The following is a 213,617-nucleotide window of genomic DNA, read 5'->3' as shown; positions in this document are numbered from 1 at the left end:
TTTCTCTTCTAAGATGGCAGCTGGCATGATTTTCATTTCCTCCTTCTCTTCTTCATCAGAGTTACAGTGGTACCTCGGGTTACATACGCTTCAGCTTACATACGCTTCAGGTCACAGACTCCGCTAACCCAGAAATATTACCTTGGGTTAAGGACTTTGCTTCAGGATGAGAACACTAATCATGCTCCGGCGGCGCGGCGGCAGTGGGAGGCCCCATTAGCTAAAGTGGTGCTTCAGGTTAAGAACAGTTTCAGATTAAGAACGGACCTCCGGAATGAATTAAGTACTTAACCCGAGGTACCACTGTATTTCTTTAAGCATAGGCACATTTATCCGCATGTCTATCCAAGATAGCTTTCTCTGAGATGCTGGCAGAGTTGGAGGCCAGCTATGTAGCTGAAGCTATGCACAGGTGAGTGTTTGGGTGAAAGTGAAACCTGACTTTTGACATTTAGTATCAAAAAGGCTCAGCAGTAGCAGCTTTTAAACTGACCCCTGGGGAAACACTAGCAAGGAATATCCAGATTGGGATCATTTCAGTGGTGCTTTGTTTCCAAACATCTAATCATTGTGGTCTTTTATCATGTCTCTAAAGGTAGGTCTTTATCTCCAGGTGAGCATCTCAGACATGCTGTGCTCAAATAGTGCGTTTGTCAAACTATCACCATATCACTACCATCACAGAAAAGTGACCCAGTTTTATGTTTTTATATTTTTACCTTTGATTTTTTATTTATTATGTATATTGCTTTGAGAAGATTTTCTCCTTCTTGATTTAGCAGCATAGAAATTTATGCAGATATAAAGAAAAGCAAATTACCCAACCCAGAATAGTGAGTTGAGTTTTGTGGAGTGATGCCCGACATCTTGTGTTAGGTGGGAGGAAGTGAGGAAATTTAAGTGTTTGCTTTTATTTTGGACGTTAAACTAGTCTGTTATGCTGGTCATTATGTAAGTAGATTCATCACACTTCTACTTAAGTTGGATTGTGCAGCTTTTAATTCCTCCTGGTCTATGCTACATTCACCGAAAGCAGTTGCTTTCACTTTCTCCCCTATAAATCCAGATTTTCCTCTACCTACAATGGTACCTTGGGTTAAGAACTTACGGTAATTCATTCTGGAGGTCCGTTATTAACCTGAAAGAGTTCTTAACCTGAGGTACCGCTAATGGGGCCTCCTGCTACCGGCACGCTGCCGCCGCGCAATTTCTGTTCTCATCCTGAAGCAAAGTTCTTAACCCGAGGTACTATTTCTGGGTTAGCAGAGTCTGTAACCTGCAGTATCTGTAACCCGAGGTACCACTGTACAGTGGATGCTCGGGTTGTGAAAGTGATCTGTGCTGAAAGCACGTTCGCAACCTGCAGCGTCCGCAACCCACAGCACCGCATCTGTGCACGTGTGGTTTGAGATTCAGCGCTTCTTTGCATGCGCAAGCGCCAGAACCCAGAAATAACCCGTTCCGGTAGTTCCGGGTTCGGTGTGGGGCGCAACATGAAATCGTGCAACCCGAAGCATCTGTAACCTGAGGTATGCCTGTACAGTGGTACCTCGGGTTAAGTACTTAATTCGTTCCGGAGGTCCGTTCTTAACCTGAAACTGTTCTCAACCTGAAGCACCACTTTAGCTAATGGGGCCTCCTGCTGCTGCCGCCGTGCCACCAGAGCATGATTTCTGTTCTCATCCTGAAGCAAAGTTCTTAACCCGAGATACTATTTCTGGGTTAGCAGAGTCTGTAACCTGAAGCGTATGTAACCCGAGGTACCACTGTAGTTGGTTTTAAAACCACTGCACGCTTATGCCTTTCTCATTTTTTCCCCACTGTAGACAGTTAATCCATGAGGATTGGGGTTGGGCATTGCTGGAAAGAATGAATAATGGAAAACCCGGGAGCAGAACAAGAAACACCACATTCTGAAAACCATATACCAGAGCACAAGGAGCTCAGGTGTGGACCTCAAGGTGACAAACCGAATACAGAAACTCTGGGCTTTGCAGGCAAGTGCAGATGGACTCTCAAGATCTGCACCAATCTCCTGTTGAAGGTGCCCAATTCATGTGACCCGACAATGGTACCTCCAACAGAAACACTTTTGCCCATGCACTTTCATACCAACCCAGGAGATACAGCGACTGCACTCTGGTGCCAAACAGTCTCCCTGAGCAAATTTAGCACAAAGGCATACATTAAAGCTGATCCTTGGCAGAGTCCCTAGATTACAGTAAAGCCTTGACCATCATCAATCATTTCCTACAAAGGATTAAGATAAACAGGCAAACAATATTTCCTCCCTTGCAAATATGCATAGGACTATGGTCTTAAATTCATTGCCTGAATCAACATGATGACAGATTAGGGGGGAAAAGAATGCAAGCAATAAAGGTATGTTCACTGAGGGTGAAATTCCACTTCTTGAAACTGAGTTAAATCAAACATAGTAATACAGTTAATGTTTTTTGGTTCTAAATTTTCTGTGATGTTATTTTTAAACAGAAACATAGATTTTACCCATTGTTGAAAAGCAAGATTGAAGGAGGGAAGAGAGAGACCCAAGAGCCATGGTATTGCAATAAGTTTGGGTTGGATTAACTGGGTTGTAATGTGAGCTAGGGCAAGGAGCCATCACAAATGATCTATCTGGGGTTGATAGGGCTGGTGGTTCAAAACACGTGGAGGGCAGCAGAGTGGGGAAAGATGTCTTAAAATACGAAATCCTGTGTCAAATGCATGTCAGATACCACTTCCTAGGCCCCGTCTGAAACCCTGGAAAGCTGCTGCCAGTCTGTGTAGGCAATACTAAACTAGACTAACCAATGATTTTATTCGGTGTAAGGCAGCTTCCTAGGCTCAGTTTTGCTGGCCACTGTTAAGGTGAGGGGCAAGCAAAATCAATGCAGCAGAAGGCTTTTCAGGCGGGCCCAACACTTAATGGGCACTGTAGGAAACAGGAAGTTGAGGGCAGACTAGCCTTCTCCAGGGCACCAGGTTGGGTAAGGCTGGGCTAGACGGACCTTTGTTCTCATCCATTGGGGGCTATAGTATATTATATTCCATCTTTCCTCCCGAAGGAGCCCAGGGCTGCAAACACACACATGGAATAAAAAAACTCTGAAAATGATTCTAATACAGAAGCAGGCTGGGAAAGATCTCTACTTCCCCAGTGCTGTCAAGGCCACCTATAGGTTTCCAAGTGGTTAGGAGACATCGGGCAGTGCAACTGGAATACCTGAAAAGAGGGGAAGAATCCACAGGCAACGTTATCTGGGGCCCCACATTGATCAGCTGACTGTGGGGACAGACCCCACAGAGCTTTGTGCAAACTCAAGACCAATCAGCCCCTTGCAGTTTTTTCCACTTGCTCAAAGCAACAACAACAGATGCTCATATACTTTTGCTGCTTATCTCTTTCTATAGGCTATTGAGCTGAACCTTCCTAAAATTTTATTTTCCGGTTTTTCAAACATTTACAGACACACTAATTATAAAAATACACATATATTTGACACCCCCCTTTTGTGGTTCCTTTTTAATTTTAATTTTCATACTGCATTTTCCACATTACTCCATCTTCAAGTTATCCTTTAGTTTCTCTTAGTAATATGTTTAACTGCTTGTTTTACGTTAACCTTGCTAATGAGCTTATTTGCATACAGGAGCTTTTCAAATATTCCACAAATTTCCCCCAATCTTTAATAATTTCTTATTATTATTACACCCGGTAACTTTGCCATTTTGGCATAATCCATTAATTTAAGTAGCCACTCTTCCTTGGTTGGTACTACAACTTCTTTCCATCTCTGGGCAAAAACCATTCTAGTTGCAGTTGTAGCATATATAAATATTTCTTTATTTTTGGTCTTTTGGTATCTCAGTACCTATGAGATGACCCTTCAGATTAGCCAAACTACAAGCACCACTGATTCTAATGGTTTCAGATTGTTGCGCTATAGAGTCAGCGTCAATCCATCAAAACTGTCCACTAGGAGGAATGTTGTCTGTATATACCTCTTTAGCAGATTGTGCTATCAAGGGGTGAGAGGGCATAGCCATCTTTTCTCCTAAGAACCCATCACATATGACAGTAAAGTTGTTTAGCTTCTGAACTCAGTTCATTTTTTTTTAATTGCAAGCCAGATATTTAAGTTGATGCACCCGTAGAAGCATAGGAAAACATTAGAATCCTTGTCTGTAACATTCCTTTTTACTATTTCAGCCAGAAAAGTATTGATTATAACTGCTAGGAAGGAAGATAATACAACAAAGAAAATCCCGTGTTGCAAACAGAACACTCTGAACAACAACGAGCAACATGTTGGCTGATAATATACTGCCAATATTTTTATAACACTATAAAGGTAAAGGGACCCCTGACCATTAGGTCCAGTCATGACCGACCCTGGGGTTGCGGTGCTCATCTCCCTTTATTGGCCAAGGGAGCCAGCGTACAGCTTCCGGGTCATGTGGCCAGCATGACTAAGCTGCTTCTGGCGAACTAGAGCAGCGCACGGAAACACCATTTACCTTCCCGCCAGAGCGGTACCTATTTATTTGCTGGCACTTTGACATGCTTTCGAACTGCTAGGTGGGGAGGAGCAGGGACAGAGCAACGGGAGCTCACCACGTCGCGGGGATTCAAACCGCCAACCTTCTGATTGGCAAGTCCTAGGCTCTGTGGTTTAACCCACACCGCCACCTGCGTCCCTTATAACACTATGCTATTTCAAAATTAATAAACAGAAGACATATAATATGTGCATGGAGTCACAAACTAATAAGCATCAAATTAATGTTCTATGAACAGGAATGGTAGGTGTAGTAAGTCACTGTTAAAGATCACTGAAATGGAGGCAGAATGCCTTTCCGAAGTCCATTTCCTACAAATGTGAGGTGATGGGTGCTCCAAACGTAGCAATAGGGTGCTCCAAGCACAGCAGCAGACAGAACAGTTCTTCCAGGACAATGAACTGTTTCAATGATAATTCTTCATCAGCAAATTGATTGTCCCCAAAGGTACATCAAATGGCCATGGATCAGCAATCACTTAAAAGTGTAGTGAGCTTAGGAGAGAAGATAAAGCAGATACTGCTATGACAAGAGAGATTTTCTTGGGGTCCATCTGGACATGTATAGTTTCATGGCAAGCCTCACAACATATCAAGGTACAGCTCAGGATACGGAGATCTTCCCCTCAACACAAGTTCATGAGCAGCCTGTTCTCTTCCCAGTTTGCAAGAGAAAAATTAAACTGCAGGACAGTGTGGTCCGATTAGAGTGCTGGGCTAGGACCTGGGAGACCAGATTTCAAATCAGCCATGAAACCCACAGGGTGACTAGGGGCCAGTCGCTGTCCCTCAACGTAAGCTACCTCAGAGGGTTGTTGTTGCGAGGATAAAATGGGGAGGGGCAGAACTATGTGCTCAGTATTAACCAGCTATGACAACAACAACAGAGAGCAAGCCACACATTTAAGGTAACATGTAGTTCAACCAAACAGATGGCACCTGCTGCAACATCTACCGTCTAAAAACAAAGCATGCATATTTCCTCCTTAAAAAACTACTTTTTAAAACCATATGCAAATGAATTCAGATGGGCAGAGCAATCCTAAGGGTGGGGAGTGGTGCAACAGAACCGCTGCCACATCCTAAGCCCAGCCACCTTGTGTCAGTTGAGGTGGAAAGGGGGTGGTTGATGTCCTGTCTTCAACTTCACCAGTTCCTGGCTGGTGTAGCTGAGGGGTTCAATGACTGGACCCCCTGAAGGACCCATGGAGCTCTGGATACAATGGACCCCAAACCACTGGTGCCCTACCCCTGAAACACCCCATTTGGGGACTATATGCTACCATTTGGTAGGAGAACTGCCAACCATAGTTTTCCATCTCTTTGGGCATAGTGCAGCGGTCGGCAAGGTTTGCCTCGCCTGGGCCAGTTCACTCCAGTGGAGATCCCTCTGTGGGCCGGATCGCACATGCACATGAGTGCGCGCAGCCGTGATTTCTGGCGTCTGCACAGACACAATTTTTGGCATCTGAGCATGCACAGACGCGATTTCCGGCACCGCAGAAGCGAGTGCCCATGCCGCGCTGCACCAGTTTAGTTCCACACGCGGAAACTTGCCAAGCTTGGCTCATGGGCCAGTTAAACGGCCCCTGTGGGCTGCTTGTGGCCCATGGGCCTTATGTTGCCTACCCCTGGCGTAGTGGGAGGGTGTCTCTGCTGCAGAGAAGCCACATACACCCCTTGCCTGGGGGGAGCAGTGTTCTCATGTCCCAGCAGAGAGGTACCCTAACCACCACCCCATGGCTAGCAGAGACACATCTACAGGGCATTCGTACCATCATCCTATAGCCATCAACATTTCGGGCCCTGAGGTAGGACCGCACTCTTAATTAAATCTGATTTGTTTAATTCATTAAGATTTATCCAGTTGGATGGCAGCCCTAATAACAACAGTAATACACTAGTGCATCATCCTTAATTAATGAAATGAATATTCCTGTTCAAGGACAGGCATAAAGCTCAATAAAATATGTATATGCAATTACATCTATTGAATCCGGCACGCTTCAATGGGAGAGAGAAACTAGTACCAAATCATTACAAACATCCAAGTCATTCAAATGCCAGCAGAACGTCACAGCCCTAGAACTAATTTACTTTTCTTCTTTTCGGTGACTAGGGCTATCAAGCTTATTAGAACAAGTTTTGCACAGTGCCTAGAAAATGGAGGTCAGAGACTGATTGGGGTGGTGTTGGAATGCGGATAAAAGTAAAATGGAGAATTTGATAAGATATTTTACAACGCTAAATACTTCGCGTACACACTGTTTCGGTTAGATATAACTTTATAGGCAGCTTGTCTTATATAAGCATGTACACTTTTCTGAGCAGCTCTCAGTGCAATCTGGTACATGTCTACCCAGCAGCAAGTTCTTCTGAGTCCAATGGGGTTTACTCCCAGGTAAGTGGGGATGGGATTGCAGCATATCTCCAAGTTTCTGAAGATGGGCACCTCGCTATTTAATGTGCTTCTTGCAGAAAACATCAGCGTACCTGAAACAAATCCAGTTGCTGCAGACGAGCATCCTTTTGCCAAACACCTGATCCCCCCCCCAACCTTTTTTAAAATAACTCCCTCCAGGCTATTGAGAAGTATGAGGTTTGCTTCCCTTCCTCTTCCAGATGCGAAATTTGCAATTCTGTGTATTAGATTGCCTGCTGGCCTGACTGCCCCTCACCTTCCCCCAGGGAAAACTCACCACAAAGTGACTGTTGTCCACAGCATTTCAATCAGAGATGTTCTGTCCACTATTTAAGCCTTAGTTTTTAAAGCATTAGGCTGCAGCTGCAGCCAACCTGACCCTAGTCTGAAACAGGTGCTCTTACTTACAACAGACGATACACCTTCTTTCCATCTATTCGTTTGGCTCTGCAATTATTATGCATCCCTCCCATTCAGGATCTAGTATTTATAGTCCCCTATTTTCAATATAGGGTCACCTTTCTTACAAGTAAGATAATAACTTCACAAAGGGGGAAAAACAACTCTAGGACTTGATTGATTGGAATATATAGAAGAATATGGAGCAAAAAACTATTATATACAAAGCTCTGAAAGTCATTATCAAGCAATATATATGCAGTATAGAGAAATAATGAAAATAAAAAAAGTCCAATGGAACTTATTTTCAAGAAAGCACACTGAGCAGAAGCAGGAAAGAGAGACAAAGAATGTGCTACATAATTACAGCTACTATAAACAGGTAATCATTAAACTTGCCGGCTCAAAGGAAGCATGTTTCCATATACAGATCCACCTCCAGAAGCAAACCTCCCCAAAACCTCCAGGAAAATCCTCCAGTCTCCCAAGGGCTTGGCAATTTCACCTGCAAATTCCATTTCCGAGTATTTTATAAGCAAAAGCAAACATGGCTCCTGTTTGGCAGCCTTTCATAAATAATACAATGATCTATTTCAAGCCCTTGTAATGGACCCACTTTGACAACTGACCAAGCCTATACTTTTTCCAGGGCTGTAAGGCCAGGACAGCTTGAGACTTTATCTTTAAGAAATAAACAGCCCCAACCCAGAGAGCTAGACGCAAAAGTCATACATTCAGAAGCAATTCTTCTGAATCTTCCCACGTTTTCCGCACCAGGTTCTGAAGGGGTCCAATAACTACCTAATGCTGAAAACCAAGTGGGCACTTTAGTAACACTGGCAAAACAACCCCTTTTGGGGAGATACCTGGTTGCTGCGGAACGGGGGAACTTTTCAACAGAGGTGAGCTGAAGAAGAGAGATCTGGATTTGCAAAGGATCTCTGGTCCCCAATGGTCTGACCACCAACAGCAGCAGCATGCCTCCTACTCGCCCGCCTACCGCCTAAAAATTATACTGCTGAAATCAACAAGGCGTCGAGGAACCAGGAGTGGAGTTTTTTCATGTGTGTGCGCGGAAGGAAAAGCAGAGTCCCTTTCTGTTCCCCAAAACAGAAAGCGCAAAGCCTAGGCGCGTTTACTCGGAAGGAAACCTCGCTTTGTTCAACGAGCCTTACTCCCTGGCAAGTGCGTTTTCTTAAGGACCTTGGGATCGGGGGCGCCGCTCTCGGCTCCATCCCAGGTAGAGACTTGGAGCGGACAACCGCGCTTCTCTGGTGCGCCCACCTGGACGGCAGGAGAGGCAGGTGCGCGCACGAGTCTCTCCCTCTCGGGTCCCTTTCCCCGCTGAGCCACGACCCAAAAGCGGGGCGACGGGGGCGCCGCCGGGTCCCCAGCACTCACCTGCCCTGCACCGACAAGAGGAGCCGCCGCCGCCGCCGCCGCCTTCTTCCCAGGTCTGGAGTCCGGCGAGAGCGCGGCGCCACTGCGCCCGAGGAAGGAAGGTGGTGGGAAGGGGGCGGAGCGCCGAGCCCGCCTTGCCCACAAGTTCTTGCGGGGCCTGGAGAAGCCGCTTAGCTCACACGCCGCCCCGTGGCTTGGCTTGGCTGTCCGGGGTTCCTGGAGTGGCTCGACGGCGCTTGGGGGAGGAGGGAGGGAGAACACACACAGGTGAAACAGATGGACCAGATGCCGGACAGGTGAGCCCCCGATTTCTGGAAAGAGCCTTGTTTCCCCGCCCCCTAGAGCAGCGCTTAGCCCCGGAACCTTTTTCAGCAGCCGAGGTGGAACCAAGAACAACGAGGTTGCTTCTGAGCGTGTGCAGAGCGTGGGCGCAATTGCGTCTGGAGTCAGTGGGTGGGCTCTCCGATCTGCCGGGGTGGTTTTATACCACCTACTTGTTTTCAAATCAAATCACAAAATGGCAGAGTTGGAGAGGGATTCTGAGATTCCCCCCACAATGCGGGACTATGCAGCTGCCCCATGCAGGGATCGAACCCGCAACCTTGGCATTATCAGCACCGCCCTCTGAGCAGCTGAGCCATCTCGTTGCTATGTGCAGGTAGGTGACCAGAAGGAGGGCACTCTTGGATCCACTAGGGCGGGATCTAGACACGTCAAAGGAGCGTTTCAGTTTAAAGCGTCGAAAAATTAAACAGGGAAAACAGGTAGAGAAAAACGGGGCTCCACGTCGCCATCTGGTGGCACAATGTTATATTGCGCATATAAATCGCTTTTTTCTTTACCAGTCTGGGGACTCAGCTAGACTGGAAATGAAAAAGTGATTTATATGCATTGTATGTGTGATATAACATTGTGCCACCAGATAGACTCAGCTAGACTGGTAATGAGCCTAGTTGAGTCCTAGCTCTGCATGATGTGGAGGCACAGGGATGGTCAGACTAGGCTTGTTAAATCTAGTTTTATTTTTTACTAGAACCCAAGATCTACAAACCCGCTGAGGAGACAATGTTCAGCTTGTGTCTCTGGGTCGGCCCTTTTGTTTTGGTCGTACAGCTCAAGTGAGCTCACAATCCTTTTGTCCCAGAGTCTTAGCTAGCTTAATTCCAGCAGCCTAATTTAGGTGGGGAAAACTCATTGTTGGCCATGCTGTGGTGTGGCTCAACAACATAGGAGCCGACTCCTAGGGGCCAAGGTACCTTTGGGACCCCCCAATATAATATTTGAGGCATCCAGGCCCCCTCCCATGTGACGGGCATTGCCATTCAAGTGGTGTGCATGCGGCACATTGTATGATCGATTAGGCACGATGGGGCTTACCTGTCCCATCCTCCCATATTTTATTCACGTTGACACCCCTGCTAGACAATTGGAGGGCATCTGTTGCAAATCACCCAGAGATCTACCAGTAGATCCTGATCTGCCTTGGGTGGCTTTGAAAGAGCAGCAGATAATTTCATGGAGAAGAGGGCCATGCTCCGTGTCTCCACTCTCGGAGGCAGGTATGCTTCTTAAGACCAGTTGGTGGGAATCTCAGGTGGTGGCGAAAGGGCTCTTGCCCCCAAGTTCCGCCCATGGGCTTCTCCCAGGCGTAAAGATGGCTACTATGGGAGCAGGGTGCTTGGACCAGATGGGCTTTTTGAGTGATCCAGCAAAGGCTGTTCTTAAATTCACAATTCCACCCAGAAACTCCTTTTCGAAAACAGCTTCTTTTTCACTGGAGGGAGGCATTATGGGTAGTTTTGTCTTCACTCTTGCCCCCTATGCCTTCTTGATTCTTCAGAGCACCTGCATTAATTACAATTTTGGTGCGTGTTTCATGCCTGTAGAAACCCTCTGGCAATCCAGACAAGCTGCTTCCTTGAATCTAGTACTTGTCAGCTGCAGAATAAATTGCTCTCAGCTATGGCCAAAGCAAAGGAAATATCATTTTTAAATGGAGGATTTGGCATGGTCAGAAGCGGTTCCCAAAATCCTACCCCACAGCCCTCAACTAATGGCACAGATTCCTGTCTCCTTTTGTAAACAGCTTTCTGAAGAAGATGCTTTGTTTGTCCCAGTCACTTTCTTCTTTCACCACAAATTTAAATGCATTATTCAATGCATTATTATTAATAATTATTATTGACTGTTAAATTTGTATACCGTCGTATACCTGCAGGTCTCAGGACAAAAATCACAACATAAAAACACAAAGGGCACAATAAAAGCAAAAACAACTCAAGCAAAACTGAAGGGGAGATGTATATGCAAAATGTTTTTACTATGCAAAGCAACCCTTCCACCCCCATTTGACAAACTGATGTGACAAAGAAATGAACTTAAGAGTGGGAAAGAGCAGGGTAGCAGGAGTGTAAAAAAGAGAAACCGAAATTGAGGAATTCACCCATCCCTAGTAGTGAGTCTGGCCACTTGGGAGCCAGCGCTCCAGGTTTGCCACGCCTTGTTCCCCAGAGGTGAGGAACCAAGAGCCATGTTTCCTTCTGCGCAACCTCCCGGGGGCCGCATACCAGTGGTGGGTGTGGCCAGAGGCAAAAGGGGGAGGGGCAATACATCCGAATTCTACTTTTCTATAGAAGGCTAGCTTCTTCACACTCACACATCCCGCTCGTCACCCTCCATCCAGGCAGGCAAAAAAGCTTTATTAGATTTCAAGGCACATTTTAGCCAGGCGAAAACACTGAGCGAGGGGACAAAACAGGACTGGCCAGAGGTGTGGCTTGAGAGGGGGCGTGCCCTCGGCAGATTTCTGAGGGGCAGGGAAAGAGGCCCCCCCCCCCCCAGGCCTGAGGCAAAGTCAGATCTATAGGAGCAGGATCGGTGCAGTTGCATCGGGCACAGAGCTTCTGGAGCACTGCAGCTATGACATCCAATGGAGGCGAGAGGCAGGGACAGATTTTGGCGTTGCACCGGGTGCCACTGAAATTTGAGACACTAATTTGAGATGCTGCCTGAGGTTCCCCAACCCTGGTCCTTCCTTTGCTTTGCTGTCCTGGGCCTGTTTCCTTCCTTCTTGTTCTCACAGATGACAACACAGCTGCAGTTGCTACTGCAATCAGTCAGCCAAATACAGTGGTACCTCGGGTTACAGACGCTTCAGGTTACAGACTCCGCTAACCCAGAAATAGTACCTCGGGTTAAGAACTTTGCTTCAGGGTGAGAACAGAAATCGGACGGCGGTGGCAGCAGCAGGAGGCCCCATTAGCTAAAGTGGTGCTTCAGGTTAAGAACAGTTTCAGGTTAAGAACAGACCTCCAGAACGAATTAAGTTCTTAACCCGAGGTACCACTGTAACTGTGCCTAGCTCTCGCTGCCTACTGTATCTTAGCTGCAATTTTCACTATTAGCTTTGAACAGCAGTGACATTTGAGCAAGCTCTGCTTCGCCTTTTATTTTTTGCTTGCTTTAATTGTGCCCCAAATTCCTACGTGGGGTTCTGCGGAATATCTTTTGAGGAATGAAACACAACAAAATGCACTACCTTTGACTGTTCAGAGGCGGATGGCGGGGATGTTGTTGTTGTTTGCACAAAGCACAGCTCTTTAATGCTGTTTAAAAGCAGCAGCATACGGTAAGTATCGCTCCTCCATCTTTCATTTATTAAGGATCTGTGTGTGCAAGCCGTGCTGTTTTTCTTCCCTGTGATACTTTGCCTGCTTATGGCCACGCTATAACCTGAATAACCTCTAAAGAGAAGCCACAATTAGCTTTTCAAGGCTCTTGTCACTGTGCGGGAGAGGGGACTTCCCTCCCTCCCCCTCAGTCCCTTTCACAGGCTGTCAATTACCGACTAAAGTAGTTATAATTGCACCGTATTCTGCCACTTTTCACAGTACGGAAATATCATGCAATCACACCATGTTATTTAGCAGTCGGCACAAATGCAACCCCTGCAAGCTAAGGGACGCAGTTGTGTTAGCAGCACACAAGTGTATATCATCTATGCAAGCATCCTTTATCCTCTTTGCTCCCAGGGACTCTCTTCTCCCTCACCGCAAGGAATGCAAGGGCAAGCAGTTATGCTGCTAATGAAGATTATTTTTAATTCCCTTGACAGCTTGCTACCCCGACGTGGCTTTTCCTCCAAGAAGAATACGCACCGAGAATGAAGGTCCTAACAGCAGGTGATTAGGCTGGCCTGTTTGGTACCAACAGCGAGAGGAAGGTAGCAGGAAAAAACCTTGATGTTGTGGATGGAATTACACAAAGCTCATAAGAGAATGTCAGGTAAAGACACTGGAACTTTACCCAGGCATATGAATGACATCTACAGTGCCAAGGATGGACAAGACACTTTCCCCACTGTTGCTGTCTCTCAATTCCCCACTTTTTTTTCCTTTGAGAAGCAACACACTCCACCTGATCACACTCCCCTGGCAGAGAATTACTGAGCCTGCATTGTTCAGGTAAATAAATGTTTGGGGGTGAAAAGAACAGTCCTGAAAAACCAGTACAGTGGTACCTCGGGTTAAGTACTTAATTCATTCCGGAGGTCCGTTCTTAATCTGAAACTGTTCTTAACCTGAAGCACCACTTTAGCTAATGGGGCCTCCTGCTGCCACGCAATTTCTGTTCTCATCCTGAAGCAAAGCTCTTAACCCGAGGTATTATTTCTGGGTTAGCTCATCTGTCCGGCATCTGGTCCATCTGTTTCACCTGTGTGTGTGTTCTCCCTCCCTCCTCCCCCAAGCACCTTTCCTCCCTGGAGCAAAAGGCAGTTTCCCCATTTTATCCTCACAACAGTCCTAAGAGATACTGAGTGAGTGTGACTTCAAGGCTACGTGGGGATTTGGACCCAGAACGCTCTGACCACTATGCAAAGAATGACTAGAATAGAATAGAATAGAATAGAATAGAAGTGTTGTAAGGGATCCCAAGGGTCATTGGGTCCACTCCCCTGCAATGAGGTTTAGTTGGAATCTCCTATCTCATATCTTGAAGCCACTGGTTTGGGTCCTCTGAAGTAGGAGAAAACAAGGGGCGCCACGAATTTGCACCTTGGAGGCTCTTGAAGTGTTGGGGTGGGGTATGTGAATTACTTGTCCGCTTCTTCAAAAAAGAGCTGGGCACTGAGGGCTGCCCCATCAGTATTGCTGAATTATTTGCAGATTGCTTGTCTACCAATAGGTGGTTTTACATTTCTAAATCCAAGGGGAGGGTGAAAACAGCTTATAATTACCACCATACAAAGAGAAGAAGAAAAGTCAAATCAAGAGCTAGGAGTTGTTTCATTGGTGAGGATCAGATGCCTTGTCAATCAGAGAATGCCTTGTCAACCAATCAGAGGCAGCTTTGTCAATCCCAGCAGCGGGTACAAAAGAGGCCTGCCCAGGCCATAGGATCTATGATTTCCCAGGCCATAGGGTCTATGATCCCTGACCAGTGGTCCTGTTAGCTAGGGATGATGGGAGTTGTAGTCCCAAACACCTGGTGGGCCGAGTTTGCCTATGCCTGCTTTAGAAAGCTGGTGACTATGTGCTCTGTTTCTGCATACTTCAAACAGCTTAGTGATTCCTTATTTTCTCCATACAGCCTATAAGTCATTTGTGAATCATATGGGTAAGTTCCCGTAACAAGGGGCTGTGGAACTTGTCTGCACTTTTATTTCCACTAGAGGGAGTGCTTGCTATGCCACATGGTTTCTGGTTCCAAGTTACTGCTCTCGCATAGTGTCCTAACTTCCTTTGGCTCCTTGTCACCCAGAGTATAGTCCTCTGGGGGCTTGCAGTGTTCTGAAATAGGCAACCTTTGGAAATAATGGGCACCCTTTAGGATAAAGAATACCTGACAGCTGAACCTACATCAGGAGAAATGTTGGTGGCAGTGGTTCTGTTGGCTGGTTAAGCCCGGACGTCAATCTCTGCAGGAGAGAGCTACATCACTGCGGTGGCGTGGCTGTTCATCTTCCAGCACACTGTCTTCCTGAGGTCTCTGTTTTAGCTGACTTGCCTCATGGCATTAAAATGCTTCTGTCTGAATAAGCAGCACTGAGGCAACCTGGTGCAAAGGAAAACAGGGGCGTGCCTTTTAAGAGTTGCGTAGAAGGGGGCATTGCTGCAGGTGCCTCCTCTTGTCAGAATGATCTCCCCCACAACTCTTAAAGCGACCCTCCTTTCCATGAGCAAGACCCTTTGGAGGGTTCTAAGCAGAGGCTGGATGGTCTGGACCATGAAGAAGGCTGATCGCTGAAGAATTGATGCTTTTGAATTACGGTGCTGGAGGAGACTCTTGAGAGTCCCATGGACTGCAAGAAGATCAAACCTCTCCATTCTGAAGGAAATCAGCCCTGAGTGCTCACTGGAAGGACAGATCCTGAAGCTGAGGCTCCAATACTTTGGCCACCTCATGAGAAGAGAAGACTCCCTGGAAAAGACCCTGATGTTGGGAAAGATGGAGGGCACAAGGAGAAGGAGACGACAGAGGACGAGGTGGTTGGACAGTGTTCTCGAAGCTACAAACATGGGTTTGACCAAACTGCGGGAGGCAGTGGAAGACAGGAGTGCCTGGCGTGCTCTGGTCCATGGGGTCACGAAGAGTCGGACACGACCAAACAACACAAAGCAGAGGCTGGATGGTCATCTGTCATGGATGCTTTAGTTGAGATCCCTGCATTGCAGTGGGGTGGAATAGATGGCCCTTGGTGCAGGTCCCTCCCAACTCTATAATTCCATGACTGCAGTACCTTCACCATCACATCAAACATAGCAAATCATCGAAAGGGCTCCTTACCCCCCCCATCCCTTTTGCTGTATGCACATCCAACTCGCACATCCAACTCCCACCTGGGTGATTTAAAACATACCTGAGGTTCATCAGTATGTTGAGCAGGGCAGCAGCTGTGGAAGCACACTTGCCTTTCACTGATCAGAGGCAGACTTAGGGGCTTTTGACCAGTGGCGTAGCGTGGGTTGTCAGCACCCGGGGCAAGGCAAGTAATTTGCGCCCCCTAACCCGTGGATTTGCGCCCCCTAACCTGTGGATTTGCCCTAACCCCAGATGTTGCGCCCGGTGCGGCCGGCCCCCCCTGCACCCCCCACGCTACGCCACTGCTCTTGACCCCAAATTACACTGGGTGCAGAGCCTAGAGCGTGCTGCAACTATTTTGTACAATTTAATTATTATTATTAATAATAATAATAATAATAAATGCCCCACCCATCTGGCTGGGTTTCCCCAGCCACTCTGGGTGGCTTCCAGCAAAATACTATAATACAATAATTCATCAGATATTAAAAACTTCCCTAAACAGGGCTGCCTTAAGATGCCTTCCGAAAGTCAGATAGTTATTTATTTATTTGACATCTGATGGGAGGGCGTTCCACAGGGCGGGCACCACTACCAAGAAGGGCCTTGCCTGGTTTCCTGTAACCTCACTTCTCACAGTGAGGGAACCGCCAGAAGGCCCTCGGAGCTGGATCTCAGTGTCCGGGCTGAACGATGGGGGTGGAGACGCTCCTTCAGGTATACTGGGCCAAGGCCGTTTAGGGCTTTAAAGGTCAGCACCAACACTTTGAATTGTGCCCGGAAACATACTAGGAGCCAACGTAGGTCTTTCAGGACCGGTGTTATGTGGTCTCGGCGGCCACTCGCAGTCACCAGTCTAGCTGCCGCCTTCTGGATTAGTTGTAATTTCCAGGTCACCTTCAAAGGTAGCCCGACATAGAACGCATTGCCGTAGTCCAAGCGGGAGATAACCAGAACATGCACCACTCTGGCAAGACAGTCCACAGAAGGTGAGGGGGGTGCCAGATTCTGGTGCCACACAAGGCACTGCTGAAATTTGAGATCCCAACAGCAACAGCTGTGATGTGTATCTTGGAGGATAGATCTGCCACCTGCCGCCTCCTAGGCAGCACTGCCATCCCACCTGTACAGTGGCCTCTTTACAAACAGGAGGCACTGCTGGTCTCTCCTCCTTCCTGTTCTCAAAGTAGATCTTTATCTCCTCCTTGTTCCTGGTGTAGATCTTCACTCACCCCTTTTTCCCTGGTGGCAGGGTGAGGGGGGTGTCATTCTGTGATTCGCCTCAGGTGCCAAAATGTCTTGGGCAGGCTCTGCTCTTATGGGACAAAGCTCTAGATAGAGGCAAGTACTTGCAGACCGATCAAGCATTTTGGATAGATCTGGGTAGCCTTTGCTGTGGCCTGAGAGAGCCTAGCATTTCCCTCTTGCCTTTGGCTGCTCATGACAAATTGACACAGCAGGTCTTGGGAATCAGCCATCGCTATGGAAACAGCCTTGATTTGGAGAGATAATTTCAAATTGCCACTGTTAATCTGCAGTGTGCTAATTAAAGCCAAATTTTAGAATGCAGTTTACGTTTCATTTTCAAGCATCCCCCCCCCCCACGCATTCAAATTACTTCCACATTTCAGACATTTTCCAAGAAGGAATGTATGCATTTAGTATATGACATAAAGAAATAAGGCAGTCCATTTAAGGGGGGACAATGCATTTCTAGCAGTCAGTTATACATAGGTTTGTGGCACTGTGCACGGAATTAAATATGAGCCTCTATAACAGTAAGCGGAGGTGCTTTTTGAAATACATACTTTTCATGTGAATGGACTCCTCTCCATCAATATCCACTTTGGTTATCTTCCATGTTGCCACCTGCAAAAGAAATGTTTATGTTAATTTATATTTCAGTCCATATGCATGTTTATGTAATTGTTTTCTTACATTATCTGTTCTGTCCGTACTTAGTTGAAAACCTCACTAAACCATTTTTTAAAAAACCAGGTAGCAGAGGTACTCCAGTGCAATGGCCCCAAACCCTTTTGGTCTTAACCATTCCTCCTTTACTTGTTACTCATAGGAAAATGACACCTGACCTCTGGATTCACCAAGGCTGAACCTTGCAGCCTGAACCCATTCCAAAGTTGCAATCATACTCTAAAGTCAGGATTTTGTAATGGTGCAGTTGCCTCCAAAGATTGATGCCTTACTTACATATCCTTTCTTTGCAGGAGCAGCAGCAGCTAGCCTTTCTGGTTCCTCAACGCCCCTTCAGAGTCTGGTCTTCTCCAGTTGATTTCCATTCATCATGATCCATGGATAAACATCTGATAGAAGGAAAAGATGCAGCGCACTAGAGCAGGAAAGAGTTAGTAGGCCTACAGGCATTCCACACATCTGATCCAACGGCTCAGGAAGAAATTATAAACTGGGGTGTGCTAGGCTCCGGATTGGTCCCTTTCGCTATAGAAGGTAGAAAGGGGACCCAGAATGTGCTGCTCCCTACCACGTTGTCCTCTCCTGTACATCTTGGTCCTAAACTCTATGGGCATTGCTGTCATTTCCTTCACACAGCTGCCGTGTAAAACAGCCTTGGGCTGTTATGTTTCCACACTACAGGCATTTAGAAGCTGCTCTGCACTTTTGTACAGTACTTTCAACACAGTCATGGTGCCAGTGGGGAAAAGATTTCTGCCTTATGGAAAGGATAAGGCAGGGTACTGAGAAAGTGACACAAACGGACACCAACCTCCATTTTGGAATGTTTTCGGCTGCTGAGCCTGTCTCAATTTATGTATATATTAGAATTGTTATTGCTGCATGCGTCCCTGAGTGATGCAAATGCATCAGAAGGGCGGGAGATAGGTTTTCTGAAATAAATAAACTAAATAGGAGCTCTGCAGCAGCTGCTCCTGATTTGGAGATAAGGATTAGGATGAAAGACCCTAATTTGGGCCCTCCTAGGCAGCCAAATCCGTGATTTCAAGCGGATCAGTAATCAGGAGTTGCCAGATTCTTTCTTCTATAGCCCTGTCTTTCCATTGCCGTTCTTCCAGCATAATTCTGCTGGTACTAAATCAAATGTGCAACCTAAAGCTGCAGTAACAAAATGTTAAATCAAGCTGGGTGAGTGGATGCTTATCCAGTGGAACCAGCTGCCAAAAACGTGGTATTTCATCTCGTTTTTCATGCATAGTAATGAAGGCTGCACTAATCCCTGAAATCAGATATTTCACGAATACCTTTTAAAGATGCACACAAAAGAGTTAAACAGAACTCGAAGCCACAGATTTTTTTTTTAAAAAATTATAATTTTTATAATAAAGGGATATCACAAACTGCCATTGCTACTGTGAAAAAGACTGAAAGGTCATCTTTTTTAGCATTAAGTCATTTGGGTTCCCAATCCTGAAACAAAAGTATGAATATGCATTTATAATCTTGCTTCCCTGTGCATATTTTATGTAGATCTAGAACAATTGCAGAAATAAGCCTTTCCTCCAGGTAGATGCTTTCATCCAAGCGAATTAGCAACCTGGACATTTTATGGTAACATGCATTATGGATAGCGGAAGACGTTTGAAAAGGAGCTCTTTGTTTAAGTGGCTTGGTAAGGAGCCACACTGCTGGTTCACAGCAGGTTGAGTTTCTGGGTTTGCTTTTATTGTGGAATTGATGTGAAATTTGAGTTTAGCCAGCCTGGCTGAAAAGGAAAGGGGAATCAGATAGGCGTTGCAATGCAGGGAAGCTGTACTGTAACCTTTGCCCGTGTCTCCGTGTTATACAGCCTAAATGTGAATGCTGGCTTTGAGAGGCTCAGCGCAGTCTCCTGCAAACTTTAAATGTCGTCCAGCCCTGACAAGGACAGACTTCAGTGGAAATGAGAAGTAGTTTGTTGGATAGCATGCACAGGCAGTGCACATGTAGAATAATGTGTGCACATGGAATTCCTGGGCACCTCTTTCATGCCTCTTCTTCCTTGTATTAAACATAATCATCATTTCCTTTAATTTTTATTCATACCTTTTCCATTCCCTTGAAGGAGGAGAGCTAGGAGCACCCTAAATCCTGCGTATATCACTGTGCACATGGGCTCTGCATTGGGGCAAACTGTGAACTGAATGTGATATTTCCAAAAAAATTGCAACTTACATGCAAAGTTTATTGGGAAGGAACCCTGCAGTTACTTTTCACTGATTTGCAAGTGAATTAACCACAATAACAAGCCAATCACTTTTAAGCAATAGCCCATTTATTCCCTTGGACTACCTAATTAAAAACCAAACGCCATCAGTTCGCAATAATTGTGAATTCTCCCATGCATCCTTTGCTTATACATCAGAATTGCTTTGCCTTCAAAAGCGTCGCTCTAGCAGCAACAGCCCCTAGGTGGCGCTCCATCTTAAAACAATTAATTTGCTGACATGAATCCGGTATAGAGTAGAGGAGCTATACAGTTCTCTTAACATGGGAGAATTCAGCATTTGGGGGCGGGGAGGGGAAGAAAACCGTTGGCAAAACATATCAATAAATTCAAATGACACAAAAACCAACAAGTTACTAAACAGATGATAAATTTGGTATGGCAAAGGAAATAAGGTAAAGGACCCCTGGATGGTTAAGTCCAGTCAAAGGCGACTATGGGGTTGCGGCGCTCATATTGCTTCCAGGCCAAGGGAGCCGGCGTTTGTCCACAGACAGCTTTCCAAGTCACGTGACCAGCCTGACTAAACTGCTTCTGGTGCAACGGGACACTGTGACAGAAGCCAGAGCACACGGAAACGCTGTTTACTTTCCCACCACAGTGGTACCTATCTATCTACTTGCAGTGACATGCTTTCGAACTGCTAGGTTGGCAGGAGCTGGCACAGAGAAACGGGAGCTTACCCCGTCGCACGGATTCAAACCACCAACCTTCTGATCGGCAAGCCCAAGAGGCTCATTAATTTAGACAATAGCGCCACCTGCATCCCACTCGCAAAAGAAATAATCTAGACTTAAATACATATAAATACAGAGCAAGAGGAAAGTTAACAGACAAAATAATTCCAGATGCACAGAGACTCAGCAGCCTGGCCTAAATGTACTGCAGAGCCTGTTCAGAAGTCTAGAAATCACCGAGGACTCAGCTACATTGGCAAAGAAAAAGTGCTTTATATGCGTTATATCACAGTGGAGTCCCGTCTTTCGCCAACGTGATTTCTTTTTATGAAGTTTAGAACGAGTTTTCCTGAAACACTTGTTTGATGTGTCTAGATCTAGCCCCAGACTCATCATTTCTCCGAAGGAGACTAACAGCAGTAAAGGGGAAATTGCTGGGGAGGACGAGTCCTCTTTCCCCCCAGGCTTCTGGAAGTTCCAGCTGCTGGTGGTACTGGCCTTGTTGCTATGGATCTCTATACTTTCAGTTACCTTCTTTTCTGCTGGTGTTGCGGGGCAGAAGAGGAGGAGTTTGGATTTGATATCCCGCTTTATCACTACCCGAAGGAGTCTCAAAGCGGCTAACATTCTCCTTTTCCTTCCTCCCCCACAACAAACACTCTGTGAGGTGAGTGAGGCTGAGAGACTTCAAAGAAGTGTGACTGGCCCAAGGTCACCCAGCAGCTGCATGTGGAGGAGCAGAGACGCGAACCCGGTTCACCAGATTACGAGTCTACCGCTCTTAACCACTACACCACACTGCAGATAGCTACATCTTCTCCCAATGGCATCCATCTCATCATACAGGTGCCTACCCCAAAGGGATCAGACACAGGGCTGGCCCAATCATTGAACAGAGTGAGGCAGCCGCCTCAGGCAGCAGATTTGGATGGTCATGGAAGGGCAGCAAGGTGCTAGCTGTTTAATTCATCATCACTATTCATTGTGCCTGTGCTTAGGCACTTGTGGACTTTTCTGCCAAAAGAACTTGACTAGCCTTGGGTACAATCCACCTGGCTTGACAAGAAAGGAGTGCCATTTGCTGCTCTGCCTCAGGCACCAAAATTTCTTGACTGGCTCTCAGCAGAAGACATCAAAGTTCTAGAACTCCTAGTGCAGAATTAAAGGTTAAAATCCTTTAAAGGGGACCCTTTCCCAAGGAGTGTGATGACCTTAGTATTATGTAGAGTCGGCTCATTTTTGCCTTCCTTCACTCTTGTTATCGCATAGAACAAATGGTGTAATACAATACAGACCATGAAAAATATATTCCTTAAAAAACCACACACACATCAATGAACCCGTTGTATAGCCTGATTAATGCAGGCCCATGCTGTAGCTCTAGGCTGCTTTAACATTTTGTTACGTGAATGAACTTACCTACATGGGAGTCATGGGTAAGATGGTAAAAGGGGGGGGGGGAGAATGAGCGAGAACTTCCCTAAACATGGTGCTAACAATTAATAGCCTTTTCCCATTTTTTAGATGCTCCACTGACCGAAATACCTTGGCAGACAAATATAGGTCAACAATGTGAAAAGGTCTTAAATGCCGTTATATAAAATCAAAGAATGGCCTTTGTGAAGATTGGATGAACAAATATGGGAGACTGATGTAAGGATGTGAAATATTTTAATGAGTGCCACAGATCCAGCAAAACAGCAGTATGGAGGGAGATACAGGAATAATTTTAATAGCTTTATTTCTGTGTTAACGTGATACGGTTCAGCCTGTGTATTCTTTAATACTGCATCCCTAGAGAACACAGAACTAAGTCCCATTAGTCTCGGCCAGATTTACTTCCAAGCAAGCTTATGTAAGGTTCCCTGATTTAATACTAGATGAATGTTGCTTCTTCATAAACCAAATTGTGTGACCACAATTGAGTATTAGGACCGGGAACATAAAAGCCCTGCTGGAACAGACCAAAATCCCACCCAATCCAACATCCGATTCTCACAGTGGCCCACCATGTCTATGGGAAATTTGCATGCATGGCTTTTACAAAGCAGGCAAACCGTCTTGTCCTTGACAAACTGCAAACATTAAGTACTGTGAGCAAAGGTTAGCAAGGTATTTGGACACCACACCCAGTTACCAATATATTAGCCACCCATAATTCCACACAAACACACTGCCGTGCTAGTTATAGTTGAGCAGTTCATTGTCCTCCCCTTCAGAATCTTCAGAATTATAATCTTATCATAGTACATGCTGAAAAGGCTGATAAGCATGGCTTACACCGCTTTCTTTGGAAGTGGGCGCCGTGACTGTCTGGTTGCTGAGCCAACTGATATGATGGCTCAGCAAGAAGCTACAGTCCCCTTGAGAGATATACGGTACAGTGCTAAAGCAATAGCAAGATCCTACACCAACAATGAGAAAATGCTTGCTTTTGTATCACAGATGCAAGCCAATCTGTCTCTGCATTGCATGATCTGTCACAAACTATTGTGAAATAAATTTTTTTTGGTCTACTTTCTTTCCTCTTAGCAATAAATAGGCTCCTTGGTTTTATATGTGCCATCCATTAAAAGAAAATTCCAAGTCTTTGGATAACATGAAGATAACAAGCAGATTAGATACCTAGGAACATAGGAGACGGTCTTAAGACTAAATCAAGCCAGAATTGTGGAGCCAAACAGGCAGGAGCTGTCAAAGGTTCCCAACTATAGAGTTTCCCAACCTGACCTGGAGATTTCAAGAATTGAACTTGGAGATCATCTGCATGCACAAGAGAAGCACTAAAAGTGAGCTGTGGTACTTATGTGTCTCGGGCATATCATGATAAAAACAGAGGAGAGGAATGACTGTGCTGATTATTTACACGTAGTACTTGTAAGTCTCAGAAAAGGTATGGTGGGAATGCAAGAAGGATAAAGAATATTGGGAAATGATATATAATGAATTGAAAAAAATGGTGAAAAAACTTTTGTTAAAAAACCAGAATCTTTCTTGCTTGGAATTTTAGATCATGATATAAGAGAGGGAAATTGGAGATTGTTTATGTATGCGACAACAGCAGCAAGAATTTTATTAATACAAGTATGGAAAACAGAGAAAACATCAACAAAGGAAGAATGGCAAGCTACCGTAAGCTTATGGACTAAGCGGAACTGGCTAAGCTGACAGAGGATACATGAGAGAGACAACATCAATTTCAAAAAAGAGTGGGAACCATTTATAAACTATATAAAAAGACAGTATAAAGATTTGGACTCAGTGGCAGGTTTTGACTAAACTTTCACAACTATATAAGAGGTAAAATCAGCAGGATATAGAATTTGCTTAATAAACCAATACGGAAATAAGGGGGAAGCCAAAGAGGGGGGAGGGGATATATATATAAATTAACAAAATTTCCACAAATCTTAATTGAATGTTATAATTTGAAAATTCAATAATTTGTTTTTTTTAAAGAGTCTCAGAAAAGACTGCAAGGATCAAATGCATTAGTCCCAAACAGATGTTGAATGTAGTTCCGTTGATTTCACAGCTCTAAGCCCTGCTATGCTACAAACCCAAGCTTATTTTCAAAAGCACTTCAGTGGCTTTGGTCAAATAATAATTTATTATTTATACCCCCGCCCATCTGGCTGGGTTTCCCCAGCCACTCTGGGTGGCTTCCAACAAAATATTAAAAGTACAATAAAGCATCAAACTTTAAAAACTTCCCTAAACAGGGCTGCCTTCAGATGTCTTGTAAAAGGCAGATAGATGTTTCTTTCCTTGACATCTGATGGGAGGGCATTCCACAGGGCGGGCGCCACCACCGAGAAGGCCCTCTGCCTGGTTCCCTGTAACCTCACTTCTCACAGTGAGGGAACCACCAGAAGGCCCTCAGAGCCGGACCTCAGTGTCTGGGCATGATGGCTTTCTGTGTTGTGAATTCTCTGCTGGAGTCTTCTGGTCCCCTCGCACGACTCTGAAAAGGACTGCAGCCCACTTGACGTTTGACATTTGCACTATTGGAAGTTCTGCTTCCCAAGCAAATAGGTGTTGGGAGCGGGGAGAGGAGTCTAGAGCAGGTCTGCAATGGGAAGCCAAAGCCCCCTACTCATCCCTACATCAGGATCTGGGAAGGGCCATAAGTCAGCAGTGGAGCATCTGTGTTGTCTGCAGATGCCAACAAGGTCAGTCTCTAAGACTGGGAGAAACCCCTGCCTGAAACTCCAGAGAGCTGCTGCCAGTCAGTGTAGCCTATACTGAGGCAGATAGACCAGTGGCCTGACTGGGTATAAGGCAGCTTCCTAGATCTGTGTCTGCTAACTCTTAAAAAAAGAAGAAGCCAAGTGTGTGAATGACCCTACATGCCTAATTCGTTCCACGTATCCTGGCCACAGTCCGAACCGGGGCACTGCAGTGTGGATAGTCAGACAAACTTGTTCTAATTAACTCCCCTTTATTGCTCTATGTTTTTACATAGAAGAGGCTCTGAACCAAAAGGCAGCCACCTCCCCCGCCCCCAAACTGAGTTTATTTCCAGAAACTTCTGTGCTGGTACTATTGTGGGGTCAGCAGCTGAGGTGTGCTGTAGCATAGTGGTCCCCAATGGATGGTCTGTGGACCCCAAGGGGTCTACATAACCCACTAAGGGGGTCTGTGGCACTTACCTGTCAACTGTCAGACATCGCATTTTCTGGGGGAGGGTTGCTCACATTGAAAACACGGTCCCCCAAAACAGGGTGTGCAAGACAGTTGATGGGTATGTACGTTTTTGGGTGCCATACATGGGAGTGCAGCCCAGAAAACATGCAGCTCTGTTTTGTGCTATGGCATGTTAGAGGGTGTGGTGGCACCATTAACATAACAAAAACTACAACAGTGGTACCTTGGTTCTCAAACGCCTTGGTACTCAAACAACTTGGAACCCAAACACTGCAAACCCAGAAGTGTTCTGGTTTGCGAACTTTTTTCGGCGGAAGCCAAACGTTCTGCGTTTTGAGTGTTATGATTCCGATTTGAGTGCCACACTTCCGTTTTGAGTGTTACGCTGAGGTCTGTCTGTTTTTGCTATTTATTTTGCATTTTTGTTTTTGCAGCTTTTCCTGTTTTTGTGACTGTGTGGAACCCAGTTCAGCTATTGATTGATTGATTGTGTGACTGCAGCACATTGTTTATTGCTTTCATTTTATGGATCAATGGTCTTGTTAGTAAAATTCATGTTAAATTTCTGTTTTAGGGGTTGTTTTTAAAAGTCTGGAACAAATTAATCTATTTTGCATTACTTTATATGGGAAAGCGCGCCTTGGTTTTGGAACGCTTTGGTTTTGGAAGAGATTAAGTTTGAGAACCAAGGCACCACTGCACGGAGATAGCAACATTTTCAAAAGTAGGGGGTCCATGGCTTGGTTTCAAAACGAAACAGGGGGTCTGCAGTACTTAATTGGGAACCACTGATGTAGCACATTTTCCCTGGTTGTTTGTCTTTCATAAAGAAGCCAGAAATACCAGACCCTGAAGGCTGTTTCAGTGCTGCTTCAGCAACTCATTTTGTACACCAGTCGGTATCGATCTACTCATTAATTACATTCACTCCTTCACACTCTGTCATCTGATCCAAAAAAACTATGTCCCATAAATATACAGGTGATAAAAGGGATCAGTGAATCTTCTTGCTTTTCTAACTTGGCTGCAGGGGTATCTTTTCATAGGGAGGAGACCCACAAGTGATTAGTAGCTTGAGAACTTGGTTTAGCTGTGGGACATATGCATGTCTGGAAGTAAAACTGCAAAAGTTCAAATCACTGCTTGTCCATGCAACTAACTCCTCCGCCACATACAATTTATTTGCTTGAATAGTTGCTTGAAGTAGGGACTCTCTACAATCCAATACCTGCTGGTTCTCTTTGGGTTCCAAACAGTGCCAGGCCTACCATTAGGCAAAGTGAGGCAGCTGCCTCAGGTTGCAGATTCTAGATGTTATATGGGGCCATAGCTCCCTGAGCTAGCCTGCTCCCTTCAAGAGTGGGGAAGATGCTGTCCCTCTGGTGGGAATGAAAAGGGTCACCTTGTCCTTTGCCTCAGGCAGCACAATGTCTTTTTCCTGCCCTGCTTCTGTATCTCTGCCCTGCCTTTGCAAACGGGCACCTCGCCAGTTGCATCCAGCTTTTGTCAGTCCCATTCTCTCTGGTTATCTTGATAAATTTGTTTATTCCTAACCCTGCAGCCGACATAATGAGACAGAGCAATGCATATCAAATGTACTGTCAGGGGAAGAAAAAAAACCACCCATAAAAAATAGCAATCCTGCATTCATTATGGAGATAGCCTTGTTGGGAAATTACAGTAATCCTTAATTTTCCAGAGTGCTGGTTGGGGCCACTTCTATGATGCAACATTGTCATTTCATATGCAGCTGATTCTAGCCATGCAAGCTAACCTGTCCGCTCACTAATATATTCAAACATCTTCCCCAGCTTTCTGCAAGGAATCAAATTGCACACAACATAGTGAATGTGGATCTATAGACTCCCTGCAAAGTTTCAGACATCAGGTTCTTATTTTCTGTTTTAATTTGTTTTGTTTTTCCTTTATAACTTGCTTTGAGACACATGAAAAAGCAGGGCATAATTTTTTTAAGCAAACATCTGGAATAGCATGATGTTTCTTGTTTTAAAAGCTCAGTCCTATTTTATACTGCTATTTAAAATAAGATCCTGTAAAGGAAGTGTCCTTATTCCCACACCCAACTCCAGAACCCACTTTTTCAATACGCTTGCCAAGGTCTGAATTTTTTCATTCGCCAGTCCCTTTAAAAAGTTATTTTCAGGGCTTGCTAGGCCAGGCTAAAGTTGCTATGAGGCAGCTAAGCTATTTTTATTGATGGTATTCATATTTTAATTGGTTACTTTGAGGCATGGACCTTGTTAGAGTTATGTCATTGAATAGGAAGCGTTAGAAATGAAAATAAGTAATTGAGGGCACAGTCCACTCACTTGGGAGTAGCTCCACTGAACACAGTAGGACGTTCTAAATATAAAGGGTTGCATGGCACATTGTAATATGTAGTGTTTTGTATCTATTTCAGCTCCTACAAATGGAGGCCTCGGCAGTTGCACAGCTGAATGTGATTTTCACACTGCACATTAGCACAGTGTGTGTGTTTGTGCGTGAGAAACAGATTTGTTCTTTTTAATTGCTTTTCTGATCCAAAAAAGCCGAGATTAAGAGAAGCCTACATTGGTTCCTCTTTAAACAAAATGGATATGAATATGAAAACACAGGGGGGAAAACAATCTGATGCACAAAGCCAAGAATAGCTGTCCTTTCCTAACTGAAGCTCAGGGGAACTGCAGTAAGTTGCAGGCAATTATAAAAAATGGAACAGGAGCACGGCGCCCAGCAGTTTATTATGCCTTTCCAGGAAGCAGCAACCAGGGATCATTAATGACTACAAATTAGATGATAAAGTCATTCAGATCAACAAATGATTGAGAGTAGCTTGTTGATCTCAAAGTCTAAGCATAAAACGAGCCCTATGGCAGTGCTATGCCTGAATGCAGGCTTCCACAGGTCTTACTTCAAAATATTGCTTTCAATTATGATGATCTTAGCGCCCTCTGAAATAGTTATAGAATACCATTGAAGACTGCTGAGCAATCTATTCAGCTGGCACTGGGGATTTCAAATAAGATGGTGTGACTGCCATCAGGCCTCTCAATTTTTGTTATATAAATTAAGCCCTGTGTTATAGGGACGCTGCCATCAGGCATTAGTAGTTAATGCATTTGTTACGGTACTTTAAACCACATGAGAGCACTGTTTGTCTAGTGACCTAGTCACCTTGTTTGAAGCTTCTTTGTCTAAGTTAACTCCACCCTTAAAAGCTGAGCCATTTTTCGTTTGCTGTTCTCTCCAGACAAGATGTTTGCTATTTCTCTTTCTTAGCTCCACTCATCCTAGAAACAGTTCCTGCATGAATAAAGCCTTTGAACTCCAGAAACTAAGTTGAAACAACAGAACATGCCTTTTTTTTTTAGCGCCAATACTAGACAGATATACGAGTTAGGTTCATCTTACCTGTAGTACGTAAATTCCCAGGTCGCACAGAACTTTATACCTCCCTGCTACTTCAAGACGAAAACCCAGATGTTACATACTCAGTTGCTAGATTCTACACTGCCATGATGGATATTAGTCGAAGGATGGTTTGTGCCACAAACTAGGTCCAAAATGCAAGACCTTTTAACTGTGCCTGTTTCTATCTTTTTAAGTATGTATGACATAATCACCTTTTAATTGCTAGTTTTTATTCCTTACCTGTTTTAAGTCTTATGTGTTCAGTTTATCCATATGCTTTATCTTATGTTGGTCTGTGACCGAAATAAAAGTTTGATAGCGATACTGTAAGTGATTACTCCACTCTAATTCACCTACCCTGCAAGGTCTGCTAACAGCCTATTACACTTAATATCAAATTGCTGTGGAGATGGATGCCAGTGCCTGAAGGCCAGTTCAGAACGCTTTGTATGCTTCCATGCATATGCAGAACACCTACATGTCAGGGCAGTGCCATGCAGTTCAAGAAAGGGGCAGAGAATATCACGCCCTCTGCTTTTCATCAGATGAAAATAGGCAGACGTGCCAACTGATGCTGATAAATGTGCTTGTGTATAAATTCCCTAGCACACTCTTCAATAGCAGAGACATTTGCTTTAGGTATGCTGCCAACTTCCTACAATTTAATGTTGGTGGGCCACAACAACGGTGTGTGACGAGAGAAAAGAGGCAAGTGAGCAAGTGGCGCATATGGGGGCAGCCCAGGCGACCTGCTGAGGAAGGTGTCGTTGAAGGAGGGTGGGATGCACTTGAGAGAGTGGTTTGGCGAAGAACTCTGTGAGGCACCATGTTAATTGTCACTTCAGAGAGGATAATAATAATATTATAATAATGTATTATTTATAACCCGCCCATCTAAAGGCGACGGGGTGAGCTCCCGTTGCTCAGTCCCTGCTCCTGCCAACCTAGCAGTTCGAAAGCACACAGTGCAAGTAGATAAATAGGTACCGCTCCAGCGGGAAGGTAAACGGCGTTTCCGTGCGCTGCTCTGGTTCGCCAGAAGCAGCTTTGTCATGCTGGCCACATGACCTGGAAGCTGTATGCCGGCTCCCTCGGCCAATAAAGCGAGATGACCGCCGTAACCCTAGAGTCGGCCACAACTGGACCTAATGGTCAGGGGTCCCTTTACCTTTAACCCGCCCATCTGGCTGGGTTTCCCCAGCCACTCTGGGCGGCTTCCAACACAACACTAAAATACAATAACCTATTAAACATTAAAAGCTTCCCTAAACAGGGCTGCCTTCAGATGTCTTCTAAAAGTTTGGTAGTTATTTTTCTCTTTGACATCTGGTGGGAGGGCGTTCCACAGGGCAGGCGCCACTACCGAGAAGGCCCTCTGCCTGGTTCCCTGTAACACCGCCAGAAGTCCCTCGGCGCTGGACCTCAGTGTCCGGGCAAACCGATGGAGGTGGAGACGCTCCTTTAGGTATACTGGACTGAGACCGTTTAGGGCTTTAAAGGTCAGCACCAACACTTTGAATTGTGCTCGGAAACGTACTGGGAGCCAGTGTAAGTCTTTCAACACCGGTGTTATATGGTCTCGACAGCCGCTCCCAGTCACCAGTCTAGCTGCTGCATTCTGGATTAGTTGTAGTTTCCGGGTCACCTTCAAAGGTAGCCCCACATAGAGCGCATTGTAGTAGTCCAAGCGAGAGATAACCAGAGCATGCACCACTCTGGCGAGACAGTCCGCGGGCAGGTAGAGTCTCAGCCTGTGTACCAGATGGAGCTGATAAACAACTGCCTTGGACACAGAATTGACCTGTGCCGCCACTGACAGCTGTGAGTCCAGAATGACTCCCAGGCTGTGCACCTGGTCCTTCAAGGGCACAGTTACCCCATTTAGGACCAGGGAGTCCTCTACACCCGCTCGCCTCCTGTCCCCCCAAAACAGTACTTCTGTCTTATCAGGATTCAACTTCAATCTGTTAGCCGCCATCCATCCTCCAGCCAAGAGTTCGCCCACTCCTGACGTCACATTGAAAATTAGCAGAGAAGAGTTGTTTGGCAGAGTTGTGAGGGAAGGAGGTGGGATTTGGGGTGAGCTGTGGGTGGTGGGTGGTGGTGGCGAGGGGAGGAAAGGGGGGGGGGGGAAGGAAGGTGATAACAAAGGAGTGAGGGTTGGTGAGAGAACCAGCAGAAGTGGCAGCCGCTAGTATAACACAATAAAAAGAAATCATTTAAGCTGCCTGTGACATTTCCTAGGGATGTGCCAGTTAGCACACAAATAGTTTGATGTCAATTCGTGTTCAAATAATGTAAGCCAAAATTATATATTAGTAAAAAAAAGCTTACAAATGTTAGGCTGGTAACTACAGAATCACCTAATATTGTGTTTATATGGGTTTGGTTGGGATCACTCATCATAAACATACATACTTTCCTTTGACTTCCTTACATAAATATTTGAATATTTTATCTTCGTAACACCAGCCAACATCCTGTTCTGATTCTCAAGTGAGATTGCTCTTTTCTCGGTTTCACCATGAAACAGGATAATGATGTTAAAATCCTCAACAACTGCCTCAGTTTTTAAAACAACGGAATTATAGGATCCATGTGTGTCCAAAAAGCCAGTATTTATTATCAGTTTCTAAAAAGATTTGTGCATGATAAATGCTTGGTCAGCTCAAGAGACAGTTCTGATGAAGACTAAACAGACTTCATAAGAACAGTGGAATAGCACAGGAGCTCAAAACTCTTGCAGTGTGTTGTCTACAGAGTTGTTATGAAGGCAGCACAACAAAAATTCAGGCCTACTTCACTTGAAAACAGAGTGGCACAGAAACTGCTTAAAACTGCATCTGTGTGACAGATGCACCCTGTGGCCAGCCATTTGCATGCAGCAGTTTAGCACACAAATTTGATGTCACCATACCAGAGGATTCTGTGGAGCCGCCATTTTGATTTGCCACAACCTCAGGGGACATTGCAGCTGGCTACCTAGGGCAGTCTCCTTGAGGGAAAGCTAAGGCTATCACTTCCACTGTGGTTTTTGTTGATGCACATGTTAGAGTCTGTCAGTAAATGTGTGGCCTGTGTAATACTATTTAGTGGTGTCTCTTTCTCTTCCTCCTAGGGCTGCCATATTTCAAGTAAAAGTTGTTGAGCTTTTTTTTAAGGAACACCCCACCCCCCCCAAATTGAGCCTTTTAAAGGAAAACCTGAAAGTTGTTGAGCTATCTTTTACAAACCAACCAACCAACCAACAAAAGCACAATTTTACGACTTGTCTAAGATCCAGGACAAAGCGCTGCCTCTTGCAACCTCCCCCCCCCCCCATGTCAATTCTGCCTTTGAAATCCCAGTCAAGGAAAATCTGGACGTATGACAGGCTTACTTCCTCCTCTTTCTTCTTTAGCTGTATTGTAGGCGCCAATTTGTATGGGAGCCATGGTAGGCCTCACCAGGTCTCAGCCAGCCTCGCCAGGCCTACTCACAGCTATGGCAGGCCCCATCAGGCGCTCCCATGGCTACAACGGGCCCCACCAGGCACACATATAATTTACTTACTTATAATCTTGCATTAGGGACACGGGTGGCGTTGTGGGTTAAACCACAGAGCCTAGGACTTGCCGATCAGAAGGTCGGCGGTTCGAATCCCCGCAACGGGGTGAGCTCCCGTTGCTCGGTCCCAGCTCCTGCCAACAGTTTGAAGGCACGTCAAAGTGCAAGTAGATAAATAGGTACCACTCCAGCGGGAAGGTAAACGGTGTTTCCGTGCGCTGTTCTGGTTCACCAGAAGCAGCTTAGTCATGCTGGCCACATGACCTGGAAGCTGTACACCGGTTCCCTCGGCCAGTAAAGCGAGATGAGCGCCGCAACCCCAGAGTTGGCCACGACTGGACCTAATGGTCAGGGGTCTCTTTACCTTTACCTAATCTTGCATTGGTTCACAGCAAAGGCAGCAGTAAAAATTGAGCAGGCAAAATACAGTGGTACCTTGGGTTAAGAACTTAATTCGTTCTGGTGGTCCGTTCTTAACCTGAAACTGTTCTTAACCTGAAGCACCACTTTAACTAATGGGGCCTCCCGCTGCCGCCGCGCGATTTCTGTTCTCATCCTGAAGCAAAGTTCTTAACCCAAGGTAGTATTTCTGGATTAGCGGAGTCTGTAATCTGAAGCGTCTGTAACCCGAGATACCACTGTACTTACATAGTATAACAAGCTTCAGGCATGCGCCTGGAGCAAGTGGAAGCATGTCTGCATCCATCTTTGGTCAAAGGAAGAGAGAGAGGAACAGGAAGCACTATATGCTACTTCCTCTCTGGGAGAGGAGGGGAAGTGACATCACACAGAGCCCTCTCTACCAATTCTATTTCTGTGGTCTGAGCGTCAGCAATTTCAGCTTTGTGGTCGTAGCCCCTTCTCATGCTAACAAGCAATAATATGCATTTGTTAGTTCGGGATGCTAATCCCTCACAGACTTGACCTTTGTTAATATTATAGCTTAATTGTATTTCAGAAACAGATAACATCCTACTTTATGATAGCAATACTTTTGCAATGCCGTGATATCCCTGCAGAGGAACTTTTATAGAATTGTCATAAATGTTGCCTAGGAACATAAATTACCTTGCGAATAAGCTTCAATCTCAGTTTGCCAAGCAGCCAGAAGAATCACGCTTGCCGTGCATGTCACTGCTACCTGGTGCATTGAGTTGGAATGCGGCCTCTGCATGCATGGGGCGAATATGTCCCTTGATGCTGCCCTAAACAAGCACAATCGAGGCAAGCTATCTCTTTGATGAAAAACAAAACTTGGATTATTTTTACATATTTAAAACCTTCCGCTACACTGATTGCCCGGAATAGCAGGAATGGAAAAAGAAACCCAGGCAAAGTTGTAGACCAGTGCCATTTGGGCTTTACGTTAAGATTTCCTGAATATTCAAATAGAGAAGTAGTCTTCAGCTGTCTCATAACTGAGACCTGCCTTTAACTCAAACACGTATCTGTTTATATGACGATAGTGCTGCTGTTGAAACCCACCTTAGAGCCAACTGTGAACCAGTTCTCCAGCTGAAAACCAGTGATCTAGTGCTATCACTCATAGCACGGTCACAACAAGTGTTTAAGCATGTGCGGAGCAAGAACCAAATGTGGTGAGCAAGCTAGAGCAACCTTTCTCAACCTTGGGTTCCTAGATGTTGTTGGACTACAACTCCCATTATCCCTAGCCAGCAGGCCCAATGGTCAGGCACAGGGGCAGACTTTGGTATTCTTTCAAAATATGGCGCCCTGTGCGAGGCCAAAATTTGGCACCCCCAAATAGATCTTCTCAATTATGGGTCTTCTACATTTTGCGCTTGCTCAGCTCAGCGCCATGTGCGGCAGAATCGGCCACGCTGCCTGAAATCTGGTGCTGTCAGGGATGATGCGAGTTGTAGCCCTAAACTTGTGGAGGGCACCTTGTTGGCAATCCCTGAATTAGAATCTTAGAAAGCTGATTATCAAATTCTCCGAGTGAAGGCTGTGCCATAAAATATCATCGAAAGTGTAACCGTATAGAGAAATCTGGGCTTTGGAGAGTTACTAGAACCAGCATGCACACAAACACAAAGGTATTATCTGAAAAAATACAAGAAAATCCCTAAAAGCTAACAACCTTTCAAATCTCCATTGGGAAGGACCTTGCAGGGCGTGATTCATCATGATGGGTGTGACTCTAAGAAATTATCAGTTCATTTGACCTCAGGGGTGTGGAACTTATTTTACTGCTTTATAATTGCTTGTGTTTATGATTGCATGGACATTGCCCATTCTTAATAGCTGCATAGCATGACCCTGGTCCGTTTCTTTCTGCTTGTTTCAGGCTTCCTTTATCAAATATCAAAGAATTAAAGTTGAATCTAACTGAGGATATATGAGTATACATTTCTAGAATCATTCCCATGCCTTCCCAAGATACTGCTTTGCCACAAATTTCAACTGAGAACAATGTGGTCAAAAAGCACCATCGCACCATCCTGCTTCTCATAATCTTTCATGGCCAGTATGATGTCTATATATTTTAGCCTCTCCATCTCTCTCTCTTACAAGTATTTGCTCTGAAAAGTACCCAAGTCCTCTGTGGCCATATATCAGCTATCTAATATGTAACAATAACTTTGTTGTGAGCCCCAGTGCTATATACATTTTTTTTTTGGGGGGGGTTCCCAATTTATAAACTGGTATCCAATTACACACCTCCTTATTGGAGATGAAATATAATAAATTTCTTCAATTAAATATGAACTGCATAGCTTCAGAAACCATATAAATTACAGCTGCAACTTTATACATAATATTCATTGACATATCAACATTATGTTAGGATATTATTGCCCTGAACCACGGGGTACCTGGTGGCAAGTTCTACTGGAGTGCACAATCCCATAGTCGATGCTAGTCTGCAGTCCGGCAGGCCAACAGGTCAGGAATCCAGTCGGGCCAGGATCCCTCCTCTGCAGCCAATTCAGGGGTCAGGACACCTGGAGGTCAGCCCAGAAGCACTCCCTTGACCATCCAAGCCATGGTCCCACCAACGCGAAAAGTTGAGCAAACACAGCATCTCATCTCTGCTGCCCTTTTATACTTTGCATGCTGATTGCAGCATCTGGGCTTGATGAGGCAGGTGACCTTCACCTGCTCCAAGCCTACTCCAGCAGAGGAATCACACACTTCCTCCCAGAGTTAGCAAGTCCCACCTGAGCACTGGTCTTGCTAGCTAGGGATGATGGGAGTTGTAGTCCAAAAACAGCTGGAGGCCCAAGTTTGGGAAACCATGTCCTAGAGAGCCTGCTGTGGAGACAGGGCCCCTTCTACCTCTTGCGATGAGCCCTACTGTTCTGGTTCCTGTGCACTGATACCCCTCACCTCGCCATCCTCTGTCATCCCATGGGTGCTTCCTACACCAACTTCTCCTTCCCCATCTCCGGCATGCCCTGGTGTGTCCCAGACCTGGTTACACCCCCATCAAGATCCACTTCCTCCTCCCCGTTTTCCTGTAAGTACATGACAATTACAGTGGTACCTTGGGTTAAGAACTTACGGTAATTCGTTCTGGAGGTCCGTTCTTAACCTGAAACCTGAGGTACCACTTTAGCTAAAGGGGCTTCCCACTGCCGCCACACCACTGCCAAACGATTTCTGTTCTCATCCTGAAGTAAAGTTCTTAACCCGAGGTAATATTTCTGGGTTAGTAGAGTCTGTAACCTGAAGCGTCTGTAACCTGAAGCGTCTGTAACCCGAGGTACCACTATATATTTCAACAATGTTTTATTTCTTTGCATTAGTAACTTTTAAAAAATCTGATAAATAAAAAGCTGTAATTTGTGTATTATTGTGGGATTTGGTGGGCCTCCTAGAGCCTGGGGTGCGGGTGTGTGTCTTTGTCCACTGCTCCCCTAATATGGCAGTCCATGTGACCCAGGAATCCTGGGTTCAAAGGCCCAAATCAGCCATTAACTCAATTCATGACAACTCTCACGTAATGCAAGGGCAAAATTCCCACTGACTTATTTGGAAGTCTAAGAGAGCACTGAGAATGCCTTTGTTCTAGCCAAGGTCCTACAAACAATGATCCAGATGAGTTCCTTATGCACACATAGATTCAGAATGTGATCACTGGAACTGGAGATGTAAGATGGGCCCAGAAATGCCTACTGTCATAGCTATGGTACTTGGTGGAGACAAACAATACGTCTGCAAATATGAATTTATGAGGCAACTAATTCCTCTGCACTATTTGCTCTCCTGTTGTTTTCCAATAACTTTGTAACTGTGATTTTACAATTCTGCGATAGTTCATTGTTTTATATGTAAGTGTTGTGTCCAAGAACTGAGGCAGGGGTAAATAATGAGGATTTTATTCTAAGAAAAGAAGCAGCAATCATAGCAAGACTAAACAAGTATGCTTAGGCCTAGCAATTCCCTGGTGTTACTTCCAATCTTTTTAATGAGCTGAATCTCTTCAGTTGGCTATTACACGCAGCTGTTTTTAAAAGGAGAATTAAAGGGGGAAATCCCAACTAAATTGCCACCATAACCCAAGGGGGGGGGGAATATATATTTAAAAATTAAGCATAAATAAATCCCATCACAGATGTGGACACATTACTGGCATTGAGCCTGAGGGGAAGGAAAGCAGAGCTCTGGTGTTGCTTCAGGTCTGTCCTGCTTGCAAGCTTCACATTCGCTGAAAAGTGCCTCAGATTGTTCCAATAGCCATTTACTCCAAGAGAGCGCTATAGATTCTGGTTGTACTGGGAATTCTGCGATGGAAGCCAGAGGGCAACAATGTTGGGCCAGAGAGGAACTGGCACTTCAGTCATGTCTGGTGGAAGTGTTTCTGGGGTTGACCCTGCACACAATTCTGTTTCTGATTCTGAATTTTTAACCTCATTCTCCAAAGAAGGGGATTCCGACCCCAGGGTTATGATATGTGCCCTGAGTCCTTTTAAGTACCTAGGAATGTCCTTGCTATAAAGCCTGGAGGGCATCATGGTCTTCAAGTCTAATTTCTCAACTTGTGTTGGCAGCAGTGAATAGTTCTGTGGCACCTAAAAGTCTAACAAATGTTATTCTTTCATAGGCTAGAGTGCAGTTCATTAGATGCATCCATTGAAGTGCACTATAGTCCCTGAAAGCTGATATCTGAATAAAATGTGTTCTTCTTTCAGGTGCCACAACCCAAGACTCTTTGTTGTTGCTCTAGTAGGCTCACATAGTTACCCCTCTGGGAATTTTTGTAATTAGCCTTGCCAAGCTTACAGAAAAGTTATATAGTTCAGCAAGGAATATCACTCAAGTACATTTTGTATTAAAGTATCTTTATTAACCACATAACAAATGTCCATTGAATTATGATGTAAATAGTGTTGATTGCTATACTACTGTGCTGGCTTCACAATGTGAACTGGAATCTCTGCCAAATTAGGAGGAGGGATTCCTTCTTTGAAAATGCACCACCAGAAAAGCTCTTTACATATGGAAACTGGGTATTATGTAGCATGCTTTGCACATATGTCTCCAACAAGTGATCCACCATTTGCTCTCATACAGACCTATGAGAAGGTTATAGCACACAATTGAATTCCCTCTGATTTCCATCTGGCAGCTCAGAGAACGTTTAGTCTTTTGACCTAGATCAGGCTGACTGCATGTGTTTTACCCAACATCACATGATGTGTTTCATATCAAAGCATCAGTCTGAACTGGCTTCCTTATTCAAGGCAAAATTGATGTATGTTTGCAAGGGCACGCCCATAACCATTTTAATTCTAACGCTGTCATGTGTATGAAGTTCAGGGATTTGAGCCAGGACAGGACAGCTGTCTCCCTCCTCGTGGCTTAAAGGAGGACCATTGCAGGCTTGCATAGTGGGTTACACTGACTTCCAGCTGAACATGTTCTGCTGCATCAACGGTGCCTGGTTTTTCACCGCTGAAATTCCTATCTAGGAGAATAATTGCTGGGCCCTAAATCAGGAATGGGAAACCAAATGCATCCCTTCCCAAGTGTCATGGACTGGCTGGATGCAGAAGAGTGGTGGGAGGCACCAGGTGGGGGAACCCCCAAGGGAAGAAAGCTCAGAGCCAGGGGATTGGTGGTGGGGTGACGATGCATGATCAGAGGGGAAAAACTGGGAGGAGGAAGTGTCAGAAGCTGAAGAGGCAACAGGGCTTAGTGAGCAGGAAGAGGCTGTGGCAGAGAGCAGTCCAGACTCAAATGCAGGAGAAGAGGGGAGCCAGGTGACAAAGGTGAGACAAGCTGCGGAAGAAGCCAGGGAGTCTCCGCCTCCAGCTGCAACCAATTCCCTTCCCCGATGGTCTCCCAGAACATGCAGAGAAACAAAGAGGGTGGAGCAACAAGAGACAAGATGACAGAGCCTTAGGGTGCTGGGAAAGGAACTAGGGCAGGAGCCTTAGAGAGAAGTGGGAAGGCGGAGACCTTCAGTCTTCGCAATGGCCTCATTGGGGCAAGACCTACTGAGAAGGCTTGCTGTGATCACTAAGACTGAGCTGTTTTGTTTCTTTAAAGGAATAAGGTGCTTAGCCTGAAAAAGATGCCCCACCCCTGCCCTAGGTATTTTCTGTTTTTCACAGAAACACTGCACCAGTTCCTAGCATGACGGGTAGTTAGGCATAATCAAGCCAGTACCCCCTGAAAGTTACCGGACAGAATTTCAGCAACTTGTTTCTTTAAAAGCTTGCTGGTTAAGCTGGTACATTTTCATGCATTGTTAAGTACTCAATGGAAGCAGAGAGAACTAGGAGCTGCTGTGGTTTATTTAGGCAACAGGGAGGTTTTCTTTCTGGTGAAGGAACAGATCGAGATTGGCGAAAGGGTGTGTTCGCAGATGGCCAAGGGGGGAGTGAGTCATAGCAAGCAAAAGTTTGGCTTCTGAGAAACATTCAGAAACAACGTCTTATGTCACAATATCGGCAGCATTGTGTGTGCTTAACAGTCAGTCAGACAAACAGAAAGACCCTTAGACACACAAAAGCCTGGTTTGTACAGAAAATGTGTTGCGAACAGGGGCTTAAAGTCTACATTCCACCTACGACAAATGTGTGTTTTTTTGTTCCACTAATTTCCTCCTGTTGCATAACTTTATGAGAAGATAAATAAAGGATTTAAATGCCAAATGCTTTGCTCAGTGTTATTGACCACTCTCATTTGTTTAGAGCTTTACACCACACCTCAGTCCTTAGTGATGTTCGCTTCTAGTTGTGTTGGAAATACAACTTCCTCCAAAGGAGGCCGGGGGCGGGGCGGTGGCATCTGTCAGCTTTCAATATATTAACGAAGAGCTGAACACCAATTGATTCATTAAAATGGCTGAATACAAATTCATTCACAAGCATCACGCCTTACCTGCATTTGCACGGTCGCTGACAAACCCACCTGCAACGGCTTCAGAAGAGCTGGCTATGCAGCTTGTTATTTGGGTTAGATTGCAAGTGTTTAAGGATGCCCTATCCTTCGGAGCAGCTGTGGACAGCAACTTGAGCCTCAGCTCAAACTGAATCCTGTCTCCCTTTGGGCAATTGCACTAGGAATGGTGCCAGCGAGACTTTTTCTTTTTCTTCTTATCGTATGCTGGCAGTTTTGCTTATATCAGAAGCTTCTTTCTTTGAAAGAATTAGAACTGGTTATTTTCTAGGGACACTTCTTATTTAGAGTTTAATTTTCCAAAGGATGAAATGTAATAAATAGCCACTGTTCTCTTTCCCCCCTTTTAATATGTAAAAATAAAAATAAAAGAGAGGGGGTGAGAAGATAGGAGAATCCTTTAAGACAGCATTTACAACAAAGGACTGGATAGCATTTGCATTACTGCCCAAATTGGATTAACAGGATCGAAAAGGCATCTCTAGAGTCTCCAAGGATGGATATTTCTGACATTTTAAAATAATGAACTAAAATACTATGGGAGAGTGGGTATCACAACTTATATTAAATGGTGCTTTTGTTTTCCTGCTGCTGAAAAATGATTTTTTACCCCCGACTTAAAAGGGAGAGAGCTAACAGAGCAGTCAGAAATAAGTCCCACTGAGTTCAGTGATAAGTATGTATGGAATCATGGCACGGCACAACCTTCACTGGTGTGTGGCCCCTGGAAGGTTCCACAAAAGGAAATACGGCCCTTAGGCTGAGAAAGGTTCCTCACTCCTGTTCTATATACAGGCTGGCTGGAGCCTTCATGAAGAATTACCAAGGGTGTGTATTGAGAAGCATGTTGAATTGAAACCTATGAGACACAGGGCTACAAAAAGCACATCTGCTTCCTCCAAACACATCCAAGGCAATGCCAGAAAACATATGAGGATTTGTGCTATTGTCTCCACGGCAGCATGTCTGGCACGGAGACTTTCCAACACACTAGCACACCTGTAACAGTTCTGTGGCAAGCTTTGACACAGCACGAATTATTTGAAAGCAGCCACATTACAGCTGTGAAACAGAAAGTGGGTCTTACTTTTTAAAAAAAAGTTAGGTCTCCAAATTTTAAATTGCAGGTGTCCAGTTAATATGTAGTTCACATAAAAGGTAAAAACAAAAGGTAAAGGACCCCTGGATAGGTACAGTCAAAGACGACTATGGGGTTGTGGCACTCATCTTGCTTTCAGGCTTTTCAGGTGTTTGTCCACAGACAGCTTTCCTGATCATGTGGCCACCATGACTAAACCACTTCTGGCACAACGGAACACCAGGATGGAAACCAGAGTGCACAGAAACGCTGTTTACCTTCCCGCTGCAGTGGTACCTATTTATCTACTAGCACTGGGGTGCTTTCGAACTGCTAGGTTGGCAGGAGCTGGGGCAGAGCAATGGGAGCTCACTCCGTCGCGGGGATTCGAACCGCCGACTTTCTGATTGGCAAGCCCAAGAAGCTCAGTGGTTTAGATCACAGTGCTCTACCAAATAAAATTTCAAGCATATATTTTTTTCTACCAAAATCTCAAAGCCACACACTTTCCTATCCTACAGATAACTTATATCTTTCCATCTGAACTTAGAGAAACTCCTGGAGATATTTCTGTCAGTCTCCTATGGTCTGGCACCAGGAGGCATTGGGGGATTTCGAGCTGCAGGGTTATTAGCACTGCATTGAGCAGACAGCCCAGCTCTGTTCTCCTCCAGCAGTCCTTTTACCCAGAGGTATTTAGGCTGGGTCCCTTTTGTTCAGCTTCTCCAGAGGAGGTATCGGTTACTTGAGAACCATAGTACTAAAATGTATCATGTTCGTCTCTTAACAACGAGAATGACAAATATTACTCCCTTATTGCCTTCCAGTTGAAGCAGCTGCTTCTAATTACCAGAAACAAAATGAAATGTTGTTTCCTTTTTCTGCTTCTTTGTAGAGAATAAATTTGGGAGCAAGAAGTGTAGTACTTCCCCAACTATAATCTCCCTCCCTTCCCTTTATAATCCACTGAATAGCAGACAGATTCGTTTACTGACATTTCTACCAACAGGAATATAATTGTTAAGAATCTCCAGGTGCCACTAGAAGGTTTTGGCCTTGAAATAAGATAAGATGGAACATTTCCAACTCCCTCTCTTCCCAAAAGGAGGCTATTAAAAGCATACTAGACTAACAAAAAGCCTCCTTGGCATAAAGGAAGTGAACCATAGGTTGTTTTTTCCCTGTGTCTTTTTATTAAAATGAAGTTATTCATTTGGGACTGTAGTAATTAGTTCTTTGTAAAAAATTTACAGCATGGCCTCTTTTATTGCAGGAGCAGCTGAAAATGGATAAAATTATGAAAATCCACATTTCCGTTTTTAATTTTGTTTCTCAGGAGCAGCTAGTGCAGGAGATTGGAATTCTGAATCCATTTGCATGACAGTGACTTGCAAGAGCAGACAACTGGGGTCTTTATTGCAGGTCACCTTCAAAAACAGGTTTTTAACATGTGTTCTGAAATCTCATAAACAAGGCACCTAGGAACCCCCTCAACTTATTTTAAACCTCAGCATTTTGGTGTGCCTTTTAAAAATATATATACAGATGTTCCACTTGACTTTATCAGCACCAGGTCTCTCTGCCACTCCAACTCGTCCCTCCTGGCATCTTCAGGGAAAACTGACATTACTGTACTGTACTTGCTTAATGGATCTCAAGTGTTGTTTGGGCAACAGCAAGACATCTTCATTTGACCCACAGCAGCAGTAAGTTTTATCAAGGCTGCACATTGATATAGGTCACCAGTGGGCTATTTTACCATGTTTGTGTGTTTGTTTCCGATTGGGGACATCTACTGCAATACCTGAACATAGGACTAAGTTGGGGCTGCACGCTAGAATTTTTATTCTCCATCATCATCATCATTCTATACAGCAGCATATTGCGCACTGGCGGTTTTCTGCAAAAAGTGGTGGTGGGTGTGAAATAAACCACAATGACGATTTCGTTGGGGACACTGCCCGCTGAACACACTTTAATTTCATGACCGCAAAGGGCAGCTGAGCTTCAGCGGGTCTCTTCCTTATTGCATATTCCTATTGTTCCAGAGATCTGCGGCCCTCCCCGTGAAACAGGAGACCCCCGTGGTCGCCTCGCCATCATCTGTCCCCTCGGCGAGGGCGAAAGAGGCTTTGCAAACTCGCGCGCAAGATCCTCGAGGCCACAGTTCCCCAAAAGCGCAACAGAGCGCGCGCACACACGCTCCTCCCCTGGGCCGGAGACGAGGCGGCAACCATGCCGCCTTTCCCCAAAATCAGACAGGCAGCTCCTCCTCTAGGCCTGGAAGGGGCCGGCGGGGAGGCGTGGTCACTGGCACGGCGTCTCTTCGGCGGGGCGCGCCGGGGCGGGGTTCCCGGCTGCGGCTCCCGGCGCCCCCTCGAAGAGCTGCTGGGGACTGTCCGCCAGCAGCGTGGCGCGCACTTTCCGTTTCTCCTTGAAGCGGCCCGAGCGGGAGATCTTAAGGTTCCGGCGGCTGCCCGAGTTGGGCTGCTGGTTCTCTTGAGAGTCCGAGGGGCTGGGCGCGGCGGGGAGCATCTCCGAGGGCTCAGGCACCTGCCGAGGAGGCCACGCAGCCGCTGGCGATTCCTTGGGCTTTTTCCTGCTGGTCAGCGATTTCCACCAGGCGCCCGAGGAGCCGCCTTTGGCCGCGGGCCCCGTCGAGGGGGCGGCCGTGCCGGCGCTCTCGGCCATCTTCCGGAGGGCAGGAGGCGCCCGCGCGCCTCTTCCCGGTCAGGGGGTCCTGGGCGATGCGCCGCACTCGGGGCCGGTGGCCTGGAGGGGAGGACAGAGAGGAGGGAGGCTTGTTTAGTTGTTTAGCAGCAGGAACTGGAACCCTCACCGACTTGGGGTCCGCGGTAGGGAGGAGACATTTAAGGGGGTGCGGGAGACATCGGACGCACGGAGCGCGATTAGTAGGCTCCGTTGGAGGAACTGTCTAAGAGGATCATCGTAACCATACGCAGAGACTCCACTTCCATCTTATTTTATTTTATTATTTACTCGCTTCCAAATTGTGACGCCAGGGCTTTCTTGAGGCCTGGGCTTTCCTTTTCCCCCCAAAGGCTGCGCCAAAAATGTTTTGGTTCATAGAGGTCCTGAAGGATAGCTCCTTTGTTGAGCCTGAGACTCTTAATCTCAGGGTTGTGGGCGAAAGATGCCTGCACTGCAAGGAGTTGGACTAGATGATCCTTGTGGTCCCTTCAAACTCTACAGTTCTATAATTCTACCCAGAGTAGGACTAACATTGAATATAACCCTCCCCCTCCAAACAAGAGGGAGATAGGTAAAGGTAAAGGGACCCCTGAGCATTAGGTCCAGTCGTGGCCGACTCTGGGGTTGCGGCGCTCATCTCGCTTTATTGGCCGAGGGAGCCGGTGTACAGCTTCCAGGTCATGTGGCCAGCATGACTAAGCCGCTTCTGGCGAACCAGAGCAGCGCACAGAAATGCCGTTTACCTTCCCGCCAGAGCGGTACCTATTTATCTACTTGCACTGGTGTGCTTTCGAACTGCTAGGTTGGCAGGAGCAGGGAACCAAGCAACGGGAGCTCACCCCGTCGTAGGGATTCGAACCGCTAACCTTCCGATCGGCAGGTCCTAGGCTCTGTGGTTTAAACCACAGCGCCACAGAGATACCACTGCATAAATAGGAAGTGCCCAGCTTGGGGGCATAATGGGGCTGATGAAAGCACTATGTTAGGAATGTGGGGGCTGGGCCCTCCTGGTGATATTGGAGTGTATCTCCCACCACCACTGGCCCTGGTGGGGACTGATATGGCCCTCCAGTTACTGTTGGGCTCCCAGGTACCCCAGCCCTTTCAGTCCAATAGTATGAAGTGAAGATTTATAATCATTTCCTTGTAAACCTATTAACAAAGCGAAACAAAAACACATAAAACAGTTTTCCAAATATGTAGCACCCCTAAATGTGCTAGGATGCAGAGCCAACCAGGTAATACACTTTGCAGCAGCCCTCATGCAGGATGCCGAAAGGAAGAAAAGCACTCCTGTTTTCTGCCCAGGAGGAGAGTTAATGAATAAATAAAAACCCCAAGGAAACAAGCTTGTGAAAAACGACGTCATCACACTAGCCGAATCTCCTGCTAATAAATATGCATTTTATTATTTATTATATTTATATTATATACAGAAGAACCACCAGCATTTTGCTTCAAGTCATCTCACAGTTCTTTGAGAGTGTCAATAAACAGTTATTTGAAGACTTTTGGCCTGCTCCTTATTAAGAATCCCAGAGTGGGCCACAACAATATCTTAAAACCAGAAGCAGCCATAAAATATCAAAATCATATACGGTCCAGTGAGGAAGAGTGAATTCTCAATGTTCTCAACCAACTCCAGGGTAAATAAGTTTTCAAAAAGTGTCCAAAGGACCAGTGGGAGGGCGACTGCATTTCTGAGATGTCTGAATTGAGAATATAGGCGAGATTCAGTAGACATTATGTACTTAAATTTCAAAAAACTTTCAATAAAGTCCCTCGCCAAAGACTCCCGAGCAAACTAGAAGTCATGGAATAAGGAGACAGGTCATGGATCAGTAACTGGTCCCAGAACAGGAAGCAGAGAGTTGGAATGAATGGACCGTTCTCAAATGGGAGGGATGTAAGAAGTGGAATCCCTCAAGGATCTGTAAATGATATGAAGTTAGGAGAACATACTGAGACATCCAAGTCTGCTGATAGCACACAACTGTTGAGGATGGCTAAAACAAAAAGAGTTTGAGAAGAGTTGCAAACAAAACTCTCCCGAATTGGGAGAATAGGCATTAAAATGCCAAATATGACTCAATGGAAGCAAATATAAAGTGATGCACATTGGGTCAGAAACAACAACAACACCCCAAACTTCATATATCCCAGTGGTGTCTGATCTGACAGTGACTATCTGGAAAAGAGATCTTAGGAATCATAATTAATAGGTCAGTGAAAATGTCAACTCCATGTGTGCAGCTGTGAAAAAAATCAAAACCCATGTCTACTAAGATCATTAGGAAGGGAATTGAAAATGAAACTGCCTAACTCAGTTGTACAAATCTATGGCGTGATAACACTTGAAATGCTTTGTATAGTTCTGGATGTCATACCTCAAAGGGAATATTCCAGAGCTGGAAGGAGTGCAGAAAAGGTGCATCTCAAATGATCAAGGGACTGGAGCCACTTCCCTATGAGGAAATCTACATTTGGGACTTTAAAGTTTAGGGGCGGGGGGAGTAAGGGGAGACAGGATAGAGATGTTAAAAAGAGAGATGCATAGTGTGAAGAAAGTGGATTAGAGGTATTTTCTCCCTCCTCATACTAGAAAAGGGGCAGCAAGCATTTTTTCCAGCCCAATGGCTGCACTTTCCGATGGCCAACCTTCTGAGAATTGCATGCAAAAGTGGGTGTGGCCAAAGTGTGTAAGTGGGTGTGGCCTTTTAAAAAAACACACTTGGAGATATCACAAGTACCTTCTGGCATTCCATAATCACAACAGGGGGTCTTGAAGGAGTGGTCCATACAAGAATATGTGTGCGCGTGTGTATAATTTTTTACTTTTAGAAATTTAGGAAGCCTTTCTGCATGGATCCTTAGGAATGGTCATTTAATTATTATTTTTAAAATGACAGTTATGTATTGCTTGCAGGCTCCAAGTTATCTGTTCCTGAACAAGAGCCTGGGGTCATGCAATGAAGCTCTTGGAAGATTCAAGGTGGGCAAAATAAATGCATCACACAGTACATAGCTAAATAGTGTATAGTAAGCCTGTAACTTAAGTGGGTGTTATGTTTTGGGGATTGTGCCTAAAGCCAGAATCACACACAGTCAAAGCACTTTGGGTGCAATGGCAGGTGAGATTATCAATGTCTTTTTTCCTGGATGTCCACCCCCTTTCCGTTCCCTTAGATTTATTTATTGTGAAGTACATAAAGCTGAGGGACGCGGTTGGCGCTGTGGGTTAAACCACAGAGCCTAGGGCTTGCCGATCAGAAGGTCGGCGGTTCGAATCCCCGCGATGGGGTGAGCTCCCGTTGCTCGGTCCCAGCTCCTGCCAACCTAGCAGTTCGAAAGCACATCAAAATGCAAGTAGTTAAATAGGTACCGCTCCGGCGGGAAGGTAAATGGCATTTCCGTGTGCTGCTCTGGTTCTTAGTCATGCTGGCCACATGACCTGGAAGCTATACGCCGGCTCCCTCAGCCAATAAAGCGAGATGAGCGCTGCAGCCCCAGAGTCGGTCACAACTGGACCTAATGGTCAGGGGTCCCTTTACCTTTACCTAAAGCTGAAGGTGCCCAAATTAAATGCACATAAGTTGCGGGCTTATTGTAATTCTCTACTACTATATGTAGTAATGGCCACAAACTTGGATGGTTTTAGAAGGGAATTCGACAAATAACGGAGGATAAGGCTCTCAAAGGCTCATTGAGGATGTGTGTACCACAAATGTGTGCTGGGTACCACAAATGCTGTTAAGCTTGTGTCCTGCGTGTGAGTTCCCCATAGGCATCTAATTGGCCATTCTGAAAATAGGATGCGGGACTAGATGGTCCTTTGGTCTCGCTCAGTAGGCCACTTCTTATGTCTTGCTTACGATGTTTTTGAACTCTGCTTCTTGGTCTAATGTTCACTGGCAAGGCTTAGGGTTGCAGTTTATTAATGGCAAAGTGCAAGCTAATAGTCTTGAAAATCAAGAGGTCTAATGTCCACAGAACTGGGCAACGTTTTGCATTAAGACAATTTGTCAGTGTCTTATCATCTTTGCTTCTAACAGCAGTAGCCTACGCATGTCTACTCACAAGTAAGTTCCATTGAATTTAATGGGACTCACTCCCAGATAAAGGCAGAGGATTGAGCGGGACTCAGCTGTTCTCAACCTGCCACTGTTGATAGATTTCATAGGATAGGAACTGTGTCCATTCCTAAGCACATTGGTGAGGAAACTATGCAAACTTTAATTCATCTAGAATGCTTTGGAGAGTTAAAACCTTTCCACACTGCATAACCTTCTTTTGTACTAATGAAGTCATTAGCAGTAGTTAAACCTTTCCAAGACTGGCTAAGCAACCAAGAATTCAGTTGCTTAGCACAATTCATCAAAAGCTTCTTTGGTTTGAAGATTTAAACAGAGACTTGTGGTATTTCCAGTACACTGGGTTTCTGATCCAGCAGTACCTCCTGACAAGTCCAGCTATAGTTGAACATTTGCAGCAAAGTTCAGCACCATCAGCTTACAAAAATTTGCTAAGTGGGATTGAAATGTTAACTTTTCAGGTTTGTGAATTTTGCATTGGTATGTTGTTCACAGCAAACAATGGGAACAAAATGATTTGGTCTTAGGCCAAAACCACCCAAACTGAGTGAGCAGAAAACTGCAGTTCGGCATAAGTTTCACTGAACTCAGTACCCCAACTTCCAAGTAAACATGGATAAGGATGGATTGTGAGCCAGTTGAGACCTAGCCATCTCGTGCAGAGCAAAATTCGATTCAAAGTAGAAGAGACAGAATTAAAAATGTATTCTATATTCTAGTTTCAGCATATCTGCATAATCAGATATACCCAATTATCAGTGTTTTGTCTCAGTTGGGATTGTTTCTTCTTTCCTCCATTCCCTTTGAACACATGGCACAAATATAGCTCATTTTTCTGCACTTTTGGAATTTCTTTTTAATGCATTCCTTGAAGGCATACAGACACCAGATACATGTACTGTAGGTCTCATTTGCTCCCTAATTGTGGCCTACTGTCTGATCAGACTTAAATGCAGTTGTCCATCTAGTTCCAATAATTGACAGGCAGATACCTTAAGGAAATATTCAAACAAATCACAATAGCAATGGCTACTCCTTTTTCCCCCCCTCCCAGGACCTGGAAGTCAGACTTATATATACCCACCCTGGGGGTATCTTATGACAAAGGGTGAGATGTTAATAAATAATAGTACACTGTCTCTGAACATGGAGGTTCAATTTAGCTATCATGGCTCTGTGACATGGAGACTGAGGATTAATTTCCTAGGACTACTTCACCCTGGGAGTTGAACCGCTAGGAGGAGACAGTCACATGCATGCCCCTTCCGTTCTGCAAACTTAATTCGCTGGTTTTCTATTTTGTGCACACATTGGCTGAGTCACTACATAAGTGGTTCTTCTCCATGCAGCTGCACAAGCCAACTATAAATGTTTCTGTAAAAGTTTGCTGGTGTTGTTCCTTCAGCTTGATAAGGAAATGGAAGGCAAACCTTGCTCCTTCCTACAAGGGAGCTTTCAGATTTTGCACAGCCTTATCGCTCAAACAGTGCTATGGTTTGTCATCATAAACTGATGATCATGACAGGTAGGGCCAGGCACTTTAGAAACTCTCTCCTAAATCTTCAACATGCTTTCATTTCTGAGATTTCCTGCTTGCTTGTGAAGCAAAAAAACATTCTTGCTCTGTTGAATGATGGAACATTCATACTGGCTGCACTGGGGCCAGGATTTCACCCACAGCGTGTAATATTTTGTACACATAGAATCCATCGAGCAGAATGCAACTCACTGAATTGCTGCAAAGACCAGAATGAGGCAGGTTCCTCCGAACAGCAGGTAAAAGTGATAAACTAAGCTTTTTTTATTTTATTTTTTGGAACGGTTAATTGCAACATTTATCTAATAGTGGCGGCCCCCTTTCCAGCAGGACTTGGATACTGAGGTAGCAGCTCTTTGTTGCGTTTGTTAATTAAGCTTGTTGCAAGTCATAGCTAGAGGGCCCAAGTTGCACCTGTACTGTGCAAGGAAACAACTCAGCAGGTGCAACTGAGGACACAGCAGAAAAATGCACTTTATAACTGGGGTTATTTTTTATGGCTAGATAACCCTTAGCTGTCAACATTTTGCTAATTTGAAAGGTGGGGTGAAACTGGGGAATTTTTTTATAGTAGAGCTATAATCCGGCAAACTGCATCGCCCGCTATACACATGCTTCTTTAGGATTGTCCTTTACCGGTTGCTTAATCCAGAGCTACTGGAGGAAAAACAAAGCCTGTTGGATTTCTGCCTATTATGCAGAAAGGGAGGGAAGGGGTGTGTGCATGTGTAAATAGCAACCCTCCATTTCAGAGCTCTTCAGAGATTACAGTAGTGTACCGGGACCCTCAGACATAGTTCCTGTTAAGTTCATTCAGTGGGATTATAAAAATTGACCCCATGCACCTTTAATCAGAAGAAAGCCCAGATGTGGTCAGTGGGGCTTGCCGCCAAGTACATGACCCAGGATTGCAGCCTTGGACTGCCATCTTGTACACACTTAGCTAGCAACAAGTCCCACTGAAATCAACGGGGCTTTCCTCAGAGCAAACATGTACAGGACAGCACTGTTAGTTCACGGCACGTGTCTTTAGGATTGAAACGTAGAACCGTAGGGCTGCAAGGGACCCAAGGGGTCATCTAGTCCAACCCCCTGCAATGCAGGAATAAATTAAGAGTGCTGGACTATCACTTGGGAGGCCAGAGTTCAAATCCCCACTCAGCCATGAAGCTCACTGGGTGACCCTGGGGCCAGTCACCATCCCTTAGCCTAACCTACCTCACAGGGCTGTTGTGAGGATGAAATGAGGAGGGAGAACCATGTACACCACCTTGAGATCCTTGGAAGATAAAGGTAATAAATCCGTAAATAGTACAGTGGTACCTCGGGTTAAGTACTTAATTCGTTCTGGAGGTCCGTACTTAACCTGAAACTGTTCTTAACCTGAAGCACCACTTTAGCTAATGGAGCCTCCTGCTGCTGCCGCGCCGCTGCAGCACAATTTCTGTTCTCATCCTGAAGCAAAGTTCTTAACCTGAAGCACTATTTCTGGGTTAGCGGAGTCTGTAACCTGAAGCGTATGTAACCTGAGGTACCACTGTAATAAATCTATAAACCAGATAGGCAGATAGACAGACAGATAGATAGAATCCCATGCACACTTCTTGGGGAATAAGTCCCACTCAACTCACCGTGCGAAGGCAAGAAAACCCCCAATTGCTCCGCATCAGCCACGCTGAAGCGCCCTTGCGTCCACACTTAGGGCAGCTGATAAGAAGGAGATGGCAGCCCAGCTCCGCCCCCGCCCACGCAGCATCTTTTGCCTGCTGCTCCCCCTCCCCCTGACCAGGCTGAGGAAGCCCCCCTCCCGCCCGCCTCTCAGGCGCGCCCCTCCCCCTTGCCTTTCATGCTGCATGCAAGGTGCGCTCGTGCAAGGTGAGCAGCGCGCGCGCGCCCTTAGCGCTGAGCGACAGGTGGGCGCCTCTGGGCAGATTCCCACCCCCACCCCACCCCTCCAGGTCGGGAGCGCGCGAGACGCAGGCGGAGAGGGCTCTTGCCGGGCACCTGTTGAAGAGAGCACCTGCCGGCTGAGGAGAAAGCAAGCGAAGGCGCGTCCTCGTGGGCTCTCACCTGTGCGCCGGAGGAGCGTCTCTTCTTCTTCTTTTTCTTCTTCCTCCTGAGAGCAGGCGCGGTGCTGGAGGGAGTCAGTCCATCCTCACGCCGAGAGCGTCGTTACCTGGGCTTCCTTCTCTGAGGGAACTACTCGCTGCCGCAGCAACAGGCTGACTCTTGAGAGCGAGCGAGCCAGGGAACTTGGCCTCCTTCCGGCGCCCGCCCGCTCCAAAAGGGAGCGCCAACTTTCGCAGGTGAAGAACAATCCGCCGTCGGAAGCCGGCCTTTCAGCTAGCCGTCTCTAGGGACGACCGCGAGCAACTGGGGGGGGGGGGGCGCTTGGGAAAGAGCGGCCGCGCTGTAAGGGAGCCAGCTCTCTCTCTCGCGCGCGCGCTTTTCGTGGCGAGGGAATCCCACCCGCCCGACTCACTTTCCTCGAAAGGTCTGAGCGGTGCACCTGATGCTCAGGCAACAAGGAAGCAGGTGCAGGTGAGCCCTCGAGAAGCGACCCCGCCCCTTCTCCTCCTCCCTAAACGGGATTGGTCCCTCTCGCAGGGGCAGCTGGACAACGATTGGCCTGGGAAGAAGAAGGAGTAGTAGCACGGTATAAATCAAGAGGCAAAGGGAGTTACAGGGCACAACTTTGATCTCTTTTGGAAGCTGGCCATGGCGGCAGCACACAACTTGGCTCTCTTCCTCAGCCCTGCGCTGATTTCCTTGTAATGCTGTCATGAGTTCTCCCCGCTTCTGGCAGTCTTGGTGCCCATGTGACCATTTGGCTAGGAGCAGGGATGAGAGAGAGCCAGGCACAACCGTTCTCTTAAGGCTTCGTAAAACCCTGCTTGTTTCGAAGAGTGCTTTCCGTTGCCCACATTTTGTGTGGCGTCTTAGGCCGTGTGTTCCCAAGCTGTGATAAGTCTTAGGATGTGTCTGTAGGGGGTTGTTGTCTGGGCTCTGGGGTCTGAACTAGTGTGCCTGATTCACCCAAGCAACCCTAAGCAATCACAGCAAAACTGAAGCAGCTGGAGAGTCCCCATGTCCCACAAAACACGGGATAACACAGCAGTTCCTGTCAGTGGCGTAGCGTGGGTTGTCAGCACCCGGGGCAAGGCAAGTAATTTGCGCCCCCTAACCCATGGATTTGCGCCCCCTAACCCGTGGATTTGCGCCCCCTAACCAATGGATTTGCCCTAACCCCAGATGTTGCGCCCGGTGCGGCCGGCCCCCCCTGCACCCCCCACGCTACGCCACTGGTTCCTGTTAATGGGCACTTCTGCAACCAGGATGCTCCTGTGCAGAGCTAGCTGGGGGTTTTTTTTGCCCCGGGTGAAGGTTTCAGAGGGGCACCATTGAGGCTCCCCACTGTATGTATTTGAAATTGCGTGGGGTGGCGCCAAACTGGGTCTTTGATCAAGGTGAAATAAAGCCTACTTTCGCCGCTGAAAGGTGGCACGCTTTCTTTGTATGAAGTTTCAACAAAGTTGAGAGCATTTCCAAGTAAACTTGTGTAAGATCTGGCTGTATATTCATAGGAGTGTTTTTTAAGTGAAGCAGGCCACGTGCAGTGGCTTCAGGCAGTAGTGTGAAGGCAGTGCTGCCCAATAGTCGAATGCTGGCCTTGGACAGAGGACACTTGAGATTGGAGTTAACAATTAGATAGTTTTGGGCAAGTCATTAATTTTCACAACCTGGATCTTATCTATAAAAACTCTCCTCATTCTAGAGAGGTCACCATTTATCTATCCTTCCACCTAAATCTCAAAATAATTTGAGAATTTCTTTCTCCACAACAGATTCCAGCCCTCAGGAATTTAAGGATGGTGTGTACAAGCAGCAATTGTTTTAGGTGCGTCAGATATTTGTGCAACTGAACCCAGAAGTGACCCAAAAACATCACAAAAGGGGCAGAATAGGACAGGGGCGGAGACGGAATGGGGGCTTTTTCAATGGTGTTTCAGATATATGCGATTTCACTTAAACACATGGTGCCGTGGAATGTAATTGCCTTGTAAATTGGGAGTTGCCTGTACGATAAAATAAGCAGGTTCTTTGACCTTCTCTGAAGTTGTTTTAGGAAGGGAGCCTTGCTAGGTACCCGAGACAGGGAACAGGTAGGCACAATAGAGCTAGCATGATGGATACAAAGAGCATTGGAGGGCTTTCTGAACTTGTTGAAAGTTATCAGTACAAAACAGTCACAAGATTTCACACGGACTTCAGAAGACCTTCTTGTGTTTATATAGTAGCAGTTTAGTTGGAAATGAAGACACTATGTCCTGTTACTGAACCCTTTAAAGGCCTTGATTCATTTGCCCTCAGTCTACAGGCTCGCAGTGTACTTAAGAGTTTGGAGATGCATCAGAGAGCACACGAGACGCTGGGGAATGTGTGTCAGAGATGTCTGTGAAGCTCAAGGCACGCGAAGTACCCTTCCGCAAATAAATTGCAGAAGCCCACCAGTGAAATGATGGCTTTTTAGGCAGAGATCAGTTTTACCTCTTGAGACATCATTGCCAGATTTCAGTATGGACGTTGGGCACAGCCCTGGGATGTATTATGTAGTCATTGTATTATGTACAATGTATCTTGAGCTCAAAAAACAAACTGGCAAAACCAGTTTCCATAAAATAGTACAAGAAGAAACTTCTGTAATATAGTTCAGCGTGTTTTCTCATTCAGGCACTTAATAAGCCTTTGAATAATGTGATTCAACATACTGAGAGCCATGTGGAAGAAAATGAAAGAATAAAAGGGAGTAAGATTTCTTGGATAACATAATGTAGCTTTCTTCCATACTTGAGTTTTGTATAAAATTGGTAAGATAATGGTAGGTGACTGTAGTACTTAATACCAGGAAACTAAAACATAAAATATAGTATATTCTATCTTGTTAAAGAGGCAAAGAAAAGAGAAACATGGTCAGGTTAAATGTAGGAAGTTGTATGAATCTTAGAACACCTGATAAGTCTATATATTATTTGAATTACTTTTATATTAGTTCTATCAGCAAAATCATTTTTAAACAATTTGTTGCATGTAAACTGTATGAAAAATGTGCAGATCTTTAAACCATTTAAAAAAAATGCATAGAGAAACCAAGTGTTTTCGATTGCAGTGAAAATTACAGACAGGGACTCAACACATTTAATGGGATATTTCCCCCCCTTCCCATTTACACTATCATAAATTACAAAGCATATTTCACTTCACAAAATAAAACCATTTCCATACCATTTTATGACAGTATTTAGTACATAAACCTACAACAATTGAAATCTGTACAACTTAGGAGAATCCCTTCTAGCACTGTACCAGCAAAGCAGACCTCACTTACATCTGGCCTGCAGCCTGGGTCTGTCTACTTAGCCCTTGGTGACCTATGTAAAGGATAACTGATATACATTATTTCATGTGCCTCCTTTTGTCTTTACTCTTTCTTCATTATCCATGTTGCACACTCCCCACCCCAATTTTAATAGAAACCTATGCTCCCTGAAATAATTCAGAAAACAGCATAATGGGGTTTTGAAACTTAGGATTTGTACAAATCAAGAGCAGAGCTCAATAGAGTCTTTTGTATTGCAAATTCAGTTTTGTAATAAACTATGCTACCTTTGTGTTTGAAATATTTGTACAAAAAAATCTCACGATGAGAAAATTCCATGTGAGAAAAAAGTCTAATATTAGGATGAATTTCATTATATTGCATTGAGGGGTCAACCTTTTCAAAGATACCCACCATGAGATTTGGTAATATACCAATTCTCTATCCTTCACCTCTCTTTCCTTTATTAACAAATTTGTCAGAAGACGCTGAAGAAAAGTGTGTAATTTTACAGATGTTTTACTTTTATAAATACAGAAGCAAAGTAATGCAACTTGATTTATAGAAATAATAATAATAAAAAATTAACCCTAAATAAGTGCTAACTTTTAAGCAAGGCCAGGTAATATCCAATATTCTGGCATCACTTATTTTAAACATTACTGTACTCCAAAAAATGTGTTACGTGTTGATGCTAGTGTCTGTTTATAAACCTCTGATGTTCCTCTTTTTGGAAGGAGGGTGGATAAATAGAATACTGTATTTGTATACCTCTAAAAGCAAAGAACATGAATTGCTAGAACATAACAAACCAAATATTATTAAGATGAGCATGAGAAATGAAGTCTCATTAAAAGCATTTGCAATGAAAGAGGTTTGTCAGGGTAATACTGCACTAGTGGTAAATGTTTTCAATATCCATAGCAATAATGCTTAAGAGAACTATACGGAAAGTCATCAATGCACCGCATTGAATTATATCTTGCTAAAATAAAACGACATTCCTGCAGCTAACTAAAGTAAAAATATACTTTAAATACATGTTTGTTTCCATTTAGACATAGTATAATTATGCCTTAATTAGAAAGAAATCGTATACCCCTATAAAAACTAATACTGACAAACAACCTGATCCTTAAGATGTTGGACAAGATAAAATATCCTGAATGTAGGGTCTTCCTTTTCTCCTGCGTGAATAGAAATGTTACCCATGTACCTCGGAAGTCAAACGGAATCCATTCCGGAAGTCCGTTTGACTTCCAAAGCGTTCAAAAACCAAAGCGTGGCTTCTGGTTGGCTGCAGGAAGTTCCTGCAGCCAATCGGAAGCCCTGTTGGACGTTCGGCTTCCAAAAGAACGTTCGAAAACCGGAACAGTCACTTCCAGGTTTCGATCGTTCGGGAGCCAAAACATTTGAGAACTAGGCTGTTCGAAAACCAAGGTACGACTGTATACAGAAATTATTTGTTCTGTATACAGGGCATTATACAGTTCATAGAAGAAAACCAGGAAGACCCTGCCTGTACAGAAGCTCTGCTTGGAATCAGATCATGGACATTGTTACAATCCTACTACTTAATTTGCCATTATTTTCAGTAAGAGGAACACAACTGAAATAGCAGAGAGCATGTCTTGAGCGCTACATTATGGTTGTCATGGGGAAAATAAATCCCACCAAGTCCAATGCCACTTATTTCCACATAACTACCATGATCTAGAAATCATTGCATGCCAAAAAGGGATGCGGGAAACCTGTCCCCCCCCCCCCCATATATGGTTTACCCTCCTTGAATCAGGGTTTACAACTACAATCCTACAAGTCTGCTATGCTGACCCAGTTCTTTTCAATAGGAACTGTGCCAGCATAATACTTTGAGCATCAGGTTGAAAGTACCTTTTTGCTTCAATGATCTAAATAAAATACAAAGTTTGTGTCCTTTAATAAGTTACAGTAGAACAGTCTGTAACCTTTCTACATCGTTAACACTGGAAGCAAGGCAAAAGATACAAGGCAAGATGCTTTTCTTCTGACCTTTGTTCTTTCTTAAATAATTAAAAAAGAGGCATATGTCTATAAGACATACCCTTTTAACTAAATGTTTTGGTGTTCATCTGCAACACTGCAGAAAATAATGTGCTACCCTTTTTTTTTCTTATGGGAATTTGCTTTCCCTTTGAACTTGTATTTTCATGGCAGATGGCCATGAGTTTACAGCTTTGTTCATTTAAAACAAAACATCTTCATTTTCTATCAATATTTGCACAATGAGTTTCTGGTACCGCATGTCATTGAGTGTAGCAAGAGTGCTGTCTTCTGGGGGTCTCATTAAAGTAGGTCCAAACACTATTCCCAAATTTTCAGCGTTCATAAAATTGTCTTTTTCATTCATGGTAATCCTAAAGGTGAAAGAAAAGTGATATCTCTGTTAAACTGTTTTCCCACCCTTTCTTTATACCCAGAACTGATTGGGAATTCTAGGAACACACAAAAAAGTGCAGTTTTGAAAAGCTCAGTTCAGGCATACGCAAACTCAGTCCTCCAGATGTTTTGAGACTACAATTCCCACCATCCTTGACCACTGGTCCTGTTAGCTAGGGATCATGGGAGTTGTAGGCCAAAAACATCTGGAGGGCCGAGTTTGCCTATGCCTGGCTTAGTTAGCAATCTTGATTCAAGGTTATATCCAAACAGAAACAGAGACCTGCTCCTTGATCTTAGGAACCGTCATGCAAATTTTCCGTATATCTTAAGAGGTGTCCAAATGCATAGGGCACAGAGAAACTACTTTTCAAAATATATAATAGATGTTTGCTTCACATGCTGAATAATGGTTGTTTCTGCACTGCAATAGTGGCCTGGGGGCGGGGGGGGGGGAGCTGGAGCCACCTTTCCAACATTGACTTTTTGGCAACCTAGATGGAACTATTGTAGGACAAGGCAGGAATAAGGTTGGGCCTGTACCATAATGGCTCTGTTGGTTCACCCACAGGCCTATACCATATTGGCTCCAGCTCCCACCGCAGTGTCAATTTGTTGTGCAACTGCTCTGTCCAAGAAAGCTGCAGTGACGTCAGTGTTGGCAGGTTGGTAAGTTACACCCTGCACTTATGGTAAATGGAGACAGGAGATCAGTGCGGCACACTCACATTTTCTGAATGGGGGGCACAATTACACGTGGGCAGGAGAGTTCCTTGTGAACGGCCTCCGTGGACAAACTGGTGGTCAATTTTCTTTCTACACTTTTAGTAATAAACTAAACTTGTTTTGTGTGTGAACCCACTCGGAAACAAAGTTTTGAATTAACTGTGATCTCTATGATGACTGATTGTACTCTCAGGTATCTGTCTACATGTCTAACATTTCTGGTTTACTTATATGGCTGTGACTTGTTGATTGGTAAAACTGGTTAAAATTTGAAGATACTACTACTACTACTACTACTACTACTACTACTACTAAAATTACTCATAATAATTTTTTTATTTATACCCCACCCATCTGGCTGTGTTGCCAGAAATTTCTTCTGCAGTGATGGTTTAAAATGTTTTTTAAAGCATATTTCTTTATGACGAAAGAAAGATGATCAAACCTCCTTTTATAGGCAAATTCGCTTACTTTTTGAGATGAATCATCAGGTATCTAAGAGTCTCGTAGTGTGCTGCAGGAAGTAACATCAACACTTCGTGGACAGCTTCTAGTCTTTCATCAGCATTGGAGAGCTCTACGTGATACAAAACAAGATTCTTGTAAGCTTTATCAGATGCAGATTTCAAAGTTCAATAAAAAAATACAATTAAACAAATCCAGTATTCCTGCTGCTGCAGGAGTTTTAGAATTGTAGGGTTAAGGTTATGACAAAACTATATAAAGAAATGAAATGCCTCAGTACTTACTTGCTGCATCTATAAACTTGGAATACGTATCGTAGGTGATAACCGGGATAGGCAGATCTCTGAAATACAGCTTCAGTGCTCCAGCAATAATATTTATGTCTGGATATATGTTGGCAGAGACGTCTGCCTTGTCACCATCTAGAAAAGAATGAGATGGTTTAAAGGTCCTACTTTTTCTTTCGCCAAATACATTCTTGAGTTATCTTGTCAAACATTGCTCATGATTGGGTTTTGAATCACTGGAAAATGAAGAAGTTTCATAACCTGGACACCATATAGGATACCTTTTCACACATCCCTACCAACTATACCTCGGATGGAGCTGGGATGTGCCTTTGCGTCTTCCGATGTCACCTCTGTGGATGGACATATGACCATATGGGAAGACATGTTCCCTTATGAATGCTTGTCCCAAACTCTTTTAAGGCTTCAAAGTGAACGCCTTGAGTTATATACCCCTGAGTTTATTCAGCCAGTGAAGCTAAAACAATCAAGAAGTTACACATTCCCATACACTGGCTCCAGCAAACACATTTGCTGGATCAATTTGTACTAGCTGAAATGTTTTTATGAAGGCATTTCAAAGACAGTCCCTTGAACAGTGTACTGTAGTAGACCAATCTCATTTTATTTAAAAGATTTAAGGATACCTTTCAGTGAGTATAACCATGAGTATAAAATCTTATTTGTGTGGTGGGGGGGGGGGGCAGGGAGAGAGAGCGTTTTAGGAACGAAGTAGTTTCTAAAACTACTGAACTAAGTAGTTCAGTCTTCAGGCACAAAGTTTAAATTTGTTCAGAAGTAATCCACTCTTCTGTCCCTTTAGAAAACAAGTGATAAACCTGCTTTCTCCTTGTACCTATTCCTTCCTCTACGTCACAGTACTTTGTTTTGCTTATGAAAAGCCCTGCAATAAAGTTTTTAAATACATTTGTATTTAGCAGAATAAATAATTGTTTTGCGAAGAAACTGTGGCATTAAACTTGAAGCGACATGAAATATATCCACAAAAACTTCCTTTAGAGCAGATGTATAGCTGAGTTACTCGTGAAGGCCAAATTGTAAGTTTAACACCTCAGCAATAATCACACTTATTAGGCAGGAGCTAAATTGTAACTGAATGAATCTTCAAGTGTAATTATAAATGTGTTTGACTGGGGAGCAAGTCTTTAAAACAGTTTATGTATCTGATATAGCAGAGTGAACCCGCATATTAGAATTTACTCTAATACAGCACCAGTACTTCCAGCACAGTGTTTATTCTGCACCAGCCAGACTCATATTTATCCTCATATACTTGGTACGGTAGCGTTAGTATTATAAAACGTTGTTTGGACAGCTCTATTTAATTGCAGTACAATGAGATCTAAAGTGCTACAGTGAAAGCAAATGCTTTGGAGGGAAAATACTGCAGCTGCTTCTATATCCATCCAGATATGGTAAAACAGAATGCAATATCCCTTTTCCAGGCTATTTGCAAGTTTACAAAATAAAAGTGACATTCATAGGTTATCATAGCAAGTCATATCATGGAGGAGTTTTACTTGGAAGTTGATAAGTATCTCTCTGCCTGTAACTTGTTATAAGCTAAACAGATGGGGAAAGGCTGAAGGCCACTTAAAAGGCAGGAATGTGTGCACCCTAGAACATGGGTAGGCAAACTAAGGCCCAGGGACCGGATCTGGCCCAATTGCCTTCTCAATCCGGCCCGCGGACGGTCCGGGAATCAGTGTGTTTTTACATGAGTAGAATATGTCCTTTTATTTAAAATGCATCTCTGGGTTATTTGTGGGGCCTGCCTGGTGTTTTTACATGAGTATAATGTGTGGCTTTATTTAAAATGCATCTCTGGGTTATTTGTGGGGCATAGGGATTCCTTCATTATTATTTTTCCCCCCAAAATATAGTCCGCCCCCCCCAAGGTCTGAGGAACTGTGGACTGGGCCCCTGAAAATGTTCGCTGACCCCTGTTCTAGACACATAGCAAATCAAAACACTAATTCTGATGGAAAGCACTGCTCAAACTGGAATTGCTCTAAGAATCTATGGTACCTATGGATTCCATCACTGTATTTTTTTCTTTTCAAATTTTTTTCTTTTCAAATGTTCAAAAGGCACTCCAGAAAACAAATGTACTATTTTGTGAACTGCAATATGCCACAAACTGCAGGTGTAAAAATGATTGCTCAGTCTGAAAATTAGTGTTATTGGATGCTAATAAGAATCAGCCGGCTGGAGAAAATAAGTAGTTTTAGAGAGCAATGGTACTGATAAAGGAAGCTGCAGTACTTTGGAGGCGTTTGACCATGATTCGGTCAAGGGATCCATCACAAACAAGCCACATGCAGCCATCTTTGTTTGTTTGCTTGTTTAGCAACTTTGTCCTCAACAGCTCACTGTCCTGAATAGATTTTTTTTAAAAAAACCAGTAACATTTTGAAAGCAACCTGGGTGGGCATGTGGAAAATACCAATGAGGAATGAACCAGAAAAATAACATCTTAGTCTACACATAACTATCTCTGCAACTGTTGAATTTCCAGAGTACAATTCTTGCAAATTTAGCAAATTCATACAACCTATAAGCTATTTTAAATCCAAACACAGGGAAGCTGTTTGGCGCGATGAGCTGTTGGTGTGCAGCTGTTTACGAAGTGGAACTGCTTTTTTAAAAAATGAAATAGTAGTATATAAGCACTTTAATAAATTCCTATGTTAATTATGCCACCACAGACCACCAAACAAGTTATGGTGGCATGTTGAGGAACAGGTCACTTCTGTAGTCTCCTTGTGTTAGGAATCATATGCATCTCAAAGTTCAGTGGCCATATTTTAAACAAGCTGACAAGAGAACTTGTGTTTGCCCGTAGTTTATAACACACACTAAAGGTGAATCTACCCACAAAGCTTAATGCATAACATGTATTACAACTCTTATTTCTCTTAAGTTAATTGCAGTTATGAAGGGCAGAACAAAAGAGGGGATGAGGTTTATCTCTTCAGTCGCTAGCCATGTCTCCCTGAATATCAATCCCCTCATGTGCCCATGAGGCTTAGTAAAAAAGTTCCCATAAGTGCCAATGAGGCTAATGCCTCTTTGCAAAAAAAAAACACAACCAAATAAAGCAGAAAAAAATAGTGATGTAGATCCTTCTTTAGTAGCAACTCTTGAATATGAGATGTGTGGTGCCAAGCAGGACAAACAACCAACTAAAGCTCAGAATGCACTTGTCACAATGAGAACTCTATGAACAAGCTGTACAATGAATGTTTTATATGCTAGCAGGAACAGAACTGGTCAACAATGCCAGCACAGTGAGCGACTGTTGCTGTACAGCATCCATATTCATTCCGTGGAAGAATAAATAAACATTATTCCTATCAAGCTTACTCAGTGGAATTAACAGTCACAAATATACTGACCTGATTTTTACTCTAAAGCTCAACTGTCCTTATAGTATAGTGATAATGTAATTTAGACCCTCATTATTTTAGAGATGGTGGGGCAGAATTTAATATGCAGAAACAGAATGTGGTATAGTCCTTCCTGAAACGAAGCAGTTCAAATAGGTGTGTTTTGTAACTCGCTCTACGTGGGGCTGCCCTTGGGACTGACCCAGAAACTCGAGCGGGTGCAGAATGCCGCAGCGAGACTCCTTACGGGGTCTTCATTGTGAGATCACATTCACCAGCTGCACTGGCTACCAGTGGAGTACAGGATCAGGTTTAAGGTGCTGATTTTAACCTTTAAAGCCCTACACGGCCTAGGACCCTCGTACCTACGGGACCGCCTCTCCTGGTATGTCCCACAGAGGAACTTACGGTCTTCAAAAAAAAAAAAACATCCTGAAGGTCCCAGGCCACAGAGAGGTTAGGCTGGCCTCAACTAGAGCCAGGGCTTTTTCGGCTGTGGCTCCGATCTGGTGGAACGCTCTGTCACAAGAGACTAGGGCCCTGCAGGACTTGACATCTTTCCGCAGGGCCTGCAAGACAGAGCTGTTCCACCAGGCCTTTGGTCAGGGCGCAGCCTGACTCCCTCCTTTGGCAATCTTCACAAAATTTTAGCTTAATGGTTGCCATCAATTTGATTTTAATTAATTTTTATAATGAAATGTTTTTAGAATGTTGTACTATTTTATTGTTGTTAGCCGCCCTGAGCCCGGCTTCGGCTGGGGAGGGCGGGATATAAATAAAATTTATTATTATTGTTATTATTATTATTATTATTATTATTATTATTATTAATTTATTTATTTTGAGATGCTGTGCATCTTCCTACTCACCCCAATACATGTTTTAACATATGTGGTAAATGTCAATAGAAACCAGTACATCATAAAATACCCCGAAAGTATTGTGGGCGGAAAACGGCCTCCTCATTATTATACCATCAAAACATGTGCAACGCCAATGAACACAGGGTATGTAGAAGCTTTCCAAAGCTAAAACATTGCCGACAGGCTTTCCACAGCTAAAATGTACTGTACCTCGATCAAAGGCCATTTTGACATCTTCAATGTGTTCAGTGAACCCCGAGACTCTGTAAATCCCTTCTGACTTCAAACCTGCAGGCAAAAATTTCATCAGCTGCTGTTTAGTCTAGGGATACATTTTCACACTCCAGTTATTTTTTACTTCTTTTCACAAGTTAGCTTCTGCCTCCCGAATTCTCGGAACAAGAGAAATTACTCATCATATAGCCATCTTTTGACAGAGCTCTCACAGTTGGTTCGTTATGCCCCCTTTAGGCCCATAACAGCAATCATTAGCTTTTAAAGAATGAGGGTTTTTTTCACACACCATGTGTAGGGGAGAAAACTGGAGGATTAGTTTGAGGATCTATAACAGATAACTTGAAAGCACTATGTTGGAAAGGGAGGCTGACACTATTTAAGCACAAGGGTACAATTCATCTTGTAACAACTGAGCGTTGTAAGGAAGTAGAGTGATGAATATGACCATGGAAGGGCCTTGAACCTTCTATCCTAGCAACTGCTCTCCAAGGTCTCAGGCAGAGAGCCTTCCAAGGCTTGCTAGCCTTTTCTCTTTTTTAAAAACAGGAATTTAATACAGGGTCTTCTGCATGCAAACCATTAGTTCTCTTACTGAGCTGTATGACCTTTCCCACGTAAGGATGATGACTTAATTTAAGCTAATGGCTTGGATTGTAGCGGAAATCAATTTGAGGAAGTGCATGGAAGTTTCCCATCCTCTCCTTGTCCCTGCAGCCATCTGAAATCCTCCAAAAGGATTCTCTGAACGTCAACGCTCCTCTTCCAACAGCCTCAGATGCCACATCCCACATTGTCCAGAAGGGTGGATACTTGGGAGTGGAGGCGCAGGCGGCTTCAGGTGGGAAGAGGGCATCAAAAACTGCTGTAAAATTCCTAAATTTCACTTCTCTTGGAATCCACACAGGGCCGGATTTAGGTTTGATGAGGCCCTAAGCTACTGAAGGTAACGGGGCCCTTTATATGCCCAGCTGTCCTTTGTCAACAACAAATTGTCGCTGTTTTTTGTGTTGAATATATGCTATATGGTAATTTATGGACCTAATGGGTATCTAAAACCATTTGCACATGCAGAATGCAGGCACCCTATATATAGAAATGAGCAAACTAGTGATATTTTAGGGAGCAGGCTAGCAGGTGGGGCCTATTACTTACATCATAGGAGCCTACACAACACAAAACACTGTTGTTGTATGTAGGTTTTATTTTATTTGTTTCTTATCTTATATTTTGGAAATGTACATCTAGCTTTTTTCCCTTTAAAATTTTTTTGGGGCCCCAAGAGAGTGGGGCCCTAAGCTATAGCTTGTTTAGCTTATACGTACGTAAATCTGGCACTGGATCCATACCATTGTCTTCTAATATCTAAACTCACTCAGCTACTAAGACAATGTGGGTTAACTGGAAATGACTAACTTTGGCCTATTAACTTAATTAAATATATTCCTGTCCGTTTTACACTGCGTAGAACTTAATTGGACACAACCCCGGTGGCACAATCAAGAGATTTAAATTTCCTATAACAGTTCTAGGTTTGATTTATGATATACACATTCATTGATTGATTGATTGAATTTATATCTCTCCCTATTGAAGCCTTCTATAAGTATTTTCTTCTATTATTTATAGGCTAAGAGTTTATTTTGCATTAATATCTTAACATGCATTTGTTCATTTCACATCAGTTTCTGCGACATAGGCTTGGTTATCATTTTGAAAGCATTTGGATTTTACTATGGCTCCCAACAGTTTTAATCGGAAAGTGCAATATTTACTGGAAAAATTAAATGTGAGGGGGCATAGTTTTTTACATTAAAAATATAGCTAAGTATATTAAATAATTAAAACAATGCACATTGTTTGTGTGGTGGTAGTAGAGAACTATAATTCGCTTCCTCAACCAAATGAGGTTAAGTTGTTCTTCAAAGTAAATGCTTTAAACAATTTGTTCATAAAACTTTTCCCCACAAAGGAATATAAAGAAACTTTTAAATATAAAGTAATTTAAAATTACTTTATATTTAAAAATTACTTAGTTTTCTGTAACATAATATCTGTTTACGTTTGTCAGCCAGTGATATTATATTAGCGTTTCAGTAACCCAGTGAAGGAAATCCTATTTCATCAACACGGAAATACCTCTTGCTTCGATTTCTCGAATACATATGTCCACTACCATGGGTCTCTGTGAATTGTGGGCCTTCACTAGTGTGGTGAGGTCACAGCAGTAGACTCGTTTGATTCTCTTGAGGTCTGGTTGGCAGTCATTGGGGACGTATTTTGAACACTGTTTGTGTACGTTCAATCCACAGTCTGTAAAGAAAGTATTAGTGTTACTTTGAGTTTTTTTCTATTTTACTCTCAGAAAGAATGAAAACATTCTACATGTGAACATCTTGGCTCTCAATTACTCTTACATTTAAGGAAGTCACCGCACACAGTAAATTACAGGGCAATAGTTCAATTTTTAAATATAATAAAGGATGGCAGGCAAAAATATGCAAAGGAATGAAATTATTTGAGTATAGGGTTGCCATATTTCAAAAAGTGAACATCCGGACAGAAAAGTTGTTGAGCTTCTGATATGGGCTGCCATATGGCTGGGTTTCCCCAGAAATTTTAACCAATTTTTGAGAATTCTGCCTGGACACTATTTCCAATGAATGAATCCCAGACGTATGGCAGTCCTATGTAATATAACATTTGAATCTTACTCTAATTCTCTAGTAATGTAGCAGGTACATGAAGCACATATGAGCAACTGTTAAGGCTGAAACAAAAAATTTTGGCCACCATGTGGAGAATGTGGGAAATGCTTCCAAGTGCCTGTGGTTCGAATATATTTGAAACGGGTTGACAAGATGTTCAGATCATTTCAGTGCTAACTGAAACAAAGACAGGTAACTGTAATAAGAACAACAATAAATTATGTGTATGCTGTTCATCTGACTAGGTTGTCCCAGCCACTCTGGGCTGCTTCCAACAAATTAAAACAAATTTTAAGGACCAAGACTGTAATGAAGACTGTAATGGATACAGGAGCTCTTCAAGAAATCCAGGCCCATCCATGTGGTAAACATTACATTTCTAGTAAAATTTTATATGTGTCTCTTCAGAAGCGAGCTCCACTGAGTTCAGTGGGACGTAGATAAAAAAGGTAAAGGACCCCTGGATGGTTAAGTCCAGTCAAAGGTTACTATGGGGTTGCGGCTCTCATCTCGCTTTCAGGCTGAGGGAGCCGGCCTTTGCCCACAGACAGCTTTCCGGGTCATGTGGCCAGCATGACTAAACCGCTTCTGGTGCAACGGGACACTGTGACGGAAGCCACAGCGCATGGAAACGCCATTTACCTTCCTGTCACAGTGGTACCTATTTATCTACTTGCACTGGCGTGCTTTTGAACTGCTAGGTTGGCAGGAGCTGGGACAGAGCAACGGGAGCTCACCAACCTTCTGAACAGCCAACCTTCTGATCGGCAAGCCCAAGAGGCTCAGTGGTTTAGGCCACAGCACCCCCCGCATATACCAGTGGGACTTACTCCTAGATTGCAGCCAAAGTGTAGTTTCTGCCCCATGGCCCCTAACGGAAGCCTAGTTGCAACAGAGGTGGAGTGATGTTCTAGGAGAGGGAGGCTGCCAACTCCATCTCCCTGTGTGCAATTGGGCTTCAAAGAAACCAGCTATTCTAGCCAAGAGAAAATAAGCCTTCTCTTGTATCTGGGTAGGGAAGGGCTAACCCCATGCCAGAGCCCTCCAGATGTACTCTCATCTGACCATCATCCCTGACCCATTGGCCATGCTGGAGTGACAGGCGATGTAGTCTGCAATATCTGGCTGGTACTAAGCGCTAGTTTGGGGAAGCTTGAGAACAGTAAAAAAATGAATACGTGTTTAAAATATAAGCTTGTCGTTTATTAGATAACCTTTGTACTCATTTGCTAGAAAACTGGATTTATTGCTCTTTCATTGGAACACGTGAAGTAATAATAAAAGTGTGTCTCTATGCATCTGCAGAGTCAGATGACTAACCAGAGCTTGCCTCATTCATTAAGCAGGGCTTCAAACACCGAGATTAGGGATTCTGGGCAGGCTTAGACTTCTGCACTTCTTATAAAAATTAACTCTCACAAGTACACAGTGTGATTCAGAATCATCACTGTCCCTTTCAGCCATCAACATAAAGTATTCTTGACTCCACTGCTAAACATGAACAATTTCTTTCCTTGTAATATTTGATAAAGGTAAAGGTACCCCTGCCCGTATGGGCCAGTCTTGACAGACTCTAGGGTTGTGCGCCCATCTCACTCAAGAGGCCGGGGGCCAGCGCTGTCCGGAGACACTTCCGGGTCACGTGGCCAGCATGACGAAGCTGCTCTGGCGAGCCAGAGCCGCACACGGAAACGCTGTTTACCTTCCCGCTAGTAAGCGGTCCCTATTTATCTACTTGCACCCGAGGGTGCTTTCGAACTGCTAGGTTGGCAGGCGCTGGGACCGAGCGACGGGAGCGCACCCCGCCGCGGGGATTTGAACCGCCGACCTTTCGATCGGCAAGTCCTAGGCGCTGAGGCTTTAACCCACAGCGCCACCCGCATCCCACGTAATATTTGATACCCACAGGTAAAGGACCTCTGTGCCTTTAACTAAATCTGTTTGGTTTATTGGGCTCGTTCAGACAGAAACTAAATGCATAATACAGTATTGTTCAGTGAAATCTAAACAAACCCAGCCAGCTGTACTTAAGATACTCCCTTTAGGTTTTTTTTTTAGTTCTTGCTAAACATTTCCTGTGTAGTTAAAAACTTGTTTGTCTGCTTAGAGTTAAATATTGGTAACCTAATGAAGCAGAACGTTAAGCTTTGGACTAAATAAACATACTTTTTTCCACAGGTTAAATACTTAAAGAGAATGAAAACAAATCCAGCCAGACATATTATGTTTAAACGTACAGTTCTTATAAGAATAATTAGTTATATGTCAACTTGACCTCTTGTGTTACTTCTGCAAAGGGAGTCTGTGAGCTTAAAGGGATTGGCAGTGACCCTGAAGTCACACAGGTCTCCTGTGTTTAGCATGGACATCTCAGCCACAGAGACCTGTGTGTAGCTCTTTATAGGGGCTAAAATGATTGGACATGCTGGCTGGGGCTGATGGGAGTTGGGAGTCAAGTTACAGTGTTGTTGGCAAGAACCCATACCTGCTTAAGTATGACAACTGACAAGAAATTACCAAGAACGGTCATTTAAGTCATATAATTATATTGTGTATGGTTGACCGAGAAAAGAAACCAGCTTTAGGCACCATAATATAAAATGGCAGTATGATGCCCCCACCACAAATCCAAGAGCTCTGGGGCATAACAGATCTTCCCCACCTAACTCACCTTACCCTCTGCCATGTTAAATTGCAACTGCGCCTATTTTCTGGGTCGCACATTCATAGAACTACACCAGCTAATTCAGCCGTGGCTGTCTATCAAGCTTCATCAACCCCCGACAATATGTCCATTAGTCAGGAGGGACAGGAGTTGCAATCCCCACAATATCTGCAGGACCAGAGGTGCCTAACCCATGAATCAGCAGGCAATATTTTTTTTGACTTCATCACATGAAAGCTATGATTACCTATTTCTTTATATCAAATCTCTGTTAAAGGCTCAGAACGTGCACTGTTAAATTCTTTTGGACAGTTAACAACCCCGTTGGCAACTGGTATCTAACATATATTAAATGCCACCAACCAATAATAGCAATATGACTAGTGCCCATTAACCATAGGTCCATGAGGTTAGAAAAGGTGTCCAGTCCAGTCCAGTCCAGTTGAGCAGTTTAGTTGCCGGATTATCAGGTCCATTATAATCCCCCAAAAGGCTCAATAGTTACTCATATATTTTAAGCTTGGAATTCAAATTTTAGCCAGGATCTCCCATAGCAAAAGTTCCACTCTTTCCCAGTTTTGAACTTCATTAAAGAAAAAAAATAGAAACACCAGTTGTTGACTTCACTGAGTGAAATGGAGACATCCACTTTAAACCAGTTACTATTATTATTATTATTATTATTATTATTATTATTATTATTATTGTGTGTGTGTGTGTGTGTGTGTGTGTGTGTGTGTATTGCTTTAGAAGAGGATTAAACTGTAGAATGCTTTGTCTAATTTAGGAGGGCATTGTCACTCTGCATCTTCCCTTGAAAGAGATTTACAGTTTTGTTTTTCAGGGGTTAAGGGCCTGGTCAATAAGATTTTCAAGATTACCTGAGCACCTGACTCCCTGAGCAATGAGTCCCCACATGAAGTTGGCACAGTATTCACACCAATGTGGACCTCGGAACGTGTGGACCTGTAATACAGAATGGAAAGCAGTCCAGAGTCATTGGGAGGCAGATGGCCTGACAGATGGAACAAGCAGAAGAAAGAGACAAGCAACAAACGACTCAGTTAAAAGAACAAGTCTTCCTCACTGACAGCTGCATCCCAAATACTGAGGGTAATAAGAAGCCCGGGGAAAAGAAAGCTGCCGTTGGTCTCAGGGTCCTCTTCATTTCGCAAGGCAAAACAAACAAAACCTAATCACACTATAGGGCATTGAAATCAATCTATGTAAACTCTTTTAATGGGTTTATTGTTTCTCATATGCCAGGGGTGGCCAACTCCCAAGGAGACTGTGATCTACGCAGAGTTAAAAACTGGCAGTGATCTACCCCCGTTTTTTAGGGGTTCAGATCAAAGTTGCTGAGCTTTTTTTAGGGGAGCCAGAGTTCTTGGGCTCTTTTTTTTGGGGGGGGGGGGGAGCCAGTGATCTACCAGTGATCTACCAGAGACGTCCAGTGATCTACCAGTAGATCACGATCTACCTGTTGGACGTGCCTCGTGCAATATGAATTTCCTTGGAACCTTACCAACTTTGGGATTTGGTGCATTTTCTTTAGTGACCTGATGCCTAGTTATTCCAAATTTGGGGGTATGCTTTTTTGTGCTTTTAGTTCCCAATATTGCAATTTGAAAGCTAATTCCTTAATACCATCAAAGCTTGTTAGAAACAAAGACTATGCCTGTCATATGCTAGTGAAGTGCAACGTGAAAGTGTCAGTACTAAAGCACGTGCTTTGCATGCGAAAGGTCCCAGGTTTCATCCCTGGCATTGGCAGGACAGGTAGGAAAGCATCCTTTGTCCGAGACCCTGGAGAGGCACACCAGTGCAGCAGACAATACGCTGAACTCAGAACAAGGCAGTTTCATATGGCCACCTGTTTGAAGCCTCATACTAAAAACATAAGGTGAAAGTAATTCTAGTGCGACTGGCTGGCATGTTACAGCCACTTTGTAGATGACATTTTAAATGTCTGTGTATGGTTGCTGTTGGACACGGGTGGCGCTGTGGGTTAAACCACAGAGCCTAGGACTTGCCGATCAGAAGGTCGGTGGTTCGAATACCCGCGACGGGGTGAGCTCCCGTTGCTTGATCCCTGCTCCTGTCAACCCAGCAGTTCGAAAGCACATCAAAGTGCAAGTAGATAAATAGGTACCGCTCCAGCAAAAGGTAAACGGCGTTTCTGTGCGCTGCTCTGGTTCGCCAGAAAGGGCTTAGTCATGCGGGCCACATGACCCAGAAGCTGTACGCCGGCTCCCTTGGCCAATAAAGTGAGATGAGCGCCGCAACCCCAGAGTCGGTCACGACTGAACCTAATGGTCAGGGGTCCCTTTACCCTTTACCTTTATGGTTGCTGTTACTACATGGTGTATGGAAGAAGATGGAGGAGGAGGAGGAGATGACAGAGGGTGAAGGAAGAGCTGCGAGTGGAGAGGGCCCCCTTTTTGCGTTCTTTGAACCACCTGGGAAACTCAACAAATCCGCTGCTTCTAGAACTGAGTGTAGCTGAATGGAACACATGAAGGCAGCCTAAGGAAGGCTATCCACCTTGGGCCTGCCCATAAAAAGCAAGTCAAAAGTGAGAGACTAGAGTGATGTCCACTCTTTCCAGGTGCTCCTCACATTGTGAGATTTTTGTGGGTAAGCTAGAGTTTGTTTGGACCCTGGGTGAGAATCTGGAGACTGAGAGAGAGGGTGTGTCAGAAGGAAAATGAATTGATATTCATGTTTATATATTAGAAACTTTGTATTAATGTAACTGTGTCTGTATATATAACTGTGGACCTATATGTAACTTGTGTTTTGTAATACAGTGGTACCACGGTTTTCGAACGTAATCCATTCCGGAAGCCCGTTCGAGTTCCAAAACGTTCGAAAACCGAGGCGCAAATGGCGGTCTGCAAATTTAAGCGAGAAAAATTGAAAAAACTCAGCAGAAGCTGTTTGACTTCTGAGGCGCATTCGAAAATGGAAGCATTTACTTCCGGGTTTTTGGCGTTCGAAAACTGAAACGTTCGACTTCTGAGACGTTCAAAAACCGAGGTACCACTGTATTTTTAAGTTGTCTGTTGCTGCTTTCGTTTCTTGTGCACAGCTTAGAGAGATATATCTTTTAATACATTAAGAGGTATAAAAAAATAAATAGCCAAACAGCCATTATGCTCGCATGCATCAGATCTACTCTTTTAAAAGGTGTTTGTGATGGTTTTGTGAAAAATTGCATGATCTGTGGGGTTTGCTGTTAGTAAACAGCCTTCACATGGAGCAGTGGGGGTCAGCAGAATGAGGTGGTGAGGATGACAGCACTAGTTCAGACTGTGATGGGGATGCATTTTAAAAACTATCAAAGCTTTCAAAAAGAAAAGAAAAACTAGTTGAAAATAAATGGCAAGTGGACTAGGCCATCAGGTAGAAAGGTTCTGGTGCAGTTTGCTCTCTGTCTGTCTGTCTGTCTGTCTGTCTGTCTGTCTGTCTTTTAACGTAGTGCAGCATTTGGTGTAGTTTTCCCCGTGAACAGTATGAAATATACTGTTGTAGAGTTCAAAGATGGTAGAATGGAAAACAGTGTATTTCATGTGGTGGCTGCAACATGTAGAAATCTATCTCTTACTTGCTTGAAATGGTTGTGATCTGGACCATATGGGCAGAGGTTTTCCACCTTTCTGGGAAGCCCAGATACTGGCATTCTCTTCCATGCATACCAAAGACTTATTTCTCAGGGGAAAAAATAAGGGATGCCTCTGAGCCCAGGCTCTCTGGGTGGCAGCACTGTGTGTTTCAGATTGTGGTACCAGGCTGCAGATTGGACTGAAAACTCTTTTAGTAAAAGAAACAATTCGCTGAATTGTAGAGGACCTTTTGAAGCAGCCCATTAAAGACAAAACAAAAGGGCAAGGGTCTGAAAACTCTGCATCCGTTCATCACACATTAGAATAAGAATCTGGTAATTTCTTCCTGCTTCCTAACAGCGTACATTCTTCCTGCTTGACTTCCAGGAGGGCTTTCTGGCATCTTATTGAGGACAATGTTTGGACAAAATCTAAAAAGGGTGTAACCAATGTATGAAAGGATCATGACACATTTCAAACCTTCAGTTCCATCTCAGGAAAGTAATATTTGTGCAAAGACAGATTTGCTTCCTTGGCATGTGAACACTAAATGCATTGAGATTCCTCCATAAATATTGGTTTGGACCATTTTGATTTTTCTCATGGTTCTGCTCTATTGGTGCCACCCTTCTGTGTTGTTGCAGGACAGCACTTGATAATTTATGTAAGTTTCATCTAATTTTCAATATTTAATTAGTCATAATGGATCATAATTAGAATGTAACTGTTGCATGAACCTTCACTAAACAAAAGGGATCATTGACTCAAAAGGAATAACGAGATGTTTGTGTAGACGCTGTAGGCAATTACAGACTTTTGCATGTTTGAGTCAACTACAGGCACAGGCAAACTATTTTTGTCTCCTTCTCCTCTCCAAGTTAAATAAGTAAACTTGTTTTATGGAGACCACCAAAATCTAAACAGATCCCTATTGAAAGAAAAATACAGTATGTGCCATTTTGCTACCAATCTCCATACAAGCCATGACAATGAACAGCATAAGATAGATGAAAAGACTATTTTACAGAAAATACTAGTCTCAAATCCTGCATTAATGAAGCAAATGAACACAGAAATCTTTTGAAATCTGAAACATGGTCATGATATACAAAATTTTAAGACCAGTTTCTCCAAGTTTCTTCTGGATGATCCAGAGTTGGTTCAGCCTGCGTGGCCTTTACACATGAGTCTTATCATGATCTGGAAGTCTGAAGCATGTAGGCGTATCAGAGGTAGGGATCAAAGGTGATACCAGCATTGTAGTTGCATATTTTGACATTTTTCAGAGAAATGTAATGTATAATTAGTTTGAAGTTTGGCAAGTGTTGGAAATGTGGTGTGCTACTAAGACGTTCCAAGCCCTTCCAATCATGTGTGTAGCTGATGAAAATATACTTGGATAGTTAGGGAGAAAAGAGGGAAACGCTACTCATTTTTTGCAAAGATGAAAGCTATGTTTGTTCAATTTTTGCACCGTCCGCTAAAAAGACATTGGGATTGTTATCCAAAATTTAGTGGAGTTAAATATGCTGTTTGATTGACCCATTGAATCTACAGATATGGGTCCAAGATGAGAGAAGGATATGGGAAGAGTGGGATTTTTTTTTTTGTCCAGCTTCACAATGACCCATTTCATGCGTAATGCTAAGTCAAACCATGAATGAGCAAACTTGCGGGCTCCCAGAGAGATCACACATGCTTCGCTCCCCTTTCTGTCATTCTGCTGATGTGCTGTGTTGAGCTAAGCAGTGGTTTGGCTTAGTGTGTCTTCCAAACCCAGGCTTGTGGTTTAGATCTACCAGGCAAACCACAAGCTGGAAAAACTATGAGGTGAATCTTGGCTGCATGGTTTGTCTTGGAGAGCTAAACCAGGGCCTTGGGTTTGGAAGGCACACTAAGTCAAACCATGGCTCAGCAGAACGACTGGAGCAGGAGCAAAGCAGTTTCAACCTTCTCATTAGGAGCCTTCACATTTGCACGTTCATGCTAAGCCACGAATTGGCTTAGGGTTATGTGCAGATGAGGTCAGTGAAAGTACTAACCAAAATGTTTATCAAAGTTAAATGCATTTGAGTTCATTATTAAAACAGTAGTTTCCTAATCTCCTTAAGCTGCTCTACGCAAGTGACAGGGATATTTTAGGTCTGCTTGTGACATCACACAGAATAGTAATTTTGCTGGAGATTATTTAGCTAACTGCAGCTGATTATTTTAGAAAAGCGGGGGTGCTCATAAGAGTCTCCCCCTCCCTTCTTGGCGCCACTGCTGCACACAAGCTTTGCGGTGCTTCCCTGTCTAATAGTTTCTGCCACCACCCCTTTTTCTAAGGTCGCTTTCAGCCCCAGAAAAGGGGGAAACTGTGGATGCCCAATTAACTATTAGACCTGGGAAGATCTAGTCTGGAGATGGTGCGAGGGGACAAAACTGCAAGGGCAACCCAGCTTTTAAGTACCCTTTCATGCCCCCTGGTTCTTTCTGATCAATAAAACCCACATTCAGGTATGCCGCATTTTCCAGGCAGAGATCCTAACTACCCTTGTGCATTTGAATAGAACTAGCAGGAGATACATGATTGCGTGGCTTAGAGCAGGAATAGGCAAACTCTGGCCCTGCAGATGTTTTGAGACTACAGTTCCCATCATCCCTGACCACTGGTCCTGTTAGCCATGGATGATGGGAGTTGTAGTTCCAAAACATCTGGAGGTCTGGAGTTTGCCTATGCCTGGCTTAGAGCAGGGGTAGTCAACCTTTTTATACCTACTGCCCAATAATGCATCTTTCTTGATGGTAAAATTTCCTTACTGCCCACCAGTGCTCGATGGAAGGAGGATTCAGCTTGTGCCATAGAACCCCCTACTGCCCACCTAGAACCCTGAAACGCCCACTAGTGGGCGGTAGGGACCAGGTTGACAACCCCTGGCTTAGAGAAAGGCTGGGGGCAGGTGACCAGGGTTTTTGTGTGTGACAATTATTCCTTCTCTCCTTTGTATTACCAGGAAAGCAAAGTTCTTATTCATTTGATGCCTACAATGTGAAGTGTGGATTCAGTTCTCATAGACTGAAAATTTGTAAAACAAACAAGCAATAAGCACATGCTTTTTATGCAAAAGATCTCACATTCAATCCCTAGCATCTCCAGGAAGAAACAGGAATGTCTGAAATATTGGAAAGCCACTGCCAGCGTCAATAATACTTTGTCAGCTAGACCAATGGTCTGATTCAGCATAAGGCAGCCTTCTGTGTCCCTTTTACAAAAGGTTCAGTGGACAGAATGGAGAGCCAGGGAAGAAGAAAGCACCTAGCAAGTTCCTTGTCAAATCAGAAAGTTAGCTAAAATTGTTGGTTTTTAAGTGCAGAAGGAAGTAAAGGGAGAAAGCTCCTCCAGTCAACCAAAAGCCTTCTCTATGTGTAATGATAAAACAGCTAGCATACAATTGCGATGCTTGCAATAATTAATATTTTTTGAAGTTCTCCAGGCACTGTCTGTGATATAGCTGTATGTGACAAAGCCATTTTAATCACAGTTGACAGATGAACTAATATTGGTGCATCTATGAGCAAAGAGAGAGATGTGGTATCTTAGCATCATGGATATTTTCAAGAAAGATATGACATGCTTTGAAAGAACCACTCATTCAATCTGTCTACAGCAGGGGTAGTCAACCTTTTTGTACCTACCGCCCACTAATGCATCTTTCTTGATGGTAAAATTTCCTTACCGCCCACCAGTGCTCGATGGAAGGAGGATTCGGCTTGTGCCATAGAACCCCCTACTGCCCACCTAGAATACTGAAACGCCCACTAGTGGGCGGTAGGGACCAGGTTGACAACCCCAGGTCTACAGTCACCTTGGGCCAGATTACCGGTATTTAGTCTTCTCTCCAGTCCAGACACAGCTTTGCTATTTCATCTGCTGTTTGTGAGCATTGTTTAGTGCTATACATTTCAAACCAGGAACTTCAGTAACTCATGTTGCACAGTAAAGCAATTACCACATTAACAAAATAAACAATTATCATTGCATAACATGTGGTGACCCTTAGCTTGGTAGTAGATTTTCTTGCATCTTTCTGAGTCTTTAGTTCTTTTGTGTGAAAACGAAAAAGGTCAAATGAAAGCTTGTGTTGAGTTCTGTAACCTTGAGAGCCTGATATTTTGTCCACTGAAAGCAAAGTTTCCATTAATTAATTAGAATCCATGTTCCAATTTTCACAGGACAGCACTCTTTCTCTAGAACAATTTATTAACTCATCTAAAACAACATTAACAGTATGATGAGTCTATTGTTCATTCCTGGTTCATTCATAGCCTAATAATTAAAAGAGTGATTATTTTGCTCAAGGAATGCAAGTCCAACAACTTCTTTTACTACATCCCTCTCATGTTCATCTATGATTCTGTTTTCCCTTCTGTGGGATCAGAGTAAATATAAACTTGCATAAGATGGACTTGATTTTATGTTCTAGATTCGGACTAAATTTGCAAACAAATGATTGCACAGCATTTTAAAAAGCTTTGGTTTGACAGCTTGATTTTGTAGAATCTGTTAGTGTCAGAAAATGAACTCAGAGCAAGTTTCAACCCAATCAAAAGGAAGTTTTTAATGGCATGGTTTTAAAGGATGGTTTTAATGCAAGTGAATACTTTTTATTGTGATTCATTGACGACAGCATACGCCAAAAATTCTGATGAACTTCTATGCCATTAACACGCTCTTCTTACATGCATTCAGTCCTATAGAATATTATCCTAAACTGTTCTATAACAAGTGGCCAGGATAAGAGCATAAGAAGAGCCTGCTGGATCAGACCAATGGTTCATTTTAGTTATAATTTTATTTATTATTTAGTTCAACTTCCTGTCTTCACAGTGGCCAACCAGATGCCCGTGAGAAACCCGTAAGTAGGACCGAAGCAGAACAGCAATCTCCTCTCCTGTGGTTTCTATTAACTGGTATTCAGAACCACATTGCTTCTGACTAGTAGCCACTGATATTGTCTAATCACCTTTTAAAGTCATCCAGCTTGGTGGCCATCACTGCCTCCGGAGGGAGTTCCATAGTTTAAATTATGAGCTGCATGAAGAAGTACTATCTTTTATCTGTTTTGAATATTTTAATATTTAGCTTCATAGAATGTCCATGAGTTCTGGTGTTATGAGAACGTTCTGTGGCATAACATGCTACTTAAATCAACTTTTGTAGTGTCACGGGAGAGCTAGTTTTTAGGTCTATTTTTATCTCTGCCATTGCTAAATTAAGATAAAGCATGAAAACTATTTTAACTTATTGTGATATTTACACAAACATGAGCTCCGAATCCCATCATGACAGGCGTGCTATCTGAAGAACTACATACAGATTACTCAAGAGTTCTTTCAAAACAGCTACAATCCTGCCAATGGTATTCAACAGCAAATGAGGCATGGAGGCTTAATAGAGCCATATTCCCAAAGAGCCAATAGGAAGACTATTCTGAAAATGGCTCCATAGATGCACTGCATTGGAAAAGGAACCAACTGTATGAGGCCCATTAGTGTATGCATTAATTCATTCACCTGGGAAGAGATAGGCAGAAGGTTTCTTCCTTGTGTGTAGTGTCACCCTGGCTAGAGTAAATAGGCTTGATCTAACAGGAGCTGGTGATCGGTATAGTTTTCAAATGCACCTATTTATATGGCTGTAACCACAGCTTTTGACCAAAGGGAAATGGCCATAGATTTGGTATTCATGGTGTTAAAATGGCAGCCTTGTCCTTATCTAGAGGTCAGGCCTGGTGTCAGTCATTAGCACCTTAAACCAGTGTTTCCCAACCTTGTGCCTCCAGCTGTTTTTGGCCTACAATTCCCATCATCCCTTGCCACTGGTCTTGCTAGTCAGGGATGATGGGAGTTGTAGGCCAAAAACATCTGGAGGCACAAGGTTGGGAAACACTGCCTTAAACTACTGCAAAGTCAGAGGTGACAAAACTGGTCCCTACCGGGCACACAGGCTCAGGATGTGTGTGTGTGCGCGCGCAAAAATCACTGTATCGGACTATGGAGTGTATGATGTATACGTATGGGGCGATAAAACACTGCTGTCACAGCAAGATCAAACACAAGAGAAGCTTTCTGTCCTTCTTGCACTGTGGCATAAAGTTTTTTGTGTGTGGGTGGGTGGAGGGGGAACCAATATAGCTCCTTGCCAAGGGTGCAAGGGACCCTAGGTAAGCCTCTGTGCAAGGTATTCTGGGTAGGGCTGTCCCTGTAGACAGGTTGGAATCTCTAAATGGCCCCAAATGCAGCCACCAGGGGTTTGGCTGGAGCCAGAAGACAAGGGCATATTACTCCAATCCTTTACTAAGTGAACATATTACCAATTTGTTTCGAGGCTCAACTTGGAAGTGTTGGCATTGAGCTTTAAAGCCCTCAATGTCCTGGGCACCTGGGTATCTACAGAATTGTCTCCTTCCATATGAATATGCTCAAGAACTCTTAGTCCACTACAGAAGTTCTTGCCTGTGTCGCCTTTGTTATCCATGGTCCAATGGGAGGGCTGGTGACAGAGGGCCTTCTCTCTTGGAGTGCCCAGCCTGTGGAAGACTCTTCCTGGGAAGCCACAATCCATCACTGTCCACTGACACTTTGATTTTGGCATACCTTTAATTAAACATTCACTCTCATTTTAAGCTGCTACTGATTTCTTTTTAAAGATTTCTGTTTAATTATACTTGTGATTATGTTGTTTTATTAACTGTGAACTGTCCTGCATGCACTCCTCTTAAAAGGTTGGCTATAAATCATGGTAATAAATAAATAACAAATAAGGTATTTTTCTAAAGCATTACACCTTTTTTGTTGGCCGGTTGACATTTTCAAAGTACTTCTTAAAACCCACACTGAGATATTTTTTTTAAAAAAAAAACCCAGTTTCAAGTCCTGCATTTAAAGTTTTGAAAAGAGAATCATATGATTTACCAAGTTAAATTATAGCCCTTTTCAAACAGGAAGCAAGAGGGCATGCAGAACAGCTAGAGTGAGCAAATAAAAGGTTCTGGGCACACATCCAGTTTTAAATCAAAGACCAAACAAGGGGAATTTTGAAGAGGAAAGAAAGAATGTATAGGTCAACGTGGAAAATATGCCCCGAGTCATGAGAAAATATTTTTCTGGCTAAAGTGAAACCATTTTTCATCTAAAATGATGATTATGGGGAATCTGCGAGCATTAAAGATGCTTTAAACAACAAAGAAGAATCCCCTTTCCCCCTTTGGAATGGTCCAGAAATATATTTGGGGGGATATTTCTAAGATAACCTAGATCTTATTTCTAAGTGTTTTTATATAGTGCATGAAAAGAGAAACCCACATTATAGGAGTTTAAAAACAGTGTAAGTGTACAAAGCATACATACAATAATTCCTTTTCCCTTTTTTTGCACTGGGAGGTGACAGACTAGTTAATACATTTGAAAAGTACTATTTCCAGCATGTATGACATATGCACTCATCAGATATCTGTGCTCTAGTTTGCAAGAGCTGTGCCATCTGTCCCTCAAGGAAGACTGTAGTTTCAACCCTCCCCCACCTGGGAATAGATCCTTGATTCTCTTTTGTGAATTCCCCCTAGCAACTGCTAGAGATGGGCTTGTTTATAGATAGTGGTAAAAGACAACCTAAACTTCCCAGCAAAGCAAGCACCAGAGGAAAACAGAACATGTGCCCAAGGCCTTATGAATAAAAATCATTGTTCTCCATTCCCAGTAAACATCAAACAGGAGTTTGGAGATTTTGAACTGTGATAGCAGGAGTGTGTCTCAGCCTGGAACAAATGCAGCTCTTCCCACAAAAAAAAAAGACATTGAACAAGATGCCGGGAAGCCAAGTTTCTAAAGATGAGTCACCTCTTCTATGTACGTATACTCTCTCAAACACTGTCTGAGGGATGGAAAGACTCTCTAGATATAAACCTATACTGTAGAACTTCAGCTGTTGACGCTTCACTCCAAGAATGCTTCCTTGGCACATTGACCCAACAAAAGAGATTAGACAATGCCATCACACCATTCTGGTTAGGTGCTGGGGCTGCTGTAGTCGACTTTGCGGTTGACATGGATGATTAACGTTAAGAACGGGCTTCACGGGCAAAATTTAAGATAGGGCAAACACATTTTTATCCATTTCAGAGAGAGCTTGATGAGAACTGCCACAGAGGAATTGTGAATCCAGTGAGCTGGTTTAAAAGCATAAAGACTGCTGTCCTGAGTCTCGTTCTACCCATGTTTACTTTTAACAGATCCAGCTCTTTTCTTATAAGACTTAATGGTGTGGTTCCTATACATGTCAGAAAAGACCCACTGAGTTCTCAGGAAAATGCGTATAGGATTGCAGCCTGAGTTACATGTACATACACTTTGTTTTGCCACCCCCATTGTTTTCAATGAGATTTAAGTTAGTTTTGTCAGGAACACAACCCACATTTTTATTCCAGCAAGGTCCAGTGAGCTCGTTTTGAGTATTCAGCCTGTCTGTCTGTCTTTCTTTGTTCCTTCCTTCCTTCCTTCCTTCCTTCCTTCCTTCCTTCCTTCCTTCCTTCCCTCCTTCCCAGGAAGCCCCTTGGTTGTATCCCAAGTTTTATTCTCTTAACGGTTCTTTAGTACTGCTTAAAACCAATCAATATTACCTTTCCAAGAGAGAAATATAGATAAAAAGACACACACAGAGAGCGTACTGACAATATAAGCAAAAACACGAGTAAAAAAACATACATAAGATGTTCTTACCTTAAAATTGTGTGCTTTTTCATAGTTGAAATGGTTGTCGTTTTGCGTTAACGCCGCTCTTCGGACCAAAGAGGTGATCTGTGAATAGGCAAAGAGTTTGAGAGGTTGCCACAAGAGCGCTCCCTTGACTCCCATTTTCACCCCCAAAGCCACTGCCAGCAGCTCCTGGCGGTTCCTTCCTCGTTTAGATTTGTGAACCACGGCGGCGCAGGCTTTCTCATTTTCAAGCCACAACTCCTCTGCAAACATGGTGCAGCTGGGATCCCAGAGATTCTCCCTGTCTTCTTCTTCTCCTCCTCCTCCTCCTTCCTCAGAGGCCGGGAGGCTGACTGCTGTCAGGTTTGTCCAACTGCTTCTAATGTTGGACAGCAGATTCGAAGCAGCTGCAGCAGCCCATTCTGCCGAGACCTCTGGCATGTGACTTGAATGGGCTGTCTTGTGTGATGGAAGGAGCTTGTGCATCTGAATGAGTAACGGGTCTGCTTTGTGATACTTCTCTTTAAAGCAGACGTGTGCCTGAAACAATAGCCTGGATTCATGCAGTGAAGCGACTCCCCTCCTCCTCCTCCTCGCCTCCGGCAGCAGCAGTAGAAAGAAGTACAGGCAGCCGGGGCAGCTTCACAGATTCACACTACAACACATTTCAAAGGAGAGATCGCTTCTACTTGGGAGCATCCCCCCCCCTCCTTTCATAAACGACTCCCGGCGCTGCCTCCACTTGCACTCAGAGCTGGGGACTTGTGTGCTATTCCAATACAAACACCGGCAGATTAAGCCTTTAAACCCTAGTGATTGTTTAATCTTGCAGGGCTAAAAAACCTCCTCTTTTTCATATCCTGTATAAGTGAAAATCTGGTAGCACTTCAAGGATTAGCGGCGGCTCTTTGCAATGCATTAAATTAATAACGTGGGGTTTTTTTTTAGTGCACACTGGCTTTAGAATAAGCGAAGTAATTAAATTATTTCAGTATGCCTGCGGATTACTTCGGTGTAAGGGGCTAGCTACGGATCCCGTCTATAATTTGATTTACCTAGAAAATACCGAGAGTAACAGATTCACTGATGCATTAAGGACTCACCTAGTCCAATACAGTACAAGTAGGACAGCAATTTTCCTGTTTTTCTCCTTCATATGGTTGTTACAGCAGTCATGTTATATGCAATGGGGACCCATAGGCAACAAAATGTGTGGAGTGCTTCTGTTTCCCAGGATGTGTCATTCCATTCCATTCCATTCCATTCCATTCCATTCCATTCCATTCCATTCCATTCTGCTCACCCCAAAAGAGATTGGCCATTGGGCATGCTTAGCCCTCACTGGGCTAATTTTGGCGTTCTTCCTTAAAAAACTGTACTACAGTTGTACCTTGGAAGTCGAACGGAATGCGTTCCGGAAGTCCAAAATGTTCGGAAACCAAGGCGCAGCTTCTGATTGGCTGCAGGAAGCTCCTGCAACCAACCAGAAGCCGTGAAAGCCCAGTCAGACGTTCAGGTTCCAAAGAACGTTCGCAAACCGGAACACACACTTCCGAGTTTGCAGCATTCGGGAGGAAAAATGTCTGAGTACCAAGGCGTTTGGGATCCAGGTACGACTGTACAGTGGTACCTCGGGTTACTTACGCTTCAGGTTACAGACGCTTCAGGTTACAGACTCCGCTAACCCAGAAATAGTACCTCGGGTTAAGAACTTTGCTTCAGGATGAGAACAGAAATTGTGCTCCGGCGGCGCAGCGGCAGCAGGAGGCCCCATTAGCTAAAGTGGTGCTTCAGGTTAAGAACAGTTTCAGGTTAAGAACGGACCTCCAGAATGAATTAAGTACTTAACCCGAGGTACTACTGTACTGCAAACCTTTGTGCTCCCAAACCTGATTCTTCCCTCTCATGATACCATTTTGGCTACAAAATGATCAGCACATGAAAAATGAGGTCACTGTCAGTTAATATAGCTTTTTTTAAAAAAATTATGAGGGCCACATTTCGGTTGGGATAATCTATTTGAGGCCTCAAGCTGTTCCACATTAACTAATCCGAATCAAGATTTCCGTTTTATCCACGGTTTCCTCACATTAGAGTTACCAATCCTATGCAGTTCTGCTCAGAATAAGCCCCATTGGCATTGAGTAATGTGGCTGCTCTCAAATGGGTCTACAGAGAATCTCTCTCCCCCCCCCCCTTTGGTATAAAAGACCAACACAGCTTCTACGGTGGAAAGCAAGTGAAAGTAATCATATGGTATCAGGTGTGGGGGTGGTAGAGTCACAGCTTGAACGCAACAATGGAGAAAACAATTCCAATTGTTCATCTGCAAGCGGGCTTTTTACATCTGCTGCCTTTTAAAATTGGCATCCAGTGCCAGGCCCACTGGGAGCAGCTCCACTCTGGAGCCCCCAGGTAGAACTTCTCCCTGCCAAAAGTGGAGCTTTCAATTGGCACCGAATTTAAATTCAGTGCCTGCAGCAAGCCCCGCTTTTGGCAGGGATCTCTGCGGCCCCGGCCCCTTCCTCCTTGCCCAGATGGATGCTGGGGGAGGGGCAGACAGTTCTTTCCAGAGGTCTCACCTATTGCAGAGGGCTTCCCTGCTCCTGTTGTTTTGTCCATTTTGGCTTTTCCAACCACCTGAAATTTGGTGACCTTGGTAGGCCCCAAATATCTCAAGGAGCAACTTCTCCCATATGATTTCTTCCCAGGTTTTTAAGAGCTGTCTGTGCTGCCCACCATCAGATTCTACTCTAGAAGATGAGAAGATCCTCACCTCTCAGGATCAGGGCCTTCTCCATAGTGGTTCCAAAACTTTGGAATGCACTCCTTTAAAAAGCTTACTTGTCTTTTCTCCTTGCTTCTTTTTGGAAATAGGTCCAAACATTCCACCAGACATTTAGGAATGGAGGTCACAATACTGTTAATTTTTTTTATGTCCATTGCCTTTATTTCTTTATTTGTGTTTTATCTGCTGACACGGTATAACATTGCAGCCTTTGGGTCACTTCACAGTCACTCTACTGCTTATCCCTAATCTTTAAATCCAGGCTTCCTCAACCTTGGCCCTCCAGATGTTTTGAGACTACAATTCCCAACATCCCTGACCACTGGTCCTGCTAGCATGGGAGTTGTAGGCCAAAAACATTTGGAGGGCTGAGGTTGAGGAAGTCTGCTCAAAACCCTTTGAGAGAAACCCTTGCTTTACAAACATAAAAGCAAAAAACAAACATACAACGACTTAGAGCATGTGAATGATCACGGCCTGATTTGAAAACTTGCAGACACACATGGACAACCACAATCAGATCTGGTGGTGCAATTTTCTATCGAGTGTTATTTACTTGTAACATTCTGCAAGTTCAGTAAATTGTCAAGACTGGCTTTTCAGACACGCATGCAAAGCTGAATCTATTTATTCTTTCAGGTAGATCGCAGTGTTCTTTCCCAGCTCTCTCTTCTCTCCCCTTTAAATAATTTCTGAGCCCTGTTGCAAAATAAATCATATTTCCCAGCTGATAAAGACTGCTATTAAGCAGGGAGTTTCAAACACAACACACAGATATGGGTCTCCCCAGGGCCTGATGTTTTGGTGCTATTCTGTGAATCATCATCATCATGCCATTAGTGTATCAACTCCTTTGGCAGCTCAGCAATCAGAACAGCAAGCCCTAAACAATCTTCTGTTCCTGCACTTATGGATCAGCCTTTAATCAGACGGTAAGTGTTTTAGAACAGACTGTGCTGTTTGATGGCTGAAAACCCAACCTCCCCAACTGTCTCACAACATCAAGCTAGCACTGAATAAAGAGATAGATGCGTCTGTTGTTTACATCTAAGAGGATAACCATATTATGTACATCTGTAAGTTGTATACTCCAGAGGAGCCGAGTTAAATGGATGACGTGGACAGAAAAAAACCCCTTTTGTTTGAAATACTTCTATCATTTTCAGTCATTGTATATATTTTCTAGAAGCCCTACAGTCAGAATGATATGACATTATACTGTCTTATATTACAAACTTTTTTTTTAAGTGCTAAGCACCTCTTTGAATTCCTGGCATAGATACATCTTGCTATGTAATTGGTATTATTTTTAGTGGCAGTGAACCCAAGCCACGAGAGGTCAATTTTATAGTAATTCAATGGCATTTGTATTATTGATGAAAATCCTATTACATAAGGAACATCATTATATAATACATCAGATACGGTGTTCGGAACTACAGATTATGCCAACAATCCCGGACATCTTTTTAGAATACTTATTAACAGTGTCATCTTAGGGACAAATTTCCAGAAATGAGAAAAAACTGCAACCTCTTTTGTAGCATTGTTAAAACATGTAGCCAATAAAGGAGGGAGAATTCAGCCGTGTGACTCTGATAACAGGGGTAGGCTGGCATTTGCTACACATATTATACCTGAAATTCCATTCATTCACCTAGGTTCCTTTGTCAATCATATTGTGTTATTTGTCAGGGTTCCTACAAAGGGTGTCTATAGATAGGCATATAATAAATGTGGTTCTTTAATGGGCTGAATTGCATGAAGGAACAGTGGAATTCTTGCTACATATGTGTTGTACGTTCATGTATACAGGGTCTTAGTAACTTTAGAAAACCAGGCTTCATAAATAAAAACATAAGAGAAATTAACTGGTTCTTTTATCACGATAATAACTTGAAACTCTCAATATGATTTCAAACTGAATTTTCCACAATCCAGCTAAAATTAAATAGCTGGCACCACAACGGCAAACCTATTTGTCTGGATCTATCTTTAATTTTGTATAAGAACTGGTGTTCCCATATGATGATAATCATAATCATAATATATTATTTGTACCCCGCCCATCTGGCTGGGTTTCCCCAGCCACTCTGGGCAGCTCCCAACAGAATACTAAAAGCACAATAAAACGTCAAACATTAAAAACTTCCCTAAACAGGGCTGCCTTCAGATGTCTTCTAAAAGTCAGATAGTTGTTCATTTCCTTGACATCTGATGGGAGGGCGGGTGCCAATATCAAGAAGGCCCTCAGCCTGGTTTCCTGTAACCTCACTTCTCGCAGTGAGGGAACCGCCAGAAGGCCCTTGGTGCTGGACCTCAGTGTCCGGGCTGAATGATGGGGTTAGAGATGCTCCTTCAGGTATACTGGGCCAAGGCCAGTGAATGGGTACCCAAAGCCACATCAAAAGAAGTATCCTGGCGAGTTCAATGGGGTGCAGATCAACATTCCATTGCACATGTGCCCCCACATCCACATCAGTTATGTGTATGGATGTCTATTTCTGCGCAGGAATCTACTTTGCTCAGGTGGACCAATTGACACGAGATGCATCTCCACTGATTTCAGTGGAACTTATTTTGAAGTCAGCATGTTTAGAATTCCAGTTTAATCCAAGAACCGCAGCTCAGCTGGGTTGTGGATCCAGCCACAGGCCTGCTAATACGAAGTATATTTGCTGCTAAGTTTAACATGCCTCTTACGTGACAGCTGAGGCCGTTTTTGAGCTTGAAACAAATGTCTGAAGTGTTTTTAAAAAACGGATGCCCAAGATAGAATGCACCTATATTTAGAGCATATCTACAACATCCATCAACTAGACACACTTGACAGCAAATTTCCAGCTGAAGTTCGAATAATTGTTATTAAGGAGAAATCTAAATAAAAGGAAGTATATAGTTGCCCTCGTCTCTCCTTTTTTCCTACTTCCCTGACTGCTGAAACTGAAGGGACATGTCTTTGTAATCTGTTGCTTAAAACACACACACACACACACACACACACACACACACACACACACACACACTTTTCATAATAAACCAGCTAGTTTTTAAAGGGCAAGACCACACTGTTGCTCTCATAAAGCATATCCTTATCTGCAAGAGAGCATCAAAAACAGAGTGCCTATCGATATAAGGTGGTCATCATTCATTTTAATTGGGGATGTAACTTCCTATGCTAGGTTATTTGTGTGTTTGGAGCTGCCCCTTTCATTGGAATGAATCAGAAAGTTCACGAGTGGGAGCTTGGTATGTACATCAGAGCACCCTTAGAGCACTGATTTGTGTTGGCTGGGCTTTATTTCCCCCCTGTTACAGACTAATACAGCTATTCTTTTTGGCAGATGAGTACAGTGACCTTCACATGCATGCCCAGCAGCGTAGGAGCTTCTCAGGAATGTTGCAATCCTTCACTGCAGGGGGTGGTGGTGAATAACATGATCAAGTGAGTGGGACCAACAGAGAGAATTATGAGTTAGCACCCTGAATGGTGCGCAGATTCCATATGAAAGACCTTTGTTGCACCATAAACAAACCATGGGCAACAAGGACCAAACCTATGACTGAACACACATAAATGGGGTATCATGGCACTTTAAGCAGTCATAGTTTCACCAAAGAAAAGAATAGATAAGAATCTCGTTCTTGTAAGTAATTCTGAATCACAGAGTAGTGCCTTTGAAACCAGTTTTCTGTATAAGTAAGACTGCTAATTCTGTGAGTAGCTACCCAAAATATCTTGGTCTAAACCATGGGTAGGCAAACTAAGGCCGGGGGCCGGATCTGGCCCAATCGCCTTCTAAATCCAGCCCGTGGACAGTCCAGGAATCAGCGTGGTTTTTTAAGAATAATTTTTTATTCACCGACCAATCACATCAAATCAAACCAAATTACATAAATTCCAAATTACACAGCCGAATTTTAAATTTTTGTTGGGGGTACCCATATTTCAAGTTCCGAAGGGGATCCAATCAACTTCTTGCTTCTTACTGCTGTTTTAATGTCCACAAATCTAACCTTATGATGTTCACAGTACAATCCAGTCCTTTTTTTATTGTTTTTCCACATCTCTTGTTGTTATTTTCATATATTGAATCAGCGTGTTTTTACATGAGTAGAAGTGTCCTTTTATTTAAAATGCATCTCTGGGTTATTTGTGCGGCATAGGAATTCTATCATTCCCCCCCGCCCAAAAAAAAAATATAGTCCGGCCCCCCACAAGGTCTGAGGGACAGTGGACCGGCCCCCTGCTGGAAAAGTTTGATGACCCCTGCTCTAAACAGTGGGTAATAGACACTCCGGAGGAGTAATCCTGCCTTGTCATCCTTTCTTTCCCTAATATCAGTTGACTGTCTTTCCCCCCATTTTGTTTTTCCTTTGTGTTGGTCCAAAGAAAAATAGATATAAAAGGAGAATTCCCTCGGGAGAACTCCCAGGATCCAAGTATGAAGCCAACACTTTTTGGTGAGAGAACCCCAGCAGAGATTTAAAACCACAAAATATGCAGCAGCATAAAACATGGAAATAAAGCTGTTAGACCTTTAAAATATGCCCTTTCAAATGAATTCCAAAATAGTCGCCTCTTCCCCTAGCATAGAATAAGACCACAAGCTTAGTAAATTAAAATTGTTTAGTTACAAATTCTCCCAACATAATATGTGGGTTCTCTCTGTTGAACTCTGTAATTTGTGATAAATTCAGGATCAGTAGGTAGATATTTCAGACATAGGATCAATTGATGTGAATTTGTTTATTTTAAATCCATTTTTTGTATTCACTGTCAGGGTGGTTATAGGGTAGGAAGAAGAAGAAGAAGAAGAAGAAGAAGAAGAAGAAGAAGAAGAAGAGGAGGAGGAGGAGTTTGGATTTGATATCCCGCTTTATCACTACCCGAAGGAGTCTCAAAGTGGCTAACATTCTCCTTTCCCTTCCTCCCCCACAACAAACACTCTGTGAGGTGAGTGGGGCTGAGAGACTTCAGAGAAGTGTGACTGGCCCAAGGTCACCCAGCAGCTGCAAGTGGAGGAGCGGGGAAGCGAACCCGGTTCACCAGATTACGAGTCTACCACTCTTAACCACTACACCACACTGGTGTAGATACCTTCATAGCTTGCTGTCACAGCTTTTTATCTGATAGCAGGCATTCAAATTCAAGTGAAAAGGTCTTTACTTACAAGTCACTTGTCTAGATAGTCTAAAGACAATGCAAACCAATCCCACTTTTCATCCAGGTAGTGTTCTCTCTGTGCTAATTAAACTAAGGTTGCCAGATGTCCCTGTTTCCCGGGGACAGTCCCCAGATTTACAAATCAGCCCCCTGACAACATCCTATCATTCCTACTGAAGTTGAAAAGTGTCCCCGGATTCATTGAAAAAAATCTGGTAACCTTAAATTAAACTACACTACATCTGAAGATCCACACAGATTAATTCACATTTTCTGGGCAATACTGTTCTATATGAGGAGAACAGGGATAAACAAAAGGCTTCTAACTAGTTTGGGAAATAATGAGAAAAAAGAATGCATGGTCAAGTAAGTCATACCACTTCTTACAAGGACAAGTTTGGGAAGGATTCCAGTGTAACAAGGAGGAAATGGTTCCTGGAGTGTGACAAAAATGGTGCATTTGTACATCTTATTAATTATGTGAGAACTGCTGTTTTCACATGGCTGTTTGATGCAGAATCCTATGCATGTCTACTTGGAAATAAGTCCATTGAGCTCAGTGGGACTTAATTCCAGGTAGATTGTGCATTGGAATGCAGCCATTAACTGCGTAAAAGTGCAATGTGAGAAATCATCACGGTCATTTCTGGCAAACACCCACAAACTACAGGCTTATTAGGGAGATAAGAGGCAGCGACCTTAACCAGAAGTGAGCAGAGGCAGAAGTATTGTGATCGTCATCAGAATCCTTGGATCCCAAACATGACTCAACACTGATGGAAAACACACACACACACACACACACACACACACACACACCCCAACCCAGCTTGGAAACCCACATCTCTTCATTAGGATACAAGGGGGGGGGGAATTCCAAGATTTTTATGGAAACAAAATAAAATTTACATCGCAGAGACACTTAGGTGCTGTTTAAAACCTCATTCTAAAACATGTTATGATTTCATTAGTAATAAAAATCTGGAATGTAGTTAAATGTGTCATCCTAATTGTTTCAAGGCCTGTGTGATCAAACCACGTTTCGTAATACCCCCCCCCCCCCGAGACTAAAAGGCACCAGAGCAATTTGCCAACCCCCGTCCCCCAACTATTTTATAGATCAAAAGCTAATTCTCATTCCTCTTTCCCAAGCAGTATAATACCCCCAGAGGTTTTTGCTATCTGACTGTTACACGTGCCTTTAAAGCAGCAGGCTGCTTCAATTCCAGTTCAATTTAAAATGTACATTTCTTCAGCCGAGATTCTTTTTCTTTTTCACTTTCTCACTCTTTCTTAGGAATCATGAACTGGTAGCTCACAGTCAAATCTAGACCTGAGAGCAATTTCCCAAACTTGGGACTCCAGCTGTTTTTGGACTACAAATCCCATCATCCCTAGTTATCAGGACCAGTCGTCAGGGATGATGGGAGTTGTAGTCCAAAACGATCTGGAGACCCAAGTCTGGGAAGTCTGACTGGGTATGGGGCAGCTTCCTATGTTCCAAAAGCAACGTATCACTTTGGATACTGTGTGATGAAGTTTCCTTCAAGATGAGCCACAAATCAGCAGTCTTGCTATGTACTCCTTTCAAACCATGCATACCAAAGTTAACGCTGGTGTTCATGTTGAGAGCATATAACATCCAGTCCCTTTGGGATTATGACCAAATGTGGAGGGCGATAGTTTCTCAGAGACATTTCCCAGAAATCATAGAACCAGACATAAATAGCAGTTATGTTCTGAGCCACCAACCGCTGACCTCTAAAAGTATTGTATAAGCAACTTCAGGCAGAGCTGCCAGAATGAAAAGCTCGTTGTGGCATTCTCTGGAACGAAAAACACATATTCCCATGATCCTCTCCGCCGCCACCCCGGCAGGCAAGCAAAGTAGCACAAGGTGAGTGAATTTTAAGGTTACCTGCTAAATCAAAGGCTAAACTAATTGCTGAATTTAAATTTGCAATGCTCTACAATGAATAACCTCCTATTACAAACAGACATAGGATATCACATGATCCACAGGCCTATGATGATTTTTTTTTTAAGTGCCTTGTGAGAGTCCCTCTCACTAACTCTCTTTTCTCAGAATCAGGTTGTGGTTTTTTTAATGGTTTTTGTGTGCCACAGTTTCAAAGAAGATTGAAAAAATACAACAGCACGACTACCTCTAGCTCAGTGTTTCCCAACCACTGTTCCGCGGCACACTAGTGTGCCGCGAGATGTTGCCTGGTGTGCCGTGGGGAAAATTCGAAAGATTTTTTTTTTTTTGTAAAAGTCAAATTAGGTCCTAATCTATCCCTCGAGCGCCTCTTGTCCGTTATTGTGACGCATGAAGCGTGTTCCCGCCCACTCCCCGCCCTCCCTTGCTTCTCTCTCTCTCTCTCTCTCTGTGGCGTTCTCCGCCGCTTCCTGCTGGGCATGCGCAGCTCGCCTCGCGCTTCCATTCCGACCCCTCCTTCCCCCGACTACCCCGCCGCTCCGTTCCTTTCTCTTTCTCGCGTGTCAGAGAGCGGCGGCGCGAGCGCGGCGGTTCAAACAGGGCTGACGGAGGGCTCGAGGAGGAGGAGGCAGGACGTGGAGGCGGAGAAAGCGGCGGCGGCCACCCCCCACCTCCGGCTCAAGGCCCGCGTAGAAAGCTGAGGGGGAGAGATAGATAGAGGTGGGCGGCGGCGGCGGCGGCGACCACGACCAACCGCCACAGTAGTTGTAGCGGTGGCGACGGCGAGCAGGGACTCCCGCTCTCTCTCTGTCTCTCTCTCTCTCTCTCTCTCCCCCGGGCCCGTCCGTTGAGTCTCCCGCGCGCCTCGGCTACAAGATTAGCATCGAGATCCCGCCGGGTCTGACTGAGCTGCTGCAGGGCTACACGGTGGAGGTGCTGCGGCACCGGCCGCCGGACCTGCTGGCCTTCGCCGCCGAGTACTTCGCCAAGCCGCGCTCTCCTTCCTGCCTCGCTTTGTTGCCTCCTCCCCCCCACCCCCAAAGCTTGGAGGTTCCCCGGCACCGACCCGCAGGTTTGACCCCCTTCTCACACCTGTTCGCGCTCCTTGCACGGAATGGGGCGGATGGGGAGGAACGGGGCTCGCCGCTGCCTCCGCTCGCCCTCCCCCCCTCCGCCGGCGGTCCCGCGATTCTTGGCTTTTTGGCGGTTGGCACAGAAGGAAGGCAAGGGGGAGGGGAAAAAATTGAATCTTACACTTTCGTGCGTCCCTCCCGGCGTGACGCTGCGCGCTGACGTCACGGGGCTGTAATGGTGGTGTGCCTCAAGATTTTTTTCATGAAACAAGTGTGCCTTTGCCCAAAAAAGGTTGGGAAACACTGCTCTAGCTTAAAACAAAAGACATATGTCCCCTCAGAAACCACCCTCCACTTTTTTTTCAAACCCTGTGTTTTATGTTTTATGCAGAGTGCTTTGAAAAACACAAATATATAGGAGTGTTCACTTCCTCTCCGGCAAATGGATAAATCTGCTCTATGAAAATTTGTTGCGCTGAAACAAATGCATATGAAATTAATGTGAAATTTTGTCCGAGCTTTCCTTTGATCTACATGCACCAACCACATACATCTGTTTGTATCCAAAGGAAGATGTTTATTAGGTGATTTTCCTAGGTGATTAACAGCAAACTCTTTCAGTTTTTCACAGACTAAGGACTTGCTTGTAAGACCCCCATTTTTGTAAGAAGCATCATTACCTGAGATTACAGGTTAGTGAAGGCCCGGGGCGGCCCATCCTGTTTTGCCACCTGAGGAGAAATGGGAAGGTGCCGCCGCCGCTCCCTTTGCCGCCTCTGCCACAGCCTCACTTATTGAGGTTGCACGGCCTGTTTCTGGGTTCTGGAGAGAGATTATGGGAGCCCTGCAAGACTGCGCACGAGGCTTCTGTGCAATTTCACAGGGTTCTCATCAGAAGCCAAAACAACCACTTCTCTTCGTTTTGGTGGCCATGTGTCTGCAGAGGCAGCCCTTGAATTCTGCCACCTGAGGCAGCTGCCTCAGTCTGCCATGTGGCCCTGGAGAAAGCTCTGCTCTGCCAGCTGTGTGCTGCATCCATTTGTTCTACGTTGCTTAAAAAGGCAATATGGTGTGTGTTTTAGTGAAAGTCATATTACAAATATCTAATGGCCCTACAATATGCTCTCACCACTTCAGTAGTTGGGAAGTCTGAAATGTGAGGCATTATGTAATTATGCTTTTGTGCTTATAAACACCAACAATTGGGAAACACTTGCCTGCGAGAGCTCCAGTTGGAGAACAGCCTTTGCCAAAGGTTTCGTGGGCTTTGAAGACACTCGAACTCAGGACGCAAGGGAGAAACGTGCCAAGAGGAAGGCACACTTGGCAATTCCAAACCGTGATCAACTCCTGCCCAGAAACCTATGTTCCCACTGTGGAAGGATGTGTGGATCCAAAACTGGCCTCACAGTCACTTACAGACTCATTGTTAAAATCGTGTTTATGGAAGACAGTCTTACTCAGTTACGAGTGATCGCCAAAGAAGAAGACATGACATTGATGTGCACATCAGACACCCCACAATGCCCCCAGAATTCTGGGGACCTGTGGCTTTTCCGTCAGTCCCAACCAGCATAGAGAAGGAAGCCAAGAAGGCAGGCAGTTCAGAGAGATAAGGGGTGTGTATGTGAATTTCTCATACAGATTTGCAATAAGCAGTCATTTAAAAAACAACAACTGCAGCTCTCTAAAACATACTTTCACTGGGTTTATAACTGCATGCAAGTATACAACCCATTTGAAAGCTAAATGTAGTAATTAAATAAGAGCCATTTTGGCAAGATAAATTTACCATATAATTGTTATTAGATAATTCACTTGAGAGGACTCTCATTACAAATAATATTTGTAATGGCCTACTCCATTTTTCAGTCCTGCCTTGGAGCTAAGGCATGGTACATTTGGAATGAGTGACCGTGGGCATAGCTACCCTGCAGCAGGCTCTATTAGGCCACAGAGTGAATATATAAAAGCCACAGTACGGTAATAGCTTTATTAAGGCCAATCAAAATACCACAACGTCACAAGCAAACTTCTCCAGATCTGGGAAACACTAACCTTATCAGCTTGTGGGCTTCCAGCGAATCTGGTAAATAAGGATTCTGTCCTGCAACTACTCTCTACTTTAGTGCTCTGGTGTCATGGAACATTCACAAATATTTGAACTGCTCACAGGGAAGTGATCTGCATCAAATGATGCAACTGCCCTGAAAGAAGTGAACTATGAAAAAGGCTAAAAAAAACAGGAGCCAGGGGCTTGAAGGAATGATGAATGCAAGTACTGTATGAAGAATGTTATGAAAGAGTGGGGGCGGGGAGAAGGAAAGGAAACAGAATTTCAGAAAGGATGGAGGAAGTGGGGCTACAAAATAATAAATAATAAACACATCAGGATCTCTAAGGGAAGGAAAGAACACTAGCATTCCATGGAGATGAATGGATCTATGGCAGTGACGGGTTCCAGGGCAAGAAGGCATGGAAGAGGATGGCTGAATTAGTATTTGAACTGAGCAACCAACTCAGGTTGTGGGGCTGCAGTTAACAGTAAAACATAAGATGACTTGCATAGGTCCTCACTTTTGTAAACTTTTTTTGGGGTATTCTTGCACCAGAAGCCCCAGAAGTATACTTTGAAGGAAGACCCTCAAATGCTTGAAACATTAAGAATTGTTTGCAAAAGCAATGCTATGTGTGTCTAAAGTCTCACTTGTGCTCTGTGGGGCTTCTCCTTGTGAAGTGCACTCAAGCCACAGGCTGCAATCACCTTTCTACTTACCTGGGAGTAAGCTCCACTGAACTCAATGGGAGTTACTTTGGATTAGGTGTGTTACACAGCAGTAGCTTAAAACAAATCTTCAAGCATGCGGTCAGTTCTATTTAGGCATGTCCAGTGTGCCGTTCATTCATTACATTCAGGCTCTGGACCTGGTTTCCTATTAGTATGGACACAAATACAGTGGTACCTCTGGTTAAGAACTTAATTCGTTCTGGAGGTCTGTTCTTAACCTGAAACTCTTTCTTAACCTGAGGTACCACTTTAGCTAATGGGGCCTTCCGCTGCGCCGACACTGTGCGATTTCTGTTCTCATCCTGAAGCAAAGTTCTTAACCCGAGGTACTATTTCTGGGTTAGCGGAGTCTGTAACCCGAAGCGTATGTAACCTGAAGCGTCTGTAACCCGAGGTACCACTGTAATAAGCAGAATCCTACAGATGCCGTCACAAAATCAGGTTTATTTATTTAGGCATTAGAATTGATGGTTTTTAATTTCACATAACGCATATCTAACTTTTAAAAACAGCACGATGCCCTGATCTTTAACATTTGTTCAGCACATCTGCTTTTGACACACCTGCATAAAATAATGGCAGTGCTTAAGAGTCCATAAATCGTTCCACCCCATATTACGACTGCTATTCTAAGAGGAGTAGGTAGTCTTTGGAAGTGGAGGATGGTTTAATACATATGTTTTATTGACATAGTTTATTCAACTTGTATAGTTTTCCCATAAGGGTGGGTCCCTCCTGGTTGCTAAGATAAATCTACGGAAAGCAACACAGATGCCGACTAACTGTGTTCCTATGCTCCACAGCATCAGGTGTCAGCTGACCTTAAGTATCCTTTACAGCTTCCAGCAACCTCCAGTCTGCTACCTCTGGTACGAAGTGGGGTCCTTTGTTATCAATGGCACAACACGCACAGCTGCTTCAGTGATTGTTCAAAGAGGGACAGATGGCAGCTCTCAATACAAAAACGGGATTTAAAAGAGAAATGTGTGGGTGGGGGGGACAGCAGTGGGAGTGACAGCACTACTTAGCTTGGAATTTATTTTGCTAGGTTTACGGAACTAGCAATAGTGTTAAGAACAACAACAGCCAACGTGCGGCAGCTTTCCAAAGTCGGTTGTGTGAAGTTACTTGCTCTATCTTGCAATATTAAGCAAGTGCTTTACTCTTCTGCTGAAATCCACAAGTATTTAACTTGCTTAGATCACGCCCGCACTAATTCCTACTTGGTGGACCATCAGGCTGAACGGCACTGTATGTTCAAGGATAGCATCACTGAAAACTGGATCCATGGGTTCTGAACACAGGCAAGCAAAACGTTACTGGAAGGTCCCTTTTATTAACCACCTCTTTATTATACCTTAGGGATAAATTTCTATTAGTTCAGAAGGTGGGTGTAATCCGAGGAAATAGTTTATCCAAAAATCATCCCTTTTAGTTCTTCTTACCCCCAAATCAAGTTTAAAGATCTGCTTGTCTGCAAGTGAGCAGACAAATATTTATCCAAGGGCACCTCTCCTATATCTGCAATTTTCAGGCTAATTGCCCTCAAAACTCTAGGAAAGACTAGGCGATTTCTTTCTTTTTTTAACTCACTCTAATATTGTAATCACTGGACGCGGGTGGCGCTGTGGGTTAAACCATAGAGCCTAGGACTTGCCGATCAGAAGGTTGGCTGTTCGAATCCCCATGACAGGGTGAGCTCCCGTTGCTCGGTCCCTGCTCCTGCCAACCTAGCAGTTCGAAAGCACGTCCAAGTGCAAGTAGATAAATAGGTACCGCTCCGGCGGGAAGGTAAACAGTGTTTCTGTGCGCTGCTCTGGTTCACCAGAAGCGGCTTAGTCATGCTGGCCACATGACCCGGAAGCTGTACGCCAGCTCCCTTGGCCAATAAAGCGAGATGAGCACCGCAACCCCAAAGTTGGGCACGACTGGACCTAATGGTCAGGGGTCCCTTTACCTTTAATATTGTAATAGTTGCCCCTGCAGGAAAATCACTGCAGCTATCCTTTTAAAAATTGGCAGGATTTAGACACTGAGAAGAGGAGGCCTTGTCTGCCAATTTAATCCAGTTCTGCTGGGGGGGGAAAGTTATAGATGTCCTTAAAAGTAAAACACAAAAGTCCTTGGACTAATTTGACTAAGTTCAGCATATATTATCTATTCTGGAGGGACTAGTATTCCTGCATATTACATCCACAATCAAAAACATTCAGCCCTTTTTAGATTTCCCATCAACTACAGTGAGCCCTAATAGAATTTGGGATATGACTTGGAGGTGATTTAACAGAAGAAATCATTGAAGGAAACCAGGTCTCTTTCTTCTTTCCTTTCTTCTGGGTATCTCAGTATCCTGGAAAAGAGTTTTCAGTCGTGAATTGGGGAGGGTGGGAGGAAATGAAGCAGACTCAAGACACTGTGAACTGAATTGGGCAGTCTATGAAGTGTCCCATACTGAGGCAGGCTGGTTTCAGAAGCTCCAAAAATATTGGTGAAAAAACAAAGTGTGAGCACAGTCAATAATGCTGTGTGGAAACTGAGGTGGAAGCAAAACTAATAATAGCACAACTACAGATGTAATGAAAGATATTGAGAGGTAAACTTCAGAGAAAACAGTTCATGGAGACGTTTTGGTGCTTAAAATTTCCTGCTGCCACTGTCTCCTTTCTCTCTTAGTTAGGAATGACCCAGTAAAGACATTGTTGCTGAGTCAGGAACTGGAATCTCCCAACCACTCATTCCCCAACCCTCAAAAGTTGCATCATCACAATCAATGTGAAATCAGTTCTCCGGAAATGAAAAGTCGGTCAAGGGAAATGAGTCTATAAGCAGCTGGATGTTGTTTGCAAGGAACTGAGCTGCTTAATCTTCCACATCTGATGCTTAGATTCCGATTAAGCCAAAATGGGAAAGAAACTTATAGTTTAGTCAGGAGGCATCGTATAAGGCTTTTTACGGCAGGATGGTCTACTATGGAAATACATGCAGTTTTGCTTGGCCAGCTTCCCACACTTTCATTCTGATTCTATAGATACAAGCTGTTTCAATATCACACAGGAGCGACTTGCATGGGTGTAGTAAACAATCGTATCATATGCAAGGCAAATTCACTATGCTAAACTGTCAGTCACTTGTGATTCCTGATACTAAGCATATCAAGTGTGCCAAGCACCATTGGCATGTTACTATTTATTTGTGCTGCCCCTACAGCGTACACAGCGCCATCAATAACAAAGAGTTTAGTGGTTCTTTCAAGACAAAGAAATTTAGGCTCCTTGCTCTTAAGAAGTTTAACGATTGAAACAGGAAAGCTAAAGCCAAGAACAGAGAGAGAAGAAAGTGGACAAGTGTCATTATAGTTGGGAATAAAGACAACAGGCTGGTGGTGCCAGAGGCGCCAAGTTGCATGCTACATTGGGGAGGGGTGTCACATGTGTGTGACATCACACATGTGATGTCATACATGTCAAGATGAGGCCATGAGGCACGGGGAGGCTCACCACCACTGCGGGAAGGCCCAGCGGGGACCAACCCCTCAAGTTGGGGGGGTGGTCAGCCCTGTCCCTGCATACTTTGGGTTGGGGGCTGAACTCTCCTCAGTCCCATAGAATTGGCACCTATGGGTGGCGCTATGTATATGTTCTGGGATGGAGTTCCCTGAACAGGAGGCGGCAAAGCAGAATGGGCAACAGTTGTTTGAAGAATTCAAGAGATCTTCCGTTGGATGAGGACAGCAGCAATTGCAGAGCAGAACGGGAAGCAGCTTAAAAACAAAAGCTGAAAGAAGAGATTGACGCAAGGCTACAGATAGCTTTAGAAGGGACATGGAGTTTGTGCTAGATATGGAAGGGTCTGAGCAAGAAGCCCATACAACAAGAGCTGTGTCTTATTGTGGCTGAGAAGTCTCTAGAACAGGGATCACCAATGTGGTGCTGACCATTGGTCATGATGCCTGGGACAATTGGGGGTTGGGGTCCAATATCTGGAGAGCCCCATATTGACTACCCTTTTTTTAGAAAGGGTAAACACCAGGTTTTCTCTTTTATCCAGTCTAGATGTTACAAGAGTCAGCATTTTTCTTCCCAGCCCCCCCCCCCCACATATCATTTAATATAACTTGCTATGTTAATTCTGCCAGCCGCATTCCAGCCTAGATAATGCTTGGACCTTTGTGTGTGTGTGTGTGCACTTGTGATCAGAAGCGCACTACATCGTGGGCAGAATTTGCATGGTGACATTTATAAGCAATATGGTGGAATAGGAAACACACCACAGGGATCTGGACCAGCTCTCCAATAATGGAAAGTGCTCTGACCATTTGAAATAGCACAGCAATATGCTGTTTTCATTATCGTTGCCCAGTTCTGTGTAGTGCTACAGGTCATTACGATGCAGCTACACAGCACTGGAGACTGGTGGCAGTGTTGGCGCATCAACCCATTCACTGGAACTGGTATGATGTTCTGGGTTGCCAGAACCCGGCTATAGGCTGCAGCAATGTCTCAGTGCAAAAGCAACTGTACAGTACTCTCTTTTAAATACTTTTATGTTAGTCCAGTGGTTCACAGCATCAGGCATTTTCATGCTGAAGAAATTGTTCTCAGATGTGTCATCTGCACAGTAGCGCACAGAGCTTTCAGTGGTCACATTTGCACCAGACACTGGATTAAGTTCTGCTGAGCTTCAAATCTTATACATCCTCTGTCTTATTCAGAATATATTTGTGTTGCTCGTTTTAAAGAAGTAGGTTTTTGGAACCGGATGAAATGCTTCGCCTGACATCGACACATGATTAAGAGCAGAGTCGTATCGTGTGAGGTCCTGTGCAGATTACAGCCATTTGTGGTTTCATTTTTGTTTCCCAAAGACTTTAGAAAGACAGACCTAATCTAAACATTACTAGAAATGGGAATCATCACAGCCATGCCCAGACTGCAGCCTGTGTCAGATATGGGTTCCAGCTGGAATGCCATAAACTCCCAGCTGTTACTGTTAGGGACAACGCATATCACCCTTGGAGAGGAGAAGAGACATACTTGCTACAGAAGACATTAACAGAGGGCTTAAACAGCATGAAGCTGACATAGGAACCATTCTGAACTGTGTTTATACATTCCAGTAAGTGGGACATTAAAAGGAGCTGCCTTTCAATAATACCCTTTCTCTAAATAGACAGTATTTAGAAAACAGCGTATTTCCGCCCTACAAATTCACCTGTGCACCTTTTAAGTAAAATAATTAAAATGCAATGATGAAATTTTGCAATTACAATGATAAATGTGTGTCTTGAGCCACTGCATTAAGGTGGACTTGAGTTATGTATCGTGTGCAGGGTTAATTCTTGTGAGATTTAGAGGCGTAATTTATCAAACTCTTAAATCCATGATTTATATTAAGAGGCTGGATGCTGACCTGTTATGGCAGCTAAATGGTGTAACTCAACATAAGGGAATTGCTATCTTGTTTATAATGAGGGATATTTAGCCACATTCCACTCACAGCAGAGCAACTGAAATCAATGGATCTTAGTCCTGTTCATTAATTTCAATGTGCCTGAGTAAAATGTAGTTGAATGCCCCTCCCCATTTCCATACTGTGTTTTATTTTAATTTATATAACGTTTTTGCACATACCTCTGAGATCAGATATTTTAAAAGAAATGTAAGAATTGAAATGGCAAAAAGTGCCAAGTCAGCAGCTTTGCTTTATTTGAAATGAGGAAAGATCACACTGACTACTTTCCTGAAAGCAACAGTTGTTATGGTGTCCCCCCACCCCATTGGGCTAATGAAATGGGCCTTATGCAGAGCTCAAAAGATCTGAGCTGCTTTACACCCAAGAGGGCAGTAAACGTTGCCTTTCAAGGGGGGGGGGGAAAGGGTTCCAGATGGAGGGGTACATCTTCTCAGAGGCCAGGTTTTGCAGAGTCAGACGAGCGCTTAAAAGAAAATCGGCTCAAAAGAGCCTTAGAGATCAAACAGGGACAAACAAAGTGATCAGCTCACTCATTTAATACAAAACAATGCGCTGGAAATTTATGTCCCAGGTTCAAAGAAGCGCTGAAATTTCCATAGTCAGCGAAGCAGAAAAGTGTAAATCAAGAGTCCTTTCGGGAGCTGGATAATATCAAAGACAGCCCAACTTTTCCCAATCCTATTTGTTATTAACTGGAGCTTGTTTGGCTGCAACTCTATTAGTTAGCTTGGCATTTGAACATAGCGAGATCTACTTTACTCCTTCTCCAGTCCCGTATTATCTCTCAGCTCAATTTCCCCATATGCATAATGGGTCTGCTGATGAACAGGGATGAGCAAAGGCCGTACAGCACTTTCACATCAAAAGTTCAGACTTTGAAATAGATAAATCAAGCACCCTGACACTGAAGGGAGCAGGGAGCTTCGGTATGTACGGAGTTCTGTGTGCACACAGGAATCGCTGTCATCACCCTTGCACTTTGGTTTATGAAGGCATATTAGTTGGATAGCGAGTGGGGATTAGAGGGAAAGAGGTGGCTGGAATCAGTCTGATCTGTTTCCCAGGGAGGTACAGTACAGTCGTACCTTGGATCCTGAACGCCTTGCAAGTTGAATGTTTTGACTCCTGAACGCCACAAACCAGAAGTGAGTGTTCTGGTTTGCGAATGTTCTTTGGAACCCGAATGTCTGATGGGGCTTCCACGGCTTCCGATTGGCTGCAGGAGCTTCCTGCAGCCAATCAGAAGCCATGCTTTGGTTTCTGAATGTTTTGGAAGTCGAACAGATTTCTGGAACGGATTCTGTTCGACTTCCAAGGTATCTAATTGGCATTTCATGCCTGGTATGTGGTCTTTTTCCACGAAGGGGCACTATTATGCGGTCCTGGATTCTGGATCTGTACCCTACACCCCCAGAGTGGTGAACAACATATTAAAGCCAATATACAATAGAGAACCATGAAATGCAATGTAAGGAGGGCCAAATTCAGAGGACAATCTGTACTCGGAAGCAGTTTAGACACTGGGCACTAAGGTACACCGATTTCTCTTCACCTCAGTACACGATTCCAACCTGAAATGGAAGGTAGTAGTTACATCTAATTTTCCATATGCATCTCCACGAGAAGTGTGTGTGACTTTTCTGAAAGCCACTGTGATAAAAGGATGAATAAAAATAATTTTTAAGAACCTAATACAGCAAGACGATTTATTTTCACCACTTAAAAGCAAGACTTACAAACACTGAAGTGGGGAAAGTATTGAATCAACACAGGCGTTGCTTAGAAATATACCACCAGCAGCATTAAATTAGGGTATAACATTTCCCAATTTATTTTCTCATGGTTTTCACAACATGCAAATGTGATGTGTGTACAATCCTGTGTAAGGCTGAATAGACTGTGGCTCCTGGGTTAGGGGAATGGTATTTAAACTCAAAACATCCCCAATCATACAAAAACCTACAGCTGGTCCAACCACCTGGTTTTGGACAGTCTCTGAGACAGTGAAATCTTGACAACAATAGCAACTCATTTTCCTTTCTTGTTTTCCTCCAGCTGATTTGCAGAGTAGAATCTCATTTGCCAGAATATTTTAGGTGGCTTTCATTTCTTTAAAACTTTTACTATTACTCTCTTCACCTCCAATAAATTTTTAAAAATCCAAAATGATTTAATGAGGGCCCACTCCCTGCAATTGCTGTTACAAGAGGGATACCCAATGTGATAAATGATAGATGCTGATGGACAAAATTTCCATCATCCCTGAACACTGGGGCCAGGCTGATTGGGGCTGAAAGGAGATGGAGTCCAACAATGGCTACCCTTGTGCTAGTACAATTGGAGGCCTGCCGCTGCTAAATAACTTAGTATTATTATTTTTATATATTATATAGATCCCACCCACCCCGGAGCACCAGGTGGTATACATGATTCTCCCTCTCCTCATTTAATCCACACAACAACCCTGTGAGGTAGGTTAGGCTGTGAGGCAGTGACTGGCCCAGGGTCACCCAGTGAGCTTAGTAGCCAAATGGGAATCTGGACCCTGGTCTCCCAAGTTCTAGTCTGATGCTCTAACCACTACACCACCACTAGAACAAGCCCTTAAAAACCATGAAGTGAATTCCCATCCAAGCTACTAAGCCATACCTAAACATAGAAAGACCTCCATCCACTGCCCACAGATCATAGAGTTGGAAGGAACCAGGAGGGTCATCTTGTCAAATCTCCTGCCATATAGGAATCTTTCACCCAATGTGGGGCTTGAACCAACGAACCTGAGATCAAGAGTCTTGAGCTCTACCGACTGAGATAAGGTGAGTGAACCTTATCTCCAATGGAAGTCTTCGATAGTGGTGTGACTGCTAGTAATACAAAAAGTCTCTTGTCGCTGGATACCTGAATGACTCTAGCCCTTTCCATTCAGTGCATTCTAACAGGGCCGGCCCTTCCGTGAGGCAGGATGAACCAGCTACCTTGGGCGGCAGCAGCCAGTGGACTCTGACGCCAGCAAGATCTCAATGGAAGTCAGCGCTGCTGCCACTGCTTCATGACCTCCGCTGCACAACCCAGGTAAGGGATGCTTCAGTGAGGACAGCATGTTCCTGTTTTGCCTCGGGTGGCGAAACGAGACAGGCAGCCCCTGCATTCTAAGCATTAAGAGGAAGTGTGGAAAATGGGGCAACTGAACCCGCACTCTATGCCCCCAAGCCAATGACTAGTCCATTACAGCGAGCAGGGCAATGCCCTACCAACCTCCGTCAGCCCCCACCTGCCTGCCATCTAAATTGCAACCAGTTCAGGGGCTGGCACTGGCTGCCCAATTCCTCTTCCTTAGACTGAGTGCAGCTACTTTGGAACTTAGCTGGGGGTCAAATTAGAATTAGTTAGCTCTGCCTGTCATTGGCTCCAGCTGCTGTTTGGTCTCTGTGTCTTACGTCCTTACCAGCCATCGCTGCCCCAGCATAGGAAAAGGTTCCTACATATGCACAGCTGTACATGTGCAGGGGCCCTTTTGTCATGTTCAGCAGAACATGCGTAAATGGGTAGCAGGGGAAAGACCTGCTCCACACTTCAGTGAATGCATGGCACAGAAAAATGTAAAAGACTTGTAAATTTAAGGGTGAGAGCTTCTCTTTCCTCTTCTTGAGGGAAGGCACTTTTACTAACACACACACACACACACACACACACACACACACACACGGAAAGCATTCCTTAAGGTTATAGAATTAACCATTAAACCCTTAACTATGGCTGTGTATAATCTCCACATAATAACAACATAAAATAATTCTGAATTGTGTTAACCCAGGCATGCTGATTTTACGTGTGAGCCGACAGCTTTATGTGGATTGCAGAAAATTAAACAAAAAAAAAGGGGGGGGAGCAAGAACCTTATCCCGCTGGAAGGGCTATCCAAGATCTTGCGAGATCTTGTGGGAGCCCTTATGCCACCATCCCAGAGCCGGAAAAGCAATGCGGCGGGCTTTAAAAGATCTTTTTACACTGTGTTTTCCTGCTGCTGAAATAGCTTTTTAAGCCCCCCGGCCTTTCTTACTGGGGTCATGCGAGGTCTCTGGAGAGGCTCCTGTGACATCTCTCAAGATCCTTGCTGGGCCTTCCAGAAGCCCCACATGACCTTCCCAGAGTCTGATAAGCAAGGTGGGAGGCTTAAACAGCTCCCCACTTTGTGTGGGGAGCAAGGCCCGCTCAGCACCCTCTCAGGCAAGTAGAGATGGTTCCACAGGGCTGTTCCGGCTTTGCATGATAGCCAGGAACATAACGCCTATGTAAAATGAGATGTACCTACATATGTTTATCCTTTCCATTAAAATCAAGGATTTCAACGTGTCTACTCAAAAGTAGGCCCAGCTGTATTCAGTGGCGTGCATAGGATTCCAGCTTTACTTATGCAACCTTATCTGAATCGTGGTCCCCATTTTAAACTAAAGGACACCAATGGAATATGACCAGAGTTAGGGTTCTGGATTATTTGCTCAGTACCAATTTGAAGACTTCGGCTGCTCGAGAAGGCTTGCAGTGAACTGTGCCACAACAAAAGAGGTTTCGAACACAATTTATTCCACAGTATACCTATTCCACCCGGGGCATTTTGTTTATAAATGAAGATTGCTAAATTGAGAATCTTCCACCTAATTTATGCCAGCTCGTTCTTTGATAGGCCTCCTGCAGCGAAAGAAATGGCTCTGCTGTACTGATGTTCTAGTCATTCAGCGGAGAAATGGGGAAGGGGAAATCAATACAGAACAGCTGTTCGCTTTCCAACTCCATTGGACGTTTAGAGCATATTATTGACCAGCATTCATGGGGTTTTTTTAAATAAAAAAGTGAAGCCCTGTGCAAGTGTAACACTTAATATTTCAGTAATGAAATGACATTTTAAAAGCCTTCTCTTAGACGAAAGACATATTTTCTTGTCACAGCAGCTGCCTTCTTCTTTATTCAATGAGGGAGCGAGAAAGGGATTAACTGTGCAGACCAAGCCCCATGCATTTTAGCACAGGGCTTGAAAAGATACTTGAAAAATGCATTTGGAAGTTTATGATTTTGTGAAGCACAGATTGCAATATATTTCATCAGAATAAGAGCTTAATTTCCCCACTATTGGATCAAACTTTATTCTTGGGTAAGGATTGCAAAAAATAATAATTCCCATTTCAATATGGGGGGTCCCACTTTGACTGGCAGGGTGAACATTTAAATAGGCTATAGGTGTTTGCAAAATACCAATACGTATAGGCTCAGCCCATTCCTCAATCTTGTCTGGGATATTGGTTGCATGAACATACACCCTATGCAAAGTTTATGCCTGTATTTAGACATCCAGTGGCCTTGGAGGAGGAATAGGTACACCAATGTTTGGGATGGGAAGTTACATTCACTCAACTCAGTATGTAAAAGAGATACAGTCATACCTTGGATCCCAAACGCCTTGGTACTTGGATGTTTTGGCTCCCAAACGCCACAAACCCGGAAGTGAGTGTTCCGGTTTGTGAACGTTCTTTGGAACCCAAACATCCGATAGGGCTTCAGCGGCTTCCAATTGGCTACAGGAAGCTCCTACAGCCAACCAGAAGCCACCCTTTGGTTTCCAAACATTTTGGAAGTTGAAGGGACTTCCGGAATGGATTCCGTTCAACTTCCAAAGTACGACTATACTGGGACATAAAGGTAAAGGTAAAGGTAAAGGTACCCCTGCCCGTACGGGCCAGTCTTGACAGACTCTAGGGTTGTGTGCCCATCTCACTCAAGAGGCTGGGGGCCAGCGCTGTCCGGAGACACTTCCAGGTCACGTGGCCAGCGTGACAAAGCTGCATCTGGCGAACCAGCGCAGCACACGGAACGCCGTTTACCTTCCCGCCAGTAAGCGGTCCCTATTTATCTACTTGCACCCGGGGGTGCTTTCGAACTGCTAGGTTGGCAGGCGCTGGGACCGAGCAACGGGAGCGCACCCCGCCGCGGGGATTCGAACCACCGACCTTTTGATCGGCAAGCCCTAGGCGCTGAGGCTTTTACCCACAGCGCCACCCGCGTCCCTGTACTGGAACATAGGAACTCTAATTATTTTACATGAAAACTAAAAGGTGCAGATACTTTTGTTTCTGGAACTGACTGATCTTCAGCAATGCAGTTTTGGCAAAATGAAACTTATTCATCCATACCTATCTGTATAAAAGATGTCCAGGATTTTTGTTATCTTCATTCCTAAATGTTTTTAGGATTATTACTCTGATAACACGCCTGCCCCAACCCCCCGGTGAACCTGCGGTGACAAACCTGAAGCCTAACCCCTAAATTTTGAAAGCTTTGCAAATTTTAGCCCAGGGACCCTCATTTGGCCCTTTGCTGTGATTCCTTGTAGCATCTTCCGTGTTGAGATGGAAAGCAGAGATTTTCCTTTCAGGTGCTGGTGTCTCGATGGTATCAGACAGATTATCTGAAGTTGAGTTTCTGAAGCTGCATAAATTGGGCACAAGCCAAAAGAAAGACCTTCTCTTGTCCTGGGAAGGGAAGAGGGGAAATGGTAAGGAAGCACAAAAAGGGGACCAGGTCGGTTTAGTTCCCTGTCATGTGAATCGGTACCACTGAAACGAAGGAACTTCCAACAGAGATGAGAGTATGAGCACGTTTCTTTAAATATCGATTCAAACTCATACATATGGCCAAAAATGAGCTTCTACAGATATTTTTTCATGAACACTTCAAATATGATTCTCTCAGACTGCCCACTGAGTCTCAAAAGAATAGCTCAGCAGGTTCAATTATATCACTTTTTTCCAGATTGTTTGCTAGGTTCAATTGCATCAGCTGCTAAATTGGCAGTCTGACAGTGAGACGCATATCCTTGTTCAGTGTTATCTTCCTTTACTGGCAAATGTTAAAATTGTTCCATAGTGCAGTTTCACCTCAGGCTAGAAAATTATTTATCTGATTTTTCTAGATGTGCACTAAGACAAGGCAACCAGGTACCGACCAAAGAGGAATGGTTATGTAAATTATGTGAATATTTGGAATTGGCCAATTGACGGATATAATAAGACTAAAGCCAATGAATACAGTCAAGAAGGAATGGAAGTGCTTGAATGATTATTTAGAAAGACAAGGTTCTAATGTAAAAAATTGGCTGTGTCTAGAATGACCTCGTGAATGGAAAAGGGGAAACATATATATAAAATAATACTGAAATACAGATAAAATATGAAGTGTTGTGAGAATGATGGAAGTCTATTACTATTTTGTAAAATAGTGTTCATTTTATTGAAATTTTATTCTTTTACTGTCTACTTTTCTTTGCATTTTTTTTCTTTTCCTCTTTATTTTTATTTATATTATTCCTTATGTATGGCTTGGTATTGATGTATTTACTTTGCAATAAAAATTCTATTTTTTTTTTAAAAAAGGCTTTACTGCTAGCATTTAAGTAAAGACTCTCTGATACAATAATATTTTGCTTTTGTGGCAGTGAGGTAGAAGAATGAATATATATATATCCTGCTACTGAAGGAGCATGCCAGTGGGCTAAATCAAAATCAATTTTTGCTTTCAAACAAAGCAGTCACTTCAATTATGGCCTTGGCTGCCACAAAATACTGGCAAAAGTTTACATATGGTTGCTTGGTTTCTACTTTGGATTCCTATACTTTACCCTTTTTGCTGTAACAACTCTTATGCAGTTAATTTTGTAGCTGAAACAAACAAACAAAGAAACCCACACCCTTGAATAATGAAATGCCATGGAATAAGAGTATAAATGAAGAGAAGTAATGTGTTTTTAATAATTAATATACTTTAGCAGCCAAAATATAAATGATTTAAGGGGAAAGTGATAATAACTAATGTGAGGCTTTTTCATAAATGCATAATTTAGGAAGGCTAATGATGGAGGGGAATGGGCCAACTCTTCAGAAGCATTAGATTGCTGTCAAAAAATACCCCTCCATGTAGTTTTCATAATGCGGACATTCAAATTCCAAAGAAGAGTAATCTTTTGTATTTGTCACAAATTTCCTAAATTTGTCGGTATCCTGGGTTTCCAGCGGCTGTGACAATCCCAGCCTTTCTTGACAAGGGTATCCTTTTTATGTTTACATAAAACTTCACACTATTTCAGAACGGGGAAAGGGTTTCTTTTGCCATTGGAGTGTGAGAATGCTGACTGTTGTTTCCACACTTTTCCTGGAGAATGTAATTACTGGCTTTCATAAACTGATCACACTATCAAGATGCAAATTAAGACCAGGTGTACAGGCAGCATACATGTATAGCTTGATAGGGATATTGAAAATCGTATCCAAAATTATTCTTCCCAGCTATACATCCCTGTGTTAGTGGAGCTCCACATAAGAGATTTTGCAGTAATTCAACCTGGAGGTTACTAAGGGCTTGAGACTCCAGAGAGCTGCTGGCCATGAAGAGGAGACAATAGATGAATAAATAGTCTGGCTGGTATGCTCCTCGTGTACCATATTTTTTGCTCTATAAGACTCACTTTTTCCCTCCTAAAAAGTAAGGGGAAATGTGTGTGCGTCTTATGGAGCCAATGCAGGCTGCACAGCTATCCCAGAAGCCAGAACATGAAGAGGGATCACTGCTTTCGCTGCACAGCGATCCCTCTTGTTGTTCTGGCTTCTGAGATTCAGAATATTTTTTTTCTTGTTTTCCTCCTCCAAAAACTAGGTGCGTCTTATTGTCTGGTGCGTCTTATAGAGCGGAAAATACGGTAAATTTTAAACTATCACAGACATTGTGAAAAGAAAAAGGGCAGGCTTCTCACTGCTGCCATGTGTGGCTTGGAGCAAAATAGCAGGCATGCAATGTCAGAAAGCACTGACTACAGAAGAGTTTGGGGTTTTTTAAAGGTCAAGTTTGCAAAGATAAATATCAGTAAGACCAATACTCTTTCACCCGTATTAACTTTATATGGCAAATGCATATAATTTCTGCTTCATGTGCTTGTTTTATACACATTACAAAGACTTTTCCATGCAGGGAAACCTTGCTCTTTTAAAAAATGTATATTTTCAAATGGTTGAATCTGAGAAGCTATTCTTTTCCCAGAGGCTATAATTTAAAACCTGATCAGCCATTGGCTTGGACAGCCCTTTTTGCCAAACCAGTTCCCTGTGTTCTGTCATTATGTCACCAGAATATCTCAAGCTTGGCTGCATGTGAAAAGGGAAAGGACCATAAACAGTATAGATAAGCTGGAACGAAACAGCTAAAATATGAGCTATAAAAGGGAAAGAAGTTTGAAGTACCATCATCCCAAGAAGCAGCAGGTTAATGAAGTCATAAAGAAAGAAAGCCAAAAAAAAAAGAGAGATGAGCGACCTGGAAACATCAAGACAGAAATCAAACCGAATTACTGAAGTCTGCCAATTTCAGCATTACCTCATCCATCAGACAGTCTGATCCGAAACATTTTCTGTCTGCTGTGATAACGTTATGCAATGAATGGTCCATGTAGACTGAGGTCTAAACACAAGTCATTTGAGTCCATTCTATCAAAAATACTGCATTCCCCCACAGATTAATGGAACCAGGGGGGAAATCTAGGATTACAGTAGTACCTCGGGTTACATACGCTTCAGGTTACATATGCTTCAGGTTACAGACGCCGCTAACCCAGAAATAGTACCTTGGGTTAAGAACTTTGCTTCAGGATGAGAACAGAAATCGTGCTCCGGCGGCACGGTGGCAGCAGGAGGCCCCATTAGCTAAAGTGGTGCTTCAGGTTAAGAACAGTTTCAGGTTAAGAACGGACCTCCGGAACGAATTAAGTACTTAACCCGAGGTACCACTGTATTATTATTTTTCAACAGCCACTTATTGCATGAATAACTTATCATTGTGAGCTGCAAAGGGTCAATTGGGGAAAAACAAATATATTGTGAGAGCTCTACTTCTATACATCGCATGATTCAGAGCGAGTCCGTTTCCTCTCCTCATGACAGCCTTTGTCTCCCACTTCCACCAAGGGTCAGGTTGATTTGATTCCCCTCCTTGTTCCCAGTGTAGATCTTCACACCACCCTGTTCCTGATCTGGTGAGCACCCTTTTATGGTTTGCCTCAAGTGCCAAAATGTATTGGGCCAGCTCTGCTCACAGCTCCTTCAGCCCCACCATCCCAGGCTGCCTCCCACATCTTGTTGTCCATCCCCACCCCCTCACAGTTCGGCTCAAAATCCCACTCCCCACAATCCCAGTATCTTCCCCGTTGCTGCTGCCACTAGTGATGGAGAAGAAAGAGAAGAACGTCTTTCCCCCCTTCCACTTCCTATGCTACCAACAGAAGGAAGTGTGTATTTGAAATGGCATCCTTTCTCCTGGCAGCAGATGAAGCAAAGGCAAAGGGGCATGGAAAGGCTTGCTGCGACCACCCACCTGACCCACTTGCTGTGCCAGCCCCATTGCTGGTGCCCCATCCCCGGAAGCAACCAGAGGCAACGATAAGGCGAGAGCAGGAAGGCTTGCAAAGGGCGTCCTGTGCTGGTCCACCTGCCCACCTGCCTCTGGTCACTGTTAGAATTCCTGCTCCATGACTGCAGTCATGGGACTGTTGCCTATCACATGACGGTGTATGTTTTGTCTCCACAAAGTGGGAAGTGATGGAAACAGGATGTTTGTGTTACTGTGTTCCGTGAAGTGGGACTATTTTCCTTTGTTCTTTCACTTTGCTGTCTGATGCTAGAGAGAGAGGGAACCGTGTTGCAGTGCTCCATGTGTTTTTATATGTAAATAAAGTAGATTAGCCAAAATGCTGAGTTGCTGGGGTTCTGTAACGCAAACTGCATACACTCTGCGGATCCCCAAGTGTGCCGATGTCTGTTGGCATTTGTCGAATGATCGACCAGGAGGGAGAGAACATGCCAGTCGGGCATGTGTCTCTGCCAGGGTCGTACTCGAGTGTAGGACAAGCTCCTGCCAGTCACCTCCTCTCCTCCTCCTCACCCCAAGACTGCCCGCCTGCCAGGGCACTCCCCAGAGATGGTCCTGCTTTGTTGTCACCATCTTTCTCCTTAGTGTTGTCTGCAACAGGTGTGCAGAGGTAGCAAAGTGGCGTGGTTGCTGTCCTGGCTGGTCCATTGCAGCTTGTCTAGGCAACTGCCCATGCCGCTTGCCCACTCACCTGTTGCCTTCTGTTGTGTTGCCATGCTGCTGTTGGCAGGGCCGCCTATTGGCAGCCATGTGAACTGCAGCAGGATGCTATTTCTTCTTACAATATTGTATACAGGGAAAACACTATTCTGAGAGCTTCGGACTCTTTACTGATGCAGCTGCTGTACAACAGGATTTAGCGCAATGTATATTTACTTATAAATAGTAAACACTGCAAGCCTTTTCAAATCTCGGGCAGTTTTGCTTTGGTCACAGAATTGTATGCAGAATTGAAGAGCTGACACAAAGCCCAGTGAAATTAAAAGGAACCTCTCCGTTGACTTCAATGGACTTTGAACCAGGTTGTACTGCTGTCTGGCTTTCAGCTGCTGTATTAAGAGGATAAATGACTTGAACGGCTGCTTTGTGAGCGAACAATTAAGGGTGGAAATCAGTGTGACATACCAATGTGCTACACAGCAATTTTCGCTAGCGGTAAAATGAAAATATGTTATGTAAATGAACATTATAAGGCCCGTGTTCATTCAATGGCTCATATTGTATTCTTAGAGAATAAAAAGGCCACGAGGATAAAAATAATAAAACAAAGATTCAGGCTGTGGTTATTGTGTGAATTTGTACGGGATTCAAATCCTTTCTGTTCACGCCTCCTTTCTTAATGTATTGGAACCTAAAGACCTGTCAGCCATTTGGACAGATCCCTCTTTAGTTGCCAGCCCTAATTCCATAAAAGCTTTTGTCATCTATTTTCAGCAACAAAATTAAGATAAAGCAAAAAATGAAATTAAGACCAAGAGAAGTATTTTAAAGCACAATGAACTGCGAACTCACCCCAACAACAAAAAGATAAACCTGGATTACCCATGATGCATAGCTAATCCAAAATGCCCCATGGTCTCACACGGGCTATTGTAAAATTGGTGCAATATTTGTTAGTATGCGTTTTCTACTTCAAAAAGATCATTATTAACTGAACAATAAGTGGAGTAATGACATGCAAATAGCTCATGAAAAATACAGTGGGCTTTTTTATATATATAAAAAAGAAGTTCAAATACTTTCAAGAAACAATTGAGATTACCATATTTCATATATAATTACATGTTGCGGGCAGGAGTGGGGAATAGTATGCCTCAGAGCAGCAGTGGCAGACTTTTCAACTTCACAGAGAATGTTATGAGGGAAAGAGGCAATATATATATCTCGCCTCAAATACTTAATTCTGTCTAAGTGAATTTGTTTTTTACAAAAAGTGATAGCGATTACATGAACGCATGGCTCTTTCTCTTACTGCTGCAGTAAAACTGTTATGTTCTTTGCATATGAATCTGTAACAAGCAGACCATTTTTTGAAGCATTTGATAAACAAGTGCCAGCCCTATGCAAGCCAATCCCACACAACTACTTTAGCAGCTGTAGCGCTAGCAGTGGGTTGCGCCGCTACAACAGATGAATTCCTTGCAAGTGCAGTAGAGTAATGCTCTCTGACCTGTCAGAATGAGCATGTACAACCAGCTCGCTGAAGAACGGCCAGCAAGTTTGGGCTACTGGGTTTACCTTACTTGCCTGACCAGCCCTTCGGATGTTGTGTAAGTGAACTGCTGGGACGCGGGTGGCGCTGTGGTCTAAACCACTGAGCCTCTCGGGCTTGCCGATCAGAAGGTTGGTGGTTCGAATCCCCGCAACGGGGTGAGCTGCCATTGCTTTGTCTCAGCTCCTGCCTACCTAGCAGTTCAAAAGCACGCCAGTGCAAGCAGATAAATAGGTACCGCTGCGGTGGGAAGGTAAACGGCGTTTCCGTGTGCTCTGCTTTCCGTCGTTCTGTTGCACCAGAAGCGGTTTAGTCATGCTGGCCACATGACACAGAAAGTTGTCTGTGGACAAACGCTGACTCCCTCGGTCTGGAAGCGAGATGAGCGCCACAACCCCATAATTGCCTTTGACTGAAATGAATTGCTGATAAGCCATCCACATCTTTTCAAGTAGTGCTGTGTGCAGGGCAGTTCTGACTGTTACAGCTGACCTAAGTGGGTCTGCTTTGGCAGCAATATCGTGTCATGTCTTTTCATGCTACCGAGTATGGCCCTGTGCTGATGCAGGGCGCATCATGCCTTCTTCTTGACATTCTGGGAATCATATGTCAGCCTACAAGACTGATTCATTACATATCCAAATGAAAACACTGAGAGGAAGCTCCTGCTGCTACGTAGAAAAAGTAATTGTATTTCAATTGTTTTCAATGGACCAGAAGTGTAATCTCCCTTGCATTAATTTAGGACTCTTTATTGTTTAAACATCATTCCATGTTCCTAACTGAAGCTGCAAAACATTGCCCAGCAATACATAGCAAGTCCCACTGAACTTACAAGCAGCTATTCCTGTGCTAGGCTGCCCACAAGCTTCTTTGGGGAAGCTTCCCCCTCTCCATATCCTTAGCAAGCCTTCACTGTTATTTCTTTTGTGGGGTGGGCGGGCGGAAATTACTTACATATCAAGCACTACTACAAATGTCTGTCTACTAGCAGTAGTCATTTTTTAATTTTAAATTTTTTTTAATGGAAAATGTTTCAGTTAAACAAGATAAAGTGGGAGAAAATTAAAAAGGAAACTAAAGGTGCATTAAAAATGCAAAACCAAAATCAAAAGCAAATTAAAAAACCCCCACTGTAATTCTGTAAATACTTGTCTAATTGTAAATTGTACTAGCCCAGATTATAAATGTGCATGGTTTGATCTAGTCTACTCTGCAAGGGAACTCTATGCTAAAAATACCATTCTTGGCTTGGTTCTATGGGCACTCAGCTTCCTCGCAATACACATCAAAGAACACATGGAATTAGGAAAGTGTATTAATCAGATTAATATGAAATCAAAGGGAGATGCCTGCTTTGCTTCTACCCCAAAGTTTTTTTTAAAAAACAACAACCCCGGAGTCATTGTTAACAGCTGGAGATCTTCCAATCTCTTTTCATACATCTCTATCATTAAAAGCACACAAGCCATGTGAATGCAATGAGCAGGCATTATGATTTCAAAGTGGAGAGGGCCATGAAAGAGAGAGCAGATGTTACTCCACTGTCACAATTCAAATCCTTCCCTCTTGCGGTTCTTTCTTTGTTGCAGCTTTCCAGGCCAGCTGGGAAAATAATCACTTTCAACAGTGCAGCGGCATAAGACAAACTAGGAAACCTGGGCCTGCAGAGAAGTGGGGGCAGGGGCAGCGAAGGCTTGCAGCTTTCTCCTAATGTGATCAATTCAGTATTGTCACAAGTTAAAACCAAGGGCTATGTAAAGTGTTTTCAGTGCTACTCCTGAGCATAAAGCACAAACTGGGGTTGGAATTCGATGCTGTGCTAAGGAGATCATTCCATCAATTGATGGGCCCAATGGAATCATCTCTCCTCTCCTCCTGTGTGCTGTTCTGGCAGTTCTCCTGAAGGTCCAGAGAGGATTTGGGGGGGCTCCATGGGGGTACATAGAAGGAAGAACCTGATGGTGAAAGCCCTTTTGCACAAGCAGGAGTTCTTATGCTAGCTTCTGCTCATGCGACTGGGTAGTTGAGTACTAGACCGACAGGCAGACATAGCCGGGGTTATTTTATTTATTAAAGTACATAAAGGTTCTTAAGTTTATTATTGCATTTTAAAGCCCTGCCCTTCCTGCACAGAGCTCAGGCAGGGAGAAAATTTTCCTCAAAACCACTCTGTAAAGTAGGTTAGCTGAGAGGTGGTGACTGGTGCAAGGTCACCCAGTGAGCTTCGTGGCTGAGTAGGAATTCGAACCTGTTTAGTTCTAGTCCAGGGACATGGGTGGCGCTGTGGGTTAAACCACAGAGCCTAGGACTTGACGATCAGAAGGTCGGCGGTTCGAATCCCCGCGACGGGGTGAGCTCCCGTTGCTCAGTCCCTGCTCCTGCCAACCTAGCAGTTCAAAGCACGTCAAAGTGCAAGTAGATAAATAGGTACCGCTCCGTCGGGAAGCTAAACAGCGTTTCCATGCGCTGTTCTGGTTCGCCAGAAGCGGCTTAGTCATGCTGGCCACATGACCCAAAAGGTGTACGCCGGCTCCCTCGGCCAGTAAAGCGAGATGAGCACCGCAACCCCAGAGTCGACCACGACTGGACCTAATGGTCAGGGGTCCCTTTACCTTTACTAGTTCTAGTCCAGCTCTCTAATGTTTCCGAGCTCAACCTTTAAAGCCCTAAACAGCCTTGGCCCAGTATACCAGAAGGAGCGTCTCTACCTCCATTGTTCAGCCCGGACACTGAGGTCCAGCACTGAGGACCACCAGCGACAGGGTGAGCCCCCATTGCTCTGTCCCAGCTCCTGCCAACCTAGCACTTCAAAAGCACGCCAGTACAAGTAGATAAATAGGTACCACTGCGGTGGGAAGGTAAACGGCCTTTCCGTGCGCTCCAGCTTCTGTCACGGTGTCCCGTTGCACCAGAAGCGGTTTAGTCCTGCTGGACACACGGCCCAGAAAGCTGTCTGTGGACAAACACCGGCTCCCTCGGCCTGAAAGCGAGATGAGCGCCGCAACCCCATATTCGCCTTTGACTGGACTTAACCCTCCAGGGGTCCTTTTTTAATATTAGGGGTGGGGAACATTTCTCAGAAGGCTGCACTCCCTTCTGGGAAACCCATGCCACCGGTGGGTAGGTGGGCAGAGAGAAACATGGGTGGAGCAATCAATATAAATGTTGTTTTTGTGCAATAGGCTAGTTTACACACACACACACACACACACACACTCCTTTATCCTCTGTGCAGGAAAACTAAAGGTATTATCAAAGTTTAAAGAAACATTCTGGCCAGACCAAAATTACCCTCCAAGATGGTGTGAAGCATGAGGAGTGAGTGGAACTGCCTGAGGAGAATGCCAGGGGTGAACAAGGCCCCTGGGCCTGGTGTTAGGCTTAGCGTACATGGAAGCTAATTTATATCCCTACCCCCACTTTGATTCATTAAAAAAATACATATAGTCCTATATATCTTTTCAGGGTATTTACATTACTTTTATATGATAGCACCCTATTGAAAGGTGCCACACAGAGCACCTGAAAAAATGGATCATAACGTTTGATGACAAAGAAAATATTTTGTCAACGCTTTTGTAGCCGGCATTATCTGAAGCCTGTTTCAAATGTCTCAAAACAGGATCCAGTTCCTATGTATAAGGAAGTGACATTCAACGCCTTGTTTGAATGACTAGATTGATACCCTGGAAAGCCAAGACCTCTCCGTTTCAATTCACTGCTTTGTAAAATGGGGCAACAATGCCTTTCTTCGCAGCATTGGAAGTAATAACAGAAACAGTGTCACATCCACATAATAAACAAAGCCTACACAAAATACTTCACTTGGTAGTTTGATGCACATGTAAAGATGCACGTGTTATTTTTAAAATGACCATCTCCTAACCCTGGAAGTGAATTAGTAAGCTATATTACCCTGTTTAGGGACACGGGTGGCGCTGTGGGTTAAACCACAGAGCCTAGGACTTGCCGATCAGAAGGTCGGCGGTTCAAATCCCCATGACGGGGTGAGCTCCCATTGCTCGGTCCCTGCTCCTGCCAACCTAGCAGTTCGAAAGCATGTCATGTGCAAGTAGATAAATAGGGACCGCTCCGGCGGGAAGGTAAACGGTGTTTCCGTGCGCTGCTCTGGTTCGCCAGAAGCGGCTTAGTCATGCTGGCCACATGACCCGGAAGCTGTACGCCGGCTCCCTCGGCCAGTAAAGCGAGATGAGCGCCGCAACCCCAGAGTCGGCCACGACTGGACCTAATGGTCAGGGGTCCCTTTACCTTTTACCTTTACCTAATACCCTGTTGGGTAAGAGCAACACAAAGTTCCAGTGTTTGTCAATGTGAATCAATGAGAGATCTAGTATAAAAATGCAAAAACTCATACAGAATATTGAGTGTACGAGATCGTATCCGCTATCCACCATGTTTTTTAAAAAATAAACCTAGCGGGAAAGTTCCCTGATTCAGCTGAAAATCCAAGGGCGACAACTTCATAATGATCACCCGTATCTGGGCAGGAAATACAACTTGAGGTTTGAGAGGTGACTCTGAAGAGAGCCGGGGGGTTGCGTGTAAACAGCAAAACAAGACAGGACGCAGCAACCTGGGAGCTGAAGTGGAAGCCTGGCAACAGACAGCTTGGCAGATGGGATTGGAAGGCTGACAGCCACTTTCAGAGGCACATGTTGTTGCTGATAGAGCAGCAACAGTAAAAGAAAAAAAAGGGGGGGAGAAGGGAGAGGGTAGGACGATTGCTTACAAGCCCTGCTTTTCTATTCAATTACCGACTGCCATTAAGAACCGGCTTAGCAAATCTGAGGGCCCCCAGCACTCGTCTTTAAGGTTTTGATTAGAAAAAATATATATTTATTAGCCTCAGGTCTGCTACTGAAATGAGTCCTGCTATAGACAATGAACATGTTTTGTCCAATTGGGTCATGAATCCCTACTGCGCACAGACAGATCTTCAAACACCGCACTCTTCCAGGAATCAGGCCTCAGCTCACAGGATCATTTTTATCTAGCAGTAAGGGCACACGGGTCTCACAGGAATCGATCCAGGAGCCACGCCGTACTTGCTAAATGTTGCACCGGAAATGGCTTTCAGGCTGTGATCCTATGCACAACTGACCTGAGGGCTAAGCCCCACTGAGCTGGGTGAGATTTGCTTTCGAGTAAACATGCAGAGAATTAGGCTGCAACTGCCGGTGAAAAGGGGGAAGATGGGATAGTGGCGCCCTGTAAAAGTAGGGTGTGTACATTAGTCCATTTTGTGTGACAATACTATCTTGTCTAAAAATTCTGTCTTAACATTAAGATGGTTATTTTGCCCTCTTTCAGAGAACTGGGGTATTTCCAAATAGGAAAAACCTGGTAAGTATTTCTTTAAAACTTGGAAACAACCCACTTGCAATATCTGAATGGCCCATTTAATATATTAAGCACCCTCAGTAAACGGGACAATTTAGGATTTTTTTTTTTAAAGAGAATGTGCTTACTATTTCACAAGCCCTTTTAAAACACCAATACTTTTAAAACAAGCCTGTTGTCCAAGCAGTTTATGTAACTAACAATGTATGCAAAAAAATTGAAAAGGTTTCTACAGCAATTATTCCCAGAAATAATAGTTCCTCCTGCTTGCATACACTGCTGGGGTTAAAGCTTTGCCAGATAAATGCACCCTTCACAGACATTTAAATAAATATAAACATGTAATATTAATTTGCACCCATATTGGAGACTAAACAGGGCAAGGGTATATGTAGACAAATTTCTCTTTTTTTTTTTTTTTAATATAATTTTTATTGGGTTTTCAAATTTTAATACAAAGCAAAAAAGAAAGAAGAAAGAAAGGAAAAAAAGAAAGAAAGAAGAGAAGAAAAAGAAAAAAAGAAAGGAAAAAAAAAGAGAGAGAAATAATCACAAATAGATTCTTTCATAACCCTCTTTCATTGACTTCCCCCCACCCCCGCCCATGCATCCCAATTTTCACACTTAATTCAGCAAGTTCTTGTTTCATTCCTTAAACCTCTTCTTATTATATTTAAACTTAATTCCCTTTATTAGGCCCAACTTATTTATCCCATTTTCTTATATTCCTTAAATTCTTTTTCTAAGATCGATCGAGGTTCTTTTACCATAAATTTCCCCATTTTCATGTTAAAATATAAGTCAAAATTATAAAACTCGAAAGTCATAAACTAGTTTTAAAACTTTCTATTTTCCCCCTCCCTCCTTGTCCGGATATCTGTCCCTTCCTAGATATCTGCCCTCTTATAAGACTCCTAGCCCGGATTCCTCACATCTGAGGCCTCTAACACCATTTGAGTCTCTCTCTGCCTGTTTTGTTGATAATCCTTCTTATTGATCTTCCAGTCTCGAGGGATGTCCAATACAGTCTCTTCACCTTCTCTCCAGTCAAACCTAGTTGGAAGGACTTGCTGCAGGGGTTCTGCCGAATATTCCCTTAAATCACGTTCACCAATGCCAGAAAAGAGGAGGAAGTCCCAGTTATATTTCTTCATTATTTCAGCTTCCCATCTGTAGTGTCCAAAATCTTCCTCCTTTACTTTTCTCTTTTCAAAATCCATAATCCAATAAACTTCTCTGTCCCCTTGCTGCATGAAGTCCTGTTCCTGTACTTTTTGCCCTCCAGACTCCTTGTCCTCCAACTTCAAAGAAACTTTTTCCAGTTCAGCTGCAGAATCTTTCAAGGTCAAATCCTCAGTTCCGTCAGTAGAGTTGCTTGTTTTTGAAATCAAAACCGTGAGCTGTTTGTCCATAACTATCTCTTGCTCTTGTAGAATTCCCACGAGAAAAAGGGCTCTTTCTATTTCCGCTTGTAATTTTCCTTCTGCAGCCATTGTAATGTCTCTGTTCTCCCCTAGGGGGATTGCCATTTTTTTTTTCCCTTTACCAACAGTCTATTACTTTGTTATTACTTGTTGTTACTTATTTTCCAGCCACTTCTGGTTAAATGTAACACCTTTGGATCAGAGAGATATAAAGATACAGTTCTTGTCTTGATTCCGCTGTTTGACAGCTCAGATGACAGCTGTCAAACTCCCTTTCTTTCAGGCTAGGCTAATGCGGAACACTCCCGGATCCCGGGTGGGGGTTCCCAAAAATTTTCCCAAATACACCTCTTCCTCCAGCACAACTTAAAAAGACAAAAAAAAAAAGAAAAAAAAAGCTTATTTTCACAAATCGATGGAATCTTCTATCAGTCCCAAAAGACAACGATCTTAGGCTTTCGCTCCTTGCTTCCGATCGTGCATGCAAGGGGGGGGGGTGCGGACTTCCTTTTGACACAGCCCCCCCGTTCGCCAAATTAAAAAAGTTGATTTCTTTTAAAATCCAAATTTCGTTTTACTCACGAGGGTGTTTGTTTCAGTCCGAATGTCAGGAAGAAAGTTGACGCTCTCCGGCAATGGCTTGCGGCTTCGCTCCACCGAGGTAGCGATCGACTCTCAGCACCACTCCACTCCTCAGACCTTCTCCGCAGCCTTTAAAAAGGCTCTTCGACTGTCAAGGAGGGCGCTTAAGGTGCCCACCGAGTCACCAGGTCCACAGGTATCCGCACCTGTGGTTTCTAAGGGCCCCCGCGTCGCCGGCGCGGCAAGACCCGTCCTCGATGGAGCCGATTCCCTCCGGAGCTCGGAGGGAATCCGCCATTAAACCGATCGCGTCAACCCGGAAGACCTATGTAGACAAATTTCTCAGAGGGTTGATCCTGAAGCATGTGACCTTGCAATAAACCACAAATTGTTTTCTGTTTTATGTCTGAAGCTAACACGGGGCACTGGTTTCGTTTTGCTGTTTGAGATGTAGTTCTTTGGTGCTTGGGAGAGTTTTATCCCAAAAGGCAGGATAAACACACTAAATAAATAAACAAACCAGAAAAACACATGAAGCTACTGTATCTTTTTTTTTAAAAAAAAAAGTTAAAAAAAGAAAACCATAAAAACTCTTAAGTAAAGCTGCCATCTAGTGTTTGAAACATGTAGCTCTGCCAATAAATCACCCCACTTTTGTGAAATGTAAGCCTTACTTGATTCCTTCCTAAAGGATTCAGTAACAAGGCAGGTTATGAGTTAAGGTAGCTACCTATTTTTACCTAGCCTTTTAAATAAAAAGGTTACATGTTATGACTGAATCAATAGCGTTAGTACAGTTATGAAAAACCATAGATCACTTAATCAGAAAAATCTCTAAGCCGTATGTATAAAATAATTATCAAGAAAACATACATACAATCAGCAAAAAAATTTAAAAAAATTGAATATACATAACTAAATTATATATCTGGGGAGACTTGTTGAAATAAAAATGTTTCCAGCAGGCATCTAATTATAGTGAGGACCAGGACTTTTTTCCCAGCTGGAACTTGCCAGAACTCAGTTTTGGCACCTCTCGGTTGGGCGCCATTGCCATTATAAGAGAACAAGGGAGGTGTTCATGGTGAGTTCCAGCAACTCTTTTTCTAGAAAAACAGCAATGGTGAGGACACATGTCTAGTGTCAATAGGGTGTTCCAATGCATTAAGGTGATGATGCCACACTAAAATATCAGCTCCTCACATATGCAGAACAAACAATATACAGTATGGCACTTTGTAACTTCGACAAACTGGTAAAACAAGGCATATATGAGGCAAGGCAATCCCTCAATCCAAGCCATTATGTGCTGTATATGCCAACTTGTTCCAGTAACAAATCAGCATCATTGAGCGAAGGTTGGATGGAAGAAAATGCTTTCAAAAAGTAATACTGAGTGCAAAAAAAGGGCTTCTTTGAATTGCATAACTCAAAACCTTCTCCTTGTGCATAGGAAGCTACATCAATTTACATAGAATTACAAGTCCTGTATTTGAAAAGCACACGGAGCGACTTGGACACAATGATAGGTGAAAGATTATTGCATTGTTATATTCTCTGTCTCAGAAAACACGGCGAGATAATCAAATATAGATTTGTGCCTACAGAGCTGCCTTATATTTTCCGGTGATTGCACAAAGGAAGAAATCTGGGCAGGAAATGGATGTGCCACTGTATCATCTTTAACGGGAAATTGTTTATGAAGTTTTCAGTAGCTGTTCCACATGCAATTTTTACAGCTCGAGCTTCGGCTACACTTTAAATACATGTACTGCTGATGCAATTTGGCCACGGTTCCATAGCATGTCCACTTCTAAGCTCGTTTTTAATGACTAAGAACGGACCAAATGTTATGATCAATATTTGAATGTGCCACAGAGCATGGGAAAACAGAATGGCATTTTTAAAAAATGAATAAATATGGCTCTATAGCTCCTCAGAGCTTTATTCATTTATATATAAATAAAAAATTATAAACCACTTAATAATAAAAAATATCAAGTCGATGCACAACAACGTACAGAGATATACTAAAGCATAAAATGCCCCCAAATACAAACAAAAATTGCTTTAAGTACCTACAGACAATAAAGCTGTTGTTTTACTGGTAGGATTATTCCAGCATTCCTACTTTGGGACAACATTTCACATTCTGCTTTTACAGTCATACCTTGGATCTCAAACGCTGTGACTCCTGAACAAATTGGCTCCCAAACGATCGAAAACCAGAAGTGAGTGTTCCGGTTTTCGAACAATTTTCGGAAGCCGAACACCCAGCGCGGCTTCCGATTGGCTGCACGAGCTTCCTGCAGCCAATCAGAAGCTGTGCTTGGGTTTTGGAAGTTGAAAGGACTTCCGGAACAGATTCCGTTCGACTTCCAAGGTACGACTGTACTTTATTGGTAAGGTAAATGCAGTATTTGTTTAAAGACAGAATAGCTAGACCTTATTAGAGGTGGCGGCAGCGGCGGCGGCGGCGGCGGCAGGGGAGTTCAACAGCATGCCCTTGATCCCCAATGAAGGTGTTGCTGATTCACCAGGAGTCTATGAATTATACTTGCTATGATGATGTATTATGTCAATTTTTGCACACACAATAAAGACTGGCAAGTATTCACTTTCCTGGGAATGCGGGATAATTTCCAAGTTCCAATCACACGCTCAATTCCAAAGAAACAGACAAAACCCTTCAGATGTGTGTTGTATACTAGCAACCTGTTTTACTGGAGGAAGCTAAAAGACCTTTGGATGAAGAAGACTTAATATAGAAGCAACAGGCAAACATTTAGCTGCAGTGCAATGACAGGCCTTCATATGAGAAAACTGAACAATGGTGCAGCCTTCCCCCCCACCCCCCGCCCAATTCTTAAAGTGGCTATTCACCTGATTTTTTTAAAAAAGCACTGCATGAACATTCATGCATTTATACATTCATTTATTGCCTATTTTTAATACAGCAAGAGTGGAATGCCTATTTTTTTTTAGTTTGAGGGATAACGACAGATAAACGTTCTTCTTTTATGATGATGATTTCTGGCCTATATAATTATTCGGATGAAAAAGACCCAAAGAAAAGCAACTAATTTGGCATATGCGTTTCATTTTTCTTATGGGGTCTGGCACAGTACTACTAATTACAACTTCCAAGAAGCTGTATTATGAGAGTGGACAGATTCCTCAGGCAGTTCCAAGTTATGAATTCTCTTCCTAGTTAGTGGCACTGAAACAACCTTCCACTGACCTGCCCAAAGGGGGAAAGTCTCAGGAATGACTGAGCCATTCAATAATTTCTGTTGTCAACCTTTCGTGCAGGGAAGAATAACTACATCCCACAAATGGTTTAACAAACCTATCAGGGAAATTAATGCCCTCTGCAGTAGTTTCTTGGCTTCTGAAATGCTATCAATAAAAGGTGACGTTTCTTTTCTTTTTTTTTTTAACCCCTTAACATCTCCTAATTACTGCAGAGGCTTAAACTGTGCTTGAAATGTTTGAAAGCCCTTTTTGCAGGGCAACATGAAAGCGTTAATTCCTTCAGTACGTTTTTAAAGACGTCTTTTTGTTGAGAAATTCTAAAGTATCTGGGTAGATAACTGAAACAAACCAACAAACTTTATTTTACCTACTCCAAAATGGGAGTAAAAGTTATTTAAGCAACTTCCAGATACTATTATGCAAATATAATCAATTTTACCAAGTACAGTGGTACCTCTGGTTATGAACTTAATTCGTTCCGGAGGCCCGTTCTTAAGCTGAAACCGTTCTTATCCTGAGGCGCGCTTTCGCTAATGGGGCCTCCCCTTGTGTGCACACGTCCGACACGCAATTTCCGTTCGCATCCTGGGGCAAAGTTCGCAAACAGGAGCAGCTATTTCCGGGTTAGCAGAGCTCGTAACCTGAAGCATTTGTAACCAGAAGCATTCGTAACCAGAGATACCACTGTATACACAAAAATAGCCATGCCTATTTGCCTCATTCTGATTTTCTAAAGGCGCCAAATCCAAAATTTAAGTCATGCTGATTTTAACTGGTGAGTTAATTGCATACCTAGCATTCTCCTGTTGACATTCTCTCCTTTAGCCATTTTCAAATATCTAAAGGGCTGCCACATGGAGGGTGGAGCCATTTTGTTTTCTCCTGCTCCAGAGGCTAGAACCTGAATGGATGGATTCAACTTACAAGAAAGGAGATTTGGAATAAACATTCGGAAAAACTTTCTGACAGTAAGAGCTGTTTGACAGTGGAACAGACTCCCACCAGATGTGGTGGACTCTCCTTCCTTGGAGGTTTTTAAGCAGAGGTTGGATGGCCACCTGTCATGTATGATCTAGTCAAGTTTCCTGCAGTGCAGGGGGTTGAACTAGATTACCCTCCGGGTATTTTCCAACCCTACAATTCTATGATTCTATACCATATCTTAGAAGTAGGGATGTTTCTAAGAGGTACTGAGGGGTAGCAGTTGCTCTGCCAAAATAGCTTATGTCCCTTGCCCCGCTTCAGTCACAACATGTTAAGGTTTCTCCCATCCTTTCTCCCATGCTAATAATGGTCTTTGCCAACCATCACAAATTAGATTTTTCTGGAAGGTAATGCAATGTACTCCAATGAGAAAAAAAAATATATTTGCTACGGCTATCAACAATACATTAACTTCCTGCAGCATTTTTCTTAGCACATTTCAGGGACCACAGCTTGGAGACTGGGAGACGGAGCCATGAATACAAGGAAAACCAACAACCCAAACCTGCTCCCCAAGTTCCACTCATAAATTTATTCTGTTTATAAGCAGAATACAGTGGTACCTTGGGTTACATACGCTTCAGGTTACAAACTCTGCTAACCCAGAAATAGTACCTCGGGTTAAGAACTTTACTTCAGGATGAGAACAGAAACCATGCTCCGGCGGCGCAGCAGCAGCAGGAGGCCCCATTAGCTAAAGTGGTGCTTCAGGTTAAGAACAGTTTCAGGTTAAGAACGGACCTCCGGAACGAATTAAGTACTTAACCCGAGGTACCACTCTAGTAGTGTTGACTTAAAGACTGGAGGAATGTTGATAGCAGGAAACCTATTTCATATCAGTTAGGAGGAAATGTTTCTTTGGGATAGAAAACTATTTTCTCAGATTACAAACTAGTGCCCCTATGCCACACTAATCAACGACAGTCTCCAGCACCCAATGTTGTATAAAGGGTGGTCTACAGTGGCTGAATTTATGTCCTGCGCCACCAGTTCTCACAAAATCATCTGTTGGAAAGTTTTTGCAGATGGTGTGGAAGAATCTGAACTTAAGTCCCCCCCCCCCTCTTTTCTCCATACATGAAATAATGGGTGGCACAATGTATTCAGCAGTTGAGCATGCAAATATTGTTGCATGAAGCAGCACATGCATAGCGTAAGGGTATGCACATGGATCCATTGGCCAGGGTTTAAAACTACAGTGATCCGATTGTCAGAAGTGTGACAACTTGAAATTTTGGGTCAAAAAGATTCCTGGATTGCAGGGGGTTAGACTAGATGATCCTCTTGGTTCCTTCCAACTCTGCAATCCTATGCTTCCTTCCTTTTTCTGACAGTGAAGCTCTCAGATTTTGAACTATGCTGATATAAAATCCAAAAACCAGCTCATCACAGCCTTGTAAGGTGCTTTTCTATTCTGGGCATGTGTCTCTTAAATAATACTAATTTATAGTTAATTGAGTTTAATTTGTGTTACTGTTTCCACAAGCCTGAAATGTCAGTTGCTCTAAATATTATTAAATAAAGCTTTCTTGTGTATTTCACACTGCTTATGTCTTCCTTGGTCATTTGCACTAGAAACGAAAGCCAGTTCAACTTAAGACGTTTGCTGTCTTGAACAGAGAATGTCTTTAGAAATGTCCTTATGGGACTGAAACAGTATCATAAATAAAAACTATAAATTACATCCCCCAGCAGTCAGGCACTGCTTTTCAGACGCGGGTCAACAACATAATCTTGATTGCGATGCAAACACATTATGTGAATTATGTATTAAATAACCTTCAAAAGCACTTACACCAGAAAAAAAAGGTTTCGTTTGAAATATTTTTCAATCTGCGGGAACACACAACCTCTTATAAGAATATTCATCATTTGTCACACATTTCAAGCTGATTTCAGCTGCATTTCTCCGTGAATTGCTTTATGTTAACTACTACTTGTTTGCTCAGCTACTACAAAAACAACTTCGAAAAGCAAAGATGGAAAGAAAGAAAAGCCACGCCCCCAAAATCAGGCCCATTCACCAAAATAGTAAAGCAGAGATTTGAACTTTGCATTAAAGGCTAACAAACTTGAGATCTGGTGAACAGGCAATCAGCACAAATTCTTACATTCAGGAATCAATAGCAAGGCTACATTCTCTTTTAGACAGATACTGCAAACCAGGTGGGGAGGTTACAATCACCAGCATCTCCAGGTAAGACTGGGAGAGGGGGAATTATGCCTTAAACCCTGGAGAGGTGCTTCTTATTGATGTATACAATGCTGAGCTCTAGAGATCTAGCTTCTCATTTGAATTTAAATATTTGTATGTGCTCAGGTGCTTTTTCCCCACTCATTTTATCTGGGAGATGCTACCTGAACACATATTTCTTAAGTGCAGAAAGGAACCACCCTGAGATCTAGGGAGGAAGGGTGGTATACAGTTGTTGTTGCTGCTGCTGCTGTTGTTACAATGGGAAGCTATTGTAGGCAGGGCATGCAATCGTCTGGAGTTCATTCCCAATGGAGGAACAGAATAATTTCACAGATCTGATTTCAGCTTTCTGCTTGCACCTCAAATGGTAACATATAAACAAATACATTGGGTTGCAGCCAACTAACATTTACTCAGAGTAGGCCCACTGAAATTAATGGCCATGACTGAGGTCCATTCATTTCAGTGGGTTTACTTTGACTAAAAGTTAGCTGATGACAAGCCACTGAGTGCATTTTAATGACCAAGTGCCCCAGATGCATTTCTTAAAGGTAGATCTATATATGGATTGATTTCCTCATGAATCACCTTACCTTTTCAACTGGTGCGTTTTCTTCACATGTGGTTACACTAGCTTTTCTCGATTCAGTTTTTGATCTACTCAGTCTCCGGGATACTTTTTCTCTAAGCAAAGTGGCATATCCAATGTGTTCATAGATAGGGTTTGTCGTCATTTTTGAAATATATTCAGAAGCCTTGGTTTCTATGTACAGTGTTATCAAGCCGTCTGTTACCAAATCATGGATTGACTCGAACCTCTTTTCCCCTACAAAGTGCTTCCCGTCGTAAAAAAGCCTGTAGTTTAAGGTCTGATTGCCAAACCTGCATTAAAACAAAATGAAGTTGTTGCATTAGTGTTTGAACACTAAAAACATTGATTTCTCAGATGATGCAGGCTATAAAAAGGCCATGTTCCTCATTAGCTATAAAGGTGGAGGACGGAGTACAGACTCAAGGAACCAGTATATATTCAGATGAAACAGGTTTGTGCCAGGGCTGCATGAACCTGTGTTACAGACCGGTGCAGAACATCCTCAACTGCACTGGGAAGAGAACTTTGGACTAATGCAATCCCTGCTTCCCTTCTGCTCTTTTCCTGCTTTCTTAACTGTGGTTAAACAGTCACAACACAGCATTAGTAAACCAAGGTATAGCAGGAATCAAAACCAACTCCGTGTCTTTAATATCAGCTCAAATCAGAGCCAATGTGGCACTTAGCTATGTTTGAAGTTACCAGGGGGAACCTTGCTTATCACAGGAGACGAGCTGATGGAAAGTCTTGCACAATCTGTGGCATACAATTCACTTTATTGCTTAAATAGGGTTTAGAAATCAGTAAGTGAAGTTGATGAGAGACTCAAGATAGCCTGCGATCCCCTTATTTGCAAATGCAGCGCTCATAGCGCAATAAGGCGGCCTTCTTCATTTGCACAAGGGGTAGATAACTTATGCACCTCCAGAGTGTTGCAGGTTAGCCGCTCTAAGTTTTCTGTACCCAAGGTACTCTTAAATCATGGTTAAATACAATTCATGGCGGTTCCCTCGCTGCGAGAAGCCAAGTTACAGGAAACCAGGCAGAGGGCCTTCTCAGTAGTGGCACCCGCCCTGTAGAATGCCCTCCCACCAGATGTCAAAGAGAAAAACAACTACCAGACTTTTAGAAGACACCTGAAGGCAGCCCTGTTTAGGGAAGCTTTTAATGTTTAATAGACTATTGTGTTTTAATATTCTGTTGGAAGCTGCCTGTAGTGGCTGGGGAAACCCAGCCAGATGGGCGGGGTATAAATAATAAATTGTTGTTGCTGTTTTTGTTGGTATAACTGGTATAATTTTAGTTCTAACTGGTTATGGCGTTGATATAATGTGAATAATTTTGGGGGTACTCTGTGGCTGTTACTGCCCTTTGGATGCATCTAGACTGGTGACTGGGAGTGGCCACCGAGACCATATAACACCGGTCCTGAAAGACATACATTGGCTCCCAGTACATTTCCAAGCACAATTCAAAGTGTTGGTGCTGACCTTTAAAGCCCTAAACTGCCTCGGCCCAGTATACCTGAAGGAGCATCTCCACCCATATTGTTCAGCCTGGCACTGAGGTCCAGCTCCGAAGGCCTTCTGGCAGTTCCCTCACTGTGAGAAGTGAGGTTACAGGGAACCAGGAAGAGGGTCTTCCTGGTAGTGGCACTCACCCTGTGGAACGCCCTCCAATCAGATGTCAAGGAAATAAACAACCACCTGACTTTTAGAAAACACCTGAAGGCAGTCCTGTTTAGGGAAGTTTTTTATGTTTGATGCTTTCTTGTGCTTTCAATTCTGCTGGGAGCCACCCAGAGTGGCTGGGGAAACTCAGCCAGATGGGCGGGGTATAAATAATAAATTGTTATTATTATCACAGAAAGTGCAAAAAATCAACTATTGAGTCTGCAAAAATTTATGCTTTAAAGTTTAAAGGATCGTAATATCTAACACGTTACAGACGACATCATACCATTTTTAAAAGTATACTGTTTTGCATATAGTTGTTATAACCACAATTCCTTCAGGTTCCCAATGGCCAACAAGCACTTCTTAAAATTTGCAAACAGAAGCAGCAAAGCTCACCTGAGAGCTAGGGTATAGCATCCAGGCTGCCGCTGGCTCTCTCTGAGAATATATGCTCCTTCTACACCTCCAAGCAATTCATCGGCTTGCTCGCGAGAAATGATCCCATGAAACCTGATGGAACAGAAAGCCATCAGGTTAGAGAATAACTCTGAATGGGAGAAAGGCCACAGGAACTCAGTGTTAAAACACAGGAGGAGGATACATAAAAGTCACTACAAAATAGTTCATGATAGGGTTGTGTCCCTCTGTATGTACAACAAACTGATGCCAGGGGGCACATCTTGGGAGAAGCCGATAGCAAGGAATGCTGCAATCAAGATTAAAATTGCACCCACAAACTTTTCATTCATTTGCTCAGGCTGCTTTTGGTGAATTCTGCTGTCCATGGTGGTGATGCACAACTGATTTATTTGCGCAGCATTTTAATTATTGCTTTGGGGTTTTCCTACAGCTGTTCTGTTGCTGTTAAAAGCCTCCTTAAAAGGCTGCTGTCTTAGAAAGGCAGGATATAAATATTTTAAATAAATAAATATTGGAACCAGGGGCTTAGCAGGGACTGGTTTTAGTAATCGGTAACATTTTGCAAGCTCTCTGCCTGTACTCCCAGCTCTTCTGCCTTTGGATCAATTTTGTATGACTTCTTCTTCTTTGGCGATCACTTGTGGCCGAGTAAGATAGTCTTCCCTGAACATGGTCTTAATGGTGTGTCCGTAGGTGACTGTGGAGGCCAATTCTGGATCCACATGTCCTTCCACACTGGAGACATAGGTTTCCGGGTGGGAGTTGATCATGGTGAGGTTTGCCAAACGTGCCTTCCTCTTAGCACGTTTCTCCCTTTCGTGCTGAGTTTGAGTGTCTTCAAAGTCCATTACACCTTTGGTAGAGGCTGTTCTCCAGCTGGAGCACTTGCAGGCAAGTGTTTCCCAATTGTCGGTGTTTATACTACATTTTATTAGATTTGCCTTGAGCAAACCTCTTTTGCTGACCACCAGCATTGCGCTTTCCAGCATTTTAAAGTTTGGAATAGACAACACCAGATTCAGACTGGATCATATAGCTCAGTCTGTGGAGCTCTTAATCTCAAGGTTGTGGGTTTGAGCCCCACACTGGGCATTGTAGGGAGTTGGACTAGATGATCCATGTGGTCCCTTCCAACTCTACGATTCTGTGATTCTGAAAAGGAGACCTAAGTTAGGATTTAAAAAATAAATGAAGAAGACTGGGTGGAAGAGTCCTTCTCCCTGGCTCTGCTGGCGGGGGTGGTGGTGGGTGGGTCCACTGCTACAGAAGCCCCTTGCTGTACTTGTATGAATGGCAGGCTGCCGTTCACAGCCAGCACAAGTTTCCAAAATGGGGTGGAGCAGAACAGGCCAAGGATTCCTTGGATTTTAAGCTGGCCCACTCTACTCCACCTTACCAAGGACGATAAGGCTGTCAAAGGCTATGACTCGCGATGGCCTTGTTCTCCTGTTGCAGGAAATAGACCTCTGAATCCCAGCTGTTGGAAATCACAAGCTGGGAGAGTGCTGCTGCTCCTGGCCACAGTGAGAATAGGATTCTGAACTATTCTGGGAGCCAGTGTGGTGTAGTGGTTAAGAGCGGTAGATTCGTAATCTGGGGAACCGGGTTCGCGTCTCCGCTCCTCCACATGCAGCTGCTGGGTGACCTTGGGCCAGTCACACTTCTCTGAAGTCTCTCAGCTTCACTCACCTCACAGAGTGTTTGTTGTGGGGGAGGAAGGGAGAGGAGAATGTTAGCCGCTATGAGACTCCTTCGGGTAGTGATAAAGCGGGCTATCAAATCCAAACTCTTCTAGATGGGCCTCTGGCGTTACCCAACTGGTCTTTCCTTTTAAACAAACAACCAAAGCAAAAAGATCCCCGCCACCTTCTTTCCTGACCAACAGCAGTAGCTCCACTTCTCCAGTTCTTCCTAGGGCTGGGTTAGGATTGCTCTACATCTCTAACTGCAAAATACATACTGAAATGTATATGCACTATAGGTACCACCTGAAAAGACAATTCACGTGCATGCAAAGGAAGAGTCTGGGAAGTCAAGAGAAACTGAGTAAGTATGTGGAAAGAAATGGAGAAATAACACTGAGTTCAATGATCTCTTCATTAACATTAAACGATCTCTTCACAGCAATTTTAAATTGCACAGTATCATGCATCAAATTATTACTTTAAAAGTTATTTTCCTACAAATAATTTAATACATACTCTCGTCCGTAGTATTTTGGTCTGTTCTCCACCTAAATGGGGGGGGGGGGGAAGACAACACAGTTAGATATACATTAATAGAAGCAACAATAAAAATTTAAGCTGGTGAAATAATAATATCATCAATATTTTGCTCAACCACAACTACTTCAGGTTACAACTTTTTTAAAAGTGTTTTAAGGTGAAATAAGTGTTGCTTGCAGAGCAGGAAGCCTGGAGGATGGCATCATTTATCTAAGAGAGCACAAAGGATTAATTTTAAATGCTACACGTAATGCTGAAAAATTTAATCTGGCAATTATAAGCAAACAAATGCCAGGCCAGCAGGGGGCAGTTCCTTACAAAGTTTGATGCACTATGTTTTTGTTCAGTGTTCATCTAATATTTGGAGCATAATGCTGGAATATTAACAGTTGCCTCTGATTTAAATAGTCATTACTAATGTGCTTTTCCCTGGCAGTCTTTCAGTAACCAATACTAAATTATGGTTGGATCCACTAAGATAGGCTTTAAACCTTTCATTTTAATGTTTTAATCTTTATTGCAATGCTTCAAAATGGAGGGAGAGAGAGAGAGAGAGAGAGAGAGAGAAAGAAAGAAAGAAAGGAAGGAAGGAAGGAAGGAAGGAAGGAAGGAAGGAAGGAAGGAAGGAAGGAAGGAAGAAAGAAATAAATGCCCTGTAATGTTTATTGGGCAACCCAGTCAGGTGTAACCTGTTACAAATAGTAAAATTATTACTACTACACAGCAGAGTCCTTGGGCTGGTGATCAATGTCTTGCAAGTCTCAGGATACCTAATTACACAAGGCAGAGAACATGAATTCACTGCAGGTTAACCTGTTTCTAACAATGCATGTTACACTGCCTATTTGCAATGCTATTGTATTTGGTATTCCCACACGCTATATCCAAACAGAACTAATCTGGGGCTTGGTTTCCAGCTTGTTTACGGTTATTCCTACTTGTCTGCCTAGATTTTTCGTCGGTAACATGTTCCAGCTATTGTGGCTGACCACAAAAATTCCTAAGGTCAAGCGGCCTCAGTGGTGCAGAACGCCTTCCATCAGTTACACCCCTATCTGGACACAGCTAGCCTAACTTCTGTTGTCTATGCTCTGGTAAACTCTAGGTTAGATTACTGCAATGTGTTATACGTGGGACTGCCTTTGGAGATGGTTTGGAAATTGCAGCTGGTGAAGAATTTGGCTGCCAGGATGCAAGACAGTTTGAGTAAATTAACACCAACCCTGACTCAACTACACTGGCTACCAGTTAGCTTCAAGGCCCAGTTCAAAGTGGTGGTTTTGACCTATAAAGCTTTATGCAGCTCTGGGCCTCAAGGACTGCCTCTCCCCACATGAACTGACCCTGTGATTGCCATCTAAGATCCTTCTCTGTGTGCCCCACCTCCCCAAGAGATCCAAAGGGTAGCAAGATGAGAATGGGCCTTCTTTCAGTGGTGTTTCCCCATTTGTGGAATGCTCTCCCCAGGGAAGCTCACCTGGTGCCATCATTACATATCTTTAAAGGGACCCCTGACCATTAGGTCCAGTCTCGGATGATGCTGGGGTTGTGGTGCTCATCTCGCTTTACTGGCCGAGGGAACTGGCGTACAGCTTCCAGGTCATGTGGCCAGCATGACTAAGCCGCTTCTGGCAAAGCAGAGCAGCACACGGAAACGCCGTTTACCTTCCCGCCGGAGCGGTACCTATTTATCTACTTGCACTGCGTGCTTTTGAACTGCTAGGTTGGCAGGAGCTGGGGCTGAACAACGGGAGCTCACCCCGTCACAGGGATTCAAACCACCAGCCTTCTGATCGGGAAGCCCTAGGCTCTGTGGTACGTATCTTTAGGCACCAGCAAAAACATTTATTTTCTGCTAGACCTTTGTCTTTTAATTATCTGTAGTCTCCTTTAATTGCTGGGGTGTTCTATTCCTGCCTTTAAAAGTATGAAAGTATTTTAGATTTTTCTATTCTTTGTCTTTTTGAATGTTTATTATTTATTGTTGTAAGTCACTTCGGATTGGCAACTAATCCGTTTAATAAATAATGGTAACAACTTACAACACAGACAAACTCTAATGTTGCTTGCTGCTAGTTAGTACAAATTTTGTCCCTTGAGAGCTCAGTATACAGTGCTTAGCTGGAAACCTCATAAATATCTGTCAGCAATTGCCAAAACCCAAACTCCTGATGATACAGTGAAAGAATCTAACTTATCTCTTACATATCCTTTGATGCATTCCACCCCCCTTGCGATAGCATACTAGAAAATTTTCTGAAACCCCAAATCCTCAGCAGAGGAATCTCTCTGCAATGCCTAGTGTCTATTTACTTACTATATTTTTATCTCAACATTTCTCCAAGGAGCCCAGAGCAGCATTCTAGCGTCACCACAACCCAAGTGTAAAATGTCAAACAGCTTCATGAAAATGCCTCTCTCAAAAATAACGTTTTGTGAGGTTTCAGGCATGGCCCATCTCTCTGACTTCAAGATCATAGTTCATACAGATATGACAGCTTCTGAACACACTGACATAGCTAAGATTAGAGAAAACTACATTCCACAAGGCATCTTAAAATGAATGTGTGACTCCAAGCAAGTCCACCCACAATGACAAACTGTGGCAGAAATGTGCAACACTATACAGTACTGCTTTGAAGGATGGAAGAATTTCTGGATCAATTTCTGTTATGTTAATGCATGGTAGACATGTTGTTTGAAGCTGTAACCAATGTAATCTTAAAAAGAAGAGTTCTGTCGAAACTAGTGGCATTTTTTTGCAAGTAAAATACATTTAGAATCAAGGTATGCACTCTTGATGAGTCAACAAAACATATACGCTAGGTGTAAGATTGCAGTGACCTTGAACTGCAATTCCTCCTCTTTGGAACGTCTGCTATAGTGATCTCCAGTAAGCACAGTTAAAATGTTATTGTAAAAACATGCCACTGTATAGCAGAAACTTCCAAGAAAAGCATTATGACCAATGACTGTGGGATAAATATATGCCCTAAATACAATTTCTCTTCTCAAATAATCTGCATTCAAACTGATGTGTGAGATCACCCTAATGACTTCTTATGATTTTTGAATTAAACCAGCTTTGAAATGAAAATGCTGCTGCTTCATAAATTGATGTAAGTTTAAAAAAATGTTAAAAAAAGGGCATTGAAAATGGTGGCACTGCTTCAGTTGTAGAAGAATTCATACAATTTAAAGGAAAATGCATCCAGTTTTCTTTCTAATCTCCAAAATAAGGTATCTGTCAAGATGAGAAGCAAAGAAAAAGGACTTTGACTGCATTTCCAAAGGCTAATAAAGTTTTGTAGATGTGTATTCTTTCCCCAGGACCACCATGGACTTTTTTTTTGGGGGGGGGGGGGAGAGCATAGGTTGCAGATTACACTGAAGATTTTATCTAAGATTTTGTAACTGGGAGTAGCTAGAGTTGCATTTACCAATCACCAGTATCTAAAGATCAATTTACAACCAGACAGCCTCTGTAATTATCTTTGTGCACCCACACCCAACCATGTTGCCTAATCATCTAATCTGTTAATGATGGGAAAATCTGAAAAGTGCATTAGTAAGACGTTCAAAGTCCAGAAGATAAACATTTGCATACAATGCCCTTTAGCACATTAGTCATGGTGAGAGTAAAAGCCTAAACGTAGTATTTTGATCAGATTAGGTTATATCCAATGTTGGCATGTGAAGGGATGTTACCAAAGTCTAGAAAGCCACCTTAAAGAATAGTGGATAGCAAACATGTCAAGCCCATTCAACAACGAAGGAACAAAACAAGATAATTAAACAGAAAGGATATAAATGACAATTATTTCAGATACAGTGGTACCTCGGGTTACATATGCTTCAGGTTACATACGCTTCAGGTTACAGACTCCGCTAACCCAGAAATAGTACCTCGGGTTAAGAACTTTGCTTCAGGATGAGAACAGAAATCGTGCTGTGGCGGCAGCGGGAGGCCCCATTAGCTAAAGTGGTGCTTCAGGTTAAGAACAGTTTCAGGTTAAGAACGGACCTCCGGAGCGAATTAAGTACGTAAGCAGAGGTACCACTGTGTACAGAAATAAAGTGTCAATGACATGTACTTGGTAAGATGTGAGGGAAACGCAAATCGATTTGATCTGTAGGCTCACCTTCTAGAGAATTAACAACTGTTCAACCGGCAGATTCTACCATATCTTACAGGAGAATCTGCTAACAACACAGGCAAGTGAGACAGCAAGCCAATAGGGACATAACAAAGAGAGACAAATCTGTAGAAGTTCAGCAAACAGTCGATAAGGATCTGGATTCACAAAGGAGGCCACTGGGTTTCAAGGATGACTTCATTGTGTGTAGGACTGCTGCCAGCAACAACGGCAAAAAAAGTCATAGATTTCAGAGCTACTTTAATAGCTCTCAGTCGATCGCTGGCTGATCTGTTTGTCGGGTCAAAACATTTGGGAATAATTCATGAAAGATCACTTCTTATGTTACTTTTTAGTAAGAGAAGTAGCAGGAAATGTTCAGATGTGGCTCTTTGCTGCTTTCAAGAAGTCATACTTCACATGAGGCTGAGTTGGGTGTAATGGTTAGTTTGTTGGACTAAGAGTGAGGAGACATTGGATTCCCTTTGCTACTCAGCCCTGAGACTCAACTGGGCAGTTGCTCTACCAGTCTCACCTAAGTCCTGGGGTTGTTGTGAAGATAAAGTGGCGTGGAAGAACCAGGTTAATTACCCTGAGCATCTTATGATTAAAGGTAAACGGACACCTGACCATTAGGTCCAGTTGTGTCCGACTCTGGGGTTGTGGCGCTCATCTCGCTTTATTGGCCTAGGGAGCCAATGTGCAGCTTCCGGGTCATGTGGCCAGCATGACTAAGCCGCTTCTGGCAAACCAGAGCAGCGCACAGAAATGCCGTTTACCTTTCTGCCAGAGCGGTACCTATTTATCTACTTGCACTTTGATGTGCTTTCGAACTGCTAGGTTGGCAGGAGCAGGGACCGAGCAACGGGAGCTCACCCCGTTGCGGGGATTCGAACCGCCGACCTTCTGATCAGCAAGTCCTAGGCTCTGTGGTTTAACCCACAGCGCCACCCGCGTCCCTATCTTACGATTACGAATAGTTAAAATTAATGGCAGTTCCTAAGGCTCAGATGCCATGGCAAACCAGGGTTTATCTAAAATGGAATCCAAAACTGATTAAATCCAAAACTAGGTTAAATTGCCTCCATATCTGTTGTCTTCTATTTCCCCCTCAACTTTACTTCCTCCAGGCCAGACTGTATATCCGAATACAAATCCACCTGCTCCACATTTACAAAATTAGGACTACATTTCCTTTCCTTTCCTTTGGAAAAGTCTCTTATTCAGTTGCCAGGTGGACAAACCATCCCCGGGGAACAGACTATTTCATCCTGAACAGATTTCCTTTCCTGGCATCAGTGCCTAAATATACATGTTTAATTAAGTCATTTATCTAGTTGGAAAACATTTGAGATTGACTCACTGGACACAATCTGCTTTATGATGTCATCCTTCTCCAGTCTGAGACACTTAGGATACATGGTATTGTTTTATACTTTGCATGACATCATCCGGTTCATGATGTCACCCTTCTCCCTTTTCTGAGATGCTTAGCATACGAGGGACAAGAGCAGGTCAAGAAGTTTTGAAAGAGATGTAAGCGGCTAAGATGCCCCAACCTGTTCCCACACTCCACTGGCCAATCTTTTACATAAAAGGTGGGGTGCACTCACTTTGCAAATGTTGGGAACTGCAAACACACTCTCCTTGGTGGGGAGTTTGCTCCCATCTGTGAAGGTAGTGTCTGGTTCTAGATCACAAGCTTGTACCCTTCTGTTTGGGCTCCTGTTCAGTCGCTGCCACCTCCGGTTCTGCCTCCTCCCACCCCTCCAAGTCCTTCTCAGCCTCTGCTGAGGGAAGGAGAACCAGCATCCCTTCAGAGGTAGCTGAAGTCAGGGCAGAAAGGAGAGTGTCCCCCACCTCCAGTCTACGTTCCTGTCCTGGCTCTCGCTGGAGGAAGAACGCCAACTCAAATTACAGTATCTACCAAAATCTTTAATTCTCAGATCAGTAGAGTACACAGGCAGAGTTCAAAGACATCGTAGGTGCTACACACGGCTAGACAAGCTAAGACATTGATCCAACCAGCGACATGTCCCCTACAACCTTGTTATATGGGAATGGGGCAGGCACAACTTAGGATGGAAATTGAGGCTGTTCCTGAAACTGGGCATGCAAGCAGGCACTCCTCTGAGAAGGGTGGGTCTTCCCTGTCTGTTCATGCCTGTGCTGGTGTCTTCTTCATGACCTCAGCAACAGAGGTTGGGGAGCGGATGGGACAGGCTGGGCGGCCACCTCGTCTGAAGAGCTAGGGAGCCAGAAACGGCAACTCCAGAGTTGGCACTACATTCAGAGTGACTGAGTTGAAGGTGGGCCTTGGTGATCTTTGAGGAAAGGCTGTGTGGGTGCCTGGGAGACTGATGGGGAGATGACATGGGGTGAAGAGGCCCCCACTGGGTGTGTTCCATGATCCTCCTTCCCAAGCAGCTCCTCAAGTCCCCATGATTCTGGTTTGGTATGTCCTGCCCTATCCCACTGCAACCTCCTTGGGTTCTTCTGTGAGCAGCTCATTCCTCCACCTTCTTTGTCTGACCAGCCCCATCACTCAGGGACCATGACAGTTCCCACCGTTCAGCTCCCCCTCTGTTTCTTCCTCCTTCTCCTGAGCACCTGCCAATCCACACCTGATCCCAAAAGTTCTGCAGGGCTCATGACATCAGTACCTAAAGCCTTTCACTCTGTTTGGAATCTTCAACTTAGTATTTCCTTCTTGACTTACTGGGTCAAGTACAAAGAACCTTAACTACTATAGGTTTAGGGATGCTGCTTTGTGACTACTGCTTATTTGAAGGGTGAAGTCCTGTGGAAATGAGGACATGTATATACATACTTCCTCCACTTGTTCTAGAACTCCTGCTTTCAAATGTCATTCTAGACAGGCAGCACAAACCAAATGCCAACTGAGATTTGCTTTGCCTGTACGTCTCTTATGTAAAACATTACTTGAGGACATAGAATGATTCAGGACCATTTCACATCAAATCATGTATTATCCATTTAAATCCACGAATAAATATTCCATCCTTAGATGTGAACAACTGGGGAACAAAACATCGATGGCTGAGTCTCTTATTTAGATTTATGTCTCCCAGGTCAAAATCCAATATTTTATATTATCTTTTACTGAATTTTATGTGAACTAAAGGAATTCCTAGATGCTTTAGCACCACAGTGAGAATATTACAAGCCAAAAAGACACCATAGTAATCTTCAAGCTCTTGTTTTACAGCTAGGCTTTCAGGAAAATCTAAGCAGAAAACAGAGGAACATTTCACATTTACATATGTTAAACTCCTTCATACATTACTACTTGTGTTTATTTATACTTTGAAGATTTCTGCATATTACATCCAGCTGAAAAATAAACGGGCACTTATGAATAAAAATCAATTCCCATTTTGTACAGAATTAAGAGCAGAGGATGGTAAAATGTTTTGCTTTTCCCCAAGCTATCACATATTTTACTATCTTTACTAGCAATAGTGTTTTCTAAAACTGTAATTAGAATTAAGAACAATGAGCAAAGTAATTAGCTGACATATTTCTCTGCATAATAGTCCGGTTTAGGAAGTGCATGCTTTGTATGCACCAGGGAGAGTTTATTCAAATTTGCCATTGTAGTGAACACTATTTTGTTGAATAATTGTTAGCAATTTCTGAAAATCTCCAGCAGAGAGAGACTTCCAACACCGATTTAGCATTATGCCAAACCAATAAGCTGCACGAACATTAAGCTATTCTGTAATGGGAGTTTATACAGGGGGGAATTTGTTCCAAGAGTCATCTACAATGCTCCATTCCTTCAATCATTATGAAATGCGTAAAAGGTAACATTTATAGAATTGGGTGGTAGGATAATAATATTTTAATCTGATATTAATCTCATTGTGTTATCTTTGTTTCTTTTTGGGGGGGAAGGTGTTTAACACCAATTTTAAAAAATGGATCTGAGTGTATCTAATAAATCACAGGCTGGTTAGCTTAACATCATTTCAGGGCCGTCTTTAGCAGATGCGGCACTGGGGTGCAAATATCCACCTAGCACCCCCAAATTATCACGGATGGGGGGGACGAAGCTGCGCACTGCCAGCCATGGGGGGTGCAACTCCCCCCATGCCACTGAGGGAGAGAGATCCCCGCAGAGGCTTGGGAGGGAAGTTGCGTGCCTGCCAGCCATATGGTTGGCAGGGCGCAGCTTCCATCCTAAGCCTCTGCGGGAATCGCTCTCCTCTCACGAAGGCTTGGGAAGGAAGCTACACGCCCACCCGCCAGCTATATAGTTGGCGGGGCGCAGCTGGCGGGTGTGCAGGGAAAGGGGAGGCCGCCAGCAAAACCGTGCAGCTCCCCCACTCGCTGGGGTGCCCCTGAGAGGCCGGCACCCTGGCACGACGCACCACTAAGCCTTATGGGAAAGACGTCTCTGCATCATTTCAGGGAGAATTGATGGAAAGCATTATTGAAGATAGAATTACCAAGTACAGTGGTATCTCGGGTTACATATGCTTCAGGTTACAGACTCCGCTAACCCAGAAATATTACCTCAGGTTAAGAACTTTGCTTCAGGATGAGAACAGAAATCGTGTTCCGGCGGCGCGGTGGCAGTGGGAGGCCCCGTTAGCTAAAGTGGTGCTTCAGGTTAAGAACAGTTTCAGGTTAAGAACGGACCTCTGGAACAAATTAAGTACTTAACCTGAGGTACCACTGTATATAGAAGAACAAGATGAAAACCCAAGCCAGAGACAACTTCCCAGTCCCCCCCACCCCCAGCCTCATTCATCTAGCCTGTTCCAAAACATTGCAGGCTGCTTTATTTCTGAGTTAATCTCAGTATGAGCCACAATGACCTCACTCATCACAACTTAAGGTACACCAACAAGTCTCATGGCACACATGGAAATGCACTGAGTATACTGTGCAAAGGCGACTCTGCCTAACAGTATTGCTTCTGGCTATTCTTGCTTGCTAGCAAACATGAAGAAACATGTCCTTAAAAACTACTAAAAATCATTATCATACTAAAGAGACAAGTAGAGGAGCTTCAAGCACATTCGAACCACACAGCTTCTTCCCAGGAGAAAGAGAAAGGATCTCTCCCTCCCTTCTCCTGGAGAACTCTGCTGCAGTGGGTGTGCCCTTCCCACCTGCAGAAAACAAAAGAATTGCTTTTAAGCCTGACAACTGAGGAGCTTATTCATGAACAGATCTGCTACTGGGAAGGGCTCCTGCTTGATGCTGGAAACTGCTCTTTCTAGCCAGCAGATTTGCTCTGCAGGAGATGCATCGACTGGGACAGGTCTATTTCAGGAGGAAGACTAGGGAGTCCTCTCTGCTCAGAGCTGCTGAAGCATCCTACAGAGCTGCTTATCCACTTGAAATGTGCGTTTCTCAGTTAGCACCTCTGATAGTTACAGCAGATCTGTGTCTTCAATCAGGAACACTTCCGGTGACCTTCATAAGGCCTATACAGACATCATCAGGAACAACCTAGAGAAGGAAGCACCTCTTTAATGAGGTGCTTACTCTGCCAAGACAAAACCAAGATCAGCAGCTTCATCTCAGATGTTGTGCAATTAGGGTGAGCCATACCTAGTACACCATCATGGGAATAAAACTGGTCAAAAACAAAGCACTCTGTTAGAAACTTCAGGAAACCAAACTGGAAGACAGCCAGTAAATGCACGGCCTTATCTATTCTTACATACTGTCTTTGTGCTTTAGACCGCATGCTATTAATTCAATATTCTATCTACACTATTCTAAAACATTTGTCAAAATGCATATTTTCAGGTGAAAAACAGGGTTTTGAAGCTAGTGGAAGATTTGCTGTGGTGGGGTAGGAAATCACGCTTCATTTATGGCATAAATAAATACAAAGATACACAACACTTAGATGAACACAAAAATAGTACTGAAAACATCTTAATAATATTAATCACTTAAAGCTTAGAATTTACAACAAACACCGTCTGGTGTTTTTATAATGTTTACCTTATAATTTTTTTAAAAAGAGAGCGCTTTTGAATCTTTTGTGTGGATGACAATATATAGATCACATCCTGCACACATAAAATGTGAAGACCAACAGTATCAGCATGCTGCTGACCATTCAATTAAAGAAGATGAAGAGAAACTTGAAACTGACCTCTCGAGGACAAATTATTCTCTTGGGACGAGGTGCTTCCTGTTGTAACTGATACACTGTCAAACATAAAAAACACGTTTGTAATTAGAAGGCTGCAATGAATACTAACATTTGCTTAGATAGGCTTAAAGAAGATGCTTCAAACTAAATTCAAATGAAGGGGAAATAGCTGACTTGCAAGGGGTATTATAGAGTACCGCATTTAGAATTCATAGAGAGGACACAGGTACCTTCCTCCACAGTGAATCTTGATATCCTCATCAGTTTTCCTCCTCACCTCTGCTGTCTAGAAGGCTGCCTACTTTTTGGCTGGTTGGTTCATGTGTTGTTAGTACAATTATCCATTTAAAATAACAGAAATTATAATGCCTGGTTTAAGATTTTAAAACTTCTTGGAGAAGAGGGAGAGGGTGCTCTGTGAATTCTCAGGCATCTGGGTAAAAAGGTAAAGGACCCAGTTAAGTCCAGTCAAAGGCGACTATGGGGTTGCAGCGCTCATCTCGCTTTCAGGCCGCTTTCAGCTGGCGTTTGTCCACACACAGCTTTCCGGGTCATATGGCCAGCATGACTAAACTGCTTCTGGCGCAATGGAACACCGTGACGGAAGGCAGAGTGCATGGAAACGCTGTTTATCTTCCTGCCACAGCGGTAGCTATTTATCTACTTGCACTTGCATGCTTTCAAACTGCTGGGTTGGCAGGAGCTGGGACAGAGGAATGGAAGCTCACTCCGCCATGCAGATTCGAACCGCCGACCTTCTGATTGGCAAGCCCAAGAGGCTCAGTGGTTTAGATCACAGCGCCATCCGTGTCTAGTCAATCAGTGCTCTGTACAGCTACTTTTGCAAAAATCTGGCAGAAGTTCTTCCCGTGAGGCTGCTCCTCAAGTGAAATAGCCATGCATGTGACAACAATATGACAAATGATTTTTCCGAAATGGGAGTGATTTCTGTTTTTATGCACATCTTTTCTACACATGGAAATGTGGAAATTAGTCAGAGAAACGTAAGCCTATCTTTAAAAATTGCTACACATTTTAGATTTTCTATTGGTACTAGCACCATCCATTCCAACAAATCTATTGACGGAAATTATATATTCTGCTTGCCATAGCGGAAACTTGTGAGATGTTGGCTTGCAAGGCTTCCGCTGTGCTGAACACACCACATCATGTGACGTTGCCTTTCAATGCCCGTGGCAGGGTTCATATTAATGACTAGGGGTGGATCTACACACAGGAAAACCCCCGCTATAATTAAGTCAGAAATTAAATCATTATAACAAAAGAGAAAAAAACCGCTATGGAAAAACGCATAGAAATTATTTTTGCTCTCCAGCGTCGTCTGGTGTTGCATGTTTATAACACATTCAAAACACTGTTTTTTGACTAATCCAACTGAATCCTAGGTGTATATGTACTTGTATATTGTTTGTGAGCCCAGGTGCAGGGAGCTTGTGCCTGGTGAGACCTGAAGAAAGAAGTGATTTGCCATTCCTGTTGCATTAGCACTGACCTATCTCTGATAATCCTAAAAAACATAATGGTTAATCAAAAAGGCTATAGCTTACTGCTGGGAGTCAAGTTTGCCTAGTCTTCCTAACTGCAGCTATTCCACCTAATTCTGTGGAATTTGAAGGTGATGTTAAATTGATTAGATCAGGCTGCTTCTGGTCTATACAATTTCATATGTGGACACCTATCTATCTTCTCATTTATTTGTAATGGGCACTATCCAACTAGCACCCACAACATTACCTGAATGTACTCTTGCAAATGGATGTGACTGTGCTTCTGCGAAATTTCCCGCGATATGGCTTTGAAGTGCCACAAAATCCTGCGAAACCAGTTTGTGCAGGGACTGCCACTGTGGGACTGCCACAGTGGGATGCACAAAATAAACATCTGCTCCATGAGAAGTAGCAGCTGTACATTGCCCTGCGCAAGTCTCTTTGAAGGCCCTGCCTTGCCACATTCTTTTGCTTTCTTTCCAGTCGGCAGTTCACCACTTGAGACAAAAATGCTTGGCTGCAGGTAAAACCTAAATAAAAACAGCGGAAGGACCAGGTAGCTCAGGGGTAGAGCATCTGCTTTGCATACATACAGAAGGTTCTTCATTCAATTCCCATCATGTCCAGTTAGGGCTGGAAATGTCCACTGCCTGAAACCCTGCAGAGCCACTGCCAGCCAGAGAAGACATTATTGGACTACATGGACCAAGGATCGGACTCAGTATAAAGCAGCTTCCTGTCTTCCTAACATGTTTGTTGTTGTTGTTTAGTCGTTCAGTCATGTCCGACTCTTCATGACCCCCTGGACCAGAGCACGCCAGGCATTCCTGTCTTCCACTGCCTCCCGCAGTCTAGTCAAACTCATCCTGGTAGCTTCGAGAACACTGTCCAACCATCTTGGATAGGTTTGGTCTTCCTGCAGTCCATGGGACTCTCAAGAGTCTCCTCCAACACCATAATTCAAAAGCATCAATTCTTTGGCGATCAGCCTTCTTTATGGTCCAGCTCTCACTTCCATACATCACTACTGGGAAAACCATAGCTTTAACTATACGGACCTAACATGTAGGAAGCAGGTAAAACTAAAGGAAGTAAAATGTATTAAAATATACATGTCCTGTACTGAAAAAAAGAAAAAGACAGAGACACACACCCCAACAACCCCTTTTTCAGCTTAGTTCCATCAGTATTCTTTTTTTTTAAAATGATATTTATTGAAAGTTTAAGATTACAGAAAGAAGTAAGAAAAAGAGCGAAAAAAGTAAACAATACAAATCAATACATATAAAAAAAGAACAAAGAACACAATACATCAAAACAAAAACAAAAACAATTAAAAACACATCCAATATTTCCATATCTTTATCTTTCATTAACTTGTTTCATCGACCTCCTCACACCTCCCTTTTTTGTATTCTAGTTATTAATTATTTCAGCAAATCCTTTCCATCTTTCACTATTTTCTGTCATTTAATTGTCTTAATTTATTTTAACCTTATCTTATCATAAAGAACCCTAAAACTTATTTGTACATAACTCCTTATAACATTTCTACTAAAGCCGTATAGTTTCATTCCAACATTTTTCTAACACTCATTTATTTTACAATATTTCTCTAAATAAATTTTTAAACTTTCTTCCAATCTTCATCCACCGTCTCTTCTCCCTGGTCTCGGGTTCTGTCAGTCTTTTCTATCCATTCCATATGGTCCATCAACCTGGTGATCTTCTGTCCGAGGCGCTTAACTCTTTTCCATGTCCCTTCTGCAGATCTTCTTCATATTTATACCTGCACTTTACTTTGTCTTCTGCTGATCTTGTTCTTAGTTTCCTTCCTTTGGCACTGAGGAGTAGATCTCGGGGAAACTCCAACCTAACAATGTCTTTATCCCTTCTCGACAGGTCAGCCCATTCTCCATAGTCAGAACTAAAATCCAAAAGATATTTCAAAGCATATTACAAAATCCCTCCAAAGTTAAAGGCCCCCACAACTCCAATCTCCCCCTGGCCCAAAACCAGATCCCAAAAGCCAGAACATCCCTGCATAAGGGGATCTATCCAACTTTCCTTCTCCAATCCAAGCGAGACCCCATCTCTCCAAATCTGGCTTTCTCCAGATTCGATCATCAAAAACAACAGCTTATGTTCATGCAAGGCCGAGGCTCTCTCCACTTGTATTACTTGAGGTTAAACAACAACCTCCTCCTTTGTTTTCCCCACAGCTTGCCATGTCAAAACAAATTCCTGGGTCGGTTCCTGAGTAGTTTCTGTATAAGTATTCACTTTTTGTCCCAAATCAGTCATTTTTTGTCCAAAATTGTCAATTTTAGTAGTCATCACATCCGTCTTCTCATGAAGCTGTTCCAATAAAGCACTTGTCTTGATAAAAGCAATCACTAAGGCTTCTTCTGTCCACATTCTTGTCCAAGGTCAATGTCTAATTCTCACGGTCTTTAATCTCTGCAGCTGGAGAATTCCCCAGCTCCACTCCTGCAACAGTTTCAAAAGCTCCCTCTAGGGGAAACAATTTCTATTTGTATCCGTCCTTTTAAAAGCAGATCCAGCAACAAAGTTAATTTCGATTTTCAAATATTTTGCTCCTTTTAAATGCAAAAGGAAACATTGGAATCAATATGTTTCTCTTATTTAACTATCTGTCAACATACGTTTTATTCACAGTCAATGAACTTTCCCAAAACGTCGGTCTTCCTGGCAGCCCGTTCCCAGGTTCAAAACGGTAGTAATTTATCTTTCTTCACTCTCAATACACATACAGAATAAGGAATATCGGTGCGTACAGGCGTACAATAGTATATTCTATTACCGTATTGTACTACTAATACATACTAGTTGCCTATAGCGATAACAGGACACGTATTCTAAAAGCTGTTTAATACTTTTACAACTCTGTATTCTTCTCCCTACATCCTTCGCTCACTTTGCAGCTCTTTCCCCCCTTGCTCTCCCAGAGCTATTTACAGCTTCTGCTCTAACGATCTTATGTCAGTAAGTGAGCTGGTCAGTAATAAGGCAAGTAAATGAAATACATTAGAAAATTACTTTAGTCAGCAAAGATTTTTAAGCATTATGGAAGAAGCAGGTCTTCAGGGAATATACAAGTGAGAAAAGGGTTAGCTTTCTCTGTAGCCCAGACAAGTCTACAATTTATTTCAAATGTGGGCATTCTGTATACAAGCATATTAACATATTTGTAGTCAACTTCTGATCCAGTAGGAGCAGACTAAAACTTACAAATGTTTGTGGTCAGCATCATGGCAACAGAGACAGATGCATGCTTAGCATTTATATGTTTCCCCATTAAATTCCCGAAGTGTTTCACTAACACTGTATTGCAAGTCTGGCATCAATGACTGTATGAATCATGATTTGAACTAGAGATTTCAAGCTCATAAGCACATGCCCTTAAGCAGCAAACCATCGCACAATGCAATAGAAGTGAGCTGTAGGGTTTAGTTACAAGTGGAAAAGGTCAATTTTCTAGTAATTGCATTGAATTTCATAACTGGGGTGGTGGTGGTGCAGAATAGCCAAGCTGGCGGTTCTTATTCCCCAGCTAAGTATAAGCAGAGCATAAATCACTCCAGAATTTCAGGCATGGCTTACAATGGGCTTGGCATGGCATCACCTGAACTTATGCAGGTAAGAAGACAGCTTTGGGAAAGCCTAATGGCAGTGAAGGCTTAATTTTAAAGCAGCCGTTGTTGCTGGGAAACCTGGTAATTGTACAACTACATTTGGTTCAATGGACTGTAGGATGCTCCACTGCTGTTGAAAGTCTGGGAATGGTAGGATGAAATGAACACTGTCACCAGCCTTCAGTGCAACCACAGCTTTCCTTTCAAGGTATGTTTGAGAAGAGGTAAAAAGCAAAGGACCTCTGGACAGTTAAGTCCAGTCAAAGGTGACTATGGGGTTATGGCACTCATCTCACTTTTCAGGCCAAGGGAGCCGGCGTCTGTCTGCAGATTTTCTGGGTCATGTGCCCAGCATGACTGAACCACTTCTGGCACAATGGAATACCATGATGGAAACCAGAGTGCACAGAAACACCGTTTACCTTCCTACCACAGTGATACCTATTTATCTACTTGCGCTGATATGCTTTCAAATTGCTAGGTTGGCAGAAGCTGAGAGAGCAATGGGAGCTCTGTGGGTTCAAACCACGACCTTCTGATCGGCAAGCACAAACAGGCTCAGTGGTTTAGACCACAGCGCCACACGTGTCCCTGTTTGAGAAGAGGGGGACAGCAACAGCAGGTTTAATTCTCCCAAGCACTATTCCCAAGAACTAACTCTTGAGAAAACCCTGAACTTTCTCCAGGTGTTTTCTGAGAATGCTTTGAAAAACCGAGCCAATTATGAATCGAACTGGAGGGAGCTTAAGGTAAAGGTAAAGGTACCCCTGCCCGTACGGGCCAGTCTTGCCAGACTCTAGGGTTGTGCGCTCATCTCACTCTATAGGCCGGGAGCCAGTGCTGTCTGCAGACACTTCCGGGTCACGTGGCCAGCGTGACATCGCTGCTCTGGCAAGCCAGCGCAGCACACGGAACACCGTTTACCTTCCCGCTAAGGAGGGAGCTTGCACATCACTAATTAAGTGAGTCAAAAACAGGAAATGATCAGCATGAGGTGTGTTATTGCTATATGCTGCAGTCAAGTCTTTTGGCTCGCCTGAGGGCCAAACAACTCATTGCACACAAACACGTGTACAGAAGAACCCAGATGTCATTAAAAAAAAAAAAAAACAGTTTTAGGAGAATAAGATTTGGAGCAGTGAAGCAAGTGAAAGGGAATGTGTTCCTCTTCCCTTGCTCATCATTCCTCTGCTCCAAATTGTCCTGGCAGTGAATTTTCACACACCAATGGGGTTCAAGTGATTTGAATCCCAATGGGGAAAAGGCCCTTCACAAAGAGCCACAGAACAGGGAAGGGCTATGCGCATCTTCTGTCACCATTCTAAACTCCCTTTTATAAAGCATGTTCAATATGCAGCAAGCCTCTGATAGGGCGCACTGACGCAAACATGCAGTGCACAACATGCTGCTATACCCATTCACGTGATAGCCATTGCTTTAAAGAAAGGAAATATAGCAAGCAGGTAGAAGCTGCTTGGTCATTCGATAAGAGCCAAGTTGCTCAGACTGGAGCAGTGATGTTGCTGAATTTGGAAATGACCACCTGTCACTACGGAAACAATAAATGACTTCACATTATGGCTAGGGGCACCATAATCTCAGGACATTATGAACTGAATCAATTCCCCTTTAGCTTGAATGGCAAGAACACCCAAGGAAGGGAAGATGCAAAGAAGAGGGCTGCTCCTTGGCAAATTGTATGCATGGCCAACTAAATATCTGGCCTGTGGTCCCTTTACGAGAAACAGTTATGATGCAGGGGGCAGCTTCTGGAGAGCTGGCTCTGAGGTATGACCGAGGAAGTTTGTTACTACCCTATGCAGGCTCTCAAGCCACTTCAAAAATCAATTTTGTTCTACCACTAGCTCAGCTTGTAGTGAGTTCCTACATAAATGGCAGAATACAACACATGGTGTCAGAAGATTGATGGGCCATGACCGTCACGCAGAGCAATGTAAGAAATGTGCAACACAGATGTCTTACTGAGAAGAAGCTCAGTGCAAAGAATCCTGAAAATGTAGCTTACCAGTTTCATCACTTTCCAAAACATTTGGAGACTTGGCAGAAGACCTGCATGTAGGCACAAAAACTCGAAAGGCACTAGTATAGGGTGGGAGAGACCTGGCTTGGCACCAGCACACAACATCACAAGCCAGCAGTGCAATGTGGCTGCTAAACAAACTAATGCAATATCAGGCTACGTTAGCAGAAGCATGGTGCCCGGATCATGGAAAACAATACTTCCTCTCTATTTGCATTAGTCAAGCCACATCTGGAGTACTGAGCCCAATTCTGGGCACCAATCGCACTAGGAAGAACATAGACAAAGTGGGATGGGCCCAGAGAAGGGCAACCAGGATGGAGGAACTAAATCTTAGGTGGAACAGTTCAAAGATCTGGGGACGTTTAGCCTGGAAAGAACAGATTATGGGGAGACATGATAGCATTCAAATACCTGAAAGGCTGTTATGCATAAAAGGTGGTGGTGGTGGTGGTTGTTGCTGCAATTTATTACCCACTACTAAAATTAAAGAAATAAGGCGGGCCCTAGAAAGGTACATCTCAAGTGTCAAAAGCTGGCTGGTTCTCTGTTACTCCCATATGGCTAATTGAAGGATTGCATTTCCTCATACAAAGCTGCCTGGGCTATGAGTTCTTTAGGGAAGCTCTTCTCTTGGTCCCACCACCCATAATGGCACGCTTGGTAGGGACATGGGAGAAGGCCTCCTTGGCAGCTGCTCCCAGACTTTGGAACTCCATCCCTAGAGAAGCTAGACTGCACCTCCCCCCCTTGTCTTTTCACTGGCAGATGAATACTTTCCTGTTCCAACAGGCTTTTCAGAACTGACTGTTTTAATGAGGGGGCTGTTGCTGTACTGTTTTTGTTGTGCTTGTCTGTATGCTTTTAGTAGAACATGTGTGTGTGTGTGTGTGTGTGTGTGTGTGTGTGTGTGTGTAGATAGCTATATATAGAGAGATATGTGTAGTGCTTAATTTTTAAAAAACCTAGGTTTTTTTAGCTGTTCTTATTTTATCTGCAAGCTGCCTTGAGTCCCTGCCAGGGGAAAAGGTAGAGAGTGAATGAATGAATGAATGAATGAATGAATGAATGAGTCTTTGGAGGCTGGTCAGGACTAGAACTACTGAGTGAATATTGCATGGAAGCAGATTTCAGGGAAACATTAAAATTAACTTCTTAATGGTAACAGCTGATTGTCCAAGCAACACTTGCAAAGTGGTGGGCTCTTTCTGTGGAAATATTAAGACGAGGTTGCGCAGCTGTCAGCCAAGAATGCTATAATTGCATCCTCCACTACAGTTCTTGCATGAAGCAAAGACCAGGACTAGAAGACCTCTGTGGTCCCTTCCAACTCTTAAAGGTAAAGGGACCCCTGACCATTAGGTCCAGTCAGCCGGCGTACAGCTTCCGGGTCATGTGGCCAGCATGACTAAGCCGCTTCTGGCAAACCAGAGCAGCACATGGAAATGCTGTTTACCTTCCCACCAGAGCAGTACCTATTTATCTACTTGCACTTCAACGTGCTTTCAAACTGCTGGGTTGGCAGGAGCAGGGACCGAGCAACGGGAGCTCACCCCGCCGCAGGGATTCGAACCGCCGACCTTCTGATTGGCAAGTCCTAGGCTCTGTGGTTTAACCCACAGCGCCACCCGCATCCTATCTTACGATTCTACAATTCTGAATGATATTTCATCTAGGAACTCCTTGTGGATAAAGCTTTGCATCTAATTTAAGTTTTTTAGAAAGCAACCCTTTCCTTCGTGCCTCTCCCCCTGTCTGTTGCTTCTGGAAGGTTAGTTTCAAGGAAAGGGAAGGAGAAAGGCATACTGAGTGGTTGTGACTTCTGTGAGCCCCCAGTAAGATTCAGAAAGAACTACAATGGTACCTCTGGTTACGAACTCAATTCGTACTGGAGGTCCGTTCTTAACCTGAAACCGTTCTTAAACTGAGGTACCACTTTAGCTAATGGGGCCTCCCACTGCAGCCACGCCGCTGGCGCGTGATTTTTGTTCTCATCCTGAGGTAAAGTTCTTAACCAGAGGTACTACTTCCGGGTTAGCAGAGTCTGTAACCCAAAGTGTTTGTAACCCGAGGTGTTTGTAATCCAAGGTACCACTGTATTACAAAGTGAGTCTCAGGGAACTGAGCCATCTCCGGGTCAGAGTCTTGAGGATTTATAGGATCAGGTGAAATGCAACTGACTGGTCCTCTGCGTCACCTGACCATATGGAAGGGTAAAGGTAAAGTTAAAGGATCCCATGACCATTAGGTGCAGTCGTGACCGACTCTGGGGTTGTGGTGCTCATCTCGCTTTATTGGCCGAGGGAGCCGGCGTATGGAAGGGTAAGTCTCTGTAATTCCTTGTGGCTAACAGTATTGTTGGTGTCTAACTGATTTCATATGTTTCAATTGTACTTTTTTTCGTACTGCCATGTTTGTTGTCCTGGGTTCCTTTGGAGGAAGAGCAACATAAAACAACAACAACCATCGCAGCAGACAGCAGCCCAGTGGTAACAGTGGCTCAGAGCCTAAGACAGTTGTGTCTAGCTGCCAGAGTTCCCAATATGAGACCAATGGTGCTGTGCAATCTAGTCTGAGTCCACTCTCAGACTGGTATCCAGCCCAACAATCTGTGTTTGTAATGTCATTGTACATGAGAAGTAATGTGAAAACAACATGGCATCTGAACTAGGGCGCAAGGGTAGCATGTGTGGGTGACAATAATATTTGTAGATTAGAGGTACCGTATTTTTCGCTCTATAACACGCACCAGACCATAACACGCACGTAGTTTTTAGAGGAGGAAAACAAGAAAAAAATATTCTAAACAAAACAGTGGATGTATGATTTTTGTGGTTCATGCTTTGGCCAGACATGTGATCTGACGGTGAGTTTGGGGTAGCCCAATGCAAAAATCCTGAGGATCCATGTGGATCCATGCTAAAGTCGCCCTAAAGTCGCAGGGGCGCTGGGGGAGTGAAGGGGAAGCAAGAGGAGGAGAACAATCCCTCTCACACACAGACACAGACACACACACACACACACACACACACACACACACAGTATCAATCCTAAAGTCGCAGGAGAGGCAGGGGCACTGGGAGTGGGAAGCAAGAGAAGGAGAACGATCCCCCCCCCTCTCTCTCTCTCACACACAGTATCAATCCTAAAGTCGCAGGAGAGCGCAGGGGCGCTGGGAGTGGGAAGCAAGAGAAGGAGAACGATCCCCCCCCCTCTCTCTCTCTCTCACACACACACACAGTATCAATCCTAAAGTCGCAGGAGAGCGCAGGGGCGCTGGGAGAGTGAAGGGGAAGCAAGAGGAGAACGATGCCTCACACACACACAGACACACACACACACAGAGTATCAATCCTAAAGTCGCAGGGGCGCTGGAAGTAGCAGGGGCGCTGGGAGAGTGAAGGGGAAGCAAGAGAAGGAGAACGATGCCTCACACACAGAGAGACAGAGAGAGTATCACTCCTAAAGTCGCAGGAGAGCGCTCGGGCGCTGTGAGAGTGAACAGGAAGGAGGAGGAGGAGAACGATAGCTCAAGCACACACACACACACAGCCCCTACAGTGGCTGATCCAAAATCGGACAGCAAAAAAGTGCAGGCAGGGACACGGGGTTGTTTTAAAGCAACCAGCCCCGATCTGCTTCTCTCCCTCCTCCTGGCTAGGCTGGCTGAAAAGCTTTGCTGCTACTTAGCAGCTCAGTGGAGAAGAGAGAGGGACATAGAGCACGGGGTTGTTTTAAAGCAACCAACCCCGCTCTGCTTCTCTCCCTCCTGCCCGGCTCGGCTCGCTGACAGGAGCCGCTTACACCCGCTTTGCAGTTTCAAAGAGAGCCACGGACTGCTCACAACTGCAGCGGATTCCCCTGCCACCTGTAGGCATTCGCTCCATAACACGCACAGACATTTCCCCTTACTTTCCAGGAGGAAAAAACTGCGTGTTATAGAGCGAAAAATACGGTAAATCTAACAAGCTCTAAAGCTGACAGGCATGGCATCTGGATTCAATTTTTGAATACTTCTCCTGTATATTCCATGCTTTCGAATTCTTCATTTTGAATGTGGCTTTCTCCAGTGCTAAATATATGATTGACATCCTATTCAATATTCCGTTGGAAGTGGGGGGGGGGGGCAACAACCAGGTTCCCAGAAATTTGTCTTGAATTAATGGTCCAACTACAACCAAAGTTAAGAAAAAGGCAACACTTTCAACATGAAGGTCCACTGCAGTTTTTGCCTTGCCACATGGTAAAATGAATGAGGCTTACACACACACACACACACACACACACACACACAAAATAAATTCTTGACAACAGATTGGCAGCATCCTTTTTCTGTTTCAGCAGTACATATAATTAAAACATATACACCATGTGATCTCCTAAGTCTCTAATGACAGACTGTTGTGTTAGCAAGAACAATAAAATGAGCTTTTAAGGGCTGTTCTTAGAATCATGCCAGGACCTGCCCTTGGAGTAAATCTCTCTCTTTTTTCTCTCTGCCTGCACTCCTGCGCCAGGGATTTTGTGCTGCACCTTTAGTCAATCAACACACTCTTTGTCGCATCTGTTGGTTCCATTTCTGTTTCTCTGACTTTTATGTCCAGTTAATGAGCACCTACGCAATAGCAGTGGCTTAGACAGGTCACCCCACCCATTTCAAAGCAGCTACTCCAAAACCGATGCTTCTTGGCTTTGGCAGGTGGTTAGCAAATGTGGAGCAAGAAGAAATCCCAGCAACCACGTGCAATGCAATCCTACACATGTCCACCTGGATGCAATGGGACTTATTCTCAGGTAAGTGTATATAAGATTGTTGCTCTATTCTAATTTCATGCCACAAGGCAGGCAACCCTGTACTTAGAAATCCCTTACAGATGCCTTTCTAGTCACTTAAAACCCACTGATGATTCTCCCACGCCTTCTCTAGATAGCTTTTAACCTTACTAAAATTGTTATTTTAAAAACATAATTTTGACTTAAGCATCTGCTCCCATGGTTCCTCTTATCAGTGCTCACTTCCTTTAAGGTTCCTCAAATCATACACAATGCCCTTCCAAAGTCTCCCATGTTAGGTCCCCTGCCCTCCTCCCACACCCAAATTCCAGTTTCTGATACTCACGGTATGATTTCCATATTGGGGGCTGATACTCTTCGGCATCTAAAATAGGGACAAAAGAAAAAACAAGTCAACCGAAAGCTCAGTGAACCTTTCAGCATGTAACTCCTATACAGAACTGAAGAGAACTAGATGTTACCATTGAATTTAGCGCAATATATGATATCCCCTCCCTGCAATATTTGTCATTTCATAGGAGCTGTGTAGGTACCCTGTCACAGATAATAATAATAATTTCTTATTTATACCCCACCCATCTTTCAACAAAATATTAAAATACAGTAATGCATCAAACATTAAAAGCTTCCCTAAACAGAGCTGCCTTCAGATGTCTTCTAAAAGTCTGGCAGTTGTTGTTCTCTTTGACATCTGGTGGGAGGGTGTTCCACAGGGCGGGGGCCACTACCGAGAAGGCCCTCTGCCTGGTTCCCTGTAATAAGAAATTTAACTGGGGGAGGATCCCGTGTGTCAGAGTACGAAACCTACACCTCCTCCGTCCATTTCCCCCATGTGTCCAAGGAAAGGAACGGGGTGGAGAGCATGAAGGCCCATGGATGCAGAGAAACTACCCTGCAAAATAGGGGAAACTGTGTACTGGCTGAACAACCCTCCAATACACAGCAGGTAGTAGTAGTGCCCCTTCTCACAATGTAATGATGCAGGTTGTTGTGAGGGCTCCGTGTAGGCCACAAATCCTGAAATCGTTTGGGGGTTTTATAACCAGGGCATATTCCACGATATACCTGTGAAGTACAACTATCTTTGCAGACAAACACCAAACACTTTATTTTACCCATTGACTCTGTTATTATTCGGAATACGTGAGTCGACATATATGGAGCAGAAAGAAAGTCACAGGCAAAATACCAATACCTACAGTATTGTACCTATAGTGGATGAACATGTCTTGTTGTTTTTTTAAAAAAAATATTTTTTATTAACCGACCAATCAAATCAAATCAAATCACATCACATAAATTCCGAATTACAAAGCCGAATTTTAAATTTTTGTTGGGGGTACCCATATTTCAAGTTCCGAAGGGTATTCCAATCATCTTCTTGCTGCTGCATTAATGTCCACAAATCTGTCCAAATAATGTTCACAGTTCTATCCAGTCCTATCTTGCTGTTTCCACATCTCCTCTTGTTATTTTCATATATTTTTCTTTTTTCTTTGTGATCTCTTCTGATAATCTCCTTAAGTAGGTAAACACAAATTGTAATCCTGTGTGAATTTTTCCGTTTGTCCAATAACCATATCGAGATGGTTTCCATGTATCATTACTTCCATAAATAAAAGCACTCTTTCCATCATTAATCTTCGCAAATCTGTCGCCTTCTTTTGTCCTCTGAGGAGGTTCGCCCGCTGTATGAAAACAAATGCATTCCTCCTCCCGGACATAAGTCTTTCGACAGAACTTGCCAAAATGGTGACGCTGTTTTTTACTGCGTCATCCCAAAGCTCTTGTACTTTCCACGATCTCCTTAAAGCATGCTTTTGGTTAAAAATTATCTCCACACAGTCTTAAATCATCCAGCTTAGGTCATTTAAGCAGCATTTCTGACTTGTGTGTGTGTGTGTGTGTGGGGTTAATCACATAAAAGAAAGGAAAGTTTCCCCCCCATCCAGTCCCGTTGCCGACATACCGAGCCTTGGTGTGTCTTCTCATGATATATTCCTTTTTATCCGACCTGTCTTCTTTATCAGAGATCCCTTCAATTAGCAGTCTTTACTCCCCATTCTTCCTTGAAATATGTGCATTTGCTTCTTTCTAATTGTTTCTTTTGAAGTTGCTGCAGCTAGCGGCGCGAATCAGAGACAGCATCCAGGAGAGCCGGAGTCCACACAAGGGCTTTCTGCCTAGTGCCCCCACCCCCTCGAGTTCGGGGGTGGTATATGTGGGCACAGCAGGCAAGGGCAGTCCCCCCCATCTCCTTGGGGGGGCAGGGAGGCTGCATACTCCCATCACAGCCTCTTAATTACCTCGTGTGGGTCGGAAGAGATGTTATTGCCGGCCATCTTCCAATGCACCCCTAGTGGCCCCCCCGAACATGTCTTGTTTGGATGACCACATCCTGCCAAGGAACCCAAGGTCATATACATCAGAGGGAAGGTGGGAGAGGCCACGGAACGCGGATTGGAAGAACATTTAAACTTCTGTAGCTGCTCACATTTACACTCATGCATAAGCACCCAGTTTACTTTGCTTCAGCAAAGGTGGCCATTTATTTCTGCTATGGAATCCTATAGGCTGCTTCTGCAACGTGCATCATTATAATGATAAATACAATGACCAAGTAGACTGTATCATTAATCTAGAAACAATATGCAGGTTAATTAAAACAATCTGATGTTTTCTATTCCTATGCTACTTATGGTAATGAAAAATCCAAGCACATTTCCTGAGCTCACACATATTTGTGCATTATATATACCTACATACACAGTCGGTATGCCGTGCAAGTGATTAACTGCAGTGTGCTTTTAAAAATGAGACTATGCATTTGAGGCAATAAACTCCAGCAATATATAGATACATTTATCATCTACTCCTCCACACAATTCTCCAAGCACTTAACTCTCAAAACAATCACTTTAACACTAGACCGCTCTGGCTGTGGCTTTCTACATTTCTTATAGTCAATGTCTAACATAATTCTGTTTCCCTAATATTGGGATGTATCATTAATTTGCAAAATGGATATACTTAAAATAAATGCAGAGTTAACCATATTTCATCAATAATTCTAAAAGCTGTACACTGCAAGCTTGATTGCATCTGGTGTTGCTACTGTTCATTCAGCTGATCTTACGTTTATCATTATGGCTTCTTTCTATACAAATAAGCTGTTTCACAGCAACGTTTAATAATGTTTGTTGCATCTATCCTTCAAAGTAAGGACGGATGGCCAGAAATGACTCCCCCCCCCCCAATACCCAAGTCTGTGCCGTTGGATGCTTATTAAATTATCTGATTAACATCAGCTTTGATCATAGTAACTAGATAATCCTTGGGATAATACTGTATGTACTGGTATGTAAAGACAAATGCGCTGACACACTGTAGAAGTAAAACACTTGTTTTCCGCTGCAGTACTACTGTGTGATCCACACTTTCATTTGCAATCTTACTTCAGGAAACAAGCCAAGTACAATCTTATTATGAAGCTGAAAGAGGTAGCCTTTTTAAGCTAATGAGCATTAAAAGGAAGACGGAATTTTATGAGACTCTCACATTCATATTAAAGTAAACATGTGGGAAACTAATAAAAAAAAGGGGCTGGTTTGATGAGCAAATGGCTGGAAGAGTTTTATCTGTATTTTCATATTCTGCTGCAACAGAATATCAAGACTAATGCAGACTATTGGAAAGCTATGTTTGTGAAGATTTGCAACTGCGACACGAATAAACTTTCTGTAAAGCAAAAAACAGAACTGGACATACATGGCTGATACTAAGATGGGAATAGTGACAAATGACACAACTTAATTCTGTTACTATCCTATTGTGATATATTGTTTTTATTATCGTAAGCAGCCTTGAGAATGCTTAGAATGAAGGGCAGCACAGAAAACTGCTCCATGTCGCTGCCATTGATGCCAAGAGTAGGGGGTACCAGAAGTAATGAACACATCAGACAAAGGGTGGCATCTGACACTCTCTTACTTGGAACCTGAGCTTACTTCAGAGTAAGCACGAATAGGCTATAAGGGTTGATAAATGTGGAGCATGTGTGAATGCTGAGTGCAAGTGGTATGTAAATGGCACACGCTTGGACTACTGCAATGCTCTCTGCGTGGGGCTACCTTTGAAAGTGACCCGGAAACTACAACTAATCCAGAATGTGGCAGCTAAGCTGGTGACTGGGAGTGGCCGCCAAGACCATGTAACACCAGTCCTGAAAGACCTACACTGGCTCCCAGTACATTTCCGAGCACAATTCAAAGTGTTGGTGCTGACCTTTAAAGCCCTAAACGGCCTGGGCCCAGTATACCTGAAGGAGCGTCTCCACTCCCATCATTCAGCCCGGACACTGAGGTCCGGCCCTGAGGGCCTTCTGGCGGTTCCCTCACTGAGAGAAGTGAGTTTACAGGGAACCAGGCAGAGGGCCTTCTCAGTAGAGGCACCCGCCCTGTGGAACGCCCTCCCATCAGATGTCAAGGAAATAAACAACTGTCTGACTTTTAGAAGACAGCTGAAGGCAGCCCTGTTTAGGGAAGTTTTTAATGTTTGATGTTTTATTGTGTTTTTAATATTCTGTTGGGAGCCGCCCAGAGTGGCTGGGGAAACCCAGCCAGGTGGGAGGGGTATAAACAATAAATTGATGATGATGATAATGAATGTATGGGCATGCATATGCATCCTTGTTGAAGCTGTCTAATTTTAACATTGCTGGTCTGTCGCTCATTGGCATGCATCCACCATGTGTCTCCAACTGTTCACCTTCACACTTCATGATGTTTAGCACTGCAAACACCAGCATACGCACAGTCCTGATTACTATGTGTATGTGTGTGGAATGGTTTCAGATAAAGTACTAAAGGAAACCAAAAAAAAAAGCACAGAGATGTCCATAGATACCTGCTTATTATTTCCCATCCACTTCAAAATGCTCTGAATTAGCATACAGTGGCATTTGCTTTGAAAGGCAATTATATTCTGAACAATTAAATCATAAGTGAATTGTTTGCTTTATGCTGTGTACTGAACCACTTACCAATTACTGGTGTTTACTATCCCAGTCTTATCGGGACAATCAGTGCAATACATTAAAAATGGCAACTGCTTTAATCCTTTTGTTTGTGTTAGGCTCTCTCATGTATGCATACATTTTACTATCTTAAATCACCAGTGAGAGAGAGAGAGAGAGAGTTGCTATTATGTCTGAAGATTGTTTGGGGTATGCATTTGCTACTCTTTGTTTGTTTGATTACTAGCATTTGAAGTATCGTTTCAGAAAGGTGTTCAAACTTTTCCAAAGGGTAAATAACATCAGATGAAAGGAACATTCTTGAAACATCCTTGGAAAAAGTCAAGCTGCATCCCACTGGAGTACAAAATGGAGAACGCTATAATTAATTATTATAGAGGGAATATAAAATCACTACTTGAACAGCCTATAGGCCCAATAACGTTATTACTTCTGCTGATATAACTTGCTCTCCCTGGGATCTTTTGGTCCCAGGCGGGCTTGAAGAACGGCGGGACAAAATCTTCTTATCATGCCCTGGTGGATCCAAAGTCTTTGAGAGAGGGAGAAGTAGGATCTTGATTTGGGGAAGATAGTTGCTTTTCAGCAAGCCAGTTTCTGGGCCACCTGAGAACCTTGGCGGAAGGACAATTTTAAAATGGAATAAACGATATGATAACTTGACCAAGGGAGAAGGAGAAACCATGGACCAGAGAGCAAAAATGTGGTTCAGGCAAGTATGGAGAGCAAAGAAAGGGAATGAGAGCGTTATTAGAGCCAAGGAACCTGGCAAAATAGGCAGGGTGAAGTGAGGAAATTACTGTGACCTGAATACAGTAAAATGCTTTGCTGCCAAAAGTCGGCTAGCAGGAAGGGAAAATTTATATAGGGATAGGAAAGGGCACAAATCATAGCGGATTGGGATGCAGCACGGCAAAGAGCCAGTAAAATGACTTGAGTCCAAGGAGTCCAATGGCTTTCCACAAGGATGCAGCTGCTCAAGGTCCTGACTTCAGCCCAGCTCCTGGAATGCCTGAGATTCAAGCCTGTCGGTGGCCGAGGACCTTGGCAAACATCCATGCACACTAAGAGGCGTTATTCATCACTCCGTCTATTTCTGATGTTCATGCTGTTGCTTGGGTAGCCAAAATGCACCACCCATTCGAAAGCGGCAAGTACCAGCAGACTTGGGGAAACACAAAGGTTTGCAGAAGTACAAACATAAATGGTGGTGGTGGTGGGAACCAAAGAAATGGAGGAAACCCCAAAATATCCAGAGGACTCATCATGCCCAGTGGCTATAGAATACTGTTTTTATTGATTTGTACATGTTTATCTTCATCACAATAGCATCATCTTGAATATAAAAACAAAACCAAATAACCCCCTCCCCCCTACAACTTCCCTCAACTTCCTCTTCTGGTTTGTTGCATAATACTTTCCACTGCTTTCTGGTTATTTCTTAATATTGTATTCTCTAAATTAGATCTTTTCTTTATTCTGCTTGGTAATTGTCTGGCCACATAAAATATCAGGCAGAACAGCTTACATCAGTGATGGCCAAACTTGGCCCTCCAGATGTTTTGGGACTACAATTCCCATCATCTCTGACCACTGGTCCTGTTAGCTAGGGATCATGGGAGTTGTAGTCCCAAAACAGCTGGCGGGCCAAGTTTGGCCATCACTGGCTTACATGAAACAAATTGAACAGGGGAAGGTTTGTGGATGTTTTGTACTTCTAAAGTGGGTTTTCCTTTTGGGGTGGGGAGTATGTGCATAGCAAAAGTGCTCTCATATCTCAAATCCAGGCAGTGACGCTTCTCCAGTAACTTGTGTTTAGGTAGCAGCAGAACTTTGTGACGAGTGTACTTCCAGTCCTGAACAGCCGGTACTTTAGGTCATATTTTTTCCAATGCATCTTTGTTGTTACAGTGACACAGCAATGTGGTCAAATCTGATTGGCTATGTGCATGACATCATTTGTAGAAAGACAAAGATGCACCCAAGTAGTAGCCAACTGGGGCAGTGAACAATGAGCTTGCATGAATAGAGATCTTCTCCCCCTTGTTTTCATACCAAAGCTTTGTTTTTTGTGCCAAACACGTTAGCCTCCAAACATTTGGCACCACTCAACCATAGGACAGAAAGAGGAAAACCAAACTCCGTAACACTTTGAAATTATTGTGCTAACCTTCCCCCCAAAAGTATCAACTTTGTGACAATTGAAATTGACAAACCACTGAGGAGGAAATGCTATGAAAATATTTTCATAATTCATTGTCAAGCACGGCTGAATTTTCACAGCTAAGAGCAACCATTCTCTACAGCATATACATGCTGCTAATAGTTTTTAATGCAAAAATCAGAGTTATAATATATCTTATTCTATTAATTCATTTTAATATATGAGTTGATTTAATAAAAAAAGTTTATGAACAAATTATATTGTGTTTGCCGTCTGCTAATCCCACAGGAAGATATGAGGAATCTGCACCTTAATGGGCTCTGAGTTTATCGTAAGATGATATAAAAATTCCTGCTTAATCTTGTGATTAGGATTTCACAAAATCTCAAAATATTATATGGAAGAAAACGATTACATTTAGTAAACTTTGCTCTTATTTACTGTATGAAATGTGGTTTGAATTAAAAAGGAAGAATTCCTGAAAAGTATTCCAAACTGAACACAACTTCTCTCCCAATGTTCACATTCAGATGTACAGAATCTGTACAGAATCATCCCGAGAATTAGAGCATAAGTTAGAATTTGTTTAAGCACACCTTACACAGTTTACACATGGTTCAATCTACCTATCAATTAGAAATTGGGGCCAAATCTACAGGCTTCAAAAGTAAATATGGAACCACGAATACCACTATTGTATAATTTCCAGGAAACTCCATGCTTTCACATTTTTAGAGTGCCCTAGCAGCAAACTGACCAAAAATGATCACAGGAAATATTTCCATTAGAAATGCTGTTGCAGGAACGGTTCCAGTTTCTGCAACGTAGTCATAAGTTAACAAAATGTCCATTTATTTGCCTAAGGGAAGCTGATATGTTCCCTGAAAACTTATTAACCTTTAGCAAAATCCAAACCACGGCTTTCGCTCACTCAATTGTGCCTGACACATGTCATTTTATCATCTCCGTCACTGGGAACATGTTCACTTCTCCCACTAGTCAAGGGTAAATGAGGTGATCCAATCCTGTTCCTATAACTGACTGAGAAAAGCAATGCACAGCCTTGGAAAACCCTGACCTGAATAGCTCTTACACTCAATCTTACCTAGATGTGCAGCAGTTTTATTCACTAGCAATTTGCAAATATAATGAAATGCATTCAACTTGGAGAAAAGAAACTAGGCTGCCATATTCAGCATGCTACAAACAAACAAGAGCTAAAAGACTCCTTATATAGAACAAAAAAAAGAAGAGAACTCAACTCACGAGAAATCAGCCATTCTATACTCAAAACAACACTTCTACAAGTGTGGAGTGAAAAACTCTAGACTATTGGCAAACAGGTGTAGGAAAAAAATCCCTCAAAACAATGCACTGCATCACCAAAAAAGACAGCAACATAACATTCTCCTCCATAGAAATAACCTCAGAATTTGTGGAATTTTACTCCAACCTATACACTTCCCACAACCCACCAGAGGAGGAAATCAAAAAATTCCTAGCAGGACTGACCATGCCAACCTTAACCGATGAAGAAGATTCATGGACAGTCCTATTACACCAGAGGAAATAGATACTGTCCTCATAAACCTGAAACGACTCAAAGCCCCAGGCCCAGAAGGCTTTACAGCAGAATTCTATAAGCAATTCAAAGAACCCCTGATGCCCTACATGACCTACCTATTTAACAACATCATAAAAGGGGGCCCCATTCCTAAAACCTGGACCTCCTCCAAAATAGTCTCTATTCCAAAACAAAGACAGCCTCAAAGTAGAATCATACCACCCAATCACATTAATAAACCAAGACTACAAGATATTCACATTAATCTTGGCTGATTGCCTTAAAAAAAAATCCTACGCAAATTAATAGCCCCAGACCAGACTTGCTTTGTCCCTGGCCGCAATATAACAGACCCCATTAGGAAACTACTGAATCTGATTGAACATAGCATGGCAACTAACCTCCCACTGACAATTAAGTCCCTATACATCCTCAAAGCTTTTGATTGCCTAGAATGGAAATACCTATTAGCAGTGCAGTGGTACCTCGGGTTACATACGCTTCAGGTTTCAGACCCAGAAATATTACCTCAGGTTAAGAACTTTGCTTCAGGATGAGAACAGAAATCGTGCTCCGGCGGCGCGGCAGCAGCAGGAGGCCCCATTAGCTAAAGTGGTGCTTCAGGTTAAGAACAGTTTCAGGTTAAGTACGGACCTCCGGAACAAATTAAGTACTTAACCTGAGGTACCACTGTTCTAACAAACATGAAATTTGGTCCCAACTTCTTACAAACCCTCAAACAAATCTACTCCCAAGCCTCAGCAAAATGCAGAACTAACAATATGGACTCTAATATCATAGCAATTCAAAGCAGTAACTAGGCCCTTGACAACCTCCGAAAACCTCCTCCTAACAACAAATGGACACAGCAAGGGGATGGTATCCACAATATACAAAATACTGCTACAAAATCCCACAACCCCCCTCGACATAATCAAAAAACAATGGGAGGACAACATAGGCTATGGAATTAACCCCACCCAATGGACTGGAATGTGGTCTAACCTCCCTTAAATCCATCTCAGCTAAAAGAAAAAACTCACCCTGAAACTCACTTACAGATGGTACCTAACACCACGGAAACTAGCGCTGATATACCCAGAAGCCTCACCAAAATGCTGGAGAAGCTGCACCTCCACAGGCACATACCTCCACATGTGGTGGGAATGTCCCAAAATCCAACTCTTCTGGACATCAGTCATATAGGAAATATGCAAAATAACTAAGTAAGTATTAGAAGCCACCCCAGAATTGGCCCTACTGAACATCTTCCAAGATAATAATACCCACTCACATAAAAAGCTCATAACAAAAGAGGATTATACATTAGAAGCTGAGGATTAATTCACATGCTTAATTAATTAATTTAACAAGTCTTACCCACTCGTTAAAATGCATATTCATATACAATCACAAAAGAATATGAGGCAGATAAATTGTAACCAAGCAATAGAAACACACACACATCCATATTGCCACTAAACTCTAACTAACAAAGGGCTGGGTGAATTACCAAGTCTTCAGCTGGTACCAAATGTTCAACAGAATTGGTGCCATTCATATCTCAGAGGGGTGGGAATTTCAAAGCTGGGCTGCCACCAGTGAGAAGGCTTCAGCTAAATGCAGCACATCCAGGCATGCCTCTATTGCAGATCTTAGCAACTGGGCAGGTCTACATGAAATTGACTGCACTCTTAGAAATCTGGGGTTCAAGTTCAACAGGGCTTTATAAACCAATACAACTGTGAAGCAGGCTCAGTAGCATATTGGCAGCCAGTGAAAAATTGTTATGTGCTTGTGGTACGCTACCCCTGATAGGAAAGCTTGTCATAGCATTCTACTTGCCACAAACCAACTTCAAGGGTATAGAGTATATTATAGGTATCCAATCTTCAGGTTACCAGCGCGTGGGCCACAGTGGCAAGACTGTATATGTCCAGGGATGGACAAACCTGGTATACCAGGCATATACCATAGAGGACACTGGAACCTCCAGAGACACTAATGTATCTAGGGGCACTCCCAGGAGCCCCAGACTACACACATGTTGGTTCAAAAGGACTGCTAGAAAAGAAAACCTACCCAATTCTTGGACCTGGTTATGGCCCACCCACATGACCGCTGTCTCGTCAGAATTCAGCTTCAACTTATTGGTCCACATCCAGCCAAACACTGAGTCCAGGATGTGCACAGCCTCACCCAACTCAGTTGATACAGAGAAACAGAGCTGAGTGTTTTAGAGGCAACGGCAACATGGACTTGGCATCTGCTGGCATTTTGGAACATATAATTACCAAAGACACCCGCCTTTGTGCTAACTTTTACTAGAGTTCGGGGTTTCTGGGCTCTTGTTTAGCTGGTGCTACCTACCGCCTATGTTTTTCCGGCATGATGCAAAAACTGCTAGAAATGTGTAATAGTGTGTTTAGTAACTTATCTTGTGTACCCTGATTCAACAGAAGCCAAAACAAATCTCTCCATGTCTTTAGTCCTGAAATGTAACCTATAAGCGCATCTCAGTGACTGCAATGAAAACAAATGCTGAAAATTAAGCTCTATGTTAAATTTGCTACGAAAGGCAGAATCTTCAAAGAAAAACATTCAGGCTACCATCCTATAGCACAGGAATGGTGAATCTTTCATAGCCAGCTTTCTGAGAGCTGGGGGCCATTTTGTTGGAAGAGGGAAAATGGGCAGAAGAGGATGGGTGTGATGGCCAGGGATTCGGACTTGGAGGCTGAACCTGAGGAATCCCAGCCTGCACAGAAGTCCCCGCCTCCAGAACCAGCTGAGCCGGGGCTGGGGCTTGAGCCTGAAGGGTCCTCACCTGTGCTGGATCCTCAGGTGCAGGCACCAGCTGAGTCTGCTCTGGCTCCTGAGGTGATAGAGGACCCATTGCCTGCAGGTGCTCCACTCTCAGCCCCGTCAGGGGAAGCTGAGGTTGCTCTGGGTCCGGTAACCCTCCAGCCTCTCCTGAGCTGCAGAGGCTCAGGGCAGAAAGGCAGAGGGAACTAATTTCCCGCAGGATGAGTGCTCGCCTCCAGGGCAGGAGAGGCGAGTCACCTGTGGACCGGGGCCACCCTATGCCTCGGGGCAGATAAAAGCCAGCCAGCCCCAGTCCCAGGTTGCGGGAGCAACATTGTTGGTAGCCTGTTCCTGCCTGCACCCTGTCCTGCTCTTCTGCCAGAGTTCCTGACCTCACCCAACTCCCTGCCTTGGACCCAGCTTCTGCCTTGACAGACAGCCTCCATACCGCACCCTCGACCTTGGACTGGACTTGGACCTTGCCGCACGGTTACCCTCGGGACCAGCACAATGGGGCTCTTCCGTCTGCATAATATAGCTACATTTCAGCTGTACCAAATGAAAGGTGTTGTCTGTGGAAAGCCTACTGGGTTGGATAGCAGGGCATTCGGATTCTGGAACTGAGGTTCCCTATCCTCAGTTCCCTAATTAATTAATTTTAGAATGAATGATTTTAGAGTGTTGTTTATGCTGTACTTTTGTACTGTTTTATTGTTGTTAGCCGCCCTGAGCCCGGCTAAGGCTGGGGAGGGCGGGATATAAATAAAATATTATTATTATTATTATTATTATTATTATTATTATTATTATTATTATTATTATTATTATTATCCCTGCTATGACATTTACCTAGATCCTAGAATAAAGCCCCACTGAATGCCATGGAACTTACCTCTGGGTGAACATGCATAGGATCGCACTGTTATATCTGTGCTGAACGTTTTACTGCCTTATCTTATTTAAGCTTGGTTATGAAACATATAAACAGCATCTTTGGGCTCAAGTTTTACTGTTCTTAAAACCGTTTTGCTGGTTGTATGAGAGTCTTATCATCAGCCTGAAAACCCTCAAGATAAGTTAGTAGGCATAATAAGTTGGTGTTAACATTTACATCCTTCAGTAATTTGCTTTTTTTTTAATGGGCTTGCAAAACTTATAATTTTTGACTTACCCCAAAGCCTAGCACATTTTCTTGAAGAGTTGCAGTTATTTTACAGGATGTCTCTAAGGCATGTCCTAATTCCGGAGTTCTGCTAATTATCTCCCTAGGAGTGCTGTTCTTGCAAAATAATTAATATTCCAAATATTAAACAGCCTTCTGTTTGAATTTAAAAAGCACTGCCATCAAACAAATCACATTCTGGAAAATATGTCAACCAAGTTACAATTTTTATTAAATTTTAGAAAACAGCAATAACAGCTAAAGAAACTCTGATCATTTCCTCATGAAATAGCATGGAAATTTGTACAGCTAAGCTTTCGTACATCATAAAAAAAATCTCAGAAACGATTTTAATTACTCATAAAAGTCTACAAGTATCTTGGAAATATTTTATCAACTAACAGCGCCATCTTACGCATATTCAACTCAGAAGCAAGCCCTACTGATTTCAGTAGGGTTTATTGGAAGTATGCTTGCAAATGCATAGGACCGTAGGTATACCCCTTGCTCTATTTAATGTCTTGCCTAATGAAAACTTGAAAGCTTGAGACACTTTTGTAACGTTTTGGCTACAATAAATGTTTCCCCCCCTATAATGGGCTGACATGGCTACCTTTTTCCATGGCTCCATTTTCCAGCTGTGGACAAGAGGATAGCGCAAGCAACATGTATTTCCTGACTACCTAATCAAGGCTAAAGATGGGAGGAGGAGGAAGAGGAAAGTCTGTGTGCCCCGTACGTCCCCCTCTTTCCTTTTGTAATTGTCAGTTGACCCAAACCTCCTAGTGTATGTCAGGAAACAGTTGAGCTAGGAGGACGAGGACGAGGAAGTCTCCTCCCTTTTAAGAGGTTCCTACCTCCTATTGTTCCACTGAAGGGAACTTCTAAATCATTTCAGGATGTCCTCTTGATCTTGAATGAAGACAGTGGTATACAGATAGCATCATAGGTAAATAGACCTGGTGGTACATTTTATACCTTTTAATGGCTACAAACATTTTATAATTTGCCCATATGACGTTACCATATATGAGAGAGTGCTGGAGGGGAAATAGTTAAATAGTCTGCACAGACAGGACCCAGGGGGGTGGAGTCAGTGGGTCTATAAAGGAGTCCTGAGAGGAGTACTGGAGTTAGTTTGTTGGGAGTTGTGGGTGGGTAGTTGGTTGGTTTGAGTGGGTTGGCTGGTTGGGAAAGGCGGTTGGTAATAGGGAGACAGTTAGGTCCTTGAGTGTGGGGTGGTAGCAGAGATAGAGAGAGGAACATAAGACTAAGAAAGTAAAGAGGAACACTGTTTGGAATGCTGTAATAGTTTTGTTTTAAGTCTGAAATAAAATACACTCTCCTTTATGAATTGAAAAGCTGACTGAGACTGAAGTGATTTTACCAGGGAGGACCTGGTTGGTGGCAGCGGATTAGTGGTGTACGGGTCAATAGTCCGTGAGACGACCGGGGCTCCTTACGAACGCCACAGCCCAAAGGCAGCATGTTTAGCTGCGTCACTCTCATAACAATTTGGCTTTTCAGTGTTTCAAAGCAAATCTCTAGACCCAAAGCTTTCCAAACTTGTTGGTGACACACTTTTTAGACGTGCATCATTTGGCGACATGGTAATTCAGTTTTGCTAGCAAACCAGGGGTTAAACTAACCCCTTTCCTGTCCCAGAAGGAGCGCGGGGAGTGTTTCCATGACACACCTACACACTGCAGCCGACACACTAACGTGTCGCGACGCACAGTTTGGAAAGCTCTGTTCTAGACAAAGACTTATCCATTGAACATGTTTAGACTAACTAGTGGAACCAGGAACAAGGGCAATTTTAAATTTTTTATTTTATTTACTGTGTTTTTATATAACACCTTTTCTTCAAAAGGTTCAAAGTACACCCCTCCATTTTAACCTCACAACAACCACGTGAGGTTGGTAAGACTGAGAAAGAGGGAGGAAGGGACCTAAGAACGTCCAGTGAGCTTCATGACCAAGTTGAGATCTGAACTTGGGTTTCCCAATACTCTAACCACTTACAACACAATGGCTTAGTCACAGTCAATATGCCCCCAAAGTATTGCCCAGGTGCCCAAGTATTGCACCAAGGTTATGATGGACTTTGCTGAATACGTTCACTTCTACCTCTACCCACGTCAACATGGTAATGAAAAACCTCCCCTTTATGAATTAGTGATAGACTTCTCTTTTCCTGTTCTCTATCTTAAAGGAGGCCAATAACCCCCATTCAAAGAGCTACTTCAATAAATGTAGATCACGATACCTGACGCAGGGCAGTATTGCCAGGGTGGAACTGACTTCACAGTGAAGTGTTCTAGGCTGGTACATCAAACTGGCTTATAACTACAGCTACTCTTTGAGCCCCTGGCAGCTGCTGGTTTTCAACAGCTCATGCAAGCTGACTTTCAGCTGTGCTGCAAAGGGCTAAATTATCTGCGCAACTGCTGATGCCATATGCTGAACTCAGCATGGATCAGCTTTTGGCACTTAGTCGCTATTGCAACCCAATGCCCCAGAGGGAAGACATAAAGAATCATTTCCTGATTCCAATAATAGAAAAGAACTTCAGTGGGAATAAAGAGCCCTAACTGCCTATTCTTTTATCATTGGCTATGGATTGGATCAAGTGATGGCATCATTAAGCAATTTCTACTTCTATTCATTATTCAAATGGTTTTGAAATTCTATCAAAAACAAGTCATTATCACCATCTTTTGATAAATGTATCTGATGACCTTTCAGGGAAAAGACATTATTTTGAAGTATGATTATGCAGTAGCCTTACGTACAGACCACTGACATGCTCTCTCTATGCTGAAGTATTTTAAAAGGTCAACACTCATAATTCTTTCCATGTATTCTACCAGAAATACAACAGAAATTAGTTTGGGAGAAAATGCAGGATTCTCCGCCGACTAATACTGTCTAATCCTATGCCTGTCTACTCAGAAGGAAAGGTGAATGAGTTCCCAAATGGGTAGAGAGGATCATAGCCTTAACGTGAATATGTGGTTTCTTGCTCTGCCGATGATGTCATTTGCATATTAGACAAAAACATGAAATGCACTGGAACCAGAAATTCCAAAAGCACCTGTTATTTTCACAGCATTTAATTCCTTCCCAACTGATGTAACGGAATAAATTGCTTTCTTACTTGTAACCAAACTAATAATCTCAGCTGAATGTAAGCTCTAGATAGTATCAAACCTTTCAATATTACTAAATGCTACACACCATGCTTTAAACATTGAAATGTGAGAAATAAAATATGACCTTTTCAAAACTAAAGGTCACATGTACAGAAAATGGTCTGATACACAACCACGGCTTCCTAGTGCAATCCAAACTGTCAGCATTGCAGTAGACTGAATGATGCAATAATGAACGGGGTCTTTTAATTTATGCACTCCTCACTAATGTGTTTAAGTGAAATAAATATGTTTTAGATAGCAATGAGGACATTTTCCTCAAGGGCAGTTTCAGTTTATCCCAATAGAACTGGCTGCTTGATGTACGTACAGAGATCCTGTCTTTTCCAGACACTTTTATTCCCTGGGGAAACAGGGAGGAAAAACATTTTCTTGCTTTGCTATACTTTATTAAATTCTGCACTCATATAGAAACCTGTGCTTTGGCAACTGTTCCTATGAAACCTGTATCAGAAGGGCAAGGGATAGACAGCAAGCAGCTTCCTATGTACACTGCCACAGATACATGGTGCACAGCACCAGTGGTCTTGAAAACTGTGGAAATTCATTAGGGAAGGATTGCCTAGTCTCTGCTCTTTAACACCACCACTGCAAATGACCAGGGGGCGAAATGGCAGTTTCCAGCAAAGCAGACATCAGGTAACCCAGGGGCCCAATAAGCCTGCTAGTTGCTCTGTAGCCAATCAGAAGCCATGGAAGCCCCATTGGACGTTTGGGTTCCAAAATAACGTTTGCATACTGGAACAATCACTTCCAGGTTGGTGGCGTTCGGGAGCCAAAACGTTCAAGTTCCAGGGCGTTCGACAAACAAGGTACGGCTGTAGTCCTGGTTAGAACGGCTACAGGTTCTGGGTGACGATTACAGTATGGCCTCATCCCCACACCTGCTTGTCTATGCTTAGAAAGCACAGATCCAAGCTAGTTTGCCCCCCTGTTTTCCCTGAAAAAAACTGCTCTTTAGCACTGAATCAGAGCAATCTGGAGAAAACCCAAATTGATGTTTGCTTCAATTCAGCGGTAAAGTTCAGGTTTTCCTGGGGGAAAGCAGTAGAAGCAGGAGTCTGGATGACCCCTAAGTTACAGACGGGGTTGCAGTATGCTGGAAGAATCAGGTTTGCATGCTGAGAGTCCTCCAGGACCCAGAGTTGCTCCTGGAGAGCCAGGTAGAAACTGAGGTCAGGAGTGCTGGTCATAGCTTCAGTGTATGTGCTAAATCACACGTTCCTGGAACAGGAGGGCTTTCAAAGGTTATCTGCTGATACAAAATACTGCAGCTAGAGTTTGATGGGGAGCAGGTTTTTGGGACCATGTAACTCTGTTATTACGCCAGCTTCACTGACTCAAGATCTGTTTCTTAACCTAAATCAAAGGGCTCGTAATTAGCACCAAAGCTCCTAAACAGTTTAGGACCGGAAAACTGGTTGCTAAGATCACTCCTGGTATAATATTAGAATTTAGCAGCCAAACAGGAAACACAGGCAAAGTCACCTCTGAGCAGCGGTTGTAATGAGGGTTCAATACTATGTTGGCTCAGTTCAATACTGTTTAGTACTCTCAGACATAGGTGACTTTGGTTAGCAGTGTCTCACTGCATTTACGAAATCCGAGCTCTTCATCAGAATGCTTAAGAAGATAAAGGCTTCATTGCATATTTTGCTCATTTAGTATCATACAAACTAATCCGAGCTTCCTAAGCACAGCTCTGCACTCTTCCCATGTCCAAGTGAGCTTCTTCCCCCCTAATGCTTTCCCCATGGAAACCTGCTCTTTAATGTTCTTGGCAATCTGCAGAAAACTCAAATTGCTGTTTGTTCCAATTCGGCATTAAAGAGCAGGTTTTCCTGGAGAAAGCAACAAAAGAAAGTAAGTTTTCGGAAACAGACTGGGAAAGTGCAGACCTAGAAAGCATGGGTCAAAAGTGTGGATGAGCCCTAAGTCAAAGATGTTGTGCTCTACAGATTGGGGTACCTTTTCATTTTTTAAAGAAAGCATGTGTAAATCACCACACTCTACTCCTTTATAGATGTCTAGCATCACCCATTTAGGCAGCAATGTAAAATTGCATAGTCTTTTTTCCAGCCAGATCAACTGATGTGCCACAGTGCTTTGACTCGTTAACCCTCATGATTTTAGAGGAGGCTTATGGGTGGTGCTTGTTGAAATATATTACAGCTTCCACATTCCTCTCTCTGTTAAACAGCATTGCTTTCATTCTAGGAGACAAATAAGAAGAAAGAATAAAAATGCACTCTCTGACCAAACAACACTGTGTAGTTCAAACAAAAATGAAATGTACTGGGCAATCCTTTCCAAACATGATTTCCATAAACCTGATTAACACAGAGGCTGAAAAGAAGAATGCCGTGTGTGTGTGTGTGTGTGTGTGTGTGTGTGTGTGACGGTAATGGGTCATCAGAAATCAGTATAAACGGGAAATGAACTGCCTCGGGTAGGTGCACAGTAAGAAAACGAAGAATTGCAAGGTGTGTGTGGCTCACGTAGTTTCAGAACCGCAAAAGCAGGTCTGAGCTAGAACATCCCAGTAATGTTTTTTTGCTGTCACGTTTTCCTAAAATATTTGCCTTCCATTTGAAAGCTTGAAGCTCTTCCGTTTATTTTAGCCGGAGCTTGCTTAACAAAAGGAAACCGTCATGTACAAAGTAAATTAAAAAGCACAGGCTGCATAATATAAAGAAATCTAATTACTGCGCTGCAGTGTGTGCTGCATAAATTCTTCTGCAATTCGCTTGTACTCACTCTGCACTTCTGATCTCACAATTAGTGCAGTCGTATTATGCTTCCCTAACGCAGACATTAAAGAACAAATAATAGACTTGAATGTAAGTGCTGCTTGTACAGGAAACTCACGGGGGAATTCTGAAGTGAGTCTATTATAATCCACGCTCACAACATTTTATTAAGAGTTAAGAATGGAAATAAAAAGTGCAAGACAAATTGTCCTAACCATATCATTCAGAAATTTATAGATCCTGACCTAGTTCTGTAAGTTTGGTTGTACTGCTGCTGCTGTTAACTGAATTTATATCCCACTTTTTCTCCAAGTACAGTGGTACCTTGGGTTAAGAACTTAATTCGCTCTGGAGGTCCATTCTTTAACCTGAAACTGTTCTTAACCTGAGGTACCACTTTAGCTAATGGGGCCTCCCGCTGCACAATTTCTGTTATCAACCTAAGACCCATGGGGCAGAAGCGGCCCGCCGAGGTCGTTTGACCGGCCCACGAGCCACCCCCGAACTGAGTCGACCACTCGCGCGCTGTGCTAAACCGGTGTGGGGACTTGCTTGCACAGACGCAGATGCCGAAATTGCAGGTGGGTGCACTCACAATCTGGCCCACAGAGGGATCTCTGTGGGACCGATCCAGCCCAGGCAGGATAAACCTTGCCAATCCCTAGCCTAGGTCAGGGGTCTGCAACCTTTAAGACAAAAAGAGCCACTTGGGCCCGTTTTCGAAGGGAAAAAAAACTGGGAGCCGCAAAACCATTGCGACATTTAAAACAAATATATATCCGGAGCCGCGATCTGACAGCGGGCGGGAAGGTGACGTCGGGACGGTGCGTGACTAACGCACGCACCGCCCCCATGCGACGTCACAGCCAGTACAGCGCCCGCCACAGTGGGGAGTGTCGGGGCGCACAATGCACCTCCTCCCCTCGCTAGTATCCGCCCCGGAGCCGCGGCAAAGGTGTAAAAGAGCCACATGCGGCTCCGGAGCCGCGGGTTGCAGACCCCTGGCCTAGGTGTACACCAGGGCCCTAAATCTCTTTGCTCTACCCGTAGGGAGGGCAATGCAACTGCAGGTGGAGGGAGGCACAGCCAAAGCAATTTAAAGAAGGCAAGGTTGACTGAAGCCACCAGCTGCCTGTAAGGAGCAAGGTGAGGCAAGAGACATCAAATGATGCAACTGGCAGAGAGGTGGGCACAACACAGTCCTTACCGCAAGTAATTACAGGACAGGATGTTCGGAATTAAGAACAGGGGCAGGTTCTGACTTGGTTTTACAGTGGAGTCTGATGCATTATAAACTGAGTCAGGAGATCTCAGCCCCAGAAGTGGCAGCCAAACGGCTCCATGGACTGTCTGTGCACTGGCAGCAGGCAAAGGAAGTTTGCTTCAGCAAAAACAGAAAGCTAAAACACCTGCTTTCGGCCAAAGAATGCTGTTCTATGAACTCTGGCAGAACAGATGCCAAGCATGATTTTGAAGCAGGAAACATATGAACGTGTGTGTATGTGTTTGTGTGTGATAGATAGATAGATGATAGATAGATAGATAGATAGATAGATGATAGATAGATAGATAGATGATAGATAGATAGATAGATAGATAGATAGATAGATAGATAGATAGATGATAGATAGATTCCTGTTCCTAATCAGGGTCTTTCAAAAGCCCCCACAAACAGCAGCTATGCATGACTCAGGAAAATTCACAGGGCGAAAAATGAGGCCAGCACTTAGTCCTCAGGGGGCAGTCTGGCCCTGTGCAAATATTCTAAATACACAGGGGAAAATGTGTTTAATCATTACCTCTTTGTTTAACAAAACAGGATGAAAACTTAATCTTTGTAGTGTAAGGGAACTTCAAGTGATGTGGGAGTGAACTCTGCCATTTCCTGACAATCCTTGTCCCAGAATTGCTGATGTAAGACAAGAACAAAAGCGCCCACAGTTAAGTGTGTCCAACTGTTTAGAATTTCAAGGGGGTATCTGATAAAAATCAAACTATTGTATTCGGTTTCATTGTTAATTGCGAAACAAGATGACCTTTTTTGTTATTAAATATTTAGTGATTAATGAATGGGATTTGGCTCTTTCTATTATTTCAACCTACATTCTCTCATACATTTATGATAATTTTTAAGAGTGTTGATCTGGAACTTCCCTCATTCAGGGAGTCAAAAACTTGAAATCATTTAATTAAATTTCTGCAAAATATGATAATACAGAGAAGATTTCCTTTGAGGATTGAGAATAATTATATGCAAATTTGCATTTAAAACGATAGCTAAAAACAGCACAAAGTATGAAACTTACACCACTCAGCCTGCATGTATTACTTCAGGTCAATGATATCTCACTTTGAGCAAAGACAACAGAGAAGTAAAGAAAACACAAAGCATTTGCGGACTTCTTTTTTAGAAAAATTCTTTGTCTACCTCAGCTGCAAGTTTTAAATTCTTGCATCCGTTTGCAAATGACTAGCCAGGTAAGTCTTTTGTTATACTGCAAATTCCTTCCACAATCTCCCCCCCCCCCCCTCGTGATCTGCCATCCATTATGGCAGGTAATCCTTCTGCCTTCTTGCAGTGTTCTACACTCAGTTTTCAGTATCAATCTGTATCTTCATTGTCTTCCCCACTTCCTTGCTACCACCAAGTGTCTATACGTCCATGCATTGGCTCCCTAGACTTAAACTTTGGAACATAAGAGTGGTGATACCCCTTGTGAGTGTTTGCCACTCTGAACTCTATACAGTAATCTTGTTGCAACATACTGCTGACCCTGGTCCTGGGCGATGCAACCTTCAACCCTGCTACCTGCACAGATTCAAAGAATCCTTCCTCTTACCCTATGGCAAATTCAGTCCACCATATCTACCTGCTTTATCTGCATATCTACCTGCTTATCTACCTGAAGACTGATACATATTTATAGACAAATGCTCCGTAAAACAAAGTTGTTGTTAACTGGAAAATTCAATGGAAATATTGCAGTTCTCAAGTAGGACTGCATTAAACGGCCCCCCAATTTACTTGAGGGGGGGCATATGCAGTGCTTAAGGCCTCATCCTGTTGACTGCCTTTGATTCTCTGACATTCTACCCATTTTCCCTTTTATATTACAGAGTTCTTTTCTCTCTCTCATGGTCAGTCTCAGAGAATCAAGGATCTTGCTAATATCACTGAGGCAGCCTTCAAGAAGCATTGCCCAGAAACGAGCATATATGTGTATTATCTTTCAACACAATTCCTGGGAAAGAAAAATCACTGAAAGGACTGCTTTTTTATTCTTTGGAAATGCTTCATCAAAAGTGCCTCCCTTTCAGTTTAGCTTTCACTGTAAGTCCTTCTATGTTGAATCACGAATCTTCAAATATGTTATATTAAAAAAAATGCCTTTTCTACCCTTTCTCCCTTTTTGTTATTATTTCTGAGCTTCACAGGAACTTTGGATGCTGCCAGTTTGAGGCACAAAAAGCAACTTCTGGTGGATAGGTACAGCAGGTAGATGCACAAGACCCACTGCAAAATGAATTGTACTGTGCTGATTGTACTGTAAATCCTTTGGAAGCACAATATCCCTGCCATGTATTTGAAGCTAAATAAAATGGATAAAACAGGGAGGGGAGAACCATGTACAGCACATTGAGCTCTTTGGAGGAACAGGGTTGGGTTACAGACACTTCAGGTTACAGACTCCGCTAACCCAGAAATAGTACCTTGGGTTAAGAACTTTGCTTCAGGATGAGAACAGAAATCGTGTGGCGGCGGCACAGCAACAGCGGGAGGCCCCATTAGCTAAAGTCGTGATTCATGTTAAGAACAGTTTCAGGTTAAGAATGGACCTCCAGAACGAATTAAGTATTTAACCCGAGGTACCACAATAATAATAATAATAATAATAATAATAATAATAATAATAATTCATACTATTGGGTATATATAATGCTAATTGTCTTTTTTAACCTGCCTTGGTAGGGCATATAAGGACTTTAAATAAATCAACAGATATGCTGTGATACCACGTGCTGCAAAGTTTGGTCCCGTATTCTTCCATATCGAACTGCACTACATGAGCTAATCTTATGATTCTCAGCTCTGGTAAGCGTATTGGCGTGCAGACAGCATACCCGGCATTTATCTTGCGAGATATTCGTTCGCTAAAATCTTGACATCCAAGTAGGGAAAGAACCCTTGCGAAAAGCCCAAATTCTGCCTCATCTCTCTCCTTTTCTCACACTTGTGTCTGTTCCTATTCCTCTGTTAATGACTTTGTTCTCCTGTCTCCTTCTCCCCTTTCTTTCTCATCCAGTGCAAATCTCAGGGCTGCTGGAAAGGAGGAGCTAATGCACGATGACAGGAAGACCGGAAATAGAGTTCTTCCCTTGCCAGCTGTACTTGCTAACATCTAAGGCCAGGAAAGCATGTATATAAGCCCTTTGTACAGCCAGAGAGGGGGAGGGATGAATGCCAGTCTTTAAATGCATTTCAGAACTTTGAAAAAACTACAGCTCTTGCTCAGATATATAAAGATCATTTAAGATGTAGGGCTGCTTGATTTTTAATGAAATGTTTAAAAGGATTCCCACGTCAGTTCAAATTACCAGACATGTACATACATACACGCCAGCAAGGAAATGGGATCTGTACAAAATGCTTCTCTATTCTCACCACTTCTCCTATTTAATTAAATTCAAGCCCATTTGCATTTCTCGCATTTGCATGAACTTTGTACTTCAAAGGCTGATTTTCTGATTAGTGCAGCCTAGCTCCCATTAGTTGTATAAACAACTAGGAACCGAAATCAGAGCAATCTGTCCTGACTTAATTCTTAGTCTCTGCATAGGGAGCTCTTCACAATCTCTTCCCTTGTGGTTTGTTTCCTTTGGTTTGGTGTAATTAATCTTTGATGATTTGCCCATCTAGTATGGTCTTTACTGAAGAAAAGGGCAGGGTTCCTTTTCCTTTCCAGTAGGAGCAAGTATTTTGAACTGGTAAGAAAATCAGGGTAAGAAATTTAGAGTAAGTGGATTGAAATTAATTCAATAAATATAAAGTTTTCTGAGCCATCGTTGATCTGCTCCAGATAATTTTATCCACAAAATTACATGAGAGAGACTTTGTTGGTCTTTAGCTCAAATTAATTTTGCTCATCTACAGCACATCCCAATGAAATCTGAGCCAATTACAACTTCTTCCAGGAAAAAAATACAAAGGCGAGGGCTGAGAAGGCCATGCAATTCCTGGTCTCACTTTTCAGGAGGAGGCAACACAGAATAATTTGCATGAAAGAAGTCTGGATCAATTACTCTTTCAAATCATTGCCTAGTCTCCATTTATAAACATCAGAACATAAGAAGAGTCTGCTAGATCAGGCGAATGGCCCATCAAGTCCAGCCTTCAGTTTTCACAGAGGGCAACCAAATGCCTATGGGATTCAAGCACAAGATCCCTCTCCTCTCCTGCAATTCCCAGCAACTGGTATTCAGAAGTACAGTATTGCTGCCTCCAACTGTGGAGAACCCAACAAAGCAGAGAAAGGTCTGTTGCTTCTTAACAGCACTTCAGCATTTCTATACATATTATTTAAATACAAAAAATACACGACTTCTGAATTAGCAGGGGATATCAGTGCACAGTTCGATGAAACTGGCCCGTGCAATAATTCCCTTCATTTGAGCTCTTGTTAATTAAAGACGCTGGAGGAACTCCACCCAATTTCCTGCTTCCCGCTACCCGGCTCGAAGAAGCACAACAGTAGTTGTTAAATCAAAAGCGTCTTGCAGCATAACGTTTTCCTCCTGCTTTTTAAATGACTTCCAAGCAGGAATTCCTCCTGAAAGTGTTTACGCCATAGGTTTCTCCGATAGAATGCATGGAAGCTATGCAAATGTACTTGGGACACAGAATTTCTGTTTCATTAGCAAAGGAGTTTGATTTTTGAAGGCTGGGGGTGGGAGGTCAATGGAAGAATGAACAGGATTATGTTTATAATTGTGGGCCTTTATGAAATTAGTGCCAAGCTCAAGGTCTTAAGCTGCATTACACCACACATTCTTCAGTGCTAAACCTGTAAGCCTAGAATTTTATTATTTACTTCCATACTGCACTCTTATCAGGGCCCTCGACTTACTGATGGAAAAGCCTGGAAGATTTAGCAAGAGAAGGAATAATAAGCATCAAGAGTTTTGAAATGGGCATATTCATTGCTCAAGTACTTTAGCACATTCTGTTAATCCTACACACAGGTTCCATCATGAAAATAGCCCTGAACTCACAAATCTATCAACAATAATACATTAATTGGTTGGCTTCTAAAATATTGTGCAATATTTCATCATTCCTTTACCTACTGTATAGCCTCTGGGATTTGGCTACTTTAAATATATTTGTTGTTTCTGTTTTTTGTTGTTGAGGCGATAGCCTGGGTAATGGGCCACTGAGAGAGCAAATGAAGAGGCAAATGGGTAGCCTCGCCCCTTCCAACTCACAAATAGTTAGAAAGACAAAAGCAAAGTTGAGAATAGGGAGTTTGTGGAGAAAATGTGAGCCAGAAGAAAAGCAGCAAGCTGGAGAGCCAGAGAGATTATTGATTTCTGTTTGAATCCAAGGCTGTGGCTAGCGGGAAGCAAGGCCCTCTTGGGGTGTGAATGCTGTGAACCCCTCCATCATAGGCTCCGATTGTATATATGTGTAAATAAACCATATATCATAAAGACACCAGAGTCTCTGTTGTACCTCATTCCAAAGGAAACATGTACCCTGGGTAAACTCCTGGAACCCCTGGAATCTCGTGCCGCTCAGAGATTGGGGTGTCATGCAACAATATACACTGCCCAACAATGTGGTCCACAATCTGCAACATTCCAAGACTGCATATCTTTTACAGAAAAGACAAAAACATTCGGAAGCCATGTCAGATTTGAAGAGGCAGCTCTCAGAAATGCAGAAGAACAGCATGTAAATACATAATTAAAGGATGCTGCTTAACACGATGCATGATTCTCTATTGCACAATATGCAGGCAGGCAGGAGTAGAGATATTTGGCACCTGGGCACCTGGTTCCCATCACACTAAACATTTGGCAGTCGTAATGTGCAGAGAACTGCAGCAGGGCTCACAGGAAGGACCTACTCCTGGTTACCCTTCTCACTAAAAGTAGGAGCAGTTTGGCCTTGGTTCTAGGTAACAACCAAGTCACAACCAGGCTTTGCATAGAACAAAACACAAAGAAAACCAGCACGCATGAACCAGTCCATGCTGCAGGCAAATTGCCAGAAGGTAAAAAATAAATAAATTTATTTCAGTTATTTAAAAGTAACCTTTCTCAAAGTTGCGTTGCTTATTTGCATATTGTGGTTGTTATGAAATGAAGCAGTCAGCAGAAGTCACATTTTCAAAGTGATTATGCAAAGATAAAAATTCCACGAAGCTCTGTATGTGTAAGCAAGGAATAAATCGAGCGCAGCACATCAAGTCTTTCTTCTGAATCACAACTGAAGGCATGCGAGTTATACCAGAAATGTCTCCAAACCTAGTCAAATATTGAGATGCCAGGATTTACCGAACGAACATTGTAATTCGCTTGGCAGATGTCAATTTACACACACACATTTCCCATCTGCAGATTTTGCAAATTAACATTCACATCCTAAGCCTTGAAATACCAACAGATGAATGTGTCATCTGTTCCAGAAAGCAATACGGTTCCATGCAAATGCACTGGCATAAGTGGTCAGGGTATGTCAGGATCAACCAGCAGCTTTTTAGGCTATGTGCTGATGTGCTTCCTGGCAAACTATATCAAGGCTGAAAAGCAGAGGAAGAAATGGCAATACAGTACTGCTCTCCCAGGGCCCCAGCATTTCAGGTTGGCAACACACTGCAGGTAGCCCATTGATTCTTCCTAACCTGGCTTAGCTATAAATATTTATAGGTCAGGTCAAAAGATAAGGTCTAAAACTCCTGCTGGCCTGGTTTGCACATTGCTTTAAATCAGGGGAAGGGAACATTTCTAGCCCAGCAGGCCAAGTCTGACCTGCGGGTACAAACATCAAGAGAACTACTTTTTGCCTGTAGAATTCAGAAGCCCTTCTCAAAGTGCCATATTATGCAGCACTTTAAATGGGGTTTCTGCCAATCAGCAGCCCCGTTGAGAACACTGTACAATATAGCACTTTGAGAGGGGCTTCTGAAGATATTGCCCCTCTCAAAGCACAATCTTGTCCTGATCTTTGAAGGGGGGCTTTGAAGGAGTCTGGTTTGTTTCATCCCTGGTATACTGAAGAAAGGAGCAGACGAGGAGCAAAAAGTGTGGTCTTTTCCACAGTGTGAACAAGCATACAGTGGTACCTCTGGTTATGAACACTTCAGGTTATGAACGCTTCAGGTTACGAGCTCCGCTAAGTAGCTGCTCCTGGTTGCAAACTTTGTCCCAGGATGTGAACGGAAATCGTGCGCCAGAGGCGCACACCCAGTGGTAGGCCCCATTAGCGAAAGCACGCCTCAGGATAAGAACGGTTTCAGCTTAAGAACGGACCTCCAGAATGAATTAAGTTCATAACCAGAGGTACCACTGTAGTATGTTTCAGTTGTTTTAATGCTTTTGTGTTTTCTGCCTCAGGCTCCTTTGGGAGGAAGGGCAGGATATTTTTTTAAAATAATGATTATTTATTTATTTTTTAAAAAATGATCTGATGAGTGAACCTCAGCAAGGGGTAGCCCAAATGTGGTGTATTCAGTCAGATGGTACAGAGGTAGTTTCATCGCAGTAGATGGAACTAAGAGGAACTAAAGCCAAGGACAGCTCAGGAGTAGCCAGCTAGGCAGCCCAAACACAGCAGACAAAACCTGTACAGTGATACCTCGAGTTACAGACGCTTCAGGTTACGACGCTTCAGGTTACAGACTCCACTAACCCAGAAATAGCACCTCAGGTTAAGAACTTTACTTCAGGATGAGAACAGAAATCATGCGATGGCGGCATGGCGGCAGCGGGAGGCCCCATTAGCTAAAGTGGTACCTCAGGTTAAGAACAGTTTCAAGTTAAGAATGGACCTCCGGAACGAATTAAGTTCTTAACGCGAGGTACCACTGTATAAACAACTGCAATACAGATGCAGGCTGTGCTCACTTGCCTGCAGCCCAGTGCAACAAGAGGACAAGTTTGTAAAGCGACTATAAATGTAAACTCATTTGTTTGTAGCAGTTCGCTCCCCGGTGATGAATTGGGTATAGTTTGTGTTGCATGACCCCTACAGAAGTGGAATGTCATGAATTAACATTCTTTAAAATATTATTTCTCACACAAGTGTGTGTGTGTGTGCAGGGTTATATTCTATATCAGAATTCCTGACACATGTCATCTGTGTATGGTGGGAAGCAGGGATGGGAACTTCAGCCATGAAAACAGGCTGCAAGAGTAAGAATTTGTATAAACAAATGAAGGGAAATATACTTCAGTTCCATTACCATATGTGAATAGTCTGGTTTGTCTGAGCCCAATGAGGTGATGTTGCAGCATGATTACAATAAAAAGCAGCCGTACCTGTTCTTGAGGTGCATGCATGCTGTTACAAGTCAGCAACTTAGATTTATATGCACAATTACAAAAGCACAGAGAGAGAAAATGACACTCCTTTCCCCTCAATGTCCTCTATATGAACATGTGTGTCATACTGTTCAACATTCGAGCTAGGGAAAACTACATATATTTCGGAAGACAACGAAGCTTTTCCCTACCTCTGCATACACCAGGCCTGCCTGGAATTACTTAGAATATTGCCTGAATGCATTTAGGAAAAAATTAGGAGATCACAGCAAATATCACCAAAAGTGTAAGTGATAATTGAGGGCTGCTTTCGCTTGCTTTTCCTGACGCAGTTAATCTCCATGAAGGGAAAAACGTGTGTTGTATCATGTAAAATGCATGAGCGTTTTTTGAAGGAGTTGCTGCAGGTATCACTTGTCAAATTTGTGTACCCGTGACACCAAAAAATATTCTTGCTGCAATTCATGTATGACAAAATATATACTATCCCCCTACACAGAGATTAAGCTGTTCCATGTAGCAGCCTCCAAAGTAGCCCTTAACTGCTCCCACAGGCTTTAACCAGGCACACTTCCTTGAAAATCAGTCCCACTGCTGTCAGGAAGACTTAACTTCCAACTACATGTGCTTACGAGAAGATGATAATACATTAATATGCTTATGAAGAACAGCTGGAGTTCTGGAATAGTTCTTTTAATGCCACTGACATTCTATGACAGGCTTCCTCAACCTCGGCCCTCCAGATGTTTTTGGCCTAAAACTCCCATGATCCTTAGCTAGCAGGACCAGTGGTCAAGGATGCTGGGAATTGTAGTCTCAAAACATCTGGAGGGCTGAGGTTGAGGAAGCCTGTTCTATGAGCTGCTGAGCTGAGACATTATTTCCTAGGGCTAATGCCAACCCAAAAAGTTAGGATACCTTCCTGCATCTGCACTTGGGTCCAGAACAACCAAAAATCTGGTGCAGTAACAACCATTATTATTAGTGCTGTTAAATTACATCACCTTCAATGCCCACTGCCCTCAACCTCTGCTGAGGCACACCAATAATCTAATTTGGATATGTGGCAAGCAAGAAATCCAATGCTGGGACCATCAATATGCTTCTTTGTACATTCTCTCCTATGCATTAGTCCCATTGGCAAATATATTCTAATCTCTTGTTAAGGAGGAGTACTTAAATTATGAAAACCAGTCCTTGCCACATACTAATGCTAATGTGTTTACTACATTGGTAATTATTTCAATTTCCCTGAAAGCATTTACTCTAACAGAAGCAGCAGACATGGCTCAACTACCCTTGAAAGTTTCCATCTGGAAAAGGTAATAAAAGAAAACTGATAATTCAGATATATCTGATTCAGCTGTCAAACACTTTCCCCAGAAATATCAAGGGATGAAGACTGCATTTAAATGCGGTGAGAGAGACCTAAACTGCGGATCCTATTACAGAAAATTCAGAACGATCATATTGCTCTTAATGGATTCAAATCAATTTCTTCCAAATAACTTTTATATATTCTGGAACACAGAAGCTGTAATGACATTTTTAAAGAAAGCTATTTTCCTGAGTATGACAAATTTGAACATCTGAAAGGCAAGAAGTGTTGTTTGCTGTATGCAAATTGAAAAAAAAAGAAGTGTTTTACAAAGACTTTAACTATAGCTTTGTTAGTTACTCATAGAATCAGAGAGTTGGAAAGGACCCTAAGGATCATCTAGTCCAGGGGTCTGCAACCCGTGGCTCCAGAGCCGCATGTGGCTCTTTTACACCTTTGCCGCGGCTCTGGGGCGGATACTAGCGAGGGGAGGAGGCGCATTGTGCGCCCCGACACTCTCCACTGTGGCGGGCGCTGTACTGGCTGTGACGTTGCATGGGGGGGGTACATGTGTTAGTCACGCACCGTCCCGACGTCACCTTCCCACCCGCTGTCAAATCGCGGCTCCGGAGATATATTTGTTTTAAATGTCGCAATGGTTTTGCGGCTGCCAGTTTTTTTTCCTTCAGAAACGGATCCAAGTGGCTCTTTTTGTCTTAAAGGTTGCAGACCCCTGATCTAGTCCAATCCCCTGCAATGCAGGGATAGGCAGCTGTCCCTTACGGGGATTGAACCTGCAACCCCGGCGTTATCAATACCATGCCCTAACCAACTGAGCTGCCAATTCAAACAACTTTTTAAAAGCTGGTGTGAAACCATTTTCCTGCACCAGTTCTTAATCAATTGGAACCTAGTATTGGTCCTAATTAATAAACTGCTAACATCATGAAATAACAAGCTCCATTGATTCAGTCAGTGAAAAGATAAAGCTTACTAGTTGTAAGCAATTCTAAAGCATAGTTTAGTGTTACAAGACAAAAAAGGAGAGCCTTAGATTGTCCTCTGGTGCAGTTCGCAAGCTTTTGCTTGCACTTTAGATTAACTACTGCTTAACTACTGTTCACCATGTCATTCATGCTTTAATTTTAACCATGGTTTGTTGAAACAAGTCAATGCTAAACCATAGTTTAAGAACATAGCTTGTTTCAACAAACCATTGTTAAAATTAGCCACAGTTTAGGCGCTGCAGGCAACTTTCCTGGGCACCCAAACCCTGCATTAGCACAATGCTCAAAGACTAAGGCGACAAGGTCCCTATCATAAATATTTGCACCAACAAATCTATGTTCTATACTGGAATAATCTTCTTTGGCGATCACTTGAAGCCGAGTAAGATTGTCTTCCATGAAAACTATCTTAATGATGGGTCCGTAAGTGACTGTGGAGGCCAATTCTGGATCCACATATCCTTCCACAGTGGGGACATAGGTTTTTGGGTGGGTGTTGATCATGGTGAGGATTTGCCAAATGTGCCTTCCTCTTAGCCCCTTTTGTCCTCAATTCATGTTTCTTCAAAGTCCATGACGCCTTTGGTAGAGGCTATTCTCCAACTGGAGTGTTCACAGGCCAGTGTTTCCCAATTATCTGGGCTTATACTGCATTTTTAAAGATTTGCCTTGAGAGTGTCTTTAAACCTCTTTTGTTGTCCACTGGTATTTCGTCTTCCATTCTTAAGTTGGGAAGACAAAAATCAGGCATCTGAACAACATGGCCATTTGTGGTCTAACAGAAGAATCCATTTGTCAAAAGCTATGGATCAAGAAGTATTGTTCCAGAGATGTTTGAATTATATGGAAAATATTATATGCCCTTATCCTGTTGCCATCCAAATATTCCATTCATCCCCATGGTGTGCATCATCTTTAATTATGTAGTTACTTAACATTAAGCATCAAAAGTTATCATTTTCATTAAAACATTTCAGGAGATGAGATGCATGACACTTAATTCCATTACAGAATTATTCAAGAAAGTACTTCATTCAAGGATCGGGGGGAAAAACACTTGTAATCCAATGAGTCTTCACTCTAATTTTAGTAATGGATATATAATTTAATTTCAGCAATGTAGATAAAAGGGCACTCAAATAAAATTGGTACCAATGGAGGTGTCTTTATAAATGCTATGAACAACAGCCCCCGTTTCCTTTATTCTCATCTTACAAAAACTTTCCATCTTATTCAACAAACTGGTATCTCTAGTAACAGCCCAAATAATGGGGGATATGAGGTATATCTCAAATGGAAAGAGTCACTTAAGCAGGGGTCAGCAACCTTTTTCAGTCGTGGGCCGGTCCACCGTCCCTCAGACCATGTGGTGGGCTGGACTATATTTCTTTGGGGTGGGGGGGATGAACGAATTCCTATGCCCCACAAATAACCCAGAGGTGCATTTTAAAGAAAAGGACACATTCTACTCATGTAAAAACCACGCTAATTCCCAGACCGTCGGCGGGCCAGATGGAGAAGGCGATTGGGCCGCATCTGGCCCACGGGCCTTAGGTTGCCTACCCCTCCACTAAAGTATGTATTTACTGTTAAAACAAAGGGCTGTGTGACACCTTAAAGACTGGCACATTTAATTACTTCATATGGTTTTGTGGGCTACAGAACACAACATCAGATGCATGAATCCATGCATCGGATAAATGTGCACGACAGCTTCTGCCGTAATAAAATGTATTAGTTTTCAAATGTCACATGACTCTTTGCCATTACTACTTAACAAATGGCTACTCCTCTGGAAATCAACTATTCTGAATCCACAATAAGGTGTCCTATAGCTTCCAAGACCTTGCTTTTGTTTCACAATTAGGACACAACAGCCATTCTGAATAGACTGTCTTCCAGGATTTATAGTGGAAGGTGGAGTAAAAATGTTTACCGTAATTGTGTGTGTGTTTTTAAGGGTGTGTCAAAATGAAAGGCTTCTGTATTCTCAGAGCAGCCTTTACGTGTTCAATGGTAATGAGGTTAAAAGAAGCATTGAGAAGCATCTTGAAGAAGATACATTTTTCCTGCAATCTCTGTCACCTATTGTTTGGGATGAGGAAGGGAAGCAGGAAAAGGGAAGGTTTTACCTTCTACATGTTACACAATAATCACCTAACACATATTTCTTTCAGCTGTTCTGATCCATCTGCATCAGGCATCCATGGTGGCAAGATGTCAAGGCAAGCTGTTGGTGGCAGCAGCAGCAGTAGCAACAACAACAACAACAACATGGATGCCTCTGAGCAAGCAACTTTATCCAACAAAGGCTGGAGTTGAGCTAAAGCATTATGGGTTTCTTCAGTTCAGCATTCCCAAAGCTGAGTACTGTGGATCTTAAAAGACCAACCTCCTGGTCGAAAGTCTAACACTCCTTCCCCTTTCTGTGGACTTTGACCTGGTGTGCTCCCTGCTCCATTGTTACGTGGACACAATCAATTCCTCTGATGAGTCAGGCTCAGGAGACACCATCTGTGGATGATGGAGCAGCCCTGGACTCTGAGCTTGAGGCTGGGCCTCTGGGCAACAGCAAACTCACAGAATGCAAATGCAGACATGCTCCCTTAGACACTAGTGCACATATGTTTGGGTGCTTTAATGAGGGTGCAACTCCCTGTACATTAGGGTTATCAGACGTCCCTGTTTCCCGGGGACAGTCCCCGGATTTGTGAATAAGTCCCCGGACAAATTCCATGTCCCCGGATTTCATCTAAAATTAATAAAATGTAAAAATTTGCGCGAAATTCTCACACAAGCATGCAATTTAGCAGTTGTGCTGTTTTTATATTGCATTTATAAGAGCATCAGCAAAAAATATAATTCGGAAAAACCTTTCACTACATTGCTTTTATTAGAAATGCATCCCTAATTCCATACATTCGGTCATTAATGTAACCTACTGCTAATTATTATTCCTCTCATGACTATTTGACAATACTATTCTGAATCACCTCCCAGGCATTACTGACATCCAGCTACACGTAGAAAACCTTGCACTGTTATAAAGTGTTTATTCCTAAATGGTTCTCATCTCCTATGACATATTTTTAAATATGACTGAACAAATGGATATGGGGCTTCGAAATGTCACTGGGTTAATTATTATTTTTTGGCATCCACAATATACGGAAGGTTATAGTCTATGGCTGTTTAGCCATGATGACTGTTCTAGCGAAGGGAACATACTGCCTCACAGAAAAGGGTGCATGCATACAAGAGCATAAACATAAGGAAAATCTGCTGGATTCGACCAATGGCCCATCTAATCCAGTATCCTGTTTGCACAGAGGCCAACCAGGTGCCTGTGGAAACTCTCCCCTTCTGCATTTTCCAGCAACTGGTGCTCATAAGCATACTATGCCTGGAGGCAGATCATAGCTTCCATCATGGGTAGTAGCCTCTGACAGCCTTAACCTTCATGTATCTGTCTAATCCTCTTTTAAATCCATCATCGGGACTTCAAAGCACCTCACAGGCAGCAAGGTGCTGCTAAAATTAAAGGTTCACCCCTTTATTCCTCCTGTCCTTCGTGGGGGTCAGGGAGTAGCATGGCTAAAATGTTGTTATAGCAAGAGACTTGCAAAGAAGAAGGCAACTTGACACATATTCAGGAATGAATCAAAGCTAAGATAAATTTTGGATTCATTTCAGGTTATATATTTTGCAATCTCTGTGTCTTTTCAACCCTATATGGCCAGCCTTAAACCCATTAATTGTGTGTCTGCTTTAAATCTTTCTGGTTTCCCAGTACACCCAGCCTTCTCTTACAGCAAATGCTACAACACATTTCTTCCTCTTACCCTTGCAATCACGACTGGATCCCAAGACAGAAGGCAGAAGCTTCCTTTGACACACAAAAAAAAAGAATAAAAAAGAATGCAGAACTTGGAAAAAACAACAAAAAGCCATGAGACCAAACCTGGCTACAAAAACAATTAAGGAAATGTTAGAATATATTTCCCACTAACATAGCAATGAAGCTGAATTACAACAAAGTTTTCCGCAATAATTAGGGTGATGTTTTTATTAGAAGAGCTGCGAATGCTACACAGAATATAGAGTAGGATTAAAACCATGCCTACGAAAAAACACAAAAAAACTCCCATTGTTCAACTTAATTGTCTGCAACTGACAGTGATAACAGAAGAAGGAAAACTAGGCAGCAAGAATAGACTTTTATTTACATGTGAAGTATAAAGCCTGAGAAAAAAAGAATCTGAAATCAGAACATGGCCAATAATTGAAAAACAGATTTAAGATAAGTAATGCTATTTTCAGGAACAGACTCTGATAGCAATGAATGCTCTGGCAATAAGTGAAGAATGAAACTGCACCTGTCATGTGTGTACAAGTGACAGGATAAAGCAGATTGTGTATGAAGCAGCCAAACCAGTACGAAAGATGAATTAAAATCGCATGTTCTTATGGCCATAAAAGAAGAAGTGTATATCTGATGGCTAAGGATAGAATTATTATCATTTAATTAGGAATTTTCAAAAAGGAAGCTACACTACTATTTAAAATGTCGAGTAAACAGCCAAAGAGCCAGTTCGTACATTTTACAAAGTTGCTCAGATCTAGTAAAATGGGTACTTGTGATTCAGGTGATTCTTCCTCTGGAACTTAGCAATGTCAGAGAATTCTGACAAAAACGGAAATGGGAGCAGAAATTGCCAATCTTTGCTTATTCATCCCATGTCCAGAACAGAAATCAATCCAGCAAACACAATCAGCATTCAGTTTCAGTGCTGCTTGGAATCCACAAACAATACACAATTGATTACTGAAATTAATTGACTTTGCATTGAAAGGAATGGTGTGGAATAACATAATGTTGCCTAACGGCTGGGCCGGCTCTGTCAAATAATATAGATAATATATCTCCAGGTGTCACTGACCATTAGCAATAATCTTTTATGAGTACCACGCTTTGCTTTTCTTGGAAGAAAAGTGTGCCAAAGTGATTATCTTAGTAGCTATTACCCCACATGGCATGATCATAAATCAACAGAATCAGCTACAGCATTTTAAAAGCATATAACAAGCAAGGAACAAGTATTAGAATGCCCATCAGAAGGACACCCTATGCCCTATGAGATAATGCTAGATGTTGTTCCAGATTGAATTGCTAAAGATCTGCATGCTTTGAAGTATCAGCGAGCAGCTCTTCAGTGAAAATGGGTCGGTATAAATGAAAATTTAAAACAACTCAGAGCCCGAAGAAAGGATAGGAACACAATCACTGATACCACAAACACGAATGAGCCATCAAGACTAAAACCTAAAATCTGCTATCTTCAAAATCTTTTGAGGATGTACAGTGGTACCTCTAGTTACAGACTTGATCTGTTCCATTCGCACCCCGAAAAGTCCGTAACTAGAGTGCTGCTTCTGTGCACACACGCAATGCGATAGAGTGCTTCTGCACATGTGTGGAGCGTGCAGAATGCTTCTGCACATGCACGAAGCGCGCAGAATGCTTCTGTGCACGCAGCAAAACCCGGAAGTATACACTTCTGGGTCTGCCGCATTCGCAAGCCGAAAAGACGCAACATGAACCTAACGCAACACGAGGTATGACTGTTGTGTAATTACATTAAAGGAATCACACCAGAGTTGTAACCATTCCCAGAAGGGTAAGAATGTGAATCTGCTGTAGCAAAAAATACCACTGGTCTTGTGGCACCTAATTGATTTATTATGGCCTTCGCTTTCATGAACCACAGTCCACTTCAACAGATGTATCGAATGTCACCGTGAATTAACAGGTGCATGTAACATGAATGTGCAACCATGGCTATTCCTCAATAGCAGTCAGTGTGGTGGGGCACAACCACAGAGGCACCTACCCAACGTGAGTTTACCTGGATGAGCCTGGGGTGGCGTAGAGCAGCAGCAATTTTGGGGTTATGTGACCGTACCAGTGGAGACAGCTCTGTGCTCCTAGCCGTACATCTGCACAGGTCTAATCTTGCTGCCCCTCTGCTCTATCCCACCTCTGTCCAGGTAAACTGCAATGATGCCGGTGTCACGAGAGCAGCGGCACATCACTGGCAACTACTGGTGCTCCTTACAAATAAAATAAAAGAATCCAGATACGACTTTCTAAAATGCTGCACATGTCATAACTAAAGAAACTAACCACCAAATTTGGGGGGGGGGGGGTCCAAGTCAGTATTGATGCTCTTAACTCAGACAACAAATACCACTTGAATTAGAGAAAGCAACTTGAACTAAGGCATTGACCACAAAAGTGGGAGCCAAAAACACTTGGGATACATATGGCTTACGAGCAGCAGAAAAGCAAGCAAATCAATGAGGGTCTCTGTAGTTTAAATTCACCATCAGCAGAACAAAGAATTGTATAGATTGGCAAATGGTTTGAACAACATCTTGAGGTCAATACAGTTAAGATCAGGAACATTATTACCAACAGAAGTGGAGCAAATTACACCATATTATGTAATTCAAGTAATGGGGAACTGGTATTAATATGGAGACCTGGTCCTCGGTCAATGTTATATAAAAATAACCAAACATAAGTCCAAGGATATTAAAATAACTTCTCTATCTCTCCACAGCTAGTCTCCATATCTCTTGGATCTGGCTGCAGATTTCCACAGAAGATGAAGTGAAGATGAAGATGAGAAATGCAAATGCATTTTAAGCAATGTTTTAGATTTAACAAGATCCTTTCCAAAAGCGAAAGGTTTGTTAACCCAGTCAGATGTTGGGATCCTTTTATAAGCTCCGGCTCCATATGGATCTTGCTATGGAGCAGTTGCAAAATAGTAGCCACACATCGCAAAAAGCTGCCTTATCAGCTCTAAGAAGCTAGTCTCTTGCTGAACACAAGTGCTGTCTTGAGCTGTGGATTATCAACAATGGCTTGTTCCTTTGTAAACAACATCTACTCAACTGGCCCTGGGCAAACTCATTCCACATGTCCTCAGAAGTGGCTAACAGGTGCCCACTTGTGTAAGACTACCACAAAGCAAGCGTCTCCAAAATCGACCACCTGAAGCTTTGCTTAGTAGCTACAGGGTGAATCAAGTATCTTATTTTTCAAATTACAGAATACTAACCATGTTTCTTATGCTACTTTCTGGGAACATAATCTGCCTCTTTCACTGGCACAAGCAACAGTAGATCTGAGGCACACCCGGTACCTGATTTTCCCATGGGATCTTAAACAAATGAGTCTGTTCTAGGCTTTGCTTTAAGAGCCCAGCTCATACAGTGTACACAATGAAGAGAGATATTGTACAGGACAGAAAGTCATAATAGTAATTATATTTATGAAGTGCCGTAACAAAAACTACTTTCAAGCCCACATGTTTTGATGCTTAATTTGTTAGAAACTGACTGCTTCAATTACAGCAGGGCCAGCGCTCCATATTCACAAAATAAGCTAAAAGGAACCCATACAAAGACAAGAGCTATTGTTCTACATTTTCAATTCAAAGGAAGTATCTGGTATGAATCAAATACAACAAGCAATCCAAGAATTTAGGAGAGCTTGACACCACCAAATGTCTGAATAACCAGTAGGTACTAATATAGATGCTTTCTCATTTATAATAGAAGAAAAACAGTCTGAATTCTGGGGTCTTAAATACACTAATCTGGAAGTAAATTGCACTGAAAATCACCAAAGTGGGTGCAATTTTTTTCTACATGCACCCACCTGTGTCTGAGGATCTATTAAAATTTGTGTTCAGTACAATGAGTAACACATGTAACAGCCACTGATACAACCATAACCACCTGAAAGCAATGCCCACTGTAGTGATGGTTGAGAACTGTGTTCCTATATATACACTACAGTATATGTATTTAGAAAAATACAACTTGAGATAAATAAATCTTGACTGCCACATGCTCCTCACCTGGGACTCGAGACAATTCCAGCTTGAACGCCTGATAAAAAAAGAGGTCAGATCTCCTGTACTTTTAACAGCTGTGTAGAAAGAAAAATCCAGCAGGTGTAGTTCACATAACAAGCAACACCGTCTGAAATTCTCTCTTCTTCCAAGGTATTAAAAGTGTGGCAATTCTGTCCTCCTTTTCACCTTGCCACCTTAAAACCAGAGTGGACCTGACCCCCACCACTTTTTTGCATATATGCAAATGCCTTGAGAAATGTAAAGTACAAATAGCATCTTTTTATTATAACCACCACAGAAAGAAAACAATTTCAATTTAAGAGCTGCCATCTTGTCCTAGCAAAACAGTGTATTTCATATGGTAAAACAGCTGAAACAAAAATAAAAAGGATGCCTTATTAAAGGACGGTGTTATCTTATATACTGTACAATCTCATCGTTTTCTTCGTGTTTAGGGCCCAGTGTTTGTTCTCCAAGTTCTGACAGCATCAGGTCAAGAAGGTCTCTCAGCATACAAACCATCTCCTGTAAAATACTGTCACCATGCATTTTAGACACATGACCTTCCCCCCTCCAACATCACACACATTCAATTGCTACTGAACCCTAACACCATTTGATATGATTGCTTGGCAACCTATTTACTCTGAAAATACACTCCAAAATATTATATGTTGTGCTCTCCTTGTTGTGGCATTAAATAAAACCAACATATCTTTGAAAAATGATTTCCTTTGTTAAGCTGACATTTATTAAAGTGAGTTGTACTTTCCACTTCTCAGGCTGTTTCTCAGTGGCTGAGTTCTAGAATTAAAAAAAATATACATGGATTAGTAGAGTCAAGGAATCCAACTGGACTGATTCAAGGATCCCAGTTATACTCATTTAGAAGTAACGAATGTTTACTGTTAACTGGGTGGCTACATTAACAAACCAGTACCACAAAGCCTAGTTAAACTAAAGCATGAGAAATATTGAAGATCAAAGTGTGAAATAGATAAAAAACAATTAAGGCAGCAAGATAATGAAGCTATGGAATTTATATAGAAACCAAATTGTCAGTACTGTAATTAAAAAGTACTATCCTATCTTGACAAGTAATAACAAATAAATTATTTAAAGGTGAGCATTTTTGCTACTCCTATATAGGTTGGCTCACGAGTAGGCAAACTAAGGCCCAGGGGCCGGATCTGGCCCAATGGCCTTCTAAATCCAGCCCGTGGACGGTCCGGGAATCAGCGTGTTTTTACATGAGTAGAATGTGTCCTTTTCTTTACAATGCATCTCTAGGTTATTTGTGGGGCCTGCCTGGTGTTTTTACATGAGTAGATTGTGTGCTTTTATTTAAAATGCATCCCTGGGTTATTTGTATGTTTCCACTTTGTTAAGTGGACAGTCTGTTGTCTCCCCCCCCCCCCCCCGCAACCTTTCTCCAAGCCTGTGGTTTTGTGAAAGATTGTGCTTGTAAAGTAATTATTGATATATCTTGTGCATTAACAACCCCCCAATGGATTTTACCATTGAAACACAAAACTTTTCAGAGACCTGCTTAGAGTTTAGACGTTATGTCCTTGGCTACTGTAGACTGCAGCCGGAACCTTTGCGAGGAAATTTGTTACATTTGTCTAAACAGCTAGTTTCATTTGGCTGCTCAGCAAACCACAGTGCTTGACTGGATTTAATTTAATTAAGATTAATTTACTAATACGAATGCATAATATTTACATAGTCTTTGTTTCTAATAAGCTTTGATGGTATTAAGGAATTAGCTTTCAAACTGCAATATTGGGAACTAAAAGCACAAAAAAGCAGACCCCAAATTACCATGGAATAACTAGGCATCGTGTCACTAAAGAAAATGCACCAAATCCCAAAGTTGGTAAGGTTCCAAGGAAATTCATATTGTACGAGGCACGTCCAACAGGTAGATTGTGATCTACTGGTAGATCACTGGACGTCTGTGGTAGATCACTGGCTCCCCCCAAAGAAGCTCAGTAACTCTGGCTCTCCTAAAAAAAGCTCAACACTTTTGCCCTGCACCCCCCAAAAAGGGGGTAGATCACTGCCAGTTTTTAACTCTGTGAGTAGATCGCAGTCTCTTGGGAGTTGGCCACCCCTGGTATATACCATATCTTTGGATTCTCATATACAGTTTGCAAAACGATTTGAAATGAGAGCAATTTGGGAAGCATGCAGAGGGAGAACTGACTTTCCTGAGTAACAAGTTGCCCTCAGCAAATCTGGGAAGTTTTCCAGGCCTGTGTTCTAGTTTAAAACTCCCTGTTGTTCTTTCCTTTGAACAGCGACCCTAATGGTGCAGAGAAGTCGAGCTCTGTGGAACAGCACTATTGTTATACAGTGGTACCTCGGTTTACAAACTTAATCCGTTCCAGAAGCCCGTTCTTAAACTGAAACCGTTCTTAAACCGAGGTGTGCTTTCCCTAATGAGGCCTCCCGCCGCTGGTGCCCTTCCACCGTTCGGATTCCATTCTTAAACCGAGGTAAAGTTCTCAAACTGGGACACTATTTCCGGTTTTGCGGAGTTTGTAAACCAAATTGTTCTTAAACCGGAATGTTCTTAAACCGAAGTACCACTGACAAAGAAAAAACCCTTCTTCTTGCCAGCTGGCCCAGTTGCCTAGTCTGGAATGGCCCTACACACAAACCCTTCACAGGGTTCCTGTCCCCATGGAGGGAGCCCTATGTGTGCACATCTGTCTGTATATAAAGGTAAAGGGACCCCTGACCATTAGGTCCAGTTGTGGCTGACTCTGGGGTTGCGGCGCTCATCTCGCTTTATTGGCCGAGGGAGCCGGCGTACAGCTTCCAGGTCATGTGGCCAGCATGACTAAGCTGCTTCTGGAGAACCAGAGCAGCACACATAAACACCGTTTACCTTCCCGCTGGAGCGGTACCTATTTATCTACTTGCACTTGACGTACTTTCAAACTGCTAGGTTGGCAGGAGCAGGGACCGAGCAACAGGAGCTCACCCGTGACGGGGATTCGAACCGCCGACCTTCTGATCGGCAAGTCCTAGGCTCTGTGGTTTAACCCACAGCGCCACCCACGTCCCTATATAGGCCCCTCTATATTGGCATATTGGGAGTGGGGCTAGCTGCATGTGCTTGAAAGCCCCGTCACACGTTTGGTACCTACAGATACTGCATGCAGAGAACTACAGTGTTAAGATAGTTTTATACTACGGCCAGATCATGCATATATGTGTTTGTGTGTTGGTAAATGAAGCACCGATGAAAGCTTCCATCTCAGCGCAGTCACCTTTTGTCTGTTATGTTGCTGTTGTTTCATTAGGTTTTAAAATGATGACTGATGTGATTTTAAAGAATTATAGGTATTCTTTGGCATGGTTTGTTTGCTACAGTTTTTTCAGCAGAATACACAGTGTAGATGTACTTGAAGGGAATAAATTCTTGAAAAAGCAATTATATTGTGGGTAGAGGAATTCCATGTGCTCTCTATAAGACAATTCCAAAACCACTTTTCACCACTGCAGGTTGAAGTCTCCTATGTTGAAGCTTTTTTCTAACATTGTGAATTGAAATATTTTTTTTCAGAAATCTCTGGAAATGGATATAAGGAGCCAGGGGTCAGCAAACTTTTTCAGCAGGGGGCTGGTCCACTGTCCCTCAGACCTTGTGGGGGGTCGGACTATATTTTGAAAAATAATGATGAATGTATTCCTTTGCCCTACAAATACATTTTTCCTGAGCTACACATATGTAGATCTATCACAATATCTGACCTGTGTTTTAAGTTGCCTCGTTTTATTACTTCATCGGTCTTTTGGCTAAAATCAAGGGTAGTATTTGTTCTTACAAGTTGTTTCATTTTATGTAACATAGAAGGATTTCTAAAAAGAAAATCTAAGTAACCACTAGAGTTTGGCACCCGCCGGAGAAGGCAAAGTAGTTTTGGGGAAAGAACTATTCAATCACGTTTTTCTTGGAAAAGCCAATTTGACTTCCAGAAACCCTTAGTTTCTATGTATTATGTAAACAGAGTATTCTTTTATTTTGCCCAAGGAATTTCCCATATTTCCACTGCTACCTCCCAGCTGAATTCAAAACTCTGTAGAAGCTCTCCATAACAGCCCAAGAGGGGAACAGATGAAGAACTTTTGAATTAGGAATGACCCATTTGGTACTCAACAAGGAATCAGCCAGGAAATCCTGCTGAAAACCAACCTGCACATATGCCAGCCTTCTCCAGCTTAGTGCTCTGCAGCTGATGTTGGACTCCAAGTCCCATCAGCCCCAGCTAGCCCTGCCAATGGTCAGAGACGATGCAAGTTGGAGTCCAAAACATCCGAAGGGCACCAGGTTGGGGAATCCTGCTCTAGCCTACTCTGCCAGTGGTTCTCCAGGATTTCCAACAGCAGGCTTTCCAAATCACATTCTACCTGTTTCTTTGAACTGGAAATAACAGCAACTGAATCTGGGGCCTTCTGCACCCAAACTACAACTTCTGCCATTAATATATTGTTCCTTCCCTTAAGCACATTAACCAACTGAGACCCCTATTGCCCAAAGGCGCAAGCCAGCCTCTCAAGGGCACTTACTAGACTGATATTACTTCCTAATCAGCAGTGTGTGATTGGCTAAGCCCAGGCTTCCTCAACCTCAGCCCTCCAGATGTTTTGAGACTACAATCCCCATCATCCCTGACCACTGGTCCTGCTAGCTAGGGATCATGGGAGTTGTAGGCCAAAAACATCTGGAGGGCTGAGGTTGAGGAAGCCTGCTCAAGCCTATTTGCTTCAGAAAGCACAAGAATTATTAGAATAGGAACTCTACCTGCATAGTTTGTGACATCCTAACATCAAGAAGATCTGTAGATTCTTAACTTCAAGAAGATTTGCAGAATATAAAGTTTTATTAAGAATAAGGTAAGTGCATGTATACTGCTGTTAGAGACTTAAGGGGTATACTACCCTGTAAGAGGGCAGGTTCTTTCTCAGTAATTAATCCCAGCTCACCACTGGGGATCCTGACAACATGTTGTAATAAATGGTGGTTCATAACTGTGGCCACCCTTCCAGGGGTCTCACCCTTCACTTTTCCACAGGCAGACCTTAAACACCATTTCAAATTTGGCCTCCCACCACCACAAACAGCATCTCATAACAGGGGAAAGACCTATACACCAGGTACAGTTCAGATAATACAGTGGTGCCTCGCAAGACGAAATTAATTCGTTCCGCGAGTTTTGTCGCCTTGCGATTTTTTTCGTCTTGCGAAGCACGGTGTCAGGAAAGTTTTGGAAAAGCTTCAAAAATCACCAAAGTCTTTAAAAACCTCAAAAAAGGCTACCACACCGCGTTCTATGAGTTGCTCCTCGAAGTCAAGTCGCAACTGTATTAACGGTGTTAAGAAAAAGGAAACAAACTTGCAAGACGTTTCCGTCTTGCGAAGCAAGCCCATAGGGAAAATCGTCTTGCGAAGCAGCTCAAAAAACCAAAAACACTTTCGTTTTGCGAGTTTTTCGTCTTGCGAGGCATTCGTCTTGCGAGGTACCACTGTACTTGTATTCTTTTATTTTCACATGCTAATTTCATGCACAGCTTGTATATTAGCCTGTCTAAAATGGGAAGACCCATTTATCCTTCTCATACAGATAAAAGGGTTTCTGGGGACCTGGAGCACACAGATGGCTCTAGAGATATCACAAGGCACCAAAACATCCTTGTTCTGAAACATGCATTTAATGTCCCGATTAAATCCTTAAAAGTTCAGGTATAATATAGCTTCGTTTGAGCCTGGTCTTTCACTCTAGCCATCATAGTTTAGCTGAAAAATCATGGCATGTGCTAAGGGCTCAGCAAACTTTTTCAGCAGGGGGCTGGTCCACTGTCCCTCAGACCTTGTGGGGGGGCTGGACTATATTTTTTTTGGGGGGGGGAATGAATGAATTCCTAACCCTAACCCTAAACCACAAATAACCCAGAGATGCATTTTAAGTAAAAGGACACATTCTACTCATGTAAAAACACACTGATTCCCAGCTCATGTCACATGCCATGAAAAATGTCCTTAGTCTTGCAAATTTGTCACAAAAGTTATTAGTCCCAAGAAATGCATGTTAGTATGTGTGTATCTTTCTATATTTATACCTTAAAATGAAACTTCTTTTTTTTACAATTTTTCTCTACATGGATCATACCCCCCAACTGTCCCGATTTAAGTGGGACAGCCCATATTTGGGGATGTGCTCTCGTGCAAGTCACATGACTCACGCAGGAGCACAGCCTCGAAAGGTGAGCATCCTGATTTTAGTATTGGGCAAGTGGGAAGGTAGTCAGTCAAAGAGGCTGGGTTGTGCCTTTACACTGCAGCTAGAACATCTGCACAAGCCACTGTTCCTGTGCAGCAGGTCACAGGATCAGGCAAAATGCTGAACCACTTCTAGCACAGCTACCAGAGCAAAAATTCCTAACCCAAACCATATCTAGTAGCACACAATTTTTCACCTGATTGCTCAGGCCTTTCATCTATGCAATGCATGCTAGCTATAAATACATCAAGTGGAAGACAGAATAATTTCATGCCTTTTGGAATTACAAAAAGGAGAATCAAAATGATAACTGATAGATAGGTGACAGCATGGATGCCTCCATCCCGGAGCGGTTTCTGCCCTCTCAACAATAATTTGGAAAGTGTTTAGGTGTGATGTGATTAAAATGGCATTTGGAATTATAAGAGTAGGTAATAAACGTATGCAGATGTAGATTACCTTTGTGTCTATTATGTCTTATACATTCCAAACAAGTTTTTAATTAAGCACGCTCAGAATTAAAGAATCCTGCCTTGTAATTTGCCACTTTTTGCCTAGGACTAGTTGTAATTGTGCTCTGGCAAGCACCCAAAGGGCAAAACTACCCAAGCTTGTCAGGATCAAGCCCACAGCAAGTGTTGAACTGATATCCTGAGGAATGTGAAATAGGTATGTGAAGAAACTAGGGCATTTCAGAGACCAGTTGTGCCAGCTGATCTCTTTAGGCAAGATTGAGCAGTTGCCTAATACTTCTAAAAGCTCCCAGGCCAGTCTTGGTTGCTCATTTCAGCAAAGAGGGTCACCTCCAGACAACCTATTGAACGTTCATCCCGATTTGTTTGCAGTGAGGTTAGACAAGGTCACACGACGCGACTGTTATTCCACACTGTAGTGTACATTTTCCCATCACATTCCCTATCGCAAATAGTCCAGTAATTCTGAGAAGCAGGTTTGTTGCAGAAAAACTCCACATCAATTTCAATTCCCCAATCTGCATTCGATTGCCAGCACAAAGTCAAAGAGAAACTGCATGAATGCCATTCTGTCTGGTCTGCTGCCCTGAGTACTCTGTTTTTTACCTACCATACACTTTGGTAGGTGTAACCTGCTTTTTACCTACCATTCAGAAAGCGTATCTAATTATTCCGAACCAAAAAGAATCCACTAAATTGTTTCATTTTATTTCCATTATAAAGATATGGCTTGATCTTTGAGGCGCAGTTTGCAGCTTTTGGGGGGAGTTGGTGTGCCAATTTTTCACCCTAGTTCTCCTACTGCTTGTTAAATGAATGCTCCCTGAATGGCGCATGAATGACCCCCATCTATCAAAGCAGTAGTAAGAACAGGAACAGCCGTATTTTATATTGATTCTGTACTTTGTCCATAGAAAATGTGTCCTTTGCAAGAAGCAGAACGTCTTATGATGGAAAGTCAAATGAGAAGGAATAATTATATATAATCTGCAAAATTATTCTTCTTAAACCCAACTATGCTCTGGCTGTTCATTTTTAAAAACTGGACTATGTAGTTAGATGCTATTAGAAAATGCTCAGAAACTTGCTGAGTTCTGAGAAATAAAAACCACAGACTGCCAAAATGCAGCTGCATGGAGTCAAATACGCTGGACCCACATATACTGGAAACATCACTTAAGGGGAAAAAATACTGACATTTTTACTGAAAAGTATATGAAACAGATATGGTGGTTACATCTTTTATTGGATGTACTTCTGTTTGAGTAAAGATACACTCTAAAATGAGGAATAACACCCCATCAGACATGAAACAACACAGAGCTTAAAAACTGAGGCATAGCGAGGAATACAAATGTGTTGCATTTAAGAGCAGAAATGCAGGCGGAATATTTAAAACATTTACAAATGGGAATAAGAATGTCTCGTGACATTAAGCTCTTGAACACTTAGTTAATCCTTCATATGCCAGAGTGTGATATAATTACACCAGTCCTTAAGCCCTATGGTGGGATGCGGGTGGCGCTGTGGGTTAAACCACAGAGCCTAGGACTTGCTGATCAGAAGGTCAGTGGTTCGAATCCCCGCAAGGGGGTGAGCTCCCATTGCTCAGTCCCTGCTCCTGCCAACCTAGCAGTTCGAAAGCACGTCAAAGTGCAAGTAGATAATAGGTACCGCTCCGGCGGGAAGGTGAACGGTGTTTCCGTGCGCTGCTCTGGTTCACCAGAAGCGGCTTAGTCAAGCTGGCCACATGACCCGGAAGCTGTCTGCGGACAAACGCCGGCTCCCTCGGCCCATAGAGCGAGATGAGCGCCGCAACCCCAGAGTCGGTCACGACTGGACCTAATGGTCAGGGGTACCTTTACCTTTACCTTTTTTAAGCCCTATGGTACTATATAAACCATAGAAGCATTTTAATTTAAACATCATAAAGATGCCAAGATATTTTTTCTCCCAAAAATGCCCCAAAGATTTGATTCCTCTCAACTCATCTTATCCCATGCTGCTTCACAACGACTCATAGCCACCATAAGTTCTTTGCCCCACCTCTTCCAGACTCCAAATATGTATGGTACTCAGTATGCATCCAGATGGCTACTCTTCTGTGGTGATTCACATGCATAGAATCATTGGAGAGTTGGAAGGAACCACCAGGGTCATCTAGTCCAACTGCCTAGATCGCAGAAATCTTTTTGCCCAATATGGGGCTCAAACCCACAACCCTGATATTAAGCCTCTCATGCTCTACTATCCTGCAGGCACTCAGCGGAAATATAGGTATATGCTAACAGTGCTCTTTAACCCTAGGGCAACAAATCTACTTTTTAAAAAAAAAGAATTATTGCAGTTAGGAAAGTGATGGAGAACTGCACTGAAAAGTGAGGGGTGAATGGAGATGTGCAACTTCCCCCATTCTTGCCCCACCAGCAAGTCAGGATGCATGCTCACTGTCAAATAACTGCACCCTAAACAAATTGGAAGCAATGCTCAATAAAGACCAGACATAATCTAACTACTATGTAAGCTTTGTTCGAGCAAAACAGGAAGAATGCTGACTAAATAGGTCATCTGGAGGAGACCTGAGTGCTTCTTTTTTTCCAGTTCCACAGCATTACCCATTTCCCTCATTTTACTGTGAATTATCTTAATCTGTCTTTTGATATATAGGCACATAAGGAAGCCTTCTGAGTAATGTAGATTAGTGGCAAGAGTATACTATCTGCATGGACTGGACCACAGGTTTAGTCAACATAGGAAATGCCGAAGTACAGTGGTACCTCGGGTTAAATACTTAATTCGTTCCGGAGGTCCGTTCTTAACCTGAAACTGTTCTTAACCTGAAGCACCACTTTAGCTAATGGGGCCTCCCGCTGCTGCCGGAGCATGATTTCTGTTCTCATCCTGAAGCAAAGTTCTTAACCTGAGGTACTATTTCTGGGTTAGCAGAGTCTGTAACCTGAAGCATCTGTAACCTGAAGCGTATGTAACCCAAGGTACCACAGTACCTCATGAGTGTCCATTGGTCTAACTCTCTGTAAGATTGTCCTGTTTATTCTATTCTTTAAAAAAGCTATTGAGAAAAAGAATGGAGATTGCGCATAACTGCTAAACGTAATCATATACGAACTATCTACCTTATCTGGGTTCAAACATATCAAAAATTAGATACCAGCTTTCATCTTTTCGAGTCCTGACCTTCAGTATAAGATACAGGTTCTGAAGTTCTGGTTCATGTGAAACATGAAGTTCGGCATTTTAAAAATATGTATTTTGGACTCACCACAGAAATTTCGAGCTTCTCTTGATTCAAGAATGTGTTACCTCTCCCCACGTGAATCTCACAATTTTAATGTGCAAGATTCATCACATGTTAGAGTGCTAGGTTTTTTAATTTCACAAAACAGCATTCAGTGAGAACCTGACTAATGGGCTTTTAAACAAGCTGTTCCCAGGTGATGACTGCTTACAGCTTCATCTTGCCAAAGACACCATTCCAATTCTAGTCCTCATAAGCATACACACTGAAGTTTTCTACTACTAGCACTAATTTTTACAGCTTTAATGAAGGAAACACTTGTGTCTAATTTTATTAACGAAAAGAAAAGCTTTCAAGAAGGTGACAGAATTCTTTACTGAACATTTACAGTGGGAGTATTCAGCAGAAATAGAAAACCTTTAACTTAGGCTCCAATCCTAAACACACTTACAATGCACACACTCAATGGATGCAATGGGACTACTTTCCAAGTAAGGAATTGCATTGTGCAGCTGCAATCCTACGTATACTTAGTAGAGAATAAGTCTATTGAAATCAGTAGGGCTGAATAAACAAGCATAGGAATCTTTGCCCACCTTTGTTTTGGGGAAAGGCATTTACAGGCTGTCTGGTTTGATAACATCACTCTCAAATCACAAAACTCAGAAGTTACAGTAAAGAATGGAATAATAAGAATCTTGATGCAGCTTTACTTGCCTTCTTCCATATTTGAGAAGCACTGTTTTCCATATTGATCGCTACTAGTTCACCACCCAGATAATATAAGCAAGAAATTGCCACACATCACCTATGAGTTTGGCTCAGCCCTGCATGGAAGGCTTACCATCACACACAGTAATCCACCTATGTCAGAAAATGAAGAAGAATGTGAAAGTGGGTTGCAACTGCTTGCTCCATAGGACTTGGTAACTGAACAGGTGTAATCACACTTGGGAGGAACTGCTCAGCCAAGCACAGATATTTTTAGAAACTGCTGGTGCTCCGAGCAATGACGAGAGAATGGCTTGCATTATTCAAAATAGTTGAAATCAATGGACTTCAGTCACGTCCATTCATTTCAAGGTGTCTACTTTGAATACGACCACCAACGTGAATTTATTCATCTTCCTGCTTGAGCAGGGTGTGAATGTGTTAGGTATCAGAGGTTTAACCGCCGGCATCTTCCACCCACCCGCCCGAACGATTTACGGATCGAATCGTAACTGTCAGGTTGGGTTCAGCAACCTCTTGCAAACCAGGGATACAACCATCGACGGACACAAAAAATGGATTTAGGATGCTGCACTTTCCCCAAATCTATGCAGGAAAGCACGCACCTCACCTGCTCTTTTCTGTTACTCCTCCAGCCCTTTTGCATGCAAAGTGGGAGAAAGGAAAGGAAAATAACTTGGTGCCAAAGAGGTCCTCCTCGCAGCCAGGTCCGTCCATCTAACTAACATAAATAAACAGCATTCCGGAAGGCTGGGAGGTAATCAGGAGGCAAATCCTGCCGTAAGGGGCGATTTAATTCACTCTTTTTTTCTTAACTTACCGGAGGAAATCGAGGAGCCCGACAAACTGGAGTTGCTGGAGGTGGCCATCCTCTTCCTCTTGGGTTCCTTAGTGACTAGCCCAGGTGCTGCTACTGCTGTTGCTGCTCTCCGGCTGCCGCCCCCGACCCATTGCAAAGTGCCGGAGCCGCGCTGAGCAAAGCAGCAGCAGCAACAGCACCCGCTACTGCTGCTGGCGCCGGGGCTCGCCTTGCCGCCCAGCCAAACAACGTGCTGCTGCTGCTGCCGCCGCTCCGCTCGCGCCCCTTTCAGCCTCCGCGAGGCGGTGGAGAAGCCGCCCGGGCTGCCCGGCGAAGGGCCCCGCGCTGCGTCCAGTTCCTTTCTCTCCGCCGGAGAGGAGGAGGAGAGGAGAGACTCTGGAGCCGCCCCGCCAGCTCCCTGCCTTCGCCTTTCCCCCTTCCCTCCCTCCGCCGGAGCGCCTCACTCTTGACAAGCGAGGGAGAGAGAGCGGCTCCACCTCCTCCGCCTCCGCCGCCTCAGCTCCCCTCACTCGCGCGCGCACACAAAGGAAGCGGAGGAGAGGCGCACGGGATGCGGGCTGCTGCCGCTGCTGCCCTTGCCCTCAGGGCGGGCTACTGAGGGCGCCCAGCCCGAGGCGGGAAAACAAGGCGAGCGGCCGAGCGCTTGCAGGAGGGCACCGGCGGCGCTGACCCAGCGGGCGCCGCTCCTTCCATGTGCCAAGGCTGGTCCAGCTTCGGGAAGCCGAGGCTGCCGGTCGCGCCGCCTCCGGGCGGGGAGGGGCGGACGGGGGTGGGGTGGGGAGGCTAAGCCCAAGGAGGCGCTTCCTCAGGCGGCTGGCGCTGGTGTGGAACTTCCCGGCTCTCGTGCGGAGGGAGAAAGGAGCCCGCCGCCTCCGGGCTGGGGCTCGCGCTTCTCTCTCCCCCCCCCCCCCAAGTCTTCTTTCATAATTTACTTTATGGGAGTCTCTCTCTCGGCATCTCCCACTCCCCCAAGCAGACTCCGAACAAACATAACAAGCTGCGTTTGCCACAAGAGCATAGGAACATGCTGTTCTCTTTCCGTAAAACTAGCAGCCTTTTGTTTAGGTGTCCCTGCCTTCCTTCAGTTACCTGCAGGGTTTTCCCTCCCTCGGAGAGGCAGGGCAGCCCTCTGCTGTGGGGATGCTGTTGCCTCCGGATTGCCTAGATCAAAAAGGAGGGCTGGCCTGCAAGAGCCCCCTCTGCAACTCTTCTTGCCAGTTGGGGTCGATCAGTGTCGGATGTACGTATAAGCTGAACAAGCTATAGCTTAGGGCCCCCCCCCAACCCTAACCCCCCAAAAAATTAAAGGAGAAAAACAACTGGATGTACATTCTCGAAATATAAGATAAAAAATAAATAAAATAAAACCTACATACAGCAACAGTGTGTTGTGTTGTGTTGTGTTGTGTTGTTTTGGCTCCTATGGTGTAAGTAATGGGCCCTGCCTGCTCCTTAACATATCACTGGTTTGCTCATTTCTATATATAGGGTGCCTACATTCTTCGTGCACTTGTTGCATGGCAACATGTGCAAATGGCTTTAGATACCTATTAGGTCCATAAATTACCATATAGTATATATATAAAACACAAAAAACAGCGACAATTTGTTGTTGACAAAGGACAGCTGGACATATAAAGGGCCCCATTACCTTCAGTAGCTTAGGGCCTCATCAAACCTAAATCTGGCCCTGGGATCGATTCCCTCCATTGCAAGCACTGCACATGGTCTTATTTATATATTATTATATTATATTATAATTATATTATATTATAATTTCTTTATACTCCTGTAATAGTGGCCGTGCTCATTCATGAGGAAGGCTTCGGGAGTAAACGTGAGGGAAAATCCACACCCGCTGCCTTGCAGGACATCTTTGGGAGAAGAAAAGGCTATGGAAGAAACCCTACACAAATCCGGAATGGAGCCCCAAAGGAGGTTGGATGGTGCCTTGTTCACCTCCTTCTGGCAACTAGCTGCAGCCAGGCTGGTGTCAAACATATCTCTGCTTTCCTCTGGACCTTATCAGCAAGGCCGAGAAGACAGCCCAGGACCTCCATACACACTGCCCAGGCTTGCAGGGAGGCCACTTTTTGTGCCACTAAAACAACACAGGAAGCAGCAGTTACAAGCTGCCAGTCTCTGCAGCCACAGCAGCTGCTGTGATTCTCCAGCGGTTTGACTGGATTAATATACTGTATTTAAGATAATCTCCCCAACCAAAAAATGATCAGTTTAGACATGACTTACATTAACGTGCCTTTGTACTGTCTACAGCACACCTATGACTGCAGAATATGCCCCAGATATAGTACTGTAGTTTTGACAGCTAGAATACCTCCTTTGGTTACTGTTATTGTTACATTTTGAAAGTTAAATTTAAACACCTAAGAAGAACCCTGCTCCAGCATCCTGTTCACAGTAGCCAACCAGTTGCCTCTAGGAAGTTCACAAGAAGGACATGAGCAGAGCAGCGGTGCCCCTGTTTGTTCTCCTCAGAAACAGGCATTCAGAGACATACTGTATCTGATCCTAAAGTCAAAGGAGCCCTTCCAAAAAAAGAAAAGAAAAGGGAGGAAGGGGTTTGCTTGTTTGCAACTCTAACTGTAAAATGAAATGCAGATGCAAAGTGGTCAGGAAGAATCTCACAAGAGCCATGCTACCTTTTTTTGATGCGCTGTTTCAATTCCCAGAATTTAGCCTTGGGAAATTTACATATAATGATGTTCTCGGCAATACTGACATCCAATACAGGCCTCGAAATCTTTTCCAGAAGAAGCTCATTTTAGTTTTTCAGTTCGTAGACTGCAGAAGTTTCCTCCACAACAGGCATTAAGCTGTGACTGCCATTTGAACACAGAGTGCTCTTTCCCTGCCTTCCATTGTATCTTTTGAAACTGCCACCACACACCTTTTTATTATTATTTATTAAATATGCCTACCGCTCTTCATCTAAAGATCATGGGGCGGTTCACAAAATGAAAACACAAAATATATAATAAAATAAAAACAAAAAAATAAGGCTGAGATCTGACAAGGAAATATATGTGCTTGCTTTGCTAATTGCTAGCCCTTCCCCGATATGTACAATACAGCATTGCTTTATTTCTAATTGAATGAAACACTGTCTGTATAGGGAACAGTTATGGAACAGTTCAGGAACCCCTCTGGTGGCAGCTCAGTATAGCTCATGCAATACACTATTTAGTTATTGGTAATGTCTGCTACCACACCAGGTTCAAGGTTCTGGTAGTAATACACAAAGCCCTGAATAACTTAGGGCCAGGTTCCCCTGTACAGCCCAAGTCAATTGCTTTATGGACCAGAAGCATGACTCAGGTCAATGCAGAGTTTTGCTTTCAGTGTTGTTTGTGGGTCCATCTATATGAAGTTAGATAGGCACAGTCCCTAGTGAGATGCATGGACAAAATGGTTTTACAGTCGTACCTTGGTTTTCAAACAGCTTAGTTCTCAAACGTTTTGGCTCCTGAATGCTGCAAACCCAGAAGTGCCTGCTCCAGTTTGTGAACTATTTTTGGAAGTCAAACATCCGACGGGGCTTCCGGAGTTTCTGATTGGCTGCAAGAGCTTCCTGCATCCAATCAGAAGCCGTGTTTTGGTTTCCGAACGTTTTGGAACTTGAACGGACTTCCAGAACGGATTCCGTTCAACTTCCAATGTACGACTGTATTTCAAAAAGCCTTTACAACCTGAATGCTTCTCAAATGTTCTGCTTTTTTATTTTTAGGGATATAGATTTCAAAGACAGGAGTGCCTGGCGTGCTCTGGTCCACGGGGTCACGAAGAGTCGGACACGACTAAACAACAGATTTCACAAGAAAAACCTGCACACACAACACAAATAGCATCCATATTAAGTGGGAAACATTCAACATCATGAAATCGATGGGTCAAAGAAAGTCACAGCAGACTGCTAAAAGAAACAAAAGGTACCGGTAATTTCAGTATGAATAAAAATGCAAAATTAGTTTGTTGTGCAATATAATAAACAGTCTTCTCTGTTAACACTTTACTGCACAAGTTACCAAGGGTAATCTCTAAAGTGACATCTTTGCTACCAACAGTTTGAAAATGCCCATGGGGCTTTTCCAGACAATCAGTCAATAACACATGCTGCAATGTTTTAAAAGTCCCTTCAAATGTCAATAGCATAATATCCCGTGTGGACAATAGCCATGCTGGTGCAGATCCCTTTGGCTTAGTTAAATGAGGGAGGCTGAGCAGAACAGGTAGATTACCTGCTTCCAAATTAACGATTCACACAACTCCCTTTTTCTTCATATATTTTCATATATCAGAGGTTGAGTCCTCTGAAGCTGAAGATATACAGCATACCACCTCAAGTTTAGAAAATAATGCAGTCACGTGCAGAGAGGAAATTAATGCTGTTCACTTATGACATCATATAAAAGCGCCTTCTCTACGGTGGCACCTTGTAATGATGGAGTTTGTAATTTAGTTATATTCCCTTACTATTAAGAAGTTCCCCTGAAATTCACATGATCCAGTTCCAGAGGCATTCAAGTTGCTGCAAAAGTTTTGCATTAAAGGCTCTGAAGAATGAAGTTGCTTCAAGTCATTCCCTCATTCCTCTAGCTTGACTGTAGACCAGTTACAGACCTGGTTTATAAATCTCCTTATCCTCAGAGGTGAGTGAAATCTATATCTTTCTATGCAGCTTGAAGATGTTCCTCTTTGCCCAGACCTTTGCAGGGCTCTGAGCTTTTGTATCCAGCTGTGAAATTATTAGTGCAGGCTTGTTGTATCGCTGAGATTGTACTAGAGCCTTTAACTGTGATATATGGTTTTAATTTTTGCTGTTTCAATGGTATTGGGATTTTCTATTGTTAGCTGCCCTGAGATCATATGTGATGAAGGGTGGGACAGAAATGAAATGAGCAGATAAATAATAAAATTAATAAATATAATGTCCAAATAAGTTCCTATTTACATTCCGCAGTCATAATTAATTTGCTATATATTGGGTGTAAGCACTGCATTTTTCCTAAGGTTAAAATTGCTGTGATTTGAGTGCAGGGGAAATGCGATGTCCTTAACAACGGAATCACAGCCTCGAGGCAAGACTAGTAGAGGGCACAGAGAGAAAGAAATGTACATATATTTCACACAGAAAACAATGTGCAGAAAGGCCCACCGAGAAGCAATATTGGGAGAATCAGGTAAAAGCATGAGATGGGCATTTTGTGAAACTCAGAGAACCTTTTCATCAGCACTGCATATCTACTCCTTGCATCAAATGTCTCCAAAATTGTCTATAGCAATTTCCTGGCCTTGCTGCATCTCCTACCTGCATTTCCAAAGCATTACTAGGGGAGTGTATATGAGGGTGTGCATCAATATCTATGCCACACAGCAGACATGGTGCCAAAACTGCATTGACATTATGCCAGCATTGCAGCCTGACTACAGAAGCACAAAGGTTTTGGATCAATTTGCTGATACTCTGTTCTGGGTGCCCTGAGACTGAATGTCCTTCCCCACATCACCGATGGATATATCCCTTCTATATTTAACACTTTCTCTTTTGCAAGCTATGAGTTTACTGACAGACTGGAAAATAAATATGTTCCTCAATCTGATGTTTACTTCTGTTGGCGTTAATTAACTCATTTATTTCAGCTCTATTTTTAAATTCAGTTTATCGGTCAAATCCAGCCCATGACTAGCTGTGCAAGCCAATTCACCCATGCACCTTCTTGTCAATCAACTTTGAGACAATAGATGTTAGAGGGCTAAAATACTTGTCTGTCTGTCTGTCTGTCTGTCAGTCTGTCTCTTATGCCTATGTGCTACTGCTCAGCTGCATGGAGAATTCCACACTAATAAATATCCAGGAAAACAAATGTAGACATAATATATGAAGTGTATACAGCTAGATAAAGGCGGTGAAGTGTCAATTCAAGGCAACATGTCAGAAATATGGGAAACATCCATAAAGAGGACAGAGAAAACAAGAGCTGTAAGAGTTAAGAGATCCATAACCACTGACCATAGGCTGTAAGAAAAAATGGAGAAAGGAAGCAAGAAAGTGTTGTGGCACTAAGGTAACATGACTATACTCTGCCTGTTTAGCCTCATACACTTCCATATTTTTTTCCACGCTTCCTAAACTAGTTTTTCTCCTCTTGTATTGCTATTGTAATGAGCAGCAGCCAATGCTGGCTTAGCTGCCCACTTCAGGTTGCAATTAACTCATAATAAGCATGTCACAAATCTTAACCTGACTCCCCTTGATGATTTTTGTTCGTGTGGTAAGATAAATATCTATGATGGCTGATCTATGACGTCAGTTGCCTACTGACTCTACAAACTCTGGGTAAATTAAGAGCATAAAACATTCCACAGGCTGTGCATAACAAAGAAAGCAATATGATTAAGAAGTGTATTTCAAGAGGAAGGTAAAACAACAAAGGAGGAATGCAATTTTTATGTAAAGCCTAAAAACAATCTCAACCCCAGCTCAAAAGATTATGTTGTTCCCTATCAAGATCGTTGTCCTCCAAGTGATTACAAAATCAAGGAAAAGCTGAGCTCCTATAAACAAGAAGGCAATGTGGTAAAGAATGCCAGAGGAAAGCATGCAAGCAGGAATCCAAAACGAAAGCAGAGAATGTTATTTATGCTGGGAACTTGGGACAAGAAAGTGTGGGGCCAGAAGGACTGCCAGTATTCCTTCTTAGTGGTAGCACCCTAGTTGTGGAATGGTCTCTCTAGAGGTGCCTTCTTTAAGGCAATTGCAACATCAAGTGATGACTTCTTTAAAAGGCTTAACATCTGTGTTTTTAATATTCTGAACCACAGTTGATATGCTCTATATTAGCTGGTCATCTGCTTTTATTATGTTATAACCATGTTATTGGGTAGTTTACAAAGGTCCGTATAGTTAAAGCTATGGTTTTCCCAGTAGTCATGTATGGAAGTGAGAGCTGGACCATAAAGAAGGCTGATCGCCGAAGAATTGATGCTTTTGAATTATGGTGCTGGAGGAGACTCTTGAGAGTCCCATGGACTGCAAGAAGATCAAACCTATCCATTCTGAAGGAAATCAGCCCTGAGTGCTCACTGGAAGGACAGATCGTGAAGCTGAGGCTCCAATACTTTGGCCACCTCATGAGAAGAGAAGACTCCCTGGAAAAGACCCTGATGTTGGGAAAGACTGAGGGCACAAGGAGAAGGGGACGACAGAGGACTAGATGGTTGGACAGTGTTCTCGAAGCTACCAGCATGAGTTTGACCAAACTGTGAGGCAGTGGAGGACAAGAGTGCCTGGCGTGCTCTGGTCCATGGGGTCACGAAGAGTCGGACACGACTAAACGACTAAACAACAACAATGTAAATATAGAATTAATAATAATAATAATAATAATAGTCAATGGCAAACGTCTGCAGCTTCTGACTGTGAAATGGATCAAGAAGACTAGGACACCTATTTCCTATGTCCCACCAGAGGAGAGGTAGGTGTGAAGGTCAACCCACAAAAGCATTTCAGGAGGCAAGGTTCAGTTCTTGAGTGAGACACACAGAAAGAAGCAAGTAGGGAATCAAGCTCTGGAAAGTGTATTTGTGGAGGTTGCTCTCTCTGGAGCTGTGGCGGAGTTGTTTGTTGGAGCCATTCCTCCACCCATGTACAACTTGTATATTTGCAGATCATTGCAGATTTTACAACATGGTCAAGGAGCTGTCATGCATGGAATGCCTGGAGTGAGGAATTAACTCTTTATTGTCAAAAGTACACTTACCAGATAGAGAAAGGTATGTCCGTCAGTCCTTTGTCTCTCGGCTGCTCTCCTACGTGTGCATCCGATGAGGCATTTGCTGCAACAGAGAGGCCCTAACCCCGATCTTGGCTTGTGTATCTCCCCTACCCAAACTGCACACAAGCAGGCAAAGACTATGCCTGTGTGTAACTTGTCTCTGCTCCTCCCACTTTAATCCTCTCCTGGTTCTGGGAGAAGTGGAGCAGAAGAGATAGGAGGTGGAGGTGTGGAAGCCAGCCCTTGAATCCAAATCAGCCAGACCTATCCTTCTCACTGCAACTGTTATTTATTCTCCAACCCTTCAGCTTCTCCTGCCTCTGCCTCTGGTCTCCTGGCTGTTACAGGTTCCCCCAGTTCACTGATCCCTTATTCCACATCAAGTCTCCAACCCCCTTCTCCCACTGCCCACTCAGTATCTAGCCAGTCCCTGATAGCCAGTCCACCATAAATCTTCAGTGGTCTCCTTCCAAAGAAAGCCAAACACAGTTAAGTGCTGTACCCCTGGAATTTATCACAACTTGGAGAAGGGATGGGCAACAGTAACTACACAAAAGGGGGAACTTCTGTGTGAGTCCTGTGTACAGAATCCTTCGAAGGCCTAACTAGCCTGCAGTCATGTAGCTCTGCCTGGTTGGGAGTTAATGCAGAGGGATTAGTTCACAGGGTGAAGACATATTAGTCATTGTGACTTAAGGTGGGAGATTCAGCAGTCAAACCCAATACAGTGGTAGCTTGGGTTACATACACTTCAGGTTACAGACTCCGCTAACCCAGAAATAGTGCTTCAGGTTAAGAACTTTGCTTCAGGATGAGAACAGAAATCGTGCTCCGGTGGCGCGGCGGCAGCAGGAGGCCCCATTAGCTAAAGTGGTCTTCAGGTTAAGAACAGTTTCAGGTTAAGAACGGACCTCCGGAACAAATTAAGTACTTAACCCGAGGTACCACTGTACATATTCTTGTTAGTTAGCATGAAAGGTGTCTAAGAGCACAGAGCTGTATTGCTGATAGGCAGAGCCTTGGACCACAGAAATGTAATTGGTAGAGAGGGCTCTGTGCGATGTCATTTCCCCTGCTTTCCTGAGGGGAAAGGATCATGTAGTACAGTAATTTCCTGCTTCTTTCTCTCTATCTCTCTCAGACCAACCATATAAAAGGACGTATGTTTGCTTGCTCCAGCTATAGACAAATGGCCAAAGCTGTTTCTACTGTAAATTTAAGTATTTTACCTGCTGCTGTAGCTGAGAACCAATACAAAACTATGAGTAAGTAAATCATGTTTTAAACTTACTTTTGCGTCAGTTGTCTGGTGCTTTGTTAAGATGGATAAGGGAAGCCAGCTTGCTTCTCAACTGGACATTCAAAAGAGTGCTGCACAGCCTATTCTCATACACTTCGGTATTGCTGCTAAGGGTGGGAATGTAAACTCTGTTCAGCTCACACACATGGGCACCTACAGAGATAAAGCTGTTGTTGGGATTGTAAAATCAGCACTGGTCATTGATTGAGCAGCATAGCTGCATTCTGATCCTCATTTGTACATAACACAAGCGGACTGTGAGGCTCAAGGGTCCTTTTAGCATCATAGTACGTGAAAACGTACTGAAAAGACTACTGCACAATCTAGCCTTGAGGCTATATTTGTATGGGAGTTTCTCCTTGTAATGCATCTCCTTTAACTTTCACATCACACATTTCAAACATTGTTTCCATAATCTTTAAGAGGAGCTCTTACATTTTATGACTCCATCTCATTCATGTAAAATATGAGGATGAAACCTCCCTTTGACTCAATCATAAGATGTCTGACAGGCAATTGTTTCTGAGTGAAAGCAAAGGAAATGTAAAGTTATGTGAGGAACATTTTTGTCAAGAGAGAGAGAGGGCAAGAGAAAATCTTCCAGATGGTTGGGAAATAAGTAATTATTCATGTCCACTTATGTTTGAAATGTTTAGGTTTTATTTCCTTTGCCCTCCTTTTAAATGTTTCAGACTGAGAACAATTTGTCACCTAACATATTGTTATGTGTTTGTGGGGGGGTCAGATTCCTATGAGTTTGGTGTGTTTGTGTTAAAACTCTGGCCAGCCCATTAGCTTCTGCACTCGGTATGTGTTAGAACAGGCATAGGCAAACTCGGCCCTCCAGATGTTTTGGGACTACAACTCCCATCATCCCTAGCTAACAGGACCAGTGGTCAGGGATGATGGGAGTTGTAGTCCCAAAACATCTGGAGGGCCGAGTTTGCCTATGCCTGTGTTAGAATTTTAAGTCCAGTGAGTGGTAGGATTTAATTAAGCCCTTTGTGTTAAGTTGGATGCCAGATTCCTGCATGTTAAACTGGATGCAAGACCCATGTGTGTATTTGAGCTGTATGCTAAGCGCTGTTAACTCTCTGGAATTAGCATGTGTAACTTGTCAAATTTCCTAGGACATTTCTTAGTCCCAGGAAATCAACCTGTGTTAAAAGATAATTAAGTCAGACTAATCCCCTCTGAGGACGCGGGTGGC

At 43.3% G+C, this 213,617-nt stretch overlaps 3 protein-coding genes and 2 long non-coding RNA genes across 9 annotated transcripts in view; 2 read left to right on the top strand and 3 right to left on the bottom strand.

Annotated features, from left to right (window-relative positions):
- The window catches only part of WIPF3 (WAS/WASL interacting protein family member 3), a 31,588-nt gene extending 22,666 nt beyond the window's left edge, over positions 1-8,922 (bottom strand). Inside the window, exon 1 of one of the 2 annotated variants that reach the window (XM_028750650.2) lies at positions 8,785-8,922. The gene's annotated coding sequence lies outside the window, so the exon portion shown is untranslated. Of the gene's footprint in view, positions 1-8,249; positions 8,376-8,784 lie in introns of those variants that run through there. The other variant, XM_028750651.2, reaches the window with a different exon arrangement.
- LOC114607454 (uncharacterized) lies at positions 8,897-19,589 on the top strand. 2 transcript variants are annotated; one of them, XR_013394833.1, is made up of 3 exons: positions 8,897-9,080; positions 12,899-13,068; positions 17,811-19,589. It is a non-coding gene; the product is annotated as an uncharacterized LOC114607454 (long non-coding RNA). The 2 variants fall into 2 exon arrangements; XR_013394834.1 differs by having other exon boundaries at positions 12,899-13,247.
- A 22,744-nt stretch (positions 19,590-42,333) lies between these two features.
- Positions 42,334-51,555, bottom strand: PRR15 (proline rich 15). Of its 2 annotated transcripts, none has more exons than XM_028750734.2 (2): positions 50,927-51,555; positions 42,334-43,288 (listed from the first exon to the last, which is right to left on the bottom strand). In XM_028750734.2, exon 2 carries the CDS (start codon positions 43,205-43,207, stop codon positions 42,824-42,826), a length of 384 nt encoding a protein of 127 aa, XP_028606567.2. In that variant the 5' UTR covers positions 43,208-43,288; positions 50,927-51,555; the 3' UTR covers positions 42,334-42,823. The 2 variants fall into 2 exon arrangements, with proteins under 2 accessions (XP_028606567.2, XP_028606568.2); XM_028750735.2 differs by lacking the exon at positions 50,927-51,555 and adding an exon at positions 50,488-50,617.
- Positions 51,090-54,534, top strand: LOC114607486 (uncharacterized). Its single transcript, XR_003709157.2, has 2 exons — positions 51,090-51,162; positions 52,702-54,534. It is a non-coding gene; the product is annotated as an uncharacterized LOC114607486 (long non-coding RNA).
- On the bottom strand, positions 54,011-204,037 carry CHN2 (chimerin 2). Of its 2 annotated transcripts, XM_028749670.2 has the most exons (13): positions 203,312-204,037; positions 153,572-153,610; positions 141,248-141,303; positions 130,946-130,977; positions 128,721-128,834; positions 126,650-126,938; positions 80,375-80,452; positions 68,891-68,975; positions 64,776-64,949; positions 62,613-62,690; positions 58,127-58,264; positions 57,849-57,954; positions 54,011-56,629 (listed from the first exon to the last, which is right to left on the bottom strand). In XM_028749670.2, the coding sequence occupies exons 1-13, from the start codon at positions 203,358-203,360 to the stop codon at positions 56,458-56,460; spliced, it is 1,410 nt and encodes a 469-aa protein (XP_028605503.2). In that variant the 5' UTR covers positions 203,361-204,037; the 3' UTR covers positions 54,011-56,457. The 2 variants fall into 2 exon arrangements, with proteins under 2 accessions (XP_028605503.2, XP_077793172.1); XM_077937046.1 differs by lacking the exon at positions 141,248-141,303.
- Positions 204,038-213,617: the final 9,580 nt, after the last annotated feature.

Source organism: Podarcis muralis, chromosome 12 (assembly GCF_964188315.1).
Source record: "Podarcis muralis chromosome 12, rPodMur119.hap1.1, whole genome shotgun sequence".
NCBI classification, from domain to species: domain Eukaryota; kingdom Metazoa; phylum Chordata; class Lepidosauria; order Squamata; family Lacertidae; genus Podarcis; species Podarcis muralis.
Note: the sequence above shows the minus strand (reverse complement) of the source record. Positions and strands in the feature narration are given on the sequence as shown.

Excerpts from the sequence above, each read along its gene's own strand:
- PRR15 (XM_028750734.2), bottom strand. The coding sequence starts at position 43,207 with ATGGCCGAGAGCGCCGGCACGGCCGCCCCCTCGACGGGGCCCGCGGCC.
- CHN2 (XM_028749670.2), bottom strand. The coding sequence starts at position 203,360 with ATGGCCACCTCCAGCAACTCCAGTTTGTCGGGCTCCTCGATTTCCTCC. Across the intron at positions 62,691-64,775 it reads TCGAGAAATCGAAGCAAGAG|GTTTGAAGTCAGAAGGGATT; the intron begins GTATTTCCGTGT and ends TTTTGCCTGCAG. Across the intron at positions 57,955-58,126 it reads CAAGTTTATAGATGCAGCAA|AGCTCTCCAATGCTGATGAA; the intron begins GTAAGTACTGAG and ends TGTATCACGTAG.